Source organism: Cavia porcellus, unplaced genomic scaffold, assembly GCF_034190915.1.
Source record: "Cavia porcellus strain 051 isolate PalLab524CR breed Dunkin Hartley unplaced genomic scaffold, mCavPor4.1 scaffold_38, whole genome shotgun sequence".
Classification (NCBI taxonomy): domain Eukaryota; kingdom Metazoa; phylum Chordata; class Mammalia; order Rodentia; family Caviidae; genus Cavia; species Cavia porcellus.
Window position 1 is genome coordinate 3496928 of NW_026947521.1, and position 267659 is coordinate 3764586.

Consider the following 267659-nt stretch of genomic DNA (forward strand, 5'->3'; position numbering starts at 1 on the left):
ACTGTAAAGATTAGAGCAGAAATCAATGCAATGGAAATTTAAAAAACAGTACAAAGAATTAATGGAACAAAAAACTGGTTTTTTGAGAGACTAAACAAAATTGACAAGCTTCTAGCTAACCTTATTAAGAAAAAGAAAGAAAAAGCCTCAATTCAGGCAATAAAGACCAAAAAGGAGGAAATTACTACAGATCCCATGCAAATTCAAAACATCATGAATACCTACTTTGAAAATCTCTACTCACATAGCGTGGGAAATACAGAGGAAATGGACAGATTTCCAGAACCATATGAACTATCAAAGCTCAACCAAGAAGATACAGCAAATTTAAATAATCCAGTATCAACTATTGCAATTAAAATTATAATTAAAAACTTACCAACAAAGAAAAGCCCACATCCTGTGGATTCATGGCTAAATTCTACAAAAAATTTAGAGAACTTCTCCTTAAACTGCTTAAACACTTCAATGAAAATGAAAAGGAAACAATCCTCCCTAAATCATTCCTGGAGGCAAGTATAACTCTCATACCAAAACCAGAGAAAGACCCAACCAAAAAGGAGAACTATAGGCCAATCTCACTAATCAACATTCATGCAAAGATTCCCAATAAAATACTGACAAGAATAGAATGCAGCAAAGAATCAAGAGATTATACATCATGACCAAGTTGGATTCACTCCAGGAAGGCAGGAATACTTTAACATATTCAAATCAATAAATGTAATACAACCCATCAACAGAGCCAAAAACAAAAACCGCATGGTCGTCTTCACAGATGCACAAAAAGCTTTTGATAAAGCCCAACACATGTTCATGATAAAAACCTTTCAGATACTCAGAACACATGGTGTCTACCTCAATCTTATGAAGCCAATCTATGACAAATCAATAGCCAACATTATACTAAATGGACAAAAGCTGAAAGCTTTTACTTTAAAATCAGAAACAAGACAAGGATGTCCACTTTCACCATTTCTATTCAAATACGTTCTGGAAACACCAGCCAGGGTAATCAGACAAGAGAGAGAAATAAAATGAATAAATATAGGAAAGGAAGAAGTTAAATTATCACTATTTACAAGTGACATGATACTCTATGTAGAAGACCCAAAAATTTCCATTAGAAGACTGTTAGAAATAATAAAAAAATTGAGTAGTGTAACTGCATCCAAAGTCAAAACTCAAAAACAAATAGCATTCCTGTACTCAACCAAACAACTCACTGAGAGAGAATTTATGGAAATATCACCTTTCACAATAGCATCTAAAATAATGAAATACTTAGGAACCAACCTAACTAAGAATGTAAAAGACCTATTTGCTGAAAATTATGCTACACTACAGAGGGAGATTGAAGAGGATATTACAAAATGGAAGAGTATTCCTTGTTCTTGGCTAGGAAGACTCAATATTGTGAAAATGGCCATACTCCCAAAACTGTTCTACAGATTTCATGCAATTGCAATCAGAATACCATTAACGTGCCTCACAGAGCTAGAGAAGACACTCCTGAAATTCATTTGGAAACAGAAGAAACCTAGAATAGCAAAGGCAATTCTGAGAAACCAAGGTAAGGGAGGAGGCATCTCAATTCCTGACCTGAAACTCTATTACAAAGGCACAATGATAAAATGAGCAGGGTATTGGCAAAGAAATACACCTGGGGAACAATGGAACAGATTAGAAGATGCAAGCACAACTACAAAAACAATCAACCACCTGATATTTGACAATGGGGCTAACCATGTTCACTCTTTAATAAATGGGGCTGGAAAAACTGGCTCTCTGCATGTTGAAGACTGAAAATAGACCCATGCCTATCACCAAGCACAAAACTAAAGTCTAAATGAACCAAAGACCTAAACATTAATACAGAAACCTTAAATCTACTGGAAGACCAGGTAGGCAGAAGACTTGGAGACAGAGGTAGGTAGAGATTTCATGAAGAAAATGTAAACTGCATGGGAAACACTTCAAAGAATCAACACCTGGGATCTCATATTATTCAAAAGTTTCTGCACTTCAAGAGAAATCACTAACAGAGTGAAAAGAAAACCCACAGAATGGGAAACAATTTTAGCCAACAACTCCTCAGACAAAGGACTTATATCAAGAACATGTAAAGTATTGAAAAACATCAAGCCCAAATTCAGAGACCCTCTCCAAAAATGAACATCTGAGATGAACACACATTTCTCAGATGAAGATATACAAATGGCAAATAATTACAATGATGGTGGAAGAAATGTTCACCATCATTGGTCATTCGAGAAATGCAAATTTAAACATCATCGAGATTCTCACTCTGAAAAGAATAGCTGCAATCAAGAAATCAACTGATAACAAATGCTGGCAAGGCTGTCGGGGGAAAAAGGAACAGTGCTCCACGATTGCTGGCAGTATAGACTGACACAGGCACTATGGAAATCGGTATGGAAAATTTGCAGAAGACTAGGATTGGAAGTTCCATTCGGTCCAGTGAGTTCCCTCATTGGTATTTTCCTAGAAAAACGGAAAATGTCATATACCTGTGAGATATGTGCAGCCATGTTCATAGCAGCACAATTTGTAATAGCTAAAACTTGAAAAAAACCAAGATGCCCATGAACTGCAGAGTGGATGAAAAAGATGTGATATTTTTATACAATAGAATATTACTCAGCTATAAAAAGGTTGCTGTTGAGGCTTTCATAGGCAAATGGAGACAATTTGAGGCTCTTCTCACTAATGAAATAAATAAATAATCATATTTATAAATATCACAGTGTGTCTCTAGTGTGAAATGTAATAAGAAATGTAGGAGTAGTCAAACACAAAATGTGTAATTGCTGTTGTGAAAAAGAGAGGACAAAAAACTGATCTAAAGGCTACAACTGCACGTATGTGTGACAGTAGATTTGATAACCCTATTAGTAAATTTTTCTTGGAGAGCTGAAAAGAACAGTTTGCAGTATTGCTGTTTGACCAGCCACTTTGTATGCTTTACTTTTGTAACTTGAACTATATCTAAAAGAACAGTATGTGATTTATCAACTAGTGATTTCTTACTGTTAATTATTTTTGAAATTATGTGCTATTTCTACCATTTTCCTGTTGTTTCTTTTAAATAAAAAAAACACTATTGCTCTGTTTAAGTTTTAAAATAAAACCAAATTCTGAGGTTAATTTTGCTATCTTGTGCTGTTTTACACTACTGCAAAAAAGAAAGAAAGAAACCTTTTGAAACAAAAATTTTACATTTTAAAATTCAGTGTGTTCACAAATACTGTAAGTGCATAAAAGAAACTCACATCCTCTAGCATTTCATTAAAACTATCAACATTGAAAGTGAAAACATTAACTATTAAGTTATTTCAAACAGTGTATTCATGAAACACTTGAGTTTCTACATGTGGAAAACTGACCAACCAATATGTCACTGTGAACAGGAAAGTATTTCAGAAACTTTGGAAAGAAAATTCAGTGCTCTATACCTTGTTTTTTGCCTCAGCATCGGCACCATGTGAAAGCAGTTTTGCTGTTAGTGAAGACTTTGGATGAAAAACCGAAAGATGCAGAGCAGTGTCACCCTTGGCATTGGCAATATTTAGATTTGCACCATGCTCCAAGAGAATACTAGCACAGCCTTCCTCGTAGCATTTTACAGCCTGTGGGTATTGTAATAAAGGAGACACCATCAGCTCAAGAAACTCCAAACACACTTTCCACATGCCTGGCCAAGGAGTTATATTCAAATTACATCAACTGACTTTGATTTTCAGCATTTAAATACAATCCCTCCCATGCTGAAATTGTTGGCTGCTATTTACCTTAATCAGAGCGGTGTCATGGTCACTGTCCAAGGCATTAAGGTCAAACTTTTTCTGTATCAGGAGTCTCACCACTTCTGGATGGCCATAGGCACTGGCATAATGCAGAGCAGTCCTGGGACAGTCAGAAAGATTATTAGGAAATTACAGCGCTCCATTTCAAAATGCAAAATTATTTATGGAATTATTATGAAAATTAAATATCTTTAACAAGAAGTATTTAATTGTCTTTGAAAACATAGAATGCTTCACAGCTCTTACTGCTCACCTGTGAATGGAAGTGCAAGTGGGTGACGCTTTGTGTACATAGTGTGGGGGATGGAAGCTGCTGTCTTGCACATACTAAACAAGGTCCCTGCACTGCGCTACCTCCCAGCCTAGTGCAACCCACTGGAATTAGTAAGAACAGGCCTCAGATTTAGCTCAATTGGAATTTAATTTCTACCCTAAGTTCTTACTTTCTAGCCATCCTTTGGCCCTTCTGTGCCTCAGGATTCTCACCTACTAAATGAGAACTGAAGTTCTCAGTTCTCTCAGAAGACACCACTGAGATGGTTAAATAAGAATCCACACAAAATATTTAGAACAACTTGTAGAACAAATAACAGCTCAATAATTGTCAGATACCATAATGTCTACTATTACTACTTAACAAAGACAATATTTCAATTAAGTAAAATAAAATAATTAAAATGGACATTCTTTGTGGGGTTAGGATTATTTCAATAAGCCTCCAGACACTTTTTCTCATATTTTAACACCTCTGTCATTGGAAAGGCACACAAAGCTCAGAAGACAAAAGCTCTTGTGTAACTATACCTGGTAGTGTGGAAGGTCCCCTCCTGACCTTTGGAGTATGGGGGCTTTTTACTGCGTAGGATCAAACACTGTGTATGCTACTGATGTGACTGTAACAAAAACCAGCCTGTAAAATGTTAAGGTATACCGACCAGACTGGAAAATCCTTGCATGTGCCCATATAAGGGTGATGAAAACACAAAAATTGAATAAAAAGGGGCTAACATGCGATACTAGGCATGAATCTGCTGAGTTAGTCTGAGCAGTAATGAAGCTGCTTCCTGGGCAAAAGGCTTCAGTATCCTGCAGTGGCTTTAAAAAGTTTTCTTCATATGGCATCATCACATGATTCATAGTAAAATCTCTAAGTACAGATAATTTCTTTATATCTTTATTTTTGAAGAAGCAAAAAGTTGTCAGAAATACCAATACACACACAGAAAAAATGAAAACTATCTGTGCTTAACTAATGTTTGTGTTTTTCCCAAGAATTATTTTATTAATAGACAACTTTCACTAGAATTTTATATTTATTTATTGTAGAAATCAAGGATAAGAGAAAGGAAAGAAGGGCACACAGAAGCATTATTGTCATTACTAATCATGAGATAGTACAAAATGAAAGGCACAAAAATGTAAAAATACAGAATATTCAACATTGTTTCTGGTGCCAATGAAACTCTGTTAGAGTGAAAAAATTAATGAGAAACTCTTAAATATTATGAATAGAATGACTTTCTAGATAATAAAAAAGAACAGAAAATTTCACCTCTCGTTCAAATGCCTAAAAATAACAAATTTTGCCACAATTTGTATACATTTTCTGACTAACACAAGACTGCAGCCTATTTGTGTGTAGGCAAAAGTAAACTGACTCTCGTCTCAGTGGATATATCAAAGTGCATCTTTCCCTGTTAAAAATACATTCATGTGATGCCAATTTCAGTGATTATATATCACTCCATCCTGCAATGCACTGCAACTGATACAATCTTTCTGTGGATCCATCACTATGTTAAGCAACAATGAAGAAAAGCACATTTAATGTGTCTGTATGTTCTGAAGGTATTCTAGAAAGGAACTGATGAGTGGACATACGCTTTCCTAAACTGTGGTACAGTACTTGAATCAAATTTCCTATTTGAAAAAGTCATAAGCCATCTCCAATTTTAAGCAGCAGGATAAACTGCTCTTCATCCTCACAAACTCTGTAGCTGAAAAATATTTCACTCCATTGTAAAATTAAATTCTCCTTATCAGGAACACTAAACATTTCTTTTTATGTTTACAGGTCATTTGTCAAACCAACCACCTAATTTAGAGTTTGATATAGCTCAGTGGTACAGTAGGATTTGATGCTCACAGTGTGTGCTATCTAACTTTAAAGTAAATTAGTATTCAATTTTTTGATGATTTTCAAACAATCACCTTGTAAGATAAAGATACAGTTTTCATCTGATGTATCTATGATGTATATTTCATCTGATATATGGTTTATGATATATCTGTCTCTATTTTATTTTAGTTTAGTTTAGTTTTTGGTACTGGAAATCTGACTCAGGACCTCACACTTTTCAGACAGGCACAGTGCCACTGACCTATATCCCAGGCCATTGTTGTAAATGTCTTACAAATATGTTGTATTTCATTTGGTCAATGTTTTCCTAATATAAAGGAACATTTAATTTTTCTTTTGAGAGTTAATCTTCATAATGCAGGTCAGGAAGGGGATGGCTGAGTGGTAGTGTGTTTCACATGCACCAGGACCTAGCAGCAACCCCCAACACAAAAAAACGAATGCTCATTGTGACGGTCACTTCTAGGAATATGCAAATGTGTTTGCTTTTGCTAATTTTCTCATTTTGTATGATCTAAAATTTTTATTTCTATGCCACTGGAAACTTTTGTGACATAAAATCTACATTTTTTGAAATGGTTTACATTTCATTCATGTATCATTCCAGTTTTTCAACTAAAATATGTGAGGATCAACTTCTAAATTCTGACAGATATTTGAATGTTTCCAGATTTTCTATTAAGTTACATTCATTTGTCTATCTTTTGGGCTGTTAGAAAATAATTAATTTGTGAAAATAACTTACCTTGATATCTACGAAGGTGGGTCTTCACTATATTTTCTTAGTGACCCCAATGTCAAAACAACAAAGGGAAACTCAACTGTTGCACATTTTTTTCGTTGCATAAGCAGATACACAAAAAGCTCACATTTGGGGACTAATGGAACTTTCTAGCCAAGAACATAGAGCAGCCTTCCCAATTCAGTTTCCTTATAAAGGTCCTTAGTACAGAACATACATGCACAGATGGACACTGATAGTAAATGGACACTAGGTTTTTAGAAGCTTAAGTTTCGGCCCTAAATTTGTAGATTACAAGAAACATGCCACAGTTCCCTTTTTTATAATATGTACAATTCTCTTAATGTGATACTAAGAACAAAACACTACACACACATCATACCAATGTTAAATAGCTTTTCAGTAGTCAGTGAAGTGGCCTACAACAGGAAATACAAGTCCATTATAAACCAGTGGGAGGTTTGTTTTTATGTTGCAGCTTATGAGCACTGCCTGAGGATCGACCCTCTGGCCAGCTTTGCTTCCCTGGGTGTTGGGAATCCCCCTGCACCCTCCTCACCCACTCCTCCCTCCTGAGCCTGAGACCCTCACTCTCCTGCATCATCCCAGCCCCACTCACCGCCCCTGGTCATGCAGCCCCATTACCTGTGCTCCCTGTCTCTGTCATGGACATGGCCTGCTGTGATGAGAAACTGCACCCGGTCCTTGTTGCCCTTACGGGCAGCCTTGTGAATCTTGGGCATTGGCTCACCAAAGATGCTTTGCAATGCAACCTTGCAGTTTTTCAGAAGGCCCACAGGCCTCGATGGTCCCGGGTCCCCACTGGACAAGTTCTTCTGGACACAGTCTATAGAGAGTGCAAGCACCTCAGGGACCCTGGACCTCTCACTGCCTTTCAGTGAAAGCCAAGCAACCCCTCATTCAACCCCTAGGCTCTAATGGCCTCTGTACATGCACATCTCCACAGCTCTGGAGCAAGCAGCCTATCGTGCACAGGTGCTGAGCAAAAAGCCTAACTATCCCCATTAATGTGGACTCACCAGATTCTGGTAATGTTGCAAGTGGTTGTTTATCATCAGATTTCAAATTCTCTGATTTCTCAGCAGTCTTATAACATGAGGCCAAACACCAATCTGAATCAAAATAGAAAGTTTGATATTTTGGAATGTAATAGTACTACAGCCATAACTAATGTACAAACCCATTCCTCAGAAGCAGTCTCCTGTGTTTCTCTGCTCCACAGTACAATAATGCCTCAGGCTTACTGTGCTACACAGCTTCTGTGCTTGCCACTCACTCAGCAGAGTTTCATTATCACCACCATTTCTCATTCTTCTGTTTTCACTTACTTGAAGTATTATGATTTACCCAGCAATCTCTTTTACATACATTAATTTCTAGGACAGTTGATTTAATTCTTTAGGGAAACAAATTTCATTTCACTGCTATGAGATGTCAAATGTGTAAATAATGAGCAAATTGCATAAAACAGAGTGTGAATTAGGGAGAAACTGTTTCGAGGACAGTGGAACTAGGGAAGGGGCGGGCCAATGGAAAGAAAGAGAAAAAGGATCCATTTCTTAAAAGAAATGAATCAGACATACACATATCAATATCATATTGTTTTTTCAGAGGGAGAAACTCAAAATTGTAAATCAGCACTAAACTGTGCAAGGATACTGGAAAATATTCAAATAGGAAGGGGAACAGGGTGCTGCGTGAGAGGGAGAGGAAATAAAGAAGTAAAAGGAAAAGAACAGACAGTGCTGGGGATTTAGCTCAACAGCAAAAGTGCCTGCTCTGCAAATGCAAGACCCTGAGTTCAATCCCTGGTGCCCGCACTCCCCCAAAAAAACAGACAGGAGAAAATAGAGACAAGGCTTTTGTAAATAAGCAGGTTAAGGTGATCACTTGAAGGGAGAGGGAGGGACTGGGGATAAAGCAATCAAGAAATATCTTTTTTTAAAATTTTATTTAAGGAGAAAAGAAAAAAAAAGCAGAGAAAGGGTACAAGTTATACAGATTTGCAGAAAAAAAATGAACAGTAGGAAATCACTAGTTAATGGATTACATATTGTCATCTTAGAAATAATTGTTCAAGTCACAAAATTAAAGCTTGTAAAGTGGACATTCCATCAATGATACTGCAAACAGTTCTGTTCAATGATCCGATAAAACTCTGTGATATCATATTCTATCTTATACACTTAAATATACATGCAGTTATATAGTTTAGATCACTTTCTTTTCCTCTCTTTTGTACAATGACTATTACACATTTTGGGTTTCATTGCTCCCACGGTTCTTATTACTTTTTTGGAAGAGAGTAAAACCAAATGTGACATAACAGAACAGAATCAGTCAAGTCAAAAGGGTGGACATAATAGATAATGTGAAAACATAATACAAGGTGATCAACAATGGTTACCATAATGCCTCCCGCTATCTCTAATAGAATTGCCTGTACCATTAGTTATAATACAATTGAACAAAACAGTAAAGAACAAAACCGACAAAACCAAACCATTGGAGACATTGTAGGTCTTCAAAAGTAGATAAAAGTCAACGAGAATAAGCGTTATAATGAATCTCATTATCTTCACAGCTGATGCCTAAATTTTCGAACCTGATACTATCCAGCAAAACAGAATAGGGGAACATCAGTTAAAAACCAGATGGTGAGAGTAATACAGGGCTTTAAATCAAGGTAATGGAAAGTCAAAGTGGGTTACTATAATATATCCTGCTATTTTTTTCCTTTAATTAAAAGGATAAAAATAAAAAAGTATTAAAAAAGTAAATAATGGAGTGGAGATTGAGATAAAAGAGGGCATAACAACGAAACAGCACAGATCAAAACATAACCATTTAAGCAGAATAGTGTTTCACCACCAGATAATCCTGACCTAAAAGTAGTTACCATATTGTCTCTTTCCTTGAAATCCTTGAGTACAACTTCGTATACTGTAGCATTAAGTATATCAAAACAATGTAAAACCATTTAAGAGAATGACAGCATTACAGAGTATTTAGAATTGACTAACAGAAAATGAATAATGGTTTCTGTATAATCTCCTTGTCTTTAAAAGGTTTTTGCTTATACTATCGTACATAATAAAATCCAGTAAGATACAACCTATTTAGACCATTGGAGACAGAAGGACAAAAGCTACATGAGACTTCAAAACAAGATGATACTAAATCAGTATTACCTATTAAGATGTCATTTTCTCCAAAATAGCTGTTCCTATCATCCAATCTTCTCTGCCTCATTTCTGTTGAGCTCTTATTCTGTCAGTAGCTGTCAGTTTGTCTTCTTCACTTTGTTCTCTGCTCCATTAGTTGTGGCCTCCCCGCCACTATTTCTGGATTCTTTGTATTTTTCTTTTTTTAGAATATCCTGCAATACTCTCTGTAGAGTTGAATTGGTGGTTGCAAATTCCCCCAGTTCCTCTTTATCCTGGAAGCACCTTGTTTTTCCATCAATTTCCAGGGACAGTTGTGCAGGATATCTCAATCTTGACTGGAGATTATTATCTTTCAAAGCTTGAATTATTTCCCCTCACGCTCTTCGTGATTTGATGGTTTGTGCAGAGAAATCTGCTGTAATTCTGATGGGTGCTCCCTTGTAAGTGGTCTGTTTCTTGTCTCTGACAGCTTTTAATATTCTGTTCTTGTATTGAATTTCTGGAATTTTTATTATTATATGCCTCGGTGTTGCTCTGTTTGGGTTGTAGGTAGCTGGGGTCCTGTATGCCTCATACATCTGAGTATCTTTACCTTTTGCTAAATTAGGAAAATTCTCCTGGATTATTTCTGTGAGTAGCTTTTGTAGTTCACTTGTTTGTGTCCCTACTTCTTCTTTTATGTCCTTAATCCTTAAGTTATGGATCCTCTTATCATCTTCTAGTCTTTGTATTATTGCTGTTTGTTTCTTTGTTATTTTTAAGAAGTTTTTCATTTCATTCTCCCATATTACAATTCTGCCCTACAGTTCAGATAGTCTGTCCTTAGTTTCTTTCAAGCTGTTATGCCAGTCTTCGATAGACTTCTTAGTTTCTTGGTAGTCCCTTTGAACCTGCTTCACGTATTCTATGCTTTCCCTGTTTTCTCCATCTAACAATTCTCCCCTCTTTTTCTGTTCTTCCATTCCACCATCTGTTTTTTCTTGGGTGGGGCTTAGCATTTCTCTGACTATTTTGCATACTTCTAGCTTCAGGTCGTTGATAACTTCATTCCTGAATTGGTCTATGAGGCTCTCTATATGGTGCTTTATGTGTATTGGTGCGGTGTCCGCTATTGCCTGTTTCTCAGAATTGGGGGCCGAGGAGCCTTTCTTGTTGCTGCCTCTTCCCATATTCTCTGTTCCTTATATATGCAAGCTTATATGAGAGGCCCAGCTTCTGTCCCTGTCAGCCACAGCCTGATCGAATTGCGTCGGTTAGGTGTTCCCACTCACTGCTGCGCACCAGGCAGCCTACGCGGGGGCCCGCCCCTCCCGGCCTCCGTCAGGCTCTGGGATCTGGGTTAGGCCAGCCTACGGGGTCCGCCGGAAGCATCACGCAGGCCAGGCACTTTTCACCAATCCCACCCGAGAGGGGAATGTGTGGCTGGAGTCGCCACCGCGCCCTGCTCCCGCAGGACTGCTCGGGCCCAGAAAGTCTGCTGGAGTCAAACTGTGATGGGGTGTCAGTTTCTGTCACTCACCTCGCCACAAGTCAGAACATGCCTCCCTGCCCGTCCTGTTTTCGACTCTGTTCGCAGACTCCGGTTCTCAGAGTTTCCGTGCGTCTCTCTCCTTGCCGAGCCAATGTAGAGGCAGCCAGCCGCCGCACAGTGGGAAACCCAAATCGTGGCTTCCAATGGCGCAGGGTCCAGCCTCAGCAGCGAGACTTCTCTGTTCCTGTTTTAGCACCAGGACTGCATTCCAAGTTGGTTTCTCTCAGCCGAGTTCGTTCCTGAGTCAGCAGAGCATAACTCCACCTGCTTATGTCTCTTTAGTCCGCACCATACCTGGCTTCTGAGCCTAGTTTTCGAGAGAGCCTCCGGTAGTTGCTGTTATCTGTCCACCATGTTCTCCCGGAAGTCAAGAAATATCTTATACAGTAGAAGCTTACTCTAATGAATGTTATCCTTATGGATATCTAAAATGCACCAGTATAATCAAATGGAAAAACAAAAATGAAAATTGTCTATTGTACTATAAACACACACAATATTGTTTCCAAGACTCAAAGACATGGATGTTAATCAATATATTACTTTAAATTCTGAAAACTACAATGACATACATACTTCCATGTGCCATTGCTGTTAGATAGAATTCACTTTATAAATTTTGATAACATCACAAATTCATAAGAAAAGTGCCGGCTCTCCGGGACCTTATTGTGCCCATGTACGAACTAGTTTAGTCCAGGTCACTCGTAGTGAACCTTTGGCACATGCTCCACAGTGGGCTCTTTGCTATCACTGAAAGCCCTACAAGGCTCACTGTCTCCAACCAAGACACACATTAGTCCCAGCGAATGGCTGGAGACAAGAAAGGAAAGCACAATGACACAATGCCATTTTTCTTTATAAACAAAATTGTCAGACTTATAAAATTAAAGACAACTGAAAGAAAACAGGAGATAGAGAGTTTAAATGGCAGTTCGCTGTGAAGAAGCTCTTTGTCATTTGGCGTTCATGGACAATACTTGTTGAAATGGTGGTTTAACAGTGAATTAGAATCCCTGAAGCTCAAGGTTCTAAGAGGACAAATAATTCCAAAGGTTAAGTGCAATTCCACACTCATTCCCTATCTTGATGGGGCCTAGCAGACTGGAGTTTTCAGAAATGTAATGTCTCATCTGTCATAGTTCCAATGATTCACGAATCACAGCTCTAATGGATATTGGCATATGTGACTGCATGCTGGTATCTTACAGATTTTTGTTCTTGTTGTTTGTTTCTTTGTTTTAGTACTGGGGATCAAACTCATGAGCTGCATTAGCCAGGCCGACACTTCTGTTGCTGAGTTAAATCTCCCACCCCACTATTCTCCATCTTTCAGATTTAGTCTCTACTAGAGTGTCAATAGATTCAACATACTTTAATAAGAAACCTCTGTAGATTATGTAAGATCTTTTACGACTCTAAAAGGAATTCCAGCTAAAGTTTGAGAATCTTTGTTGTGAAGAATTGTATCGAACAGTCACTAAGAATGATTACGTCTGCACACTTAATAATCAAACGTATGAGACACCATATATACACACTCACACAGTCTGCTTTCGAGAAAATCTATCTGCTTGCAATCATGAATATACCAAGGCTGAGATGAAATAAAGTGGACACACAGTGGGCATATTACTAAGGAGAGCTTTACTCTAGACAAACACCAGAATCACTGTAAGCATATTTGCTAGCGGTAGTGAACTAAATCATGGGTATCAGTGAGCCACTTGCCACTATCTCCTGAGTAACCGGGATTCTGGGATGCCCAGAGGAGCCAGCTCTCTGGGAAGCACCCACACACTTTGAAAAGATCGTGGAATTTTATAGTAAGTTTTGTGGATCCCTGTGAAGTATAAGGATCCAAGCTGAAAACATTGGATATTAAAACATACGTAAACAATTCATTAAATATTATTTTCTCTTGAGCTTATTAGCACCTTATTTGCAAATATGCACACCAATAATTACACCGGCAGTATTTATGGCAAAGCCTTGCCAACATTTGGAGACAAAATGGAGATGACTGCAGGCATATCAAACAATTTAGGCTACTGTACTTCATTACAGAGGAATCTGTATTGTGACATGTACCTGGTTGAGGTGGCAGTGCATCCTTCACTCTTACTGCTTTCTTCCCATCAGAATCTTTTGTTTCCACAGCAGGCTGAATGGGATTTAAAGTAAAGTGATTACTACACACTGCATACCTCCTAAAATAGGCAGTTCTTTCAAAATACAAATATACAGTCCTTACCTTCAAGGGAAGATGTGTGTCAGGTGATTCTAAAGAGGAAAAAGGGAAAATAAACTTTAGACAGCAATATGAGAAAACCAAGCATACATTCATGAAGACTTAGGACACAGCCGAATCTTCATGCTATGCTTGGGAAATGATTACCTCAGGTTTCAGCTCCTTTCCGACTGGTGAGAACAATATGACAGAAAAATTAGAATACAGGTCAAACATGATTTCCAATGTGCCACCATACTGCCAAAGATCATAACTAAAATAGGAAGTGAGCATATTCCAATCTGTACATGTGAACTGCTGCAAAACAGTGATCTTGGGATGTCATGATCCTGAGGGGCTGACTATCAAAGCTGACAGGAGAAGGGAACAGCATATAAACTGAACAAAGCACATCATCCATCGGTACACCGTTGCATACATGTAGGTGCTCTCGAGATGTCCACCATGGCAGAGTGCACAAATGGTGTGTTCCTAATATTGTTATTTTAAAAGGTGAGATTGTGCTCTGCTATCCATGGTGCCCTTCAATTTCTGGACATGAACGATCCCTCTGCCTCAAGTTTTCAAATAGCTTGAACTCAAAGGATATGCACAACACCTGGCAACATTTTCATATATTTCTTTTAAATATCAGTACTCTGTACGCAACCATTTTGTGTGAAAGTTGGGGACATGTCTAAGGAGAAGCTGCCCAGTAAATTCTCAGTGATTTCCACTGATCCAGTGAGAATCAATCCATACAAACTGAAAGAAATTGTAAGAAATCATTAATATGTGGTTTTGGAAGCATCTTTGGTGATATGTCCTGCACATAGTGACAAACACATAATTCTTGTGAATTCAGAGCAATTAGCGCTAAAAGAAAGAAGTTGCATCTGAGTAGCAATCTGTAGATCTCTCCCTAGTCTTTCTTTCCACCCAGAAGCTCTAAGTCTATTGACACTCTCTCTCAAATGTATGCTAAACACTCGCCTAAATAAAATTAGTCTTCCTTCTGATCTTCTTCATAATTTTTACCATGCTTTGGTAAGACAAAGACCATGACTGCCTTGTGGATAGACACTGTTTGGTTGGCAGCTGCATTGGAGGTGTACAACACAGAGCAGATTCTACCACCAAAAGATTTCTGAAAAAGCATAATTACTATAGTAGAAAACCACGCACAGGTGCTACAAGTTGAATTAACTGTGCTACTTTATTACTTCCCTTATGCTGTTTTCTGGTTGGCATGAATCATGCAACAAGGTGAGTACGACTGCCCAACAGAAACACAGCTCCAATATTCATCAGTATTTACCCATTGTGGTTGACTCACTAGATTCCAGGAAGAGGGATAGAATCTGCATCACTGAGGGTGTTGCAAGGGGACATATATCAACAGACTTCAAATTCTATGATCTCTCAAAAGTCTTATTAGTCTGATGCAAAAAATCTAAATATAAAGTTTGATTTATTAGGATACAACGATACTACGCAGATATCGATTGTACAAATCCATTCCTCAGAAGCAGTCTCCTGTGTTTCTCTGCCCCACAGTACAATAATGCCTCAGCCTTACTGTGCTCCATAGCATCTGTGCTGGCCACTCACTCAGCTGACTTTCATTCACACCATCATCTCTCATTCTTCTGTTTTAACTTAATAGTATTATCCCGATTAACCTTTAATTTCCAGGACTATCGATTGTTAAGTCTTTAGGACTGTGAATTTTATTTCATTGTTATTAGATATCAAATGTGTAAATAAAGAGCAAATAGTGAAAAAGGTATTGTGAAGCAGGGCAAAATTGTTTAAAGGAGAGGGGAACTAAAGAAGGGGCAAAGCCAATGGAAAGAAAGGGGGGAAAGACTCCATTTCTTAAATAAAATGAATCTAACACACACATTTCAACATCGTACTGTTTTTCTAGTGAGAGAAACTGAAAAGTGTAAATGAGAACAAAACTGTACAAAGACACTGGAAAATATTCCAATAGGAATGGGAACAGGGTGGGAGGGTAAGAGGGAGAAGAAGTAAAGGAAAAGAAAAAAAGAACAGAGAGAACAAAATAGAAAAAAAGCTTTTGTAAATAAATAGGTTAAGGGGAGACCTTTAAGGGAGAAGAGATTGGAGAAAAAAGAATCAAGAAGTATCATATAGAGGCAGAATCTCCCTCTAATGAAGGGGATCCTTATGGGTATCTAAAATGTACCAATACAATGAATTTGATGCAATAAAGTTAAATTTTCTGTTTTACTATAAACACACACAACGTTCCCCATTGGTTAGAACAATATGACAGAAAAACTAGAATATACATCAACCATGATTTCCAATGTGACATTATACTTGCAAGGACCATAACTAAAACAGGAAGTGAGCTTTACATGCTGACTGCTGAGAAAAAGTAATCTTAGCAAGTCATGACCCTGAGAGGCTGAGTGTCAGAGCTGACAGGAGAGGGGAATAGCATATAAATCGAACATAGTACATCACCCATTTGTACACCATTGCACTCCAAGTATCTGTGGTTTTGCATTTCTCCTGCACTGCAACTGGTACATAAGTTTGGTCATCATCAAGAGGAATTTAAACGTTGTGTTCTCACAAAACAGTTAGCCATACATGTTCAGCATAATAATTAATAAACCCAGTCATGTTTTCTATGTCCTTGTGGGCCATGGCTATGCCTACATTTCTTGTATCCTCAAAACTAGTTTGGCCACATCTTGAAATTTGTTGAATCCCTCATGAATGGAACATAAACCATATCTGAGACATAATGCTACATCAGTTTTCAACATTGAAATAGTTATCAAAATGCAAAAAGCTGAATAGTCAGGGAATTGTTAGATACTAGGAAACTTTTACATTTAAAATCAGCACAATATTTACTAACAGGTAACAATTTTGGCCTTCAAGGAATGAACTGAACAATGTCTCTCGGTTCATTTTTAAAGGATTTGTGTGGAAAAGCTTTTTGATCAAAACTTACTTATCTTAAAAGGAGTCAGTGCTTCTATGTGCAAGCTAATCTCACGTGAACAATGATCAATTTCACAGAAATCTCTGATGCCTGATGACTAGGCGGGAAAGGAGGGAAGTACCTGCAGTGTAAGCCAAGGCTAGCACTCCTCCCTGCTCTGAATCATCCCTGAACAGCCACAGTCTACTCTGTCACTTGCAAACACATACACGAAAGCTGTGGGGAGGGAGTCCTCTCAGTTTGCATCATTCATTCCAAAGTTACTGTCTAGCTTTGTTCTTCCCTATCCTCCTCCCCTAATAAGTCCCTGTTCCCTTCCAAACTGACCTAGTTCTATGGTGTTGAGTGTTTCCATTTACGGCTTTTTGTGGATTATTCCTACCACTACTTTCTTTAGTTGGCAGAAACGGCAGTAATATCTTAGAATTACAACTTCTATTTCTTCTCTGTTCATTGCTTTACTCTCTCCCCTGTGACTAGAACTATTTTCAGAAATACAAACAGGAAAACAGGCACGAAATGGTTCTCTCTTGACCTTGTTATGTCTTGAACTAGTTCTTATCCAATGACTCTCGTCCAGATTTCTCTACAGGGAACTTGATACTGGCCCATCTTCAGTGGTCTGAGGATGAGTGACATGAGCATCCCTGGAGACCTTCTTAGAAACACACCACCTTAGTCCTGCTGACTCAGATGTGTGGTGTAACACGTTCCCCCACAGGGGCTTCATTTCATAACTAAAGCTCCAGGCCACAAACCTAATCGCTTCCAAATCCACTTCCCTTCCCTTCCTTCCATTTTTGGAATCTAGCACCAACTTCCTCCTTATCCTGTCAACTAAATTGAAAATGCATAACAGGTCATCCCCGTTCTAATGGACTTTTAACTGAGACTATGGCTTTCCTGAACTCAATGACTAATCATTCCTTTCTTTCTAGTTTTTGACTGTCGCATTCTGGATGTACTACTTGCTGAGATAGCAACGTTTTTAAGTGGTAAACTTTTAAATGGAACTCTGCAACCAGCATTGCGGGAAGAAGTAAGAGCATGAACCAAGGTACCAGTGAAACTACACGTACAGCGAACAACGCTCGTTTACTTTGATCTGTAGTAAATGAAGTAGAGCTCTGTGTAATTCACTACTTCAATCCTCAATACCTTTCCAATCGTGAGAAGACGGGAAAAGAGGAAAACTTCTGCTCAACCTCTCTGCAAGTTTTGCTACTCGGTGCTCAATTGATATAATTCCTACAATGCTTTCTAATTGCTCTTCCTTTTTCTAAATGATTACTTCATTTTCCCACACCCATACTTTCTCTTACCTTTGCCTACTCCCTGTATTGTGGCTCTCTCTTTTCCCTCACTCCCTCCTCTCCTCTTAATTTTCTAACATCCCTCAGGCATTAGAATGCCTTGAAATGGAGCTAAGAAGGTAGCTCCTTCAGTGACTCTCAAATTTGCCTGTGGCTGATACGTCAGGGTACATGAAACTTATTGCTGTGTTACTTCTCTTTTTTCTTACTTTGTCATTAATAAGTAGTTTTGGGGGATTCAGAACTCAGCCATGCTCCACTGTGAAATAAACATGCTGTCAAATGACTTTCTTAAAATATCACACATTTATACATATTTCTTACCTTTTGTTTTTCTATTTCCTGCCTGTTTTCCTCCATCATCTGCTTTCCCAGAAAAAGGATCGACAGGCTTCTGTGGAAAATTCACAGAGATACTCTGAGAAAATTCGTATAGCAGTAATGAGTTGCACAATCATTACCTACTCATTTCCCAAGAAGTTATCTGAGTTTTACCATCTTAAGGCAGGCAGGTTTAATAATGGGAATCACGTACTGAGGACCAAAATGTCTCCAATGAGAGCCTTATGAGAAGCCCAGCTTCGGTCTCCACATGGGTGCTGACTTTGTAAAGCAGGCATGGAAAGCCACAGGAGGGATTCAGAGACAAAATTCTAGCTGATAAACATATTTCATCCTAACATCGGAGGAGACAAAGTACTCTGCACTCTCCAACGAATGGAACATTGAAACACACAGATTTAAATGAAGAAGTTTTTATGAGAGTACGTTTGTGATATACAACAATTACATTTGTTTTGGGGAACTGCTACATTCGTTATCATTTCTTCATTGCCTTGGTTCCCTTTACACCCTAACATCACTTTCCCTTCCCTGAATAAACAAATTCTTATAAATATACTTGTTACCATTCACCACTAAGCATTTCTAATCACAAAAGCCACGTCACTGTTAAAATAATTGGCCAGCTAAGAAGCTTCAGAGAGCCACGCTGAGTACAAAGAACATCGCAGGCACTGCTCCACTTGTGTAAACAAGGGCTTAGAAGAAAAACAATTATGAGTAAAACTTTTACTGCTTGAAAAGATGTTTGAAACTTAAAATATACTAATAACTTCATGTAATATTCAAGTAAGAGCACACAAATATTGGACACTATATACAACTATTTCCCAATTAAGGGAGAACTTTTTAAAAGTATAAAAAGAGCTGCAGCATAAAACCTTTTTTAATTTATTAAGTGCCCAAAACTTGCTCATGCTGATTTGCACGTTTTCTTATCTGTCTGTTGCAAAACTGTAAATAACTGTGATGAAAGTTGATGCACTTCTTGCTTTCAGGTCACTGTAGGGTGCTACAATGATAGCCAGACATGGCTCATGGCTCCCTGCTCTCTGCCCACAGTGTCCTCGAGACTTTACTGGGCTGGCTGTTTCTCACTCTTAAATTAGCAGCACTTCACGCTCATTCCCATCCTTACCTCAAACTCCCTTGGAATTCTCTAACCTATGCAGGCCTGGCAGTGCACCCTGTAATTCCAAACTTCTGGAGGTTTGAGACATCAGAAGCACTAGTTCAAGCCCAGTCTGGAGAATGTGGTGACTTAGAAAGACCCTTATCTCAAGTATTAAAAGGCCTGGCGAGCTAGTGCCAGGTGAAGGCCACAGGATGGATTCAAAGTAATGAAACAAACAGTGCTCTTGTTTGTCTGAATACTCTATCATGATAGCACAAGTCCTCATCTGATGTATTCAGTGTCCCACTACCTAGTGCACAGTGGGTACAGAATAATAGAGATTTATTCAAGTTCACATTTCAAGCCTCCTCAGGGAAACCTCAAGCACCAAGCTACTCTCTTCCTATATGCTGACTCCATCAACAGTTTACCAAAAGTGTTACCATTTACAAAGTAGCAATCTATATGCCCCTCTCAACTTTCTTATTGTCTTCATCACACTATTGTTTTGTTGTTCTCAGGTTTAGGAAAACATCTTCAATATTTATTCAGGTACTGCAAGCCAACTAGAACTTTGTATAATTTTCAAAGTATTTTACAATTTTTGTCACATTTGTCCATATATATAGCTAAAAAGCAGATCATGTGTTATCTTCATGGTATAATAAGTCACAAAATCCAAATACATTAAATGATTTTTCCAAAACCAGCAGTCACTAACTGACAAAACCAGAATACTAACTGGTTTTGTGCTTCCACCACTACCCTGGTACCACAATGTAGGAGCTGCTTGGACCGAACACATTAGGCCTTTTCCTAAGTGCTCACTCTAAAACAATTTGTCAATATTTACATCTTTATCACTACAAGCATGACTGCCATAGAGACACTCAATGCATCCACATTCAACTTTGAGTTCTGTTTTTTGAAATAATGTAAAATGGATCTGTGATTATAAAGCCCTGTATTTATATCTTGAGTCCTTTCTTCTTTTGAATTATGACATGCAGATTGACACTAAGCAACCAAAATAGATTAACAATTGTGATTCTCACTCATTATTTTGTCAAGTTAAAACCTCTAAAAATTATATCCAAACATTTTGTCTGAATCTCAGCAGAATTTTCAGCCATTGGCCAGAGGATGAGCAGGGAAAATTCTTCAGTTTTTGTTCAACTTAATTCCAGAATCTAAGCCGATTGCTTATGAAATCTAGCTCCTAGTTTTTGACTGCACTGGCTTGCTTGAATGAATTTTACACAGGTAGCAAAGGTGTGCTTAGCACTCCATCCATTTATTCCTTCACCTGCAGTACAAGAGATTCAACATAAGGTATTTGTATTGAGCTAGGAACCCTGTGTTTTTAACTTTTTGAGACAGATTCTTATTAATCAGCTAAGCTGGTCACAAAATTAGGAACTGTGGTTGAAAACTAAGCAAATGACTTCTTACAGGTATATGAAGACATGAGAAAGTACAGACAAATTGTCCCATTTATATTAAAATCTCAACCAATACTTATTTCAAACATAATTACAAATGATAGGCAGTACCTCAGAATCCCAAGCTATCCGTACTCCTGGTGCAAACACCGTATCTATAAAATGTAGTCAGAGACACATTAGTGAGAATATTCACTGCTGTAAAATTTGCTTATAGATACAAATATATCTACATTCATGAAGATTTCAATGAGATATGAGTCAATGTGAAAAGAATTTCAGAAGTTTGAATCAGTTTCCAAAACCTGTTGCTAGAAGGAAATTAAGACAAGTAAAATTTTAAAAGAAATGAATATCATTTTTTAGATCTACACACATTTGAAAATAATAGCATATAATTAAAAACAACTTTCACAGTCACCAATTTACCAGTTTGATGAGTTTTCTTCTCCTCATCCACATTAGTCACATTGTTAACTGATATCTCATCCAGTGCTTTTACAACAAAAGGCTTACCCTTTTTCCGCGCTGTAACTTTTGACATTTCTGCTTGTTTCTATTGAAGAAAAGAAAAAAACAGTATTACAAAGCATGCAATTGCCCAGCCACCCACTCAGTGTAATGGAAACACAATGGAAACAATCACCAAAAAAATCTATCAAATCACACGGATTACTCTGCAAAAAGCTGAAAGCACATTCTGCTTGCATGGAAGCAGACGCAGATACATGAAAACAGTGAAATGCATTTCATTCATTCTACAAATGGGGTCCAAAGACAGGCTTCTAAAGCAAGTACAATCAGTTCTATCTGGAAAGCTCAGGAAAAGCCATTTCTTGTGAACAGGTGAGAAAGCACCAAGGAAGGGTGTCAAGGGCATTCAAGAAAGGACACCAGAAACAAAAGGATGGGGCATGAAACAATACAGCAAAAGAGGGCTGCCCGAGGGATGTGACACAGCTGGAATACAGTTCCTGGAAGGGCACAGACAGGTGAACAGGAGCATCACACTAATTTCAGGCTGGAATGGGAACTTCCCCTTGTGAAATGCAAATCTGTAGATTCTCTGATATTGTAAGATCGATGCCAGAGAATAATGGGAAGCACAGCATCAAAGAATATTGTTTTTAAATGATGAGTGAGAAAATGAGTCCAGAAATGAAAAATAGTTCTCAGAATGTAGGAAGTAAGAAAATTTGATAGTCACCAGAAGGGTAGCTGGGGCCAGGAATTCTCAGCTTAGAGATCTGGTGCCATCCAATATCGTCACAGAAAGACCACAGTCAAGGCCTGCAGGAAATACATCTAACTGGAGGCCTGGGATGGAGGAGACACATTTGGAGGAGGGGAGATGATGACCTCACTCAGGAAATGATATTGGCTCAAAAGGTAAGTAAGTATTTGTGGAATACAGAAAACTGAGGCAGTAATGCTAACCTATGCACAGTTCTGAAATTCATCAGATGAAATCATGAGGGGGGAATTACAGGAGATGCCACTTTTCAATTATATACATTAACATTTGTGTTGAAGCTATAAACAAACTTTAACTGATATATGCAAATACTAACTTCTGAGACAGTACGCAAATGTGAATTTTAAAATTTAATCATAAGATTTAATACTAAGATACCCATTGAAGATTTTGAAAAAGATTCCTGTTCAAAGAAAAATCTTCCAGGATTTAATGAAATCCAGGCCTGCTGATGTGCACCTGTGGTCTGTGCTTATAGGGCAGCTCAGGCGGGATGGTCCCTGAAGCCAGGAGTCAGAAATCCAACTGGTGAATATAACCAGGTCCATTCTCATAAAGGGAAACATATTGTAAATTGTAGAAGAGAAATGGTGATGATTTACAGAAAGAGGTATTTTTAAATGGTACTACAACGTGAGGGAGAAATGTAAGGCCTTATTTGAAAATTCCTCTTCCCCCAATAAATGGCATATGCCAATACTTCTAGTTTTCTATTTATTGCCATATGCAATGACAGTTACAAATGGAAGAAAGGTTGTGCGCTATTTACCACTACCTGAGAACTGAAGCATTTCCGGTAGAGAGAAAGGAAACAATAATTTCCACAATTTTGCATTCAGTGAAACTGCTAATCACGATTCTACAGAAAAATTACACTTTGAAAAGATGCACCTAATAAACATGGAGCTGACTAAAAGAAAAGCTTAAGAGATTTTAAGATGACATTCTAACCTATGTTCAGAGTTAAAGGATACTAGAATGTACTGTGTCTTTCATTCCTCTGATTTGTTTTCTTATTTGACATAACATTAAACATAAGTCACCTGAAAGTATATATCCTAAGCACAGTATACATTTTAGGGCAAACTGAATGCACTTATTTATTACATAAATTATGCATACATTACTTGAAAATTCTACTAGGTAGAAATCCATTTATTGGCATTCAACTGGTATTAAAATGCTTCTTAATACCAAACACCTCACTGCAGGTCTTCAGAATTCACACAAAAATCTTTCTAATCTCCAGAATCTCATTGTACTGCGGAGTTTTAAATGAATTTTTGGAAGTACAAAAACTTGTGAAACTTGAAATGTCAGAATCAGATACAGAGACTACCACTGTATATTTTTAAAGCTATAATGCTTACAATTACCACTTGCTTTGTAGACCATCTAGTTCTACCACTGCTTATTATTTTGAAAACAGGTAGTCTTCTATAAGATAAAATGTTTTAAAAGTGGTATCCTCTTTATGGAGGAATCACATAGAAAACACAGTGCAGGAAGGTGTAGTATACATTCAATCCAGCACTGGAGATGAGGCTAAACATCCCAAATTCCAGACCGGACTCAAAAACAAATTCAATTAACTAAAAAAAGAGGGCAAGGGATACAGCTTCCTGCGCAGGCCCTGTGATCACCTTCCAGAAACAAAAAAACAAAACAATAACAATGAAGATCCTGTAATTCCATAGTCATACATCCCTGATGAAACACATTTTAAATTTCTAAGTTGTCACAGTTTCCGGTATTATTCTAGTCTAAAAACAGAACCAATAACAGAAACAGAAGAGCTCTCATAAAAACTGATGATAGCAAAATAAAGATTACTTAAAGGAAAAATTGTTTTATACACGGTAAGTTGTTCAAATGAAGGCACCAAACTTCCCTGATTATTGTAGGACTAATAAGATCCATAAAAGATTTATATAGGTATGAGTGCTATGAAGGTCTTGGTAGTAAGATTTTCAAGCCATGGCAAGGTCCACTTATCCAAATGATCCTTGACCAAATTTTGTATTTCTGCCATCATGGCAAAGGTTTGACAGATACAATTTTCCTGTCACTGTGTGTTTTCTAACCCATTATTATTTTCAGTCTCAAATACTTCAAAATATGTACCAGTTATTTACCAAAGGGGTGGAAATTCTTTTTAACTAGGCATAGTTCTCCAAAGTGATCTTCCCTGATCAATGTTCCATATAAATTTATGGTAGCTACACCACTGTTAAATTTGAAGACTAAGGGCAATACAATGCAAAACTAAGAGGAAGAAAATTAACATTACGAAAGACACTTACCTTGTTATCCAGAAGAAAGTCAGTGTCATCTGATTTAGGCCACAAATTAACAGGACTGTGTTTGCTGGAAGAGCTGGGGAGCAAAAACACACAATAGCAGTGGGTGAGTTTCATTCTTTAAAAACTGGTGAAAGCTTGGCTATCTGTGTATCAAATGATGGTTCGTGGTTGATACAATTAAAAGTTGACTTCCAGTTTTGAAATATTTTAGATGCTTCTTTCTGTCTTCACTTCTTCCAATCTCGGAAACACTCAGCATAGTCTCACTTTCACTCCCAAAGCATGACAGCCAAGAGACCAGCACAGTCTAAAAATCATTTCTCTTTACAAATTGCCTGCTCTGAAGGCTGAAGTGAAAAATGCACTAATAGCAAACAAAAGTTGTTACCTGGACTCAAACAAGCCTGGTAACCTCAAGGTGGAAAAATACACCGTCCCCTTTCCCTGCTCTGTCTCTGGTTCAATGACTAAGCTGGATGTGATGGTTCTAATCTAGTGTCCCCTTTCATTATCCTGTGTGTGGAAGGTGTTTGGACCATGGGAACCCTATCTTCAGCATGCCCTCATCCATCTGCAAGTTCAGTAGCTCACTGTGCTCTTAGGTGGGAGGTCTGCTCTGAGGAAGGCCACTGGGTTCTGACCTGCAAGGGTAAATTCTCACCCCTGGTTCTTCAGCCCTCTCACTGCTCCCTGCCTGTGTGTTAAGGAGCTTTCCTCCACCTTGTCTCCCTGCCAAGTGGTTTCTGCCTTGGAGCCTCTTACCTGAGTCAGAATGAATCTTTCCTCCTTTAAATTGTTAGGGTTGAGCATTTTGTCCCATTAATGCCAAAGTTACTGAAAGTCAGTAAGATGCCGAGTAAGTCAGGAATGGCAGTCTTTGTTTTCTGTATGGAAGCCCCTTACACTGAGACAACTCTGTTAGTATCATTTAGCATAAATCAACACAGAGTCCTCTGCAACTGTAAAATATTTGAAGGTTAAAAGTACAAAAATCAAAGAAAAATGTGGGTGGGTGGGTGTGGGTGTGTGTGTGTGTTGGTCAATTTCTTCCCTGGGAAATTAAACTATTAAAATGATAAAACCCAATTGTTTTTCTTGTATGCCTTTGCTTTTTTCACCTACACATAAAGTGGTGAAACTTTCACAGACACTGTGACATTCAAGTAGGAGCTGGCTGGAAAATCAACCCTGGTAGCTGCTCCTCTGTTATTATAAATCTAGTCTAATGTCGTTTTGTAAGTGCTCTTCCTTCTGGGTTTCTCATGGTGGGGCTCCACATCAGTGTTCACTTAAATCTTCAGCCTAAGAAGGCACAGATTCCGAAAAAAAAGGATGTGCTCAAATAACCAAGAGCAGCTGCTCCTGAAAAGAAGTATTTGTGTCACAATCACCTGCCCTCAGCAGAAGCAAGGTACCACCTATCAAGAGGACACATCTGCCTTGCAGGCCTACCTTACATAAGAGGTGGAAATGAGGGACACCTGTCCTGGGTAACAGGCCCATGAAGTTCAGCTGCTTCTGGTCCCCAGTGGAGTCAGAGGCCTAAGCCACCCTCCATGAACTGAGTAGGAAGGAAGGCATGGGATATTCCTTCATGCTCTAGAGACTTCCAGGTGGCTCAGATTACCCTAACTAATCTAATACCAATTTTTAAGTTTCGCTGTTCCTCCGACTGAACAAAAACGCAAAAATCTCTTCAGAACTCCTTTGAATCCACACTTTTAATACATTTGTCAGGATAATTCTCAGTATTCTGGGGCTTCATTTTCTGTATTATCTTTATCAGACTTGTGACAAACCTCAATATTCTGATTTGTAAGACCTCAGTCTTGCCCCACCCAATGTTGTCCTTCCAACATGCCCTTCCCCTGTGATTTCCACTCTCATGATCTCCCACTGGACATGCTGGACTTCCTCCTCTCTTCTATTATGGAAACTCTCACAGAAGGAGACATGACAAAGAGTACCAGACACAGCAAATGTAAAACCTGAATACAACCTCATTTTGTCATGAACTATATTCAGATAAGTCACTTTAATATCATTGTACGTCAAATTCTCTATGATTCAACCATGTGGCTAGAATGTTAAACAGGTTGAGCACTAGAGGATATTTTTATTGGTCTCTTAGATTTCTTAGAACCTGAAAGTTTACTTGTTTTTCACTCTGTCTAAACAACAATAAGAAATACTAAGCAGCATAAGCACTTGCCTTGCAAGAATGCAGTCGTGAGATTTGATTTCTGGTACTAAAAAAAAAACACTAAGGCAGCAGAAATAAAAAAAAATACCAAGTAGAAGAAAAATTTTTTAAAAAGTCAAGAAAATATTTTACTTAAGAGGAAAAAAATCATAGAACTAGGCAGTAGTAATAGCCTGAAAGGAAAACCAAACTGGGAAATTGGTGAATAGACACATGCATTAAAAATGTCATTGCAATAAACCCTCAACATAAATAATATAAGATGATTTACATAAAGATAGTCTTAACTACCACATCTCCCCTAAGTTCTATAGTGGTAAAAACAAGAAACTGGCTATCAATTCAATCATTATCTTTAGAATAAACTCACCAACTTCTCAGGAAAACTAAGCAGACTTGACATGTCCCTTATGGTGACTTTCTACATTGATCTTAAATGACCTGCATTTGGATCCCAGCACTGCAGAGGGCAATGGAAGGCATCTGGGAGCCAGGCAGGCTAACAGTCAACACATGGGTCAGTTACTTCTTAATTATGAGACCATGGACCATTTAAATAACCCCCATTCATAACAGCAGCCAAATTAATAAAACTGGATTAAAACAGCACAAGTACTTTGTCTGGCCTGGAACAGAACACTAAAACAATTGGTTTCTTTTCTGCATTCACTAATTAGTCACTGTATGATATTTAAAAATCTATATATTCTTACCTGATTAGAGAGTCATCATCAGAAATATCACACACTATTCAAGAAAAAGGTAAAATACATTTTGAATTAACAAAAATATAAACTATTAAAAGTATAACTCTGATGTTTTGACACAAAATAGTCTTTTGGGCTATATCTGTAGCCCATTCTATAATCAGTATTAATAATGCTATTGATACGCAATGCATTAAGAAATATCACTTCCTATTTTTAAGAAATGCAGGGAAGAAGAGAATTTATCTACATTAGATAGCTAAATGAGCAATAGTGCTGTGCACAATGACATCCTACCTAAAGGTATTATATTGACAGAAATGGTACCATTAGCAGTATCGCTGGCATAAGCTGACATGGCAAACAAAGAGCATGACTTTCCTAGAGTAGTGGCACTAGGAACGATCATAAAAGATACACTTATTTTCTTAAGACACAAGGCAGCTGCTGTAGCATTCAGTTGGAACTGTAGAGTTTGAAGAGGAAATACTTTAGCTCAAGGAAGCTGTAAAGGGCATTCTAATTTGCAGCATGGCAAAATATGGGAAGCACACCTGAAACAAGCACCATTGCAATGATTTCCAGCTCTCAGTGGAGAAGAGCTCAGGAGAAGTCTGTGCACTTACTCTTGCTATTCCTCTCCTAAGGAAGATGCTAAGGAGCTCCCTTAGTTCTCCCTGGTTTCTCTGTCATATGTGTGATGCAAACAGGGCTCAAGTTCATCTGCTATCTTACTTCCCATGGAAAGAACCACTTCAGAGCTCAAGCCTTTACAAGCTGGTCCAGTCTGAAAAGCTTAAAAGCCAGCACCGGGGAGGTTGCAACCAGCTGCGAGGGAGCACTATCTTACATGGAATAATGAAAACATACAAATGAAACCACTAACTCACTGAGCCTCTCAGAATGTGACAAGTGAAAGACAAAATTTTACGTCATGTAAATTTGGGGAAAAAACAAAACAACACAAAGAACCAAAAGCCTCAGATTTCCCGTGACAGAGAACCAATTCATACAAAGTCAGGGCTGTGGTTGGACTCAGTGGTAAACATGTGTGCACAGCACGCACAAGACCACTGAGTCCCTAGTACTGAAGGAGTGAGGACCAATAATAATAATGATAAAATCAGTCATGTTTTACTAACTTAACATGACTTGCACTTAAAGGAAGAGGAGCATTTTGACTCACCTATAGCTTTCATTACTCCCTCATCTTACTTCCCATCTCCAGGTAAGAATGAAAGACCTGAGGCACTTTGAGAAGCACAGCACTCGCCAGTGTATGCTTCCATTCTCAAAGGTTCTGTCTGGACCCAACAGAACAAGGTGGTGCAGTTCGTGCTCTGAAGTTCAGCATGATGTCACTTTTGTCAACCCTCCTCATGATGAGGAATCCACATAGAAAGCAGGCCAGCTCAGCATGTGGAGCACATGCCATCAGCGCATATTCATACAAGCATCAAAAACACAAAAACTAAGGCTGGAGGTATAGCTCCATGGTAAATCATTTACCTGGAATGGCCAAAGCACTGGCTTCAGTCCCTAGCAACATCCCCAATAAGAGGAAAAAAGGCAGTTCAAGTAACAGCTTTATTGGCTACATTCAGTTAGCTTGAACAATTATTGCTTTTAATCTTCAAAAATTATCCACTGTATCATTTCAATGATGGAGCAGATCTGCTAAAATGATCACTGCCAGGAAAATGAAAAGTTCAGTTGCTTGCAGTATTGTTGGGGTGGTGCAGGGCCAGGGAGGCAATGAACAAATAGCACAAAGGAGCTGTCTGAGGCATGACACTGCTAAAGGAAACACACAACAAATTTCAATCCACCATCACACGAAGAATGCTAACAGTGAAACTTAGTGTTAAATGCAGACTTTGGATGGGAACCAAGGACCAGTGTAAGTCATCATCTATAACAAGTGTACTACTCTAGAGGACAGCACTGGCCATGGAGGGAGGCAACTCGTGTGAGAGGCACACAGTCTACTGGAAATCTCTGGATCTTCCTTTCAATTTTGCTGTGAATTTAAGCCTGATATTTAAAAATGTTCATAGTGCAAAGGGTACAGTTCAGTGGAGGGGCACTTGCCTTGCATGAATGGAGTCCCAGGTCTACCAATCACTGCAAAAAAGAACGCATAGAAAATAAAAGAGAAGAAACAAAGCTATTCATTAAAGATAGTTACTGAACCCAGTACTGCAGAAGATACGGAAAGTCAGTATAACCCTGGAGATAATTACAAGATCAAAGTAGCACAGACTAGATATCATCTCCTAAACTAAAGAATAGGAAAATACGGAGAACAACATAAGTTACAAACTTGGGTGGGAAAATAATGTATAAGTGACTTAAAATTCTTAGTCACAAAAATCACTTCTCAGTGATAAGGTCATGTAGTAATATGTTATTTACTAAGTCTAATGCATTTATTAACATATTAAAACTTTATTATATGTTATTACACAGACAGTAAACATAGTGATTTAAAACTCTTTTCATGTATAGGATTTCAGAAGTAAAAATTAATAAATGGAGTATTTTGAAATAAAAATTTTCCTACACTTAATTTCTTAAATACTTCTGAATTCTGCGGTATTAAGAAAAAAACAAGAACAAATATAAATGCAGCAGTAAACATACTACACATTTGAATAGACCCATCAGATGGAGAACGCCAACAGTTTGCCCTAATGTTAACTGCCAACGTTAGATGATAACGTAACGATGGACCACTGTAAGTCATCATCTGTAACAAGGGTACTCCTCTAGGGGCGGGCACTGGCCATGGAGGGAAGCAAAACACTTTGTGTGAGAGGGACATGATCAATCAAAGCTCTCTGGATCCTCCTTTCAACTTTGCTGCGAACCTAAGCCAGACATAAAAAACAAAGTTCTTAGTGAAAAGGGTACAGCTCTGTGGTAGAGCACTTGCCTGACTTGAGTGGAGTCTCGGGTTCAGTGGCAACCACTGCAAAAAGGAAGACAATGGAACAGAAAAAAAAGAGAATAAACAAAGAAACAAAGAAAAAGGTATTATTTAAAGAAAGTTAATGAACCTACTAATACCATGATACAGAAATTTAGTATACAATTGGAGATAATTCAAAGACACAGTAACAGTGTGTAGATATCACTTCCTAAACCAGAGTAGGACATTATACAGAACAATACAAATTACATACTTTAGTGGGAAGATAATAATTGTTAAGTGACTTAAAATTTTATTTTTAGTCACAAAAATCACTTTTCAGTAATACCACCATGTAGTAATATTCTTTTACTAAGTCTAACACATTTACTTAAAAAATTAAAAGTTTACTCTAATGTCAGTACACACAAAGTAACCATACTAATTTAAAACTATTTTTCATGTATAGGATTTCAGAAGTAGAAATTAAAGAAGTGTAACATTTGGATTAAAAATTTCCTATAATCATCTCCTAAATTCTTCTGAATATGGAGTATTAACAAACAATTAAGAACAAACATAAATGCAACAGTAAATACCCTACACATTTGAATAGACCCATTAGATGGAGAACACTAACAGTGAGCCCTAACATTAACTGCAGATTCAGATTTTAAGGATAAGGGTAGACTCGTGGTAAGTCATCGTCTATCACAAGTGTACTACTCTAGGGGAGAGCACTGGCCATGGAAGGAGGCAACTTATGTGTGAGAGGCACATGATCAACTGCAAATCTCTGGAGCTTCCTTTCAATTTTGCAGTGAACTTAAACCTGATATAAAAAAGCAAACTTCTTAGTGTAAAGGATACACCTCAGTGATAGCGCACTTGCCTGGCCTGAATGGAGCCACAAGAAAAGGTTGAGGCTCTGCAAAAGGGAAGACAAAAGAAAACAACACAGGAAAAAGCTGTTAATTAAATGTAGTTACCATGTTACAGAAACTCAGTATATACCTGGAGATAATTACAAGATCAAAGTAGCACAGAATAGGTATCATCTCCTAAACCAAAGAATAGGAAAATATATAGAACAATATAAGTCACATACTTAGGCAAGAAAATAATTGATAGGTGACTTAACATTTTATTTTTATTCACAACAATCTCTTCTTAGTGATACAATCATGTAGTAAAATGGTTTTACTAGGTCTAATGCATTTATTAAAATATTAAAACTTCACTATAATGTTAGTGCACAGATACTAGACCTACTGATTTAAAATACTTTATCATGTACAAGATTACAAAATTGAAAATTAAATAAAAGGAATATTTTAAATCATAATTTCCTATACTTCATGTCTTAAATACTTATGAATTCTGGACTTTAACACAAAATTAAGAACAAATATAAATGCAACAGCAAATACACTACACATTTGAATAGACCCATCAGATGGAGAACACTAACAGCTAAACTAATATTAACTGCAGATTTGGAATATAATAATGGACCGGTTTAAGTCACTCTCCATAACAAGTGTTCTAGTCTAAGGGAGGGCACTGGCCATAGAGGGAGGCAACTTAAGTGTGAGAGGTACATGATCAACTGCAAATCTCTGGATCTTCCTTTCAATTTTGCTGTGAACTTAAGCCTGAAATTTAAAAAAACAGTTTATAGTGCAAAGGGTACAACTCCATGGTACAGCACTTGCCTGGTACGAATGGAATCTCAGGTTTTTTGGCAACCACTGCAAAAAAGAAAAGAATGGAACCGAAAAGAAAACAGAAGAGAAGAAACAAGAAGAAAATCTATTAATTAAAGACAGGTACTGAAACTATTACCATGTTATAGAAACTCAATATACAATAGGAGATAATTCCAAGATCAAAGAAACACACTATTACTATCATCTCCTAAACCAAAGAGTGGAATATTATACAAAGCCATATAAATTAAACACTTAAGTGGGAAAATAATTCATAAGAGGGGCAACATTTTAAGTCAAACACATTTGTTTAAAATATTAAAAGTTTAATCTTAATTCACACAAAGTAGCCATAGTGATTTAAAACATTTTCATGTACAGGAATTCAAGGAAAATTAAATGAATGAAGTATTTTAGGTTATAAATTTCCTATAATTCATTTCCTAAATTCTTCTAAATATGGGGTATTAACAAAAAATTAAACACAAATATAAATTGAACTGTAAATACACTTCACATTACAATAGAACCATGAGATGGGGAACACAAACAGTGAATCCTAACACTGACTGCAGACTTCGCTTGGTAATGATGGGCCAGTGTAAGTCATTGTCTACACTAAGTGTACTACTTTAGAGGAGGGCACTGCCTGTGGAGGGAGGCAACTCATGTGTGAGAGGCACACAGTCTACTGGAAATCTCTGGATCTTCCTTTCAATTTTGCCGTGAACTTAATCCTGATGTTTATAAGTGTTCATAGTGCAAAGGGTACAGTTCAGTGGAGGGGCACTTGCCTTGCATGAGTGGAGTGCCAGGTCTACCAATCCCTGGAAAAAAGAACACATAAAAAATAAAAGAGAAGAAACAAAGCTCTTAATTAAAGATAGTTACTGAACCCACTACTGCAGAAGATACAGAAACTCAGTATACCCCTGGAGATAATTACAAGATCAAAGTAGCACAGACTAGATATCATCTCCTAAACTGAAGAATAGGAAAATATGGAGAACAACATAAGTTACAATCTTGGGTGGGAAAATAATGTATAAGTGACTTAACATTTTATTTTTAGTCACAAAAAACTCTTCTCAGTGATACAATCATACAGTAATATGGTTTTTACTAAGTCTAATGCATTTATTAACATATTAAACCTTCACTATATGTTATTACACAGACACTAGACATAGTGATTTAAAACTCTTTTCATGTATAGGATTTCAGAAGTAAAAATTAATAAATGGAGTGTTTTGGAATAAAATTTTCCTACACTTAATTTCTTAAATACTTCTGAATTCTGCAATATTAAGAAAAAAACAAGAACAAATATAAACGCAGCAGTAAACATACTACACATTTGAACAGACCCATCAGATGGAGAACGCCAACAGTTTGCCCTAATGTTAACTGCCAACGTTAGATGATAACGTAACGATGGACCACTGTAAGTCATCATCTGTAACAAGGGTACTCCTCTAGGGGCGGGCACTGGCCATGGAGGGAAGCAAAACACTTTGTGTGAGAGGGACATGATCAATCAAAGCCCTCTGGATCCTCCTTTCAACTTTGCTGCGAACCTAAGCCAGACATAAAAAACAAAGTTCTTAGTGAAAAGGGTACAGCTCTGTGGTAGAGCACTTGCCTGACTTGAGTGGAGTCTCGGGTTCAGTGGCAACCACTGCAAAAAGGAAGACAATGGAACAGAAAAAAAAGAGAATAAACAAAGAAACAAAGAAAAAGGTATTATTTAAAGAAAGTTAATGAACCTACTAATACCATGATACAGAAATTTAGTATACAATTGGAGATAATTCAAAAACACAGTAACAGTGTGTAGATATCACCTCCTAAACCAGAGTAGGACATTATACAGAACAATACAAATTACATACTTTAGTGGGAAGATAATAATTGTTAAGTGACTTAAAATTTTATTTTTAGTCACAAAAATCACTTTTCAGTAATACAACCATGTAGTAATATTCTTTTACTAAGTCTAACACATTTACTTAAAAAATTAAAAGTTTACTCTAATGTTAGTACACACAAAGTAACCATACTAATTTAAAACTATTTTTCATGTATAGGATTTCAGAAGTAGAAATTAAAGAAGTGTAACATTTGGATTAAAAATTTCCTATAATTATCTCCTAAATTCTTCTGAATATGGAGTATTAACAAACAATTAAGAACAAACATAAATGCAACAGTAAATACCCTACACATTTGAATAGACCCATTAGATGGAGAACACTAACAGTGAGCCCTAACATTAACTGCAGATTCAGATTTTAAGGATAAGGGTAGACTCGTGGTAAGTCATCGTCTATCACAAGTGTACTACTCTAGGGGAGAGCACTGGCCATGGAAGGAGGCAACTTATGTGTGAGAGACACATGATCAACTGCAAATCTCTGGAGCTTCCTTTCAATTTTGCAGTGAACTTAAACCTGATATAAAAAAGCAAACTTCTTAGTGTAAAGGATACACCTCAGTGATAGCGCACTTGCCTGGCCTGAATGGAGCCACAAGAAAAGGTTGAGGCTCTGCAAAAGGGAAGACAAAAGAAAATAACACAGGAAAAAGCTGTTAATTAAATGTAGTTACCGAAACTACTACTACCATGTTACAGAAACTCAGTATATACCTGGAGATAATTACAAGATCAAAGTAGCACAGAATAGGTATCATCTCCTAAACCAAAGAATAGGAAAATATATAGAACAATATAAGTCACATACTTAGGCAAGAAAATAATTGATAGGTGACTTAACATTTTATTTTTATTCACAACAATCACTTCTTAGTGATACAATCATGTAGTAAAATGGTTTTACTAGGTCTAATGCATTTATTAAAATATTAAAACTTCACTATAATGTTAGTGCACAGATACTAGACCTACTGATTTAAAATACTTTATCATGTACAAGATTACAAAATTGAAAATTAAATAAAAGGAATATGTTAAATCATAATTTCCTATACTTCATGTCTTAAATACTTATGAATTCTGGACTTTAGCACAAAATTAAGAACAAATATAAATGCAACAGCAAATACACTACACATTTGAATAGACCCATAAGATGGAGAACACTAACAGTGAAACTAATATTACCTGCAGATTTGGATTATAATAATGGACCGGTTTAAGTCACTCTCCATAACAAGTGTTCTAGTCTAAGGGAGGGCACTGGCCATAGAGGGAGGCAACTTAAGTGTGAGAGGTACATGATCAACTGCAAATCTCTGGATCTTCCTTTCAATTTTGCTGTGAACTTAAGCCTGAAATTTAAAAAAACAGTTTATAGTGCAAAGGGTACAACTCCATGGTACAGCACTTGCCTGATACGAATGGAATCTCAGGTTTTTTGGCAACCACTGCAAAAAAGAAAAGAATGGAACCGAAAAGAAAACAGAAGAGAAGAAACAATGAAGAAAAACTATTAATTAAAGACAGGTACTGAAACTTTTACCATGTTATAGAAACTCAATGTACAATAGGAGATAATTCCAAGATCAAAGTAGCACAGTATTTGTATCAGAAAATATCCAGTATCCAGAAAATATCCAGGAATATTATACAAAGCCATATAAATTAAATACTTAAGTGGGAAAATAATTCATAAGAGTGACAACATTTTAATTTTAGTCACAAAAATCACTTTTCAGTAATACAGTCTTGTAGAAATATTCTTTTACTAAGTCCAACACGTTTATTTAAAATATTAAAAGTTTAATCTTAATTCATACAAAGTAGCCATAGTGATTTAAAACTTTTCATGTATACAAATTCAAGGAAAATTAAATGAATGAAGTATTTTAGGTTATAAATTTCTTGTAATTCACTTTCTAAATTCTTCTAAATATGGAGTATTAACAAAAAATTAAACACAAATATAAATTGAACTGTAAATACACTTCACATTACAATAGAACCATGAGATGGGGAACTCTAACAGTGAATCCTAACACTGACTGCCGACTTTGCTTGGTAATAATGCGCCAGTGTAAAGTCATTGTCTACACCAACTGTACTACTTTAGAGGAGGCCACTGGCTGTGGATGGAGGCAACTCATGTGCAAGAGGCATGTGATCAACCAAAAATCTCTGGATCTTGCTCTCAATTTTGCTCCAAAATTAAACCTGATTTAAAAAAATCTTAGTGCAAAGGGTACAGCTCACTGATAGAGTACTTACCTGGCATGGATGGAGCCTCCATTTTAATTGCAACCACTGCAAAAAAGAAGACAAAAGAAAAGAAAAGCATACAGGAGAAAAGAAAGAAACAAAGGGTAAAAGCTATTAAATGAAAATAGTCACTAAATCTACTAGTATCATGTTACAGAAACTCAGTATACAAATTCACATAATTTCAAGATCAAAGCACCACAGTATAGGTATAATCTCTTAAGTGAAGAACAGGAAAATATCCAGAAAAATATAAACTGCACATCTAAGTGAAAATAATTGAGAAAATTGACTTAATGTAATAGTTCTAGTCAAAAACTCACTTTTTAGTGATATAACCATATTATAATATTCTTTCACTAAGTCTAACAAATTTACTTAAATTAAAACTTTAGTGTTAGTGTGTATAAATTAGCCATACTGATTTAGAACTCTTTTTCATGTATGGGATTTCTGAAGTAAAAATTAAATAAATGGAGTATTTTAGATTATAAATTTCCTATACTTAATTTCTTAAATACTTCTGAATTCTGCAGTGTTAAGAAAAAATAAAGAATAAACATAGATGCAACAGTAAATATGCTACACATTTTAAAACAGCCATCTGATAGAGAACACTAAAAGTGACACTTCGGATGGTAACGATGGACCCCTGTAAATCATAGTCTATAACAAGCATTCTAATGTAGTGGAGGCCTCTGGCCCCTGAGGAAAGCAACCCATGTGTGAGAGGCACATAATAAACCAGAAATTTTTGGATATCCTCTTAATTTTGCTGTGAACTAAAACCTGATATAAAAAACAAACTTCTTGGAGCAAAAGATACACCTGAGTGGAGGGGTACTTGCCTGGTGTTAAAGAAGTCTCAGATTCACTTGAAACCACTACAAATAAGAGAACAGAAGAGATAAAGAAAAGAAACAAAGAGAAAACACTATTAATTGAACATAGTTACTGAATCTACCATTACCATGTTACAGAAACTCGGTATACAATAGGAGATAATTCCAAGATCAAAGTAGCAGTGATAGATATTATCTCCTGAACTGAGGAGTAACAAATTATACAGATCCATATAAATGACATACTTAGGATGGAAAATAACTGATAAAAGTGACTTAGCATGCTATTTTTAGTCACAAAAATCACTTTTCAGTAATAAAATCATGGAGTAATATTCCGTTACTAAGTCTAATCCATTACTTAAAATATTAAAAGTTTACTCTAATGTTAGTGCACAGAAAGTAGCCACACTGGTTTAAAATTCTTTTTTGTGTTTAGAATTTTAGAAGTAAAAATTAAATAAATGGAATGTTTTAGATTAGGTCTTTCTTGTAATTCATTTCTTAAATAATTCTGAGTTCTGAATTATTAAAAAAATTAAGGAAATATAAATTTAATTGACACAGTGAATGTTTTAACTCCTCTGTGTTCAAAATTTTTTCTTACTCTTTTCCTTTTTTGTTGTTTTTGTCTTTTGTTTTTTGTTCTTTGAGACAGGGTCTCACTATGTAGTGCAGGATTGCCTTCAACACAAGAAGGTACTCCTGCCTCAGCCTCGCCAGTGCTGGGGTTACAGGTTTGTGCCTTCACACTTATCCTTTTGTCTTTGAAAATCAAGACAGGGCCACCAAGTGTAATTCACTATGAGAAGTCTTACCTGCAGGGCTATTGTCAGAATTTGAAGATTCCTTTTTTTCACATTGAGAATTTTTTCTATGCAAAAAAAGTGATTTAAAATTGATATAAAACATATTAAATTACTAAGCGTATTTCAGACAATGTTAGATCTAATATGAAAACTTTACTCCAATACTTTACTCCAAATCTGTCGTGTCTACAAAACTTTATTACACCTGTAATTAAGGAAGAAAAAACAGTAAGTAAAGTGAGGCAGGCATCAATCAAGAAAGGCAAGACAGCTCCAAGCATTAGCTGGATTAGCACAATTTAAGAGAAACTGTCTTGAAATCACAAGCTCCGGCTCGAAAACCAACAGCTGTTTCTTTTTGCATAAGTCATTTCCCTTAGACTCAAAGTCTTATAAACTGTAAGGACTTGGCTAATTTAGTTTACCAGAATCCCATGAAGGTTTGATGAGGTAACATAGAAACCTGCTCTCAGAAATAATAAAGTAAGGGGTGAGTAGTTCCTAAATGCTCACCTAATTTGGAATTCCAACTACAACCCAATGTGTGTATTTTCAGATTGTAGTATTCAAGTGCTGTAGTTACCAGAAAATAATGGGTCTTAATTTGGACTATGAACTCTTCTCTTCTCTGTGGCTTATAATTCATGGTATATCAACTTTTAAATAATTTATAACTAAGTCTATTTATAAATATCTCATTAAATTGGACAACATATTTGTCCTCTACTACTGAACTAGTTATGCCAATGGCAGAAAAGTAACAGATATCAGGACCTGAAATAAAACTTCAAGCAGAACACATAACTGTATCAGACAAACACGACCAGACAGGGAAAATCAAATAATAATTAATACAATTGTGATGGAGCTGTTTAATTCCCCATTGTCACAAAGACATAAACCAAGTAGACAAAAATCAGCAAACAAATATCAGAACTGAATAAAACCTGTGAACAAGTGGACTTGGTAAGTGTTTACAACATTCCACCGAACAACATTAGGATACATGTTCTTCTCAGCTGCAAATGGGACATTCTCTAGACCATATACTGACCCACAGAATATGCTTAAGTAAGTACTAAGGAACTGAACTTATCCCAGGCATATTTCCTGATGACATCCCAGTGAAACTGGATATTAACACCAAAAGAAACCACAAAAATTCCATAAACACATGGAAATAAATAACATACTCCTGAACAACCAATGGGTCACAGATGAAATTAAAAAAGAAATTAAACAATGTCTACAATTAAATGAAAATGCAGATACAACTTCCTGAAACCTTTGGAATGCAATGAAAGTAGTCCTATGGGAAATTTGTAATAGTGAAGTCTCACATCAGAAAAACAGAAGGAGCAACAACTTAATGTTGCATCTCAGGTTTCTAGGTAAAGAGGAGAAAGGGAAGACTAAAACCCATATAAAGGAGGAAGTTATAAAGATCAGTGTATAAGATAGACAGTGATATTACTGAGTTTTGTTGGATCATTGAACAGAACTGTTTGGTCTCACAGTTTGAATGTCCAATACATAAGCTTTAATTTTGTAATTTGAACAAATATTTCTAAGATGACAATATGTAATCCACTAACTAGTGATTTCCTACTGTTTATTTTTTTTCTGAAATTCTGTATAACTTGTACCCTTTTTCTGCTTTTTTCTTTTTCCCCTTAAATAAAATTGAAAAAAAAAAGATCAGTGCAGAAATTAATGCAACTGACACTAAGAAGATAATACAGAGAACTAATGAAGTTAAAAGTTAGTTCTTTTAATGACCTGGAATGGACTAATATTCTTCCTCTACACAACAAAACTCTGAGTGTGATTCTAATAAAGATCTGCTAGTTCAATTTCTGTCTGTCTCCAATTGAAATGAAAGGCAAAACACTCTTCTATGTGGGACATATTGTGTCATGCTGGGGCTTAGTTCTCTTTAAATGCAACTAATCTACTATGAATTCAGAGAGTGTCATTTAATGGCTTCTGTATGAGACAAAATCTGTAAATATTCTAGAGTCTTGGTTCCAAAACAAAAGTAAATTTTCAGTACTAAACAGTTTCAGAAGCCAATCAGAAGTTGTTGCCAATTCAAGGCTTATTTCAGGACCTTTCAGAACTTATTTAAAGGTGCTACTCTGTATAAAGAGACTTCTGGGTAAAGATCTGGTAACAAAGAAAAAAGGAACTTTGATCTCTTTCTTAAACATTACTTGAGCCCTCCAAGACTTTACAATGATCCCAACTCTTATTTTCTGGCAGAAGACTAATGAAGGTCTCAAAGCATGAGCCACGGTGAAGGTCTCCACCAACATGCAGGATCCATGTAGGATTCTGAAGGAGTAGGTATAGTCATTTTGCTTCCTATGCTTGGGGCAAATCTATGAGGTTCAGCCACCAATGTAAAGTGCTGCTAGTTCAGGGATAGAAACTGAATATAAAAGCACAAATACTAAATCAGTAAGTAAAATAGGCTGCAATTAAGTGTGTATTTCCATGAAGGCTCAGAGATCTGAATCAGTAATGACAACCTAGGACCAAATCTTAATCACCACTACACTGAGAGATATTTAATAGCAACACAAATCACGAAAGCACATTTGACTTGTGAAAGAGGACTGAATTCCTCAGTTTTAAGCAATCTCTTGGATTTTTGGAAAATTCATGGAGGAGGGTTTAGGAGCTCCCACAGGAAAGTAACAAGATTTTCTGCTAACTTAGACATGTCAGGACCCAAGTGGTTAATTAGAAAAATCTAAAATGTGACACTACTTGTACACCATGGAGAATTGTATTAGCAATTACATGGGATCGCTAAGGATAATGATCCTCAATTCCCAAGAGTCTGGGGTGTATCTCAGTGCTATGACACATGCCTCACATGTGTGAAGCTCTCAGTTAAATCCCTGCTTTTGTGCTTTATGAACCTATGTTAAACTTCTTTAGCTAGTGGAAGATCAAACGACCAGCAAAATGAGAGCACAAATAGCAAACCTCAGTCTGAGAGCCCCACTCCCAGACAAAGCCAATGCCCCTGTCCCAAAGCAGAGTTTGATGATAACCCAGGAATTCAGCATTGTATCCCCAGCTGACATAGATGCCTGCCTGGGACCCACACTGGGTAAGGAGATCCCAGACCTGAGCACACCATCCCCCAGTCCTGGGTTCCCCACAGCACAGGGTCACAAAGGTGAAAACCAACAGATCCACCTTCACTAGGAAGAGAGTAATGCCCAGAAAGTTTCAGTCCAACACTGAACTGACAGCCTACCTCAGAGAACAGGCAAGATCCTTTGGAGACAGGATAGATAGGGTGAGAGCTAAATACAGATCTCCTGGGGTCAACTGGGAGGTATGGGTTTTAAACAGGAAGATCATGGAGGCAGCATTCTCTTGTGGGAGACCAGGTTTGGTGGAAGTAACAGTTAGAGGGCCACTTCTAAAGAGGGCATACATAGTGCATGTATGCACTATGCCACTTATATCCATCAAAACTTAGTGGCATGAACTACTACAGTAAGTATAACTCACTTAAAAGATAGTCTTCCTTGTTTTGGTGAAGGGCTGATCATGAGTGGTTTCTAGGATTTGTGAGTATCCACTTGAAATTTGATTCCATTGTTGTTGTTGAATTTATTACAACAGCCAATGTAACACATCAGTGGCCGGGAATTAATTTTCTCTCTATGCCACCAGGTGCATAGCTGGGGTGGGGGATATACCATACTGTGATTTACTCCCCACCAAAACAGGACATTAGGCCGAAGAATTTGTAAACTTAATCACAAAAACAAACAGAAGAAAATGAAACATGGAAAGATAAGGCAATAAAATGCCCTCACAACCTCCTAACACCCTCCAGACCAATTTGGAGGTCCCTAGGGAGGAAATCATAAACCACAGAGCAGAAATCTCTGAAATGGTATCCATACAGATAAAACACTTTCACAAGGAAGTTTGCAAACTTTAAGAAGATATAACTAATCAGATAATGAGCCTTCTGAAACACATAGTCAACAAATTCAGAGAAGATACTAATAAATAGGTTTTAGAACTACAGAAAGAGATATGAATATGAATACCTATAATAGAAAACAATAGGAATTCAAAAATGTTTAATGTAAACAGCGCAAACCTAGGAAACAGGTTGAGATCAATGATCACTTATGTACCTTAAAAGCAACAAAGAGACAAGAAAAATGGATCTTATATCTCCTAGAAAATTCAAAGAAGACTAATACAAGAGGAATACAAATTAGTGGAAACTCAGAAGACAGCAGAATGGACATAGAAAACTTGTTAGGGAAAGAAATAGCAGAAATCATACAAGCAGGTGAAGTATGATCACAATAGACTTGATTAGAAAATACTACTCCATGCCACATACTTTAAAAAACAGACATATAACACAAGAAGTGTATCTTAAAGGCTATTGATGCAAAGTAATGAATTGCCTATTAAGGAAAAGCCAGCAGAATTATAATAGATTTCTCAGCACAAAACTTAAAGGCAAGGACAGCATGGAAGTCAGTGTTTCAAGCTCTAAAGGGAAATAACTTCTAACCTTGACTAAAATTATCTCTCAAAATTGATGAATAAGATACTTCCATAATAAAGAAATCCTAAAGATACTTATGACCACCCAACAAATATTCCAAAAACTTTGCAAGTATATCTTAGGACAAAATGAATCTAAAAACATCAAAGATGCAAATAAAAAAATACACCATGGTACAGGAGACCAGAAAATGGCGGCTTGGTAGGGGATTGGGTGGAGTCTCTCCAGAGAAATCATATTAAAAGCTAGAATATGACAACATGGAGAGGGCCAGACAAATGGTAACGATTCTTATTAACTAAGACAGTGCAGCTGGAGGATTTAATGTCGTGCTGAGACTGTGAAGGCTGAAAACGGGAGGCTGCAAATCCCACGCCTTTAAATCAACAATTTGACCCGTGGACCCAACAGGAAAAGCTGTGTTGGCTTTTGGTGACTGCTGGAAACTGAGACCTGAGATCCCGAGAAGCAGCCAGGACTGCAGGAGATCGTAAAAGGCTCTTGAGCTCCAAAGCCGAAAACTGAGCACATTTCTGACCGGTCCGTGCTGTGCCGGGAGTGCACACCGTGCATATCTCTGACCGTTCCGTGCCATGCCGGGAGTGCACGCTGCGCAGATCTCTGTCCATTCCACACGGTGCCGGGAGCGCACACAGCGCGGATTCCTGACCGTTCCGCGCCGTGCCGGGAGTGCACGCAGCGTGGATTCCTGACCGCTCCGCACTGTGCTGGGAGCGTGGGAAAGGTGGGCAGCGTGGACCCTGGTGAGTACTGGGGGCCCCGCGGCTGCTGGGGTTGACCAGAGAATGTCTTGGAACTGGGCAGTGCCCGCCACCACAAGGACATCAATATCACAGAGTCTGGTGGCAGCCATCTTACAGTTGGGCAGAACCTACAGCTTGGTGGCATCACTGAGTCCCCCTGTAGGGAGAGCTGGTGGAAGGCATCTTGAAATTGGGCAGAGCCTGAGTACGTGTTGGCTTCAGTGTCATACAGAGAACTAGTGGGAGACATCTTGAATTTGGGCAGTTCTGCTGTTCTGGTGCTCCTGTCACAGAGAGGTCTGGAAGAGAACAGCTGGGATTTGGGCAGGACCCTGTGCCATAGTGACATTAGTCAGCTGCTTCTGGTAAAAAGAGAACCAGCAGGAGCTACTGGGGCTAAACCAAGCCTCTGCTTGGGGCCCAACAAGCAGATACAAAGTAGTCACAACTCAGTGACATCCAGAAAGTACAGCCTAATTTATGGTGCAGAGGCTGGAGACTAGCCTGTACCACCCCTGCATCCCAGCCTACCCCAGATAACAGCAAATTGGGGAGGACAGCAAAAACTCAAGTCAGCACGCTTCTGAAAGTCCCTAAGCAATTTGGAGAGGGCCATAGAACCCCAGGACAGTCTGAAAGAAACCAGAAACATGACAAGAGATAAAAATTTTAAAAAATCTCCAGCTGCCCAACATGAGAAAATAAGCCCAGGAGAAGTAAACACCGAAGAGAACAAGCACAGTAACCATCCATTGCTCGACACAGCATCAGCCGAAATTAAAAAGTACCTTCATGATCTCATAGAAGAATTTAAAGTGTACTCCTGATTCAAGTGAGACAAGATATAAAGAGATTAATTAAAGAAATGACAAGCCCCGCCCAAGAGAACACAGATGGAAGAACTGAGGAAATCAGAAAAGAAAGAGAAACTTCTGAAGAAGAATTTAAACATAACTTAGAATGCATGAAACAGATTCAAAGAGAATAATACCAGGAAACTAAAAACTCCATTGAACACTGGCAAAATACCTTGACAGAAACTAAAGACAACCTTCTGAAACTTGAAGAGAGATTTATGGCATATGATTGTGAAAGAAAAAGCCTCTTAAAAATAACAAGGAACCAGAAAGAAGCAATTCAAAAACTAGAAGATGACAAAAAGATACATAACTTAAGAATAAAGAATGTGAGTGAGGAAGCAGGAGCAACCAATAATGAAATACAAAGAATATTCACAGATATATTAAAGCAAAATTTCCCATATTTAGCAAAAAGAAATGATATCCAGATAAAAGAGGCATACAGAACACCAGCTACCTACAACCAAAACAGATCTACGCCTAGACATATAATAATAAAGATTCCAGAAATCCACCAAAAGAACAGAATATTAAAAGCAGCCAAAGAAAAGATGCAGATTATCTACAATGGGAAAACTATCAAAATAACAGCAGACCTATCAACACAAACTCTTAAGTCAAGAAGGGAGTGGGGAGAAATATTCCAAGTCCTGAAAGAAAATGATATGCAACCGAAGCTCATATACCCGTCAAAACTCTCTCTCAAAATTAATGGAGAAATAAGATATTTTCAAGACAAGGAGGAACTGTGGGAGTTCATGGCCACCAATCCAACCCTACAGAGGGTGCTGAAGGACATTACAGAGAAAGAGAGGAAGAGATACCAGGATTCCAGCAACAGTGGCAGAGAGGCCTCAGTGAACAGGGCAGACAGTGGAATGAGGGAATAAGGTGGACAAATTATAGCAGAAAAGTGGAGTAGCAGACATGAGGCAGAGACGGTAAGCTATCGTCTTTAGTATAGACAGCTCTGAAACTCTATTTAAAAAAAGAAAAAGGCAGAGGTCATTGTTAATGGTGTATAAGGATTTAAAAGACATAGTAGTCTTATTGACATATTTAGTTTGAATTTAATATATACTGGTCTGTCCACTCATGTCAGATTTGAGGGCACAGACATCTTGACCCAAAAATAGCAGGTTATACCATGGTAACTATCCTTACTTTCCTATTAACTTAAACTGAAATCCTACAATACTTACATTGTCTTACTGTGACTGATCTTAATTGAATCTGAATCATAAGACTATGGGTTGGCCATGGCTGATTTTATTTGAAATTGGTATGCTTGTTAGTATCAACACTAAAAGTAGAGGCAACTACTCTGAGGATGACAAGATGTAAAGGATATCCATACTGGTATTAATTAGTAACAGCTCTCAAATCCTACAATGCTGTCAAAGTTAAGTTTTTATAAAAATAGGTGATACTATATTTAACTATAATAAGCCAGTGTGGTAGTCAAATCTATTGAAAATAACAAGAGAAAACATAGTAACTATGGAAGATCATCTATATTGTGGTCTTATATGTCTTATCCATTGCATGTTTTGCTGGGAAACTGTTTTTGCTGTCTTGCTATGACTTGGTATTCCCTATAACACAGAGAGGATAGATATATATGTAGAAATTCACACATGGGTTTTTTTTCTTCTTTTTAATTATTTATGGGAACAGATTATATAATGCAAGATGTAATGAACAGATACTCTGAGGAAGAGACACTAAGAAACCCGAGGCTAATTTTGTAGCATTATGATAGAAATACTAGCAATACTATTGTTCACTGATTAGAATGACATTGGACTGGTTTCTTGAGTTCAATTTCAGCATATGTAGAGATGGGGACAGCTATCACAAAGAGAATGAGAGATGAGATGGTGGTTACTATTGTCTTCCCTAATTTGGAACTTGAGGACCTAAAAAGCCTCCAATGATTTGATTATTTCTATAATATACAATAAGTATATAAGGTGGGTGAATATGGGAACAACTATTTGTAAGAAACTAGAGACAATTAGATAGACAATGAAGATCTGCAGTGGGCTGGCTGTGAAATCTGTATTTCTTTAACTTGTTTTTTTAACTGCTTTGTTCTGTTTTGAGATGTTTAATCTTACCCTCTTTGAGATGTAAAACAAATGTGTAGGACTGACAACCATATTACTGAGCTCTTGTTCGATCATAGAGCAGAAGGGTTTGTAGGGTCACTTTATGAATGTCATTCTAAATACTTTAATTCTATAACATGAACAGCTATTTCTAAAATGACAATGTGTAACTTATCAACCAGCAATTTCTTACCGTTTGTTTTTCTGTAAGTTTGTATTATTTCTACCCTTTTTTAATCTCCATGTATTCTTTTGTTTCCTTTTCATAAAAAAACAATATACAGGCAGAGGAGGGGCTGGGCGGATCTGGGGTGCCTGCATTGGCCTCTCCGTGTGTTTGGAGGACTGTGGATATCTCTGCGAGCAAGGAGGGATCGCAAGTTCCTGAGGCACCACGGCCTGTGGTGAGTGCTCAGCACACTCAGCCCAAATCTCAGACTGTTCCGGACCCTCCAGGCTTCTGGGTGCAGTGAAGTGGAGTAGTGGGTTTGAGGCCTCTACATCTGCCTCCCCATCCCGGCTGCACTTGGAGAACTGCTGAGCTTCCGATGGGTGGGCAGGCCCACACTATCCCCCGAGCCCAGCCTGCCATGCCTAGCCATCGGTGTGCAGAGGAGGGGCTGGGCAGATCTGGGGCACCTGCATCAGCCTCTCCGTGTGTCTGGAGGACTGTGGATATCTCTGCAAGCAGGGAGGGATTGAAGGTTCCTGAGGCACCGCGGCCTGTGGTGAGTACCCTAACCCTGCTGTGATTGGAGAGCTGTGGAGCTTCCAAGGGGCAGATGGGCGCACAGTGTCCCTGAGGCCCAGCTTGTCTGGAACTGCAGAGTTCTGAGCAGGCAGAGGAGGGCCATTGGTTCTGCAGGCCCAGTGGCTTGGGGTAGCGTGGTGCCAGAGTCTCAGTAGCTGCCAACATACAAGGGGATTTTCAACAGATCCTGAGGAAGCTTTCAAATAACACTTGAAACACAGAAATTTAGGAAAATGACAAAATGAAAGACCAAATTACAACCTCAAACCTCCAGCCCATCTCAAGAAACCCTAGGAGCAATATATATAGAAGAAAATATATGCCATGCGCCTCAAATATTGGACACAATAGCTACTGAAATTAACAAGCAACTCCAGGAAGCTTTAAAGAAATTCAAACTCGAAATAATCTCCCAGATAAAAGAAGAAAAGATGAAAGAGATTCTAAATATATCTAAAGAAAACACAGATAAAAAATTGGAGGAACTAAACAAAAAGATAGAATCCCTAGACGAGCAATATAAGAAACAAACAGAATACATAATGCAGATGCACAGAGATATACAGGAAATAAAAAACTCCACTGCAAGTTGTAAAAACTGCCTTAATGAAAGTGAAGATAGAATTTCAGACCTTGAAGACAGGATTGCAGCTAGTGAACAGGAAAGGAAAGATCTTTTAAAAATAAGGAATCAGGAAACAACAATTCAACAACTGCAAGACGATTCAAAGAAGAATAACATAAGAATGATAGGGATTAATGAAAAAGAAGGAGACAACATAAAGGATGTCAAAAGGATATTTAGAGAAGTAGTAGCTGAAAATTTCTCAAGCATGAGATCAGAAACTGACATCAGGATCAGTGAAGCATATAGAACTCCAAATAGTCATAACCAAAATAAAACTACACCCAGACATATAATAATCACCATCCCAGAAATCCAACACAAGAATAGATTATTAAAAGCTGTCAGAGAGAAAAGACAGATCACTTATAAAGGAAAACCTATCAGAATCATAGCAGACTTCTCATCACAAACAATAAAGTCAAGAAGAGCATGGAGTGAAGTATTCCAGATCCTAAAGCAAAATGATTTCCAACCTAGACTGATATATCCTGCAAAACTATCATTCAGAATAGATGGTGAAATATGATACTTCCATGACAAAGAACAGCTGAAGAACTTCATGAACACCAAACCAACCCTGCAAAAAATATTGAAAGACAGTTTAGATACACAAAGGAAAAAACCACTAAGCAAAGCAAATAATTAAACAGAACAGAAAGATAAAGATGCAACAGCAGAGAGATAACATTCCTACAATAAACCAGCATTTGACAGTAATAACCATTAATGTAAATGGTCTCAATGCACCAATCAAAAGAAACAGACTAGTAGAATGGATCAAGAAACAAAATCCAACCATATGCTGTTTACAGGAAAGCCATCTAACCCAGAAGGATACTCACAGACTGAAAGTCAAAGGATGGAAAACAATTCTTCATGCAGCAGGAATCCAAAAAAAGGCAGGAGTAGCCATTCTGTTTGCAGACAATGTGAACTTTAAACCAACAATGACCATAAAGGACAAAGAAGGTCACTACATACTCATAAGGGGAAAACTCCAAGAGGAAGAGATAACTATCTCAAATATATACGCACCAAACTCCAGAGCACCCAGTTATATAAAACAATTATTAACAGAAATGAAAACTCAAATTATCAGTAACACAATTGTAACAGGAGACCTTAATACGCCATTGACACCAAGGGACAGATCAACCAGACAGAAAATGAGCAAAGAAATAACAGAACTGAATCACACCTGTGAACAAATGGGTTTGATAGACATATACAGAATGTTCCACCCAACAACATCAGAATACACATTCTTCTCGGCAGTACATGGATCATTCTCTAAAATAGACCATATATTAGCTAACAGAACATATTTAAACAAATGCAAAAGAGTTGAAATCATCCCTTGCATGTTATCAGATCATAGCGCTCTAAAATTAGAAATTAATGATAAAAGATACTGCAAAAATCCCGCAAACACATGGAAACTGAATAACACACTCTTGAGTAATCAGGGGGTCACAGAAGAAATTAAAGAAGAAATTAAACAATACCTAAAAGAAAATGAAAATGCAGATACAACTTACCGGAATCTGTGGGATGCAATGAAAGCCGTCCTGAGAGGAAAATTTATTGCACTGAGTTCCCACATCAGGAAAACAGAATGAAGACAAATAAATAACTTGATGCTACACATCAAACAGCTAGAAAAAGAAGAGCAAGTCAAGCCCAAAGCCAAAAGAAGAGAGGAAATTATAAAAATCAGAGCAGAAATCAATGCAATAGAGACTAAGAAAACAATCCAAAGAATCAACGAATCAAAGAGTTGGTTCTTTGAAAGAATAAATAAAATCGATAAGCCCCTAGCCAACCTTATTTTAAAAAGGAAGAAAAAGCTCAAATTCATGCAATAAGAAATGAAAAAGGTGAAATCACTACAGACCCAATAGAAATACAGAAGATCAACATCTATTTCGAAACCTCTACTCTCAAAAGTTTGATAACACAGAATAGACAGATTCTTAGAAGCATATGAAGTACCAAAGCTAGATCAAGAGGAGGTAAAGCTGTTGAATAACCCAAACTCTGTTAATGAAATGGAAAATGTAATTAAGTCCTTACCCACCAAGAAGAGCCCAGGCCCAGATGGATTCACTGCAGAATTCTACAAGAAATACAAAGAAGACCTAATGCCGACACTCCTCAAGCTATTCAATGAAATTGAAAGGGAAGCAATCCTTCCTAAGTCATTCCTAGAAGCAAATATTACTCTAGTACCAAAACCTGAGAAAGACCCAACTAAAAAAGAGAACTATAGACCGATCTACCTAATGAACACAGATGCAAAAATCCTCAATAAAATATTGGCAAATAGGATCCAGCAAATCATCAAGAAGATTATACACCATGACCAAGTGGGATTCATCCCAGGAATGCAAGGATGGTTCAACATATGCAAATCAATAAATGTAATCCACCATATCAATAAAGCCAAAAATAAGAATCACATGATCATTTCTATAGATGCAGAAAAAGCCTTCAATAAGGTCCAACATTTATTCCTCATAAGAACTTTACAGAAAATTTGAATAGATGGTCTTTACCTCAATATAATAAAGGCCATTTGTTGTAGTCCGGGGTTATACACAGAGAACAATTCAGATCAGGACATGGAGTTTATAATATTTTTATAATGGTCACTGGAAGTTAACACAGGAGAATGCAGGAAATCCATCCGCAACATCAACGACATAGATTATTTAGTCAAGAGTCTACACCCCATGGCAATGTCCCACATGAGTCCAGATAAAAACCCAGAGCTCAGGACAATGCCTCCACGAGTCCAACTGGAAGTCCAGGGCCCACAAGGACTCACGCCAGTCTCTTTTACGGATTCATGCCGGGAAGACCCAAGGGTCAGCGGTGGAAGCCAGAAAGTCCATGCCAGCAGGATGAAGGAACTGGGCTAGTGGGATGAGGGTTCTACACTGGAGCTGAGAAGTCACACTCACAACAAAGAGCAGGGCTGTCCTGAAAGGAACCACAGCTGTCCTCAGCGACACGGAGGCCCCGAGCTCCTCCGATGACAAGCACAGTCGGGAACGTGCCAGGAAGCAGCGTGAGGAGTTCACCCTGGAGACCAGGCAGCACATGTCTTCCCCTCCAGAGCCAGGAAGCAATGCTCGATGTGAAGACCAAAGCTTCTCCAGGAGAACCAACAGCTCAGACAGCAACTTGTAGGAGAACTAACAATGCCTCCATAACGCCTCAATCCCTCTCTAAACCTCTCTTCTTCTCCACCTATTTATCCTGGCAACCCTCCTCAGGTGGAGCATCTTCTCTCAATGCATGCTGATGTAATCCAGCTGGCGTTAAGTTGACCACTAGTTATCGAACCATAACACCAATTATGACAAACTAACAGCCAGCATCATACTAAGTGGCCAAAAATTGAAAGCCTTTACTTTAAAATCAGGCACAAGACAAAGATGTTCTTTATCATCACTCCTATTTAATATAGTACTGGAAGAGCAATTAGGCAAGAAAGAGAAATAAAAGGGGTAAAGATAAGAAAAGAAGAAGTTAAATTATCATTGTTTAGATGACATGATACTCTACATAGAAGACCCCCTAAACTCCATTGAAAGACTCTTAGATACAATAAATAAATTCAGTAATGTGGCTGGATACAAAATCAATACTCAGAAATCAATAGCATTCCTATACACGAACAACAAAATCACAGAGAGGGAAATAAGAGAAACTGGACTACTCACATTAGCAAGCAAAAATGAAATATTTAGGAATTACTCTTACGAAAGAAGTGAAAGACTTATACAGTGAAAATTATAATACACTGAAAAAGGAAATTGAAGATGATCTCAGAAAATGGAAAGACATCCCTTGCTCTTGGATAGGAAGAACAAGCATTGTGAAGATGGCCATTCTCCCAAAACTGTTATACAGATTCAATGCAATCCCAAGAGAAATACCATCAACATACCTTATAGATCTAGAGAAATCACTCCTAAATTTCATCTGGAACCAGAAGAGACCTAGAATCACGAAGGCAATTCTAAGCAGCAAAGACAAAGCAGGAGGCATCACAATCCCTGACTTGAAGGTATACTACAAAGCAATAGTAGTAAAATCAACATGGTATTGGAATCAAAACAGAGCTGAAGATCAATGGAATAGATTAGAAGATACAACCACAACTACAAACACACTCAACCACCTTATTTTTGATAAAGGAGCCAAGCAGGTTCACTGGAAGAACGACAGTCTCTTTAATAAATGGTGCTGGAAAAACTGGCTCTCCATTTGCCGAAAACTAAAGCTAGACCCATGTCTATCACCATGTACTAAATTAAAATCTAAATGGACAAAGATCTGAATATTAAAACAGAAACACTAAATCTATTGGAAGACAAATTGGGTAGAAACCTTGGAGACATAGGAGTAGGTAGAGAATTCATGAACAGGACTCAAACCGCACAGGAAATACTTCCCAGAATCAATAACTGGGACCACTTCTTACTAAAAAGTTTCTGCATGTCAAAAGAAATCTCCAGAATAGTGAAAAGAAAACCCACAAACTGGGAAAAGATTTTAGTGAACTCTCTCTCAGACAAGGGACTCTTGTCTAAAACATATAAAGAATTAAAAAAACTCAGACCTCCAAAATTCAAAGATCCAATCCAAAAATGGGCATCTGAGATGAATACGCAATTCTCAGATGAAGAAATGCAAATGGCAAATAAATACATGAAAAAATATTCATCATCATTGGTCATTAGAGAAATGCAAATTAAAACCACACTGAGATACCATCTCACTCCTGAAAGAATGGCCAGGATTAAGAAAACCAACAACAACAAATGCTGGAGAGGCTGTGGGGAAAAAGGAACTCTCCTGCACTGTTGGTGGGAGTGTAGACTGGTACAGCCTTTGTGGAGGTCTGTCTGGAGATTTCTCAAAAAGTTGGGATTGGAAGTCCCATTTGTTCCAGCTATTCCACTTCTAGGCATATTCCCAGAAGAACTGAAAGCAACATACCACAGTGATATATGTGCACCTTTTTTTATAGCAGCACAATTTGTAATCGCCAGATCTTGGAAACAACCCAAGTGTCCATCAACTGAGGAATGGATAAAAAAGTTGTGGTATTTCTATACAATGGAGTATTATTCAGCTATAAAGAAGGATCACATTGAGATATTTATCAATAAATGGGCGCAGCTTGAGACCATACTCATAAGTGAAATAAATCAATCTCGCATGTGTGAATACTGAATAGTTTCCCTAATGTAAGTAATGATTCAAATATATGAAAATATGTGGTAATCATGATTCCCCATTATATGTCCTTGAGGCGTTATATAGTTTTCACTTATTAATTGGAATGGCTTTATTCTGGGCTTCTTGATATGGAAATATTTGAAGCTATAGTATATGAAGTTTTATACAAATATTTCAAGGAAAAAGACACTATGGTAACTACTATTAAGTCGGGTTATTTGGTGGTAAAGCACTAGGTTGCTGAAACAGTCATGCTTTGACCTCTATTGTTATATTGTTATGTCCTGTTTTATCTCAATCTCTCCCTTATTCTTTAAAAAAATTATTTAGTTATTTCTTATGTTTGTTTTAATTAAGGGGAAAATTTTTTAAAAATTAGCAGGATATATAATAGTAACTCTTTTTGATTTCCTATTAACTTGTTTTGAAGTCCTGTAATGATCTTGTTTTGACTGATTAGACTCTGTTCCATTCTGTATGATAGTATCAAGTTTGAGGGTATAGCCAACTACTTTGAAGGCAATAAGATTCACTAAGATGCCCATTCTGGTTTGACTATTGTCTCCTTTGGAAGTCCTGTAATGTTTACAATGCCTAAGTTTTATTGGTCTTGTTCTCTACTGTTTTGTCCAACTTTATAATATCTAATGAGATAGACAATTCTTTTTAAGGAAACAAGAGACATCGTTGATAACCACTGTTGATAACCTTGTACTCTGTTTTACATCATGTGCTATGTCTATCCTTGGTTTTGACTGACAGCTTTGTTTTGCCAAATTTGACTTTATTCTCTCCCCCCCAAAAAAGTAATAAGAACTAAGGAGTAATAAAATCCAAAATGTGTAAATTTTGTTGTAAAAAAGAGAGGGGAAATTAAAGAGCTCTAACGGATATAACAGCAAGTGTGTTTAGGGGTGTTAAATAGCTGACTATATTAACGTTTTTGGATCATTGAACACAGCTGTTTGCAGTCTCTCTGTTTGAATGTCCACTTTGTATTCTTTGATACTGTGATTTGAGCAACTATTTCTAAGATGATAACATGTAATCTATTAACAGGTGATTTCTTACTTTTTTTGTTTTTTGTAGTTCTGTATTACATGTACCCTTACACTGCTTTGTTTTGTTTTCTGTTTTTCTCTTTTTCCTTTTAAATAGAATTTTAAAAAAAATACACCATGTAGGGTAACAATTAAGTAGAATGAAAAGGAAGCAACATGAAATCACTACAAGGAAAAGAATAGATCAATACCTATCAGTCATAACTGTCATGTAACTAGACTAATCAATCAAAAGGCCTGGATTAGTAGTGTAGACTAAGAAATAAAATTCAAAAGTATGCTGTATGCAAGAAATACACGTGCCTGTAAAGCCACATTGAGACAGGAAGATCACTGTGAGTTCAAGACCTTCCTGAGCTACATAAACAAGTTTAAGGGCAGCCTGTGATACATAGTGAGACTCTGCAACAACAAATAAACAAACCAACAAACAAAGACATTCATACAATTCCATGGATTAAAACTCAAGGTGTGCAAAACCATATTCCATGCAAAACAAGCAGGACGGGTAATCCTATTTTCAAGGCAAAGCTACTCAAAGGAGACATGCACACACAAAAACAGAAAGAAAGAAGAAAAACAAAGAGTTACATTAGTTAATGTGTTTAGTCAATAGAAAGAGATAACACACCAAGCCACAGTGACTCAACTATATAAAAAAAAACTAATGACAAAATGTAAATAAACATCAATACAATTTTTAGTTGGGAATCTCCATAAACCATTATCACAAACTCTTCAACTAAACAAAATTATATTGACAAAGAAGTGTCAAAGTTGAGCCCAAAGTAATAACAGAATATTAAAAGCTGTTAGAAAAGACATTTAAAGGAAAACCAACCAAAATCACAGGAAACTTTTCAACACAAACAATGGAGTAAAGAAGAGCATGAGACGAAGTATTTCAGATCCTAAAGGAAATGGCTTCAAACCCAAACTGATGTACCTTGCCAAACTGTCCTTCAAAATGGATGGAGAAATAAGATCCTCCATGACAAAGAATAGCTGAAGAACATCATGATCACCAAATCAAGCCTGCAAAGAATACTGAAAGACATTATAGGAAAAAACCACTAAGCAAGGAAGACACTTAAACAGAATGGAAAGGTAAAGAGGCAACAACAGAAAGATAATGTCAACAATAAACCAATATATAACAGTTAATTTACATTAATTTATATTAATGTAAATGGTCTCAACATACCAATTAAAAGAAACAGACTGGCAGAATGGATAAGGAAACAAATCCAACTGTATGCTGTCTACAAGAAACCCATCTAACCCAAAAGGAAATTCGTAGACTGAAAATCAATGATTGGAGAACAATATTTTATGCAACAGGTCCAAAAAAAATAGTGGAGGTAGTTATTCTGTTTGCAGACAATGTGAACTGCAAATCAAGAATGATGCAAAGATAAAGAAGGTTACTACATATTAGTTAGGGTAAAACTTCAAGAGGAAGAGATAACAATCTTAAATATATATGCACCAAATTCCAGAGCACCCTGCTATATAAACAAGTATTAACAAAAGTGAAAAATCAAATTAGCAGTAATACAATTATAATGGGAGACTTTAACACACCATTGACACCAAGGGACAGATCAACCAGACAGAAAATCAGCAATGAGATAACAGAACTGAATCAAAACTGGGAACAAATGGACTTCATAACCATATACACTGTGTTCCATCCAACAACATCATAATATACATTATTCTAAGCAGTACACGGTACACACTCTAAAAAAGACCATATAGTAGCCCACAGAAAATATTTAAGTAAATGTAAAAGAATTGAAATTATCCCACACATGTTATCAGATCTTAGCGCCTTGAAACTAGAAACTAATGATAAAAGAAACTCCAAAAACTCTACAAACATATGGAAATTGAATAATACACTCTTGAGCAATCAGCGGGTCACAGAGGAAATTAAAGAAGAAATTAAACAATACCTACAAGTAAATGAAAATACAAATGCAACTTACCAGAATCTGTGGGATGCAATGAAAGCCATCCTCAGAAGAAAATTTATTGCACTGAGTTCCCACATCAGAAAAACAGAATGAATACAAATAAATAACCTGATGTTACACCTCAAACATCTAGAAAAAGAAAAGCAAGTCAAGCCCGAAGCCAAAAGAAGAGAGAAAATTATAAAATCAGAGCAGAAATCAATGCAATAGAGTAAGAAAACAATACAAAGAATAAATGAATGAAAGAGTTGGTCCTTTGAAAGAATAAATAAAACTGATAAGCCCTTAGCCAATCTCATTTTAAAAAGGAAACAAGCTGAAATTCATGCAATAAGGAGTGAAAAATGTGAAATCACTACAGACTCTGTAGAAATACAGAAGATCATCAACACCTATTTCAAAAACCTCTACTCTCATAGGTTCTACAACACAAAAGAAATGCACAGATTCCAAGAAACATATGAACTACCAAAGCTGGATCAAGAAGCTATAAATATGCTTAATAACCCAATTTCTATTAATGGAACTGAAAATATAATTAAGGCCTTACCTACAAAGAAGAGCCCAGGCCCAGATGGATTCACTTTGAAATTCTACAAGAAATACGGAGACGACTTAATGCCCATACTCCTCAAACTCTTCAATGAAATCAAAAGGGATGTAATTCTTCCTAAGTAGTCCTGGAAGCAAATATTACTCTAGTACCAAAACCTGAGAAAGACCCAACTAAAACAGAGAACTACAGGTCAATCTCCCTAATGAATGTACATGCAAAAATTCTCAATAAAATATTGGCAAACAGGATGCAGCAAATCGTCAAGAAGAATAAACACCACAACCAATTGATCCAAGGCACGCAGGGATTGTTCAATGTACACAAATCAATAATTGTAATCCACCATATCAATAGATCCAAACCTAAGAATCACATGATGATTTATATAGATGCAAAAAGTGCTTTTGATAAAGTCCAACCCTCATTCATGATAAGAACCTTACAGAAAATTGGAATAGATGGTTTTTACTTCAATATGATAAAGGACATCTATGAAAAACCAACAGTCAACATCATACTACATGGCCAAAAACTGAAAGCCTTTCTGAAAATCAGACACACAAGACAAGGATGACCCTTATAACTGCTCCTATTCAACTTAGTAATGGAAATAGTAGCCACAACAATTAGATAATAGAAAGAAATAAAAGGAGTAAGATAGGAAAAGAGGAAGTTAAATTATCATTAGTTGCAGACGATATGATACTCTATACAGAAGACCCCCAAAACTCCATTGAAAGACTCCTAGATATAATAAATTGAGCAATGTAGCTATATACAAAGTCAATACTCAAAAATCAATAGCATTCCTATACACTAACAACAAAATCACTTAGAGAGAAATAAGAGAAGCCACGTCCTTCACACTAGCATCCAAAAAATGAAATACTTTGGAATTAATATCACAAAAGAAGTAAAACATCTATACAGGGAAAATTATAATATGCTGAAAAAAGAAATCAAAGAGGATCTAAGAAAATGGAAAGACATCTCTTTTTCATAGATAGGAGAATAAATATTGTGAAAGTCACCATTCTCCCAAAACTGTTATACAGATTCAGTGTAATCCCAATGAAAATACCATGAAAAAACCTCGTAGATATTAACCATATGCTGTCTACCAGAAACACATCTAACCCAAAAGGAAACTCAAAGGGTGGAAAACAATACTTCATGCAACAAAACCAAAAAAAAAAAAGTGGGGGTAGCCATTCTGTTCACACACAGTGTGAACTGCAATGAAGAATGATACGAAGAGATAAAGAACTACATACTACATAAACTACATACTATTTAGGGGGAAACTTCAAGAGGAAGAGATAACAATCTTAAATACATATGCACCAAATTCCAGAGCACCCAGCTATACAAAGCAAGTATTAATAGAAATGAAAAATCAAATAAGCAACAACACAATTATAATTGGAGACCTTAACACACCATTGGCACTAAGGGACAGATCAACCAGACAGAAAATCAGCAAAGAAATAACAGGACTGAATTACACCTGCGAACACATGGACTTGATAGACATATACAGAGTGTTCCATCCAAAAACATCAGAATATACATTCTTCTCAGCAGCACATGGGACATTCTCTAAAATAGACCATATACTAGCCCAAAGAACATATTTAAGTAAATGCAAAACAAGGAAAATTATCCCATGCATGTTATCAGATCATAACACTATAAAATCAGAAACTAATGATAAAAGACACTGCAAAAACTCCACGAACACATGGAAGTTGAATAATACACTCTTGAGCAATCAGTGGGTCACAGAGGAAAATAAGAAGAAATTAAACAATGCCTACAAGCAAATGAAAATACAAATACAAATTACCAGGATCTGTGGGATGCAATGAAAGTGGCCCTCAGAGAAAAATTTATTACACTGAGTTCCCACATCAGGAAAACAGAATGAACACAAATAAACAACCTGATGCTATACCTCAAATATCTAGAAAAAGAAGAGTAAGTCAAGCCCAAAGCCATAAGAAGGGAGGAAATTGTAAAAATCAAAGCACGAATTAACGCAATAGAGACTAAGAAAACATTACAAAGAATCAATGAGTGAAAGAGTTGGTTCTTTGAAAGAATAAATGAACAAAGAAAGAAAGAAAACAAATAAAATTTAGAGCTCAAATTCATGCAATAAGGAATGAAAACGGTGAAATCATCGATACCTGTTTCAAAAACCTGTAGTCTCATAGGGTTCCTAACACCGAAGAAGGGGACCGATTCCTAGAAACATATGACCTACAAAAGCTGGGTCTTTTGTGAAACTGCTGAATAACCCAATTTCTATTAGTGAAATTGAAAATATAATTAAGTTCTTACCTACAAACAAGAACCCAGGCCCACACGGATTCACTGTGGAATTCTACAAGAAATAAAAAAACTTCCCAATTTCTGTTTTTTTTTCTTTTTCTCCTTAAATAAAATTTTAAAAAAGACTTAATGCTGACACTCCTCAAACTCTTCAATGAAATCAATAGGGAAGTATCTCTTCCCAAGTCATTTCTGGAAGGAAATATTACACTAATACCAAAACCTGAGAAAGACCCAACTAAAAAGACAACTATGGACCAATCTCCCTATTGAACACAGATGCAAAAATTCTCAACAAAATATTGGCAAACAGGATGCAGTAAATCATCATGAAGATTATACGCCACACCAAGGGGAATCATACCAGCCATGCAGGAATGGTTCAACATACGTGAATCCATCAGTGTAATCCACCATATCAATAGAGCCAAAAGTAAGAATCACATGATCATTTCTATAGATGCAGAAAAAGGCTTTTGGTAAGGTCCAACATTCATTCATGATAAGAAACTTACAGAAAATGGGAGTAGATGGTCTTTACCTCAGTACGATAAAGGACATCTATGACAAACCCACAGACAGGATCATATTGAATGGCCAGAAACTCAAGGCCTTTACCTTAAAATCAAGCACAAGACAAGGATGCCATTATCACCACTCCTATTCAACATAGTACTGGAAACACTAGCCAGAGCAATTAGACAACAGAGAGAAATGAAGGGCTAAAGTTAAGAAAAGAAGAAGTTAAAATAGTATATGCAGATGACATGATACTCTACATAGAAGACCCCCAAAACTCCATTGAAAGACTCCTAGATATAATAAATAAATTCAGCAATGTAGCTGGATACAAAATCAATACTCAAACTCAATTGCATTCCTATATACTAAAAACAAAATCACTGAGAGAGAAATAAGAGAAGCCACACTCTTCACAGTAGCATCCAAAAGAACTACTTAGGAATTGATCTCACAAAACAAGTAAATGATCTATACAGGGAAAATTATAATACCCTGAAAAATAAATTGAAGAGGATCTCAGAAAATGGAAAGACATCCTTTATTCGGGGATATGAAGAATAAATATTTTCCAAATGGTCCTTCTCCCAAAACTGTTATACAGATTCACTGCAACCTCATGAAAATACCATCAACCGACTTCCAGATCTAGAGAAATGACTCCTAAAATTCATCTGGAACCAGAAGAGACCTAGAATAACAAAGGCAATTCTAATCAGCAAAGGCAAGGCAGGAAGCGTAACAATCTCTGGTTTGAAGTTATACTACAAAGCTATTATAATAAAATCAACATGGTCCTGGAATAAAAACAGATCTGAAGATCAATGGAATAGATTAGAAGATATAACCACAACTACAAACACACTCAATTATCTTTGATAAAGGGGCCAAATATATTCACTGAAAGAACAACAGTCTCTTTAATAAATGGTGCTAGAAAAATAGCTCTCCACATGCCAAAAACTAAAACTAGACCCATGCCTATTACCATGTACTAAACTAAGATATAATGGATCAAGGATCTGAATATTAAAGCAGAAACACTAAATCTGCTGGAAGATAAATTAGATAAAAATCTTGAAAACGTGGTGGTATGTAGAGAATTTATGAACAGGAGTCAAAACGCACAGAAAATACTTCCCAGAATCAATAACTGGGATCACGACATATTAAAAAGTTTCTGCATGTCAAAAGAAAATCACCAACGTAGTGAGTAGAAAACCAACAAGCTAGGAAAAAAATCTTAGTGAACTGCCTCTCAGACAAAGGACTTCTCTCTAAAACATGCAAAGAATTTTTAAAATCACAGCCTTGAAATTCAAACATCCAATCCAAAAATGGGCATCCAAGATGATTACACAGTTCTCAGATGAAGAGACAAAAATGGCAAATACATACACGAAAAAATGTTCATCATCATTAGTCATTAAAGAAATGCAAATTAAATCAACACTGAGATTCCATCTCACTCCAGAAAGAATGGCCAAAATCAAGAAAACTACCAACAACAAATGCTAGAGAGGCTGTAGGAAAAAACAAACTCTTGTACACTGTTGGTAGGAGAATAGATTGGGGCAACCACTGTGAAGGTTAGTCTGGAGATTCCTCAAAACCTGGGATTGGAAGTCCCATTTGACCTAGCATATTTCCAGAAGAACTAAAAACGTCATACCACAATGATATATGTGGACCCATGTTTATAGCAGCACAAATTGCAATAGCCAGATCTTGGAAACAACCTAAGTGTCCATCAACTGAGGAATGGATAAAAGGGTTGTGATAGTGTTATACAATGGAGTACTACTCAGCTATAAAGAATGATCACAATGGGATATTTATAAATAAGTGGATGCAACTTGAGGCCATACTCATAAGTGAAACAAATCAAACTCACATGTATGAATACTGTATAGTCTCCCCGGTGTAAGAAACGGTAAGTGTACATAAAATTTTATGGTAATCATGATTGCCCATTACATTGCTTTGAAGTCTTATGATGTTTTCATTCATTAATTGGGATAGTTTTAATGATTTGCTTGATTTCATTATGTGTGATGATATGAACAGCTATTTTGAAGAAAAAAAGACATTTTGGCAGCCATTGCTGATTTAATTTGATCTTGCTTTGAAGTCCTACTATGCTTTTGTTCTTCTGTTTCCGTTGATTCTATCATGTTGTATCTTATTGGATTTTAATATGTGTGATAGTATACACAAATTTTTTATGGAAAAGGAGACAATATAGTAGCCATTATTTGTTTTCTGTTATTTGGTTCTGAGGGCCCTATAATACTTTCATTCTCTTGAATGGTGTTATACTATTTTGTTATGTTTGATACTATTGTACATTAATACACTCAACTATTTCAAAGAAAGAGACATTTAAGGTAGCTACTATTAATATTGGGTTGTCTTGTGGTGAAGTACTGTGTTGCTTACATTGTTCTGTTCTGATGTTCTTTGTTCTGTCCTTTTTGGTCTTTATCTCTTTAAAATAAAAAATAAAAAAAGAAATAATAGAACTGAAATATACCTGTGAGCAACTGGACTTGGTAGATGTTTGCAGTGTTCCACCCAAGCATGTCAGAATACAGATTCTCCTCAGCTGTGCATGGGACAGTCTCCGGAATAGACCATATAGTATCCCATAAAATATTCTTAAAGTAACTTCAAAGGTACTGAAATTATCCCATGCCTACTATCTAACTGTAGCACACTGAAATCACAAATTAATGGTAAAAAATTGCAAAACCTGCATAAATACATGGAAATTAAATAACAACTTTTTGAACAACCAGTGGGTTACAGATGAAATTACAGAAGAAATAAAGCAGTACCTACACATCAATGAAAATGCAGAAACAACATACTATAATCTGTGGGATCAAATGAAAGTGGTCTAAAGAGAGAAATATATAGCAATAAATTGTCATGTCAAGAAAACAGAACAAGCTCAAATAAACAATATTATCCTTCATCTCAAGCTTCTAGAAAAAAAGAGCAAGTTAAACCCAAAACTCATAGGAGAGAAAATTCTAAAGATTAGAGCAGAAATCAATGCAATTGAAACGAAAAAATGCAAAGAATGAATCAAAAAGCTGTGTTTTTGAGAGAATAAACAAAATGGACAAGCCTCTAGCTAACCTCATAAAGAAAAAGAAAGACAAACTCAAATTCATGCAATAAGGTCTGATAAGGGGGAAATAACTACAGATTCCATGGAAATTGAAAACATCATGAATACCTACTTTACAGGTCTCTAGTCATATAGAGTGGAAAACACAGAGGAAATGGACAGATTTCTAGAAACATATGAACGACCAAACTCAACCAAGAAGATGTAGCATTTTAAAATAACCCAGTATCAGCTATTGAAATTGAAACTATAATTTAAAATTTACCAAAAAGAAAAGGCCAAGTTCTGAGGGATTCGTGGCAGAATTCTATAACAAATTTAGAGAAGATTTCATGCAAATACTCCTTAAATTCTTCAAAAAAAATGAAAAGGAAGCAATCCTCCCTAAATCATTCCTGGAGGCAAGTATAACTCTCATACCAAAACCAGAGAAAGACCCAACCAAAAAGGAGAACTATAGCCCAATCTCTCTAATGAATATTGATGCAAAGATTCTCAATAAAATACCGGCAAAGAGAATGCAGCAAATCATCAATAAGATTATACATCATGACCTAGTGGGATTCATTCTAGGAATGCAGGAATGGTTAACATATGCAAATCAATAAATGTAATACATCCCATCAACAGATCAGAAACAAAAACCTCATGGTCATTTCAATAGATGCAGAACTTCTGATAAAGTCCAACACGTGTTCATGATTAAAAACCCTTCAAAAACTCAGACTACGCAGTGTCTGCATCAATCTTATAAAGGCCATCTATGACAAACCTATAGCCAACATTATACTAAATGGCAATACTATACTGAAAGCTTTCACTTTAAAATCAGGAATAAGACAAGGATGTCTACAATCACCACTTCTATTCAACATAGTTCTGGAAACACTAGCTAGGGTAATCAGACAAGAGAGAGAAATAAAATGAATAAAGATAGGAAAGGAAGAAGTTAAATTATCATTATTTGCAGATAACATGATACTCTATTTGGAAGACCCAAAAACACCATGAAAAGATTACTGGAAGTAATAAACAAATTCAACAGTGTAGCTGGATACAAAGTCAATGCTCAAAACTCAATAGCATTCCTGTATACAAACAAAAACTCACTGAGAGAGAAATTATGGAAAGATAGCCTTTCACAACTGCATCTAAAAAATGAAATATTTAGGAATCAACCTAAGAATGTAAAAGACCTATATGCTGAAAATTATGCTATGCTAAAAAAGGAGATTAAAGAGGATATTAGAAAATCAAAGGAAATTCCTTATTCTTCGTTAGGAAGAACCAACATTATGAAAACGGCCATACACCCAAAACTGTTCTACATATTTCATGCAATCCCAATCAGAATACCAATAACATGCCTCACGGATCTAGAGAAAACACTCCTGAAATTCATGTGGAAACAGAAGAAACCTACAATAGCAAAGGCAATTCTGAGCAAGCAAGGCAACCTAGGAGGCATCTCAATTCCTGACCTGAAACTATACTACGAAGGCACAGTGATAAAATCAGCATGGTACTGGCAAAGAAATAGACCTGAGGATCAGTGGAACAGATTACAAGATGCAAGCACAATGACAAAGACAATCAACCACCTGATATTTGAAAACGGGGCTAAACATGTTCACTCTTTAATAAATGGGGCTGGAAAAATTGGCTCTCCACATGCTGAAGACTGAAACTAGATCCATGCCTATCACTATGCACAAAATTAAAGTCTAAATGGACCAAAGACCTAAATATTAATACAGAAACCTTAAATCTACTGGAAGACCAGGTAGGCAGAAGACTTGGAGACATAGGGGTAGGCAGAGAATTCATGAACAAAATGCAAACTGCATGGGAAACACGTCAAAGAATCAACAACTGGGATCTCATGTTATTCAAAAGTTTCTGCACATCAAGAGAAATCACTAACAGAGTGAAAAGAAAACCCACAGAATGGGAAACAATTTTAGCCAACAACTCCTCAAAGGACTTATATCCAGAACATGTAAAGAACGGTAAAACATCAAGCCCACAAATTCAAAGACCCTCTCCAAAAATGCACATCTGAGATGAACACACATTTCTCAGATGAAGATACACAAACGGCAAATAATTACATAAAGAAATGTTCACCATAACTGGTCATTCGAGAAATGCAAATTTAAACAGCATCGAGATTTCATCTCACTCTGAAAAGGATAGCGGCCATCAAGAAATCAACTGATAACAAATGCTGGTGAGGCTGTTGGGAAAGAGGAACACTGCTCCACTGTTGGTGGGAGTGTAGAATGGTGCAACCACTATGGAAATCAGTATGGAGATTTCTCAGAAAACTAGGATTGGAAGTTCGATTCAATTCAGCTATTTCCTTCCTGAATATTTTCCCAGAAAACCTGAAAAGGTCATGCCAAAGTCATGTATGTGCACTCAAGTTCATAGCAACACAATTTGTAATAGCTAAATCTTAGAAACAACCAAGATGCACATCAACTGCAGAGTGGATGAAAAAGATGTGGTTTTTTATACAATGTAACATTACTCAGCTATAAAACAGGATGATCTTGAGGCCTTCATAGGTAAATGGAGACAACTTGAGACTGTCCTCACTAGTGAAATAAATAAGAATCATATTTATAAATATGACATTGTCTCTCTAGTGTAAAAAGTAATAAGAAATGTAGGAGTAACATAACCCTAAATGTGTAATTGCTATTGTGAAAAAGAGGAGAAAAGAAGATGCTCTAACGGATATAAATGCATGCATGGGTAAGTATGTAAGATTAATTACCATATTACTAAGTTTTGTTGGATCACTGAACACAATTGTTTGCAGTCTCACTGTTTGAATGTCCACTTTGTATGATTTACTTCTGTAATTGGAACAACTATTTCTAAGAGGACAATATGTGATTTATCAACTAGTGATTTCTTAATTTTTAATTTTAAATTATGTTTTAATCATTATTTCTTCCCTCCTTCAGTTTTGTTTTTTCTTGTTTTCTCTTTAAATAAAAAAATTTAAAAAGAAAATCCAGAACCTGATGGGCTCAAAATGAAATTCTTTAAGAACATCAGTGAACATCTCATAATAATACTCTGCAAACTCTGCAGTAAAAATAAAAGTAGGACTTCAAAAATCATTCTGAGAAGCTATCATTATCCTCACCACCAAAGAAGAGAAGAATACAACCATAAAAGACAATTAGAGGACAATTTGTTTAATGAACATAGATGCAAAAATCTTTAAGACACTAGTAAACCAAATACAACAAATTATCAAAAAGATCATGCACCCTACCAAACAGATTTCAGCCCCTGAATACAAAGATGGCTCAATAAACACAAACACAAAATTCCTCATCTTCATAGAATCAAGGCCCAAAGCCACATGATCATTTAAATAGGTTTAGAAAAAGCCTGTGATAAAATGCAACACTCATTCTTGATTAAAACCTTGAAGAAAGTAAGTTCAGAAGGTCTTCATCTCAACATGATAAAAGCCATTTATGACCAATCTACTGCTAATACACATGCCATGGGCAAACATTGAAAGCCTTCTCTCTAAAATCAGGAACAAGACAAAGAAGTTGTTTTTATCACCATTGCTGTTCAATGTGGTCATTCACGTAATAGCCTGAACAATTATTTAAGAGTAAGAAATAAAAGGGATACATGTAGGGAAGAACGGAGTCAGAAGACCTTTATGTGCAGATAACACGATCCTCTGCTTCCAAGACACAAAACCCTCCATCACACAATTCTAGAACTGTTAACCAACATTATCAGGATACCAGGATACAACACACACACACACACACACACACACACACACACACACACACAGATAAAATCAATAGCATTGTTATACAATATTGAAGAACCCAATAGAGGTATATATTACAGTAACATTTTTGTTTTCCTATTGACCTGATATGATGCCCAGTATTGCTCTCCCCATCTTGTTCTGTCAGATTTTACTATATTCTATTTTGTTGATAGTATCAAGTTTGAGGGTATAGGCAACCAATTTCAAGGCAATAAGATTCACTAAGATGCCCATTATGGTTTGATTATTATCTTCTTTTGAAATCCTCTGAGGTCTCCAGTGTAGGTTTTACTAGTCTTGTTCTGTACTGTTTTGATCAATTCTATTATATCTGATGATATAGGCAACTTTTTAAAAACATAGCAGAGGCACAATGGTAAGCATTTTACATCACCTGATATTTTATTTTTACATCATGTACTATGCCCAACCTTTTGTTCTAACCGACTCTGCTTTGTTTAGCCACATTAGGTTTTATTCTCTTCAAAAAATAATAAGAATTGTGGGAGTAAAAAAACCCCAAAAGTGTAATTGTTATTAAAAAGAGAGGAAAGGAAGGTGGTCTAAAGGATATAACTGCATGTATGTTTGAGTGTATAGGATGGAAATCCATATTACTGAACTTTTGTTCAATCATTGATCGGCACATTCTGCAAACTCATTCTATAAATGTTCACTGTACATGCTTTAATTTTATAATTTGGACAACTATTTCAAAGATGACAATATATAACCTATTAACTAGTGATATCTTACTGTATTTTATTCTTGAAATTCTGTATTATTTGTACCCTTTTACTGCTTTGTTTATTTTATTTCCTTTCTTTTTTCTCTTTAATTAAAAAAAATTGAAGAACCCACTGAAAAAGCAATTAGAAAAATAATATTGATGACAGCATTAAAAAAAACTTAAATAGGTAGATGTTAGCTTAAGAAAGCAAAGCATTGTATAGTGAAAATTACACCACTCAAAACTAGGCACCTGAAAATATCACAAAATGAAAAAATAGTCCTCATTTCTGGATAGACAGAATCGATACTGTCAAAATGGCCTGACTTTCAATATTGGTAAACATACTTGGTGCAACCCCAAGCTAAATACCAAAGTCAATTATCACAGAGCTAATGGAACAATCCTAAAATTGGGAGAAATTAGAAGAGACTCAGACTACCAAAAGCAATCCTGAGTAACAAAAGCAAAGCAGGTGGCATCATAATCCCAAGCTTAGAGCTACACTATAAAGTTACAGTGATGAAACCCACATGGTACTGACATAGAAACAGGCATGTGCATCAGTTGAAGAGAGCACAACAGAGACAACTCAAAGCACACAGAGCCAGAGCGCTGTGTGATCTTTGACAAAGGAGTCAAAAACATACCGGAGTAAAGATATTCTTTCAGGCATGGTGCTGGGAAAATTGGATACCTACGTGCAACAGATTGAGTCTAGATCCACATATCTCACCATGTACTAAACTATAACCAAAATGGGACAAAGAACTAAATGTTAAAACAGAAGCAATCTTCTGGAAGACAAAATAGGCAGTACTCAAAGACACAGGCATAGGCAAGGACTTTCTGAACAAAACCCTAATGGCACAAAATACAATATAGAGAATCAACAAATGGAGTCTCGTGAAATTAAAAAGCTTCTCCATTGCAAAGGAAACAACCAACAGAATGAGGAGACAATCTTCAGATTGGAAAAAAAAATACTTTCATTAGCCACTCCACAGGCAGAGGACAAGCATCAAAGTATAGACCTACCAAAGAAAACTCAAAAGAACAGACAAATGAAATGAAATGATACTTGTTAGAAGTACAAATGGCCAATAAAAACATGGAAAACTCATCATTGCTTCTGGAAATTACATAAATGCAAATTAAAAATACACAAAGATAGCATTTTATCTTAGAAAGATTTCCATGAAAAAAATCTAATGATAAATGGTGATGAGAGTGAAGGATTTTTCTACAACGGTGGTGCGAATATAAACCAGTATGAACACTACAGGAAAGAGTGTGGTGTTTCCACAAAAAACTGAAAATAGAAATCCACTTGAGACAGCTACGTCCCCTTGCAGAAATCTTCCAAAATAGTTAAAATCATACATACAGGGATATATATAGATATCTATGTTTACAGCAGCACAATTTCTAACAGCTACATCTCTAAAATAGTGTGTACATCCATTAAGAGAATAATGTACAAGGAAAATGGCAACTATACACAATGGAATACTGCACTATGAAGAAGAAAGATAACCTTGAGGAACTCATAGATAAATGAATGCAACCTGAGGATATAAAGTTATGTGAAATAAGTCTGACACTCAAGTTCAAAGAGTGCATGGTTTCTGTTATATGAGCATACTTCTCCAAATTGCATATTTTGCTTCTCCAAATATTTTATGTGCCAACTTGTTTATATTACTAGCTCATTTTCAATCACTGAAAAGAAACATTTACACTTTTTCCTTTTTATATGAAGCATTTAGGCTTATGTTTTGTACTCTGAGTAAGTTCCATGAACATAGCAATACACAGCGTTTTTCCTTATCGTTTTACTACAAAAATTATTCTTCTCATTAAAAAGCAGGCATCCGTCAAAAAATTACTCAATAATAGAGCATGACTTGTACTGTACAGTATTCCTTATGTTGCCCAATCCAAATAATTTTTCTATCTGATGGTTTGTGTTGATCTTTTTCATTATACACCAATCACTAAGGTAGTCTTTCAGCTACTGACTTATTTGACTTATTACCACTCCACAACACTGCTGAACTCTTGTTTAAAAAAAGAAGAACCATACCTTTCCGGCTCATTCACCACATTCTTTGTTCCTGTCTTTTTTAACAATGTTGCCGTTTCCATTCTGTTTGCCATTAGAGCAAGCCTAAGTGGTGTGAGGCCTTCCTGTGGAGAAGCAGAAACAATTTTTTTTGTTTGTTTGTTTGTTTGTTTTTATTTAAGAGGAAACAATTTAAAACCCACACAACTGCCTGCTTCTCAGCTGAACTGAACAGCTTGTGAAGGACCCTGACTGTTAACCTGATATAGATAACAACACACAGCAGTCTCTTCCTTCTCACTCCCAGTGCTTCCACACGTGCTGCCCTGCCATACCCTCTGCAGTGCATGCTCTCTGCCCACAGTGGCTACAGAAACCCCAGGGTCACAACTCGCTCCAGTCACTGGTCCCAAGGGTCTTTCCATCACAGCCTTTATCATGGTACTCAGAGTTATGTAACACCTCCCGCTTCGATCAAATGCACCTTCAGGGCAGGGGCTGTATCTTTTTTCTCAGTAGCTCCAACCATAATGCACAGTCAAAAATTATTGAAGGATTTGGATTAAATTAATGAGTTAAATCATCATCCCTAGGGCAGGAATTCTCAGCCTATCTTCCAAAGAATAATTTTCCATGACTTCTATGTCTCAACAGATTTGATAATCATGTTTGAGAAATTATAAAACTGCATTATTTCCTCAGTATTAAAATCTCTTTACCTTTGCTTTACTCCTATTTAACATTACTTTTCTTCTGACAAATATCAACATGAGGAATTAACAGTTTCAGGGATACAGAGCTGAGAGCTTTCTAGTACTATGGAAATTTTTTCTGAGTTAGGCAAGAAACTTGTTGGATTCTCCCCCTAGTGTAAGGATCCAAATACAATTCTTAACCATTCCAGCTTTCAAGGAGTCCCTGAGGACATGATCCAAGTGAACATGGATCCCTTATTACTACACAATCCATGGGGTTCTGTCCTATTACTAGATGAAAGTGGAAAAGATCAGTACAAAATTTCAATTGTCATTTATGCTGATAATGCTAAGATCCCCACGCAGCATAGCTATTGTTTTTAATAAGTTATATTCTGTTTCCATTTTAATTACTAATGTTATAGAAATCAGAGGTAAAATATAGTTCATCAATAAAGATTCTAATACTGCTTAATTTGCATTTTCCCATAATAAATAAATTCTAATACTGCTCAAGATGGATTTTCTCATAATGAACAAATTCTAACACTGCATAATATGAAAATTTTCTCAGAATTTTCTCAATATGAATTTTCTCAATATGAAAATTGTATCATAATGAAACTCACTAAGTCGCTTATATTTTTAAGGGATAAGGCTGAAAAAGAAGATACAAAATTCTTGGTAACATGCACAAACTATCCAGTTGTGATTATAATTAATAATACCTTCAGGCATTCTAATAGGAACATGGTTACTTATAGTATATGGGAAACCTTTTTTAAAGAATCTCTAAACTTCATTCCATTTTAAAATATTCATTCTAAAATCTAGATTACATTCTTATAAATGAATATAAGATATTCTGAAATTCCTGACTACATTAAATATACCATCATTTAAGAACTGGAAACTCTCACAGAAGCACAGTAGTGGGCAGGAAGAAGTACAGAATTGAGCCAATAGCAAACTGGATAAGCCATAGGAGCTTCCTGTACAGGGGGCACACCCTCACAGTCACAGGGGCTCTGAAGACAGCACAGCCTGTTCTTTGTGAGCATCTCCAACTTCAAATTATGGAGACGTTTTCTGAAATTTCATTGTGAATTCAGTTGATGGAAGCAAATTGCATAGAGCTAAGAGGCACATTTAGTCCATAGTGTTCTGCTTATATCTTTGCTGTGCATGTGCTTCCAAATGGTTGTGTACAATGTAAAATTCTTCCCTTAACATCATGTTTTACCAAAAAGAGAGGTCCTGCTATGAAATAAAAAAGATTATACCTATTTCAATAATTTTTCCAGCACGCATACTTTTCCTCCATGTGTATGCAGTTCTCCCTGACTGTTAAGCAGGTAAAAAGGAGTACCGAAAGGAAATTATCAAAACTATTCCCAGCGGGACAGGGGACAGGAACATCTGTAATCTTATCATTCTGTGAGGCTAAGAAGAGGGATCCAAGTTCAGATTTGATTTCTGTCTCTGCAACTTAGTGAGACACTGTCTCAAATTTTTGAAAGTGATGAGTGATGAGTGCTGGGGATGCAGCTCAATGGAAAAGTCCTAGGATCAATCATTAGTAACACACACACACACACACACACACACACACACACACACACAAAATAAAAATAAGCAATAAAAATGTATAAAACATTCCCACCTATGTTCTTACAATTTCATGGATTTTCATCAGGGGGGTCACTTAATACATTGAAATAGTCTATCACATGCCTTCAACTAAATACAGGCTCAAGATGGCTATTGTTCAAACTCCTGCAAATCACCATTTGTCAACACTGGGCCATTAATGATAATAAAGAGAGGCACTAATGATGATAAAGAGATGTGACATTCTTCAAGATTCAATCTCAACCATCAGAGAATTTCTACAGAGCTTCACAGTGGCAGTGACTGACTGCAGATGGGAGGGAAAGTGGTGGGATTCCGCAAAATAAGAGGTTTCACTGATGATCCTCCTTTTCACTTCCCATGGACAGAGGTAGAGAAAGACAAAAGGAACTTGGCCTGATTTTGTTGGAAAGGAGAGATTAGAAGGAAGTGGTATTTAATCCAACTCATCTAGAGATTTCTTCAGTTTCTGAGAATTAGGAATTCACCCATTAAACATGCCTGTCCATTAAATGCTTCTGAGCTATGTCAGAATCTTGAGGAAATATTTTGAAATATCCATGTCAGGGCTTAAGACATTTACTGAACCCAAATCTCCAGGGCAGAGCCTCAACTGTTTCAAACCTTTCTCCTGACCACAGAAATGCACAAGTCTAGATGAGGACTAGAGAACCTAGAAGATGACATCAGTCTCATCTCTCATCTACACAGCCACTACTTTTTACTAGTTGAGAATTTAGACAAAAGGAGGGAAGGTGAGAGACAGGTACTCCATGGAAGCTCCGTTTAATCCTCTTGGCTCAGGGCAGAACAGGGACTAGTACATTCAAAATACAACTGATCTCATCATACAAGCTCCTTAACTCCCAGCTCCCAGAAAGACATCATGTTTGAAAGTAGAATTTAGATTCTTATCCTAGTTGCTATTTCTGACTGAAAAGGAGAGGACTTCTCTTTATTATTCATTCATTTCCCTTGTTTCCCACTTAATCACCATGCCTCCAGTGAAAAACTGGATTGATCCAGTTCTCCTAAAATTTCAGGTTTATATCATTCTCTTTACTATTTAAAAAATTTTAAGAGGACAGGAATATAGCTCAGCAGCACCATGCTTGCCTGGTAAGTGCAAGGTCCAGAGTTTGATTCCTAGTATTGAAAAAAAGAAAAGAAAAAAATAAAGAATTTTTATTCCCAAACTGAGTACAACCAGATTATCTGCACTATGGAATGCTGAGGTAGGCAGATTGCAAGTTTAAATTCAAATTAGGCAACTAATTTGAAACTCTACCTCAAAGTAAAACATAACACAGAAGAGCAGGAGATGCAGCTCAGTATGAATATTCTGTGTTCAATTTCCGGTACTGAATAGAAAAAAAAGTATTTTTCCTAAAAATTGATCTTATCTATGCACATGAACCAGAAAAAATATTTTTTCAAAAACAGCCAACCAACAAAGCAAACTCTATGGGCCTGCATTATTTCTAATTATTTTTCCTTCTCATTTTTCCCATTTAAGTCAAATCAAAAATGGATCATTTTTATGAGCTGTCAACAGCAACAAAATTACCACTTATTGTAAAATACTGTTGTTCTGTTTAAGTTTTAAAATAATACCTATTTCTGAGGCTAATTTTGCTGTCCTGTGTTGTTTTACACTAGTGCAAAAAAAAAAAAAGAAAGAAAGAAAATATAACCATTTGGAAAAAATAACAGAAAAATGATTTACTTTTTAAATTTCAGTGTCTTCACAAATGCTTGCTGTAAGTGCATAATAGAAACTCACATCCTCTAGCATTTCATTAAAACTATCAACATTGAAAGTGAAAACATTAACTATTAAGTTATTTAAAACAGTGTATTTCCATCCATGAAACACTTGACCTTCTAAATATGGAGAACTGACCAACCAATATGTCACTGTGAACAGGAAAGTATTTCAGAAACTTTGGAAAGAAAATTCAGTGCTCTATACCTTGTTTTTTGCCTCAGCATCGGCACCATGCGAAAGCAGTTTTGCTGCTAGTGAAGACTTTGAACTGTAAACTGCATAATGCAGAGCAGTGTTGCCCTTGGCATTGGTAATATTTGGATTTGCACCATGCTCCAGGAGAATACTAACACAGTCTTCCTCGTAGCATTTTACAGCCTGTGGGTATTGTAACAGAGGAGACACCATCAACTCAAGAAACTCCAAACACACTTTCCACATGCCTGGCCAAGGAGTTATATTCAAATTACATCAACTGACTTTGATTTTCAGCATTTAAATACAATCCCTCCCATGCTGAAATTGTTGGCTGCTATTTACCTTAATCAGAGCGGTGTCATGGTCACTGTCCAAGGCATTAAGGTCAAACTTTTTCTGTATCAGGAGTCTCACCACTTCTGGATGGCCATAGGCACTGGCATAATGCAGAGCAGTCCTGGGACAGTCAGAAAGATTATTAGGAAATTACAGCACTCCATTTCAAAATTCATAATTATTCATGGAATTGTGAACATTAAATACCTTTCACAATAAGTAATTATCTTTGAAAACATAGAATGCTTAGCATCTCTTATTACTCACCTGTGAATGGAAGAGCAAGTGGGTGATGCTGCGTTTGTGTGTGGTGCGGGGGATGGAAGCTGCTGTCTTGCACATACTAAACAAGATCCCTGCGCTGCGCTACCTCCCAGCCTAGCGCAACCCACTGGAATAGAAAGAGCAGGCCTTGGATTTAGCTCAATTGGAATTTAATTCCTACTCTAAGTTCTTACTTTCTAGCCATCCTTTAGCCTTTCTGTGCCTCGGGATTGTCACCTACAAAATGAGGACTGAAAGCAGTTCTCTCACAAGACACCACTGTGATGGTTAAGTAAGAATCCACACAAAATTTTTTGAATAACTTCTCAAACAAGTAACAGCTCAGTAATTGTCTGATACTATAATGTCTCCTATTACTACTTAACAAAGGCAATATTTCAATTAAGTAAAATAAAATAATTCAAATGGACCTACCTTGTGGGGTTAGAATTATTTCAATAAGCCTCCAGACACTTTTTCTCATATTTTAACACCTCTGTCATTGGAAAGCCACACACAGCTCAGGAGACAACAGGTCTTGTGTAACTATAACCGGTGGTGTGGGAGGGCCCCTCCTGACCTTTGGAGTATGGGGGGCTTTTTTTAACATCAGCCTCTGTGTATGCTACTGATATAACACTATAACATAAACCAGCCTATAGAATGTTAAGGTATACCGACCAGACTGGAAAATCCTTGCATGTGCCCATATAAGGGAGATGAAAAGACAAAAATTGTATAAAAGGGGGCAACTATACCATGTTAATCATGAATCTGCTGAGTTAGTGTCAGCACCAATGAAGCTGCCTCCTCGGGCAGCTGGAGTGCCCTGCCTCTCCATGTGAAAATCCCACAGTAGTGGCTTTTAAAAAGGTTTCTTCGTAAGGCATCATCACATGATTTATAGTAAAATCTATACATACAGATAATTTCTTTATTTCGGAAGAAGTAAAAAGTTATCAGAAATACCAATACACACACATAAAAATGAAAATTATCTGTGCTTAACTAATATTTCTGTTTTTCTCAAGGATTATTTTATTAATAGTCAACTTTCACTAGAGTTTCATATCTATTATAGAAATCAAGGATAAGAGAAAGGAAAGAAGAGCACACAGTACCTTTGCCAATACTAATCATAACATGCAAAATGCAAAGCACAAAAATGTCAAAATATAGAATACTCAGCATTGTTTCTGGGCCAATGAAACTGTTAGAATGAAAAAATTTAATAAACTCCTAAATATTACAACTAGAATGAACTTCTCGATAATAAAAAAGAACAGAAAATGTCAAATGCCTGAAAATAACAAATTTTGCCACAATTTGTATACATTTTCTGTCTAAAACAAGACTGCAGCCTATCTGTGTGTATGCAAAATTAAACTGACTCTTTGCTCAGTGGATATATGAAAGTGCATCTTTCCCTGTTAAGAATATATTGATGTGATGCCAATTTCAGTGATTATATATCACTCCATCCTATGAATGCACTGCAACTGATACAATCTCTTCTGTGAATCCATCACTATTTTAAGCAATACTGAAGAAATGCACATTAAATGCATCTCTGTATGTCCTAAAGATATTCTAGAAGAGAGCTGATTGGTGGAGACATGCTTTCCTAAACTGTGGTATAGTACTTATATCAAATTTCCTATTTGAAAAAGTCATAAGCCATCTCCAGTTTTAAGCAGCAGAATAAACTTTTCTTCATTCTCACACTCTGTAACTGGAAAACATTTGATTCCTTTGTAAAATTAAATTCCCCTTATCAGGGACATTAAACATTTCTTTTTATGTTTACAGGTCATTTGTCAAACCAACCACATAATTTAGAGTTAAATATAGCTCAGCAGTACAGCCCAGGATATGAGGCTCACAGTGTGTGCTATCTAGCATGGAAGTAAATTAGTATTCAATATTTTTCTTTGATGATTTTTTAAAAATTACCCTGTAAGTTTAAGATACATTTTTTATCTGCTGTATGTATGTATGATTTTGTTTTATATGATGTATGATGTATTTTATGATGTATCTATTTATCTCTCCTTTATTTTATTTTATTTTATTTATTTATTTATTTATTTATTTATTTTTGGCACTGCAAATCTAACTCCTGACCTCACATTTTCATGCGGGCACTGTGCCACTGAGTTAATATCCCAGGCCCTTGTAATAAATGTCTCACAAGTATGTTTTTCATTTTGTTAATGATTTTCCAATATAAATGAGAATTTAATTTTTCTTTTGGTAGTCAACCTTCAGAATGCAGGTGGGGAAGGGGATGGCTGAGTGGTAGTGTGTTTCGCACGCACCATGTTCTAGGAGCAACCCCCAACACAAAAAAAATGAATGTTCATTGTTGGTGTCATTCTTAGGAAGGCTCAAATAGGCTATGTGTTTTCCTTTGCTACTGTTCTCATTTTGTATGATATAAAATTTTTAATCAATACACCACTAGAAACTTTTGTGACATAAAAATCCAGGTTTTTTGGAAACACTTTACAGGCATTTCATTCATGAGTCATTCCAATTTTTCAACTTCTAAAATCTGACAGATATTTGAATGTTTCCAGGTTTTCTACTAAGTTACATTCATTTATTTATCTTTTGAGCTGTTGGAAAACAATTAATTTGTGAAAATGACTTACTGTGATACCTACGAAGGTGGGCTTTCACTACATTTTCTTAGTGACCCCATAGCGAAAGAGGCTACGGACACTCAAGTCTTATGCGATTTTTTTATTTAGCTTCTATAAAGCTGATACACAGAAAGCTCACATTTTGAGACTAACAGAACTTTCTAGTCAAGAACATGCAGCCACCTTCCCATCTCAGTTTTCTTATAAGGTTCCTTAGTAAAGAACATACATGCACAGGTGTACACTGATAGTAAGTGGACACTAGATTTTCATCAGGTTAAGTTTCCACCCTAAGTTTGTAGATTACAGGAAACATGTCATAGTTCCCTTTTTAAATAATATGTACAACAGTACATCTCTTAACGTGATACTAAGAATAAAACTCTATACACGTGTTACCATGTTTAAATAGCTTTTCTGCAGTGAATAATGTAGTCTACACAGGAAGTATAAGTCCACTAAAAACCAGTGAATGTTTGGTTTTTATTTTGCAGCTTATGGACACCACCTGAGGATCGACTCTCTGGCCAGCTTTGCCTCCCAGGGTGGTGGGAATCTCCCTGCCCCCGCTTCACCCACTTCTTCCTCTCCCGCATCATCCTGGCCCCACTCACAGCCCCTGGGCCTGCAGCCCCATTACCTTTGCTTGCTGTCTCTGTAAACTGTGTCCGGTTTCTGGAGGAGACGCTCCACCTTGGCCTTGTCGCCCTTGCGGGCAGCCTTGTGGAGCTCGGGCACTGAGCTGTCAAAGATGCCTGGCATGGCATCCCCGTGACTCCTCCCATCGTCTCTGTTGCTCGTTTCGTTGCATCGTTTCTGGTCCTCACCGGGCAACCTGTAGACCCTCTTCATGGCAGAATCTCAGGCCCCTTTGACCTCTCACTGACTTTCAGTGAACGCCAAGCAACCTCTTTTATCCAATGTCTAGGCTCTAATGGCCCTGTACATGCGCATTTCCACAAGTCCTGAGCAAGAATCGCAACCACCTCACCCGCTCGGCTTCTGAGTAAGAAGCCTAACCGCTTCTGCACGTGCACGGCTCACGAGCGAGAAGCCTAACCGCTTCTGCACGTGCACGGCTCCCGAGCGAGAAGCCTAACCGCTTCTGCACGTGCACGGCTCACGAGCGAGAAGCCTAACCGCTTCTGCACGTGCACGGCTCACGAGCGAGAAGCCTAACCGCTTCTGCACGTGCACGGCTCCCGAGCGAGAAGCCTAACCGCTTCTGCACGTGCACGGCTCACGAGCGAGAAGCCTAACCGCTTTTGCACGTGCACGGCTCCCGAGCGAGAAGCCTAACCGCTTCTGCACGTGCACGGCTCCCGAGCAAGGAACCTAACATTCTCTGCAAGTGCATGTCTCTGTAGGTTCTGCGCATGCTCACCAGGTCTTCCTAGTATGCTGGCAAATGGGTTTGTGATAGCCTGGGGATGGCCAGGTAGTTAATCATCATACAGGTTTTGTTTTCAGATTTGGAGATGTTGGGGTGAAGATGTGGGCATTATGGAAAAGGTAGGGAGATGCTGGGTTTGAGCTGGGGTTATTTGTTGTGTGTTGTAATATTGGAGAATTTTTATTTGAACTTGAGATTTTAGGCTGGGATTTATGTGGGAGAAAGGAATAGTGAGGTTGAAAACTGTGCAGTAGACTGTCAGTAAGGCCGTGTGTCCTAGAAGGAGAATGAATAGGAGTAGTGGAAGAGGAAGTAAGACTGAAGGCTTTGTTTTAGGCAGTGTAAGGTGTTTGAATCTAAAATTTTAGTGAACAATAAAAGTGTTGGTGTTGTAGGGAGAGACTGAAGTATGACAGCAGCAGTATGAGGACCAGCAGTAAAAAATGCCAAGGGAGTAAAGAGAGTAACAGAACACTGGGCTATGAACGGGTGAGGTGGAGGTGTGTAGGTCTAATGATGAGGCACATGTGTAAAATCTTTATTTGGAGTGTGTTCACAAAGTTGATGGTTGGGAAAGAAGCAGATAAATGTCTCTGAGGAGAGGTTTTGGCACAAAACAGCTGTGAGTGACCTGATGAATATTTTTAGAGAGGAATGAGTAGTGAGTAGACTTAGTAGTTTATATAGGGCTTGACTGTCTAGATGAAAGCAGTTATGTATGTTAGTGATGAGGTCTAAAACATTGATCTGGGAGGAAGAACTTGTGGGTTTGTGAATTAACTGTCACTGTGTAGATGAATATTGAAGTGAAGTCAATGTGTTTGGGATAAGGGGGGAAAGATGAGAGACATATGGTTGTTGTGTAGTTAATTTAGCCTGTGTGTTCACACAGGTACTATCCTGACAGATAGACCTGATGATGTTTGGTGTCCCTTATAGTGAATGATTGTTACTTGTTTTGGAAGTTGTGTTGTCTCTAACAAATTAAGAATGAGAGGTGTATTAGTGATTAGGGGTCCCTTGTGATTACTTAGATCTCATATTTGTTACATAGTATGAGAGTAAAGTATGTTGAATGTATATTTGGAGTCAGTATAGATATTTATGATTTTGTCATTAGTGTGAGGTCCCATGTGAGGGCAATTAGTTTTCTTTTCTGGGAAGATGTTTTGAGTGGCAGTGAGCTTGCCTCTATGACTTGAAGCCTTTGATTATAGAATATTTTGTCCTCTTTTGAGGGTTTGTGTTGGCTGTATTGTCATCTATGAACTGTGTATCAGAAGCTGTAGGGAGATGAATACTGTTAATGTGAGGGAAGGGAGTAGGAGTCATCTGCAGGACCTCACTATAATTGTGTAAGGGGTCTCATCAGAGGTGGGAAGTAAGGTGGCTTGGTTCAGGGAGATATTAACAGAGATGGTGATTGTAGGATCCTGTATAAGAATTAAGTCAACTTGTAGGTGAGATGTCATTAAGGCAGGAAGTATCTTGTGTAAAATAAGGTCACTGGAGCAATGGGGTAGGTGGACAATAACTGACTGTTTTAAAGTGAACTGTTTGGCCCCTTGTCTTAGTGAGGCTGCTGAAGCAAGTGGACAAAGGCAGGGAGGTCAGCTTTGTATCATGTTGTCTGTTTTGAGAGATAGGCTACTGCTTGGAAAGAAGGGTGTGTGTGTGTGTGTGTGTGTGTGTGTGTGTGTGCGTGTGTACTAAAACTCCTACAGCATTATGATCTTCAGTGGTAGAAATCTTGGGTTGGCCTAAGGAGAATGAGAGCTGGGGCCTTTGAAACAGCCTCTTTTAATTTAGAAAATGAGAAATAGGAGTAGTGGATGTGAGGCTTCTGATAAAGAACCTGTGGATGCTTTATAAAGAGGTTGGGCTAGTGTAGCAAAGTAAGGAATCCAGAGATAAAAGAAGTTTTTAAATCTAGAAAAGATAAAACTTGTTTTGAAGTTAGCACCTGGAGATCATGGAGATGGGCTCTGTGGTCTGAGGTTATAGGTGGGGATGAGAGTGAGACCCAGGTATTTAATCTTTGGTGAAGCTATTTGGGCTTTAGTAGGGAACACCCTATGTTTGAGACTTGAGAGATAGTTGAGAAAGGTAGCTGGATGTTATGTAGTTAGAGGATAGAGGAGAAGCTCATCTGTATATTGGAGAAGAAAGTCAGGTTTAAGATTGAGAGCCACAAAAAAAAAGGTTGAGAGCCACAAGATCAGCAGCAGGGGCTCAGCTGAAGTGTGGAGTGTCCGTGAAGCCTTGAGGTAGGACTCTAAATAAGTTGTGTAGATTGCAGTGTCTGGATTTGTCCATGGAAAGGCAAAGAAATCTTGGCAATTGAGGTGTCAGGAAATAGTTAAAAATGTATCATTAAGGTATAATACAGAAAAGTGAAAGGTACACAAAGAAAAATGAGAGTATAGCATAAGCATTTGGCACCACCAGATGAACTGACACTATCAATTGCATTTTTAGTATCTCCAGGATCTTGGACTGGTGATAGAAGCCACTGGATGTGAGGATAGGGACAATAGTGGAGTTGAAGGGTGAGTGAGTGACTTTTGGAGACCCATTAGATAATAAGCAGCACATTATAGGTTTGAGCCCCTGTTGATGTTTAGGGGCTATTGGATATGGGGAAAGTGAGGGGTGTTTGAGGTGAATTACAAGTAATGTGTTGGCATGAATAGGATTGGAGATGTCTCAGACTGTAGGGTTGACAGTGGAGGAGGGAAGGGGAGAGGCTGAGTCAGCAGCACATGACAGTTGGCTTGGGAGTCTGACCCCCATGGGCAGAGAGTATAAGAGAAACTGAGTTTTTGGAGCAGATTATCAAAAAGAGGTATAGGATAGTTTGGGATACTGAGAAGTTGTGTGTAATGGAAAAGTTTTGGAATCTGCAGGAAGTAGGTCCTGTCTGGGGAGATCATGTAAGCTGGCTGTCAATTCCCATAAGAGAGCCTGCAGAGCAGAAACACTGCCCTGAAAACTCAGGAAGAATACCATAGGTGGCCTCTATGTCAACAAGGAAAGAGACAGTTTTACTTGAGACATCCAGTGAGACATGGGGCTCTTGGAGAGATAATTTGGTGGAGCCTGCCAAGTGCCAGTTCCTTCTGGTTTCCCTTTTCATTCTTCAGGTCATCAACGAGTCGGAGCGTTCCTTCATATGCTTACCCATCGAATGACTTGAACGTGCATGGTTTTGCTCAGGACGTTCTGCGCCCTTCTCTTAACTTTACATTTTCCTCTAACATTTTCCTCAAGGAGACTGTTAGAGATTCGCCCATGCTCGTGTTGGTCCATTTATTGTGAGCCAGTCTCCTCTCCCCTGTCTATTACATAATTCCTTCTATCCCTACGAATATCAGAGCTGCCTTTATTGTGTATCAAGTTCCCACATGTACAAGGGTTCGAATTTCAACTCTGGTCCTTCTCTCTAGGAGTCTTGTATCAAAAGTACGTCCTGTGTTCCGAAACTGCATTTGTGTAGCTAGTGTCTTACCTAACAAGGCTGATACTTAGAATACATGCATCAAGGGTCTCAAAAAAATCCATTTTGATTGGGATTGCAGCAACTGTCATTGATATGGAGACAACTGACAATTTAGCAACTTTTTGAGATCCTGTCTCAAAATAAAAAGAGCTGGGGCCAGGGCTCAGAGCGAAGAAGACCTTGGGTCCAACCTCCAGTGTGGCAAAACCAAAGCAAACCCTAGCTTCTGGGTTTGTTCATCTTCTCTACTTTCCCCCTGCACCTCATTGATTTCTGTCTCTATCTTTATTTTGTCTTTTATTCTTCAAGGGACTTGTGGTGCTCCTCCTGCCTCTGCCTCCCAAGTGCTGGGATTACAAGCATGAGCCAGCTACCATTTCTTTATATATGGATACGAGGAATTTGTAATCTTTTTTTTTTGTACCAGGGATTGAACTAGCAACCTCACACCTTCGCACCTGCCAGGCAGGCACTTAAGCCACTGAGCTAAATCCCTGGCCCATGTGAGGAATTTTTAGTTAAGTAGTAATAGAAAGGTAGCACAAATTTTGAGGCCTTTTTGAGACTGTCTGAGGTCTGGTCAACACAATGCAACCTACTTTATTTTGCACCAATGCAAACAGGTTCAAATTAAGAAATTTAGCCAAAGAGCATGGGATAGGGTCCTTCCCTTCCAAACAACAGAAACCAACTCTGCTCATCTGTGCAGCACCTCCGGCCCAGGCACAACTGCTTCCTTTGGCTCCTCCTTCTCTTTCCAGTCTGGGTCTCAGGTGTGCAAATCACCAAACCGGAGCCTGTGATAGGCCCAGCCTTGTCACGTGCTCGAGTAAGAGCCCTCGATTGGCTACCTCGATTGGCTAGCCCCAAGAGGTTGGGGTCGTAGAATGTCCTCTCTAAGAGTCTCATGGCCCATCACTGGCTCCATCCTCTTCACTCCCAGCTCAAAACCCCTTCTCACACGTGCCATGCTGGGTTTTCATAGGGATTTCAGTCACTGCCACCTGTAGGTTCCTGCCTGCGCCTGTGTTCAGCATGTTTTGGTGTGGAGACCTTGGCAAGCTGGCTTTGGGCCCAGAGGGGAGATCAGACTGGGCTGCAGTGTCCAGTGATGCTCTCTGCTTTGTTTCCAGGGTCTTCAGGACTCATCTGCTCAGGACTCGGCACCTAGGAAGCTAGTGAAGCAGCTAAGGACCAGGGCCATGGATGCAAGCGAGGAGGCCACGGGAACCCCAGCTGGCCCCACAGTACCCCAGGGGCTGCTGGAGGAAATGATTTGGTTTTTCCGTGTAGAAGATGGTGAGTGGTGAGGGACAGGTGGCAGAGGTGGGGTGGCATCCGGTGGGGGGGCACTCAGCACAAAGCAGGATTTGGCTGAAACCCAGGTGGGGTCTCCAGACCCCAGTCAAATGGCACATTTGCCACACCTCGGGCCTGAGCTGTACTGTACCCCCTACCTCACCCCACCCCCTGGTTTGGGCAGTGGCCACTCACCGGGTCACCCAGTCATCTGCACTGAGCAAGCTCCTACTGTGTGTTGTTCCAGCACTTGACGGTTACAACAGTGGGAAAAATACAGACATCATCTCCTTGAGGGGTGCTGTTCTGGTGGGACAGAAAATAAAGTAAATGATGAACATCCACAGAGCAGAGATGACATGCTGTAAGATCACACAGAGAAGAAACCAGTCAGAGTGCAGCAGGAGAAGTCATGGGAGGGCCCACTGAGAAGGGGACCTTCTAATAAAGACTCAGTCTTGCAGATGTGGGGAGAACATTCCCAGCAAAGGGAGGAGCCACTGCAAAGCCCAGAGGCTGCAGCCTGCCTCGTGGGGACCCTACAGTCCAATCAGCCTCTTTTTCTTAATTTAGCTGCTCACAGCTCCTGGATCCCGTCTGTCACCCCTGCTTCCCCGCCCTCCCTCCTTCCTCTTCCTTGCGCTGCACAGGATCAAACTGAAGACTGCAAAAGTCATCTCGGCCCCTCGCCCTCTCACCCTGTTATCCAGCTACAACGCTGCCTCCCCCAAAGCAGACCGCATCTCCCTTCTCAAAAGTCCCCAGAGCCAGAGCTCAGAGCTCCTCTGCACGGCAGGGTACAGCCCCTGCCGTGGGCTGGATCTGAACCCAGTCTTGGCTGATTCTTGGGGGGCTAGAGGGGTGCCAGTCCTGTCCTCAACAGCCTGCCCCGTGTGTCCCTCTTCAGCGGCTGCTTGGAATTACTCCATCCTTGCGCTGACAGCCGTGGTGGTCGCCTTCAGCTTGTTCCTCCTGGTCAGGAATGTCCAGGCCAACAGGTGAGGGGCTGTTCTGGGGGTCTCTGGAGGGGAGTGGCCCTACCTGCCTGGAGGGACATCTAGGGAGGGCAATGGCCTTTGGGACAGCAAATGGAGCCTTCCAGCTCCTTTGAGAACCCAAAGCTCTTTTAAAAACAGCAGCTGTCCCTGACGACCACCTCCCAGCTCTTGCAGGTACGATCCGGAGGAGTGCAGCCATTGAGAAGCTGCCTCTGGGCTGCGGATTTAGCTCAGTGGCACAAGTGCCTGCCTGGCAAGCGCAGGGTTGTGAGTTTGATTCCCAGTACAAAAAAAAAAAAAAAAAAAGCTGGCTCTGACTCTCAAGTGATGGCCTTTGCCTGTAATCCCAGCATTCTGAGAGACTGAGGCGAGAGGACCACAAATTTGAGCCCAGTCTGAGCAACTTAGAGAGACATGTCTCAAAAAATAAAAATGGTTGGGCATAGCTCAGTGGGAAGGGCCAGAGTTCCACCACCACTACGGGGAATGAAAAAAGAAAAGCAGAGGGCAGCTTTGCCTCACTCCTCAGGCAGCCCTGCACCTTCCAGGAAAGCCAGAGCATCATGAGTAAAAACAACCGAGAGGATGGATGGCTGGAGGGCGGGCACCCACACACGTGGCCAGTGAGGGGAGGCTGCAGCAGAGCTGTGAGTGCAGAGACAGAGTCGGTGTCCATCATAGGATGACCGCCCCTAGGCCAGGCCCAGTATGGTCGGGACAAGGAACACAGGCCTTCCAGCTGGACATGAGACAGAGAATACTAAGCATTTAACCTACAGTCTTTGCTGTGAGCTACATCAGTTTTATTTTAGTTCTTATTCTGAGATGAGGTCTTGCTAAGCTGCCCGGGGCTGGCCTTGAACTTGTAATCCTCCTGCCTCAACCTCCCAGTGTGCAGGATTGACAGGCCTACATCGTCAGGCCTGATGGCTGCTTTGGGCGTTTTACACCACATTTCCTCCTCCATCCTCCCAGAAACCAAAAGCTGCAGCCACAAGAAAAAGAAACACCTGCGCTCCTTCATCTAAAGGAGGCCAGAACCAGTGGCAACAACAACAGCCTGAACAACCTAGGAGAGATACTGCTCACAGAAAAGCCAGCCCTGGTCCCGCTGTGGACTGAATTAAAGGAGCAAGAAACCGAGAGCTAGAGCAGGCGCGGCCCACACCACACTGCCGGAGACGGGGCTCCCCACAGCCAGACGTCGGGGCTTCCTCCCCCAGCAGCCTGCTTTTATCAGCAGATACAATGAACTGCAGTCAAACAGTGCTCCTGATAGTTAAAAAAAATCTTTTATTAAAAATGCTTCTGGTAGTGGGCAGTGGGAAGTGCACAGACTGTTCAAGTGGCTGTGATACACACGCACATATACACAAACACACAAGTGGCTTGAAGAAAAGTGCAAAACCCCTAGCAGCCTAGGGCTCGGGAAGCCTGGCAGGGACCCTCCGCGGGTGGCCTGGAATGGTTCACAGCCTCCCTCTGGCCTCAGCTTCTCCCTCCATAGAATGGGTTGAAGGCTGGGTTAGGGGGATTTTGAGTCCAAGTTCCTGGAATGGGGCACTGACATGGAAGGAAGCAGGATTCTGGAGTCAGAATCCCCTTCCCAGCCCTTCAGGAAGCCAGAGGCTCCTCCTGTACCTGCTCATGGTAAACAGAGCTGGAAGACAACTGCCTCTGAAGCTTCCTCTGGCTAACAGTGGGAACCGCAGGGAGGAACCTGCGGCTCCATCTGAGCCATGATGTTGTGGCATAAGCTGTTAAGGGAGACACCATAGAATCTATGCAAAACTTTGCTCTATTAGCCCGACATACTTCAGGTTCTGTCTCACCAAAGTGGACTTTGGCTTGGGCGCAGTGGCACACACCTGTAATTTCAGTTCTCTGGGAGGATGAGGCAGGAGCATCCCAGGTTTTCAGCCCAGCCTAGACAACTTAGTTTCCCAAAATAAAATAAAATAGCTGAGGATATAGCTCAGTGTGAAGGCCCGGGGTTCAATCCCCAGTGCTAGAAGAAAAAAAAACTGGGCTTTGAAAGCTCAGATCTGTTGCTGAAGGTCACATGTCCGGCCAAACCCTGTTACAAGCTTTACACCGTTCCTGTCTGAGCCGGCATTGGTGGCTGCCAGGTGGCATGCGACCCTGCCTTCTGTGGGCTCTCCTGAAACCAGAGAGGACACTGTGTTCTGCAGCCTTGGTCATTAGACTTGAGGACCTGGTCCTGAGGGTGTGCACACAGTCCTTAGCAAAGTGGGGAAGAAGACCCTGAATCCTGATGAAAGCCCACTGGAGGTTCTCTTCTCCCCTCCCTGAAAGGGGAAGCGCTGGGAATACCCGACCCGGAGCCCCTGCCTGTGCAGCGGCCCCGCAGAATTATCTTAAGCAGATCTTCCTTGAATAAACTGGGGTCACTACCCGCGTATCCTGTGAGGTCAGAAGAGGATAGCAGGGTCAGGCTCCTACTTCTAAGCAGTTGCGCTGCCTCTGCCTCCCACCAGGTGGCGCCATGACCCCTAGGCCGCCCCTCCTGGGGCCTCTGGGAACTGTCCATCTACCATGGGACACAGCTAGCCTGGCTAGAGTTACGGCAGCAGAATGGACACAGTTTCTTCCTGCTATGGCAGGTCTCTGGGCTGTGGCAATGGCCGTTTCCCTCCAGGGTCCTAGGTGCAAAGGACACCATAGAGACCAAGCAGCAGCAGCCCACCCAGTGCCTTAGGCTCAATGTGGGGACTCTGCTTGGTGCCAGAGGCAGGTTCAGCTGTCCATCAGTGGGCGGGGCCAGCAGTCCATCGGTGAGAAAGGCCGGCATCACAAGCCAGCCGCTGTCCTGCTGCCGGGGCTGCCGAGGAGGGGCATGGGCCTCAGAAGATCTTGAAGCCCTTTAGGAGGGTGAGGGTGGGCGCCTTGCGCTTGCTCTGGGCACGCGATGACTTCACTGTGACCAGCTTGGCCTGAGCCACGGCGAGCATCTCCTTCAGGCTGACGGTGGACAGCGTGTTGAAAGTGCAGCTGGCCAGCCCATGCCGGGCCGTGAGCGGCACCTGGTGCACGGGGGCCCTGTCCTCAGCGATGAAGAGGGGCCGGGGCGGGGGGCTCCGCTCCAGCTCCCGCCGCGCTTCCCGCACCGCCTCATGGAACACGTGCTGCACATGCTCGAAGTCCAGGCAGGCGGAGACCTCGAAGAAGAGGCAGCCGAACCTGCTGGCCAGGGCTGTGACCAAATGGGAGGGAGGGGCAGGCAAGGTGGCCAGTCAGAGGGGCCGCAGCTCCTCACCTTTCTCCAGCTCATTTTCACACCAGCATCATGGGATTGTGACATCAGCCTCTCGGAGTTGTCAGAACTAAGAAACACGAGTGGCACTGAGTGCTTAGCGCAGTACCTGTTTCAGGTCAGGGCTCAATATGTTGTAGTTGACACACTGAGGAAGGAGGCGGAACCCCGGATAGACCTGCTTGTGACTGAGGTACCCCATCCCAGCCTCCTTGCTCCATCACAGCACTGGCCCCTCAGGCAGGAATGAGCCCCTGTGGTGGTCCTGGCCTGTGAAAGGCAGCTGAAGGGACCACACAGGTGACTCAGGAAGCCTGCAGCAGGCAGAGCTTTTGGGACTCAAAGGGACAGCTGTCTTCCTGCCCAGGGGACAGCCAGGGAGAGCAGGGGTGATGACATTTCACATGAGCTGGGGACACAAAGAGAAGGGGCAACATCTCTTCCTGCCTGGTCCTGGCCCACTTCTTATGATGATCGGAAGGAACATCTGAGGTTGGGAAGGTTCTGGAAGCTTCTGGCCCGAATGCCATGGAATGGAAGTAGGGGAAAGAGCACATGGGCTCTTGAGAGGGAAGAAGTCTGGAGGCCAAAGCCAAAGCTGCTGGGCTGCCCCACCCACCATTCCCAGGGACAATGGCCCAGCCCAGGAGATGACAGAAGACCCCAGGGTGGGCCTTGATGGGTGCAGGCCCTGCTCCCCAGTGACGGGAGCAACAGAGGGAGGAGGTGACCGGGATCCAAGAGGCAGGGGCAGAGCATCTAACCCCCTGCCGCAGAGACACACCCCAGGGCTGTGCCCGGGCAGTTTGCACCTGCCGCTGCTGCCCGAGGAAGCCACCGAGCGCGGGAACTCTGCCTTTGTCACGAGCTTCACCCTGAACTCTGTCCTTTATCCTGCTCTGCTGTGGCCTGGTGAGCTTCTCAGGGCGCGGGCATCGCTGCTCTAACACCATTCCCACCTTGTAGCTTGCAAGACACTCATGGGGCAGGTGTGGGGAAGGACGCTGACTTCAGGGCAGCTAAAACATCCAGTGCGAGTCCTGAGTCGGGAAGACTGGGACAAGACCCAAGAGAGAGGGGGAAGTGTCCTGACTCATCCCTGGGGACCCAATGACACTGCCTCACTCCAGCCTTATATTCTCGGTCAGTTGCTCCCAAACCATTCTGAGACCACCCCTTTGGCAGTGAACAGGGACCTGTTGGTTATGTCTCCCTGCTGAAAACAGGCCTATTTGAAGCCTGGTATTCCAACGCCCTCTCACAGGCCCTGGGATTCCTCAGACCCTGCAGTCGCTTTAATGCCACACACTCTTTCCTTGCTTCAAGATGTCATTCTCCTGGGCCCTGACTGTGGCCTGCTTTGGGAAACCACGACTCCCTTCTCCCACTGCCCACCCAGCCTGTCCTAGACCAAAGGTCCCCTCTTCTGCTAACACCAGTCACTGGAGCTTCAGAGCCTGGGAAAGCAGGGGCAAGGGGCCTGAAAGGGACGGCAGGGGGACAGGACATGGCTTCCAGGGAGAGTCCAGGAGGATTACTCATCCATCGAATGTGGCATCACAGTCTCAGCTGCCTCGGGGCCAGGAGAAGTTGGAGGGAAACCTCGGGGAACAGCGAGGCTGTGGTCAGCCAGGCTGTGGTCACAGGGAGGAGTGGGCCCTACCCCAAAACATTCCAGTTCCTGTCTTGTCGAACACCATGCCGGCCAAGCAACACACGGCTGCAGACTCTGTGGTCATCCACCTTGTGGCCTGGTCCTGACCTCTGGCTCAGGTCCAGCATCTAAGAGCTGCCCTCGGCACAGCCTGGGGGGCTGCACTGGGGTGGAGACAGAGCTGGCTGGACCAGAGTGACCCCCCTGACCCAACGGCCTCTGGAAGCCTAGCCTTGGAATGGAACGGGCATGGAATCAACTGTTCAGCTGCTGAGATGGGACGGAGGTCACAGTGGCTTGGGCAAGAAAGGGCGAGGCCAGGAGAAACCAGAAACCCACGAGGATGGAAGGAGTGGCTGCTGTTCTGATATTCAGGGTCCAGCCCTGCCCTGCTGGTCTCTGGCTGCTGGGAAGCCCAAGGCCCTTTCTGCTCTCAATGCCTTTACCTAGGTGCAACGTCCTCCAGGCAGCTCCCTAACCCATGGGCACCACTGCGCTCACCTGTACTGGGCCATGTCCAGTTTGTTGCCCAGCAGCAGGGCCGGGTAGCAGCGCTGCGTCTCCTTGGCGTGCAAGGCGAGCAGCTCCAGGTAGCTGCTGCTGCCCTCAAAGCTCTGGCGGCTGTCTACGCTGTACACCACCAGGAAGGCATGGGCCCAGTTCAGGTAGCGCTCGCAGTTCTGGGGATGTCCTGCAGTGAGGGGAGAAGCCCTCCAGGTCACAGGCCATGGGATAAAAACCTTCACCTGAGCAGTCACCCCCACTTGTCCAGGCCCGGTCTCTGTATTGTTCCCCACCCGAGCCCTTTCCAAAGGCACACTTGACCACGGACTTGGCTTGGTGTGAAAGGAGACATTGTCTCATGACCCACCCCCTGCCCTGCCCCAGCCAGCCAGCCAGCCAGCCAGAGACTTGGAGACCTTGGCTGCTTGGGCACAATGCCAAGGACATGGCACAGCCCCTCCAGGGACCTGTTGTCTCTGGGCACTGCTGGTTTGGGGTCAAGTTCACGCTGCCCTCTTGGCTTCTGAGAAGCCAAGAGGGAGGACGAGGGGCAGATGGCCAAGGGGCTCTCACAGAAGCATCTGTGTTAACAGGCATGCACCTGTCTGACTGCACAGGGCCCAAGACCTGCCACGGGTAACTCCCCAGCACCCTTACATCCTCCTCATTTGGCAGATGGAAGATTTGGGCTCAGGGAAGTCAGTGTCTCATTTCAGACCACACAGCAAGTTGCACTTTTAAAGGGACCCAAACTCCCTGCCCTCCAAGGGGCAGTGGGGAGGTTACCGGGTCTGCAGTGTCCATGACCCTCAGGTGGATGGGCTGGTGGTCCACCGTCTCCTCGGAGCTGTAGGTGTCCTCTGCAACACAGACAGACAGGTTGGGCAGGGCAGGCTACTAGACAGGAAGCTGCGACTGAGTCACAACTGGACCCCCGTGCCAACTGGAGGGCCCCTGGGTGCTGCTCTGGGGCCAGCGGAGGTGGATGCAGGAGGACTCTCACCGAGGAGGGGCTGCTGTGCTGCAGAGCTCAGAGCATCACAGGCCACAGCATAAATCCCTGTAGGGCAGGCCAGTGGCCAGTGCCTGGCTCACTGCAGACTCAGGAGTGGCACTGCCCACCACCCTTCCTCCCCAAACCCAAGTCCTCTGACACCAGGACCTGGTCCATGGGAGACCCTCCAAGGACACCGCCCATCCGGGGGGGGGGGCAGAGACAAGGGAAAAGAGAAGCACATGACATCTTGGACGGAGGGTGGTCGGACCCCAAAGAAAAACTCTAAGAGGGTTTTACAAATAATCCTCAACCGTGTGACGAGTTTTAAGCCCCAGATGTGGAACCAAAGCCAACGTTAGCCATTTCTGAGCTGTATGCTTGGAACAAGTCAGCCGCGTCCCCGAGCTCATCAGCAGGCGGCAGCACCTCTGCCCAGCGCGGGCTCCAGGGCGGCCCCGGGCCTGGAGGCGGCGGCCGCGGCCTCTCGCCGGCGTCGGTCCCCAGGAAGGGCCGGTACTGGGGTGGCGGCGGAGGCAGCGGCGGGGGCGGCACCGAGTAGAAACCGCCACCACTGCCACCGCCACCGCCGCGGCGGGAGCCTTCCGCGGGGACCCGGGGTTGCAGACCCAGCGAAGGCTGAAGGAAGGGGGCGGAGGTCCCCGGATAATGGCCGGGCCGCTGGGGAAGGGGCGGCAGGAAAGCCGGGGAGGGTAGTGGCGGTGGCGGGCAGCCGAAAGGAGCAGGAGGCGGCGGCTGAGGGGGCAGCGGGGCAGGGCGGGCCGGGGCGGGCCGGGGAGAAGAAGGGCGGCAGGGCCATGTTCCCGGTGGGCAAGCTCTGAGAAGTGACAGGAATCTCGAGCGGGTCTCCCGGAGCGTCTTCCGGGAGGAAGTGACGTCTTACTACGCGCGACCGCCTGCGACGTGCCTGGGGGAAGCAGGGCGCAGGAATGGATGTGGATTCAACCTGTGATCCTTCCGATTAAAATACTGCGAGGCTGGGCGTGGTGGCGCACGCCTGTAATGCCAGCAGTCGGGAGGCTGAGACAGGAAGATCGCTGCGAGTTCGAGGACAGCCTGAACGCACAGGGAAACCCTGTCCCAAAAACACGAAACGAAACAGAAACACTTAAACTGCGAGGCAGAAACTGTCCGTTCTGGGTGGCGCTCCCCTACTTAGTGTAGGGAAAACACACAGATCAGATACTCGCACAAATGTGGACGCGGCATGATGAATATTTGACTTAGGCGTTAGAGAAAGTGAGGTTTCACTCAGACCCGAAGGGTAACTAGGAGTTAAAAAAGGAGGGGAAGCACAGTTCGCATGGGAAGAGCATTGTGCTAGCAGATACAGATTGGGGTAGGGAACTGAAAAAATGCCAGTGTATACAGAGCACAGAAAACCTGAAACTGGCTCGATTGTATTCTTGAGAGTAAACAATTTTGTATGACTGCTGCTGGGGCCTCGTATGGCACACATCTGTAATCCTGGCACTCAAGAGGCCTCGAGGCAGAAAGATCACTAAGAGTTGGAGGCCAGCCTGGACTACATAGTAAGACCCTATCTCAAAAGAAAAAAATTAGTGTAAGAGATCATGTGTCATTGCCCAGGTTCTCTTAATGGCAACATCTTGTAAAACTATTTTTACAACATGTACTATGCCCATCCTTTTGTTCTAACCGACTCTGTTTTGTTTAGCCACGTTAGGTTTTATTCTCTCCAAAAAAATAATAAGAATTGTGGGAGAAAAAAAAACCCAAAAAGTATAATTGTTATTAAAAAGAGAGGACAGGAAGGTGGTCTAAGGGATATAACTGCATGTATGTTTGAGTGTGTAGAACGGAAATCCGTATTAGTGAACTTTTGTTGGATGATTGAACGGCACTGTCTGCAATCTCATTGTATGAATGTTCACTTTACATGCTTTAATTTTATAATTTGGACAACTATTTCAAAGATGACAATATGTAACCTATTAACTAGTGATATCTTACTGTATTTTTTTCCTTGAAATTCTGTATTATTTGTACCCTTTTCCTGCTGTTTTTTAAATTTTATTTCCTTTTTTTTCTCTTTAAATAAGAAAAGAGAGAGAGAGAGAATAATAATGGAGTATCTCTCATTTTAAAGGAACAGAAAATCTTCATCCATACCAGGCCTGAACAGAATGCTCAAGCATAAACAGTAGGGGAGAGGAAAGAGGAAGGAAACAAGTAAAGAGCAGAGTAGTCATCTGGGCAGAGGACAGCATATGCAGAAGTCTATGGGCAGCATGGGGTCGAGTGCACACAATTGAGGAAAGCCAAGTGAGTCTGAAGAAGAAAGAAAGGACCAGGACACAAAAGACCAGGCTCGAGCGCCAGGCTTCTCAAAGGCCTGGCTCATGCTTCATGGGCAAAAGGGTCAGCTAATACCAGCCTCTTTAGAAATGCTGTATCAATACTGGCCAGTTATACAAAATAAAGCTTGTCTTATCTGACATGACTTTAAGAACAGAAGGAATCCTACAGGCGCTAGAGAAAGAATTATTCTGCCTGGAGATCCTGATGTTGTTAGTTCCCAAGGGCCCCAATCGATTCTGCCTTCCTTAAAGTCTCCTTAGACTCAGTTCATATCAATTGCATTGGTTGAGTTTCAAATTTCCAAGTTTCCAGGTTAGAAAGCCATGTATTTTAACTCACTTTATCAACAAAAACACACCTTGTTTTTACTAAAAATGTTCTTCTTCTTGAAAGAGAATAAAATGATGTCCCTGAAGTCAGCTGGGTGCTTCACGTGAGTGTCTTCTGCGCGGTACTGGAGGACCCGAGAAGTCTTGTTGATTAACCAGTAGGGACTAAAGACAGAGAGCACCATGCGGTTGCCAACTCGCCTGACGTGCACCGACAGGTCAACTGTCACTGCTTCTTTGGAGTTAGACGTAAAACACACGAGAAAGAACTCGGGAAGCGTGTCACATATGCGGAAATGACCGGTCCAGTCTCTGCCCAGGTATCTGACCAGAACTAATTCCATGACTTCTCCACTGATTCGGGAATGCAGGACGTCTGCTGTACTGCCTTCTGCCAGCTCATGAGTATCTGCTGTTCCCTAAACACACGCACAAACCAAGTCTGTTTAGCAACATCTTTGAAATACAAAACCTGTATTCTACACAGCGGCTAGACTCTGCAAGAAGCAGGTTTCCTGCCAAGTCTTCCACAGAGTACCATGTTTATATACTGTGCATGCCACAATTACCAAGGACTAAAAAGAAAACACAGACCACATTTACAAAGGCAGGAACTGTCTTTGGCCATTAATAGGCCAGCAGCCAGGAATTTTGAGAAGGAAAAAAAATGCATCCACAACAAGAATCCAAGGCTGGATTCCTTTACTCAGGGACCCTGGCGGCTGGCCGCTAGCACGGCATTACTGAACACGCCACCTGACCGCCTGGTCTTCAGCTCCTCTGCTAGTCACACACCAGGCCTGACAGTCCCCTGCAGGGGGAATAAGGAAAGTGACAGCGGTCCGCTGCTCTAGCAAGCTATGTAAGCAAGGTGAATTATTTTTAAAATACATACTAACAATACCTAAATCAGGCTCCCTTACTAACACCTTATTATTTTATACTTTTTATTTATAAACTATTCTTCTCTTTATCCACTATTCAGTTGATTTAATTAACTGCATAATTCAGAAATAGTTCATGACTAGGTAACAGAAAATAACAACATAGGTAACCAGTTTTTTTTGTTTTTTGCACCATGCTCGGGCTTGAACTCAAGGTCTCTCACATGCTAAAGCGAACTCTTTACTACAGACCTATACTCCAAGACCTGATATTCCAGTTTCTGCATCTTAATATAACATAGTATGTACAAACTTTAAAATATTTACCATATACCACTGCTACAAAATGCTGCTTATTATTTCCCAAGACAGTAATTCTGTTATTTTTAGTAGAAACCTTGGACTAAATAATTGTAATATTAACTTTAGAATAAAAACTTTATGTAACCCAGTACTTTGGGAGGCTGAGGCAAGAAGATTACTGTGAGTCTCAGTCCACAGTGAATTCAAGGCCAGCCAGCACTACTAAGTGAGCTACTGACTCATAAATACATAAGTAAAACTTTAAGGTGAAATATTCTCATTAGATTTTCTCCTTTGCAAATAATGAAAATTTTACTTAAATTAATAAAGTAATAATAATGGCTCTTAAATTTATGGCAGATGCAACAGAGAAAGTGGTAAAGAACAAGGAGCCAAACCACACAGGCATAAATCCCAGCTCTTCCACTGACTAGCTGTGAGACTTGGCCGCCTATGTAACCCCTGCATGACTCAGTTTCCCCAGCAGTACAGAGGTTCATTAATATCCACCATAGAAGGATTAAACATGTGAAGTCACAGGACAGTGCCTAACACAAAGCAGATGCTAGTTCCAGTCTTGCTTTCATTAACACTTTTAAAACACTGTAAGTATGGTATATAAAACACTGACTTCAGCTAAAAATACCACGAAATAAACTAGAATTCACTTTGTACAATGCTGGAATCTAAACCAAATACAAGAGACACACCTCCAGTAAGTATCTTAGGGAATAGGGGAGCAGATTCTGCAGTGTGAGAGAAGGGTAGAGGTGAATGATGTACACCGGGTTCCAATCCTCCCCGTGTGCGCTGATGTGGCTCAACTCGTCAGGCTCGGCAACCGTGTTCACAACTAGCGGCAGGAAGCTGCGCTGCACCGCCGGACACTGCAGCCTGCCTGTTACGGAACTGCTCCTGTGCAGCTCCTCCTTTCAGGGGATGTAGGTGGTCGACTCCTTGTACTGATGCTCTAAGTCCCCAGCCGGCTGGATAAACAACTGAGATCTGCAGAAAAGCAAGCCCATGTGGGCAAAGAGGCTCCTGAGAACCCAGGAGCAACAGCCTCATTCAAACCTCAAGTCAACAGTGGTCACTCTATTTTACAGGTAAGGAAACATGGTTCAGGCAGGGTGGAGAATGTGCATAAAATCTCATGGCTAACTCACAGAGGAACGCTCTGCGGGAAAAAACAAAAACCTATGTGAACAAAGGTGACTGAAAAATATTTTCATTCCAAATATAAAGGCTATCCAGTAAATACAGATATCAGAAAAGTCTAAACCATTAAAAATGTTGCGTCCATTTGATAAATTCAATATTTATTTTTCTACAGAATAAACCATGTCTTTAAAATAGGTTTTACATGTTTTTAGATAATAATTATATGAAGTTATATTCTTCACTATCTCTAATTCATAAAGGTAAAAACCCCATTCAGTGAATTTTCAAAAATTTAATGTTTTGAAAGAAGTACCCACCTATACGAATCTAAAGGGACATGGAACTCCTCTTCGGGGCTGACTGTTCCAATGTGCTCCAGAAGTTTAACATTCTTAACCAGTTTATAGATAATAAATGGAACAGAGAAGTGGTTTTTAATCTGTTGGACAAAAATACATATAATTAGCTTTAAAAACATAAGTTAAAAGGAAAATCATTAGCTGCATACACTACATAACTAATGTTTTAAACACAATTTTGGAAGATACTTCCCTTAACAATTGAAACTTTAGGATATTTAAAGGCTACATACATATTAGGACTATTAACTATCAGCCTAAAATTCAGATATTCACATAATCTACATATTGTAATACTGTTAATCTATATCACTGTCATCCAAATAGTATTGTTGTTTAAAGATTCTAATTACATTTTCTCCATTATAATTTTTATCAATCAAATGATCAAATCACATGATTAAATAAAAAAGGACAGCAAAAGAATATAAGAAAACCAGTATTACTATCTTTTCTTGACCACAGTATGATATACATTGTATTGTTTCGTTTTTTATCTTACACTGTATTAGGGAGAAATATTCTGTTGCTGATCATATACTAAAACCTAAAATAATACACAGAAAAAGAAAAATGTTTGGTAAAGGCTTACCAGTAGAAAAGGAAAAAAAATTTTTTTATTTTTTGGTACCAGGGATCAAACTCTTAACCTTGTGCTTACCAGGCAAGCACTTGAGCTACTGAGCTAAATCTCTGGCCTGAAAAGGAAATATTTATACAGACTAAGATGCCAAAATTTTTTTTCAGGAGAATAGCTCATTTTAACAGTCCTTGTTACACGCTCAAAAAATATAACCCCAAGTGATATACAAAGAGAATGATGTTATCCTATGTGACAATCAACTGTAATTATAATTTTCATCAATTCTTAAAGAAATACGCAAAAATATTTCATTAATGGTAAACAGAGGAGATACAAAAATGGGCTTTAAATTTAAAAATTTTATTAACCATTTAAAATAAAGAACATTACAAAAGCAAATTAGGGAATAGAAATGACATCATTACTGATGTAATGCTGTGTTGCGATATTCCAAAATGAGTTAAACTGAGAACTGAACAGTATACACTTCACTTTAAAGTCACCTGCAGCGCAGAGCGGAGGGTGATGACTTTATTCCCTTCGGTGGCATCAATCTGTACCAAGACGGAGTCTGAGTAATTGGCATGGGGATTCCACACATTGTACAACCGCCATCCAGGTCGGGCAACAGGGACATTGGCAACCTCTGTGTATCCATGTGGTACTAAGGCAGAGGACAAGTGAAAAAAATTCTAAATATTTATTTACTAATATGTTTCCATCAGAATAGTTACCCTGCCAAAACAAAGACAAGAGTATTCTTCTCGTGATTGGAAATAATCACCATGAAATACTTTTCTAAAATACAGGGTTTTAAAAAAGAGAAAAACTATTACTGATACAACATTTTTGACCCTAGATAATTTGAGCAAGTCAGTTTAAATAAAAGAAAACAAACAAAATGTGACAGATTTCTTATTCTCTCAACTATCCAGCAACAACTTTCTTGTAACAGTACTTAATTATTCTCACTATTTTGGGACTGCTATCATCCCAAAACAAGAAACAAGTATCAACTATTTAATCCAAGTTTTTACAAGTGTTTTTTCCCAAATAAGTATGCAGCAAAATATTTTTCTATATTTTATCAAAACTAAGCCCACAGTGATTCTTAAGGTGCTCCTGAAGTAAAATGCAGCATACCGAAAGTCAGCGTGAAGAAGGAACTCTCCTGACGGCTCAGCACAGACAGCTTCCCTTGAGAGGAAGGTTCCGTGCTGGCATACTCCAGTTCCAGATGCTGACCGGCATCCACACCATAGACATCGCTCTTCCCTGGGGAGCCCATCACTCTCAGGTTACGACTGAGCTGCACCTTCATGGGAACACCTACAGCATTTCTGACCGTAAACGGAGCTCTGTCTTTTAAAGAGTAATCAAAAGTAGAAGCAGTGCCCTCCGAAAAACCCTGAAAAGGAATGTAATGCCATCATGAGATAGTTACAAAATGTACATTTCTTTCAAACACTTTCCCATGCATACACATTTCTGAAACTAATTTTGATCACAGAAGAATGTATACAGTACATTTCACTCTTAAATTCTACTTGAAATATTCCAAATAAGAGCCACACATACTTTTGCTAAATTGCTGAAAACATTGAGACACGTTTTGGATATTGTTATATTCATTGTGTCTGCTGAAGAAATATAAATTGCCATTTTGGGCTCAGGAATAAAATCATCTCCTGGTATCAAACTTTTATCCTGGATCGGGTTCTTCTTTACCTACAAAGATAAATAACATAAAAATTTAAACAGCCGGTTACTAACAAATCTAAGATAGTCAATAGTGTTGAATTTTCCTAAGCTGGCACTTTATAGTAAGGCTCCTCCAAAGCATCATTTTCAAAGCTATTCAGAGGTTTCCTCTGCTCAGGTGAGGTGAGCGCAGCACAGAGTCTACTCTGGGGAAATGCTTTGAACTCTGTCAGCCACAGAACCTGTTCCATGCATACCTCCCACCCAAGATCCCATCTAATCATCCGGTACTGCCCAGCTAGTAACTATGAGTTGATCAGTAATAAAAGGTGATCCTGAAGTCTGAATCTGTCCTTATTAGAATATCATCTAGAAATAATACTTTCTTGTCTTCTGCTTTTTATTGGTAACATCTATAAATAAGTAATATCAAGCTTTCAACCAGCCCCCAGATTCCAGCTATTGCAATATTCATGGTTTTGTTCTAACAGAGTTGCAAAAGCCACGATTTCTGGTTACTGTCCTTATGCCAGAGAGAGGGAGGCCAGAAATACTAGTTCTACTTCATTTGGAGCACACAGGACACAAGTTAGAATCTTCTTTGTCAGCGTCCACGTGTAACAGCCCCGTGAGGCCGCTCTAGAGAAGTGCTCTGGGACAATCTGCTAATGCCAGCTCACACACTGGGTACTCGAGAAAACCAGGCTCTGCAACCCAGGATTCTGACACACTTGGAAAAATACCAGGAAGAGATAATAAGGAAAGTTCATAAATTAGTGGTGATTCATAAGATTTTTAGTTATACCCTTAAAAAAATCATTATCTCAAAGAGCTTCATTTATGAAAGCTTCGTTTATCTACCAATACATATTCTATTAGAAATGAAAACTGAGAAAAACTTTAATATTTATCCAAAACTAAGTTAATACAAGACAACATTTTAGTGAAAAGTATTTTTAAAATACAAACAGTGAGATAAAGGACATTAATAAACTTCTTCAGTGCCTGCTTAAAAGACAGGTGGTCTCATCTCTGCTTTGCAGTCTCCTACAGAATCACACTCACGTACTTTCCCGAAAACTCCATCACACATTCATGAGGATGAAAATTAAAATGATATATAATGTCTGAATATACACATAAAAACATTTTCTATCTTACGCATACAATAAAAGGGCTCCACAGGTTCTGGACTACATCTTGACAAGAACCAAATTAAAGAACATCAATGAACACGTGCAGTGCCACTCCATACAGAGATGCTTTACTGTGTCCTTACATCAAGCTTTAAGTTCCATTGTTTCTTCCCCTCTATTCGCTCGATCAATGGCTCCCACACAGCATGAATCTCATTGTAATAGTGAACCTGGCACAGAATTATAAAAGGTCAGTTTTCAACCTTAATTATGCAATTCTGGAACAAGCAGGAAAACAAGTAATACGATACAGTAATAGCCGTTCAAAACCACTTGCCTAAAGACACAAAAAAGTACCTAAAAAGAATGTATTTCCCTTTATCCCTTTATTTCTTGTCATAAATCATTTAGCACAAGACTTCTTAAAAACAGTTACCACATATACAGTTACACAGCCACAAACTGAATGTCAGCATATGTATCTATTCATATATATCATCTAATTCAATCATGCACAAACAAACTATAAGAGAACAAAACAAACAGGCAACAACAGAACCTGAGTCTTAACCCCATAGTGTTTTAGGCAGCTGCCCTTGGGGTACTCCACCATGTCTCCATACCTGCAGTGTCACATCAGCAGTAGCAGCCAACAGGGAAGTCCAATTCTTAATATTTCCTGAAAACTTGGACTCTGCCAATAGTAAAGGCACAGTTCGGTGCCCAAGGCCACATTCTAGAGTGACTTGGACCGATTCCACAGCAACAGCACAGTTTTCCTCTATCAGTGGATGATCCATCGCTCTGAAACTTTCTGTTGCTTCGGTTGCCATGTCAACACCAAGAAACCAAGAATCATAATCATCAATAGACTTGATATCCCAGAGACTTTCCATTTCCTTAGATGTGTCTCTCGATTCATCCTCTTTCGTCTTTGGAGACATGGCAGCCATTATTGTCATCACAGTATTCAGAATGATGGGTGAAATCTTTCAGAAGCAAAGCAGAGAAAAAATCTTGAAAAAATTCTTTCCCAGATGAGAATTGAAACACACATGTTAAAGCCTTTAAAAAGTAACAAGTTAAAATTTACCTGGTTATTCAGCTCCTAGCTAATGAAAATATGGATTAAGGCATGTGTCTCTGTGTAACGCCATGTCCTGCTCACAGAACCTGAAGCAATTAATGCTGCGCAGCAAGAGTCAAAACTAGAGAGAGAAAATGGCGGCGTGCTAGGGGATCGAGCGAAGAATCTCTCCAGAGAATTCAAACTCAAAGCTAAAAAAAAAAAAAAAAAAAAAGACAGCATGGAGAGGACCAGACAAATCCATAGCGATTCTTATCAACCAAGACAGTACAGCTGGAGGATTTAAAGTCGTGCTGAGACCGGAGGCTGCAAATCCCGCGCCCTTAAATCAATGAACAGACTCGTGGACCCAACACGAAAAGCTGAGTTGCTTTTGGGGACTGCGGAAACTGAGACCCAGATCGAGACTCCAGGCGGCAGCCAGTTCTGCACCGCTGCACGAGAGCAGATGTACAGAGCTCTGGCGTTTCGAATCTAAACGGTGCACAGAAATCTGACCAGTCAGCGCTGAGCCGCGAGGTGGGGAAAAGTGGACGGCTTGGTGTGTGGCGGTCCCGGAGCGGGGACTTGCACCGGACTCTGGTGAGTATAGAAAACCCCGCGGCAGCTGGGTTTGGCCAGAGAACAGCTGGCCCGCCACCACGGGGAAATCAATAACACAGAATCTGGTGCAGACATATTAGCCTGGCGGCAGAAATCGCAGCTTGGTGACATCACCAGGACCCCCTGTAGGGAGGGCTGGTGGAAGACATCTTGAGTCCTGGCAGAGTCTGATTGCTTGCTGGCTTCAGCTCCGCACGGAGAACTTAGTGGGAGCCATCTTGGTTTTGGGCAGATCTGCTTTTCTAGAGCTCCTATCACAGAGAGGTTTGGAAGAGAACGGCTGGGACCTGGGCAGAATCCTGTGCCATTACCCAGCTGCTTCTGATTCAGGGAGAACTGGCAGGAGCTGTTGGGGCTAGATCAGGCCTCTGCTTGGGGCCCAATGGGCGGATGCAGAATGGTCACAACTCAGTGACAACCAGAAAGTACAGCCTAATTTATGAACTAACTGACACAGAGGCTAGAGACTAGACTGTACCGCCCCTGCATCCCAGCCTACCCCAGATAACAGCAAATTGGGGAGGACAGCAAAAACTCAAGCCGGCACGCTTCTGAAAGGCCCTAAGCAATTCGGAGAGGGCCAGAGAACTCCAGGACAGTCTGAAAGAAACCAGAAACATGACAAGAGATAAAAATTAAAAAAAATCTCCAGCTGTTCAACAGGAGAAATTAAACCCAAGAGAACTAAACACTGAAGAGAACAAGCACAGTAACCATCCATTGCTCGACTCAGCATCAGCCGAAATTAAAAAGTATTTACATGATCTCATAGAGGAATTTAAAGATGTACTCCTGATCCAAGTGAGGCAAGATATAAAGAGATTAATTAAAGAAATGACAAGCCCTGCCCAAGAGAACACAGATGGAAGAACTGAGGAAATCAGAAAAGAAAGAGAAGCATCTGAAGAATTTAAGCATAACTTAGAATACATGAAACAGATCCAAAGAGAAAATCAGGAAATTAAAAACTCCATTGAATATTGGCAAAATGCCTTGACAGAAACTAAAGACAACCTTCTGAAACTTGAAGAGAGATTTAGGGCTTATGAACGTGAAAGAAAAAGCCTCTTAAAAATAACAAGGAACCAGAAAGAAGCAATTCTAAAACTGGAAGATGATAAAAAGATGCATAACCTAAGAATAAAGAATGTGAGTGAGGAAGCAGGAACATCCAAAAATGAAATACAAAAAATATTCACAGAGATATTAAAGCAAAATTTCCCATGTATAGCAAAAAGAAATGATATCCAGATAAAAGAAGCATACAGAACGCCAGCTACCTACAACCAAAACAGATCTACGCCTAGGCATATAATAATCGAGATCCCAGAAATCCACCAAAAAAACAGAATATTAAAAGCAGCCAGAGAAAAGATGCAGGTTACCTATAACGGGAAATTTATCAAAATAATGGCAGACTTATCAACACAAACTCTTAAGTCAAGAAGGGAGTGGGGAGAAATATTCCAAGTCCTGAAGGAAAAAAATATGCAACCTAAGTTCATATATCCATCAAAACTCTCTCTAAAAATTAATGAAGAAATAAGATACTTTCAAGACAAGGAGGAACTGTGGGAGTTCGTGGCCACCAATCCAACCCTACAGAGAGCGCTGAAGGACATTACAGAGAAAGAGAGGAAGAAATATCAGGATTACAGCTACAGTGGCAGAGAGGCCTCAGTGTACGGGGCAGACCATGGAATGAGGGAATAAGGTGGACAAATTATAGCAGAAAAGTGGAGTAGCAGACATGAGGCAGAGACGGTAAGCTAGTCTTTGGTAGAGACAGCTCTGAAACTATATTTAAAAAAAAAAAAAGCAGAGGTCATTGCTAATGGTGTATAACGATTTAAAAGACACAGTAGTCCTAGTGCCATATTTAGATTGAATTAAATTTGTTCTGGTCTGTCCACTCATATCAGATTTGAGGACACAGACCTCTAGAACCAAAAATAGCAGGTTATACCATGGTAACCATCCTTACTTTCCTATTGACTTAAGCTGAAATCCTGTATTACTTACATTGTCTTACTATGACTGATCTTAATTGTATCTGAATCATAAGACTATTGGTTGGCCTTGACTGATCCTATTTGAAATCCGTATGCGTGTTAGAATCAACCCTAAAAGTAGAGGAAACTACTCTGAGCATGACAGGATGTAAAGGATATCCATACTGGTATGAATCAGTAACAGCTCTCAAATACTATAATGCAGTCAAAGATAAGTTTTTATAAAAATAGGTGATAGTATATTTAACTATAATAAGCCAGTGTTGTCGACAAATCTATTGAAAATAACAAGAGAAAACATAGTAGCTACAGAAGATCATTTATATTATAGTTTTGTAAGTCTTATCCATTGCATGTTTATCTAGGAAATTGTTTCGCTGTCTTGTTATGAATTGGTTTTCCCTATAATACAGAGAGGATAGGAACAAATACTCTGAGGAAGAGACCTGAAAAACCCGAGGCTTATTTTGTAGCATTATAATATAAATTCTAGCAATCTATTGCTTGCTGATTAAAATGACTCTGGACTGGTTTCTTCAGCTCAACTTCAGCATATGCAGAGATGGGGACAGCTATCACAAAGAGAATGAGAGATGCGATGGTAGTTGGAAATGTCTTCCCTAATTTGGAACTTGAGGACCTAAAAAGACTCCATCATCCTGTAATGATTTGATTAGTTATATAATATGCAATAAGTATAGAAAGTGGGTGAAGTTAGGGACAACTATCTGTAAGAAGCTAGAGACAGTTAGATAAGGTAGACCTCCAGTGGACTTGCTTTGAAATCTGTATTTCTTTAAATTGTTTTTAATTTTTTTTTAAATGTTCTGTTCTGTTTTGATATGGTTAACCTTATCCTCTTAGAGATGTAAAACAAATAGGTGGGACTGATAATCATATTATGGAGCTTTTGTTCGGCCATAGAGCAGAATGGTTTGTAGGGTCACTTTTTTGAATGTCATTCTAAATACTTTAATTCTATAACCTAAACAGCCATTTCGAAGAAGACAATTTGTAACTTATCAACTGGCAATTTCTTACCTTTTGTTTGTCTGTAATTTAGTATTATTTTTCTACCCTTTTATTCTTTAATCTCCATGTATTTTTTTTCTTTTTTCGTTTCCTTTTCTTTAAATTAAAAAAAAAAAAAAGAGTCAAAACTAACCACCAAGCTGAACTCACAGCATGGCATCAACCAAAAGCGCAGAACTCCAACCAGCTATGTTCACTACGTCAAGACACCTGAACTGAACAGAGAGGCATAGCAGTATCTCCCTCTGTCTTATAGAAAGGAGAAGGCTGAAATCACTCATGGATCCCACTTGGCTCAACCAAGATCCCTGAACTTTGCTTCTGATATCTCTGGGTAGAGCCTCTGCTCACTTTCTCATTCCTGCACTGCGCTTTAGTTCTGACACTGAGGACATCTTTGTCTTACTTGTTTTTCAATGTCTTAATTTAGTCTTGTGATGCTGGGGACCAAGCTCCAGGTCAAGCCACGTGCAAGGCAAGCACTCTACCTGAGCTACCGCTAGTGGCCAAGTGCTGAAGGTATTTTTTGTATCCAGTCAGCACTCTGTCCTCCTATCCTTCAAACTGTCACCAGCAGAGTTTCTTTAACCCTGACTCCATGCATATCACTCCTATGCTTAAAATCTTCACTGAGCTCCGTAACTTTCAGAATGAAATTCAAACCCTCTTTGGCTTGGTGCACAGCACTCTTTGTGAGCTAGTTCCTAGCCTATCTGCTAGCAAGGGTTCTATAAAGTTTGAGAAATACTCAGTTAAATAATTTAAAAGGATTCCTTTACTGTTAACTTCTCACAACCCTTTCTTCACTAACACACTAAACACATACAACTGCTTCATCACAAAGAGGATCTGATGTACACCACATTCCTGACCTACTTGCCTGCCAACCGACTGCTTTCTTTCTCCTTGTCTTATTAATGTTATCTGTAACTAACATCCCAGTCCTATAACTCAAACACACCGCTGAATGCAGCCATGGGGACGATCCTTCTAAGTTCTTCAAAAACATTCTCCAACCTTTGCCTCTGTGCAGACAGCAAATTCAGTCTGGAAAACCTTCCCCTTCCTCTCCATCTATCTAACTTACACCAACTTGCAGTCCTTAGTCCAAGATGTGTCCCTTTCAGACAACTTTTCTTGATATCCTAGTCTGAACCGCAGCCCCCTTGTTCATGCTGCCAGCAGCTTCTGTGCACGCCTCTAGCATTCGAAGTTACAATCACCGATCTACTGCTCTTCCCCTGGTCATTAAGTTTGTTGAAAGCAGAGACCATGTACTGCCAATGTCATACACAGGGTGTGTTTTTAAGTATAGAAGGAGATCAAAAATGATTTATACAAAGAAAAGAAGTCTCCATAACACTTACCCTAATGTCTTAGAGCAAACACAAGCAAATGCATTTTTATTATGCTACATCAATAAAAAAAAAAGTAAATTCATGAGAAAAACACAATCTAAGCCTTTCTAGTGTTTTTGATTGTTGCGTGCTTGCTTTTTTTTTTTTTTTTTTTGTCTTTCTCATTTTTATCGGTACCAGGGATTGAACTCACAACTGCCTGCTTGCAAGGCAGGCTCTTATGCCACGGAGCTAAATTCCCAGCCCCACGTGCTTGCTTTTTTCAAAACAGGATCTTGCTTAGTTCAAGCTGCATTTGAATTCACTATGTACTCCAAGCTGGTCTCAAACTCATGGCACTTTTCTTGCTTCAGGCTCTTGAGTGCTGGGATTGCAGGCATGTGCCACCACACCTGGTTTTACCCAGTACTGTTTTAAACTGAAAAAAACCTGCGTTGTTATTTAAAATGGTTCAAATGATATTAGTTTAAGTATTAATCCAATCATACTGGTCTCTGACCTACAAAAGTAAAGCTAGTATCATTTATGCATCACTAGAATTAACTGTCTCATCTTTGCATCTTTCAAAAGAGAGCAAACTAGATTTGAGAAAGTATCATGTGCTCCCTATTTACAATGGGGAATGAAGTCTTACTGAAAGAATTTTGAATGACACTGGAAAATAGATTGTTCTTTAATATTTTAAATGTAAAAGATCTTTTAAAAAGCAAACCCCAGTGATTTCCAGCATACATCTGTCACCACAAATATAAGCTAAGTATCTAATCACATACTTATCAGGCCAAATCAAACTATACATTAATAAAAGCCTAAAAATAATGTCTCCATCCTTTCTTCGTTTCTCTATCTCTTCTCTCCCCTCTGACACATACACCACACACAAATGCAAATAAAACAGAGAAAACTACTCCTGCCATGTATAGGTATTAAAAAAGTAGTCTCTTAAAGAAAACAGAATAAGCACTTAAAATGTATTTTAACCCAGAGGCAATCTGATTACCAAATATGTGACTTACAGCAATGCTGAGACCAAAGACACTATTTCAAGAATTTACACACAAAGAATCTGTCAGGCACCAACCTTAATTATAAATTCTTTAACCATAATATTGATATTCTGTTTTCCTGAGGCCCAGGTACATTTTTCCATAGATAAAGAGCATGGCTGCAAGACCTAGACAAGTAAATGAAAAGTCACATTTTCATTAATGTTTACATAACATGCACTTACACAAACCATGTCTCACTCCACTGAGATTCTGAACTATAAACTACTATTAAAAATTACATTAGCTAAGACACTCTTGTGAAGGTTCTTCTGAATTACGACAAGTCCATGTATATTGTTAAAGGACTTCAATCAGTTCTGATGAAGTTCTTCATTCCAAATGCTGATGTAAAGACACACATTTACTATCAGAAATTTAAAGTGTTTCTTTTTCCAAACATATTTTTTCAGTGACGCACTCTGTAAAATATAATTATGAGGTATCTACAAAATGAGCTGATGACTAGAGCAGGGGTTAGGGTAAATGACCAGTTTCCAGATGATTATCCAGTTAGTCCCCAGGAACACAGAAGTTCTTTGTCATGTGACTCCACCTGAGTTTTTTTTTAATCTGAGCTTAAATATTTATTTTTCTCTCATTCGATATACTTAGTGAACAAAAGAAATAGCTGAAAAACACTGATCTGAACTAAAATTCAACAGAAGATCATGAAAAGAGGACTAGTCTGGAGGCAGCCCCTAGTTGTTTCCCTAGCAGCCACAACTCGCCAGGTAACATTGGCAGAACTTGACCTCTCTGCCAGCAAACCAGAGGTTGTACTAAATAATCACTTAAATCCTGGACAGCACTCAGGCTCTGAGATTCTCGGACTCAGCTATTTCTGTCATTCTTCAGTTGAGGGCCCAAGGCAGTGCTTACTGTGGTGATGGTTTGCCCCCTCTTCTCTCTGAGGAAAGGACAAGCGAGCACTCTCAGGTCTTTGATGGATGCCTCCGTCACCTGCTCCAGCCCAGATGCGGACACACAGAGCTTACACTGGAAGGAGGCCGACAGCGCAGGAGCGTCCGCCCTGCTCAGGCTGGCCACAAACACCACTTCCGGGTCTGTGATCTTGGCCTTCAAGGTCATGTTTCATCTTGCAGAATCATCTGGAGAAACAAAAACGGGGACCAGAAAATTTTTAAAGTAAATCTTCCTATGGCTACAATATTATCAACAGGCTGTTAAACTGTTCTCAGTATTTTTCCTATAATGGGTATAGTGAAAGCACTAATTTTGAGTTGGTTAATTAATACTAATAATGAAATGATTATTTAGTAAGTGGTAATTATGCAAAAAAATGCAATCCAAAAACTGCCCAAAACAGATCATTCCCATTTCGATCTTTGATATTTTGGGGAACAAAGCTGTTTGGAAGTTCTTCTGGTCAGAGTCAAGGCAGGCACTTGTATACACACATGAGAATGTGTGATTCTATGACACAGGGGCCAAGAGGAGGAAAACAGAGAGAGAAATAACAGGAAGAAAAAGAGACATCCTGATAAAGATGTTAAACTATTCTTATTTTTTACTTTGGCTTTACCCCAAGGATCAGAGTCAAGAGTCATATTATCTATACTATAAATATGTTCAAAATATAAATGAATGCAGAGATATCAGTATGATTACTATTTAACAAACATTTAAAGTAAGTAAATGGAAAAATAACATTCTGATCTTGCCAGTGTTAGTTTCCAACTTACTGGCTTAGGCATTGCAGAGAAAACGCCTGACCTTAAGTAATAATAATTTAACAAGAAAATCACCGATTGGTATAAAGGTGATGGGATATAAAATACAGGGCAGGGCTCAATGTGGATTCAGCATATTCCCAGGAAAGAGTTAAAGGTGACATCTAAGGGAACCCTGCTAGCTCCTGCAACAGCCTCACCTTCTTCTATCTTTTCAACTGTTCCTAAACATGATACAGTTCTTCAAAGTATTTTCCTGGACTAAATGACCCACCTATAAAATAGCCCCCCAACCACTTACCCCAATTAACTTCCTTTCCAGATGAGTAAAGAATGTGAGTGACATGACAAGTCCCAGAGCAGAGTCCCTGCCCCTAATATGCTTCTACTATATACTTCTCACTTACAAACATTTACTAAGATGTTTCTGTAAAGTATGTTTAAACCTAAAAGCCTAATTTTATTTTCTCAAACCCAATATGTCTCTTTCTTGCTGTTTGTAATTTGTGTTAAAATATACAACAAGCTGTCATCTAAGACAGATACAGTCTGCTAACCTTTTTCTGTCTTGACTTTCCCCATGGTAATGTGTCTTGATGGCATTTGTATTTCCTTCGCCGTATTTTCTGGGCTCTGAGGCACAGCTTTGATGAAGAAATCTGCCACAGTCATCAAAAACTCCACGCTGGCACACACATACAGCTTGTCAAGAACAGCATCAATTAGACTTGTGTTTTTGTCTTGTTTGTAATGAATATCAATCATAGAACTGCTGCTATCTTGGTCATTCTTTCTGTCAATCATTCTGAAAAAAATACACACATATCACTCATTATTTTATCTCCCACTAAAAATAAAAATTATGAAAGTTTTCCTATGTATTTTAAGAATTCTTTCATCAATTAGTTTTTATCTGAACATAAAATAGGACAGTGTTAACTGGATATAATAAACCAACTAGTAACCAAAACATGTTTCCCCATTTCCCAAACAAGGTGCATGAGATTAAGCAATTATATTTTATAATCACAATTTAATACTAAAGAAATATTATTAGAAATGACTTGCGCAAATTTCAAAATGTATAAATGCAGTCCCAATATTTCACTAAATAAAAGAATTCATCTTCCTAAAAGAATTTATCTGCAAAAATCATCCTATACATTTGAATTCCAAAGGTATTTCATGCAACTCAAATCAGCACACGTTTATCAAGGGTCTGCAGACTTCCGGGAGAACATGGCGGACAGATAACAGCAACTACTGGAGGCTCTCTGAAAAACTAGGCTCAGAAGCCAGGAATGGTGCGGACTAAAGAGACATAAGCAGGTGGAGTTATGCTCTGCTGACTCAGGAACGAACTGGGCTGAGAGAAACCAACTTGGAATGCAGTCCTGGTGCTAAAACAGGAACAGAAAAGCCTCGGTGCGGAGGCTGGACCCCGCGCCATTGGAAGCCGCGATTTTGGTTTCCCGCCGCGCGGTGGCTGGCTGCCTCTACATCGGCTCGGCAAGGAGAGAGACGCGCGGAAGCTCTGAGAATGGGAGTCTGTGAACGGAGTTGAAAACAGAACGGGCAGGGAGGCATGTACTGACTTGTGGCGAGGTGAGTGAGAGAAACTGACACTCCACCACAGTTTGACTCCAGCGGAGGACTTTCTGGGCCCGAACAGTCCTGCGGGAGCAGGGCGCGGTGGCGACTCCAACCACACATTCCCCTCTCGGGTGGGATTGGTGAACAGTGCCTGGCCTGTGTGACGCTGCCGGCGGACCCAGTAGGCTGGCCCAACCCAGATCCCAGAGCCTGATGGTGGCCGGGAGGGGAGACGTGTAGGCTGCCTGGTCCGTAACACCCTGGTGCGCAGTGGTGAGCGGGAACACCTAGCCAGCGCAATTCGATCAGGCTGTGGCTGACAGGGAGGGAAGCTGGGCCTCCTATGTAAGCTTGCATATATATAAGGAACAGAGAATATGGGAAAAGGCAGCAACAAGAAAGGCTCCTCAGCCCCCAATTCTGAGAAACAGGCAATAGCGGACACCGCACCAATAGACATTAAGCGCCATATAGAGAGCCTCATAGACCAATTCAGGAATGAAGTTATCAACGACCTGAAGCTAGAAGTATGCAGAATAGTTAGAGAAATGCTAAGCACCACCCAGGAAAAAACAGATGGTGGAATGGAAGAACAGAAAAAGAGGGGAGAATTGTTTGATGAAGAAAACAGAAAGCATAGAGTACGTGAAGCAGGTTCAAAGGGACTACCAAGAAATTAAGAAGTCTATCGAAGACTGGCATAACAGCTTGAAAGAAACTAAGGACAGACTATCTGAACTGGAGGGCAGACTTGTAATATGGGAGAATGAAATGGAAAACGTCTTAAAAATAACAAAGAAACAAACAGCAATAATACAAAGACAAGAAGATGACAAGAGGATCCATAACTTAAGGATCAAGAACATAAAAGAAGTAGGAACACAAACAAGTGAACTACAAAAGCTACTCACAGAAATAATCCAGGAGAATTTTCCTAATTTAGCAAAAGGTAAAGATACTCAGATGTATGAGGCATACAGGACCCCAGCTACCTACAACCCAAACAGAGCAACACCCAGGCATATAATAATAAAAATTCCAGAAATTCAATACAAGAACAGAATATTAAAAGCTGTCAGAGACAAGAAACAGACCACTTACAAGGGAGCACCCATCAGAATTACAGCAGATTTCTCTGCACAAACCATCAAATCACGAAGAGCGTGGGGGGAAATAATTCAAGCTTTGAAAGATAATAATCTCCAGCCGAGATTGAGATATCCTGCACAACTGTCCCTGGAAATTGATGGAAAAACAAGGTGCTTCCAGGATAAAGAGGAACTGGGGGAATTTGCAACCACCAATTCAACTCTACAGAGAGTATTGCAGGATATTCTAAAAAAAAGAAAAATACAAAGAATCCAGAAATAGTGGCGGGGAGGCCACAACGAATGAAGCAGAGAACAAAATGAGGAAGACAAACTGACAGCTACTGACAGAATAACAGCTCAACAGAAATGAGGCAGAGAAGATTGGATGATAGGAACAGCTATTTTGGAGAAAATGACATCTTAATAGGTAATTCTGATTTAGTATCATCTTGTTTTGAGTCTCATCTAGCTTTTGTCCTTCTGTCTCCAATGGTCTAAATAGGTTGTATCTTATTGGATTTTATTATGTACGATAGTATAAGCAAAAACCTTTTAAAGACAAGGAGATTATACAGAAACCATTGTTCATTTTCTGTTAGTCGATTCTAAATACTCTGTAATGCTGTCATTCTCTTAAATGGTTTTACATTGTTTTGATATACTTAATGCTACAGTATACGAAGTTGTACTCAAGGATTTCAAGGAAAGAGACAATATGGTAACTACTTTTAGGTAAGGATTATCTGGTGGTGAAACACTATTCTGCTTAAATGGTTATGTTTTGATCAGCACTGTTTCGTTGTTATGCCCTCTTTTATCTCAATCTCCACTCCATTATTTACTTTTTTATTTTTATCCTTTTAATTTAAGGAAAAAAAGAGCAGGATATATTATAGTAACCCACTTTGACTTTCCATTACCTCGATTTAAAGCCCTGTATTACTCTCACCATCTGGTTTTTAACTGATGTTCCCCTATTCTGTTTTGCTGGATAGTATCAGGTTCGAAAGTTTAAGCATCAGCTGTGAAGATAATGAGATTCATTATAATGCCCATTCTCGTTGACTTTTATCTACTTTTGAAGACCTACAATGTCTCCAATGTTTTGGTTTTGTCGGTTTTTTTCTTTACTGTTTTGTTCAATTGTATTATAACTAACGATATAGGCAATTCTATTAGAGATAACGGGAGGCATTATGGTAACCATTGTTGATCACCTTGTATTATGTTTTTACATTATCTATTATGTCCACCCTTTTGACTTGACCGATTCTGTTCTGTCACATTTGGTTTTACTCTCTTCCAAAAAAGTAATAAGAACCGTGGGAGCAATGAAACCCAAAATGTGTAATAGTCATTGTACAAAAGAGAGAAAAAGAAAGTGCTCTAAACTATATAACTGCATGTATATTTAAGAGTATAAGATAGAAAATGATATCACAGAGTTTTATTGGATCATTGAACAGAACTGTTTGCAGTATCATTGATGGAATGTCCACTTTACAAGCTTTAATTTTGTGACTTGAACAATTATTTCTAAGATGACAATATGTAATCCATTAACTAGTGATTTCCTACTGTTCATTTTTTTTCTGTAAATCTGTATAACTTGTACCCTTTCTCTGCTTTTTTTTTCTTTTCTCCTTAAATAAAATTTTAAAAAAAAGGGTCTGCAATGACAGTTCCTATGCAGCTCCACATGTATTGTAAAGACCAGGCTACCTAACAGTTTTCGACATTTATCACCCCATCTAGAGAGCTGCGGACAGTTCCCTCGACGTAAAATTCCCGTAGGAGAAAAACTGCTGCATGGCCACGCTACTCATTTATTTCTCCAGGAAATACGGGGTTTAGCACTATCCAATACGTACTCAATAGAATACAAGAGTAAGTAGCAACACAACTTTTCTCCAAAGAAAACCAGTAAGTAAAAAATAGTACATGTCTCATTATTTCAAAAAGGAATAAAAAATTATTAGGCTACTGAAGTTACACGTTTTTAACTTCACAGTAGGCTGATTCTGTCAAAAATGTGTTGATAATGTGATTATGCTTGGGATTCTACTCCTATTAAAAGTGACAGAAATTTTGTAGAAGTGTTTTAAAAGACAGACAAAATAAGACAAAGGAAAAAGTCATAACTTTAAGGATTTTTAAAACCTGATTCTGGTGAATGGAGATAATTTGAAAAAAATATATCACCACATATTTAACTACTGAAACTCACATTGTGGTAGTTCCATTTTTAAGACAGTACTCCAATTTATTAATAAACTTTCATTTAATATAACCATCCCAGCAGCTGAATCTGATATTAGCATTACTTCTTGATGCAATTCAGATTAAAGGTCTGACCAAAAAGACACAAATATTTTTTGAAGAACCCAAGCACAGCAAAGCCTGCAGTGATGCCAGGTTCAGGGTTAGCCGTGAGTGGCATCCAGCACCCTGCGAACTGACAGACCTGGACGTGGCTCTCTCGATGCCTTATCTGAGGTCATCAAGGGTGCATGTCTTCAGCTTAAGGCTGACATTCACTGAGCCATCCTTGAACATCTTCCCTGCAGAGGCCATCAGGTACAGTCTGAGCTCACTGAGACGAAAACTATCATTACAAAATGCAAGTTTGGACTCCTGCCGTACATTTTTCAAACAAAAGAATCAATTACCTTTAAAAATCATGTAATATTATTAAACATATTTAACCCAGAGCTAAAATACAAATCAATCTCATAAATTTTCAAAGCACAGGTGGGAAAACACATAAATGGAACAGTTACGCATTGTCTATGAGTACATACGTACATACAAATAAATGCGTATGTGTCCTGATCCTCAACAATGGTTAATATATTAAAAGTAACCTGATATAGTTTGAAGCAAGTGTGACTAATTAGCAAATAGTTTTATCAGATAATATGCAATTCAGCTAATAAACATTAATGAGCTCTTCTGTAAACAACAGTGATAAGAACTAGGGACTTCATAAGAAAAAATAAGCCTTACTGTTGATCTCAGTGATTTTATACCTTAGTTGAAAGAATAAACTAGAAGTACATTAAAAATAACAGTCCAACGAGATGCTACAAGTTGTAAATAACTACATACCTTGCGATATATATTAATTTTTATTAATATTTATTAGCATCCGAACTTCCACAAAGCATATAAAGTAGTTAGATAAAAAAGTACAAACAGTAAAAACTCGGAGAGGTAAAATTAATTACTGTAGGCTGCAGGTTAAGAACATAACTGTGTGGTGGAGAATGAGGAAGACCAGATAAAGGGAAAGATGTCCACACGGGGAAAGCGTGAGCATGTGAGGTACTCTCAGGGCACAGGGCACCTGCCCTCCTTCCCTGGAAATGCGATCTAGCCAAAAAATAATCAGCCTTGGAAACCAGAGATGAAAAATGCCAGCCCCAACAGCCTATCTGTCCCTTACCTGCCATCACTACACTCTTGCTGCTCTTTAAGGGGGGTAAAGTGAGGATATGTGGATTAGGATGACAATTTTGGTCTCCAGTTTTCAAGGTGTATTATCTTCCAGTTGGGTCTTACATGGGGGGAAAGCTATAAGCTTGAACATTCTAGTTAAACAACATAGGCAATGAGGATAGAAGGAAACATGGATGCCTTAGGGCTCAAATGATGATCTGCACTTTCAGTTCTAGAAATGGGGGCCTCAGTCTTCATTCCACCATAACGTAAGTCCACATACTCCAGGTAAGCCCAGATTTTACAAAGAACAGACCTGACCCAACTGATCAACCAACAACCTTATCAGCCACAGTGGCTCACTAGACACCATGGCTTTGTGAATAGCACCAATGACCTGCAGTCAGACACAGTGGTTAGAAGGCCACAATTCCTTTCATTCCAGGTAGGAGACTGCATGTAAGTAGGTTAAAATGACATTACTGCCAGTAAGCTTTGAATGCCTTCACCTTATGAAGAGAGAACTATTTTGCAATTTTTGTTCTTTAACTATTGACAGAAATGACCCGAGTCACAACTAGTGATCACAAGACACTACCTTTCCTAATATGGCTCCTGATGTAGACAACTTGGAGACCTATTTTTTCCTAAGGGGACACTCACACACTGTAAGACAGAACCCCTGTAAGGAGAACGGGAAGTTATAAGTGGCCACTGGAGATATACTTATGACACTTGGACATTGCACCAATGTCTAAGACAAATCAAACAAAGCCACTGCAGTACAAGTGTGAGCTGAGGAAGAGTCTTGCACAACAAGCAGCAGTGAAAACAGACAGGAAAGGACAATGTACACTGACAAGAAAAGCTTGATGGTACTCAGTGTCTAAAAGAATACAAAAAGTAAACAAGGAAAGAAGTAAAAGAAGAGATGAAAATTTGAAGGCTGAGGAACCAACAGATAGTAGTCCTTAGATGAAATCAAGGTTCTTTTAACTGCTCCTTTCCTGTCAGGACATTCTCTGATGGTTTCACGCAGACTGGACAGCAGAAATTGAGACAGCTCACTGCATAAATCATGGACACTAAACCAAAGTTCAACAGTAACAACGTACAAATAGTATACTGCTTTAATCTTAGAAAACAGTATGAAATCAGTATATGAAAATGCACATTAGCAGATGTAATACCTAAAAACTCATAGATTTATGTGAATTACATATGCACAATAGGTATTAACATATGGCATAATTGATAGAATAAAAATATTATAGGACAGAATATAATTTAAAAAACAGCCTTCAAAAACACCACTGAAACATTAGCGTCTACCATTATAGAATTAGACTTTGGTTCTTAAATTTATTAATAGTATTATTAATACAAATTCACTATATATAACATTCATTTTATAGAAACACAATCACTGTTTACATTCATAGACAATCATGAATTTCAGAATAATTGTCCAAAGCTCTAAAGCCATTAAATTATTCTTAAATAGGTATCTACACATATGTATTTAGCTATGTCATAAAATGGAACATATAATTAATTGCACATATAAAAATCCTCTATTAGTGCAGATCAAAACACACTTTGGTGTCCATGTTAGCTAGAAAGAACTGGTATACCTTGGCCTACTGAGATTAAAAATAGAAATCCAGAGAAGACCGGCAGCAGAATCAGCACATGCACATGTGGCACAGGACAACCAACACTGGCAGATACCTTAACACTTCCTAATGAATACTTAAGTGACAAAACGCTACTGTTTTCTTTTAATTTTAAAGAGAGTAAAACAGAACAGTAAAATGAAACAAAACAAAACAAAACAGTGATAGGACAGTAGGAAATCCACTATTGTTACTATACTGCACATTGTTATCCCCTAACAGCTGCTCAGACTACCGGCCCCAGGCCGCTTCCCTACTTTAGCTATTGTTCTCTGAGCCCGTGTGGCATCCAGCTGCTTGAGGGGTTGGCAGAGAGGCCTGGGGATGGCTTCCTTGTTGCTTCTCCTCAGCAGGCAGGCAGGCAACTATTCTTAAAACAAATACCAAGAGCAACAATGCATCCCCACCAGACGCTTTACTACATACCTGACTGATGTCACTGTTATAAAGGATAATGGACAGAGATTCAAAATGAAAGTCAAATTGGAGTGTGACGGTCTGGTCCAAAGAAGGCTTTAGGTCTGTCAAATCTTCTTGTTCTGATGGTTTAAACATGAAAATTAAAATTATAAAGATTTTAAGTAAGCACATTATTTCATACATATTTTAAAAGCTGAGATAATAATTTGCTATACTAAATTTATGTTATTCCTTCCAGTACTCTTTAAATCATATTATGTGACAGTATATAAAAGCAGCAATGATTACCTTATATTTAGTACAGGGCAAAGTGGCAAAGGGGAGACTAAACAGTATTTCAAGGCAGTTTTAACAGTTCTTCAGTGTAAGATCACTTATCATTTTTCATATCAAGGCATTTTCACCTGCCTGTTTCCAACCATCCTCAAGAGGTTACGAGACAGAAGGCACAGAAAGCCGGAACATGTGGGCCCAGGTTAGGCAGTAAAAGCTTTGCTGCAGAGCACAAGTCTTACTACCTTTAAATACCCACACTGCTCACCTCTGCCTTCAGAAAGTATAGGATATAACTCAGCGGTAGCATCAGAGCTCAAATATGATGGAAGCTGGGGGGAAACTTAGGAATTTTGAGATGAGAGAGACTTCAAAAAAAATTTAGTCTTTTTTCTCATCTTTAGACAGGACAGACAAAGCCTGCCTTCAGTTGCAAAGAGACTCAATGATTCTCTCAGAGACTGTTTCTCTCTATTGGTTACAGTATAGGAGCTTCTTATCTTACAAATTCTACAAAAGGAAGCACTCCATAATTTTAACCAGGTAGGTTTCTCCAAACTGGAAAGTCTTTTTTTCTCCACTTTTCCTAAAAATAATTTACATTCCAATCTTCACCACCTTTGCAATCTTCACCTCTGTGGCTCGCATCTGAACTCAAATTTTCCCAAGTTCCACATGAACATCAGTGAGAATGGAAAACAAATCTGATCACAGGCGGATCTAACGAGATCATTAACCAAAAAGCATGCCTGTCATGTATGCTCTGTTCCTGTCTACACAGCTCCTGTCTGAGACACTCTGCTCCCCCAGCACTTTAGAAGGCAGTATAAAGCCAAATGAAGGAGAACGTGTTGGCCTCACCAAGCTATGCAATACAAATAACTATCTACTTAAACCAGAAACCTGTTCTGCAAAATGTTCCCATCATCTGTGGTATCCCTAATTCCAAAACATGTCAGTCCACCTATATAAGCAGTGTTAGTATGGTATTATTTCTTGGCAGTTTTACCAATTAAACTGGGATGATCTGAGAGCATTTGCAAGCACATACATAACTGCCCAGCACCATTTATTACAAAAGCAAAGGGTACTTCCTCTTTTCAGCATGGAAATAGTAACCTATTTGCATTCTAATAAAACATCTGGTGTTCATTCTAATGACTTCAAAAAACTGTATTTGATAGAATCTGTTTAAGCAAGTAAAAGAAACTTTTATTCTACAACAACTATCATTTAAAAATGGCTGAATTTAAAAGGTTCAGTGCTGTTTTTTTTGTCTTTTTCCTTTTTATTGGTACCGGGGATCGAACTCACGACTGCCTGCTTTCAAGGCAGGCGCTTATGCCGCTGAGCTAAACCCCCAGCCCGGTTCAGTGCTTTCTGAAAGTTCAGTTTAATAATATGAAACAGAGCTGAAGTTCATATGACTGTATCCTTCTCCACATCAGGTAAGTAAAGCTTCTTTCTCAGGGTTCAGTCACCCACGGGTGGTGACACCACACCAAGTCCCTTTTCTCTCCCAAGGACTTTGGGACCAGGCCACACGGCTTGCCTACTGACTTCCTCTCAGTGTGCACTGCCTGCAAATGATCCCAAGTTCAGTGCCTGGGGAATTCTGCAAATGCAGCTTTCACAAGTCAGGGCAAACACGGATCATGTGGCAAGAATGAGGCTCATCCTCTCGTCACAGATGACGGGCAGATCCCCTCCCCCTGGGAGTTTCCAGAGGCAGCTGCCACATGCCCTCCCCAGTACACTGCCCAACAAGGAATGCAAAATTAAAGGGCACTCAGTATAAAGAGGGTACCGACAACAATGTTTCAGTCATCAAGCAAGCAAGCATCTTCATCTATTTCTACCTCTCAGGTAGTCTGGTCCACTTGGAATATCTTTCCTCACTCTCACAGCCTCCTGAGCAGACAGTGCAGGGCTTGGCTGTGGAGAAGCTTCCCCAAGATTTTCCAGCAAAATTTTCATTAGAACTGTTAGGTCATCTTCACTGAGAGCAACCTGGAAACAGGCAATAACTGTCAATATAAAGTAATAAAAAATCCAGAATATCATACATACATACATAATTAAGTTTAACCAACTGTTTGCATCTTTTTAAAAATAAAGATGGGGTGAGATTGTAGCTCACTGACAGAGTGTTTGCCTAGCATGTGCAACCCGTGTTCAATCCCCAGCACTGCAAAAATAAAAAGAGAGAGAAACAGAGATGGTGATGGACAGACTGGGAGTTGGGAGGAGGAGTGGAGAGAAGATTGCCACCTGTCCAGTGTGAGACACCTCTCCTGGGAGGCACCCTCTGCTCTGCCCATAGCCAGGCCCTGCCTCACCACCATGCTGCCTGGCCTCCGCCTAGCTGTCCCTTTCACAGGCCTGAACTCACTTCCAAGATCCCACCTTCTCATGCCCACTCCATCTCTCTTCCAGGCCCCATCTGCTCCTCCTCCTACGGTATTCACTCTGCTCCAACAAGTTCAACACCAGATGGTACAGTTTGATTTCTAGTCTCCAACAGAAAATAAGATTTTCTCCTGTTCTGTAGCTCTGTTCACACAGTACATATGCACCTGGACATACATAGACTATCTTAACGTATCAAAAATAATACCTTTTACAATAACAACGAACATAACTACAAAATATTTTCTAAAACCAAAACACGCACTAGGAAGGTAGCATCTTTTCATCTTTTAACTTTACAAAAGAGTATTTTATATTTATAAAAATACAAAACAGCAAGGCTTCAGACTCAAGTAGATCTGAGTGCAGCACCCTAACACTTTCAAGCTGTGATGCTGGCCGGGTTTTCTTAGCTTTCTTACATCAAGTCTGTTAGTCTTAAAACAAGAATAGTAGTATCTTCCTTACACAGTGTTGCAGAACAACACACTTGCTACTGGCTGTCGATGTCGCTCCCGGCCGGCAGGAAGGACACACGACAAAGTCTGGCAGTGGACAACCTTTTCTTTTATTTTCTCTCTGTACAGCCTGCCCTGGGATCGCTCCCAGCCGAAGCCTCCTCTGGTCCGCTCTCCGCGGCTCCTTCCGGGCTTCGCTCCGAAGCCTCTACCGGTCCGCTCTCCGCGGCTCCTTCCGGGCTTCTACTTCCCCCCAGGGGTGGCACCAGTATATATACGGATACAGTGTCCAATCATGTTAAAGTAAGCAAGGCAAGCTGATTGGCTAACATATTATTGAGCGGGTTGTTTACGCGGTAAGCAGGAAACTAACGTGCTCGATGGGAGGGGTAATCTAACTCAGGCTTTACTCTTTACCACAGGCCTCACGTCCGCCAAGTAAGGCGACCGGGCTCGGGGCTGCGGCTCCCAACATCTCCCCCTTTTTTATTTTTTATGAATGTGCGCATCGTAGCCCTTCCTGGACTGGGTGCAGAGGCTTATGCCCTATGCGTAGGCCCACCGTAGGTCCTTGGCTTAGACCCTGGTCAGCCGTGCCATGGTCTGCCAAGGCCCTGAGGCCCTCGTCCTTTTTCTAGGGCCAGGCACAAACTGGACGGAACCTGGATGTACACAAGCTTGCACTCATTTCTTCTCCGTAAAGAAATCCCCTCGGAGAGAAATTTAGACCTGGGCAGCATCTAACAGTCCAGCGGCTTACGTGCAGGATGGGGTAGGGCCTGGCTTAGGTTGAGTCGCACCGGGGGAGTACGCTCTTACCCGTCATTGACTCTCCTACCCAGCTATGTCATAATTTTTTAGAGGAGGAGTGTGGGAAGCTCACCGCCCCTAGACTCGGTCGTAGGCTAGGCGAGCGAGCCATGCATATGCCTGAGGATCTTCTTGTCCATTTCGGGCTACCGCTATTTCTATTCATCTTGTTGGTTGGTCTGTGATGGATCTCCGGTAGGGCAGGTCTGATCTTCAGTCGAGGGCTTTGTCGCCCGTGTCAGTCTCTCCGGTACCCACAGTGGTTCTCGTCCCGATTCCTGCAGAAAAACACAAACCGCGCCTCGGTTCCAGCTGATTACCGGATCCGGGCCCATCCATTGTCCTGTTAGGACATCTTTCCATTTAACCCACCCTTTATGGTTGGAGGAAGGGTTGCAGTGCTCCATAGCTGGGGAGCAATTATCATTATTTAAATTTAAAAAATTGTGTGTGAATAGTGCCATGGATAATCGTGCCTTTGGGGCCAGGCCTTGGCCTACTCCCCCTTTTTGTTTTTGTAAAATTTCTTTGAGGCTTCTATGAGCCCTCTCAATGATTCCTTGACCTTGGGGATTGTATGGGATACCATGTTTTAATTGTCTGCCATTGATCTTAAGCAAAAGCATGGGCCTCTTGTCAAGAGTCATGTGGAGTACTGGAACCTCTTATGGAGGCTGGGGAGCAGCAGGAGCTGTGCTATCCTGTCCCCCTCATTAATTACCATAGTACCTACAAGAGTTTGAACCATAATCTGAATATTTCCTGTATAATCTGAGTCTATGACCCCAGGGATCACTGTGAGACCCCGAAGGGCCATGGAGGACCTTCCGATTACTAGGCCAACTGTATTTTCAGGCAGCCGTCCCTTGAAGGTGGTTTCGACCACCTGAACACCCATGTCGGGCGCTAATATCTCCCGGCCGGCAGGAAGGACACACAACAAAGTCTGGCAGTGGACAACCTTTTCTTTTATTTTCCTTCTCCGTACAGCCTGCCCTGGGATCGCTCCCAGCTGAAGCCTCCTCTGGTCCGCTCCCCGTGGCTCCTTCCGTGCTTCGCTCCGAAGCCTCTACTGGTCCGCTCTCCGCGGCTCCTTCCGGGCTTCGCTCCGAAGCCTCTACCGGTCCGCTCTCCGCGGCTCCTTCCAGGCTTCTACTTCCCCCCAGGGGTGGCACCAGTATATATACGGATACAGTGTCCAATCATGTTAAAGTAAGCAAGGCAAGCTGATTGGCTAACATATTATTGAGCGGGTTGTTTACGCGGTAAGCAGGAAACTAACGTGCTCGATGGGAGGGGTAATCTAACTCAGGCTTTACTCTTTACCACAGGCCTCACGTCCGCCAAGTAAGGCGACCGGGCTTGGGGCTGCGGCTCCCAACAACTGGCTATTAAAGTCTATTAAATCAGTACTTTCTTATTCTATCTTTTGTAAATTTCACTTCCAGACACCAGAATCGTAAAACTTTGTTTTCAGAACTTACACATGGTCTCACACCAACACATACACATGCACAGTTAACTTCCGGATGCGACGGTAACCTGTGTCCCCTAAATTAGATCCCTTCAGCCTGCAACACTGCCTAGTACCCCTCCTCAACGAAAATAAGGAGATACTTTTGCACAAGGCAATGATCAGGGACTTCTTGTTTGTTTCAGCCCCAGTCCTTGGATAACAGGAATAACACCAATTCCTTAGAACTTCCTCAGTGTCCATTCCTATCTGGATACCAACCAAGTTATCACAGTAGCCCAAAGGGCAGCTGACCTCACCACCCTGTGTGCTTTGAACAAAAGTGCTATAGATCGCCTACTACACCGACCTTCAGGAAGGCTACAGGATAATTCTGAAAGGTGGCCCCAGAGTTCTTCAAGAACTGTCAAACAATATACTGAAAAGAATTTATTGGTGTCACTTGCCTGATATCTTTCTCAGCAGCACCCTTGACCCAGGAAATTACACGAACCGTGCCCAAAGCCTAAGTGATTCAACAGGCCTGACTCACTGACAGATCGGGTTGTGGAAATGTTATCCAGTGTGGCTGCACTACTGAATTAACAAGAGCCCTTTGGGTAAAATAATGATCATACTTTGATGCTAACCTGCTGGATTTACTGCTTTTTTCCTTTTTCCTTTTGATATATTTCAAGCATAAAAGAAAAAGAAAATACTATAATCCTCCCATGTGCCTACCACCTGGCTTCATCAAATCTTAACAGTTACCACATTTCCTTCAGATCTTTTTCCCTTTACAGACATAGCTGAATCCTCCATGCAACTCTGTGAGAGCCCGTTCCCACATCCACGGAAAGACTCCATCCCGAGTACGACAATTATTTTCATGAATGCTTTCTAACATTTACCATTACTACATATCCTATAACTTATGCAACCCTTGCTTGTTAAAATATTTTCAAGTAACATAAAACTGTACTATCATTTTGCAATTAATTTTTTTCATTTTTATCTTTAAGATATGCTATAATTCTGGTTCATTTATTTTAGATACTTTATAATTCCCAAATGTGAGTAATTATAATTTTATCCACATTGTCCCATTGACAGACATTTACATTTTACTTTTGCTTTCAGGAAATCTGTAACTCTACAATCTTTGAAAGGAAGAATCAAATATTGTCCTGGAATCTAATATCTTAGCAATAAGGAGAAATTGAGGCACAGAAGATATAGTCTGGAATACAGACTACCCTACAACTTCAGAGAAAAAACTCTGCAATATATAGTGCTCTGTGAACTGAAAGAAAGAACCCATGCTCTGGAGTATCAATCATTCAACCACTCTTTCTCATTTAATACATCTACTTGTACTCACTGGGACATCTACTTAAAAACCTTCCATTTGCACAACAAGCTTCTACTTTAAATGCCTTCCTAAATGCTCCTCCAACCCCTTCTTATCACAGAACCAACCCTAGAATAACCACGGATACCAAAGCTACTGACATTATAGTTTGGTTGGCTTTTTACTCGTTCAATTTGCTTCCTCTCTCCCCACTATCTTGACACGTGCTGTAGAGCTTCCCACTTCACACACGGGTACTTGAGAACCACAGGGCTAGTACACTCCCATAGCTCCTGTCCCCGGTCTCTCCTGCTCCCGGGAGCTGGCACAACACCTGCAAAGACTGCCTCTGAGACGCTGCTTCACTGCTCTGCTACCAACACAAACCTCTGCCTACTCAAAGTGATACTCCAGGAGGCTTCCTACACCTGAAAATACTACTCCGTCGCTGTACAAATATTGTGTCAATCGAAAAACTTTAATTTAAAAAGAAAATCACAACTAAAAAATCTCTGTGGTACGTGAACATCACTTTTCATTCTCTTACAATTTAAACACACTAAAATTTTCATAGAATTTTCCAAAATTAAGAACAGTAGTTTCAGCAGACTCAACAGGTTTATCTTAGTCCCCACCCCCTCTCCTGTGTGTGCATGTGTGCACACACACACGCATGTTGCTAGGTCAAGTGCTCCCCCACAGGGCTACATCTGCAGGCCCTCAACTGCACCAACTGGCCTGAAACCTGAGCCATTGTACCAGCTCTTTCAACGTTCTTGCTAGTTTTACCACACAGCTAATTAAAATGTAATAAAAGAGCAAGCGACAAGGGTGCTCTCACTTGATACAAAGCATCTCTTTTAATACACTAGAACTGCACTGTGATCCACCATGAAGGTCCACCTACAACGGCCATCTATCTCATGTGATCCGCATACCTGCATAGGTTTTAACTTTCCTTTTATCTCGATCCCGGGAATTTCCATGTACCAAGTTGCTGATAAGTTTCGTTGTATAGACAAAAGCATGTTTACTGGTTTTAAGATTTCAATGTCATCCTGTGGCAAGTCAGCTTGCAAGATAGTTCTGAGAAGAGAAACAAGATCATGCTTCCATATACGCTTTAAATTGACATTTAAAATGACAATATCCCACACTGTTTAAGAGTTTCCACAAGGCACCTTCCTAAATACATAAAAGCTACTATCAGAACTCTTTTAGAACATATTTCTTTCCATAAATCAGAGCAAATCAGAATAAAGTTTATATATAGTTATCAAAAACAAAGACATAACTTCCAGAAATTATCACTGTATCATTTGCTATCTTTCACAAAAACTATATGATACAGCAGCTAGTATCTCATATTTGTACTCTGTGAAAACAAAATAAATGAAGCAATCATATACTCAGTCCTCAATATGTTACTTCTCCAAATCCAAAGAGAAAAACACATCAAATCTAAAGTGACTCACATGGCAATAAACATTTCTAACTTGCCTACAAACAGCCATTTGCACGAGGAAATAAGAACTCTGGCCACTAAACAGAGTCAACACCTTCCCATCTGGATTCAAAAATCCTTTAAGCACCACACTACAAATACTAAATCTTACTACAAATTTAGGAAGAACTAGCTATGAGCAAATGAAATGAAGATGTATTTCTGAGCAAGTACATACATTCTGTAGCATTCTCCATAAATTTTTTTTCTTTGTTCCTTGAGATAGGCTCTTGCTATAATACACAGCATAGTTTGGAACTTGTGAGCTCAAGTGAGCCTCCTGCTTCAAGTACTACAGGCATGAACCACTAATCCCAGCTAGTAAGCTGATATCTTTTAACATGTAAGTTTTCACAGAATGGAAAATAACATTCTAAACTTGGTACTACAAAATACAGATACTATAAAGCACACCGTTATATTGACAATTAGTCAAAAATGATTAAGGTTCATAATTAAACAATGAGAGAAAATATCACTATTTTAATCCTAGGAAAACTATGTAAAAATCTTCTTTCTAGCAAATTATGACAGTTACACACATAATTTTACCTGGACAGCTTCAATTGAGTGAGTTGGACCTTCATTTTATCAATGACTGGAGGGAAAGGGTAACGTTCTGCAGGAAGCAAACTAAAGCTGTTTTCCACGCTGATTAAGCCGAGATCTGCCACCACAGCGTTAGACGACACTGAAGACTGAGGGATAATAATAACCGGTGCTTTCAGGTCCACATCCATCGCAAGGCGGAAGCTCTTCTGGGCCAAGTCCCTCACACTAGAAGCAGCTCTCTCTGCAGCCTGCATGGTAGCCGTGCTCAAAGCTTCCTTGGCAGCTTGGAAGTTGTTGAGGAAATTCTGTTGGAAGAGAATGATAGTTAAAAGACTTCCCCCCAAAAGATGTTTGTTCTCCAAAGGAAAACACTTTCAAAAGTACGTGCTGCAAAATGAACAACTAAATAAGCATAATAAAAGAGATTATTTATGATTGTGTACGTGGAGAAGAGTAAAGTCTAGGAAGATATACCCTGCGCTATTAACAACAGCTACCTCCAGGGAGTAAAGATTCTTAACTTTCATTTATATTTTTTATTCTTTTTTTATTTCTATTTTTAACCATTAATTTTATGATGAAGTTCTGATATGATTCTTTTTAAAATGTTTCTTAGTAACTATGCCACATGCAAGGAAAGGAATGGAGGACAGCACTTTATCTCCCCAACAGTAAGTTCTATTCTGTACCTCTAGGTCACAGTAAATACAGTCTACTTTTAAAAATGAGGGTTCAGGAAGCTTATTACTGAGTTTCTAATGTACTGCATATGGATGGACACAAATGGTTAACTACCTACAATTCTGTAATCATGACTAAGAATCAAAACTTCTTTATTTAGGTAGGATGCATTTTCATCTCCACGCAACCAGAAAGATTCTTCCCAGCAAAGAAACAGTTGCTCTTACAACTCATGTTCTTAATATCCACCATTTGTCATAAACTTAATCTCTTCCTCTTCTCCCGAAATAACTCACTTTCTACACAAGTGAACATGACAGTTCAGAGAGAAATTCATGAAAGATAAGCTCTGGTTAGCAACCCTGCTAAAAGCAGTAAGCAGACTTAAAACTTTTCAGCATAGGCTACTTCCATGACGGATAAAAATAAAAGAATTCTATGGTCTTAGTGATCACAAATATAAGCAAAAGCTGTAAATTCTAATATTAGTTCTTAAGATATTGCCAAACTTCCTTTAAAAGTTCTTTTAGCTAAACATCTCTACAAGCATTCCCATAAACAAGTACTACTAAAAAGTCCTAAATTAAAAAGCACTTGTAAAATACACACCTAAAAAAATGCTGGAGAAACACAGCTTGTGTACTTACCAATGAGTTTTAAAATTCACTTAGTTAACCATCATCTAAAGATCTTTGACTGCAGTAATCTGGCTGGTGTTAGGGTGTTTAACACAGCCCACTGTGAAGACCTGGACTCCCTGGGTTCAGGAGTACAGGCAATTATTTAGGGCCCAATGAGAAATAAACACATACTGAAACATACACTTACCAACAAAGACACGAAGAATTTATGAACGTAAACGATCTGAATACAGCCCACTTTGAGACTAAGTCTGCCATCCACTTTAGACACGTCGGCATAGGCTTCTCCTTCTGTGGCGTCTGGATACAGAGTCATCTGGAACCGGAAGACTTCCTCTCCCAAGATGGAGACAGCCTGAAAGGGTGAGATCATTGGCTTAGCACCGGAGAGTTGCAGGCCCTTCTCTGTATCACAAAGTTCCTCATTAGAGAAAGTGACCTCCGATTCAGCCTTAAACATTATTAGTTAACCCAACTTATTTGACAGTAACTTTTTTCCTATCGTTATAAAAAACCCTTTACTAAAGGCAGTATCAGTCCATCATTGCACTTTCAGAAGTAACCAGAAGGCCTAGTGTGCACATGACAGGAAAGCAGGTGGTCACCATCTATATCCCCACCCTTAGAGAAGGCCTCATGTGACAGACTAGTAAATGCATTGGACAACAACAAAAAAGCATCTCAAATATAAAACACAGAAGACATTTCAGTTGAGAAATCAATTTTTACCTTTTTGTGAATGGACTTCAAATCAACATTTGTTACTATGATATTCTGAATGAAGTCTGGCAAACATATCAGTCTGTTTTGGCTTCACAGAAACAGAGGCGTCCATTCCTAGGGAAGGCAAGACTTTCACAAAGGATTCATTCAATCCAGATGAGTCAAGTTAGCAGTGCTGTGTTCAGTAACATACTACTAACATACAGAGTCAACACAAGCTATTATTAGACATACTGGTATTGTTATACCAGTATTCACGTATGAGGTATGTAAGACAGGTTACACCTTTAAGTACTTCATGCATCTTACATAAAAGTTGTGAGTTTAAAACCAAATAAACAAAACACCTAGCCAGACCTGGAGGTAGAGGCCTATAATCCCAGTACTCCGGAAAGCTGTCAGGAGGATCCCAAATTCAAGCCCAGCCAGGGCAACTGAGCAACTTCAGAAGAAATTAAGTTCTCCTGGCTCAAAATTACAAAAAGTTTAAAAACTAGAGTGAGAGTATAGCTCAGTGGAAAGCCTCTGGATTCAATCCCACAAAGGAAAGACAGGAAAGAAGGAAAAGAGGAGGAGAGGAGGAAGGGTAATGTGCTGCTTCATTCTCCTTTCAAACCGACAACATCAAAAGGTCACAAAGTGTCTTTCAGAAACTCCTTTGCCTATGCTACATACGGGGAAAAGGCAAAATAAATAAACTATTTTTTAAAAATTCTGTGATGTCTCAATTATCAGATTATTCTAAAAATACAAGTACAGAAACAAATTAAGGCCTCAGATATAATCTGAAATTTTTAAAATATACATGGAATGTCTCAAGTCAGAAAAGAATTATAACAAATTTACTACAAACATTTCCAAATATACCTTTAACCTTCAGTGTAAGGAAACAATGTTTGACTCATAAGAAATTCACCCCTACAAGCTCACTTTTGCTGGATGTTTATATAACAAAATAGAATTACTCACCATGTATTTTAACATCAGCTACAGAACAACATTAATAGCATCTAATTCAGCTGTAACCTTTAAATCGAACATATCCTCTTTAGAAATGGTGCCAGATACTAAAAAGTAATAGAAAATTTGTGATTGGCAAAGTGTAAAGATGATAGAACACACAAAATAATCTCAAATTCAATAAAATAAAATTGTACTAGGAGGAGCCAAAAAGCTCTCCATTAAGATAAAATGTGACTTTGAGTCAATTTTCAAAAACCAACCCAAAATAGCAGTTTCCCTTCACATTAAGAGTAAACATAACTACTGTTAACATCCTGATTGTGTTATTCATGACATGAAAATTTCACTGATTTTCCTTCCAGAATAAAATAAAACACTTTAAATTAGAATTCTATTCTATTCGTCTAAAAGTTTGATTTTAAAACCTGTCATATATTATATCAAAACAGTAACTAATACAGAACTAAAATATGTTGACTAGTTAACACAGTTCATTTTATTTACTATGGCACTTATTATACATGTTATTTAACTATGGAAGCAATCCAATTTTACTACAGTATATGCAATGGCTCTATAAAGAATTGTAAAATAAATTCAGAATGGATAAGATATAAATATAAAGGACTACAGTTCTTTTAAAGTTCTTTCCTATAAAACTGCAAAACCATCAGGATATGTATTAGTAATTAATCCCCATTACATGATGATAAGCTGGTTTTTTCCCTAATACCAAATGTGGCAACATCAAACCATGAAGACCAATCATACAGCAAAACCACAAGACTGTTTCTATGAATTAAAATTGCTTGTAGGTTATCGTAATTTCAAATATTTATTTTTCATGTATTCAACTATTTTTCTATGTATTCTATTTATGTTATAACAGAAGAATTCCAAGGCTATTACCTCTAGATACTGTACTGCTGTTGCAAGCAAATTAACAATAAAATGGGTAAAACGCTTTTACTATAGTTTAGAACAATTCGCTATCTTCCAAGGTTAAAAAAAATCAGATCCTTGTATCAGATGTAATGGTAATAACAGTTTTATTCTAAAGATCCCAGTAATACCAATCTATTCTAATTGAATTACTGTATGTTACAAGTTCATATCATACAATGTGAAAAACCAAAATGATGCTTGCTCTATAAACCAATACACATTCTCTATTGACTGTAGATACTTCAGAGCTAACATTTCACAGCTCAAGGTATCTGCCTAGCAAACATGTCCCCAGATCTATTTAGAAACAGAATGAGTCCATCTTCTCTGTGAGATTCCTTCAGTGCGCACAAGGCTTGAAGCCTGCTCAGCACTAGACAGGACTGGGCGCAATACAATTTTGTAACTATGTGTGACTGCATTCGAACTTTAACTTCTTCCTTTCTCATTTCTATTGCACTGAAGAATGCAAAGAGATGTCAATGCAAAAAAGATGCTTTCTAGCCAGTAAAATTAAAAAAAACACACCATTAAACAACATTTATTTAAAACATTTCAATAAACTGATGTATAATCCTATAAGGAAAAATTTTGAGTTCTTTCAAAACTAACTTAAACTGTCAAATCAGGTATAGTAACATCAAGATAGTAAGTATCTTCTTAGCTTAAAATACATTACAGTATTATATGAGAGAAAGCATTTGACCATTACTCAAAAATTAATACCAGCTTTGATGGCAATACTTCTGGACTCCCCTACAAGTGGTTTTAGCTCAGATTCCTTCCTAGAAGACGACTCAGAGGATGGAACAGCCGATGACAAAAAATCCATAAGGGAAAGTAAAGCTTCTAAATGAAGTAATATGTCTAAGGATGAAAATGAAACCTAAGAAAACAGAGAGGCAGAGTAAGACATAGTAACATTTGTGTTAAGTTTCAACACACACAACTAGCACAAGAGCAGTTCAATTAAAGAAAGGCCCTTAAAAAAATGAATTACTACCAGCATCAATTCTTAGAAACACTATTATGTTAATTGTAATCAGTCAGTAAACCAATACTCTTCCCACTCCTGTGTGCAAACATAATTCTATTGTCCACAGGGTTTGAGTTTTAAGAAAATGTATAGGAAGCGTCCCAACACTGACCCATTTGCACAAAGGGAATGTGAACAACGTCCTTAATCCTAACGCCAACACACAACGCTAACATTTAATGCTGAATCAGTATCAGGCCAAATAACTATGGACAGCATTTCCTTGAGAATACATTATTTGTTGTATAAGTAAAGAGCAATTTACATCTGGGAAACAAGCAATCTCTTTATAAATCAAATTAATTTTTATAAAAAGTGTATTTTAATTCTATATGCACTGGCTTTATCGACAAAAATTAATCTATTTTTATTTTCACAATATTCTAATGTTAGCACAACCTTACAACTCAAAATGGCTATGAAGCTACATTTAATCATTACCAGCTTACCTTTAGTCTCTGTTTGGTATTGTCATGAACAGTTTTAAATTCCGGTCCATCACTGTCTGCCTACAAACAGTGGGTAATTAAATCAATGGATTACAAACACTAAAATTGCATGTACTGAATAAACATCCATTTTTTACTTATTAAAGTATGCTATTAAAACACATTTCTTATAGGTAAAGAACATGATTTAAACCACATCTCCCATCCTACAGATGAAAAGAACTACTCTGGAGGAAATACTAATGGACAAATCTGAACTGCAGGGGAAATGCTTGTGTACTGGATGATAATACACTCTGCTTCAGAACACAGCACAGCTTTTCTGTTCCACTTGTCCAAACCACTTGTCTGGTTTCCCTAGAGAAACCAGAAAGTTAACGAGTGTGTGCAGATGCTTTCAAATTCATCGCAGTCAACCCAAGGATAAAGCACACTTTCAAAGGAGAAAAACTGGAGCACTAAACATGAAGGGAACAGACATAACTTAGCATATTCAGGAGTTAGACAGAAAGCTGGTACCTTGGTCAAGGCCAACTTCAGGAGCGGCTCCTTAGTCACACAAGAGGAGCGCACGATGTGCAGAGGGCCTCCTTCTGCATCTGGGGGCAAGAGACAGGCTGGTCAGCACTGCAAATGCCTCACACTTCTTACACAGCATGAACAGCCAGTTACATTAAGGTATGTTCATCAACACTAAGAATTTTACACTAAATATGAATTACACTGCTAAATTTTAGTGTAAATTTTACACTAAATATGAAATCATGCTTCAAGAAGCCTGGCTTTGAAAAGAGAGAGAAAAATCCCTAAAAACAACAAACCCAGTACCAGTCAATTATATAACCTGTGAGATGTGAAAAAATGTTCAGCATCACTGATCATTCAGAGATGCAAATGAAAACATCACTGAGATTTCACCACACCCCGGAAAGAATGGCCAGGATCAAGAAATCAACCAATAACAAATGCTGGAGGGGCTGTGGGAAAAAAGGAACCCTTCTTCACATTGGTGGGAATGTAAACTGGTGCAACCACTGGGCAATCAGTGTAGATTCCTCAAAAATCTAGGATTGGAGGGCTCACAGTCTAGCTATTCCCAACTGGGTGTCTTCCCAAAAAAATTAAGAACATCATACCACAGTGATACATGTGCACTCATGTTTATAGCAGCACAGTTTATAATAGCCAGATCTTGGAAAAACCTAAATACCCAGTGATTGAGGAATGGATAAAAACAAATGTAGTGTTTTTATGCAATGGAGCACTACTCAATCATAAAGGACAAACTGGAGACTTTTATAGGTAAAAGGATACAACTTGAGACCATACTCATTAGTAAAATAAATAAGACACACATGTGTAAACATCATATTGTCTCATTAGCATTAAAAGCTGAAAGAAACAACATATATATGTGTATATATATTTATATATAAAAACAGTCAAGATAATTTAAAAATTATGTAACATTTGATACTACTAATATTACTGATTTGAGCAAATCACATATTATATGCTATAATTATAAAACTATAAAATACATAAAAGCATGGATTATTCTCAATATGAGCTTGTTTTGTTTTGAGACAGGGCCTGGCTATGTAGTGCAGGCTGGCCTTGAACTCCCAGAGCTTCTCCTGCCTTGGCCGCTTAAGTGCTGGGGTCACAGGCATGCACTACCACGCACGGCACAAGCTTGTTTTCGTAAAGCTCTTCCACAGAGTTCTTATAAACCTTAAATGTCACCAGAAACTTTTAAAAGTTGTCTCATATCACATTGTTCCTTTTCTACGAGAAATCCAGCATAAAGATGAAGACAGCTTAGGAAGAGGAAAGGGACAAGTGTGGGGGACAGGTGAGGGAGGGAAGGGAAAGGGGATGAAGATGTGTGGTGTAAGGTGTCAACTCCACACAAGGGAAGGGAACTTTACACACTACGCACATGTACTAGCACACTAAAACTAAGAAAGAGAAAATGAATTTAGGAGATCCAAGAAACTCACAAAACAACAATTTAGTTTTTACTTGAGGGGAAAAGAGACTTCTGGATTATGTTAAATTTTTCCTTCCATAAACTTCTGTATTGCTGAAATTTCCTTTTTCATAAGCATATAGTGATATACATGAGAAGAAATTTTAAAATACATGTAATTTTGAAATGAATAGCAACAAATAAACTAACTCAACTTTCCCAAGTAAGTCCCTGTATGTACCCAGGTCCTCGTCTCCTGATGGATCAGCTCTCGTGGCACAGTTACAACGAAACAGTGCCTTTCCTAAGTACTGAAGTATCACACACAGTGACAAGTGGCTCCTTCTCCAGAAATACTCTACTCTACACTACCTGAGTATGTATGTGTAACTAGGTAAGATGGTAGGTTTTAAACCGTCACATGCCTTCGCATCAATACATTTAACCTGAATGATTATGGTGACACATGCGGGGTGGCGATCCAGAAGACCACCTGCCTACTGCATAACTCACTGACCAGTGAAATCCAGGCACCGCATGCTGACTTGCTGGAGATAAGCTTCAGCAGTCACGGCATAAGCTTGAACTCTAGCTTCCACTCCAAGCTGCAGGACACTGAGCTCGTGCACTGGCCTCCCACTCTTTTCCGCCTTTTTCATCAGCATCACCATAACCTGTAGGAATGCACCAGTATTACCACCCACGATTTCACTGCTGCACAAGAATTTAATAAGGACACTGATACAACACTGAGAGTCACACAATGTAAAAACGTCCACCTTCTTTGGTGACTGGAGGCGGCATCATTTACCCGAGGCGACACCTATGCTTGTTCAGACTGAAGCACTGCCACTTTTTTCTAGTGGTTTTCTCCACCCTGACCACTGTCCTCAGGGAAGGGAACTACCATAGTATCTACAGCAAATCATATTAGAAAGGACTGACAGGTTTTCCATCTACATATGTTAATTACACACTTGTCAAAAAATTGATTCCGATCAGTCTTTTAATTATTAAGCTTAAAAATCTTCAGTAACTAAGCTAGGCATGGTGGCACACGCTTGTAATCCCAGCACTCGGGAGGCTGAGACAGGAGAATCATATAGCAACTTTGAGACCAGCCTGGGCTACAAAGTAAGCTCAAGGCCAGACTGAACTGCAGAGGGAGACACTTTCTCAAAAACACAAACAAATAAAAATAAAAATAAAGCTTATGTAACTGATATTACACAGAAAACATACTGGAGGTTTAACAATCCAGAATCTAGTTGCGAAGTGAACACAGAGCCCATTCATTCATCTTTAGCTCAGAGGAAGAGCATGACATTTAGAGAACTACTCAACAACCAGGTATTTTGGGAAAGGTCCGTGGTTCCCTGTACGCTCTATGCTCTCTCACAACTTCATGCCCACTCCAGTCCATCCTGCCCCCCCCCCCTTTCTTAATCTCCTTTTCTCAGGTTATTTACTGCTGCTCTTTTAAAAGCTCAACTCAAAGTTACACTTCCTGCAGGAAAACTCAGTTTAATACACTTGTGGACCCTCTCGGTTTGCTCAGATGCACCTTCCCTACCACCAGTGCCACAAGCTTAACAGAACCCTAACTGAGCACATCTTTAAGGGGGAACAAACACTTCCGAGCTCAAGGTCTAGGCATCTAAATACCTAGCACGTGCAATGAATACGTGCTGAGTGTGTGCGTGAGGGAGAGGAAAAGCTACCTGACCTTTCCTCAACAATCTGTAAATGGAAGTACACTGACCGAGTACCATTCTGCATGAGTACCATAACGCTTGGTGTACACTTACTGGTTTTATTCTCTTTAGAATTTCTAACATTTGTAAAGGATTTTGCATCACTAGTTCCCTGTCTTGTTATGCTTAGATAATAAAAAACGCAAAGCAAGGCACATTCTGGCTGTCTCATAATCATTAAAAGGAAGTTATAGAAAATCCTACAGCTTTCTCTATGTAATCTTATATCCCCCAAACATAACTCATCCTTAAACTCTCAAATTTTAAACATCATTACATATAAATAGCCTACCTAAGATTTTTTCACCCATATTAATTACCAGAAGCTTATTTTAATACAGGTAATTCTACAAATCCATTAACTTACCTCTCTACAAAAACATGAAAATCACCTACCTCTTTAATTTCAAAATTCAGCAGTACATTAACAATGTTTACAGATCTAATTTCTTCTCTTTCAGCTCTTGAAGCATCTTTTGAAGCTTGTAATCTCTGTGATGTAGAAATTTCAGGGGCATCTTTGATTTCACCTACAGATGTTAAAAAGAAATTCATTCACTTCTATGCACACATTTCTTACACACTCAGGAGGACATGGAGAAGTGCTCTGGACCTAATGAAGGAACTAAAAATCCATAAATCAATAACCCTTCTGGCCCTCAGAAAACCCACAGTTTAGTACAAGAGACATATACATTTAAACTAAAAACAAAAGACTAGGCATGCTGGCACATACCTATAAAAAACAAAAGACTAGCACTCTGGGAAGCTGAGGCAGAAGAAAGGCAAGTTCAAGCCCAGCATGGGACTATTAACAACTCAGCAAAACTATGTCTCAAAAAAATAAATAAAATACTAAAAAGGCTGGGGATGCATCGCTTTGAGTTCAATCCTCAGGAAGGGTGGATAGACAGACACACAGACACGCATGCACACCCACACACCTACACCCACACCCACACACACACACAGTCTGCCCACTAGCCAGCCAGGCAGCCATACCTACTCACATGGAGTGGACAAAGGTTAACAGACTCTAAGGTGCACAGATGACACCAAACAAGGCACAGCCTGGTTCCAGCGTGGGGAAGAAAGGCCTGAGGGCGGAGGCATCCTCCAAGCAGAGCTGAAGACATGCTCCCGAAGAGTGGCTCCCTACAGCTTCACATAAAACCCGGGGAGATACGAGACCCTCCACGGTGGGACCGGTCGGAGCACAGTGACCTCTGGGCAGATGGGGGCACTATCTAGGCCTCGCGAGCCATGCTGCACCTCACTCACAGGGATGACACAGGAGCACACACTATAAAAACTCTGCCTCGCACACAAGATGTGTTCATGGATGTTACAGTACAGTGAGAAAAACCCTGAAATCCTATGTTTCACTTTAAAAAGGGGCAAAACGTTTTAAATCTGGTACCATCTGGTGTTATAAAGGCACGCAAAAGCTACCCAGTAGGAGTACAAACCTAATACAAGTTCTTTAGTGAGCAATCAGCAAGATCTGCCAAATGATTACATCAATTTGTTAGATTTTTATGTTACTAATAAATTTAAATTAATAAAGATTGCACAGGCCTTAACTGATATTTTCTTATGACACACAAGTGCAAATTCAGTGCAACGTGATACAAATGAAACTTTGGAAGCGTGAAATTTCTGTCAGGAGAGACTTGCTAAATAAATTATGGCACGTACTTCCACAGGCTCTAATACCAGGCCGCCATTAAACAGAATGAAAGCAGCAGGCATGCTGGCAAAGGCCTGTAATCTCAGCACTCTGGGAGGCGCTGTAAATCAAACTCAGCCTGGGCAGCTCAGCAACACAACAAGACCCTACCTCGAAATCTAGGAAAGGGCTGGGAATGTAGCGCTGTGTACAGCCCTAGTACTTGGGCCCTTCGGTGCCATGAAAAAAAGACAAAAATGAAGACAGCCTATAGGGAGCATATAAACAGATATAAAAAGTACACACAAAAGATACTGATAATTTAGGAAAAACATAGCAAGGTTCACAAACACAGGTGCTAATTTGAAAAACACTGAAGATTATATCAATATGTGTGTGCATAACACATTATTTATATACATAAGTGTGTGTGTGCGCGTGTATATACAGCAGCATGGAAAGTATGTAGTGGTTAAGTCCAAAAGGCCGTATCTGATCATTTAAATTTGCTTACATATTTATTGCAGCATGTTCTGGGATCTTTGGAAGGAGTGATAATTTATCAACTATTTTAATTCTTACAGACATCTGACTACTAAGCCTAATTTAAAAATCATATGGAATGTGCTACCACAGCTTAGTGGCAACTTAATTGCAAATTTAATAATTACTCCAGGACTTCATAATACCTGCTTGCTTAACTAATAAGAGTCAAGCATCTTTAACCACGATGTGTTATTTTCTGTTTTTGCTTTTATTTTTAAGACAGGGTCTGTGTAGTTCACACTAACCTTGAACTCGCCACGTAGCACAGGCTGGAACTCAGGACAACTCTCCTGCCTCAGGCTCCTAAATGCTGGGCCATCAGCAGGCAGCAGCGTGTCCAGTTAACACATTTCCACTGGGTGGCACTTTGTTTATTTGCTGGTAATACAAATCCAAATCATGAATGTGTACCTGCTTACCTCACGTGTCCTGTCTGTGCTGGGCTGCAGGTACAGCACAGGGGTAGTATGTGCACCTTAACTCCTAGACTCTGGATTCAAATCCCAACCCACCATACAGAGAAGAGAACGATGTCTTCTTATTGTCTATCAAACTGCAAAATAACTGTGAAATATTAGCCACCTACTGTGCATCTCTTACCTGTCTCTGGTACTCTTGGTTTCACTTTATCTAACTCTTCAGGAGTTTCACCAAGATTTTCCGACAGTATTCTAAACAAAACATTAAGATCTTCTTGATTTAGACAAACCTGTGAAATATTAGGTTCAAAAGGTAGATATATTTCATTTAAAATGCAGCAGTTTATTACAGAACATTCTCAGAAACAAAGCATGAAGCACAGAATAACCCTACCTTACCAAAAATATATACAATTACTACGCACGTGTTTCACTATTTCATGTTAACATTTTATTTTCAAAGATAGTAACATAAATCAACATTCACTCCACTGACTTAATTTATATTATTTTTTACTGAAAGGTATAATTAGAGAGTTGATTTTTTTAAAAGACATTCTGCAAATACATCCAATTTTGTCTGTTTGTTTAAATTGAGTGAAACAAAATGGCTGTTTTCAGTTACCAGGCACTTCTCCCAATGCTATAATTATCTTAGAGGTACTACATAGATGACCTTAAAAATTAAGTGATATATGATACACAGCAGACATGAAACCAGGAAAATTTGTGCACAGATTTCCTTCCATATGTACAGAAAATGTAAAAGTTAAATATTACTTATTTAGAGATTTTTATTGAAAGGGGTAATACCTTTTTGAACTGTATCTTACTGAAATTCTTACATCATTCAGTAAAATACTCTACTTTTCAGGGAGTTCTATATTAAGAAAGTCTTCAGAATGTAAGACTTCAATGACCAAGGGTTTTTTTCTTTTGTTTTGTTTTTTCACTTGTGCACTTACAGTCATTGTATCAAGATGTCCTTTAATTTCCACAACAGGTACCTTATGATACCAATTTGCAGGTAGATTTCGATTTACAAAAAACTCAAAGTTAATTGGGTGCAACAGCTGAATATCAGGCTGGGAGGTGCCTGGTTGGATCACTGTCCTAAAGAAAAACAGAAACATCAGATGTGGACATGTATGAGGGAAACACAACATGTCTTTAAAACAGCAAAGGCAAGCAGTCATTTGCCTTTTTAAAATACTGATTTGAAGCAGCATTACTTGAATTTTTCACTTCAAAACCGAGTTATAATTAATTGATAATCCACTATCAGGGATAAATTAAAATGTCATACACTGTACACTATTAAGAAAACATTTTTCTTTTAAAAAGAAATTTACACCGTTGAAGATGTACAAGAAATCATCAAATTGTTTCTTGAGGACTAGCCAAGTTAAAATCACCAAACAGAGGTATTCAAACATACTGCTACAGTGGACCAGGAATGTTTCCACAAGATCAGAATGGAGAGGACAAATGACTGCTGCCTAGAGATGTCACGACTGTCCTTGGTGGTAGTGCAAGGCACGATGTGTGGGCGTGGAGATGCTGCTGTGAGCAAGCCTACTGTACAGCCAATCACACAGAATCACAGCACATCAGACCACTCAGAGTACAAAGTCTTGATCATAAACTACTGTCACTGGCTTATGGATTTATTATACTTTTATTACGTTAAACTATATATTTTTTTTAATTTTATTTAAGGAGAAAAGAAAAAAAAAGCAGGGAAAGGGTACAAGTTATACAGATTTACAGAAAAAAAATGAACAGTAGGAAATCACTAGTTAATGGATTACATATTGTCATCTTAGAAATAATTGTTCAAGTCACAAAATTAAAGCTTGTAAAATGGACATTCCATCAATGATACTGCAGACAGTTCTGTTCATTGATCCAGTAAAACTCTGTGATATCATTTTCTATCTTATACACTTAAATATACATGCAGTTACATAGTTTGGAGCACTTTCTTTTCCTCTCTTTTGTACCATGACTATTACACATTTTGGGTTTCATTGCTCCCACGGTTCTTATTACTTTTTTGGAAGAGAGTAAAACCAAATGTGACATAACAGAACAGAATCGGTCAAGTCAAAAGGGTGGACATAATAGATAATGTAAAAACATAATACAAGGTGATCAACAATGGTTACTATAATGCCTCCCGCTATCTCTAATAGAATTGCCTATATCATTAGACGTTAAACTATATTTACCAAACAAATGTAACTACAACAGCTTGCCCCGTCACACTGACAACAGCCTCATCATCTCTTGCTGACTGTTGATCCAGATTACAAAAGACCACATCAAAATAACTGACCTACACCAGCAAGGCTCATCCAAGGAGCACTGTGACATTCACACAATGATGAAATCGCCCACAACTCGTTTCTCAGAAGGCAGCCTCACTGCTAAGTGATGTGTGACTGTGCGTTTGTTGGTATGGAGACCAAAAAAGACAACAGTAACAGAAACATTCTCAAATCACATGTCTCACAAATTTACTCTCCAACAGTATTTTCTGCAACTGTCTTATGAGTATTACTTTTTAAAATATGGATAGTTAAATCACCTTGGATGGAATAGGTCCTGAGTTTTAATTTTTTGTGTGTCTTCATGTCTCACACAGTGTGAGCACTGAGGGTATTACTTAGAGAGCATTCAGGCCAAAAATGCTTCGGCTTAATCAAAACCCATGAGGAATCACTCAAAAAAAGAGTTGTTTCATGGAACAGCCAGATTATACCTCTCAAAACCAGCATCATTGTAAGAGACAGAAAAAGGTGCAAGAACTATTCTAGAGAAAGCATTTATCAGGAAAGAAGTTCTTCTCAGTAAGAATGGAAACAGTTATGTGTGATTCTGGAAGGGGAAGGGAAATTACTACAAACAACATCACTGCAACAACTGATATGACCTTAATGCAGACTGCACGTTAGGTAATATTACGGTGATACTATATTTTCAGAATCTCACAAATACATTGTAGTTAACGTCAAGAGAATGAATTTTCTTGTTTATAGGACACACATGGTGAAATATTTAGGGGCAAAAGGTCCAGATGTCTATTATTAAATGATTCAGCAAAAATGTTTTACATTGTAAAGATGCTATAAGTAAATGACAGCAAATGTATAACAGACTGGTGAATGTAGATGAAACATTTATGTGTACAGTCTTTATTTTTCCAGTTTTAAAAAGGAAAAAAAACCACTGATTCTGTGAAACAGCAACCTGTTGAGTATGAACTTGAATGATCATGAAATATCATAGAAAAAGTGAACCTAATACTTAAGCCCGGAAACACTGGAGAACACACCTGGACAGCTTCAGGTCCGTGAGCTGCACATCCATTCTATCGATCACAGGAGGATTTACAGACCCTTCCCCAGACACAAGACTGAACTGGTTCTGAACTCTGATCAAACCAAGGTCCACCACAACAGCGTTGCTGGAAACAGAAGACTGTGGGATGACAATAACGGGTGCTTTCAAATTAATGCTGACAGAGAAGCGCAAACTCCGCTGGGCAAGGTCTTTCACACTGGTGGCGGCCTTTTCTGCAGCCTGCGCGGTGGCTGCGCTCAGGGCCTCTTTGGCTGTCTGGAAATTGTTCAGGAAGTTCTGTAGACACAAAGGAAGTACAGAGAAACTGAAACAGAAAGCAGGCTCTCAAGAGGGACACCACCTTTTGTCTCCATGATGCTGACATCTTTTAGGACAGGTAACTTTCTGTTAAGCCTGCTGTGACCATGTTAGATGGGAGCAACTACTAACTCATCCAAGGTCACGAGCTGCCTGGCTTACACAGGGGTTACACAGGGTTACACAGCTAAGGAAAAGGAAGGACGGAAATCCATTCTCATGATTTCTGCATGGAAGAATGCGGCTTCAATACTTACTCTAACAAAAGTAACTTCAATTCAACACAAAAATCATTAAATCACTCAGATTTTAACTGTTAAGACAATTTACTTGAACCTTCATACATAACTACCACATCTAATCAAACAATATCACCTACAATGCAAGATTTGGAACACTTGCAATCATAACTATCAGCATTGTTTCCTCAGCTGAAAAACTCATATGAAAATAGCGATTTTACCAAAAGGGACACAAGGAACTTATGAAGATAGACAATCTGAATGCAGCCAACATTCAGCAACACCACGCCATCCACTTTGGACATGTCAGTGTATGAATCCCCTTCAGTCGCATCTGGGTACAAATCCAAGTTAAAACGAAAAACTTCATTTCCCATTATTGACACAGCCTGAAAAACAGAAATGTGAACATATTCTTTCTACCAAAGTAATGACAAAGTAAATTACCACTTAGAATATGGTTTATATTTATAATCTTTATAAAAAAACAAACATTTTCATGAAGTATACTTAATTTCAAATATATTACTTTAAAACTGGACTTTATATGCAATCACCAAAAAAATAGTCATCATTTATTTAGTCCAACTTACTTTGTTATGAACTGTCTTAGGATCAACATCTGTAACAATAATATTTTCCAGTCTGGCAAAAAGTGACTGCTTCCTTGACTGAAGAGAAAGGGAAGAGTCGAGGCCTGAAAAAAAAATTAATATAACTTCTATAGATCTAGAACGAATAAGATATTTATTTCTATTGTATAGTGCAATTTTTAAAATTTAGCAACATCTAAATTCCCAACTGATCAACAAGCTATATTAGATATTTTATACTTTTATAAACACTCAACTTCTAAGTTAATAAACATTAATTACCTGAATTTTCAATTCTCTGACAAAAGTACATGAGAGATGATCTCGGGATTTAGTATATCCCTTATATCTTAAACCCAGGTATCTACATGGAGACTATGGAAGTGTCACAAATCCAGTTCATTCTAGTTGATGTACTACCAGATCAGAAAGGACAAAAAGAAATCCCTACCTTTCAGGTTCTTAAATTCTTAAAGGATTTCATGAAACAGACTGAGCATATCTTTACCTTCAGCAAATGACAATACATTCTTATAACTATTAAGACCAGAGACAGAGCGAGATGCATTTCAGCAGCTTTCTCTGTAGATACTGATGGCTCACAGGCTTTCTCTCATTGAAGGGCTGCTGTGCAGAAAGCACAAATGCACAGAGCAGTACTAACCTCCATTCCATCACTACATACAGACAGATAACTACACCCATGATGAATAAGGCTGGTGAAGAGCAGGATGTTCGCAGACTGCGTGTGCAAGCCGGACTGCCACTCCTGCCACCCGTCAGCATTTCTGCGCAGATATGCACTCTTCCACCCTACACAAGCCTGGGCCAGGCCCACAGCACCAGCGCACGCCATGAAGGAGCGGCGATGCCCTTGAACAACTGTGCCCCAAGAAAAAAGCACCCGATTCAACAGTATCCTGCTGGCTCTACCCCTGCCGAAGGCCTCGTTCGTGTATTCTTTAACATTGAAAGGGAATAAATGAAAAAAGAAAAAAAAGCTCATCTTTTAATGAATTTTAACGCTGTATTTTTTACCTTGTTTTTTGTTCTGTTTTGTTTGGTGATGCATGGAATTGAACCCAGTGCCACCAACAGGCTACATTCGCAGCCTTTTTCATTTCGTATTTTTTTTGAGATGAGGTCTTGGCTAAGTCACTAAGTTACCTAGGCTGGGCTTGAACTCTAGCTCCTCCTGCCTCAGTTTTCTCAAGTATGTTACCTTCTATCTTTTTGGGGTTTTTTGGATCCATGACCCAAACTCAGGACCTTATGCTTGCCAGGCAGGCATTAGGCCACTGGGCTATATCCCCAGAACCTGTTACCTTGTATCCTGATTTCAGCAATACTGCTCTTCTCATTGCAAATGGTGACACAGAAAGCATTTAACTTGGCAAACAATCTGAAGCCAGTAACATCACTGTCTTTAGAGGATACAATCACTAAAAAGAAAATAAGAGTTATTTCACAATACAATTCAGATAATATAAATTCTATTCAAGACTTTTCTATATTAACTGAACCACAATTCTGTTAAACAGAAATATACACATACACAAGTTAAATTACAAACTTAATTTCAAATACTTCTTTTGCCTTACAAAACTAGGCTTTTTAATAGACGTTCCTTTTGCAATTTAAAAAGAAGAGTCAGTCCCCGACTTATGAATAAATTCTATTCCAGATTTGTTCGTAAGCCAACAAAATGCATCTTATAGTTCAGTCTGAATGTCAGTGAGTTGGTGACGTTCTGTAAAACAAAGTAAATAAGGACAATAAAATTCTGAATAGCTAAACAATGCACCTACAGCCACATAGTTTAAGTAGGAAGGTCAGACTCTGAACTGAGCACTTTCCTATCCGAAATCTGGGCTCTTGGCTTGTAACACCTATCTGGAAGCTGGCCTGTCCCTGGGTCAGGATGGCCTCCAAGGCCATCTGAGGGAAGGATGGTTGTCAGGTAGTTAATAGAAGAGAGAAGAGCTTGGGTTTGCAGCAACAAGTTCAAAGAGGAAAAGGCCACCTAAAAAGTTTTAAAACAAAGTTACTTTTCACTGGCAAATGCCAAGCTGCTGTATGCACAAGGGGCCTGACAGGCAGCCAGGCTTGCATCACGGCTTCGCAGCTTCCATCACTGGGAAGACAGCAGCGAGGAAAGTCATGACCCTCAAGGCAGGGGTGCAGAGAGAGAAAATTAGATGTTCTCGCTCAGTGCTCAGCGCAGATTAGGGCACAGGTCCCTAATCACTCCATTTCCCAAGCAGCTGCCCAGGGAGCATATATTCTGCTGCACGTGGCCACCTGTATTCCCAACATGCATCTTTGTACATTTCCCATTCACTACTCATCATGATCATATAACAAGTTTAAGTCAGAACCTGAAACTCCACAAGCACTACATACTACTAAATCCACAGAGGATTCCAAATGTGGCATCTGTGAGATTAACAATTGGGAGAGTTCTGTTACTAAATCATTAAAACTACAAAAATGGTCCTGTCATAAACACAGAAGAAAGTAAATGTCATAAAAGTACTACACTTTTAGAAAAATGACTCCAGAAAGCTAAGACAACAACACAAATTGCCTCAAAGAAAGTGGTTTTCTAACAGCAAGTTAAAACAAAAGCTCCTTATGGAAAAGAATCTTTCGTTTTCTCATTTCTGCATGGAAAGAAATGTACACAAACAGTATGCTTATAATTCCAGCACTCAGAGAGACTGAGGAAGAAGGGATACAAGGCCAGACACTGTCTCAAAATAAAAAATGTAACAACAGAAAAACACATGCACACATCAAAGAGGAAAGTTCACTATTAAATCAGACCCTCTCAACCCTTTTTTTTTGGTGCAACCCACAAGCACCAGCTGCCACTTCTTTAGGAGCACTTACCTCCCTCCCTGTGTCCTACACACTTTCTCAGTCCTGTATTACTTGAAGCTTACAATCCTCTCAGCTGTTTATAGATTACTGTTCCCTTATCTAAAGCATTCCCTTCTTTAGAAACAACACTGCAAGGGCTGGGGATTTAGCTCGGCGGCATAAATGTCTGCCTTGCAAGTGTACAGTCGGGATCCTCCTGCCTCAGCCACCCAACTCCTGGGATCCCAAAAACTACATCAAAAGACTACTACACTTCATCAGATTCAGCAGTGTGCCTGGATACAAAGTCAACGCTCAAAAATCAATAGCATTCCTGTACAAAAACAAAAAACTCACTGACAGAGAAATTATGGAAATAATACCCTTCACCCAAAATATGAAATATTTAGGAATTAATCTAACAAAGGATATGAAGGATCTATATATTGAAAACTACAATACTCTGAAAAAGGAGACCTAACATGGTATCAGAAAATAGGAAGCCATCCCTTCTTCTTGGATAGAAGGAATCAACACTGTGAAAATGGCCATACTTCCAAACTATTATACGGATTTAATGCAATTCCTATCAAAATACCATTAGCATACTTCACAGATGTAGAGAAAACATCCCTAAAATTCATTTGGAAACAGAAGAGACCTAGAATAGCAAAGGCAATCCTGGGCAACAAAGGCAAGACAGAGTGCATCACAATTCCTGACTTAAATTATACTATAAAGCTACTGTGATAAAATCAGCATAGTAGTGGCAAAAAAACAGACCTTAAGATCAATGGAATGGATCAGAAGATGCAGACAGAAATACAATGACACTCAGCTACCTTATTTTTGACAAAGGGGGCAAACGTTCACTGGAACATGTTCACTGCCTCTTTACTAAGCAGTGCTAGAAAAACTGGCTTTCCACATGCCAGAGACTAAAATTAGATCCGTGTCTATTACCGTGCACTAAAGTAAAGTCAAAATGGATTAAAGATCCAAATACTAAAACAGAAACACTAAATCTACTGGAAGATAAGGTAAATAGAAATCTTGAAGACACAAGGTAGGCAAAGAATTCATGAACAAAAATGCAAACTGCATAGAAGTACTTCAAAGAATCAGCAACTGGGATTCTTATCTTATTAAGAAGTTTTTACACTTCAAAAGAAATCACAGTGTGAAAAGAAAACCCATAGAGAAAAAATTTTAGCCTCCTGTCCCTCAGACAAAGGACTTACTAGAACATATAAAGAGCTGAAAATATCAGGCCCCTCAAATTCAAAGACTTAATTCAAAAACAGGCATCTGTGATGAGCATGCCCTTCTCAGATGTTGAAATACAAATGGCAAATAAATACACAAAGAAATCTTCAACATCACTGGTCATTCGAGAGATGCAAATTAAAACAACATTGAGATTACACTTCACTCCACAAAGAATGGCTGTTACCAAGAAATCAACCAATAACAAATGTCGGTAGGGAAAAAGGAACCCTTCTCCATTGTTGGTGGGAATGTAGACCAATGCAGCCACAGTGAAGATCAGTGTAGAGATTATTCAAAAAACTAGGACTGGAGGGCTCATTCAATCTAGCTATTCCTTGACTGGGTAATTTTGCAGTTTCCAGAAGAACTGAAAACATCATGTCAAAGTGGTAAATGTGCACCAATGTTTACAGCAGCACAATTTATAATTGGATTGATCTGGGAAACAACCTAAGTGTCCATTAACTGAGGAATGGATAAAAAAGATGTGGTATTTTTATAAAATGGTGTACCACTCAGCTATAAAGAAGGACAAACTTGAGGTTTTTATAAGTAAATGGATGCAACTTGAGATCAAACTCATAAGTGAAATAAACCAGACTTACATGTGTTAAGTATTGTACTGTCTCTCTTAAGTAAAACATTGAAAGGGGGTCAGGGATTTAGCTCAGTGGTGTAAGTGCCTGCTTGGCAAGTGCAAGTTCATGAGTTCGATCCCTGATACCAAAAAACAAAAACAAAAAAAACCACTGAAAGAGTAAGAAAGATCCAAAATATACAATAGATACTGAGGAAAGTGATAGGAAAAGAATCTGCTCAAAAGGAAAGAACAACTGGAATAGGTGAAAGGAGAAAACAAAGAGGGGAAAGACTATATGTACATAGACTCTTTTTTTTTTTTTTTGTCTTTTTTGAAGCAGGATCTCACTATGCAGTTTAGGCTGGCATTGAGCTCACTTTGTAGCCCAGGCTGGTCTCGAACTCACAGCGATCCCCCTGCCTCAGCCTCCCAAGTGCTGGGATTACAGGCATGAGCCACCACGCCCAGCTACGTACATATACTCTTTATATACACTCAATAGATAACTATACTACTAAACTATTAGTTTGTCCAAAAAAAGTTTGCTCTTTCATTTTTATGCCTATATCTTGTAACATGAATATCACTTTGAAGGGAACAATACACAATACATAACCACTGTTAACCTATTACTTTGTTTTGAAATTTTATATCATCATTATTCTTTGGCTTTTAAAATTTAAAAAAAGTAACAGCTTTACTAAAAATCAGAGTATTTACAAGGTTAATTTATAACTTTTATTGGTTCTTGATTATATCATCAAGTTACACAGATCCTATCCCCCCCAAAATACTAAAGATTTCCATTAATAATTATTTTCAATAGGATATATGCTTTAATAGAATTTCTTACCTTAAATGTCTGTTCAGTTTTTTCAAAAGTGGTTTGAAAACTAGGTCCACTCTTATCAGCCTAAATAAAAAATGAACAAAGGAATTAAGACCAAAGTAATTAATCCACTGTAAAGCCATGCATTTTACTGACTGTAACATGCTGTGTGTTCTCCTCTGGGAGCCCGGGAGAACAATTACTCACTTCAGGGAACCTACAGCAGGGTGTGAGAATGATACACCTTGGGAGGTAGAAGGTGCAAAGGTCATCTAGGTCATCTAGTACATTGGACACCTAATGCTGAAATCCCTTGTCCACTTCTCTGGTAAGTCTGTTTACATCTCCAGTAAAAGAAACCTCATCTTCTTAGAAATCCAATCATCAGGGTGCTCTGATTTAATGAGGTCTTTGTACTGCTTCAAGCAATCTCCCAGCCTTATTATTCACTGTATTTCTGATCCCTGAAACAAACAGTGTAACTCTAAACACAAAAGATGACCTCCCGGGGGGCCGGGGATTTAGCTCAGTGGCTTAAGCGACTGCCTTGCAAAAAAGCAATCGTGAGTTCGATCCCCGGTACCGATAAAAAAAAAGAAAAAGACAAAAAAAAAAAAAAAAGACCTCCTGTGAGTTTTCTGCCATCGCTTGTCTGCTTGCCTCTCTGCTCCCACAATGCTTTTGTTTTGCTTTATTATATTCATATTACACTACTATATAATAATCATATTGTCAACCAATCAACACATTTTAATTATTTATTTTTGTACCTCTCCCTTCTAGTTTATAATTTGCCTGCAAAACATAATGTTTGTCATCTGTGTCTCTAAGCACCTGGTAGTGTAATCCATTTAGAAACACATATAGACATTCAATAAATAATAAGTGATTAAAACAAACCTATTAAATCTTAAATGAACCTAATTTTTTCAATTACTTCAGCACTTTCCTGGTGCATTTCTTGGTCTCTTTCCAGGCCTGGGAGTTCTCTGCAGCACCTGATCCAATGTGTTTTTTTCTTTGAATGTGGCTTAGCCAAACTGTCACCTACTATACAGACAAGTGTGGACATATAATTATGCCCCTAAAGAGAGAAACAGTGCCTCCTTCCGCCCAGGCTTCTGCATTTGAGAATAAGAGGTCAGCAGCCTTCTAATAGCTCTTCACTTAGTGAAAGAGAAACAAGGTGTTTACGTGCAAAAAGAAACAGTTAAAAACTAACCTACCACCCAGAATGATTAGTAACACACTGTCCTGTCCACTTCCCAGGGGCACAGTCCAGACTAGTGCTGGCAAATCAAAGACAAAAGATGCTAATGTAGAAGTTGTTCTTTCCTAAACAAAAATCTCAGTATTCAGGTTTAATTGCACTTAATTGGCATTCTGCCATAAAGAAGTGGGTTTTGGGGTGCAGTCTGAGCTCTCATCTCTCCACAGGTTCTCCAGCACTGCCATGGTCCTTACCTTAATATACTCTACTTTTAAAAGATCTGACCCAGGTTTGTCAGAAGAGCTAATCAAGTGAAGGGGCTTTTTTCTTGATCCTACAGAAAAAAAAAAAACCATTTTCAAACAAGTTGCTTCTAGAACTTGCTAGACACTTCTTTATAAAAGCTGCTAATTAAGCTTCAAAAGAATACCTGTGTATATTTTCATGGTTATTAAATACTAAAACCATCACTCATGGAGAAATAAGCCACTCCAAGTTCTTGCCTTAGGCATCTAATTTACTTTAAAACATGTATTTATTTTCAGTTGAATTCACATCTGTTCAAAACTAATCAAAGCTTCTTTAGATATTTTTAAGGCCACATGTTCATTAGTAAGGCAGCAGAACAGACTACAGGTGCCAGCATCAAGAAATATCAATTCCAGCTCACCTCTATCCTTCTGACTTAAACTACCAGACATATTTTTCAACAATGTAACGAACAAGTTGGATGGGATTCTGTTGTGTCTAAAATTCTATGAAAGAACTTTATATAGAGAGAACTTTGTGTAGACTGGGAGAAGAGAATTTCAAGAGAAGCAAACTGCAATGCTTCCTGTAAAGTTTAAACACAAGCAGCCTCCACCCCTGCACCTGGGCCAGGGAGCAGCTCGCACGCAGGCCCTGGGAAGGGAGCAGCCGCCCACCGCCCACCTGACCACTGGACTTCTACTCCTGCTTCCCCACCGCACAGGGCATCTTTCTCCCGAGTCCTAATCCTCCATGACGACAAAACAGCCTAGAAAATTTATCATCTACATTTCCCTCTTTCTTTCTGTAAATTCTTTCTTTCTGTACAAAAAAATAGTAACGTAAAATATTTCTTTTCTAAATTGAGGCTGATTTCAGTTACAAATACTCTCAAATTATAAAACCCAGGCCTCTATATTTGACTGAAGCACTAAAGAATTTTAATTATCGTACATTTTATTCCTTCATGCCTCAAATATCTGAGGTCACAAGATAAATACTGAGATGAATAAAGTTGTCGAGCTTCTAAGAGAGTGAACTTCGTATTCTCCCATTTTTATTTTTAACTGGAGCTTATGACATGTGACCACTACTGCACAGAAAGCCTGGGACCTGCCAGGCACAGCTGTTGTAATCCCAGCCCTCAGGAAGCAGTGTTGGAGGATCACCATGAGTTTGAGGTCAGCTGGGGCTAAATTAGCAAAATTCAAGACCAGTTGCCTTACATAGTAAGACCCTGTCTCAGAAAGAAAAAACAAAGGGGACCCTCAACATGGTAGGATCAGAGACAAACTCTCCAGTCTTCTAGCCATAAATACATGACATGAAGGAAGCTACTGAATTCTTCTCTGACCCTTTTTGTCTGTCCCTGTGTTTGCTAAGGAGAGTTACACAAAGGCAGAGGTAACAAATCAGAGTAGCTGAGAACAGCAACCCCAGACTGCTAGCCTGCCGGACTGCCAAGATTTCATTCACGGCTCTGCTACTCCTTGTTAGACCAAGGGTAAATTTTATAAGAAATCTATACCTTAGTTACATAAAACTACCAACAGTAACACTATGTTATTATAAGATTTAAATGAATTGTTATTTGTAAAGTGTTTTGAACAATGTTTACTCTTGTTTATAATAGATACTATCATAGAAATAAAAGTGTTTTAGATGCTTAAAAGTGCTACTTTTATCACTTCCATTTTTAGGAATATTACCTTGAATTTCATGGTAATCCAAGCTGATCTTCTTTAAATTAGACACCACAGTTAGGTCGAAAGTTCTCACTGTGGCCTCTGTTCCTAACTGAGTAACATTAAATACTAGAATTGTATCTTCTTCTTTCTGTTGTTTAGTAAATTCCAAAATTACCTAAAAGAATTAGCATAGCCAAGTGAAAAGTTGACAAAAGTTTAAGTCATACTTCAAATAAAAAACAAAGTCTTTCTCCATACACATCACCATGAATACAGTTAAAACTTTGCTCAGACCCCTTTCCCACCATAAAGTTATTTAATGTTATAAATTATCATTATCAAGAGTATAAATTCCTGTATAAAAGATTATGGTGAAATTTAACATCTTTTGTTGACTTTTTTAAGTTTAGAAAAATTTAGAATTTATGAAGTCTTCCTTAATATTTTCTCAAACTAAAATCACATTTGGTGATAACAGAAGCTATTCAAGTAAAAATTTATGACAAGAAAGTCAGGCGGCGGGCATATGCCTGTAATCCCAGCACTCAGGAGGCTGAGGCAAGAGGATTGCCAATAGCTCAAGGCCAGCCTGCACTACAAAGCAAGACCATGTCTACAAAACAAAAACAAGAGAAAAAGTTATGACGAGAGTGCTTGTTATCATATTACTTAAGTTAATTGTGGAATGGCAGCTGATACATTTAGATAATAAAAAGCAAAGCATGGTATCTTTTAAAAGATATAAACTCCCTCTTTTTATTTATTTATTTATTTATTTATTTTCCCCCAAAATTCTTTAATACACTCTCCAAAAGACAGAGGTCTGTGCTGCTTCCTCCTGAACCTGGACAGCTGTGAATGCCTCAATCAATAGAGCGCAGAGGACTCTGGTAACACAAAGGGCCTGGGAAAGCTGACAATCACCATGGGAACCTGGAGAGTCAAGCCCAGATAGCAGCCAGCCCTCAGCCTCCGCCAGCCTCCGCCAGCCTCCGCCAGCCTCCAAGGGAACCAAAGGACCTGCACCCCAAGGCTTCCAGTGACTGAAGCCCCAGGTAACACCTGATCAAAGACAACAGGCAAACCCAGAGTAGTCCAGCTGGGCTTTTTGGTACTCCTAACCCACAATGCATGAGCAAACAAAAATAGCTGTCTTAAGCAGCTAAGCGTGAGGGTAACTTGATAAACAGCAATGGTAGCCAGTAAAATAGAAAAACTATGGAAAAGGCACACTAATATTAGCAGGTGGTATGATTATGTACTTAAGAAAAATCAAGCCAAAAGCAACCAAAAACAGAAGATAACAACAAGATAATACAGTAAGTAAAGTTCAGCACACACTTTATATACAAAATAAGCTTCCTACGCATTATTTAAACAAAAGCAATGAAATCGTAAATACATAAAACATGGGGCCAGGAATATAGCTCAGTGGCACAGGGCCTGCCTTGACAAGCATAAGGTCCTGCGTTCGATTCCTGGGACCCACAAAAGTAAAAGGGGGAAAATATATACATTTAATATATACATACATATATATATATATGTATATATATATATAAACATAGGTTATATATATATATATATATACATATATATATATATACACATACATACATAGATTTTATATATATATAAACATGGGTAAGTATTTTGTGAGAATTTTCTAGGCATACACTAAAACTGGGTCATAAAGAAAAACACTGATAGATTTCACTATAGAAACCTTTTTAAAAAGTTCTACTGGGAAAAGTATTCCAAACAGCATTATTCTTTTTCCTTCAAAAGTTCTGTTTTCACCTCAGTTCATTCAATAGTCAATGAAGTATTTATTGCATATCATGTACCATGCATGTATCAGGCTGTCCCAGGAGCTAAAAAGACCAAGGTTAAGCAGGCAGACATAGTTCTTGCCCTCATGTGCCCCACATGCCAGAGAGAGAAGGAAAAGGAACACTGCTCTCTTGAGGTAGTCAGGTCTTCCCAGTAAGGAGACACATACAAGCGCTTGAAGCACACAAGAACCAAGCCATGCTAGGAAAGTGTCCCCAACCAAAAAATGGCAAGCAGAGAAAGTTCTGGTGCACATATGTGAGAAAAAACACATTTAGTAGACTTGGCGGTGCAAGGACTTCGCTCCCCACCCATTTCCAACATCAACACCGATGTCTGGTGGAGGACGGCACCGCACTCACTGGAGGAATGCAAGAAACGCAACTGCAACAGAGGAAGCAAGCAGAAAACAGTGGCCCAAACAGGCAGGCGGGTGATCCCTGCAAGGCCTTGCAGGCCACAGGAAAGCACAAGTCATCACTGAGCCAGGGGAGGGCACGAACAGAGCAGCGCCAGGACGCGGCCTCCGTGTTAAAAGGGTCGCTTTGGCTGCCGTATGGATAACAGAGCAGCGGTCAGGAAGCTGCTGCAAAGATACAGCCCGGAGATGAAGAGGACAGGACATAGAGCAGCAGTGGGGGAGAGCAAGTATGTGAGTGCAATAGAAAACAAAGCTGAGAGGTCTGCTGCTACTGGGGGTCAAAGAGGAAGAGGAAGACAGCAGGCTAAAAAGGCCAACGCATCTCACTTCAAAACAAATACCAGCAATGCTTGGTCCGCATGCACAAGTCAAATCAGTGACATTTCTCAGATCTGTAGCTGTAAACACCGCACCCCGAGATGAACAATCTGTACTTATCAAAGAAAACATGTATATGAAATTTTAAACAGATTGTGTCCTTGCTAGTGTACATTCCATTTTCATCAAGAAACTATATACCATGACCATATTTCCAGGTTTCCTTTTACTACATGACTTATTTTTTGGACCATTTTGAGACAGGGTCTCGCTAAGCAGTACAGTCTGGCCTTGAGCTCACTTTGTAGCCCAGGCTGCCCTTGGACTTGCGGGATTCTCTTGCCTCAGGCTCCTGCGTGCTGGGATTACATTTGTGTGCCACCACACTCAGCTTACTAGATGACTTTTAAAGGGCAGAAAAAGCATGCTGGAAATTTAGGATGTTTACATTTTTCCAAACTATAAATATGACAATGAGCAACTATTATTTAACTCACAAATGAAAGTTAAAAAAATAAGCTGAACTTTGTGACACATGCTGGTAATCCCAGCTACAAAGGGGAATCCAAGGTCAGAAACAGCCTGGGCAACTTATCAAGACCTTGTCTCAAAATACAAACAAAAAAGAGCCAGGGAAGTAGCTCTATGATTCCTGGATTAAATCTCCAGTACCACAAAAAAAAAGTCAGAAATTGTCTGAAAAAACACAAATCCTAATTAAAAGCTCTGAGCTCTTCCAAAATAGATCAAACCACAAGTCATCCCTATTTAAAAAAAAAGAAAAAAAAGACTTTCATTGTTTTGACATGGTGTGTGGGGGTACATTTTCCTAACCTGATGTGTGGTCTACCATGAAACAGTTTAATGATGACAAGAATACATTCATAGACAAAAAGTACACATACTTCTTTAACTTCAAACTTGAGCAGAAGATTAACGAGGGCCTCGTTCGGAACCTCCGCAGCCTTTCGGGGTTCGGAGCCTGGCGCACCTCTAGGCACCTGGAAGGCACCGTCTTCAGCGTCGAAATACTCATCGTCAGACTCTAGAGTAGAAAGACATCCACTAAACACTGCACAAAGCACTCAAGCCCAAGTCCTCTCAGGCAAAGTTTATGCATTAGATGTAACTCTACATTCACACTCAAAACTGCCCCAGAGCTTTTATCAAGTCCCACGAGGTGACTCAGTTAGGCACGTGATAATCAAATTTGAAATCAAACAGCACTACAATCTTTCCTTCAGTGACTTCATTTTTGGCTTAGTTCACTCACTGAGTACTCCATGAAATAGTTACTGACCCATCTACCATGTTCCAAGCTGTGTCAGCCACCAAGAACTTAAGAGTGACCAGAACAGACATACTTATTATCTCTGCCAAGCTTATGCTCTAGCTTGAAATCTCAAAAGATCAACTAAGCATGGCTACGGAAAAGGATCACACAGAGATCAGATCATCAAGTAGCTTACTTAGAACCTGAAGTAAAAATTGTTGACCACCAAAAGGGCTTTAGTAAAGAAACCTGACCTTCCAAACGTAAATAACTGAAGGCACACTGTTAGGTAACAGCACGAGAACCAGAACCAGCAGACTGCTGTAATGCACTCCTAACACCTCTGCTTTTCTGAAAATGTTATTGTGATAAAGATAATTTAGAAACACACTTTTACACTCCTTACCTGAATCCATTTCACTCAGCAATAATGAAGTACCAAGGAGAACTTTTGTCCCACTTGAAGCAACAGGAACTGACGATACCTAGCAAAGTACACAGAAACAAAAACAAAATATGAATTTCACAGGATTAAATACACACGAGACTGAAAACTAACAAAGTTCAGAGATGGAAAAACTCATACACGCCATATATAAATCTTCCAACAGAATACATGACATCCAGACACGGGGACACGTGCCTATAATCCTAGCACTCAGGAGGCTGAGGCAAGGAGATTGTTGTGAGTTCGAGGCCAGCCTGAACTATACAGCAGGATACTGTTTTTTAAAAAAATTTTAAATAAAAAAGGAAGGATAAATTCTGTAACTGAATAATAGTTGAAATTTACAAATTAAGATTGTCGTCATGTTTAAAAGATAAAATTATGTATAACTCTAGCAGATAAGGTGATTCATTAATGTTTATCATTTAGCTGCTGTGAACATCAGAGGTCCCTAGAAAATGAGTTCAGCATCAGATGATTCTCTCAAAATGTGTTTCTAAGTAAGCAAAAATCCAACATTTCTTCTGTGTGTTTGGGGTGGAGAGGAGGGTTTTCACTAGTAGTTCACGCTGGCCTTGATCTCATTATGTAGTCCAAGCTGGCTGTGAACTCAGTGATCCTCCTGCCTCTGCCTCACAAGTGCTGAAATTACAGGTATGTGCCACCATGCCTGGCCCAACATTTCTTTTATGCTATGAAAATTATTTCAATTAAAGTGACTCAGAACTTTAAAGTCCAACACAAAAGGAAATTTTATCCCCATTATTTTATTTGCAACATTTCTAAGATGATTTATATTTCTAATTTTATTTAAAGTATGTTTTCTATTTTATTTTCCTTTCCTGTATTTTTGGTTCTTTCAAGCATAAAGTTTGCCCTAAAACTGCCTTCCGACTGCTACTCTATTACAGCAGTTGTCTGAAAACAGAAGATTGAATATTTGTGTCATACCCATTACCTGTCTCTCTGGAGATTGAGTTGATGATTTCTGTGGCAAAGGTATACTGTTAATCAAACACAGCACATCTTTCATCTTCTGGTCTGAAATCCTCACATGCATCAAAGGAAGTCCTCCTGATGCTTTAAATCTAAAAACACAATTCAGCCGTAAGATTTCAGGATCAGCCAGCCTCTCCATCAGTACTGCAGAGGGGGAAGGAGCTGCAGAGTCGGGTTACTGTAGACAAGTTCTAATCCAATCCCCGGCTTGTGCTGACAATACTGTCAGCCAACTGGGATTCTAAGTCAGGTTTCCAGGTAATTTAATTAATTTAAGGATACCTGGTAATTTAATTTCCAGGTATCCTTTTTTAAGCAGCCAAACTTTTAAAGGTTTTTACAAAGCCTAAACATACTAAACAAATTCTCTTTTTAAAACCAAAACCGCCATGTATACTTTATTTCCAAATATCCAAGATTTCTCATCATTAGTGGAAAAGAGTATCTATCCTGTCACTATCTCCTTGTCTCTTATTTATTTTAACAGAGCACTTGGGAGCACTTCACAAGTCATATACGGATACACTAGCTCATCTCACATCCCTGGCTGCAGTGTAAGTTCCCTGAGGCCATCTGTCCATCTGTCCACACTGTGTCACAGGCCTGCTGTCCTCAGCAACTGGCCCCACAGCTGTTCCCTGCACCCACCCCAGTCTGCCTGTCTCCAACACACTGTGCAGCCACTGCCGCCATAAAACTCTTTTAAGTTATCCCTGGCTTCCTGGCTGGGCTGTGAATAGCCGGGCTTACAGATGCCTACCTGCAGGTGGGCTTTTAGGGTCAGGATAAAGGCAGCAGTGGTTAGAGGGAAACTCATAGCGCTACATGCCTACATGAGCAACAAGGCTCAAACGAATGACCTCAACTACTACCTCAAGAAAATGCGAATGAAAGGGCAACAAAACTCAAAATACGCAGGAAAAAAGAACAGCAGTAAACATCAGGGTAGAAATGAGGACCAAAAAAAGGCAAAAACAGAAATCAACTTGAGAAAATATTTGAAATTAAAAAGAAGGTTAAGAAAACTCATAAATCTCTAGCAAGACTTGTAGGAAAAAAAAAAAAAGAGGGAGAGAAAACTCAAATCACTAATACCAGAATTGAGAGAGATAACATGACTACAGATTATTAATGTATTAAACAAATAAGAAAATACTATAATTTTATGCTAATAAACCAAACAACAAAGATAAATTTCTTAAAATCATGTAAAATATTTGCAACACTCAAAGGATGATTCAAAACAATCTGAATACATGTGAATCTCTATAATAAACTAAATTTATAGTTTAAAACCTAGAAAAAAAAGAAAAACTCCAAGTGCTGACGGCCATTCTAACGTCTTTTTCTAACGTCCCCTTGGCCAACTCCACATGAATACCCATGGGCTGCAAGAAACACGCAGCCGATGGGTGGGAAAATAGACACTTCTTCCTCTTTAAAAAAAGATTTTAAAATTCTTCCAAACATAGAAAGAAAGAGAGAGAGAGAGAGAGAGAGAGAGAGAGAGAGAGAGAGAAGAAAGAAAACTGATTTCTATGTAACATTTCCCACATAGCCAATATTACCCTAATATCAAAACAAAAAAGAAAAGCATGGATCAATATCCCTCATGAACACAGATACAACACTTGTTAACAAAATTTTTGCAAATTATTCCCCATGATATTTTGAATATTACCAAGTAAGGTTTCTCTAGTAAGACAGTTGGTTTAACATCTATCTGGTAAAGAGTATGAAGGAATTGCTGATACATACACCAACGTGAATGAATCACTAATTATGTTCAAAGAGATCAAACAAAAAATTAAAAATCTATGTTTTCATTCATATAAAATTCTAGAAAGTTCTAACAAATCCCCAGTGTCAGAAAACAGACCAATGTTGTCCAAGGATTGGTTGAGGGGGAGAGGAATTAGACAGGGAAAGGAAGGGAAGGAGGAAATACCAGAGTTCAAGGAAACTTTTGGAGGTGATGGATGTGTTCATTACTTGCCTGTGAAATTTTCACGGAGATACACACATGTCAAAACTTACCAAATCATACACTTTCAACGACTCAGCCTACTGAATGCCAACCATATGTCAACAAAAATGTTTTTCTAAAGGGCAGTTTAACTGACCAAAATTCAGTTTTAATTTTTATCCTCTTAGATTTTTTAAAGATTTCAGGTAGTTTCATGGTGAAACATGTTTCTGGAGGCTTTACCTCATTAATAATGCACCTTGAAAGAGCTATAATGCACCTGAAAGCCATTTAAAGACACAGATCACCTAATTTTATACTGTCTAAAAGTCTAGATAAAACTTCTCAAAAGGTTACATATAATTCAAATTATCATTTCTTTAAAATGTATTTTAATTTTCTGTCTCCCACAGAAATCTATCCAGTAGCTGATATGGACAGCATTCACTTTGTTGGTTTCTGAAACAAAAGAAACCCACGCATTACCTGGCCATTCTCGTGTCCTTCTCTACCATCGCCTTGGCTAGCTCCACATGAATATCCATGGGCTGCAGTATATGCATAGTGGACGGGTGCTGAAAACGGTACTTCTTCCAGTTTTCCCCTTCAAAAAAGGAGTTTAAATTAATTTTAATGCATTATCGACTATTCTGCAGAAAACTTTTAGTAGAAAATAGTGAAGAGACAGAGTCAATGCTCACTTTTAATTCTTTCATTATACAGGATATTTTTGCTGTACTGGGGATCAAACTGAGGGCTTCACACATGCGAGGCAAGCACTGTACCACGGAACTAGGGTAACCTGTATTTTAAACATAGGCTCACAGAGACTGTGATATAAAGATAATTCTATATACTTTTTGAAAATGTTTATATGACAATGCTTGCATTTCAAAGCAAGCATAGGGGGCTCAGTGGCCTAAGTGCCTGCTTGGCAAACACAAGGTTGTGAGTTCTACTTCCGTTACACACACACACAAAAAAAAAAAAAAAAACCAAGAAGGGGGGAAAAAAACAGGAATTACCTCAATTCCAGAGTTAGCAATCAAGATAGGTAGCTATGGTAAAAAGTAGGGGAAAAAAGCACAAAAGGGTGGGGGTAAGGTTGATGGAATTCCTAAGAGCAATAATTACATTTGCTTCACATATGATGGCAGAGAAAAAGTTTTGTAATGCAAGATTTTATGATAAAAACATCGGATAATGGACTGGGGATTTAGTTCAGTGGCATAAGCGCCTTCCTGACATGCACCAAGTTGTGAGTTTGATCCCTAGTAGCAAAAAAAAGTGTGATAATCACTTTTTCAAGAAAAGAAAATCTTAAAGATAGATTTCCCAATGGCTGTCTTGTACATGTCTTCCTGATGGCAATGTGGAGCACGTTTTGTCACTTGTACTTCAACTGTTTGTAAATACATACTCAAAAAGGGAAGTTTAATGGTTTGTGTATTTGCCTTACAGGAACTAACAGGCCCTTAGTGTACAAAAAACTCACTCTTATAGATTGTACACTGTACTCCGTAATTTTGCCTGTACTTTTCTCCGATGATCTATCACAAAGTGATATACAAAGATATTTAATAAATACTTAGTGTCTGTAAAACTAGAGAAAGTATAAATACCCGAAGCCTTTACTCATGGGATAGAGAATACACCACATCTGTTTTGTTCAATTTTATTGTAACTGATGATATAGGCAATTCTTTTTAAGATAGCAAGAGGCATTAAGGGTAACCATTGTTGATCACCTTGTATTTTGTTTTTACATTATGTATTATGTCCATCCTTTTGATTTGACTGACTCTGTCCTATTATGTCACATTTGGTTTTACTTTTTTCAAAAAAAAGTAATAAGAACAGTGGGAGTAATAAAACCCAAAATGTGTAATTGTCATTGTACAAAAGAGAGGAAAAGAAAGTGCTCTACAGGACATAACTGCATGTATATTTAAGTGTGTAAGATAGGTAACCATATTACCGAGTTTTATTGGATCACTGAACAGAACTGTTTGCAGTCTCACTGTTTGAATGTCCACTTTATATGCTTTAATTTTGTAACTTGAACAATTATTTCTAAGATGACAATATGTAATCTATTAACTAGTGATTTCCTGTTTTTTTCTGAAATTCTGTATAACTTGTACCCTTTTTCTGTTTTTTTCTCCTTAAATAAAATTAAAAAAAAAGATAAGTAACATATATAATAATAAAGGCAACATGGGAAAATGACATCAAAACATTCCAAAAAGCATCAGGACAGAGGAACCTGAACCAATCACAGCTTCCATTTTGGATTCTGAACTGTTTTACATCATATTGCAAAAATACAATTTGTGAATTGACTAGGTTCAAACACCACCCTAAGATGAATTGGCAAATACTGTTTCAGTTTATAACTGACAGTGGTTTGCATAATATGCTTCTATATGGTTTTCTTAAGCACCAATAGTTATTTGTGCAAAATCGTTATAAAGGTTTATATATGCACATGAACACATACATGTATCTGACTTAAGCCATTCACACTAATTTCAGTATTCTGAAAGTTGATCAGTGCTATACCTGCTCTTGCAAAGAGTAGTTGCACACTCTTTATTTCAACATCAAACTTGTCATATGCTTTATCCATTATTTCTTCCAAAGATGAACTGGTAGTCTTCTGTAGACCTTGACTTTTACTGTTGAGCTAAAATGAAGAAAAAATTTTTGATTTTTTTTACACAACAGAATGTACACAAATCAACATATTTTAGTTGTGTGTTTTCCCAAAACTTAAATAAATGAGACTGTCCTTAAGGCTCTGCACCTCCCACCACCCTACACCAGGAACAGCAGGGCTTTACTCCTTCTCTCCACTGTTCGGTGATAGCAATTAGCCCATGAGAAATTAGTATCTAGTTCTACTTCCTTTTCCCCCTTCCTAGCCGAAGCAAAGACTTATTTCTGAAAGTTTTATCTTTCTTCCAGAGGTTGAGATTCCATGAGAGTCAAACACCAAAATCTATGGGTTCTTTTGTTCTACTTAGTTACTGGCAGTGATTAAACAAATATATACATACAGTCTCCTGTAAGCAAAATACATAAGCAACATGCAACACTGCATAATTAATCTCGAGAAACCATGAAAACTAACACTGTTCCTCCCCAATTAGGAAAACACAAAAGCAATCCCATCATCAATGTGAAATCACCTACTACTGATTAATAGTGCTATTTAACCGTTATATAATGCATATACTGTAATGTAGGCAAGCACCAGGGAACTACACTCACACTCATACTGAGTAATCTAGACTAACCTTGACAAATGCTAAGAAAGTCTTAGTTTAGTTTAAGTGAACTCTGAGAAGTTTCACTTTTTATGGTAGAAACCTAATTGTGGCATTATCAGAAAAGACTTCAGATTTGTCCTTAAGTCAAACACTTTTCAAGTCTCAATATTATGTTTGTTTAAGTCCTGAAGAAAAAAAATGGAAGATGAAATGGTTAGGCTGAAATATGTAATAAAGAAAATATGGAAAGAAGAGCAGGCTATCAGTTAGTGAGCTACCAAGCCTGTCAAAGCAGACAGAAGTGTGCATACACCTACCTGAAATGTACCAAAATCTAAAATGAGAAGATTTGACTTTTCATGGTGGAAGCCTGTCTGTGGAACTATTAGATAAGAAGGCTTCAGATTTATCCTTAAATCAAGAACTTTTCGAGTCTCAATTATATGTGTAAGTCCTGAAGGAAAAGAAAAGGAGACGGTGAAATGTATAATCACACTACTAACCAGACTAACAGATTCACTTGAAAGGCACTGAGGAGGGCAGCAAGCTCTCATAAGTCAGATTCTCAGCTGAGGTGCAACCTGCACACAGTCAGTGAAAGTAACTGTCTCACAGCGGAGCATAGTCAGCTCAGTACGAGTCCAGTGCTAGAGTTCTCTATGGAGAGAGAATGAGCAGGTAACACACTTGGCATGAGTAGAGGCCCCGTCACACAGAAGCGTCCATCCTGAAAACCAGCATCCTGCGCTGCGTGGACTGCAGCTTCCCAGAGCAGATGGAGGGTGCCTCCATCTCAAGCTCCTTCCGGGCAGGGTCCTGGACATAGAGCAGGTGGAGTCATCTGCACTCCCTACCGTTCTCCTTGTCCAGCCTAGAATGGATGTTTCAGCTTGAGTTGCCTTGGTACTTTTGTCTTTTCTTTTTTGCTTTTTAGGTTTTTAAAAAAAATTTTTTTTGGTATTGAGGACTGAACTCAAAGCTTCCCACTTGCTACACAAGCGTTGTACCATTTAGCTAAATTATCCCAGTCCCTGTATTTCCACTTGAGTAAGCCGTGTCTGTTGTACAATCCGCACAACTGAAGGAACCTACACTAGTTTAAATACATGGACAGAAGAACACACATTTTTCAAGTGTATGGAGACATGAATTCTTTACCAGTAGCTGTTCTCTCTTTAATTTCTTCCAGCTTCATCAAAGTGGCTGATGTTATTTGCTCAAGATCCAATCCCCTATTTGACTGAAAGAAATCAACCACTGCATTGATGGTTTTCTGTAAAGGAATTTAAAAATACAATCAAGTTAAACATATATACCTCTTTCAATATTGTAACTTTTTAAGACTTTGCCTCATTCTAAAATAGTAATGGCTTTGAAAGGAGAAATCGAAAGATATTCTGGACTATTTCACCTCCCACTAGAGGAAGAGCAGCCGAGTAAGCTTATAGGGAAGTTGCCAACATCTGCATGTCACCTCAGTGTCAGCTGCATTCCACAGGGGTACAGCGACACAGGCAAGGAACTACAGACATCACTGCTAGCTTTAGCCTCTCGTCGGTCAGTAAAATAGTACTTTTGAAAACTGTGATTGGATTGCATTGTACTCTGAAATTTAGAGAGGAAGTAAGAAGAAAACTATTCAGGCCTTATTTATATACAAAAGTTGATGTTAATTCTAAAAAGAGATTTTTGTAAAATGAAAAAGGTTCTGGAGATTGGCCATAGAACACTATGCCACTTAACACTACTTTAAAACACTTAACATGGTAAATTTTGTTATGTGTATTTTACAAAAAACATAAAATTTTTAGACGTTCAGAAGCACAGTGCATTCTGGAGTGTCTGCATCCATCCTTCGTGTATACTGGGAACCCATCTCTAACCTCCACAGTGAAGTACAGGAGGGTGGCGGTGGGTGAGGCAGTATGTGGAGTGAGAGGGAGCTTGGGCTAGCGGAGGGCGAGGCACAGACACAGAGCTGGAGGCAGCGCTGTCCGGAACACCTCAGCGTCAGTGCTTGCTCCCATATAGACAGCACTGGGAATTCTCCCCCCACTCCTCGAGCTTAGGTTCCAAACACGGAGAGCAAAAAAGAGCAGGCAAACAGTGTGCACCTAATCGGCAGTAGCTGGCACATGCACAGGCTGCTCTGTAGGTATATTAGGGTTTTTACATCTAACATAAGGAGACATAAATAGATCTTAAATACTTAAGGAAAAGAATGGCAATAGCATATGAGAAATTAAAATCGACTACTATAACACACACTGCTTTGAAACAAGAAAAAGCTTATGAAACTGAAGTTTGCTAATTAAACAGAACAGAAGAGAAATAAGCAAACACTAAATGCAAGGCAGCCGCAGCAAGGAGCCCAGCCTCCCTGCACCTACAGCATCGTAGATGACCTCCACGGGCTGGGACTGGACGGTCAGCGTCTGGTCAGCAAGGCTGTTCTCTGGATTGGTTTCAAACTCAATTTTAAGCAAGGATGATGCAGTGTCACCAATGGAAGCCACAAGGGATGGCACAGTATCCTGCTGTCTCAGACCTGTGATATACCAGTGTTCTAACTTTGCTTCTACCCTGCAGTCCAAGGAGAATGAGAAAGTCATAAGAGCCTTTGTAATTTAATAGGCTGAAATACAACTTTTTCTTAAAACAGTCTTCCAAGAATCAGGCCCAGTCTATTACCCAGAAGTGAAATTTAGCTTCCTTAGCCTGCCGTCCATTCACTTTCGTCATCTGTTTGCAATGCTGCTATCACTTTGTGACTGTTTTTATTACCTCATTGTCTGCTGGAAAAGCTCACTTTCACCAACCCCAGGGGACTGCAGCGGTTCTGACCACTTTTTGGTGAATAAAAATTCATGCAAAATGGGAGAAGTTATCTGCCTGCTCCTATGCCAGCCTCACCAGCCTTCATCTCTCCCCTGCTTCTTCTCGTGCTCTTTCCCATCAGCCAGACTAAGCCTTCGTGGGTTCAGTTAGGCTCTTGCCCAGATGAGCTTGTGCAGCAGTAACAGAAGGTACTAATGTACACCATCACCTCACTCTGACCACCTAACATGTTACACAGCTCCTGAATTACTAGCTTTATGTATGTCGTACCAGCTACAGCTTACACTTCCTGAAAACGAAGGCTCACAGTGCCTACACACAGCTTTCGGAGCCTGAAGCACATGGCATCAAATGTTTGTGAAGAAAAGGAAGGAGAGTACAATAATGATGAACTCTATGTAGTTCCATAATAACTGAAACACAAGATGACTATCTTGGCACACACAAAAAAATTTTAAAAAGAGGTGTTACTGGCCAGGGATTTAGCTCAGTGGCATAAGTGCCTGCCTGGCAAGCATGAGGTCATGAGTTTGATCCCTGGTACCACAAAAAATAAAAATCTTTAAAAAAAAGAGTGTTACTGATCTTTTCCATGCTGCATAGCATTTCATATATTCTGGTCTACAATCATTATTAGAGTTAAAAACTGAAATAAGTTTTTAAAAACTTACTTAAGGGCTTGCGCTCCTGGCATACTTGGGTGCCTGTCGATGTCCGCTCCCGGCCGGCAGGAAGGACACACGACAAAGTCTGGTAGTGGACAACCTTTTCTTTTTATTTTCCTTCTCCGTACAGCCTGCCCTGGGTTCTCCCAGCTGAAGCCTCCTCTGGTCCGCTCCCCGCGGCTCCTTTTGTGCTTCAGTCTGCCCCAAAGCCTCTACCGGTCCGCTCTCCGCGGCTCCTTTTGGGCTTTTACTTCTGGGCTTCTACCTGGCTTCTTCTTCCGCCCAGGGGTGGCACCGGTATATATACGGGTACAGTGTCCAATCATGTTAAAGTAAGCAAGGCAAGCTGATTGGCTAACATCATCAGTTGCCAGGCAGACTATATTGTTGAGCGGGTTGTTTACGCGGTAAGCAGGAAACTAACATATTCGATGGGAGGGGTAATCTACCTCAGGCTTTGCTCTTTACCACAGGCCGCACGTCCGCCGCGCAAGGCGAGCTATCACAGACGCGGCTCCCAACATCTCCCCCTATTTTATTTTTTATGAATGTGCGCATCGTAGCCCTTCCTGGACTGGGTGCAGAGGCTTATGCCCTATGTGTAGGCCCACCGTAGGTCCTTGGCTTAGACCCTGGTTGGCCATGCCATGGTCTGCCAAGGCCCTGAGGCCCTCGTCCTTTTTCTAGGGCCAGGCACAAACTGGACGGAACCTGGATGCACACAAGCTTGCACTCATTTCCTCTCCGTAAAGAAATCCCCTCGGAGAGAAATTTAGACCTGGGCAGCATCTAACAGTCCAGCGGCTTACGTGCAGGATGGGGTAGGGCCTGGCTTAGGTCGAGTCGTGCTGGGGAGGCACGCTCTTACCCGTCATTGACTCACCTACCCTGCTGTGTATTGTCACCTTATGGAGGAGAATGAGGGATGCCCGCCATATCTAGACTCGGTCGTGGGCCAATTGAGCAAGCCATGCATATGCCTGAGGATCTTCTTGTCCATTTCGGGCTACCGCTATTTCTATTCATCTTATTGGTTGGTCTGTGATGGATCTCCAGTAGGGCAGGTCTGATCTTCAGTCGAGGGCTTTGTTGCCCGTGTCAGTCTCTCCGGTATCCACAGTGGTTCTCGTCCCGGTTCCTGTGGGAAAACACAAACCGCGCCTCGGTTCCAGCTGACCACTGGATCCGGGCCCATCCATTGTCCTGTCAGGACATCTTTCCACTTCACCCACCCTTTATGGTTGGGGGAAGGGTTGCAGTGCTCCACAGCTGGGGAGCGATTATCATTATTTAAATTTAAAAAATTGTGTGTGAATAGTGCCATGGATAATCGTGCCTTTGGGGCCAGGCCTTGGCCTACTCCCCCTTTTGTTTTTTATTTTTTATTTTTTATTTTTATCTTTTTCGTTTTTTTTTTTTTTTTTTTTTTTTTTTTTTTTATCGGTACCAGGGATCGAACTGGCGATTGCCTGCTTACAAGGCAGGCGCTTATGCCGCTAAGCTAAATCCCCAGCCCCCGCTTCCTCGACCGGCGTTTTTCTCAGCCTGCTCGGCAGAGAACTCTGTGTACCAGGCTCGCCAATCCAGGTAACTGCCCGAGGGCAGACACGCCTTTGCCAGCTGAATCCAGTCCGCGGGGGTGAGGGGCCCAGAAGACAGATTCTCCAGCATGGCAATGGTGTAAGGCGCAGTCGGCCCAAAGGTTGTAACTGCATTTTTAAGTTCTCTAATCTGCTTTATCTCAAAAGGCTCCCATACATTGCGTCCCTGGCCCATAGCTACTTGTACAGGAAATATCCCGTAGGGGCCACTATCTATCCCAGGTGGATGTACCTCATGAGACAAGCGTCCCCCCTGCCAAAGCCGCCTGTAAAAATACCGACCCGCCGGCGGCGGAGCATAAGACAGCGGCCGTGATTGGGCAGAAAATGGGGGCCCGTGCATCACTTCCTGTTCTGGCGAAAGGGGAGGGAGCTCCCAGGCGGCCGCCTCGTGGCGAGGAATCGCCTCCGGAAACGGCCCCCAAGGTGGGGCGGAAGGCTTCGCCTCCCTCTCGCGCCGGGGAGCGCTCAGGAGCTCTCTACTCCTCCGCAGACCAGGTTGAGTAGAGCGCAATTCGCGGGGCAACGCTGGAAAAGAACCCTGCGACTCCTTATTGAGCGACTTAGGCTCCTGACAGCTGGTCTCTTTGGCCTCCTTGCCATTCAACTTTCCCTCGTCCTCGGAGTCAGACGACTCCGAGGCTAGAGCCCCGTCCTCCTCCTTAGCATCCTTGTTCCCCTTGACGGACCCCTCTCGGGAGCTCCCTGACTGGGCCTGCTCAGATACCCTGCGTACTTTTGTAAGCTCTTGAGAGCTTTCTCCACAACCACCCTCGCTCTTAGTGTTGCTACCTAACATGTTTCCCATCTTTTAATATGTTACTCACCGCGTGAGGCCCAAGGAATCCGCCACTTACGCGTGAGCCTGAGGGGAGTCTAAAAGCCCTGTAGGTGCGCGCCACCCAGAGCCCAGGCTTATCCCCAACTCACCTGTCTCGCAGCTCTGTACTGGAGCGTTGTCCACTTCCACGTCTCGGGGGTGATCAGTCCCCGGGCGGGCCTCCAAATGTCGATGTCCGCTCCCGGCCGGCAGGAAGGACACACGACAAAGTCTGGTAGTGGACAACCTTTTCTTTTTATTTTCCTTCTCCGTACAGCCTGCCCTGGGATCGCTCCCAGCCGAAGCCTCCTCTGGTCCGCTCCCCGCGGCTCCTTCCGGGCTTCGCTCCGAAGCCTCTACCGGTCCGCTCTCCGCGGCTCCTTCTGGGCTTCTACTTCCAGGCTTCTACCTGGCTTCTTCTTCCGCCCAGGGGTGGCACCGGTATATATACGGGTACAGTGTCCAATCATGTTAAAGTAAGCAAGGCAAGCTGATTGGCTAACATCATCAGTTGCCAGGCAGACTATATTGTTGAGCGGGTTGTTTACGCGGTAAGCAGGAAACTAACATATTCGATGGGAGGGGTAATCTACCTCAGGCTTTGCTCTTTACCACAGGCCGCACGTCCGCCGCGCAAGGCGAGCTATCACAGACGCGGCTCCCAACAGGTGCCCAGGCCAATGATCTGGATTTTTAGGATTTCAGGAATATTTTTGTTTTCTCTGATTACAATAGAAGTGCTTACCAACTTCAAGGTCATTATATAGGCAACATACTGAAGAAAAAAATTGAGTGAAAATTGTTACAGTTTACATAACCTTTAGCAGTTTCTTTTTAAATAAATATGATGAATTATAACGTAACCTAGCAACATGGAGGTTTTGGCAATCACATAATTACCACAAATGAAGAACAGCAGAATAAAATTTTGATAAAATTTTCTCTCTAATACAATTTATAAAGATCCAAAGTTCATTTCTCTTAAGTTTTAAAGTAGTATAACAATGACGTACAATAAGACTTCTTGTAGATGAGCAAAAAAAAAACAAACAAACAAACAAATGATAATAAGAAACACCCACCTGATGGCTGCAGGAAGTTAGCAACACACTAAAAGGAGACTCCTGACCCGATGCTTGTCAAGTCATGACTAGACCTAGACACAGGACAGCCAACCAACCGGAAGATAACTCTGGAATCTGAGACCATAACTCAGCCAGAGTGCTTGAAAACTGAATGAGGGAGCCAAGGGGCTGTGAAGCTGGCCAGCAAGATCCAAACTGGAAACGAGGTCCCTACAAAGGGCAATGGCACCGATGAGACTCCCCAACTTTGGCTAGGACCCTGATGGGCCACGGTGCAGGGCGAAAGGCAAGCATCTAAGTAGGCAGACTCCCAGGATCCACAGCACAGCATCAAATCACATCAAGCCCCCCAAAAGACCGAGGTGATCCCACGTAATGGTGCTACAGACACCAGGAAGAAACACAACGTCTCCCTGAAACAAGAATCTACCTTACTGGATACTATTTCCCTATGTCTCTAAAACATAAAAGTATATATCATTTGCAAAATCAATATCTAATATATTAGGCACATGTACAGATATGCTCATCGAATCCAGAATATGTCCAAACAAACCCAAAAAAACCACAAAGAATAGATACTCACAGGGACTCTAGACATCACATTTTACACTCACAGGAAGTGTAAGCTTAGAGGTACACTGTGGTGCTCACTATACTCAAGGAGCTAAATGACAAAACTGAGCATGTTAGTAAAGAATTTCAAAGCTATTCTTTAAAAAAAAAAAGTGTACAGAACCAAACAGAAACTCAAGAACTAAACGATACAAAAAATAAGGAATTTAATGAATAAACAATCAGCTCATGGGAGAATAAGAGGAAACAATTTAAATTAAGAACTTGGATATACAGAATAAAGAAGAGACAGACACATGAGATATAAAATCTAAAGATATTAGAAATTTTAAAAAGAGAAAGAGAATGAAGAAAGAAAAATAAAAGCTTTAGTGATTTCCCATAAGACCTCAAGATAGCTTAATGAATTCAAACAATCTATAATTCTATATGCAGAAAAAAGAATCCTTCAAGAAAAAAGGGAAAATAGATACATTTTTAGAAAACTAATTACCAACAGACCAGTATTAAAAGGAATAATGTATAGGACTAGAGATGTAGCTCAGCTGCACAGCACCTGTCTGGTAAGTGCAAGGTCCTGAGTTTGATTCCCAGTACAAAAAAAAAAAAAAAAAGAATATACAGAAATGGGCACTCTTTGGGCAGAAAGTAATAGTACATGCATGGCCAAACAGAAAGGAACTAAATAACCGAAACATCCAGTTTGGTGACATTACCACTCTCCCTAAAGTAACCCATACATTCAGTTCAATCTCTAACAAATCGTCAGCATGTACTTCTGGAAACACTGATGATTCGGAATAGCATGTGGAAGCATGAATGATCTAGAGTAGCCAAGATTCCCTTATCCAAAGATCAAGCCAGTCATGGTGGCACAAGCTTGCAATCTCAACACTCAGGAGGCTAGGAAGATGAAGATAACAAGCTCAAGGCCAATGTGGTCTACACAGGGAGCTCTTGTTTTAAAATAATCAGAGCTTAACACCACTAAAATTTAAAAGATTGATGCCAAGTGTTGGTGAAGATGCAGAATCCTCATATCTGCAAATGGAAATGTTTTCCATCTTGCAAAACTATTTCAGAGACTACACTATTACATACACTCGTATCCTATGACCCAGCAGTTTTATTCCTAAGTAGATAATACACAGGAAATCTTAAGATATACACATTACAAAGATACCTACAAGAAATCCATGGCAGCATTACTCATAATAACCGAACAAACGGAACAACCCAAATGTTCATCAACAGAAGCACAAATGAATAACTTTTGGTATTTTTTGTAAGTGTTGGAATCCTATGGAGCGACAAAAATGAGCAAAATATATGCAGTACAACAGGATGGGCCTCACAGCAAACACAAACATGTACTTTATAATTCCATTTAGAGAAAGACAAAAATGTACAAAATAAAATCAGTGTTTATAGTAAAACAAAAATCAAACGAATTGTTAACACAAAAAGCTGGTTATTAACTGCCTCTGAAAAGGAAGAACAGGAATATACACAGGGGTTCTATATCAGTGGCAAGACTAATCTGGACCCTAACAGTAATTATACACTTGTGTCCTTTCTGATCAACCAAGTGAGCAGGACATTTCAGTTTCTTTCACTCTTACATGAGTTATGTTTCACAGCAAAAAAACTTTTAAAGATTCAATTTAAACTATAAGAAGCACTTTTTAATCAGATTATCCTTACACTCACTAATATCTAACGTTGAAGGGAAAATTTTAATTGGTAAGGTCTGACTGGAAGCATTTAACAACTGAAGAGTAAAGTAGAAACTAACAATAACATATTTCCAGCAGTTAAAAGTTGGAACTTATGTAATCCAATTACAGACCACGCGGCAGGAAGGATGGAAACACCTCTCCAGTGCAGTGTAATTACCTTCTTGGGCAAAGTCAAGTTATGCATGCTCCCGCTGTAACCAATAGCAGTGAAGAGTTTGTCCTTCTCCTCAGGGGTCATAAGATCATCAATAGCTACAAGGAAAACAGTAATTCAAGAAATTAATTTCTTCAGCTTTACAAATAAAACCAACAAGTCAAAACAAATGTCCCAAAATCAACAGAGGCAAACGATAAAACCAATCAGCCAAGTAATTTCCTCTAATACTCCACTATGACGAAAATAAGCACCTGTCTGTGTTCACCATTTCAGTAAAGACAAAGAGATGGTACAAAAGAAATTCTGTTTGCAAACGGTTTTAAAAGAGGGTCTTAGAAAATTTTAAAACTGAAGTGAAACTTATTATTAAATATTCATGGAAAAGGTAAGTGCTAAGTGCTGAAACCCCTAAATCTGAACATTTTAAATTTCATATAATTCTTCTCAAGAAAAAGTTTTACTTGAGATAAATTTACTAGGATACTGAGCTGATTTTTTTTCAAAATAAAAGTTTTTTGAAATGAAGTTCAACTGGAAGACTAAGGTATAATTAACCTAATTTTTTCTCATGAATATACAATAAACTGGCAGACTCGGAACTTACTTTCAGGAATCAATGATTCTTCACCTTTTTTCTTAGACTCCTTCTTACCCCAAAACCCACTAAACCAGCCTCCCCGTTTCTCCCCTGTGTCAGTGGATTTCTTCCTTAGTTTCTGCCCAGATCGAATCACCTAAAAAATTAAAATTAAAAAATTAACTGAAAAATAAATGCTTTCTTCATTTTCATGCTCAACACAATGTCAGACTAAAACAGGCACAAAAGCCAGGTCCTTCTTAAATGATTCTCACAATACCATTTGGTAAACAGCACCCTTGTATCTATGGAAAGCATCTTGATGAGACTAAATCGGACCAGCAATACAACTGGTTTCAGGTAAGACTGGTCTGAGGGTTATAATCCAGAAATCTTTCAGTTCAGGGCACTAGAATTGCAGGTTAGTAAAGCAAAGGCTTCCACTAAAGAAAGATGTTCTCAATACCCAAAACGTATCAGTTCAAAGCAATTGTATTTCAGAATTCACATCCACTGCTGCTTTGCTAACTATGGTATGGCAGGAGAGGAGGGCTACAGATGGCACCCGAATCACACATCAGACTCTCTCCGCAACAAATTTCTCATCTGTTTCTATTACTCCCTCTCTTTGCCCACTTACCAGATAAACCAAAAAACAAAACACAGAGGCAAAGAAAATTTTCAGTTAGAACATAAAATATTCTAAGCTGATAGTGAACAATTCTATAGTAGAGAGAACAGGCTTGGTTAGTAAATTATAAAGATTAAAAGCATGAGAAAATGTTAGACATTTATCATATGCCAAGGAGGAGTGAAACACTAAAATCTTGTTTGAATTTGCAAGTCACAAGTGAATGACAGACAGTTACTGCAGATATCACAGCTCACTGGTACTCAATCCTTTCTGTGCATGTGCATCATCAAGAAGCTTAAGAAAAACATCAAGGCCCAAGCCCACCCCAATTAAATCATCTTAAGGGTGTGGGGCTCCAGGCATCCATATGTTACAAAAATTCCCCAGGTGACTCTAATGTACACCAGGTTCAAAACTACAACAATGGAGTTTCCTTCAACAACAGCAGAGATCAAAACACAGGACATTCAGAAGCTGGACATGGTGGTGCGTGCCTGTAATCCCAGCACTTGGGAGGCTGCGGCAGGTGGATCATCGCAAATTGGAGACCAGCCTGGGCTACAAAGTGAGCCAAGGCCAGCCTGAACTGCGTAGAGAGACTCTGCCTCAAAAAGACAAAAAAAAAAAAAAAAAAAAAAAACCAGCCCACAGGGAGTTCAGCTGCTTCAACTCTTTCACAGCAGATGAAACTAAGCTACTCTGCAAAGGATACCCAATCACATGCCTACCATCTGGAGTTTGAAAGGTCTGAATTACAGTACTGACAACCCTCCCAGGAAAATGCAGCCTGAGATGGCACCCTGGAACCCCTCCTGGATACCTGCACTTCACAAAGGGGAGGATTTATGAAGCATCCTTCATAAACCTAAATGCCAGAAAAACTGCAAGGCACCTGAGTATTAAAAATTTTTAAGTAAACTGATCACTTTAAAAGAGTAGACACAAATTATAACCATCATTTTAGTCTCCATAAAAAAATCTAATTTATGATAATAAAAACATGTATTTTAACGAGATACATTTTTATTTTGAAAAAACATGAATTCATTGAAAAAAATCATTAAAACATTAAAATAAATACTCTGTTAAGAGACATCAAGTAATGGAATAACACATGGCAACATTCAATTTTCTCTTTTTCAAATCTCTACTTAAGTATCTTTTAAAAAATTCTTTTAGGGTCAGGGATGCAGCTCAGCAGCGCAGCACCTGCCTGACAAGCACAAAGTCCTGAGTTTGATTCCTGCTACCAAAAAAAAAAAATTATTTTAAAGGAAGATAAAGTCACTATCAAAGTTGAAATCTCAGTTAGAGATGTGATCAACATGCTAAAATTTTCAAAGTGTTTCAAAATAAATTCAAAAATAGAAAAACAATTAGGCAAGGTGGTGCATACAATAATTCCAGCCAGCACTTGGGAGGTTGAGGCAAGATGTTCAAGTTTACTGACACACACACCCAAAAAGTTAGCAATACTTTTTCTCAAAAGAAAAAAATTATAAACATGGCTGGGGATGGAGCTGAGTGTGAAAGTCCCAGCTCTGATCCCCTGTTCTACTACAAGGGGAAAAATGTAGAAAGACTTAATAAAGAGAAAAGATACAAATTAATACAAAACATCTAATGAAAACACTAACCTCAATGACAAAGACTATGAAGAAAATAAAGAGTTCATTAAAAACTCTTTGATTTGTTTTGATGATTACCATTTTAAAATGATTACCATTTTAAAAATCTAAGAATCACCACTTAAAAACATGACAGCTATCAGAAACTCTACTCAAACAGTACCAATTTCAAATCCTGGTTCTGATACTGTGTTTTAATTTACATAAGATGTAACCCCTGGGGGAAACTGAGTCAAAGATATACAGGGACTCTGAAAAATATCTTTGCTGCTTATTTTCTGTAATGGCTCTATAATTATTTCAGAGTTTAAAATTTTTACACACACACACACAGAGACCTCTTTTACATGTGTCTGTTAAAAATCAAAGTGCTCATACAAGTGACCAACAGAAACACAGATCCAGCACAGCCCTCTCACCTGTTCCACGTATCCGTGACCCACATCCTTCCCTGACTCACAAAGGGATTACAGTAAGCAAAACTTCAGCCCTGATTTAAAACTCTCTGGCTCCACAATGAGAACTGCCAATCTTAAATAAACTGCACTGCCTCTGTTTGCCCTATACCCGCCCTTCCTTGTCCAGTAATCCATCCTCAAGTTCTGAGCAGCTGCAAGTGGCCCTAACAGCACACAATGGAACCCAAGTGACTTAAGGAGGCCTGAAAGTATCTGTTTCCTCCAGTGATTCATTTCTGTTTCATTAGAACAATTCACAAATGGCAAACAACTCTTTAAAATATTTGTACTCCCTGACCCAACAACTATCCACTAAGGAATCTGACCTTATAATTGCAAACTATTCTCAAGATAGACAAGACTACCCACTAGTGTCACAATGGAATACAGCTAATGCAAACAGTGACACATATTCTGATACCTGCACAGACTGGAAAGCTACCCAGTTGTTTAAATGATGCGCAACAAGTAACAGTAGCAGCACTAAACCCTAGTAACTTAAAAAATAAAATAAAAACCAAGAAAACAACAAGAAGCAAGATATAAAGCCTCTTGATTCCACATCTCCCACGCTGCCACTCATTTCCGTTCCCCTTGCACACACTGTCTGTACTTACTCAGAGTCTCCAGTTCCTAGTCTTCCATTCTCTCTCGTTCCTTTCAAGTTTCTGCCTGTACCTTCTATTAAAAATGCTCTTTATTACAAAAATGTATTACCGAATTGGTAATTTATTACCAAATCTGTTTTGACTCCATGGTGGTATTAGCCCTTCCTTTCTACTGATTAAAACTAAGAATTCCAAACATATTTTAAAAAACATTCATCAGAGCCTGAAAGTAGGCAAAGCAGACAGATGGTAGAAAGGGACCCAAACATGGAGAACCAACACACAAGAGTTTTGAGTTTCCGTGTCTTCTGTTTTTCTCAGTGATGTGCCCCAGCATCTCCCGCTCTTGGGTGAACTCTTGCCTGTGAATGCGGGTGTGCCTTCTGACTTGTTTCTAACCAACGGTGGTACAACGCATTCACTCTGTGCAGTGTGGGAGTTGCTGTTATAAGCCTAGTACCACAGCAGCCCTCCTGGGGGAGTCTCCCTCTCCCTTTGAAGAAGTAAGCTGCCAAGTTACGAGAAGCACATGACTCAGAAGGCAAGAAACAGAAAGTGACACTTAAGAGGTAGGAGAAGCCTGGAGTCAGCAGGCAACAGAAAAACAGTAATCCACCCCAAAGCCGAAAGACGGTAAATCCAAAGTACATTCAACTAGTGAGAATGGAGTATGTCAGCCATGCTTCAGCTGATACTACATCCCAGGTAACACCTTGCGGTATTCTGATCTCTTCCCAAGCAGAAGGCTCAGCCAAGCCATGCCGAGACTTCCTGCCCACAGAAACTGAAGTAGTCTAAGTGTGTTATTCTATCCTAAGCTCCTACAGACCCACAGAAAAGTACCACACCTGGCTCCAACCAAGGAAGGGAGCTGCAAGAAATACATGCAGCACAGCTGTGCAGGCAGCTACAACCCTGAGAAATCCTTATTTCTGACCAAACAACCAGAAAGTCCATGCTGGCCAGAGTATACAATGAGAAATCCTATGGGGGACAGAGCAGAGACTAGCCCTTACTTCTTTTTTTTTTTTTTTTTTTTGAACAAGTGGTGTTGTTTTTATTTCTAGCCCTTACTTCTGCACGTGAATCTGCCTACAATCCAATTCAATCCAAGATTCATTATGTATGAAACTGATTCAACCAAAGAGACAAAGGCTTAGAGACCTGAACTGAGACATAAACCATCCCTCTAGCAGAGCTCAAATTAACCCCCATACAATTCATGCGTATAACAGATTCATATCTACATGCTGAAGGGTTAGGAACTCAATTCAGACTTGAGCCACCATCCACAGAAGGCAATGCACACCTTAGGACCAGAACCTAACCAGGTTTTGTGATAATCACATTTTCCAGACAAGTATAACGGGATCCAAAGACTACATGCTACAGTAGCCCCAACATCAAAAATACAATCTGTAATCACTTGACATTAAAAAAAAAGAGAGAAAACAGGGAAAAGTGGCCAGTTCTCAACCTTAATGGTAACAGGTACCAACAGTCAAATAACTTAGTTTCTGAAATTAAAGAGCTCACAGGATAAGCTCAATAGCAAAATGGAGATGATAGAAGAGTGACTTTCAAAAGAGAACAATTGAAACTATTCAATTTTTAAAATACAGAGAAAAATAGATCGGGGAAGAAATATAATCAGTGCTCACAGAGCTACAGTACAACATCAAAAGGGCAAAATATATATACAGATAACAATGTAAGTATACAGCAGTATCATGTTCACCTAACAGGACATATAAAACAAAAATATGCTAATATAAGAACAAAAACAAGGAAGAAAAATAGAAATATGTGACCAATTCTCAACAGAAAAGATAACAGATGCGAACAGTCAAGTAACCACAATACATTTATGTGTGCATGAGAGTATGGTTTTGAGATATGTGTGTATATATGTATGATATCGCACCTTTATCTATAAATATATTTGTGTAACTTTAAAGGTTTTTAATGTAATACTTAACTCTCAGTGCCACCTCAAATGATGAGGCAGGTGACCCTGTCTTCCCTGAAATTCTCCTCTACTCCAGTATGAACACACTGCATTCAGACAGCTTCTCGACTACACCTCCAGCAGCCCCTTCATGGGCATCTTTGCTGGGCTTTGCCCATCTCACTGACCATAACAACAGGGTACTTCAGATCTTTCAGTACTGTCCGCTTCTCCTGCTACTCCAAGAAGTTCAATGATCTCATCCAATCGCATGACTGTCAATGCAACCTACAGGCTGACCCTTTCCAGATTCACACACCAGCGCGGATTTCTCTGCTAACTCCACAATTATGCACCCAGCTGCCTGCTGAACCCCTGAACTTCTCGCACCTTGCTCACACTTGCTAAATCCAGCCTTCCTCATCTCACAGAATAGGGACTATGTCCTTCCAACCATGCTCAGAAAAAATCCTTAAAGTCATCTCTTCGCTCTCGTACACACACATCTAATCGGGCAGGAAACACTGGCCCTGTACTCCATCGACCCTTTTTCTCCACTTCACTGCAAACTTCCCCAGGAAGTCACTACCACTGACCTCAATTATCTCAGCCACATCCAAAGAGTCTCCCTGCCCTCCTCCTGCCACTCTCTTACAGCCTGCTTTCAAGGCAGCCAGAGTTCTAAAACCACCACATTATACCGTCCTGTTCTCAAAAACCATACACAGCTTCCGAACTCAGAACACAAGCAAAAATCTACACTTCAGTTTGCAAGATTCTGCAGAATCTGACATCCTCCTCCTTCCCACAGCACCCCTTTCACTCCTTCCTCCTCTGACTCACTGGTCACCACCACCCCCCCCCCCCGCAGCAGATATGTTCCCACCACCCCAAGACCGTTGAGCTGGCTATGCTTCACTCTTTCTGCAGGAATAATCCTTCTCCTTAGAAACCTTTCTGAATGACTCCCTCAGCTTCCTCTGTCTTTGCTCAAACATCTTCCCAGGGAGATTTTCTCTAACCCTCCAGTCTACAACAGCAATGTCTATCAATACTGCCCAGCCTCAACCCTCTCTCCATCCATTCCTACTGACTTCATGTAAGTATATGCTTATTATCCTCTCCTAATGGAATGTAAAAAAGTTATGTCTGTTATGTGGATTTCTGTGTAATACGCAAACAGTGATGAAGGAAAAAACCACTTACTAATTACTACGTGCCATGCCCCCAGGAATCTAACTGCCTCACAGGGACTAGCCATACTCCTTACAATAACCCTATGACGCAGGTACTAATAATTAATGCCATTTTTCAAAAATAAGGCAAGAAGAAATTAAACATCCCAAAATCACACAATTAGAAGATAGCAAAGCTGGAACTATTATTATTCAGATGCTCTGATTCTCAACTCCATACTCTTAATCGTAAGGCTAGAAAAACCAAAACTCAATGAGCACTTGCTAAATAAATGGAAAATTGTGTATGCTTTAATCTCATTTTTAAAATGAGTATGGGTAGAGAGAATTTACAGCTACAAAAAGGACTAACAGAATACACAGAAAAGTGTTAACATTAGTGACTACGACTGAGAAGAGCCTGTGAGATGGTTCTCTCTCCATTGTTGATCTGTATTTCTAACTTTTCTACAGTGAGTTGTACTGCTTGGAGCTTATCACTGAAACATCCGACACAATTATACAAACTACACAGAACAAGGCACAATACATAAGCAATTATGAACAATTACAAACATAATTCAGTCCAACTTTGTAAAGAAGGAAAGTGAAAGAAGACAAGAGGAAAGAGATACGAGATAAGAAAGAGGAAACAGGAAAAAAGAAACAAACAAAAGAAGTTTTTTTAAATGAAAGATAAAAAACAAGTAGGTACATAAGTATGAAAGAGAAACTGGAGTCCTGCACATAGAAAGGTTAACAAAAGCATTCTAAGTTGCTAAGATGATAACTGATCTCGATTTGCTTTCTTTTCCATGTATTTCAAATAGGAATTATAAATGTTCAAAGCTCTTCACCTTAGTGTTCGTAGCTTTTTTCTAGAACTCCAATTTATTTTCTTCTGATACTAAATTAATCAATGGAAACTTAAATCTCTTCTCTACTTTAGGTAAATCTGAATAACTTCCCATAAAACTTAGATGTCCTGATCCTAGGTTTAAAAGAGCTGTATTAACATGTTGAAAACATCAAATGAACTAATAAAAATGATTACCTCGACTTGTGCTTGTTGCCTTGCTAAAATTATGTTAAAAACATCTAAAGTCTTCTCCAGGTCCTACGAAACAGAGACACTTGTAAATAAGGGAAATAATCATTAGATTAAAGTTTTCTTACAAGATTTCTAGGCTTATCTAGTTCATTACCAAAACTTGTGATATAATCAAACTGGAGCATATGCTAATCTTTGAAACCATTTAATTTTTACAGCAAGAAATTAAGTTTTCTAAGGAAGTATATCCCATTTAAACACCTTAAGAAAATAAGAACTTTTCGGTGAAACTTTAAAAATCACAGACAGCTTTACATGTACATGGCAACAAACATATTGAGAAAAAGGATTTCTTTTAGGTAGTAGCCTTACTTCTTACACTTCCTACTTTCCATATTATTTCACAATTATCATACTAAAGGCATCATTGCAAAACACACAAAATATTAAGAATATAAAATTCTGCAAGTCAGTAAGTAAGCTAAAGTAGAAACTGAATTTCAGAATTTACAATGAAGTATGTAGGAAGTATTTAACATTTCCCAGATGACTTGTATTTTAGGTCCTTTATGTATTATCTTATGCAATTCTCACAACTTGTAAGACAGGCTCTGTTTCTACTTCCTACCTCAGAATAACAGACTTAAGAAACTCGTGTCCAAGATCAGAACACTTCGTAAGCCCTGAGCCCAAATTCAGCTGACTCTGATACCTATGCCAATTCTAATATATTATGCTAGTGATTGTTACGTATTTTACAATACCACAAATTCAACTTGTACTTCGCATTATCAATCAGTGGCAGAAAGAGTTCTATAATCCAGATCATATGACAAATTATGTATTCAGTATATTTTCTATCTGTTATAAGAACAAATAAACCTCTGTCCTACCCCAGACTAAAAGCTGTTTTAAAAAATAATACCTTAAACTCTTTTTTAAAAAAGCCATGGTCACATAAATACGGAACTTTTAAGAGAAAAACATGTAAACAGAGCTAACTAGTAAATATATAAAAATGCTATTACAAAACCCTAAACATCTACCAAAAGGGTTTACAGTAACATTATTTCATCTGTTCTCAGGACTGGGAAAAGATTTTATTAAAGAAAAAAAAATGGGAAAAACATACTCTTAAATTTCCCATAAAATCCTCTCACAAGCTGTTCTAAAATTATATTTTAATTCAAATAAGTGAAGAATCAACATTAAAAGGTGATCAGACAATTAAGGGCTCTCACCACTGTGCACAAAGTATACCTGAATTTGTTTCTGGATTTCTTCCGAGAGTTTAGTCTGAGTTAGCTTATTCTTGTAAGCGATTTTATAACTCTTGAGTAACTCTCTATGCTTCTTTATGTTACACCATGACCACATCTGTGTACATCTTCTTATATGAACTTCAAGAACTGAATCAATGGCATACTTCCACCTGAAAATCAAAACTTTTTAATGCATATGCACATAAAACATTTAAGAGAAATCAAGGAAAATAGCTCTGACTTTTAGATATTGCACTGTTAAATATCTTGGAATAAAATTTCCACTCTAACAGTGTGTCTCAATTATAGTTCTCTGGCTTAAATACATTCAGAATGAACACCCTCCAGGAAGAAGGTATGCCAAAGCAAATCAACTCTTTGGCACCCAGCAGACCACATATGCCCTGGTGGTCCTGTAAGATTACAGACCCTCTTGCCCTCACAGCTATCCCAGTTCAGCAAGTTCAGGAAGTGAATACATACAGATACATGTTTCAGAAGTTACCGCCACTGCTAAGCAACACATGATAGTATTCCAGCATGGTTACAACCTTAGGTCCCAGTAAATGACTACAGAGAAAGCAGGGTTTTTTAAATGCTGAAAATCTTAAATACTAAGTTAAAAAATTTGGAACTATAGATGCAAGAATACAAAAGGATGTGCTTACCAAAAAAGTACCACAACCATATAAAAGATGTCCCTCCTTGGCTTTTGGAGAGGAGGGGAAGACCCTATTTTTTTCTGAGTGGGTATACTACATTGCTTACAGGTCTCTTAATTTTGACATATTGTATAATTATGCTTCTCATAAAATAAAAAAAGCAAGCTCATACTTACCATTGCCTACAATTGGTATGAAGTGGTAAATTAGGTTTATATTTCCTATAAGGTACATTTCTAACCATATAATCCAACGATTCCAAAAGGTCAATCATACTTACGTACTATTAAAACAAAACAAAAAACCAGGTTCATTATATTACACATTTTCAATAAATGTCAAATTTTATTATATTTTTTACTCTAAGACTTCTTCTCTGAACTTCTTAACAACCTAGTTCTACTTATTTCTGAACTAGTTTATTTTTAAAACTATTTCCATGTCTGCTGGATCATAACTTCACTGGTAGCTATCTATGAGTTAATTTTCAAACTGCTCCAGGAAACCGCTATGCAACTAAACAGGATAAAACTAACTAACCAACTAGCTTACCACCATCACAACAATGTGCGGATTTCAAACACTTCAACACTTCAAACGGCACGGCACGAGATATACACAGAGCGAACTCAAATGCAAGCAAGACCAAAGAAAAGGCAACTTCAGTTTGCTCCTTGCCAATTTTCTTAAAGCAATTCAACGGTTACGTACATTCATGTCTAGTGCGAACTTAAATGTATTTAAATTAAGAACATATCTGTATTTCAAAGACTGAGGGGGAGAGAAAAGATGTAAAATATTTCTTTGAAATTTTTTATGATGACAAGTTGCAATGATAAGATTTTGGAAATATTAAGCTAAATAAAATAGGTTATTAAAGTTAATCTCATTTTTTTGCTTTGCTAATGTAGCTAACCAGAACATCTAACATTACAAAAGTGCTGTATAATAACTAGACAGTACTGGGCTAAACTCTCTTGGCCAAATCTCATACCTAAATCTGCAACTCAAATCAGTCATACAACTATACTTGGGAAACAAAAAGAAAAAAGCTGCCAAGACACTTATTTTACAAAATAGATAACACTTAACATGAAGGTCTAGTGTTAAAAACTAAGAAAGGAAAAACCACATTAAAATTTAAATAAATGAAAATATTATTCATTATAGTTTGATAAGATTCTGCAACATCTAAAGTCAGATAAATGAAAAAAAATTCTTCAGCTTGAAATTTTTTTTTCAGAAAAAGATTACTTGAAAAGTCAAATCTCCACAAAACAAACAAAGAGAACCAACAGATTTCACAAAAGAATCATCACAAAAGACAAAAGCGACCTAGATTCAAAACTACTAACGTGCCCTTGCATCTCACCTGGGGCTTGGTCAGCTCAATGGCAATATTCTGCACTTCTATGCTCCAATCTAATTTGGGAGTTTTGAGTTCTACTTCTGCATGAGGATTCATGTAGAGTTTTGCAGGAAACTGGCTGGATATTGGCTGGAAAACTGACATCACATGAGAAGATATGAGTATGTTTATACACCCTTACATATGAACAACTTAAATAATCTGAGAGCACTATTATTTTAGAAGTAAAATGATCGAAAATAAAATAAAATCACTCCCAAAAACATGTAAAGTAGCTGTTCATCTTCACCCTGCCAATAAATGTTTGTATACACACTGAAGTCCTGTACTCCTAGGTAAGAAATGTACATAACACAGTCTACCTTTGGCTACTCAGTCTGTATAAAATTAAGTTTCTTTACCCTTGCACAAAGCATTTAATACACTTATTATTCACTAAATATACTAATAAAATGAAATAAAATACAATTAATTTTCCTTAATCATTGCTAAAATTTAGGAACAGAATCATGAATAAAATTAAATACCTAAAAGACACCACTACTTTATGATTTTTAAAATACTCATGACACATGTACTATTACAATGAAATAAATAATGTAATTTGGAGGCTGAAAAAAATGTGTATTAGCAAAGATGATAGCTCAAAGCAAGGTGATAAGCTTTGTGAATATAATTTTAACTGTTACAACACTTTATGATGCTCATAAAATTATGAAAAGTGTTAACTTAGCTGCAAGATATAGATGAGCCCAAAGAATGAAGCTGTAGTGTTTTTGTATTCGTTTATCCATCAATGAAACTAAATGCTACTGCAGACACAGCTGCAGCACAGTGGCTGCCCTGAGTTTGATTCCCAGTAACAAACCCACCTCCATCCCTGCAAAAAAACTAAAGGCTTTCACAAACAGCGCTTGAAAACTACCATCACTAAGGAGAGGAGTATGAGTAGGATAGAAAGTGACAACCATCATCCAACAGCAAGAGAACAGGAAGAAGACAACAGAAGTAAACCAGTCGAATACACAATATGGAAGAACACAGGTACAAAAGCTGAGGACAGTTAGGGCCATAACTCAGCGGCTAAGTACCTGCCTGGTAAGCGAAGGTCTTAAAAGTTCAATTTTAAAAAAGCTGAGGACAATTACAAAGGGACACAATAAGCAAAAGCAAACCAATACCTTCTTTAGAATGAAACTGAAATAGAGAAAATATGGGAAAGACACCTTTCAAATAAAGGTGACATTGTCAAAAAACAGAAAAGCTCACTTTAAAAATATGGGCAGATTTATTTTGCAAGAATAGTGGCAGCACAGAGGAGGAATGCTTAATACCCAGGGGTCAGAGACTTGGTTATCTTTTATAAAGAAAGAAAAAGAACTGCTAAGTCCTAAAATGAGTACAATTACAAGGCATAAAGAAAACATGGAAGCCAAAGAAGGTTGGCTACAAGGAGCTGACGGCTTTCGGGCCCTCCTGCCTCCTTCTCCAGCAGATGCCTTTCGAGCTATTCCCAAGCAGCACAGCTCTCTAGCCATGAAATGAAGGCATAAAATGAGTGTGCTCTTCTTGTCCACATAACTTAATAAGGAAGTGCGGTAAAATATTCCACTACAACTTACTAGTACTTACTGTATTGATGGTTTGGAGGTCTCTGTCTACTTGGTAAGAATTTCATTTTTAAGTTGATCCTAAAGAAAGCATTTAAATTTTTTGAGACTAGAAAAGAAGCTGCAAACAGATTCAGCCACATATACGAGAAACAACTTGGTTATTACATCAATATTTTTATTCCTCTCTTTGTAACTAATTAGTCTATAGGAAAAACATGCTGAGTATCATTTACAGATATATTTCTCTAGCATACTAAAAATATAGAAAGTGGTAATTTTTAAAACACTAAATGTCTACATTGTAATATTATTTCCCCCTTTTTTTCTTTTTTGAAGTCAGGGTCTCACTATGTAGCTCAGGCTGGTCTTGTGCTCACTCTGTACCCGTAAGGTGGCCTCAAACTCAATGGTCCTCCTGCTCAGCCTCCCGAGTGCTGGGATTACAGGCATGTGGCATCACACTGCCCCTCTCTCTGACTTTAAAAAAACCCATATATATGTATACTCCTACAAATTTCTAGTCAAAGGTTAAGTTATTTACTGCCATGAACACCAGCATAAGAACATGTTTAAGTCCTACTTTTGGTCTTTTTAGTTGTATACCCAGACCACACATTAAGTCATTTTCATCACTTCGCCACCTTTTAAGGTACAACACATGTTTTTAGCCAGGCATGGTGATGCACACCTCTAATCTCAGCACTTGGGAGGCTGAGGAAGATCTCTGTTGAGGTCAAGCCCAGTCTAGACTACATAAGTTTAGAGCCAGGCTGTAGTAATACACACTGAGATTTTGTCTCAAACACACTCACATACACACACACACACACACACACACACAAAGTACACACACAAAATACACACTACAATGCATTCTGACATGGAGTATATTCATGACATTATTGTTGCGGTAGAGATAATAAATATACTCATCATCCCAAGTTTCACTTCGTCCCTTTACAAGCCCCAGTTCCTCCCCACCACTGACTTCCAGGCAACCACGGATTTACTTTTTGCTCTACAGATCATTTGCAGTTCCTATGCTTTTTTTAAGAAGTACAGTATGGTTTCTTTTAGCCAGCGTAATTATTTTAACACTGGTCCTTATTATTGTATTAATAATTCTTGCCCTTTAACTGGATGTAGTATTAATCATCTAATAGACATTTGGGTTGTTTATAGTTCTTACTCTTAGAAGGTACCCTGAACATCTGTCCATGTTTCTGTGGATATAATTCTCTTCTCTTGTGGATAAATAGAGGACAAACACTCAGTGTAACATTAGCTACGAGAAACTGACAGACTGATTTACAAAATGATTTTACCAATTCGGCATTCTCACCAGCTTCGTATAAGAATTCCAGGAAATTATAACATTATCTCACTTTGGTTTTCACTTGTATTTCCCTACAGAATCAAGATGTTTATACATCTTTTCATGTGTTTGTGTGCCCTACAGAATTTCTTAGGTGATGAGTTGGTTGACATCTCTTTCCCTATTTTCTTGTCTTTGTTTACAATATTCATAATCATTGTCAAATAAAATATTACAATCTAAGAGTGCCATTAAAATGAGTATAAAAGCCCAAATGAAGTTTTTAAGTTTTATAGGTTCTTACATCACTATGTAGCGAACAATTTCACAAAACATTCAAATCAGAAACTATCTTGAAGGCATACAGATTTCAACACTGTTTTTCACACTTCCAACTCAGTGACATACAAGTTAAACAAAGGACTGTGGCCTGTCCTCATTGAGGGGCTCTGTCATACAACATAATTAGGGAGTGGAGGTGGCTCTTCCAAAATTACCAAGATCTGTTCTCGGGACCCCAAGTAGGACAGACGGCAGTTCACATTCCAGCAAGCACTGAGACTATCCAGTTGGATTAGCTAGGAAAGAAAAGAAAAACTGTCAAGCAATGAACAAACACAAAAGATAAAGCAAACTATGGTAGAAGACTACGCTCATGTTCACAACCCTGAGATTAACCAACTGCCACTTTGAACTTTTAAAGAAAATAATGCAAAGTTAAAGGAAAATATGTTCACAGTCTCTATTATTAAGCTTAGTATTTGCTAAACTGTGTGCCCAAGAACACAATTTCCAAGATATTCATTCATTCAACTATCAAACTGACCGGAGTTTAGCAGTTAGCAGATCCAGGAAACATTCTACTAGACACAGAAGAAATGACACCTCTGGCAGACACCAGCGACTGTCTCCAAGGGAGGGGAGGGTGGTGCCAGAGCATCTCTAACCAACACAGTGAGGACCGCTAACACTATGAACATTGCAGTAGGAGGTTCACTGCACTTATTAGCATATTAAAGTACCTTGAAGCCCTTAGCTTACAATAAAATGAAACACACCTGTCTAATTACAGCGTGCTTGCTACTTAAAATTAGTAGCCTCACTTAACCAGAGAATACTTTTCCTACAAAACCTAACAGCATCTCTGACTTACATGAGATACTGTCGTGCGCTCCAGGCCTCCAGTTAGACTCATGGAGGGCACTGCCATGAACTCTAGGTCTTCAGCTAGGCTTGCGCAGCCAACTGAAGGTGCACACAGATAGCAGAGTTGCGGGATCAAGACACAGGATGGCAGAGTTGTTGAGCCAGGACGGCTTCTGCCTAGATTTCAGAGCAAAGCAAGTGTGCTCCTAAGAGGGCAGTGTGTAAAAGGTTTGAGTGTAAAGCAAAAGCAGAGGGGGTCAAGAGAGAAGCCCTAGGTGCCACTACCATCAGAAGTGCCATGGGGCAGTCACCCAAGCCCTCTGGAGTTCACAACTTGCCACAGATTGCCTCCAAGGCTGGACATGGAACTACAGGAACTATAGGACTTAATGTTTGCCCTGCTGGATTCTGGACTTGCTTTGTCCCATTCCTTTATACCCTGCTTGTACATTTTGGAATGGAAATGCCTGTATTGTGCCATTGCATCCTGGAAGTTTAAGTCTCTTTTCATTCATACAGAGACTCACAGCTAACAGTTTGCCTTAGATCTTGAGAGACACTTGAGACTTGGACTTTTCAGCAATGCTGGAACTGTTAGGACTTCAGCAACTCTTAGCAATGGACCAAATGTCTTTTGCATAAAGAGATGTACATGAGTCTTTGGGGGGCGAGGGGCAGAACGCTATGGTTTGTGTCTAGATGTCCCCCAAAGCCTTATACAGTCAGAAAGACTGGCTTTCCAGTGGTGACTGAATCTAGAGTTGTGATTGATTCATCGTCTCCTGTTGGGATGGGGGGTGTGAGTCTACACCCAGCCTAGGGTAGGCAGCCCACACACAATGTAAAAGAACAGAAGAGGCTTGCTCCTCTTTTGCTCATTTCTTTGGCTGTCTTCCACCACCATGAACGGTTGCCCCTTTCCCATACCACCCCGAGACTTAGAACCAGCTGATTATGGACTGAAACCTCCACAAACTGAGCTAATAAACCTTTACTTCCTTTAAAAAAATCTAATAGTATCTCAATTACCTAATGCTTCATAAAATACCATATTCTTCACCTTACAGACGAACAACCTAAGATTGAGAGTCACACAGTAAGAAGCAGAGCCAGAACTAGACTTTGGACTTTCAATTCACCCCAAGAGCACATTCTGCTCCACCATTTCAAGGAAAGACATTAAGTACTTGCACCTAGAAAACTAACAAAAGAATTTTTACTCTAATAATAATAATACAATACCTTGTATATAATTTTTTCTGCTTCATTTAATATGCATGGAGTCCAATTCTCATTTGTAGTCTAAAAGAAAAAGAATAACTATGAAATGTGGTATATGACAGTGTTTTAGTATCCTCAAGTAGAAACAAAATAACACATAAAGAAAACATACTTAGCTACTGTTGGCTAGTGTTACCTAATTCTTTATGTATCTGCAAGGCAAAATCAAAGGAACTGTGAAACATAACTTGGGTTCACTCCTTTAGGAAATTACAGTTAATGTGTGAATGGAAGAAAGAATTGGGTATGAACAGAAACAAGAAAGCCTGCCTGTATTCTGTTGAAGAAGGCACACACTTTTAAAAGATACTACTTTCTGTAACATAGAAAGCAAACCAGAAAAGCATGGGAATGACAGCAGGGCCATGTGCCCTGCAAGGACAGCATAGCCAACAATGCTGTTTGGACCCGATTTAACAGCCAGCACATTACTGATGACCTTGCTGAGGACAAGAAAGGGGGAAGGCACAGGTAGTAAATTCCAGAAAAGTGTGGTTGTATAAGAGAGAGAAGGCAGTAGTTTCAGGGCCTGAGAGGGACTGGGGACATTAAGGAGGGGCTTTTAGCTGTGTGATAAAGAGGAGCCATGCACATGTTTAAGTGTGTGGGCAGGAGGAGATGAAGATTTAGGAGAGGGAGACTGACGTAAAGCAGAAAGATGGGATGCTAGGGCGGGACACAGGTTTCTGAGGGTACGAGGCCTGAATAGAGCGGGAGGAGGATGTTAGGTTGAAAGGTTAGACACACCCTAGTTTCCCTGTTCATTGATTAATTCCTGTCACTGGTTGTCCAGCTCTCTTTTTCACTGTTCTGCCTCACTCTTCCACTGCATGTACCTATATACCTGCACTTCCTGGTGTGTGCTTTTAGGACTGCTCCATCACCACATCTCTCGGTTTCTCTGCCAGTAACCCTCGTTCACGTTTCCTCCTCGCCTTCCCTGAGGTCCTCGCCGTCAGTGGCAAGTCTCCCGTATGACTTATCATCCACCGCCCTTGAGTTTAACTGTATATGCCGTTTATTTGTAGAAAAGCCTTATGCAGCTGTTTTTCCTCATTTCTATGCCCTTCCCCCGGCAAATGTTTCCTACAATTGCCCTAAATACAAGCAAGTCCAATCTATATATATACAACTGTATTCTCTAGCAAAGAAACAAACCTATTTATGAAATAACCAAACTGAATCACTTATGTGTCTCCCAATGTGACAGATCTACGTAAATACATACACATGCACAGCCACCTAGAAAATCCATTTACCTGTATCAAGTGGTAGCACTTAGCCCAACATACACTTTCCACCCCACTTTTCGCACATATTAAGATAGTTCTTATTCCTTTCAGACTGTTTGCTATTTAGATATATTTGTAAATTTAAATTTTAAAATTTAGTATTTTAAGTAACTTTTAAAATTGGTATTTAGATCTACTTGTGGTAAGAAAAATGAAAATGAAAGAATGTCATGTAATAAGAGCATCACCAAAAATGTTGAATTTCTACAAAACTGCAGCAACCTAATATAAAAAATGCATTAGCTAGTTGCAGACATAGTTGATTTTAGGCAATTCAGCTTATGACTTCACAGCGATATTTCAGAGGTTCCACCAAAATCAAAACCAAGGCAACATTACCAGTAGACTAAGGCTCCCCCAGGGTAACACCAAATGAGAGCGGCCGCTCCGGATCAGTGACCTGCCAAAGGAAAGGGACATCAGGATACATGGAAAGTGATGGTGACCTGTGGCCCATCCCTTCCAACAGTGGTGGGGAAAAATGATTATAGGTGAGTCATACAACCCAACTGACAGGAAGGAAAGAAAGGCCCGGAAAGAGCAGGTCAGCACCCATAGCACCAGGGACAACACACTTCAGGATCTAATATGCTTTCCCAGGTTCAGAGACTCAGTAACCATCGCTAACAGAGTCCTAGAGAGAGTTAAGGAGAGACCGTCTTCAAGACACTCAATAACACTGCCACTAACTCCTTTTTATAACACTTAAAATTGTCATAATTAGAAACACAAATTGCTTCTTTGGGCCTTTACTTTTCTTGACAGTGCTTTCTTACGAAGCATTTCTACAATGCTTTGTTAAGAAAAATTAGATTAATATTTAATTTCCTGTCTTTTCATTCAAAATCTACCCATGTTAAACTTTTGTTTTATTCCTGAACTTTTGGTGTAAGTTATATTTACAGAGTGTTCAGAGCTTTCCACAGGATGCACAGACATTATCTGAGACATCTTGAAGACAGTCAAGTTACCAAGAACCACTGCATTGGGCCAGGGATGTAGCTCAGCAGCGCCAACACCTGCCGCAAGCACAAGGCCCTAAGTTTGATTCGTGGCACCCAAAAGAGAGACAGAAAAAAAAAAAAAAAAGAATCACTTGATCATGATAGAAATGAGCAAAGCACAAAGAAATACTAGTATAATATTCTAAGTAACCCAAGACCCCAAAATTTTACCACACGCTCTTCTTAAACAGGAAAAATGCATATACGCCCTCATATAGTTGATACTGTGCACTCTTAGCCTTACTTGTAATTAACGCAGGTAATGATTTATAGCAAAACACTTCCCTATTTCCTTACATTCATCTTTTTGTACCTACAGATAAAATAATCTGTGGCTATTTCAGAAAGAACTTCAACAACACACAACTCCACAATCTCCACTACCCTATTCACAATTACTATTAGCCAGTGAGCACGTTTATGATAAAAAATACTTTCCCATTGATTTTTTGTTTTATGAGAGAAAGTCTCAATATATAGTTCACACTGGTCTTAAAACTAAGTAGCCCAGGGCCAGGGATTTAGCTCAGTGGCGTAAGCACCTGCCTGGTAAGCTCATGATTGTGAGTTCGATCCCTGCTACCAAAAAATAAAAAATAAAAATAAAATAAGAAACTATGTAGACCAAGCTGACCTCAAGCTCGTGTCAACCCTCCTGCCTCAGTTCCCCAAGTGCTGGAATTACACACATGTGCCACCACGCCAGGCTATTTTTCCCACCTCTTACATTCTGTGTTTCTCATAGCTTTTTAGCTGTAACAGGAACTCTTTATGCTTTGTAATGTTCTTCTTTAGATAGTTCTAAAACATTTTTGTCACCAATTAAAACATGACAGATGTTACTTACCCTATTCCTGTGCATCTCTTTTTTACTAAAAGGAAAGAAATAATGTACCTTTCTAATTATACTGGGTCAGTAAAAAGCTTAGTTTAGGTTCAAACTGAGGCCTTCATCCAATAATATGTCAGAGTGATTTTTTGCTATTTTCCAAATTGACAATGTATATATCCAATTCCAAGTCCACACATTTGTTTACTATAAAATGATGTGGCTTTTGGGCTGGGGATTTAGCGCAGTGGCATAAGCACCTGCCTTGCAAGCAGGCAGTCGTGAGTTTGATCCCCAGTACCGATAAAAATGAAAAAGACAAAAAAAAAAAAAAAAAAAAAAAAAAAGAAAGAATGAAAGAAAGAAAAATGTGGCTTTCAACAATCTTTTCTCTTAACAGTCCACTTCTTATCATTAGGGAGTTTTGTGTTCATTTACGTATTTCCAGTAAGTAACTTGCTTTGCCACCATCAGTATCTGAGGGTTCACATTTCTTCATAGTTTTAACAAAATCTTTCACTCTCCTGTGTTATTTTTGTGTGTTAGAACATGAGCTTTTATAATGTGTTTTGTAAGACATTTATGTTAATGAAATTCATCTGAATAAACTCCGTAAAGCCAGTGTATAAACCTACTCTAAAATAGAGATCCTTTCTGAAAAGCTACCAGTGTGCTTGAGTACTAAGCACAGAGAGCTAATCAGGAAATGAAAATATACCTACTGTCAGTACTGTTTAATTCAAACCCAAAACAAAAAAGAATGCAGATGCATTTTTAGAAAGATGGACTAAGATTTCCCCTTTCTTGAGTAAATAATAAAAGCTAAAATTTCTAAACCAAGAGCATTCTACCACTGAACTACACTCCCTGCCCTTTTCTAACATTATATGGACACAGGATCATGCCCAATTGCCCAGCTCACCTCAAACTTAAAATCCTCCTGCCTCAGCCTCCCAGGAAGCTGGGATTATTCCAGTGGACCCCACCCCTGGTTTATTTCAAGCTTTAAACTCAGGGAAACAGACACAATTCAAGATACATTATACTTTAGCTAAATTCTTATCAACTAATGGTAAGCTTTTGGTCATAAGTGAAATTTTTGGTTTCTAAGTATAATGTCGCATATTGTAAGTAGCTGTGGGTGGCTTAATCCACTGAGTAGAAGGGAAAGAGAACGGCACCACACTCAGACGACCATTGTTTTAGTCCCTTTCCTATGGATGACCACTACCACTGGTTATTTAATAAACTCCAGGAACTAACTGCTCAGATCCTTAAAGTTATCAGTCTTAACGCATAAAACAAAATTTTAAAAAACAGAGGACAACACGTGGTGGTTTCATGTCACCTTTACATATGTGCGTACTCAATGAAAAGAGCCCAGTGCAGAAAACACATGCAAGAACATTAATCTCAGATTCTGGGGAGATACGAGAGTCAGGCACAAAAGCAAATGCCTCTACTGACTGCACTGAGATGACTGAAGCACGAGGGGCACAAGTTCAAGTCCTGCATGGGCCCCTTCACAAGACACTCGAAAAATTTTTAAAAGGTCTAGGACTGTAGTTCAGTAGTAGAGTAACTGGGTTGGATCTGCAGTACTGCAAAAAATAAAAAATAAATCATGTTGGGTACAGATGAACCATACAAACCAAGACTATTATATAATATACATTTGTTAACTTAAACCAAATAATTGAAATTACTTACATCATCTTCATATTTAATGTGAATGTCTGTGATTTTCACTTGTACATTTTTTATTATTTGAGTTGCCAATTTTTCCAAAAATGTATCCTTTTTTGCTTCCTTAGGCTTATCTATTAAAAACAGAAAACACAAGCTCAAGCCGTGCCGTTCTCACAGCACCATGTAACGGACGCCCGAAGGAGAGGTAGGGACAGCTCAGAGGAAATTACACCTGCCCTAGCGTCATTACTTTTTCTCAGATTTAGTTTAGATTTTAATGTGATTTTCAACTTGAAATTCATACTTGAAATTAAATTAGAAGCTAACATTCATTTTACCTTCTGAGATAGATCAAGTGGCAATGTGTGTAAACAACACATGGCATAAAAACTACTTTTACCTACCTTTTGAGCGATCAAGACCTTTAAAACGTTTCTTAAAATGTTTTTTGTGCTTTTTACGCTTACGTCCTTCTCAGTGGAAGCATATTAGTGAGAAAAGGATAAAATTCAAGTTAGCAGACAAGAGGATAGAAAAGAAAATAAGAGAATTCTTCCCAAAAGCAAATTTTGGTATGATTCAACTTACTCTAATCAATACAAACACAAATTCATAGACCTCCTTTAATTTACAATAACATTTCTAGTAAAGAATAACCTTCCTTAATCTAGAAAATAACCTAAAGGTACAATTATACAAAAATGGGATAAAATATTCACTTGCAACATCCTTTATACATTACTTATTACTTGACAAAAGTTCCCCTTCGATTTTAGTACTACCAAAATATTGGAAATGTAATAATGACAGAACTTTCAGAGGAAGGTTTGGATAAATGTGTGGCAGGAACACAAGTGAAATGGGTGGGCAGGATGCCGACAGATGACTCCCCAGATGATCCGCCTCGCAAACAAAACCCATGAGTCAAGGATGCAAAGAACATGAGAGTGACAGGAAATGCTCACAGAACCATGCACTGAACTGCCTTAGTAATTCCCTTAAACCTCATCCTTGGTTACTTAGCAGTGACTCAGTGAACTCCAGAATTAACCGACACCCGCCTCTCCCAAGCCCAACTTCCAATCCTTCACCCCCAGCTGCCCGCTGGGCATCACCTCCAGTTCCAAATCTGAGGTGGCCTCCGCATGGCTGCCCTGCTTCCTGCCTACTGAAGGCCCTTCTTTCCACCCACCATGTAGATTTCTTCTGAATACTACCCACAGCCTGTTAAGCCCTTGTTCAAAATTAGTTAAAGGCTCTCTGACGCCTGCCAGATAAAATTAAATCATGTTTGCCTGACAAAAAAGAGCTCTTTTGTGATGTAACCTCAGACATCCCTGTCTGCTTCTATCTCCAGCCACTCATCTTCATAATGGAAACTTCAGGAATATTATTTGTAATTTCCAATACAAGCCGTACTTTACAAAGTCTACTGTGTAAAATATCATTCCCTAAAGCTGGATTGTCCTCCCAGAAATTACCTTCTAGCAAACTTCTAGGAGACCGGGAAACCTCAGGCTCAGCACCTCTGTCTGGGTGTAGCCTTACTTAACTCCTCTAAGTAATGTGGGGTCAAGTCTCACTTGGAATTCCAGCAAACACAGGGAATCCCAGCACTACACTGCATTCACGGTGTTTACACAAGTCCCTTGCCCTGAAGCAGGAGGTTTCCTCTGGCAGTCTGTTTGTTTTAGGGCAGGGTGTAAAATCTAGGCACTGTTAAAATGAATTCAAAAAAACCCACATGTAAACATTATAACAAAACATATAAAGTCTATGTAACAAATTGACTTGTTGATTAATTGTATTGCTATACATAGACTGCATGTTATACATACATTTGAGAGCATATACATGAAATTTAGCTTGAAATTTTACTTTGTTTTCTTGATATTTGTAAACTGTTACACTACTAAATTAAGAATCAACTTCAGTTTATAAGACTAAAATCCCAAGTTTCAAGGAGAAAATATCTACTAAAATATGTAACAGAATCTGGGTAGTACTAATAATAGTATTTCTAGTCACAGTGATAGTCTGGACTCTATTTCATTCATAAATTAAAAATACATGCCAGGCATGGTGTGATGCACCCCTATAATCTTAGCACTTGGGAGGCTAAAGCAGGAAAATGAAGGCCAAGTTCCAGGTTACCCTGGACAACATAACGAACTCAGGCCAGGTTAAACTACATAAGGAGATCCTGTCTCAAAAAACAAAATTAAATAAATAAATAAAAAGACTGAGTTCTCAAATACCATGTGAAAACAAACAAGTAAGACACTAGCTCTGAAAATCATTCTACCTGGCTAGAACAGCAGGGTCTCTTCTTGTCTGACCTGTCCTTGTTGTTCCAAGGTTGTTCCAGCCCCTTGTCACGTCTCTGAACTCCATGTTAGAGATGCCACATTACACTTCTCTGAACGGTTTCACAGCTGAGTACTACATAGTTCCTTAGAGAACATTTCTAACTAATCTGGTAAATAATAAATCTATTATTCTCAATCATGCTCTAAAGCAGTTTTCAAATATTTTGGTCTCAGGATCCTTTGACACACTTAAAACCTGAGGCTTTGAAAGAGTTTTTATCTTTTGTGGGTTGTAACTTACTGACATTAATTATGCTGGAAATCTAAAACAGAATTTTTGAAGTATTTTTGATTAATTCACTAAAAAAATAATAAACTATTACATATATAATTACACAGACAGCATATAGTTAAGAAGACAAGCATATACTCCTAAACAAAAACTTGGAGTGAGAAAGAGTCACACGGTTACAACCCTTTTAACAACTGGCTCTTTTTTTTGCTTGCTAATAAAGCAAAAAAATGAAATATTTAGGAATTACTCTTACGAAAGAAGTGAAAGACTTATACAGTGAAAACTATATTACACTGAAAAAGGAAATTGAAGATGATCTCAGAAAATGGAAAGACATCCCTTGCTCATGGATAGGAAGAACAAACATTGTGAAGATGGCCATTCTCCCAAAACTCTTATACAGATTCAATGCAATCCCAATAGAAATACCATCAACATACCTTATAGATCTAGAGAAATCACTCCTAAATTTCATCTGGAACCAGAAGAGACCTAGAATCGCAAAAGCAATTCTAAGCAGCAAAGACAAAGCAGGAGGCATCACAATCCCTGACTTGAAATTATACTACAAAGCAACAGTAGTAAAATCAACATGGTATTGGAATCAAAACAGAGCTGAAGATCAATGGAATAGATTAGAAGATACAACCACAACTACAAACACACTCAACCACCTTATCTTTGATAAAGGAGCCAAGCAGGTTCACTGGAAGAACGACAGTCTCTTTAATAAATGGTGCTGGAAAAACTGGCTCTCCATTTGCCGAAAACTAAAGCTAGACCCATGTCTATCACCATGTACTAAATTAAAATCTAAATGGGTCAAAGATCTGAATATTAAAACAGAAACGCTAAATCTATTGGAAGACAAATTGGATAGAAACCTTGGAGACATAGGAGTAGGTAGAGAATTCATGAATAGGACTCAAACTGCACGGGAAATACTTCCCAGAATCAATAACTGGGACCACTTCTTATTAAAAAGTTTTTGCATGTCAAAAGAAATCTCCAGCATAGTGAAAAGAAAACCCACAAACTGGGAAAAGATTTTAGTGAACTCTCTCTCAGACAAGGGACTCTTGTCTAAAACATATAAAGAATTTAAAAAACTCAGACCTCCAAAATTCAAAGATCCAATCCAAAAATGGGCATCTGAGATGAATACGCAATTCTCAGATGAAGAAATGCAAATGGCAAATAAATACATGAAAAAATGCTCAACAAATGCTGGAGAGGCTGTGGGGAAAAAGGAACTCTCCTGCACTGTTGGTGGGAGTGTAGACTGGTACAGCCTTTGTGGAGGTCTGTCTGGAGGTTTCTCAAAAAGTTGGGATTGGAAATCCCATTTATTCCAGCTATTCCACTTCTAGGCATATTCCCAGAAGAACTGAAAGCATCATACCACAGGGATATATGTGCACCTATGTTTATAGCAGCACAATTTGTAATCGCCAGATCTTGGAAACAACCCAAGTGTCCATCAACTGAGGAATGGATAAAAAAGTTGTGGTATTTCTATACAATGGAGTATTATTCAGCTATAAAGAAGGATCGCATTGAGATATTTATCAATAAATGGGCGCAGCTTGAGACCATACTCATAAGTGAAATAAATCAATCTCGCATGTATGAATACCGAATAGTTTCCCTAATGTAAGTAATGATTCAAATATATAAAAATATGTGATAATCATGATTCCCCATTATGTGGCCTTGAAGCCTTATAAAATTTTCACTTATTAATTAGAAAGGCTTTATTCTGGGCTTTTTGATATGGAAATATTTGAAGCTATAGTATATGAAGTTTTATCCAAATATTTTAAGGAAAAAGACAGACACTATGGTAACTACTATTCTTTAAAAAAATTATTTAGCTATTTCTTATGTTTATTTTAATTAAGGGAAAAATTTAAAAAATTAGGATATATAGTAGTAACTCTTTTTGATCTCCTATTAACTTGTTTTGAAGTCCTGTAATACTCCCAAGATCTTGTTTTGACTGATTAGACTCTGGTCCATTCTGTGCGATAGTAGCAAGTTTGAAGGTATAGGCAACTAATTTGAAGGCAATAAGATTCACAAAGATGCCCATTCTGGTTTGACTATTGTCTCCTTTGGAAGTCCTGTAATGTTCACAATGCCTAAGTTTTATTGGTCTTGTTCTCCACTGTTTTGTCCAACTTTATAATATCTAATGAGATAGACAATTCCTTTTAAGGAAACAAGAGACAATGTTGATAACCATTGTTAATAACCTTGTACTCTGTTCTACATCATGTGCTATGTCTATCCTTGGTTTTGACTGACAGCTTTGTTTTGCCATATTTGACTTTATTCTCTCCCCCCCACAAAAAAGTAATAAGAACTAAGGAGTAATAAAATCCAAAATGTGTAAATTTTGTTGTAAAAAAGAGAGGGAGGGAAAAAAAAAGAGCTCTAACGGATATAACAGCAAGTGTGTTTAGGGATGTTAAATTAGCTGACTATATTAATGTTTTTGGATCATTGAACACAGCTGTTTGCAGTCTCTCTGTTTGAATGTCTACTTTGTATTCTTTGATACTGTGATTTGAGCAACTATTTCCAAGATGATAATATGTAATCTATTAACAGGTGATTTCTTACTGTTATGTTTTTTTTTGTAGTTCTGTATTATGTGTAACCTTACACTGCTTTGTTTTGTTTTGTGTTTTTCTCTTTTTCCTCTTAAATTAAAAAAAAAAAACAGCTGGCTCACGACACAGCTGGATTCATGTGTCGCCTCTAATTCAATCTTTTGAGATACGTTGTTCTGACTGAAGGATATGGCAAAAACATCATTTCACTACAGATACACAATGGGAAAGACAAATATTTTCATGACCTTTCCAAGTAATTATGAATACAACATTCCAAGTGGTAGTCTCTTAAAGGCAGTTGTCTCATGAAATCTAAAACATTATCAATGAACTTTTCACTAGCATTAAAATCAATTGGTTTGCTCTGCACTTTAACCTTTTAAATGATTTATTTCTATTCATTACTAGTGCATTTGGAAATGTTGCTTATCTGAACTGTGCAAACCTGTCCAATGTTGGGTCATTTCCTTATTTAATATCCAAAGTCCTATCAGTTACTATCACCAACAGTCTCATCAGAAAAGTCTTCTAAGTATTAAGAAATGTCAAGCTCAAAGTAGCAAGTGTAAGGTTTTCAAAACTCTTAAAGTATTCCTCAGTTACTTTGTTCCATCGAACAACTCCCAAATCTGAATAATGATAATCCGTCAATTATTTTTTCAGGTAAACATGATTTTCCATTAAAAAAGGCAACCCAACTGCATGAACACTTTCTTCAGACCTACCCCTTAAGTACACTTGCTCTTTTGTTGCATATGACATTAAAGAGACATGTGATCAAAGTTGCAGTTTATTAAAATTGTAATTTTCCTACTTTAAGAAAAATGTTAATACTGAAAAGGCAAGGTGGTAAAGAACACAGCCACTACCAACGCAGCAGGGTGCCCTGCCTTGAACCATGAGCCAGCAATTTACTATCGCATTTGTGCCAACAGGGCAAATGTCCGACACTGTGCGAAATCAAGCAATATCTTAGCATGATTACGAAAATGCTTTTGACTCTGAAGAACCACTGTCTTAGAATCAGAAAAGAAAAAAAAAAAACTGACACCAAAAGGGGAAAGAACATATGTTTGGAAACTGAAAAGAAATAATCATGAAGTACACAGGAATTCCTGGGTAAGTGAATGAAAATATCATCAACAAAATTAACTGTTCCCATTTCAGAATCATCAATATTCTGGATCTCATTTTTTATCCAAAGTAATGCACATTACAAAGGAAGAAGAAAACCAAATCCATTAGGTGTTCCTTTATAATGACTTCTCCACTGCTTTTAACAATAGCACCCAGGGATTTTGTGAGATATCTCACTGGGCCACTAGTACTCATTTGTACATTGGGGATGGGTCATACCTAGAAAGATTAAAAAATACTGTGCAGCAGACTACAGAAAACCACAACCTATTAAACTGGACAGACAGCCATATTCATCTGCATGCTGCCTTTTACATAAAAGTAGCTAAAACAAAGTAACATAGTTAGCGAACTAAAAGGGTAGATTTGCTACAAGGAAATGTGCTTTCTGGGTAATTTCACTTAATGCTGTGAATCTGCCAAGCAAATTCTTTTTCCAACTGTCACAATGAACCTACATATTAAACAAGTTTCTAGGTGCAGAAGTAATTCTAGCACAATGCTTTTTGTCTAAAATTTGAGTTACAGAGCCCGCTTGCCATTTCATCAAACTAAATTTTAAGTGCGGGTAATATATCAAATTCTTTACACTTTTAAAGTACAAAATGCAATAAATCAAATTATGGTATTAAAATAATTGCATTTGATAGGGCAACCTTCAATCTGTCCTTATGAAGCTTTGAATATCAACGTGCTCTACATAACAGTAGGCTACAGACCCCCCAGAACTACCTCTAAAGCCAAACAGATCAGGGAGAATACCAGAAAAAATGCCATGATGACCTTCTATCAGAATTCTGAATATAGTTCTGTTCCCCCCACCCTGAAAAGTCCATTTTGTTTCTTTCATAAGCTTGAAAACCACTGCTAAAGAGAGAGGAGGGACTTAATTGAGAAACTGGACTACTGTGCTAGAAAACTAAAATCCCAAAGGCAGTATAAATTTCACAGTGACCGACAGATCAAACTTTGGAGTTTCACAAGGGCAGGGAACTGTGCCTGTTTACCTTGAACAACTGGCACCCAGCATCATGCTTGCCACAAAGAGATAATCAAATGTTTAGTGAATGAATCAATGGCTGGAGAAGGTAGGAAAAAGGAAACGATGGTAAAGGGAAAGGTATGAATTACATTTCCATATTTTTCAAAGGATGGCACACCATCAAATGGACTCCTCTAAGAGCACAAGCATGGATAAGAGTATAACTTTTACAGTTGAAAATAATTAACCATGCATACCCACCAGGCTTGACGTCCTTGTAAACCAAGTTTTCCAAGCCATATATGAACTGTCCTGAATGTGTACCTGTATCCACATGGCAGCAATAACCAAAACGCAAAGCATTAAAAGACAACTTTAATTTCCACGTGTAAAATACACCTAACCTTGATTGCAAAGAGAATTAGAAACCATTCACAGGACAACTGAAATTCAATGACACCAAACCATCTACTTCTGAAGAAATACTTACAGTGACATCATTTTTATTCTTTCCACATACAAACTGCATTTTCGTAGTATTAAAGTAAAAATTCTTAATCAAAACTGTGACAATCAAATTAAGCAAGACAGGCAAATACTACTGAAATATTTTACAAATTTTCAAATGGAACAAAATAATCTATTCCTTTGGTTCTCTTTGCCTGCTCTTTTGCCCATTTCAGAAAAGTGATATTTAACACTAATTTCAGAGTCAGCGGAAATGTCCTCATTTAAATTGGTAGGATCTGCTTTCAGACACAATGTCAGAATCCTTAGGGCTCACCACCCCCTCTTTGGATTTTTAAAGAAGGCAAAAGGAGAATTTAGCTCCCTGCTGGCCGCAGATTGAAGTTCACTATTAAGAATACAGAATCTAGCTAGGGATATAGCTCAGTAGCACAAGCATCTGCCTGGCAAGCACAAGGTCCTGAGTTTGATTCCTAGCATTAAAAAAAAAGAATACAGAATCTAGAGTCAGAGTATATTAAAATTCTAGAGCTACCATTTTCTCATTGTGTCATACGCAGCAAATGATTTAACATTCAGCTTCCTCAACTCTAAAACAGATGGCAACAGTACCTGAACTGCTGGTTGGGAACAATTCACTGAGCTAACTCATATGAAGTACTCCGAAGAATGCCTGCATCACTGAGGCTTTCCAACCTCTTAAAATTACCCTAAATTAGCTTCCCAGCCTTCCAGGGATCCACACCCTATGCAGCTCCCTAACCATCACAGGCAGTACACACCTTCCCACCCTCACTCTCCCCTCTTTGATCCGGCCTGCGGACCAATCTATGGGTCTCAACCTGGAGAGGGGATCGGGGATGGGGGCAGGACAAGAGAAAAGAGAGATGGAGACAGGATGAGATTCCAATCGAGTCTCCTTTATTTTTAAAATGGCTACAACTTATATAGGGTGGGGGGTGGGCCATAGGCAGGAAGAAGGCTTAATCTGATAGGTCATCGTCACATTCGGTTATATGATGTAAGCAGGAGAGGATTATGGGTAATGTAGGCAGGCTGAAACAGGAAGTTTGCTTGTCATGTGCATTGCAGGCAAGGGGAGGATCATGGGAAATGTAGGCTGACACACAAAATGCCCTCAGGCAGGAGGGGCAGGGCAGCAGCAGCTATTCAAAACCACTCCCTACATCTCCTCCCTTATTATTATATATATTTTTTGGAACATGGCAGGCCCTGGGAGGACAGCGCCTGTCTTGGGTCAAGGACTCCTCATATGAACCCAATCGAGCCTTACCTGTCATGGGCCTGCAGGACAGCTCTTGGTCCTGGACCTGTCTTAGGTGGCCGATTGGCATTACATATGTGTCCTAGTTGCCCGTCTCTGACTGCCTGTCCAGTGCCTCAGGGCGTCTGGGCCACAGCATCATGTGGGCCGTCAGTGGGTGAATTTTCCCGATAAGTTTGTTGTTCTGCTATTTCCAACCAATGGTAATATACCTGAATGGGCTTTGCCATAAATGTGTCAACCTTGTTATTAACGTTATTAATGAGTGTCACGATCCTCTGAAAAATACAAGGTCCTACAGTAAGCAGCAACAGCAAGGCAGCTAGGGGTCCCAAGAGGGGGGCAATGTAAGGGGAGAGATCCTCCCACATGGAGGAGAAGGTGGTTACTCCGATGCGCTCCTTTTCTCTCTCTCTTCGAGGTGCTCTCTCAGTTTACTCATGGACTCTTTGACTACTCCCGAGTGGTCAGCATAAAAACAACACTCTTCCTTGAGGGCTTCACATAAACCACCCTCCTTCATAAATAGGAGGTCTAGTCCTCTTTTATTTTGTAGGACTACGTCAGATAGAGACGTCAGGGACGCCTGTAGAGCTGTCACATATGCTTCTATTTCTTTTAAATCCTGATCTACTGCTGCCTGTAATTGAGCTAGATGCTTATTTCCCAACACTAGAGCTGTGGTCCCTGTCCCTATTCCCGTTGTTACTCCTAATCCTAGTAACACAGCTAAGGTGAATGTCACAGGTTCTCTCTTAGATATATAGCTGATCTGCGATGCCTGGAGGTAGTAGTCTCCTGGGTGGAAGGTTATGCATGGAAGAACCTGTACAAGAACACAAAAATCTGTAGACTTGTTAAAAACAGCAGTTGCTATACAGGGTGATAGGCCAAAATTGCAGGCCCAAGACGTTCCTGGGGGTGGAATGAGGTAATTATTTGGCTTGAATTTGGAATGAAGCTGGGCACAGAGTTGTGCTGCCAGTGCTGGTGGACAGCTGGAGTCCCCAAGACAAGTTCCTCTACCTGAGACGTCAGGGAGAGTCAGCTTGTGGTGATTGTCCCAATCACAGGCAGATGAGCTAGAAGAACTGATAAAGGTTAAATTGAGGGCCTTTCCTTCATAATATGGGGGAGGAGCAGCCAAGCATAACCAACATGATTGGGTGAGATCAGGTTGGGTATGATTTAAAGCCATGTATGCTCCTTTAATCAAACTGAACAGGTTAGAATGTGAATATTGAGGGGCAGGTTTATGATCTGCCTGGTGTAGTGGAGCTTGAGAAACTGTTATGGCTGAGGGACTTACTGTAGTTATTTGAACAGTAGTAACAGGATCTGTAGTGGACTGATTGTATTTTGGATTTGGATGTAAGGGAATAGAAAAAAAGCAATCTTTAAGATCAATGATAATTTTTAAAAATCCCAGAGGAATGGCACTGGGTGAAGGGAGTCCTGGCTGCAGATGTCCCATTAAGACCATGGTCTTATTTATTGCCCTAAGGTCTTGTAGCAGCCTCCATTTCCCTGACTTTTTTCGAATAACAAAGATGGGTGTGTTCCAAGGGGAATCACTGGGGACAATGTGGCCCACATCTAACTGGTCCTGCACCAGCTGCTGTGCAGCTGCGAGCTTTTTAGAGGTAAGGGGCCACTGATCAACCCAAACAGGTTTGTCTGATAACCAAGTAATCTCTTTTGCATGGGCCGCGGGAAGGTCAATGACCCCTATTGAAAATGGCCTAGGCCTGCTTTAGAGGGGTTTGGAGTTGGGGAAATAGGCACTTTAATGCCTGAGCCTCGTTTGCCTAAACCTTGATTAGGAAGGAAGCCCTGAGTGAGCATTTGTTTGGTGACTACAGCATTGGGACTGCCCATCATCATTCCCATTTGAGGTAGCAAATCTCTGCCCCACAAGTTAAGGGGCAGCCCTTCTACAATATAGGGCTGTATGTGTCCTTGATTGTTTTCTTTATATTTCCAGGTAAGTAGACTGGCACTACGTTGTGGATTTTTCGATTGTCCAATCCCTTGTAAATGCGTCATAGTGGTTTCTAAGGGCCATGTGGGAGGCCAGTCCTCCTTTCTAATGACTGTTACATCAGCACCTGTATCTATGAGCCCTGAGAAACTTTTCCCATTAAGCAATAAAGCCATAAGGGGTTTATCTTTGGAAATGAATTGAGCCCAGTATATATCTGAGGATCCAAGGGAGGAATTTCCCCTGTAGGAAGCCACAGCTGCATTAGAAGTTTGAACTAAAGGCAGCAGCACCAACTGAGCAATACATTGTCCTTGGCTAATGGAAACTAGGCCAGAGATAGAGGATGCCATGACAACAATTTCGCCAGTATAGTCGTTATCTATGACTCCTGGAACAACTTGTAACCCTTTTAATATTGTACTGCCACGTCCAAGAATTAACCCACAAGTGCCCTTGGGAAGAGGGCCATAAATCCCGGTGGGGAATGGTATTGGGCAGCCTCTTCTGCTAATTGTGACCAATCAACTTCCTGGCCACTGGAAAGGTCAGGGTAAATAGGGCGGTATGGAGGAGGGACCATGGCGGCGCCATTTTGAGGACCCTCGTGGTCTCCAGACAAAGGGAGTGTCGGCACATCGCCATCTTGAACAGGCTCCGGGATCTCAAGGACAACAGAGCTGGGAGGGCTGGGTGCCTTAGATAAGACCGGTGGTGGCGGAGTACAATTGTGGGAGGCAGCTAACGCAGCCTCACCCTGGGCAAGCGTCTCCGCGAGCTGGGGATCTGCGTGACGTTGTGCCAGCAGCTCAGAGATTAAAGTCCAATATGAAAAAGCAGTTATAGGAAACTTTTTTGGACCAAAAACTTTATAATAGTCCTTAAGAGCATCTCCTACTCTATTCCACCTGTTCAAATTAATCGTACCCTCTAGGGGGAACCATGGACACACTGAATGTATAAACTGAAAGTACTTTATTAGTTCCTTTGTCTTAACCTTAATCCCTCTAATCTTGAGAGCCTCCCTGAGGCCAGTCACGAACAATTCGTGCTCACTGAGTGCTTGTCCCATGTTAATGCCGTTCACCTACCGTGATTCAGGCGAGACGTAAGGTGGCCGTCTGCACAGATCACAGGAACGATGTCCTTGAATCAGTCACGCTGGCCAGCGCTTTACTCCTGTGAACGGTCCCACATCGTTATCCCTCGTGCCAGGTGAGGTCCCTTCGTGGTCGCCACTTGACCCGGCCTGCGGATCAATCTATGGGTCTCAACCTGGAGAGGGGATCGGGGATGGGGGCAGGACAAGAGAAAAGAGAGATGGAGACAGGATGAGATTCCAATCGAGTCTCGTTTATTTTTAAAATGGCTACAACTTATATAGGGTGGGGGCGGGCCATAGGCAGGAAGAAGGCTTAATCTGATAGGTCATCGTCACATTCAGTTATATGATGTAAGCAGGAGAGGATTATGGGTAATGTAGGCAGGCTGAAACAGGAAGTTTGCTTGTCATGTGCATTGCAGGCAAGGGGAGGATCATGTAGGCTGACACACAAAATGCCCTCAGGCAGGAGGGGCAGGGCAGCAGCAGCTATTCAAAACCGCTCCCTACACCTCTTACTCTTCTGCACTCTTCACAGCTAGCTGAAGTAAACAACACGACACCTTCTGCCCCAATCTCTTGTGCTGCACATGATAAGTCCAATTCTCAGCTGCCCTAACGCCTGCACCTTTTAATCAGGATGCAACACACTTTCTCCTGCTTATCTTTATACAACTGCCTCTCTGTCCAAATCAAATGTAAGATCCCTGACAAGAGGATATAATAATTTTCTAAGTTTTACGTTTCCAACAATGTGTAAGCAGACTGACATTTGACTTCTCAAAAGCATCCTTCAAATTCTTGATTTTCTACCTAGGGTTTAATCCCTAGGCAAAATACACAAGGCTAGAAGTAAAATAAAACAACATTTAGACTTAAAAATTTTACAAAATTACATTAAAAGCTACTAAATGTCTCTTAATGACAACACCCATAACAGGAGTATGGGAAAGCAAAGACAGAAAAACGGAAAGAGAACTAGATATAGTTAATTAAATGCGAAAGAGCAACAAAGAACAGTGTCGAGGAAGACAAGTATATAACAAGCCTTTAAAAAACAAAATAGAATGAAACAGGAAACAGTTCAAGGCCAGCAGTGGAGCTCAGCGGTACAGCATAATGCCTACTCAACCAAAGGCTTTGGAGTCAACACCTAGTGCTACAAAAAACACAACAGTTCAAAGGGAAAACTTCATGAAAAAGAGGTGGAGAGGACCAAGAGATGGGTAAAGACAACCTGAAAACAATTTTCACAGTCATATAACAGATCAATTTCACATAACATGAAAAATTTAAAGTATACATAGAAGACTAGGCAAATAAAAAGCATTTACAATGCAAGAAAAATGACTACAGAAGGAAGGACACATGACCACCATCCATTATTTAACCTATGCAGTGCACAATAATATTGTCATAGTAATGTAAGTACTAACCAGAAATTGCCAAAGTTATGATGCATCCATATTATGGGATAAGGAAGAAGGCAATGCAGGTTAGAAGAGGCAGTAACAGAGGTAAACTCCTTGACTCACCACAGCAGGAGTCCTTGCCAATGCCTGCCAGCCTTCCACTAATAAGCTGCACAACAGCAGAGTGTCTGCTGCTCAGGCTTGTGATTCCCTCTCAGGAGGGGGTTTGAAGAGCAGCAAATGTTGAAAGCCAAGCTGCCTTTTCTTATCATAAGTCTTTTTTGGCAAAGCTTTGGATTTTTCAGGGTATATTTATATAGTACTTTGACAGAATTAACATTTTAAATACAGAATCTAAAATTTAGGAGTTTTCTGTTATTATCAGGAATTTCATATTCTGGGGAATATAAACTGATATGGTAAAACAAAAGGACAAAAGTAATCATTTCTACAAGGAAGCCAATTCTCTAGAAATAAAATCAAAGTTTCTTTTTTTTTACATGACAGTGAGCAACACTCTATTTTGTCAAGTAAAACAAATTTTACAAACACTAAATATATCTATAGTATGCATTATATATCAGGCTTAAGTTATCTAAAACATAAACTTACTTACCCTAATCTGCTGCTTTTTGAAGGGCTTCTTCAATTCGGGAAAGCTCTTTCTGTTTAACATCCTGCAAGGATTTTTCTTCTTTCTCAGAATCATACTTAATACCTAAAAATGTGTAGTTAATCACACAAAAGAAATGGAATCAATAAATAAATGTGAAAAGTTCAAACTTACTACAAATGTGTAACATAATATATTTTTTAAGTTCAAAAACACTTTTGTATCCTTTAGTTTCTCAAAATACTTAAATATAAGCGATTTCTATTGATTTATAAACCATAACCAAGAAAGGAAAAGAGCGAAGAAGTGACAAAAAGAAACAAAGATAAAAAAGGGAAAGAGGGAAAAGGCTATACAGATACATAAAAAGAGAAACTGAAGACAGAAATACCTGAGAATACTGGCAATTACTGAAAAATTTTCAGTAACTACAAAAATGATTTCCCATCCAATACCACCTGATATCAATGTAAAAGGATAAAAAGGCTTTCAGAAATTAATTCAGGAATATGTGTCAACAATCATAAAATATATACCCTTTTTGTCTAGGAAATCTCATTTCTGATGATGTATCTTAAGGAAATAAAGTAAAAGCACACATTAAAAGATTTGTAAAAAAAAGATATCGACAAGGTTCGCTATAATGGTGATCAAACATTAGCACACCATGGAACACATTACGGCCTTTCAAAATTGTCACTACTACTAGACAAACTACAAACTACATAAAAATGTCGTATCTTACATAAAAGACAGGTCAATGCTGCTGCTACTTAAAGGTTTATAATGTATATAATAAAACTTTGTAAGCAAAATACAAAACTGAAATTTGTATCTGTACTATGATTAGAAAATTATTAAGTAATTTTATCCTAAAACATCCAAATTTTTCTTATCACACTCTTCAAGTGGAAAAAATTAACTAAAGATGTTAAACTATAATATTTCAAAGAAATTCACTAAAATTAAAATAATGCAATTTGCTTAAAAATTTACCTATGTTGACACAAATTTTTGAAAAAACATTTACTTAAAATCAGAAGCAGTGAAATAGAATAAAGAATAAATTTTCTTATCTTGAAATGGGCAAATTAACATATCAGTACACTTTTAACAATTTATTACATTTCGTTTCCTAATAAATTTGCCTAAAGCATCTTAACAGAAAGATTAGATGCAAAATAATTACTCAGAGAATAGAATTTAAAACACTGCATATATTCTTTATAATAATAAGACATTATACACACAAATGTGGCTATTTATGTATACATATTCGTACCTTACTAAATACATTAGATATTTAACCCAGACAACAATTTAATATCCCTATGATATCACTGAATTGTTATAACTTAAAACATACTTGCTCCAGGGACAACAAGCAGATACAATCCCTCTAGAGTCGCAACAACTGCTTCTCCATAAAGGTTTTTCCAAGGAATCTTCAAAGCTAATTTACCTACAGAAACATAATTCAATCTTAAGTCCTTGTTTCACTGCTCAATAAGAGAAAAATTTCTCACTTTTCATTAAAAGTATCATTAAAATTCTTCATGCATACATTATTACTCAGGAAAATTGCAACACTAGCATTTAAAAGCTTTTTTCCATATAATACTACTAGTAGAAGCAAACTTCTTTATATTTGTCAAATTTCTTGCTAGTTCTTATTTGACATTCTAAAATGATAAGAGAAATGAAGCAGCTACTCCTTCAGTTTTTTAACAGAGGAAACTCGGTCTGGGAGAGGTTAAATTGTCCCAAATCCTTGCAGCCCATGAGAGAGCACCCAGAACCCTGCGGGCAGACCCATGCGCGTCCACTCATATCAGCCACTGACTCTCCAGAGCCCAAGTGTAAAATGGTATCTGCGCAAGATGCCAGGAGCTAAAGCACAACACAGCAAGGAGCCCCAGGGGACTGAACCGCCACAATGAAAAGAGGGTAGCTCTAAAGGCAAGATAAATTACTTTATCAATAATGCTATGATGTTAGTAGTGTTACACGACTCAGACCATTTATACTCCTAACTTGTATTTACAAACCACTGGGAGGCAGAATACATTTGTTCTTTTGGACACAGGTCATTAATGTCAGGTCCTTCAAAGATGAGCCCATGAAATTCCCAGAGAAAGGTATGCAGGGCAAAAGGCAGAGAAGAAAGCTAAATTCTGAAATGGACAAAATCTGTTTTGGGTATTTTCTCCCATGTCCTCCTTCATCCTGTCTCCTTCTGTATCTACCTGTCCAGGTCTCCATGCAGCCATGGCCCAGTCTCCCCTTAGTAGTATTAGTAACAATCCTGCCCACATCTTTCCTATCCCTGCTTTTTATGTTCCAAAAATAAATACCTTCCTTCCTCATAACTTTTTAAAAATAATGATATAACATCTACAGTTCTCTCAGTACTGCTGACCAAGACTTTCAGCAGAAAAGAATCTTTCAACTCACACTAAGCCATAGTACAAGAATCAATGGCATTTGTAATTGAAGATGCCCAAAGTTCAAAGAACTGATAAAGAATGCAGTGACCTGAAGAGGGAATAAAGTAGTATCTGGAATGCAGACTGTCCTGCCGGGTTGCAGCACTCAGCCAGAAATACCCGCCATTTCTTTCTGGCTGGTAACGTGCTGAGTTTCTAAGGGGCTCTGAGGCAGGGGATCTGCTAAGACCACCGCGCTTCTAGTCACCTCTGACAATCTTGTGGTACCAAATGCATACATGATACTACCATACACATATTACTTGCAATCATCTCACAATCTCATAACAAAATGTATCTGACTGCCTTCCTAGCAGAAGACCGAGACTGGGAAGCGCTCCTCTAGGTGCTATATCCACAAAGGACTGCTTATGTCCTACACCTCTTCTTCCCTCTGTCCTAACTCATTGCCCTCATCCCTCCAGAAGGTCCTGGAACTCAGCTAGTTGTATTATCCCCTCCTTTCAGAGATAAGAACTTTGTTTTAATTTAAGTACAAGGACAACCTAGAGTCGCTCACAGATATGATTAGCTCTTAGAAAATCAAACCATGTTTCAGCTTACTTAGCTACACTGACTCTACAAGTTAGGTACAATATTTTAACCCTGAACAGAAATTTAATAACTTATATAAACACTCCATAAACCAGAAAAGGATAAAAATAAAATATACTTTATATCCTAATATGTAATGGCCTTCTCAATACTCAATGAATAATCCTGGAAAAGGTATAAGTCCTCATGGCACGTTAAAAGAAAACAGAACAAATTTTAAATCATGAGAAAACTTATTCCAACATACAAATCTCCTTGTAAGAATATTTGAGTAGCCAAGGATTTAGCTCAGTAGCATAAGCACTTTGGCAAGCATGAGGTCCTGAGTTCGACCCCTGGGGTACCAAAAAAAAAAATTTGAATAACATAAAATATGTTAGCTATATAACATATGTCAGTATAACTCATCCAATATACTAGAAATGCAATTTTAACTTATGTCCCAATCTTAGATCTCTGTAACTTCCTTGAAGGCAAACATACCACATTTACCCTAGCCTCTCCCACAACTATTGGCAGAGTTTTGGATTTAGCACATGTATGTAAAGTAAAAGGATGAATAAATGGCTGTAAGTTCTACACTCTGGATTTCATTAAGCATACGGCCTCAACAACAATACTTCTCAAGCAGTGCTAAAGAGCACAACAATAGTCAATGCTACTTAAAATACAAACAAAAAAGGTGACACATGTACTTGAGATATTTCCAAAATAAGGGACTCTTATTTCCAATGTGAAAAAACATGAAAACATTCCTTTACATTAACAGGACACATAAAAATGGACCCGAATAAGTAAGTAATTACTAAGACACTGGAGTAGTGAAAAACAAAGCCTTCTCAAACCTTGAGTACCAAATGAAGAGAAGCAGCAGTGTGATACACTCCTGGGATATAGACGGATATGGCAAAAGTGAAGATTCTACAGTATAAATAAGGAATCAAGTGTGGGTGTAGAGATGGATGGATAGATTGACAGACAGACATCTCCAATAGTGTGGATTAGTTGGGAGAACTTTGTAGATTAAACTTCCTATTGAAAATCATATACTTAGCTGTGTATGGTCTAAGTGTAAGAATTTAGCTGCAGGGCCAGGGATATAGCTCAGCGACACAGCACCCTACTGGCAAGTGCAAGGGCCCTGAGTTCGATTCCAGAAATCAAACAAAAAAAATTTAGCTGCAAAGAGAAAGACCCCATACTCACCAAAACATAGCATCCGTACCACACTGCTGTGTAATACAGCAAGCGAAAATGGTTGAACAAAACGTGAGGGAAATAAGCTGCATTTAAAGTTTATTAATAGTTTATGAATTATACTACTTTCACAAACAAAGAAAAGCTTACACAAGGTGGATATCTATAGTCAAGCCAATGCTGTATTTATGCAGCGGAGCCAAGCCTGAAGAGCACAGACGCAGTTTAAATGTCCCCTCACCTTGGAGGGTAACTTCTACCCTTCTGCCAAAACATTCAGGTAGGTATTATTTATATGTTATGTGTATTAAGTTCAGAACTCTATAAGCACTAATGGAAGACAAAAATTTCTCACACTTTTGGTCAAGCTTAACACCATTTCTTAGTTTAAGTAATGCAAAAAAATAAAAAACAAAGGAATAATAATAATTCATACAAAAAGTTAAGTACTTACCAATTTGCCGAGCCTTGACTTTAAAAGGAACGTCGAATTCACTCTTCAGGAAAAAAGAGAAATTTAAAGGACATCTCACATTATTAAGCCCCAAAAAGTTACTCTAGTATCACGTATATACAGAAATACAGTACCCTCTAAAGAAAAAAATAAATAATGCATTTTCCGTATTTCAGTAATTCAGAAAAGGGTTTATAGCTTTAAAAGAAAAAAATCTTTACTGAACTTTGACTCTGCATAAAAAATTCACATGGAAAACTATTAATAAGAAAAATTTAAACAGCTTGTAGTTTAAAAATGGAAGTGGATAAATTGGTTAATTTGCCCTAATAAATCAAATCAAATATAAGCTCCATTAACTTAAACACACAGACATAGTTTGAAATGCTAGAACAAGAAAAGGAAGTTATCTCACACAGTAACTAAAACAGTAACTTAAAAAAAAACTAACTAAATAATTGTCTCATATTTAATAAATAAATAAAAAAATTTTAAAGATACATTCTTCAACTTAGGCTAAGAATTCAATTTGTTTTCTATGCTCATAATTCTATTTATACTTATGTTTTTATAAAATATTGACATAAACTGAGAAAAGTAAGCTTTATTCCAATCTCTAACAATACAAAAATAACTCAAGTTTTTGGACAAAATTTAAAAGTTGTGATGTGCCATATAAACACAGGAAAAAAGATCCAAATATTCTGAGGACCCACAGTTTTCCAGTTCATTTTTCTTTTTTTTTTTTTAACTTTTTATCCGTACCAGGGATCGAACTCACGACCGCCTGCTTGCAAGGCAGGTGCTTATGCCGCTGAGCTAAATCCCCAGCCCTCCAGTTCATTTTTCATCTTATTCAAGCCACAAACACAGGTATTTTAATGCTATAAATTAATTGTGCTTTAGCTGGGCGTAGTGATACGTGCCTATAATCCCAGCACTCCTGAGGCTCAGGCAGGAAAATTGTTGTAAATTAGAGGCCAGTCTGGGCTACAATGTGAGCCCAGGGCCAGTCAGAAAGAGATGGCAAGATCCTGTCTCAAAAAGACAAATAAATAAATAATAAAGTGTGATTTAAAGATGATTAAACCAATGCAGAAAGATATTATTAACTAGAAATTAGGAACCTGAAAATGTGATGAAGTGACTTCATAAATGTAAATTTAACCCAACAAACTAAATAGAAAGCAAATGGGATAGGAGAAAAATTGTTTTGCTTGCTCCACAGTAAGGGACAAAAATTATTTTCTGCAGTTAGTATTTTTTTTTAAATTCTTATTTTTTAAAAAAATTCTTTTTTTCTTATTATTACTGTTTTATAATGCCAGACTACTATAATTCATTACATAGTTGTTAAAGTCAAGCCCTTATTTAGTTGAAAAACGTGTAAAGATAATTCAGAAGAAAAATGTAGACTATGATGTTATAGTCAAGTTAGGTTATGTAAAAGTTCCACTTTCCAAAAGATACTATCTTGATCATTAGGAGAAATTTTTTTCTGTATTTTTAATCTGAGATTTCCTAATGGAAAATCATTGTCATTAAATAAAATGACTCAATCACTTTATATGGTACCTGGTACCAGATGCCCAGTAACCAAATTAACTGAGTTATTAGCGTAGTTTTAAAAAAGACTTACCAGAGCATTTTCTTTTATCTGCAGATTATCTAAAGCCACATTGCCTTTTAAAGAGAGAAGGTGACCCGGCCTGCGGATCAATCTATGGGTCTCAACCTGGAGAGGGGATCGGGGATGGGGGCAGGACAAGAGAAAAGAGAGATGGAGACAGGATGAGATTCCAATCGAGTCTCCTTTATTTTTAAAATGGTTACAACTTATATAGGGTGGGGGCAGGCCATAGGCAGGAAGAAGGCTTAATCTGATAGGTCATCGTCACATTTAGTTATATGATGTAAGCAGGAGAGGATTATGGGTAATGTAGGCAGGCTGAAACAGGAAGTTTGCTTGTCATGTGCATTGCAGGCAAGGGGAGGATCATGGGAAATGTAGGCTGACACACAAAATGCCCTCAGGCAGGAGGGGCAGGGCAGCAGCAGCTATTTAAAACCGCTCCCTACAAGAAGGAAAAAAAATACATTAACACAACAACTAGTATAACCTATCATAATGCAGACCAACCCCTAGGAATACAATGTTAAAAGCTAAAACACATGGCAAAGGACCTGCCTAAAAATGGAAATATCAGCAATGAGGCATAAATCATAATGTGTCTACATTAGAACCAAAAAAAGTAAAGAAATACAGTAAAATATGCACAGAATATTTTAAAAGATTAAAATGCATAGATTGATCCAACTTCAAAAGCTATACCAAATACACTGGTGTATGCACAGCACTGATAAAAAGACACATAGCATAAAGCTCATGTCTCTATAGGACATCTTCTGGGTTTTTGTAGTTTTCAAATTTGCTAAAATAAATTGCTGAAAAGTATTATAAAACAAGAGGAGGAGGCAAGAATATAGGCAGTAGCCTAGCACCTACAACACAACAAAAAAACTTAAACTAAGGCAGTAACTTCAGAGTCAAAGACATGGAGTCACAGTAGAGTGATTTTGGAGTCAGGACTGACAGGCTGGCACCAGTGCAAATCTAGGACTAACACAGTAACTGCAAAAAAGTGGCATGTGCTTGGCAGTTGGCAAAAAAAAATCCTTAAGTATTATTTGCAGTAAAGTCATATAAGATGTACATATATTCCTGGGTTTTAGTCTATCAAACAATGAATCATACTAAACACAACTAGGAAGTCAAACCAACAAAACAGATATGCACAGCGCTAGTGCATTACTAAAGCCATTCAAACTACTCCAGCAATAGCTGAAGTGCACAGGAAGACTTGCATACCTGCCTGGGAGGATCTAAGCATCACCAGGAGCGCTCAGAAGTCATTGGCATTAGAGGTGAAGTTTTCAAAACAACTACCAAGACAGTAACACAACAGGTGTAAAAAAAAAAAAATCTTTTGAAATAAGGGATGTTTCCAATGCACAAATTTTGGCTCTGTGATGAAGTAACACATTGGGAAACACTGAACAGCACCAATACAGGTAATGAAGTTAAACAAGTGTATTTAAAAAGATGGGCAAAGAGCTCACAAGAGATTATAACTGGGTGGTGGATTAAAGATGGCTTTTTATTTTTTCAATATTTTCTACTTGTCATATATTTTATCCACTTACCAGATTATAAGGGAAATGGGAAAATAAAGGTAAATCCCAATGTCAACATGACCTCAATATATTTTATATCATTTCCTCCTGTATCTTCTATCTTATCTGCAGACAAAAAACTAACAGAACTACCTATTTCTGCTATCCAAAATCTAACAAATAAATGCGTACTTCCGCTCTGAAAAACAATGTGAATGCTATTTGACAACGTAACTATAACAATCCCATTCTGCACACTGTTTGCACTAGAGGAGGAGCCAGGAGCCCCAACACAAAGAGGAGGCAGCAGCTTGCAGATTAACAGGGCCAGGAAAAAGGGTGAAAAGCCCTGCCTAAGGGGAAGCAGCAGGTATGGTGGGCTCCTCAGGAGAGCTTGGGAGTCTCCTTAACACACTATAAACACTTTGTACAACAGCCATAAAGTCACACATCAGATCTTAAGGCCCACCGTGGAGATTTTAATCTCAAAGGGTAAATCTTTAACCCATATTTATCTATGAATCTTCATTCTCAAACCAGAAGACAGAAATGGAACTAAATCCATTAAAATTGGCAAATGACATCAAGCATTGGAGAAACCTTTAAAAAAAAAAAAGGTGCTACATTACAGAACAACTAAATCCATCTATTTGCGAATAAAACTCCAATGGCAGTGGGGTAATAAAGAACTATGCCTAGTAAGTATAAGAACAGCTTTTAAAATACATAATGACCTAGAAAATAAATATAAAAATTATAGAGCTGGTGTTAAAACCTCTAACCTGAAATTACCTCCCCCAACTTTCTCAGAAGTTTCAGCTGCACCTTCTTTGCGATATTTAACACTTTATATAAACCCAACCTAACTATAAACCCTTGACTCTCCTCATAGCAAGTACTCCACCAATGCTGAATTCATCGGTTCAGGATGCACACCGTACGGGGCAGAAGCAACTCCAGTACAGACATAAACTTTTATTTTTAGAGAGTACTTCCAGATCTATGACACCACTGGACCCTCACAGCCCCCTGGGCAGAAGGACAGACATACTAAGAAAGCATACAGATATACTGAGGTTTAATGTGCGGTTAAAGGATGGGCCTCAAAATATCACAGGGACCTGTAAGCAGCAGGGCCACCATTCCGTCCTCTGTGTCCAAGGCTGGGCTCACAGCACCACTCTGCAACAGCAGGGCAGCAGCGGAGCAGGACTTTAACTCAGAAGGTCAAACTACTTCCTTGAGAGGAAAAAATGCCAGAGGAGAGCAGACACCAGGCTGGGAAGCCTGTGTACTTGTGGGCTCTACTTTCACTCTCTGCATTTTCAGAGAGATGGAAAAAAATTCCAGAAACAAAAAGGGTAACTAAAATTAGTACAGCCAGGGCAGAAGCGCAGGCAGCACCAGCCAAGGGATATTGTTAGCAGCACACAGAAGGAAGGACAGGCCGCAGGCAAACCTGTGGGGGCGGGGTGAAAATCTACTTTCTCAACAAAAAGAAAAAGAAATCCCCAAGCTATGTTTTAGACCACATAAATCTAATCCTCCCTCATTATTTATACATGAATAAACCATAAGGACATCAAGAGATTTATCCAAGATTCTCCAATATTTTTGTGGCAGTAGTAAGCATAGAAACTATGTCTCCTGACTCCATGGCCAATGTTCTTCATATAAAAAGAGACAGTCATCAAAAACTGTGATTAAAATTCAAAAGCACCCAATATCCAAACATATCACACCCTAACCCAGGACACTGGGTAAAACAGGAACACTCGGTGCCACAGACTTACAGATTTCTGTATGCACCTGTGACAGAAGCATTCTCTACTCATTTGAAAGTGTAACAAAATGTACACACACTCATTTCCCAAAGAAGTCAGGGAAATTATTGAAAAGAAGGAATCAAGTTATTTTAATGACCAGTTTTAGGAAACATGAGGAGAATACTGTAGCAATTCATGAACAAATTTCACACCAGCCTAGCCATGGACGCCTCACTATCCAAGGGACACTGCTTCTGATCTGCATGGAGACTGCAGGGAGCAGCCGGGGAAGAGAAGAACAGCAACTCCTGAAAGGGGAAGTCCTGGCAAAGGAAGGTCCAAGCTGCAGTCACCCGGAGCCCTCCTGAACTTTCTCCCTCCCACGCAGGAGGGATCCCGTGAGGGTGAGTAGTGCTCTCACTTCCTAGCAGAATGGTTACAAAGCGCTGACTCTCATTTTCTAACCCATAATGCTGCTTCATCTGATAACATATATTTACACTCCAGAAGGATCTTTCTGTGGATTAGTGTATATACTACAGGACAAGTGGGTAAGAAACCAGGCCTTCGGTTACACCAGGTGTTGGCCTGCAACAAAGGACTTTTCAACTTTTCTCTACAGGCTTAAAAACATCTGGGCACCTGAGTCTTGTTTTATTTTTTTTTTTTTATTTTCAATGTGTTGAGGGAAGAAAACAAAAGATCTTCTTTTTCTTTCATTCCCACACTGCCCTACAGCTCCCTTTATGATAATACTGTAGCCTTGGACCGTCGATTACCAGTGTAATGCCCAGCAGTGAGCAAAGAACACACAGGACAGCATCTGGCTCACCGGACCTCTTCTCACCACGCAGCAGGGTCAGCAGCAGAGCGCTTACCTGCTCACCTCACAAGGGGCTCAGGCTGCTCTGGGTTTGCTCCCACGAGGAAAGACAAGACCTGGCCCATCCTTCTGATTTACAGATTAAGAAGCAAACATCACTGCTCAGTGTGACCTACCAAAGCCACACAACCTGGCAGCACCGGAGTCAGGGTTGGAACCCAGGCTCCCGAATTCCTGGTGCCACCTCAGAGCTAATCCTCCTTTCCAATGCTGCTCTGCTTCACCGCCACGGGCAGCATCCCTGATGAAACACCCAAAATCCAAACTGTTCGAGACCATTAAAAGCAGCTCTGAGCAGGACTTAAATTTTACTAGTTGGCTTTCTATGTTTATCTGTGAGTCTGTCCTAGGCCTAGGCACCTTGCCTGGCGACGGGAGCTGATTCATAGTAAGTGAACCTCTATGAATCACTGGTCCTGGCTAAGGCCTATAGTGGCCTGTGAGGTCAGGGATACCTCAAAGGGCAAAATAAGGCCACAGCTTCAGACACTTGGCTCCAACCCTAATTAACTAGGTAAAGACTGCAGCTGCAGAAATTACTCCTACAGTCACTCCTAGCATGTCTTCATGATAAGACAGAGCTACTGAACTGACTTGATTCATTTCTTGGAGACGTCCTTGAAGTGACTCCCAAGGTCCTGCTCATTGCCTGCACTTTCCTCAGTTTCCCCACCCCTTGTTGTTGGACCTCATAAATAAAATGGGCGGTCCAGAGAAATCTCTGTCTCAGCCCTCTGAGTCTCGGGCTTAATTAAAGGGTCTTGACCCTCTTGAAGCCCTAAAAAATCATACAATTTCTCTCTTTTAATTTAACCTCTGCCGTACACTCATTTGGGAGATGGGCGATCTAGATCAGGACCCGATACCAAACTGCTACAAAATCCCAAACCTTTGGAATGCTGCCTGCCACACTGCCACATGAAGCATCACAGTCAAAGTACACTGACACTAAAAACACTCAGGCTACATGCGTAAGACATGTAAGGAACATACGAAATATACATGAATACTGTGTTTAAACTTGGATCTCACACAGAGAAATCTCATTTTACATATGTACAGATATTCCAAGATCTGGGGACAAAAACCCAAAATGCAAAAACAGTTCTGGCCCCAAGAATTTCAAATAAGGGATCAGGCTACGGCAGTGATGGCAAACCTACAGCACGTGTGCAGCAGTAGGCTGTTCATGTCACTGAAAGCTCTGAAAGGTTCGCCACCCCTACTCCATGGGTACTGGCAAGCAACGGGGAGTCGAGAGAAAGATGGGACAGTAAACCCCACAGAGCAGTCTGGCTTGCAGGGCTTCTGAGCACTCCCTACCTTGTTCCTCTTTACGGCCACCTCAGCCGCTCCCTCCGACCAACATCTCCTGGCCACCTGTGTACTCCACTCCTCTAACCCAAGTTGAGAACCAAAGGTCTCACCAGAGATGTCCCTGCTCCTCCACACTAAATCACTATGAAAATCAAATTGGCAAAGAGCCTACCCCGGTACCTACATTGCAAAAGACCTAGATTTCAACACACTTTCCAAATACTCGCTGCGCATAAAACAATTACATCCTGGATGCACCCCAGATAGCTGAGGGCTGTGCAATTTCTCTTCTGGTGCCAGGATGTGGAGAACAAAAACCTAAGTAAATCCTCCTATCTGCACCAGCAACACGTGTCCACCAGGCATTCCTCTCAATCTTCACAAACCCAAATTCCACACCAGCTGGCAGGAGGGTAAATGCAAACCCAATCAGACTTTTTAAGAAATTCCCTGGGAAAATAAGAAGTGTTTAGATACATAATGCTAGTTCTACCTTCTATAGACTGTAAGGCACCAGAGTTTGAATTTAAAAGAAATATACTTAGGAAATAAGTAAACTTTTTTCCATCACTCAGGTGGGATTACTATCATCATTCCTGTTAGTACTAACAATCACGAGACATTTTCACATCATTATAGATCCTACTCACTTTACAGGTTAGGAAACTAAGACTTAAGAGAATTAAAATGTTTTGCCCACGGTCCTATAACTAGTAAATACTTAGGGTCTAATTTTTTTAAAACAGCAATTTTTGAAAGGGCATTCTGCCTAAACCCATTTAAAAATACTGAGAACTGCCTGGTATTAATAAACACTTTAAGAGGAAAACCCAAAAGAAAAACAATAGCTTCAGTTATTTGTTGGGTTTTGTTTGAGGGGAGCAGCTTCTCTAATTCAAAAGCAATACCCACGGCCCAATTCTGATACTTAATCCCCTGTCCCTTTTATTATTATTAAAAACATTTATTATTTTTATTATTGATTTTGCTGAGTGCCTATATATGTACAAGTTTATATACAACCCAATCCTCTTTAAATCATGTAAACACAGTATTCTAAATCTTAAAACCACTTCCTGAGACCATCCAAAAATTATGCAACATAACTTCCAGTCACTTTTAACACATTGTTTCCTCTCCCCACTGTATGTCCTCTTTCAACGGCCCTACTAAAATGCGCTGCGTGCAGTGCTCTGTACATCTCCTATACATGCAGAAGGCAATCTTAGCATTCATTCTCTTTACACCAGTGTCTCAACTAACACTGAAGGCTGTGTAATTCTTCATGGCAGAATACTGCCAAATATCCTCCCACCCCCTGGGGACCAAAGTCACTTGCTCACCAAAAAAACTACTTAAACTAGTCAAATACTACCATTACCAAGTATCAACACAGTTATTTCCAAACACTTATAAGATCAACTATGTGAATTCTTCACCTCTTGAAAACGTGTAAATTCAACAAGAAAAAAACTGAAAAACCCAACTGTGAAGATGCAAATCTAATCTGATAATGCAAATAATTTTCAATTAGAACCATATAAAATTTTCAATCTTTGCATACCATCAATATTACAATTTCATAAAGCTTTATCAAGTTTATACTCCCATTTGTTCATTCCAAAATGTTTCAAGCTACTTTTTTTAGTAATATTTACTAAGAACAGAAATAATCAATTCAGATATTCTATTTTAAGGGAAATTGGTGTTATGAAGATATGCTGAACAGTAACTGTAAATAAAAGTACCTAACTTCTCTCTTCCTTTGTAGTAACCACAAATTATGAAGCAAAATTATAAAATCGGAGAGGTGGATCGATAAAGCTGAGAGAATGAATATCCAAGTAGATATGCATTCGACACAATCCGTGAAAAAAATAAATTTGTTTGAGCCTATTATACAGTTCCCGTAGGGCCTGTCTGAACACTATATTCTAAAATACAGAAAACAGTATCAGGGTGTGGGTGTACAGTGTACCATATGACATGAATGCACAAGGCCTTGGGGCTTGAACCCCAGCAACAACGAATAAACACAAAAAAAGGATGAAGCTGGGAGTGATGGTGCATGTCTATAATCCAAGGCTGAGGCAGGAGGATCTTTGCGAATTCGAGACTAGCCTGGGCTGCAAAGTGAGTCCAAGGCCAGTCTGAACTGCATTGCCAGACTCTGTCTCAAAAAAGCCAAAACGGAAAAAGAGACAAAAAAGGTAAAAAGAAACAGAGAAATAAAATTTAGTAACATTTAATTTAGCCCAATATAGTCAAATATCATCATTCAATAGATGAGGATTTTAAAAATTACTGAAATTGCACATTTTTATCCTGTCGTATTACGAAAAACGTTCATACTCAAAAGCCAGTGTTTATATTACATTTGGACCACGTCTTAGTTCACACTCATCACATTTCAAGGGCTCCACAGCTACCTTAATAGGTAGCTTCCCTTTTAGAGCAGGTTCCTAAACATTCCTTAACTGATTCAGTAACTACCACATTTGCGTACTTTTCTGCATTTCCCACTAAAGCTGACAAAATCTTCCACAGAAGAAGAAAGTATTCGCAATATCCACAAAGCTGAAGGCAAAGTTTTTGCAAATAACTAAGTGTCCGCACTGGAAACCAGGGCCTCGGGCACGCCGGGCTCCAGCCCTCCCCCAAGCCACACCCCTAGCCCTAAGGAAGCTCCGGGAAGAACGCTTAAGTACACTACTCAGAATCCGCTCTGCGCGGCTAATCGCTGAGGACCAGAAGGCTGCGAGCGTTTTCCGGCGCCCAGGCACCTAATCGATGATGATGATGATGATGCAGGTCTGGGCTAGGACTGCTCTGTATCGCTGCAGCACATAACTGCGGGCGGTGTTGGCTCAGCGTGCCGGGGGACATCCCTCAGCCCAACCCCCGCTAGCCGCCCGTCCGCCCGGAAGCAGCTGCAAGCGCAGGACCTTGACCCCTTACGGGCGCGGCTCACCCGGCCGACCGCACTGACCCACGATTCCGCCGAGGTCCTGGCCCAAGCCCGCCCATCCGTCCCCAGGCCCGCGCCGCCGCCCGCGCGTACCGCCCCAGATGCCCAGCTTCAGCTGCGACTTGTCAAGGTTCTCCACGTAGTCCCCCAGGAAGCGGTTCAGCAGGTCTGCGACCACCGACTCCAGCACCATGGCGCGGAGCCGGAACGAAGTAGGCGGCGACCCGGGCGGGCACCCTGCCCCTGCGGCGGCGCACCGCTCAACCCGCACGGAGCGTGTTCCGTCCGCGCAGGCGCGCCGCCATCGGAGCGAGCGTGGGACCTGCGTGCCCGCGTGCGTGCCTGCTTGTGCGCGTGCGCGGGTCCGGTCGCGAGGGGCAGAACCAGGGCACGCGGGTACCCGGACCGAGGCGATGGGTGCGGGGAGAACTCTATTGAGTAATTTAAAAGCTCCCGGAGACAAACGCGCGTGGAGACGGCGGAAGGAGCCCTCCCTCCGCGGGGCTTCACCACCCGGAGGGCACCACAGCACCCAGGGCTTCCTGTTCTTCAGTCTCCTGACTATGGTTGCCAGTTCATCGTTCCCTGTGTCTCTCGCTGGCTTTGAACTGGCTCTGCTGTGCTGTGACCTCAAATGGGAATACAGTATATGCGGGAATGACCTTCAGCCTAGTGAAATGGAACTGCCCGCTGGGATACCGAATCTCTGCAGAGAATAAACTGCCGACGAAACAGTTCTCTGAAAAGCTGTTGAAATCCCATAGACAGAAACCTAAGACACGCTAGGATTTACTGTAGTCGCAAGCGTTTGTTGAATGCTTTACTGCGAGGCAGTTAATCCCAAAGACTATGTATTTATTGCTCTTGACATAAGTTTTTAAGGATACAAAGTACATATTTCTTAAATGCGAAGTCCTTTAGAAATAGAGAAGAAAAAGTCACTTTAGTGAGTGGAACAAAGGGTACGACCTACTCAGAGAAACGAGTGTTAGTGATGCCTTGCATACTCATTCCTTGTATTTCTATGTAAACTCTTGAAAGAGTAATGTATAAATGTGCTCTTACATGTTCGTTCCATTTTGTTACGTGTAAGCTATACTTTATTATGCCTAGGTAGGCATTTCCATATAATCCTCACAGAAGATTTCTACATCCATCAGTTCTCCTGTAACCGGACACAACCCTCAACACCCAAACCTAAAGAAGGACAGGTTAAATTTGACTCATTTTAAGGGGATCCAGTCCATGGTCATCTGGTTCCAAAGAAGGTGTATCATGCAAAAGCAGTATCATCGAGCAAAGCTGCTTAGTTCTTGGCAGCTGGTGAGCGGAGAAGGGGAAAGGGACCAGCTATAGACCCCAAGGGTCACACCTCAGACACACCAGGAAGTGTACTCCACCAATCCAGACTGCAAAGCCGGGTTAACCCTCCCACAATAACTGACACAGCTGGTGAGACAGTAAGTCAGGTAGTAGTACTGTCTGCACAATGTAGAAAACTGAAGTAATGTTGTGATTTACTTAAAATGACACAGCACAGAACGTATTACCTCCCTTTACTTCACTGAGCCCCAGCCCCATTTCTCTGCCAACAGTTACACAGTTTAATCACCACGGGGCTACTAGTAATCCTCAGAGATCTTCCTTGAGAAAGATAACGCCAAAATAAAAACTTGGAAGGTGGAAACTTCAGCTCAAACTTTTTACTACAAATAGTAGTATCATATAATTTAAAAATCTTACTATCTTCCATTTTCAACTTGTTCTGAAAACTTGTTATGGGCCTCCAACCCATTAAAATGCCCCAAATCTTCAGTATTTTTAAGGAGTCAGATATGTACAGTGTCAGTTTAAAACTAGCATAGCTAATGTCAGGAAGAAACACCACTGGCATCCCTCAAGCACAGTCCTTTACCAGAAACTCCATACAGAGATGAACTGAAAAAAAAATCCCATAATTATAATTCTGACCTTTATTCGGGCTTTTTGGCAATGAGGACAATAAAGGCAATTACAAAACAAAAACTACAGTGAGGGACCGAGTCATAAAAACAAGCAAAATATTTCTGTTAAATTGCAAGTCAAAGTTAGGCAATATTTCTTAAGCATCAACAACTGTTTAAATTTTTTTTAATTCTAACTTTACATCACCTGACATCCACACCTCTGCCCTGACCCATCCACCCAAGAGTTTTTGGAGGAAAATCAAGGATTTGGGGACAAAAAAAGATGCTGAAAAGGCCACAGCATAAGCAACTATGTCATAAACAGTAAAATTTAGGAAGGTAAGCTAGGAGGAAGCACAGTGTTAGGGCCAGAAGTAAACTTTAAGTTTGTCTGATTAATCCAATCCCTTACCAGACAGATGGAGACACAGAAACCCCCAGAGAACTAAGGGACTTGTCCAGTGCCCCACAAGTCAGTGACCAGGTAAGGTAAAATGCACATGGCCTGCCCACTTGGCCTGTGTTCCTTCTAACTCTCCATGTTCTACCAGATCAAATAGGATGCACACATCAGAAACTAGTATTTTATTCGCTTTAAGCTCTCTTCTTGCTTTGCCTGCTATCTAATCCCCTATGTATTAGTTTTGTGAGTCTGCATCTTCCTTCTAATCAACACATCCTAACTGCATATTTTGTAGTGTAATGTTTTGATTCATGTATAGTGATCTAACCAGGATAGTTAGCATACTGATCACCTTAAACTTTTTATCGTATCCTTACAGTGAGCACAGACTCTCTCCTAGGGACGTTGTGATCTACAGTGCATCATTGCTAACTACATTCACCCAACTGTGCCATAGGCCAGCAGAATTTATGCCTCATCTAACATTGTACCCTTTCACTATTCTCTCCCTCACCTCCCTCCCAACTCTGCTTTGAGATGTTCAGTTTCCTTTTAATCTGCAAGCACCTCCAGGCTTGGTGACATGCAATCTGTTTACGCTCACATCACGAATTGTTTTCCAGCTCCATTACCAAATGTTCCTATGGCTACAGCAATGAGCTCAGGATGACCACAGTATTCCTCTGAATAAGTCTGTGACCCTGTCACATCATCCTCCTGAGTCCTGGCTGGCTCACACTTCTGAGTTGAGTAAAAATAAGGCTTAGTGTATAGTCAAGGGCCCCAGGCACTCAAGGGCACATCTCTGCTGATTTCAAAAAGCATTGTACACGAAATGCTTCTTAGGTATTACTGAAGAAAGTGAATCATTAATTTTAAAAAACACTAAACCTTTGTTTGGCTATGCAGAGAAATGTTTTTAAAGGAACCTATGTGAATCAGCTAACTCCCTGCCAAGGAAACAAGCATAACAACAACAACAATAATGACAGCTGTTAGTGGGCATTTGGTGGCTGCTAACCATTTTCATAGGTGATTTTTTAATCTTTAGAGCAGTCTTACATCTTATGTGATAGACCCTACCCCATTTTACAGTTTGGGCTTGGAACAGATTAATAAGCTGATTAACAACATCTCAGCCAACTTCTCAGCCTGAACTCTGACCTGTGCTCCTCTTCATTTTCACCAGAGGCTCTCTCTGCTTGCACAAAGCTAACAACGCCTTGTTTAGAAAGAAAAGTTGAATAAGAAGTGTACCCTTTGGTAATTATCATCCCACAGTTTTAGCTTCAGCACAAGAATTTGGACCAACGGCCAAGGATTTAGCTCAGTGGCATAAACACCTGCCTGGCAAGCATGAGGTCATGAGTTTGATCCCTGGTACCAAAAAAAAAAAAAAGGACCAGGAATAAAGGTGGTATCAAGATAGAAAAGAACTGTCTCTAGAATAAACTCCAGGGCTCTCCAATCTTACCTTTCAAACTAAATGTCTAACTGGTGTTCAGAAGTCTCTTCTTAGCCCAGAGTGATGGCACATGACTGTAATCCCAACACTTCGGAGACTAAGGCAGGGGGATCATTGTGAGTTCAAGACCAGCCTGAGCTACAAAGTGAGCACAAAGCTAGTCCGACCTGCACAGTGAGATCCTGTCTCAAAAAGACAAAAAAAGCCTCTTCTCCCTCAGAAGACAGAATTCAAATATATCATTATTTAATACTAATTCCTCCTCCCCCCCCCTTCTCCTCCTCCTTTTTCTTCTGATGCATGAACATAACTGATATCACCTGGAACAGCCTGGACCCACCTGCCAAGCACAGTGGCAGGGACCCAGAAAGCAGTCAATTAATACTGCTTTGAGTGAATGAATGAACTAATTAGCATTTGTTTTCCTCTGTAATAATAAACACAGTATCTGACATGAGTATGCAAAGCTCCGTGCTAAGCAGTTCACATGCATTCTCTTAATTTATACCGTGACAACAATGCAGGTAAACACCATTAGTAATTCTAATTTGAGATGGAAGCTCAGAAAGGCTAAGTAACTTGCTCATGGTGAGCTCCCACTCTGGTATCAAAATCAGCTATGAGTTCCGACCCAGTTTCCTCAACCATTATGCAATATTCCTGCTATCCTCACCAATAATAACCACTGCTCCTATGTGTTTACCATGTGCCATAATTTATATTATCACAGGTTTCTGAATTTAACCCCAAAAAACATTCACTGCCCATTAGTGGGTATTATCTCCCCCGCCTCCTCTCATCGGTGTGTGACCATGGGTAAGTTATTTGACCTCTGAAAAGTTTTTCATCTATAAAACAAGGATGGCCAGAACTCACAGGGTTTCTGAGACAATCCTAGAGACTATATCTAAGTCACCTACACAGCAACTGTGTGCTCTGGGAACAAAATACATACACCCTCTTCTGAGGACACCTTCGCATGGAGGCAGTTTAATTCATTCAACATTATTGGAAAAGCAATTTGAAGGCAACATGTTAGAGACATCGTACACCACGCCCTGAACAAAATGCTCAACTCTCTATCTGCCAGAGCTAGGTGGAAACAACTCCCCTACAAAATAAACCCGAGTCAGTTTTCAAACTGAAGGAAAAGGGTTCCTGGTTGGCCAGATACGGTCACAGTGCCTCCAAAGATGATTCCAATAGCCCAGACATACTCAGGAATATATTTCTTTAAAAAAGGAATATATTTTCCTAAACAAAAATCATACATGGCTCAAGAAATAGGTTATGTTTTTTAATTGAAGTATAATGTACATACAATAAAGGGCCCTAATCTTCAGTGTACAGTAGGTGATTATTTTATATGTTACACCCATTTCACCCACCCAGGCCGATATGGAAATTTTCCAGCACTTTATGAAATTCCTTCCAACCCACAGTGATTTAAATTCAACTCAGCCCATCTAAAGTAAAAACAGAAAACCAGAAAGCAATAAACAACTTAAAAAGCTGTGCAACGGAAACACAGGATTCCTAGAAGGGTAGTAAGAGTGAAACAAGCCCTACTTTTGTTTTCTTCTGAAGGGTGAAAGCAGAATGTTCCCGCATTCACCTTCCTTTGGGGTTTTGATCCTCAAAAATGACCCGGTTCCATAGTCAATTTAATCCTCTTTGGCACGGCAGGAAACAAACTTTGACACACCAGGAAACAAACACGGTTCAGGGTTTGGGAGAATACCTTCACCCAAAGCAGGAAAACCCACAGGCTGCGAGTCTGCCCGGCAAATCCCGACACGTGGCAGAGGGATAGGGCAGGGCCTGGCGTCAGGTTACCAGGCAGCGCAGCCAACGCCAGCTGGTATAAAAGCTGAGGCCAGCTGTCCCTGACGTCGGTGCTGAACCTGCAGCGCGAGCTTTGAATTCCTGCGAAGCTGCGTGCCTCTTCCGGTGGGCGACACGAAGTCATCTAACACTGTTTGGAGAAGCAATTTACAAGGTAACATCGGGTACAAGCGGGACCCGAGCGGCGTGCTCAGTTCCCAGGGAAGGAGAGCTCTGCGGGGGCTGAATCTAAAAAGGGAGAACAAGCCAACTTCCCGGAGGAGACAAATAATAATAATAATTCTCGCTGGGAGCTAGAGTACAAGAGTCCCTTACGGATTCAGGGCACCAAAGCACAAAGCCGAGCGCCTTTTGGCACCAGGGCGACCAAAGTCAGAAGCCAGCACTGAGAATCTGTGCTTTAGGTCAGTGAAGGGAAGCACAAAGCTGCGCGACCCCAACTGCACGCGATAAGGCATCTGACAGGACAGGAGAAAAGCGATGTTCCATCACTAAACAACAAACAGTTCACAACCGTGAGCTACAGTCAGCCCTGTCCCAGCAAGGCAGCGAAACCGCAGAGTGCGCCGTGCGGGTGGTCTGTGTGCTGCAGGGAGTCAGTCCTGGGCAGAGAGTAACCGCGCCCGCGCCGGCCTCACATGTGGTGCCTGGAGCGGCTGCTGCGGGGCAGGGACCGGATCCTCAGGAGTCGCGCCCGCCGCTCCAAGGCGCGCTCCCCCGCCGCCTGCGCCAACGTGCTTACCCCGGACCGCATCCCCGAGTTCTGCATCCCACCGCGACTCGCGCCTCGCTTAGCCCTGGCCGCCCTCCAGAGCCCCCGGGCGGAGGAGGTCGCAACAGACGACGGCGCCAGCTGCACCGACTGGGACCCGCGCTCGCAGGCTGCGCTCTCGCTGTCGCACGTGCCCCGTGCGCGCACCGCCTACCGCTTCTGCGCGCTGCTCGAGAGCCCGCACACGCGCCGCACGGAGTCGCTCTTGCTCGGGGACCCCGCGCCGCGCCCCCGGGCCCGCACCTACGGCGGCGGAGGGACGGGAGCCGCGCCCCTCGCGCCCACGCGGGCACCAAGCAGCGCTGCCCCCTGCCCGCCCCGGGACACGCCCGCCCCGGAGCCCCACAGCCGCCGCCGCCGCCGCCGCCTCCTGCGCGCCTCCGACCGCCTACTGAGCCGCGCGCTTCGGGCCCGGGGGAGTCGTGGCCCAGCCCGCGCCCGCTGGGTCTCCAGCGAGGAGGACGACGACCACGACAGCGACGGCAACGGTGACAGTGACGAGCGCCACAAGGACGCGCAGCCCCCGATCGAGCGCCTGCGGGCAGAGGGCGCCGCGGCTCTGGATCCCGATCCCGGCGCGCGCGGCGGGCGCCTCCGCCTGCGGCTGCTGCGCCCCGAGAGCCCAGCCACGGACGCCCCCGAGTCCCGCGTCTCTTGCCGCAGCCGCCACCTGGCCCTGCGGCCGACGAGCCCCACACGCGAGCAGCGCCGCCTGATGCTCGGCTGGAGCCGGGGGTCTGCTGCAGACCCGGAGCCAGACTGCACTGGGGCGTCAGGGGAGCCGGTGCGCCGTCTGACTATGCGCGTCCGGGTAGGGCACACGGGGCGCCCACGGGCACGGGGCTCCCTAGTGCTGGGCTCGCTGCTGCTGCTGCCCTGAAGATGCACCGTGGACTCTCGCACACTGACAGCCGCTCTGTACAAAATAAATGTGTTTTATCCTTTTATCCAGTGTTGGCAGAGATGATAGTGGATTGACAATCACAGTAAAGGATAGAGGCGTGTGTGTGTGTGTGTGTGTGTGTGTGTGTGTGTGTGTATGTGTTCACACCTTGAAGATTTTTATCACAGTGATGCTCTGCAGTGTTTCCTAGTGGAGAGAGCCAACTTCATTTCATATGTACCACACTCTAGAAATACATCTTCATGCAGTGTTAGAAAGAATGTCTTCATTTTGAACTTACTTCATTCCACAACAACTACTGAGACCATTTTAGAGCCCTCGTTACTTTTGAAGCAGTAAGACCCTGCAAAAGAAAGGGAAGCCAATGGACTGGAGGTTTAGCTCAGTGGCTCAAGGTTGCCTGGTAAGCGCAGACCTCGAGTCCCTCCCTGGAACAAAAAAAAAAAAAAAAAAAAAAAAAAGCCAAGCATGGTGGAAGGACTTGTCTAAGGCCAACCGTGAATTATTAGCGAGAATTCTAACCTGATTTTCATATCTACATCTTGCACGAAAACCACTGGAGAAAATAAAATCATCTTAGTAGTTTCACAAGTGCGTACCTGTGTAATTCTCAGATCAACCCTAAATAGTATACAATGCTGTCTCCACTTTATGGAAGCCACAGAATAAAGAACGGAGCCAGGATTTGAACCTAGGCCACCAATACTTAACACACTCCTCTTGGGTAAGTCATCCCACAGTGAACTAAAGCGCTCACCTCGTGAATATGGTGAGCGGCTTCAGCTGCTCTGAGATTAGTGTGTATGCAGTTGAAATGAGGAATTTATACCAGTAACATCAGATACTGCGTTGTGCTGGAGGGTCCGAGACTTTGAGACCTCAGGACCACAGAAACGGGGTGACCTCCCCTGATTGGCACCAAGTGAACCAACCCACCAGGGCAACGGTATGAAGAGTGCATGTGACATTGTTCCACTCTGGCATCTGGTAGTGATAGATGACTATTTTTAAAGGACACTTTTCTGCAGGGTGTGGTGGCTCATGCCTGTAATCCCAGCACTTGGGAGGCTGAGACAGGAGGATCATTGTGAGTTCGAGACCAGCCTGACCTGCATAGTGAGACCCTGTCTTTAGGAGGCTTTTCCTTCATCCCTCATAGTCACTGCCAACCAAGTGTCTTCTTCCCTTTTAATGCATATGAGAGGAAAATGTGTTCTAAGTGAGAGTTCAAAATGTTTAAACGGGTGGCACTGTGTTAACCATGGCAACGTGAACCCTCTCAATTCAGAATTGCTTTCTGCTTTCATTCAACATCTGGACAGCTGTAGGTGCTCCATGAAGAGTACTATTTAGAAAAATGTTTCAGTTTCCGTCACAGCTCAGGCATAAACTCAAAGTGGGCCACTCTGTGTAGTGTTTACAGTGGTGACCACTGACTGACATCGAAATCAACCACATCCAGAAGCCTGCAGTGGTGACCATGTGAGTGACGACGTGGTCCTCATCTCACCTGTCCTTTTACCTCCTCAAGGCCACCACTGCTCTATCCCACAAGCCAATAGTCACTTTTAAAATGTGTCACCTTCTTGGTGACTGCAGAATTTCAGTAAAGTAACTAATACTGAGGTTATGTACATCATACTTTAAAAGAAAAATGCATGGAGAATGAGAAAAAATAGCTATGTAGAACATTGTGAGCTTCTCTTTTTCTATTTTTAAAAATAAAAAGATTATATTGATGCTTTAAACAGCAAGCCTCTATTCCAGAAGATAGCGCCACCACTACTGTACCTCAATTATACTGTCATTTAATCAAGTGCATTTATCACATAGATTTCCCCAAGACAAGTCAACTTATTGCAGTAACCTAAGTTTTCCATGAGATAATGATGGTTATTTCCAAACAAAATTTCCATTACTCTAATGCCAAGTTATGGTTAATCAAATAATCTAACAGCCTAACAAAAGACTTTAAAAGGATTAAAATACAATCATAAAACCATGGAATTTGAGTTGAAAAGAATTTTTAAGAATCATATTATTGCATGTTTATATACAAAATGTATCAGAGTGCCAAATTTTAGATTGTTTCAAATCTAAAAAAAGTGATGGGAAACAATTCTACCCTCACTGTTTTCAACCTAATGAAGCACTTATGCATGTGTTATTTTATGAATGAATTAAATTAAGTGATCACATTTAGGAAACTTGTAATAGGAATTACTTGTGATACCAGCTTTTCTGTGGGCAGATTTCAATCTGATTTACACTTGCTGTCCCCTAGTGGAAATGCCAAGTATCTTTTTAGTGGCTTTTTTTTTTTTTTGCCTTTTTATTAGATTATCTCAATTAAATACAACCCATGGTTATACCAGAACCCAACTCTTGGAAGATGTTGGCTATTATTATACTGAAAATCTCATATAAAAATAACTAAATGCAGCTTAGATGACAAAATACAAGAAATGGATCTAAAAAAACAGATAAACTTTTCCTCCTTTACCATAAACCCTCAGTATCCTCAGAAAATTAGTCTGAACACCAAACCCTGAGCATGCTCAAACCCTTCATATAAATGTGGCATAATATTTGCATATGAGCTATAAACCTCCTGATTCACATTAAATCATCTATATATTACTTATAACACTTAATGGAAATGCCTAAGTGCATACATAAGTAGTCACTAAACTGTGTTTAGGGAATGGTGACCAAAAATGTCTGTACATAATCAATAAAATACATATGCAACTTTAAAAAATATTTTTGACCCTCAATTGGAAGAATGTATCATGGAGTACACATTGCCATGAATAAAACGGACTGCATATTTATGTGCCCCCAAAATTTGTGTATTGAAATTCATTCCCCAAGCTGATGGTAAGCCTTTGCAGAGCTCTCAGGAAAAGGATTAATGCCCTGATACACTAGAGGGATCTTTCATCACTTCTGACACGTGAGGATACATGGAGATAGTGACTAATTATAAGGAAATGGGCTTGCCCAAGAATCTAGGATGTTAGTGCCTTGATCTTGTACTTCCCAGTCTGCAAATGCAATAAATAAGTGTATTAAGAGCTACCTACTCTATGATACTTTATCATAGGAACCTAACTATGATGGTATCCCTAACTAGGCAGGGAACAAATAGTAACATGGTCTTTGTTTTCATTTGACCATTTTCACAGATAATGTCTAACTTTTACATACACTTAAAGCTTCTCAACCAACCTTTGGGATAGTTACTCCTGTTGTATCGGGGAAAGGTGCTGTAGATTGGCTTTTTCAACACCCAATCCAACTCCCCCATACAGTCGGTTCTGTACTACAGAAGCTAGAAAACAAAGCCCTATCTGCACAAACCATTCACAGCTTGGGAAAACCATGTGACTCAGCAATGGCCAATGAAATCCAGAGAGAGTTAGTAGATGGTGCCTCTTCCTTTGTGTCCCCCTAGAATACACAGCGACCCTCACTCAGCAAGCAAGACCTAGATGTGGGCACAGATATTCCATGCCATCTCTGGCAACCTCCACCCTAAACTTATATCTATGGACAAATACATCCTTCACTCACAATCAGATCTATATGAACACACTCCTAACTACACAGAATACCCACTCCACAGAGAACACCTAGATTAAAAAGAGCCGAATGAGCTGCATAAGATCACAGTGCATATACACCATGAATTTATGGGCAGACTTCTCAGATATCCATGCTCACTTCTTTTGTACATCTCACTGTTTCTCTTTGGGTAAGCCCACTTTTTTAAAAAACTTGAATATAACTGACCTACTATAAGTTGCACTTTTGTAAAGGAAACACTTTTGTGAGTTTGAGACATCACTCTACAAAATCGCTTCTTCCATCAAGGTAATGAACATATCCATCATTTCTAAGAGTTTCTTCATGCTTTTAGTAACCTTTCTCTCCTTCCTTCCTCACTTGTCCTCTCCCATGTCTACAGGATGACTAGTATGCTTTCTGTTGCTATAAAGTAGGTTATAATTCAGTGAGCAGGGCATGATGGTGCATGCCTGCAATACCAGCACTCAAGAGCCTGAGGCAGGAAGATGGTCTTGAGTTAGATGTCAGCCCGGACTACACAGTGAGACACTGTCTCAAAACACAAAACAGAACAAAATTAGCTTGCAATCTATAGAATTTTATGTAAAAGGGAAAATAAGTATATATATTCTTGGGAGGCCTGGCTTCTTTCACTCAGCATTACTATTTTGAAATGTATCCATGTTGCTAGAGTCTGTTCCTTTATATTGCCGATTCTGACAACTTTCAAAATTGGTAGTGCTGGTATATTATAATAAAGTATTTTGCTCTTTGAACTCCTCCTTCCCATTCTTTAGACTACTGCTGTCAATCATTTCACTTGTACAATCGTTGATACCTTCATGTCTGTCACTGACTTTGGGAAACTTCTGTTTACCTTTACTTTAAACAATTTATTTGCTCCTTTTTCTCTGTTCCCCTGAGTATTCTAATTACTCATGTTACACCTCCTGAAATAGTCATAGCGTGGATGTTGTGCTCATCACTTTCTTTTCCTCCATCACGTTTCCCTTTGCCTTTCAGCTTGGGGAATCTGTCTGGCACAGCCTCAAAGCCTCTGACTGTCTCTTGGTCATGCTCCATTTATTAAGGAAGCTATCAGAGGCTTCCTTTATTTCTGTTTCAGTGCTCAAAATTTCTATCACTTCCTTTTGACACTTTTAAATCTATTCAGAGTATATATCTGTTCCTGTGTGTTGTCTACTTTTCTCATTATAACTCTTAATACATAAATGAGAGTTAAATTCCCCATTTAATCCTTCCAGAATGTGTGTCATGCACAAGTCTAGTTCTGATGCCTGCTTTGTCTATTCATACTGTGTTATTTTTCTTCTCTTTTAGTGTGCCTTGTATGCTGCCCTTTGCTGGATGTGATGCTTTCATAGAGTATCTGCCTCATACTCCGTATGTGATGTGTCAGGAAGGGAAAGTTGTGTATAATCCTACAGTGACATTTCACTCTTCTGGTGGAATATTGTTCTTGGACTATTACCTGAGCTTTTTAGATTTTTAGTCCCCAACCCACCCTGCACCTCTGCCCTTTCTCAGATGACATGGGAGAGCTAGAAGGGCTGGATATGGGTAAATGGTCTTTAACAAAGTCATGAGGATATGGTAAAGTCCTTCTTTCCTACTGGATACACTTGTTACAGGAAATGTTCTGGCAGTATTTCAAAGTGGTTATTTTTAATGGTTATCTTAATGTTTTTCTTTAGCTTTTCATCACAGGAACCTGATAGTTTCTGGAAATAAAACTCATAAATACATGCCACCTACAAACCCTTGTCCCCAACTCAAGACTGCGGGAACCGAGAATATCTCGAGTTCACTTTAGTCCTTATTTACCTCCAATAACTGGCCAACATAGACATTAAAGTATTTGTATCAGTTCACAGCTCCCGAAACTCCTGTTTCAGATAAGCCGATGTTGACTTGATTGTATCATTCAGGCTCTCTTCAGATTTCAGGGTAGTGGTTTGTCCTGCTTCTTTAAATCTCTCACATGCCCAAGAAAAGCTGATTTTCAGCTTGTTCAGATTTATTTGTTCTTATTGTAAAACTGGGAGTGGCGACTTATGAGCTGTTTACACATGAGCGCTCATTGTAAGTTTGAAGCAGGACAGCTGACCCCATTCCAGAACCAGACTTCTGAGTCAGCCTCCATTCACTAGTGTGGGTTATTATAGATAAAGCTGCTGTGAATATTCATGGACACGACATAACATGGACACACGGCTCCACTTCCTCGGAAAGCACCTAGAGTGGAAGTCATGAGTTCAATCTTCAGTACCAAAAAAAAAAAAAAAAAAAAAAAAGAAAGAAAGAAAAAGAAAACCCTATATTTTCATCCCTAAGAATTGATTTTAATTAAATTAATGCCATATTCTTTGTTAAATTAATACCATATTCTTAGTCTCAGATTATTTAATGTAAATGTGAATTTATATTAAATGTATTCCAGCTTTTTTACTTCTATCAGACTTTTCACTCGTGCCTAAAGATATAAATTATTTACACTTCCCACTCTATTCAAATAAATTATTTCCCTTTAAGTTTAGAAAATTATGCCAGTCACACACAGCTTTCTAAGTATGAAAAATATAGAGTTAAGCACAAAATCCCTGTGTGTCTGGAGGAAAAAAATAAACCAAAAACAGTTGCTGACAGCGTTTGTTTTCCTAAAGGGATTTTCTTCCATATTGCTGTAGTTTGTGATTTTAAGATAACAGAAAACCTCACTAACACCATTAAATTCATTCTAGAACATCTAATTTGCATTTTACCTTCATGGTGGGTTAAAACAACAGTAAAAAGTTGCCAACGATATGGGCAGCTCTTCAGCTTTGTAACTGTAGCCTGGGACCCTGATGGTCAACCCAGTGGTCAGCAGAGAACTGACAGAGCCCTTGTCCTCATGAGGGACCATGCTCAGTGTTCAGCACCTCCTGACACAGTCCCTGTAGCAATCTATATTGCCTTGGGCTCCTCCAGCGTCCACTCCACAAAGCCCTGAGAGCCTCTGAGCATTCCTGGAGTGGTGACGACCCAGGAAGGTTTCATCTGGAGAGGAAAGAACCTGGGATGGACCAGTGTACAGTTCGGTTCTGCTAAGACCAGTCCTGTGCAGCACCTCTCAGTAATAACCACAGCCCACCCGTCACTGCCTTAAAGCTCCTTCCTTCAAGGCAATGCTCCCCCAGGGACACTTTGGCTTTAAGACCTGCCTCTCTTACATTGGTTTCTGTCTTATTGCTGGGACAAAACACCTAACATCCACCACTTAAAGGAGGAAAGGCTTATTTTAACTCAGTCTGCTGAGGGTTCAGTTCATAATCTCCAAGGCAGGGGTGGCATGGGGAGGGGCATTGCAGAGCAGAAACAGACCATGGCAAAGCAGGCAGGTGACAGCAAGCAGGGAGCAGCAGCAGGGAGCTTGCTTTCCTCCTGTCCCTTTATATTCCATCCTGACCTCAAGCCTATTGATCAGCACCACCCACATGCAGGCCGGGGCTTCTATTTCCAGGTAATCCATTCAGCCATTCCAAAACTATTCAGTCAGTAGACTAACCCTGTTATCACACACTCATAACACATACTCACACACCCTAGATCCAGAAACCTCTGAAAAGCTACAGCTAAGGAGCACATGAAGCTTTGGGGGGACATCTAGATACAAGCCATAGCAGTTCTCCAGAAGCAGCTGCTGAGAGGGAAATGCAGGAAGGGCGGGCTCCTAGAGCTGGAGGTGTGGCTCAGTGGTACTGTACTTCCCAGCATGTGCAAGGCACTGGGTTCAATCCCAGTATCCCAGGGGGAAGGGAAAGTGCTTCTGGGGGAACCTAGGGAAGAGTCTGGAACTCAGTACTCCTCAGGACAGATCGGATCACAGGCAGAGTCCTAGAGAAGGCAGCTTCCATCTGTGCCCTGAGAGTAAGAATGCCTTAGCATTTGTCCAGGCCAAAGGCAAGGGGACCAGGTTTCCTACCCTGTCACCACTCACCTAGTGACTAAGGGCTGAAGGAACAGAGATTCCAAAGCCCTTTCTTGCCCTCCAAATGAGTGTGACCAACAGCTCCACAATGAGGTGGGAGGCAAATGTCAGGGAGCGTCTGTCACAGTGATAAAACCTCCAAGAACATCACAAAGCACAAGTTTATTTTGGTTCAGGTTTCAGGGCCATCAGTCCACGTTTTCCCAGTGAACTTTGCTTTGGGCCTGTGATAGCACAGTATAACATGGCAGGAATGCTAGGGGCAGAAGGATGCTTACCTCATGGTAGCCAGGAAGGAGAGAGAGAGAGAGGGAAAGAGAGAGAGAGAGAGAAAGAGAGATAGGGGGACACAGATACAGAGGTAAAGACAGAGAGAGGCAGAGACACAGAGAGACAGCATAGGGCCAGGGTCCCTATGCCCCCTTCAGTGCCCTCCCCAGTAACCTAACTTCCTTCTGTACCTCTCCCATCCCCAAGGTTCTGTCATCTCTCAATGAGTCCACGGGATGGTGGTCAAGCCTTTATCAAATGACCCTTCGGGGCACTTTTCAGCTCCAGACCATAACAGGGCCCATGAAGCAGTGCCACAGACGTCCATCTGCTCATGGAGCTTGTCTGAAAGCATCAGTGCTGTGAGAACTCCAGGTGATGGAGCAGCTACAGCGGCTGAGGGCTACGTCTAACCAAGTAGGACCCAAGATGCTTGCTGGCTCAGCCTGCCACACCCAGGCTCAGGGTGAAGCTCTGGCCTCCTGATCCGTACTTACTGATCCTGGACTCCTTTGTGTTGTCCTCAAGGCTTTGCACATGGATGCCCAAAGCACAGCTCCCCATCTACCTTAGCTTCTGAGTGAGCATCTTAATTCACTGGAGTACGATGAGGCCCCCTTCCCTGGCTCCTCTGCCTCCCGCTCCACTGCTGTCATTTTTGCTTCCCCTTCCTTGGCCTTCTCCCTATCAGGTGTTGGGGTAGCATCACTCACTGAACACAGGCCTCGCTACCCCATCTCCAGCAGCTGCTAGCTGGGCGTTTCAAAGGCCAGTACGAGAGACAGGCAAGAGGAGGGGTGAAGCAGGTTCTGCTAGACCAGGCCTACTGTTGGCCACCAGCCACTGGCAGGCTGCCCTGGAAAACCAGCCTGAGAATCTTCAGCCACATTTAAATCAGGGTTCCTAGTAAGAATTTAAATCTGAACTGCGTTGGCATGGCTGGATCTGGCAGGTTTGCACCTGCAGGAATACAGAGGGTTAGAAAAAGAGCTTCCTTTTAATAGCTTACTGAAGAAAGGTTAACAATTTTTAAAAGTAGGAGGTGAGCCACAACATTTACCATGACCGTGCGGTGGTCCTATACCCTCTGCTGGAGATGCCCCAGGTGTCTGCGGTCAGAACGGAAGCTGCTAGATTCGGTCAGATTCTCAGGAGGCAGTGTGACATGAAGAATACTGTGCCACTCCTATTGCTACCATGCAGCTCCAGGACATCATCATAGACAGCTAAATTAAGTAGAATTACAGGCAGTCAGACAGGGCGAGGCCCTCATGTATCAGCCCAGGAGATGAGAATACATTGCAACTGGTGAGGTATCACGTTGGTTAAAGGCTAGACCTCCAGAAGAGTTAGAATGACTACATCCATTACTTCCCCTAGGACTGAACGGCAGTGATTATGACCTGAGAGAGAACTTCCTGCTACTACAAAACAATAGCCTGCCCTCTGCAGACAAGAAGTAAGGGCCATGAAAAAATTTAGGACCAGACCTAAAGTTTTCCTGACACCATCCCTATCTACACAGCTGTGCTGACTGTCTTTGCAATTTTGAGTTTAAATACTCCATCCAGAGTCATTGAAACTGTGACCCCAACCCTGAACCCTATTTGTACTTAGCCCCTCCTCCAAATAGCTGCTGATGTCACTCAGATGTCACCTGCCTAAAGTAGGTGGAACAAGCTCTAATCTTTCCCACAGTCTCAGTCCCTGTGTGTTTCCTCGTACTGCTGTTATCTAACACCACTCTCCTTGGGTGGAGGATCAGGAAGACTCCCTGACCCACCACTTTTTGCTCTGTTCATTCCATGTACCCTTGATATGTGACTGGCTTCCCCATTTAATCAATATTACCTAAGGGATTGTACTCGTAATCTTACTGTTGACCATAGTTTTGTCCTACCTCACATCCCACTTGTAATTTCCCATAGAATCCATGTTATCTAAGCAACTATACTTGCAATCGTATTAGTTGATTATACTTTTTCTTTCCTTAGACCCACCTCACCTCATGCTTTTGCCCTACAAGAATTCCTTGAGAAGTAGGGTCCTAGACAACCCATTGGGACCCCTTCTAGCTCCCTCAGAAGCTTTCTTTCCCCCAATAAACATAGCTTTCTTTACTTCGATAAATATGTCCTACTCGTAACCTCCTGTTGTTCCTAGAATTCATTCTTTGATACTAGAGAACATGAACTCAGCATATTGGATATCTATCAGGTGGGTAGTTATGATATCTGCCTTGTATTACTTGGATAATTTGGAGGTACAGTATCATCCCTAAATCAACATTAGGTTGCACTTTTATTTCCTAGCAGAGTTTGGTTATTTTTTACTTACCACAGAAGATAAGGATTACATTTAAATACATTGTAGGAGTCACTGGGGAATTCTTTATTCATAGGTCTTTCATGATTTAATCTCAGTGGTAAAGGTGAATGAAACTCCTAGCCCAACAGATGTCCTAACACTGAGTTCATGTTGTCCAAAATCGAGGAATGAATCCTAGGAACAACTGAGGTTAAGAGTTAGAACTTATTGAGAGAAAGAAAGCCTCCGTCCTAAAAGGGACAGATAAGGGTCTAGAAAGTGGGTTGCTCACCAACCCCTACTTCTCAAGGGTGTTTCATTGAGCAAAGTGATAAGATGAGGTGGGCTTAAGGTGACACAAAACTATAACCAATCAGTAAGATTTCAAGGATAGTCGCTTAGGTAATATTGATCCATGGCAACTCAGACAGTGGGTGTGAGGCAGGCCAAAACTATGGTAAAGTATACAACAAGTGTAGTGGCTTGGGTAACACTGATTAAATGGGGATCAAATGGAGAAAGAAGCCAGGTGGCAGGAGCACATGGGACAGGGACGCTGCTGGAAGGGGTGGGTTAAGGAGGTTTGGTCCTCCTCCCCGAGGTGATCGATGCCTACTCCTGATATTCATCACTGCTCTTCATCCCTAGGGAAGTATATGGTGAGTACTTATTTTTCTTGACGTCTGGCCTGAAGTGAGCGGGCCCAGCCCTGTTTGACTGATATGGGGGATGAAGCTCCCAACCTACTAGATGTCTGGTGTGAGTTCGTGTTCTCTAAAATCAAAGAAAGAATTTAAGGAACAGCAGAGGTTAAGAGCAGAATATATTCATTGAGAGAAAGAAAGCTTCTGTCTGAGAGAGACAGAAGAGGTCCTGAGTAGGTTGCTAAGGACTTTGTCTTTTCTAGGGAATTTTATAGAGGAAAACCACATGGACATGAGGTGGACAGAACTATGGTCAGCCAATAAGATCAGTTGTTCAGGTAAACTTGACTGAGTCAGGGACCAATGGGGAAGTGAGTCATGTACCAAGCAGGCATGCTTAAAGAACAGTGACTCTTCCTATAGGGATTGGGATGGTGACTCCTGGCCCCCTCAAGGAAATCCATAACTATTTAGAATATCGATCTGTGATATTTATACATAGGGTGTGGTTGCCTTTTGTTTTGAGATCTGGCCCACAGTGGGAGGTGTCTGTCTCCTCCAAGGTTGCAAGATATCTGATCTTCTGCACAGGTTCTTCAAGGGCCAGCCCTGCCTGACTGCCTGTTGTTGGGGTCTGTGCCTAAATCCCCAACACCCCAAATGGGTGCACGATGAAGGCCCAAAGGAATGAGACAAGCGGCACGATCTTTAGGGCTCCAGGAGGACCAAAATCCTCTGCAGAGCTCATAACCCTGCTAGCCGGCCAGCCGACTAATCCGGGGCAGCCTGTATTTAATTGGAACAAGCAAGGAGTTGAGTAGAAAACACCAGAAACCTAAGCAGGGTCTTGGAGGGGTTCAAGGACCCCTTAGAGCAACAGACGATGCTAATCAAGGAAAACCATCCAGATAGTCTCCAGGTGGCCTCAGCTGGGGCCTGTCTTGCCCCCTGAGGTCTCCTCATTCTCAGTTCAGTCATGCCCAGGCCACGCCACACCCCTGCACGTGTACTCAGCTTCAACAGCTCCACCAGCCTGTGATAATTCTGACTAACTCAGCTGCCTGTGGTAGACGGCCTACCATATTTTTACCTAAATTAGCAATCTATAATACCAAGGCACCTTTTTGAAGAAAAACAGTTTTGGGTATATGTTGTCAGTCATTTTGTTGCGAGCACTGGCTAAGGGAAACTTACTCCTTAGGCGATGTGTAGCATACAAGAAAATGTTTATAATTAAAGAACCAAGAAATCAAATATGGCACAGAGGGAAATGTACAAGGAGCTAAGTATAATTTGTGATGAAATATTCATCTTTTACATTTTTAAATATTTATCTGTCATAGCTATTAAGGGGTAGTGATAGAATTGTGTGTCTGTGAGTATTAAAGATAATAAGTGTTCCAAAATGCCTCCTGGTTCATAAAAAGTTCAAAAATGTGGCAGCTTGTTATTGATAAACAGGAAAAAAATTCCAGGTTCAAATAAATTTTGGAAATGTTTATTGAAACAGAATTAAGTAGACTACATTGCTGTAAGTGCTCAGAATCATTTACAAGCTAATACAGTTTGGGAATTATTACAGTAGACTAGTGTGTTCTAAATTCCAGACCCATGAATACAGAATTCCCCTTTTTCTTTCCTAAGTAAACACAAGTGTTCTGGGAAATGCATTTTGGGAAGCTTTTATTCACCCTTCAGAAATACAACTGTAGGAAAAGACATTAAGTAACATTTTAAAAGCCAGCATCTATTACTGTCCATTTTATGAAATACAGATTTTTGTGCCCATAGGGACAGGGGCCCCACAGAGAGGAACAAAACAGGATGAAGGCCTCATTGAGCTTTATTAAAAATTAATAGAGAATGCTAGTAAATATACTTTCTGTCTCTGGAGCTAGACTTAAGCAATGAGAAAGACAAAGGCAGTGAATGAGGGAAAGCTAGGCCTGGAAGGCCTCTTCGCGTGATTACCTCGAGAATCACACACTTGCCCTTTATTTAATACTTAAACCTAAACTACCTTTTCATAAAGCTCCACCCCTACTCCTACCCACCACCAAAGGACAGAGAACTGTCATGGCTGGAATAAATGCAAGGATTATAGTCTGCAGTTTATCCTTTTTCATGGCTGAGTATAAAAAAATCACATCTTTTTTATCCATTCCTTGGTTAATGGGCATTTGTGTTGTTTCCAAGATCTAGCTACTACAAATTATGTTGCTATAAACATAGGTGCATATATATCACTGGGAACTATGTTTTTAATTCTTCTGGGAAGATACCCAGAAGGGGAATAGCTGGGTCAAATGGGACCTCCAATCTGAGTGTGCTGAGGAATCTCCACACTGATTTCCATAGTGATTGCACCAGTCTGCATTCCCAGCAACAGTGAAGAAGGATTCCTTCTCTCGCATACCCCCTCAGTAGTTGTTATTGGTGGATTTCTTGATAATAGCCATTCTTTCTGGGGTAAGGTAGAATCTCAGTGTTCTTTTAATTTGCGTCTCTCAAATAATCAATGATGCTGAACATTTTTTCCATATATTTATTTGTAGTTTGTATTTCTTCATCTGAGAAATACGTGTTCATCTCAGATGCCCACTTTTGGATTGGATCTTTAAATTAGGGGGTCTGATTTTTCTGAATTCTTGAAATGTTTTCAACAGTAATCTTTTGTCTGAAGAACAGCTGGAAAACATTTTTTTCCCCACATTGTGGGTTTCTTTTCACCCGTTTGGTGGTTTTTCTTGCTGTGCGAAAGCTTTTTAATAATGAGATGCTAGTGGTTGATTCTTAGTAATAGTTCTGATGCAATCAGGGTTTTATTTATAAAGTCTTTGCTTATACCAATGGTTTCAAGAGTTTTACCTATTCTATCTTTCAGCAGATTGAATATTTCTGTTTTAATACTGAGATATTTGATCCATTTCAAATTAAGTTTAGTGCTTGGTGAAAGATATAGGTCCAATTTTAACCTTTGGCATGTGCAGAGCCAGCTTTTCTAAAACTATTTATTAAACAGATCATCTTCCAGTGAATGTGTTTGACACCTTTGTCAAAGATAAGGTAGCTTAGTATGTCTGGAGTTGTTTCTGCATCTTCTAATCTGTTCCGTTGATCTTCAGGTCTCTTAATCAATCCTGGCTTGAAATTCACTTTGTCTACAATAGAATAGCTATCCCTGTTTTTTTTTTTTTTTTCTTTTTCTGTGTTCCTGTTGCATGGAGTAATGCTTTCTATTCTTCGACTTCCACTCTATGTTTTTTTTTAAATTAAGTATGTTTCTTGTATGCAGTATATGTTGGATCTTGATTCTTGATCCATTCTGTCTTTCGATTGGTGAACTGAGATCATTAACATTGACAGTTATAACTGATATGCATTGATGTATCCTTGTAGTGTTATTTCCTGGTTTTTGGTGCCCCCAACCTCTGTTTAATTGTTTGCCTTGCCTGGTGGGTTCTTTCTGTTGCGGTTCATGGAGTTGTAATCCTGGTTATCTCTTTGTAGAATGTCCTTCAAAATATTTTCGGTTAGGTGCTCATAAATTTCCTCAGATGTTTTTGTCATGGAAGTATGTTATTTCTCCATCAGTTTTGAAAGATAATTTTGCAGGTTACATAAATCTTGGTGGAAGGATGTTTTCTTTCAGAACTTGCAATACTTCACTCTAAGCTCTCCTTGCCTTCAATATTTATGCTGAGAAGTAGACTGTGATTTTGATGGACTTTCCTTTATAGGTGATTTGTTTCTTTTCTCTAACAGCTTTTAATATTCTATCTCTGTGTTGAATTTCTGGAATCTTGACTATGATATGCTTGGCTCTAGTTTTTTTGGATTGTAGCTAACTGGAGTTCTATGTGTCTCACTTGTGTGTATGTCAAATTGTTTTTCTCTAGTAGCAAAGTTTTCTGCCATGATATCTGCAAAGAGTTTTATTTTTTTATATCACCTTTGTGCTATCTCCTTCTTTTTCATTGACTCCAATCAATCTTAAACTATTCTTTGCCTCATCTAGTAGCTTCCGGATTAATTTCTCATGATCCCTTGCCACTTATAAGAAATTTTCCTTTTCATTATTGCTAACTACAAGTCTGTCTTCTATATCTGAGATCCTGTCCTCACATTGACTTAAACTGCTGAAAACACTTTCAATTTTCATTCTCCTGGATATCTTCTTTAATCTCCCTTATTGGATTCCATTTCTTTCCTATTCTGAGTATTCATGGCTTCCATAATTTTCTATTCTTGTCTATTTTTTGTTTGTTCATTTGTTTCCATTTGTTCTACTGTCACTAAGCATGGTCTTCATTGTGGACACCATCTCTGCAGTTATTTGAGAAATTATCTCTGATTTCATTTTTTGCAGAGCTTCATTTGACTGCTTTGTGGTTACTACTTAAGAGAGGCCAGAGGGGTGGCTTTCAGTTTGCCCCACCTCACTGTACCCTGGATTTACCTTTGGTGAACTAGATGTCAGGGGTTGCATTGTGTTTCACTGTCTTTTCATTTTCTCTTCTTTTGTTAATTTCTGGAGTGATACTTATACACTACCTGTAATGAGTTGTATTGTTAGTATTTAGAACCCTTAGGTAATGACTACTTCTTTGAGATATCTTCCAAGTGTAGTTGGCTTTTGGGTTTCGAGTCTGATGTAAGATCCTATCCCTTCAATTTGTTGGGGATGAGCAGTGGCTGCTTGTCTGGCCCAATCCCTGGTTCTTTGGCACTGTGCCACAGCATTTTCTGTTTCCCTTAGTCAATCTCAGTCATAGAATACCAGGAAAAATAGCTGTTTAGAACAATTATGTCAGTTTTGGCTACAGTGGTACCATTAGCATCAAACACAATCTAGAAAATGACAAACTGAGCTAACCCTTAATTTACCACATTTAACTGTGTGAACTAGATTTGTGGTTATATTACAAAATGTAACACAAATCAGAATATACAAGTCCTAAAAAAAAAAAAAGAATATACAAGTTCTTCATAGGTCAATTTTTGCCCTCACAGGTTAAAATTTAAGGAGAAAATAGAGAAGTAAAAGAAGAGGAAGAGATTAAAAGTAAGGCTGGAGGACAAACAGGGATCAAGCTAACTTTGGGAAACTGGTACAGAAGATGGGAGGGAAAGAGAAAAGAGATGATAAGAACAGAATAAAGAGGCTAAAATTCACATTCATGCTCATAAAAACAAGATCTAACAATGAAGAAGAAAAAACAATAAGCAAAAAATGAAAGAACTATCACCACTCAATAGCAAAAAACAAACAAAAGAAAGAGAGGAAAAAAGAAGAGAGAAAGAAAGAGTTCCACGTCCAGGTTTGTGTCTGCTGTTGCTGGTAGCCCATATGTGGAGCTGGAGTCCAGATCTGTGTTGATGCATCCCAGCAAGCCCTCAGTAGCTTTTTGGTGGGGTAGTGGACAAGCTCAGTGCACCTGGACTTTCTGGCCGAGACCAGACTCATTTGGCCCACAGCCATCATCATACAGCCCGAGCTCAGCTGGAAGCTGCTAGCTGGAGCTGGAAGCCACTCTGAGCTCTGATCTCAGCAGGCCTGTCTCCAAGATGGCTCCTGGCCAACTGCTCTCTTGCATGGGAGGACTGAGCCCTAGGCACTCACCACCAGCTGATGCAGCCTTTCATGTTCACTGCCCTGCTCACTGCCATGTCTCTCCACAGAGGCCTCTGGGGTCATCAGCCATCACAGTGTGTCCACAAATTTGACCCGCTCCTCTAGCACAGTGAGTCAGTCTTGCCTCGGGAGAAGGCGCTGCTGGGTACCTCCTTCTTCTTCATTGAAGTCTCTCTCCTCCCTCTCTGTGGGCTTCAGTTTATGCCTCAGATCTTTCTGGGTCCAGGGCAAACTTCCCTCCTTCTTGTCTTCCTCACATTGCTATATTCCAGTGTCTGGAGGGTGACTCTCAGAGAGGCTCTTTTTCTGCTGCTTACTGCTCCTCTATTTTGGTAGGGCCCCCCATCTCCTTTTATTTTCAACTCTGCTTCTTCAGTTCTTTACTGATGCTGGCTTTACAAACCCTGGGAGCTGTGTGTTGTTGCCGAGCAGAGGCATGGCATGGACCTTACACCTACATTCACCTGCTACCATCCTGCTATCTCCATTTTTATTTTATTTCATCACTTCATGACCAATTACATCTTTGTACAAACTTTGGCAAAAGGAGTCCTTGTTTATGGATTTAAAAATAAATTTTCAAGAGCAGTCTTATTGAATTAATACATGTATAGATCAGGCACACAGTGCATAATGATGCTTTGATTGACGAGGTACCACACAGATGTGGGTCCTTTTAGATTAGCACAGGTAGCCCAGTGAGAGATGGGTGGTTTCCACTCCTTTCCACTCCCTTGAGTTTAGGCCACTCTCCAGGGCCAATCCTCCTTCCATTACTTTAAGAGAGGTAGAAATAACAAATAAAATAACAAAGATCTAGGAAATCTCTAAAGGTCCAGGACACGTGCATGTTAGATCTAGGGGCTTGACTGTCTGTAAACTTTCCTCTACTTGAGCCTTGCTTAAGGTTCATAAATATGGACTGCATCTCATCTACGTAATTTAATTGGAAAGACTTTTAGAGTGTGTTTCTTTGTTACAAGTCCCTGAAATGACTCAGCACCTTGTCAATCATTCTTGTCAGTCTTAGCACCAGGGCTGGGATGCACTTTGTTTAAAATCTGAAAGCTTGATTTATCTGTGTGCTTTTTACTTTCCTGTCATCTCAACTTTTCTGTTTGTGCAACATGTTTGTTAGCAGGGACATCTCCCCATGATCTGCAATAAATGTGACTGCTTTTCTCTTACCATTGGATGTACTTTTGTGATTCTTTGCTCAGGGTACACAAAAGCCTGGAATCTACCTGCTAGATTTATTCCACAGTATTGGGGTGATACGGCCTATTGATTTCCTAGGCATAGCCATATTAGACTCCATAAACAAACTCCAAGATGATCATCAAATCATAGGAATCAGCAGACAATACAGTTTTTAGGATTTACTGTTACTGGTAAGCCACACATGACTATATATATATATATATATATATATATATATATAGTCTCTCTCTCTCTCTCTCTCTCTCTCTATATATATATATATATATATATATCCATATTTACATAGGGGTTAATGCCAGTTTTTCCTCCAGATGGTGTTCAAACAGAGGATTTAATACAGGCTACTAGTCATTGAATCAAGTGTGGAAAGAACTAGAAGAACAAAAGAAGAAGACAAAAGTTCAGGCACAGATGTTCACTGACTTAGGTAGGGCTCCATCCTGAAGATCTCACAATAAACAGGTAAAATATGGGGTCAGTGCCCTGATCTATAAACCCAGCCACACAGTATACCAGAGAAGAAGTTTCCATTTATGATCTAGCTGGGAGTTGTCAGCACCAGGAGAGAGTGTCATATGGTGTGTTGCTATCATGGGCAAAGATCAAAATTCAAAATACAGTTTCTACTGAGTGGGTATAGCTTTCTCAGCACCATAAAGAAAAAGAAACTCATGCTATCTTAACTGAGCACTGCCTGTATTAGGAATCTGATGAACTGCTGTGAACCTTCTAAAGGACTGGGAACAAGGGTGGGTGCACTCTCTTCCCGGGTGCACCTCTCTGCTCTGCCACTAGAAATAAGTACCCTGCGGGCCACCAGGGAGAGACTACTGAACTACAGCTGAACCTGCCAAGTCAGCCCTGGGCAAGTGAAGTGTCAAATAAATAGCTGAGCTAGGAAGAAATATTACAGGCAGTCAAACAGGCTGGGCCCTCAAGAGGGTCAGGGCAAAGTTGAAAAGTCATCCCAGCTGTGATCGGAGGTGCATCCGCTGGAGGTCAGACCTCAAGATAATGACAACTGACCAGGCCTGAGGTAAGTTGTAACACCTGTGTCTGATGAAGTCTAGATAGACATCTGTCACCTAGTGGGTGACCAAGACCCTCAGACTCATTGGCAAAGAAGAGAATCTTGAAAAACTGAAATTGAAAACCAAACCAGCCAGGTTGCACAAAGCAACTGTGACATTCGTTCCTCCTGTTATCTTGCTTGCGCAACCCGCCCCCAAATCCCTGTGCCTAACCACACCCCATGCTGCCTCTATAACTCAGCCTACAGTCCTACCTAAAATCCGTCTATAAACAGACAAGAGGCATGTGGGGCTCAGACTTTGGGGCATGCCACGCCTCTGAGTCTGCCAGCATAATAAACCATTCCCTCCACCTCTCTGAGTGGTGCTAAGTTCTTCCCCCATGGCGACGGGCTCATGACAACATCCTCTCTTCTAGAAAAGTTCTTCATTTGTTCAGTGTGTATTTGCTTTGTGACTTGGTTCCCCATTGGACCAGTGTTACCTCAACAGCTATACATCATCTGATTGGTTTGTCATAGCTGTAACCACATAGTTGTACTCTATAAAACAATCTCCTGAGAAGTGGGGTCCTCAGCACCCCACTCGGCTCCCTCCTGTCTCTCAGGAGCTGCATCTCTTCCCCTTCAGAAAGGTTTTCCTTGTCTTAGCCTCTGTTGTTTCTTAGAATTAGTTCTTCAGTTTTGGGAAACGCGAACAAGCATACTGGACACAGAGCTGGCTGGGTGCTATGAGAGTTCTCTTACATCATTTTTGGAGGTCCTAATATCATTCCCTATACCTCTGCCTGGCTGGTGTAGGACTACTTTTCTCCGTCTCTTCTCAGCCCCTGCTACCTACCGTTCTACCCTCAACTTCTATGAGCTGAGTACTTTTCGTTATGCAATTTTTTCTTTTTTCAGTAGTGGGAATTGAACTCAGAACCTTGTACTTATCAGGCAGCCCTGAGATGACCCTTTCAGATTCCACATATAACTGAGCCCGGGTGGCACTTACCTTCCTGTGCTTGTCACACCTTCCGGACCGATCCAGTTTGATTCGTGCCATCAACAGTGACTAGACTCCATTCCTGTTTAAGGCCTTGTTACTGTTTGTCTTTTGTAAACAGCTGCTCTTACTGGAGGGAGGTGATATCTCCCTGTGGTTCTGATGTGTATCTTCCTGGTGGTTCGTGATGCTGAGAATTCTGTACACCTGTATGTGGGGTACTGGGAATTGAACTCAGGACCTGCTGGCAGGTGTTGCACCACTGAGCTATATCTTCAGCCCCCATCAATCAGTGTTTTGTTTTGTTTTGTTGCTTTGTTTTGGTTTTTGTTACTGAATTTTTAGAGTTTCTTATCTAGTAAGCCCTTGTTTGCAAATAGTTTCTCCTATTCTGACAGTTTTTCCTTCAGCCTTACGTCTTCTGCACTGCAGAATTAAAGCCATTTCTCTTTCCTTTCATGATCAAAGGAGAAATTTTTTTAACTTTGCAAATCTGAATTAGTAATGAAGATTAAATTAGTGCTGAACTAAGGTAATTTGAGGAAATAGTACTTTTTTTAAAAAAAGAAACTTCTTTCAACTCAGATCTGAAAGTGATAAAATGAAATAAAATTTCCATAACATATATTACAATCTTAACTTTCTTTAAAACATAAATATTTGACTTGGCTAAGCATGACATTTAAATTAGCATTAAGGACATTACCCTGTAGCTCTGCTTTTTAAATATGTTTTTTGCAAAGTTCACTCCTCAGTCAAGTTTTAGGGCTAATAATATTTATGTGGTTCTGTGTTTCCTCTGCTTTTAAAAAAAGAATACTGGTACTTTAATTCCACATGAGCTATTATTCAAAGATAGGAAACCCCTAAAGTGCCTCCTTTTGGTGAGACAGGTAAGGTCATGTCAGAAATCTGAATGCTTTCTCAGACCTAATATCACAAAGAGTCTTGGCCCAAGGAGCCCCCACTCTGTCTCCCACTGTAGGGGTAATTTTAAAAGAAGAGGAAATTTTTAAACTTACACTTCTAATACAGTTACATTACTGATCTCTATCCAAGAATGGAACTGGAAGTACAGTATGTTCCTAGAATTAGAAAGCTACAAAACTTAAGGAGCAATGACATTCCATTTCCAGCTGCAGGGTAAGTGTAGCTCAGCCAAGCAGTGATGTTTTTCTTGCTTTCAAGTTCCCAGACACATACTGTCACAAGGATATCTCAGTTCAAGTCTTTTTCCTTGTTATAGGATAGTAAACCCAATTAAGCTTAGGTAGTGTAAATTCTGCCTAGCAACATATGACAAGACATGCGTAACCAATTACAAAATGACATGTTATCTGCCTTTGCGCCTCCTTCTAGAAACCTGTGTAACTGTTTTTCAAAAATGGGACTGGTGAGTTAGGCCTCATTGTCCCCCAGCCCGCCAGGTTAATAAAGCTGTCTACCTTCCAAAGTGCCTCTGGTGCCATGCCTTCCCTCTGGTCATCATCACTAGCTTTCTGCCCAATGGCTTATTAAACATCTATTAAGGATCCTGGGTGATGCAGACAAATGGATAAATGAAAGAGATTTCCCTGAGATTTTCATCCACTAAGAACTTCTAATCAAGTTCACCGATCCTAAGACTTTCAGATTCCGAAGTTACTAATTCATAATTTAGGAAAGGGATAATGTTGCTGACTTAGTGTGTGCTATTGTTAAGAATATACTTGAACTTTTATTGTTTCTAAAAGAAAAACCTACTTCAACATCAAAGAGTTGGGTGTTAGCTGGCTTTTATGACACAAGTCTATTTGGGAGGCTGACATGGGAGGATCCCAAGTTTGATATCTGCCTAGGAGATTTCACAAAACCCTATCTCAAAATGCAACACAAAAAAGGGATAGGGATGTAGCTCAGTGACAAAGCATTTGCCCAAAATGTTTGAGGCCCTAGGTTCAAACCCCAGTACTGAAAAATACAAAAAGAAGGAAGGAAGGGAAGGATGAGGGAGAAATGGAAGGAGGAAGGAAAGATATTACTGAAGGTAATCATTTTGTATGCATAAATTAACCTCTGAAAATTTATTGCCTTGGTTTTTTTCTTCCCCTCAAAATAAAAAGATGAAAGCCTCTTCATGGAGAAGTGGTTATTTGCTAACCACTGTTTTTCAAAATTCAAGAAGGTCATGTTTCTGCTCAGAAGTTGCTAGAACTTGCCAGAAAAATCCTGAGGTCCACTGACCATAAAGCCCTACTTCCACTCTCTGACCAATCACAAAAGTTTAGCTGAGGATCACATAACAGAATGTGACAATGTGAAGGATTAGACCCTCAGGATCCCAGGCAACTCTAACCTAAATCTTGTTATACAGCATTTGCATAAAACAAAGCCTTCTCTAGTGCCTGGCCGCAGGTGGGCTTTGGGAGGAAACCAAAGGGGTTAGCAGATGGAAGTGGAAATACACTTGGGTAACACAACTGTGTTATTTAATCCTTTTAGCCATTGTGTATGTTTTTAGAAGAACTGAAAGGAACTGAATCCAAAAGGAGGCAGATGTTAACACTAGCTGGATGAGATTACAGGTTATTTTTTTGTGGGAATTTTCAGTACTTTCCACATTTCCCCCAAGATGATACATTATTTATACACTGAGAAAAGAGTTTATCTTGAAAAAAATAACTACATAAGAATTTTGGACTATGGGCATGAGCTTCCCTAGAATTAGGCAACATACAGCCTGCAGAACCATATACAAGGTGCGTGCACAGACACACTCAGTGCTACTGTATTACTCCCTTTCATACCTTTTGAATTTTGCATTTTATGTGTGTATTATCTATTCAAAATATAATGACATGCCCACCGAAGTGGTGCACACTTGTAATCCCAGCACTCAGGAGGCTGAGGCAGGAGGATCACTGCAAGTTTGGGGCCAGTCTGGACTACATAAGTGAGTTTAAGGACAGCTTGAACTACACTGTCTCAAAATCAAAAACAAAATATAATGAGGTATTTTTGAAAATGTTCACAAAACTAGAAGGGTAATTTCTACACCATGAAGTTCATCACATCTTCTGCCTCCTTCTGTGGAACTCTTTTCTTATCCCATCTTGGAGGCTTTGTATGTTGAATAATTAGTACCCAGTTCTATGCTGGAAGTATGATTATTTTCATCTAACAGCACAGCTTTGACTGGCTTGGTTTTGTCATTTTGAGCACCAGAAATCGAACTCAGGACCTCAGGCTTGCCAGGCACTGACTCGATTGCTACAATTAGAATGGCAAACAAGGATCAAGGAAGAGACTGCTTTAAAAATATGGTGCAGGGACCAGGGATTTATCTAAGCAGCATAAGTGCCTGCTGCAAGCACGAGGTCATGAGTTCGATCCCAGTACCAAAACAAAACAACAACAACCAAAACAAGTGATTACCAAAACAAGGTGCTGCATGAGAAAGGTACTTAAATATAAATAAAGCAGAGCTCTGTGAATCAGGCCACGAGTCATGCGGTGGACGGGATTCTGGGGTCCCTCGGAACCCAGCTCCAGTCTCTGACCTTACCTGAACTTTCTTACTCATCCGTAAATATTTGAGATGAAATCTTTTTTTTGTTCTCATCTCCTAATTATCATTTTTCCAAAGCATCTGCTTCTGGGAGAAGATTAATTAGCTAGAGATTCCTAAAGGACGGATTTGAGGCCATCAAAGGCTTACAAAATAGAGAGCATGGTGGAAACTTCTCTTTAGAAGAGCTGGGAATGGTTTTGGGGACTCAGAATGAGCAAAGTTTGCTTCGGTTTTTCTTTCTTTAAGAAAATAAAGGTTCCTGAAAGCACACAAATATTTAACTTGTACTGCATTTTATTAGCCTTCTCTTTGAAGGACTCCCATTTAAAAATTCTCTCTACTGCAGTGCATAAACACACAGAAGACGTGTTTTATCTGAGACCACACGCAGAGGCCTTTCGGTATTTAGCAGGGAAAAAACGTCCTTGGAGGCTCAAGCCTGGTCTCCCTCTGCACCTCCCCGCTGGACTCCCCGGATATGTAAAGGGTCATCCTGCAAACAGGGCTGGGTACCACGTGCAGTTCCAGTATATGCAGAGGGCAGTGCCGGCTTGGGGACTCAGCTCACCTGTGCACTGCTTGACCTGCAACTGCGAGGAACTCTGCTTCCTTTGCCTTTAAAAAAAATCATCATAACTTTTATATTTTGATCTGATACCTACATATATTTGGTAGCAATTTTAGAAAATACGCAAATTTTAAATTTCTGTCAATTGAACGGAGATAACTGTTATTAGCATGTTGTTGTTTAATCTGTCCTTCCAACCTTATTCGAATCAGAAAAATACTTTTCGACATAAATTACATCTCACCGTTCATGCTATTTTTTAAATGTTGCTCCCCTCTTTTGCCCTTCCGCGATCCTCACCTAGAAGGCAGAGAAGAAAATAACTCTGCTCTGAGTGAGGCAGGCCTTGGAAGGGTTCTGATAACAAACGCCTGTCACATTTCACCAGTGGGAGCCACATATCGGAATTAGGAGAGCTGGGTAAACCTCTCCCGGCCCTCACCAGATACCCAAGATCCTGGGTCCCGAGATCCAGGAAGGAGGATTTCTTAGTTATGTTTTTTTTCTTTTCAGTGCTTTTAATAAAGCATTTCATGCTTTTTCACAATTGTTCCTTGTTCTTAGCCCCCCCCCCAAATTGATCAATAACCTATTGCCCTTTATTTCATTAAACAGGTTCATTTTTTAAAATGGAGCTGATGTGTTCATTCAGACAACACGAGTCCAGATGAAGTCTGTCCAGACCAGTGTTGTCTGTCTAGACCTGGTCCACAAACCTGGCTGAGCCTCAGTCTCCCCATTGTAGAGACACTTGGGCACCTGTTTCCCAGTGTTCTCGGGCAGTTCCTGGGGAGCCTGGTGAGATGCACTGGGTGACACCCAGCCTTAAGAATGAGGCTGAGGAGACATCCTGTGCAGACACCAGTGTGGCGAGGCGGCTGCGCTCACAGATGACCCTGCCACACCTCTCACCACCAGGCTGTGGAGGGGTGGGCTGGGGAGCTCGTGAACCGAAGGACCTGTCGGCCTCTCAAACCCAGGAGACCTGCATGCGCCTCAGCTAGCTGCCAGTGACCAAAATTTGAAGCAAAAAACAGGAATCACTTTAGCTGGGCATGGTGGTGCATGCCTGTAATCCCAGCCCTGGGAAAGCTGTGGCAGGAGGATCACTGGGAGTTCAAGGCCAGCCTGTGTTACACGGTGAGTGGAAGACAGCCTGAAGTACACAGAGACCCTGTTTTCAAACAAAAAACAAAAGCCACTGAATCACTCTTCCCAGAACCTCTCCAGAATTGGGGAATTTTTCCTCCTTTTCCTTTCTCCTCACCCCCTTCTCTCTGTTGTTTCCACCTTCCTTCAACATCCCTCCCCCTACAGCCCACGCCCCTGTATGGTAAACAAACTGCATGTAACATTAATGCCTCGTTGTTATTCTTTGGTGCAGATTTCATTAGTGTTTGCCTTCCCCTTCATGCACTGTATGAACAGTAAGCCAATCAAAAATGGAGCACTGCTAATTGCCAGACCCTGAGCTCAGCACTTTAAATTCATTGCCTCATTTATTCCAGATGATAACCATTACAGCTCAGAATGCTTCACCACTGTGATGACTTACTGCTCCTGTCAATCCCTTCTTCCCTGGTGTCTCAGGGTTCTGGCCTCCTGCCCTTTGCTCCTCTAAGTCTATAGATTCTGAAAACACCACTGGTCTGCCCTCTGTCACCTCCACCCTTGGGGTAGTGGCTGCATAGTGCAGTTTTATCTTCTGTGTTCATTCAGTGGGACCCCGTTGCTTTTGCAGTTCTCTGGTACCAATTCTTTTCCCTTTTAATGTAGTACAAGGCTTGAACCCAGAACCTTTGCACTGAGCTACATCCCACCGCACTTCCTTTTTAATTTTTGTTTTGAGCCAGCTCTCATTAAATCACTGAGTTGTCCAGACTGGGTGCAAACTCCCTGTCCTTTGCCTCAGCCTCTGTCATGCCAAGTCCTCAGGTCCTGATTTACTTCTTTCCATGACTGTCAGTGAAGGTGTGGAAAGGATAAAATTCATGAGCTGTGGTACCACTGTTAATCCATTCACAGAGACAAACTCAAGACCTCCTTCCCTGCCTCTCTACAGCAGGCAACACTCCTGTTTCAGGGCTTAGATTTCCAACATGAGGACTTTGGAGGAGACTCACTCAAACCACTGCGGCAACGGAACAGTGCTGAGTGAAAGGACCGCCCTCAAAGGCGTGGGAAGACACAGGATGGCAGGTAAGGGTGTGCAGTGACACGGGCTTTGCTTTGCTTCTCTTTTTCTCTCTCCCTGACAGTGGCTCTCATTCTCTCTCACTCTGCTCCTACGCAGCCTCTGGAACAGGGACTTGAACGTACTGAGTTAAACATGCACTTGCTGGACCTGGGTCTCACCCCATAGCTACCCTCCTTCTGGATCCCTGGCTTCTAGGAAAATGGTGAATCTGAAGCAGGCCAGATCTACTCCCCTGGCTGTCCTGGGGAAGCCAGCGGAAGCTCGGAGCTGCCTCTCTTAGCTGTCTGCACCAGCAGCCCTTACGGCTTCAGAGCACTGGGCTCAGTGGCTCTCAGCCTGCCAGGCACTGTTCCAGCTGACACTTGGGCACCACATGAGGGTCGGCTCAGATGAAAGCCGAAAGCTGCCTCTGCAGATTTGAACCTGGTGATACTCACAGATCTCTCCAGTTCCCTGTGTGTTTGTTTGCGTTTTTCATCACACCACAGAGCAGCTGCTCAGAGGGCTGCCACCTTCCTCCTGCTCACATCCACGCAGATGCGTGGAGCAGCTACCAACCTCGGCCTGGGTCTTGGTGATACCTGATGCCTTGGCCGGCTCTTAGCTCTTTGACTGGATTGACTTGTAAAGTTTAAGTCCAAGTGCAAGTGCAACCTGTTACTGTCCTCTGCGGAGAGGAGGAACTGCTGAGCCGCCTGTAGAGGCTTCTTTCTCACATTGTCTGAGGCACAACCCTGTTTCCACCATGTAAACTATGCCATGATCTGAGCTTGCCATTCAGTACTGCATTCGGATTGGGGCCTCTTGGCAGAAATGCTGCGCAGAAGCTGAAAGAGTTTTGCTCTAGAATAAATTACAGGACATTATGGCGGTGGTTCAACATGGAAGGTCAAATCGAGGATGCTTACCCTGATGGCCACTTCCTCCGTTTTCTCTGATTACAACTTCCTCCTTCCTTTCCCTATGCGTGTAAAGAAATTTCCAATCAACTCCTCACACATCATCAATGCCCACGCCAAGCACCACATCCGGTCAAAGGTCACGTACATCCCACACCCCCACATTTGGTCAGAGGCAAAAGCTAAACCCTTGCTGGTTGTTGGCTCTTCTCCACACCCTTTAAATAAAAAGGCCACTATCATTTTTTTCTTTTTTTTTGTATTCTGCTCTTTTATTGCCCCAGAAAATTCTAACAGAAGCCATGTAGCTGCTCATGCTCTGCTCCAGCAGGAGAAACTTTGGAAAAATTAATTTTTAAAATTTCTGTTTGTAGTTCTCCTTCCCTTCCCCACTTGAGTAGGTAGAAGGCTTTGGCTTCCTTATCTTGGGGAGTTTTGTGGCGATTCGTCAGTTAATTAATCTAGAACTATGTGGTCGGTGTTCCAGGTACATGGTTACTAGAACGATATGCATTTTAGCTTTTTTTTTTTTTTTTTTTTTTTTTTTTTTTTTTTTTTTTTTTAGCACAACAGAACCCTTAGGAAGTGTGGCCTAAAGGGAGGAACTAGATTGCTGGCAGGTGCACCCTTGAAAGTTACACTGGGACCAACATTTTCAATTTAGAGTACATGATCCAGTCCATCCTGACTCCAGTACATGAGACCTGTTTTTCTCACTTCTGTCCGTCTACAAGGCCAGCCCTAGTCCGAACTGGGAAATGAAATGGTGAGGCTTTGGAGATCTCAGTGGGCCCCTCTGTGCACCCTTGTGGACCTCACAACCCTTATGTCCTGCCCCTCCTTCAGAGCCCTCTCCTCAGACACATCACACATGAGTCCCCCACCTTCCAGCTGTCCCAGGCCAGGCCATGCCCTCTCACAGGCCTGAGCAAAGCAGAGGACACTTCCTGTGGGTGGCTGTTTCCTAGCCTGGGTTATTTACTCCTCATTTCCCCATCCTTCTGCTCAGCTAAGGTTCTATCATGAGCCCTTTGGCATTTAGTGCTGGGGGATCTAACCCGCTCTAACCTTGGCAGTGGCATCACTGAGGTCCTCTGTGTGACTCCTGTGGAGTGAGGACAACTGGGGAGCACAGAGAGAGGAGGTACCCAGGCAGCAGAATGCTGGCTCGCTACTGCTACAGACAGGGCAAGGAGCCACACATAAGTTGTGGTCATGGAAACTTGAGGTTCAGACCTGCTCTCATGGAGAAAAGCCACATAATGATTTTTAAAAGGTGAAAGTAAGTTTGTTATAAAAACACAGCAGATATGAACATAGTCAAATAATGTATTACCACATTAAGACAGGGGCCATGGTCAAAAACAGGGTTAAAATAATAAGAGCTATGAACTGCATGTGTTCCCTAGGTGAACTCTGGTGTGTGCCATTTCTTTCTCTTTTTTGAAAGGAGGTACCAGGAATTGAACTCAGGACCTCAGGCTTGCCAGCCAGGCACTGTGCCACTAAGCTAAATCCCAAGACCCATGTGTGCCATCCTTCTAGGGAGAGAAATGCTATTAGCGCTGAGTACACTCTCAGTGTGTGCATCCTTGCTTCTAGCCAAGGTGGGAACAATCCCTTCCAGCCACGAAGACCTACTGCACCAAATCACTTTTGTCTGGACACAGTGGTTAAGAAACTGACACACTGGATGTGGTGCAGCATCTACTCTTCTGCCTCCTGAAGGCTGCACTGCATGCAAGGTCCTTCATCTTTGGTGCTGTCCCCTGCCTCATTATGGCTTACATTTTTGGTTTTGACTTGCTCTGTATTTCCTGGGAGATATGGCATAAATATCTGATTCTAACATTATACAAAAAGTAAATTACATTTCACAGGGTTTCAAGTTTGTGCTTAATGCACCTCAAGTCAGACATCTACCTTTGAACAAATGACAAATTCAGGAGTGATTCAGAAATAATATTGAAAACCTACTACTGGCCTGTTCCTGAGAAAAGAAGTTAAAAAGAAAAGGAAAGAAAATATGTCACAATCTTCCCCCTTAAGTAGCTTGCAGTTTGTTAAGGAATGGAGCAATATTGGATAACAAATAGATGTGGGAGCTTACATGGCATTAATGTAATGTTTGTGGTGGGGTCTAAGGATTGCAGTTTGGAAAAGCAATGTCAACTCCCAGGGTGCTGGGATGACAGCCTTGAGCTCCACCTTGCCCAGCCTTTCTAATTGACACTGCTGCTCAGAACTCCGACATGCTCCACCCTAGAGGGTTCTCCTCATGCCAAATATAGGCTCTTAGCCCCAGGCCACTGGTCAGGACCTGTGCAAGCGCCCATGGTCTCAAAGGCACGCAGCCCTTGGCAGAACACCCGAAGGCAGCATCTCAGTCTCTCAGCCATGATGGAACCAGCCTGTCTCCAGCACAGTAAAATTCCTCCACACAAACACATCCTTGCTTGGGGAGGAGACATATGCCATGATTTATTCCCACTTTTCCACATGCAGCTTTCATGAACTATAAGACAAACGGGTAAGATATCAGTGCATGCTGAGAACTAATGAACCAGAGAGAGAGAAATTCATTTAATTGCAAGCGTGTTTTGTCTCATGTAAAACATTGATCAATTCATATTTCCAGGGATGATTTGTCCTCAGCCTGGTCACATGGCATAGATTATAAGATTTCAGCCCTGTGTAAAACAACAGAACTGGCTTATTCCACCCCAGCCCTCCCAACCTGCCCCCATATTTTTAGAATGGTAAAAATCTGTCAATATCTACCCCTGATTATTGCTCCAGAAAAGCCTGAATATAGTGGTACATACTTGTAATCCCTTCACTTGGAAGGCTGAGGCAGGAACATTGAGAGTTTGAGAATAGCCTGGGCTGCACCATGAGTTTAGGGATAGCCTGATCTACACCCAGACCCTGTCTCAGACAACAAAACAAAAGATATTATTTCAAATTACTCAAAAAATTTATTTCATGTTCTTATTACAGTTCTTGAGCCACTCATAAAGGTCTAGATGCTGGACACCTAGACAGAAATTCAGGTGCATCGTTTAATAGGGGCAAAAGAGGAAGAAGAAGAAGGAGGGGAAGAAGAAGAAGAGGAAGAAGAAGAAGAAGAAGAGGAGGAGGAGGAGGAGGAGGAGGAGGAGGAGGAGGAGAAGAAGAAGAAGAAGAAGAAGAAGAAGAAGAAGAAGAAGAAGAAGAAGAAGAAGAAGAAAAGAATCCAACAAGAGGAAAAGAATTTCATTGCTATGGTTCCAGGCAGCTATGTGTCACTAAAGAGGCAAATCTATCAAATGTACCAAGCAGGATGTAAATTTAATGGGGTTTGGCTAGTAACTTTCAACTCTATGAAACTGAAGATAGCAATCTGGTGGAATTCATCACTATTATTATTTTATAAAACTGGAGTTTGTAACTGAGCAGGTCAACTTAGTGTCCCTTAGTTTTGTTAGTTTCTTTACCTCTTATAATTAAAAAACAATGTGTAGTCCTTAGCACAGAGAGATAGGGCATAATCCCAGCATTCAGGAGGCTAAAGTAGAAGGATTGCTGTAAGTTCAAGACCAGTCTAGGCTACAAAATGAGTTAAGGGCCAGCCTGAACTGCATAGGGAGACCCTGTCTCAAAAAGACAAAAAAAAAAAAAAAAAAAAAAAAGAAAGAGAAAGAGAGAGAGAGAGAAATAGGACAGTAAACATTTGAGAGAAGGTTTGAATAAAGATTTAAAGGATCAGCTTGTTCATATACCCACAAGAGCCAAAACCTAGAAGGAAGAAATTTATGGGAACTAAATTTACATTAGTATAAATTATAATTTACGGCAAGAATTTTCACATTATTAATCACTTTCAGACTATGAGAAGAATAAAATGAAATTGTAAACTTCATTTCTTTTTTCTAATTCACGTTTAGGGCTGACATTAGAAGGAAGATGGATGAGGTAGGGAAATACCAAGGAACATTAATTTGGCATAGAGCATTTAGGAGCTAAAGCCAAAAATGTTATACTTTCCCACACAGCAATTTTATTTCTAGGGCAGAGAGCAATACTATTTTATAATGTATAAATTTCTATGAATTTTAAAAAAAAGAATATCACTTTTTAAAGAGCATTTTGCTACAAAAGGAACATGATAGTTGGCTTAGGTTAAATATTGTCTCTTTTATGAAGCAAATTTAGCTTCCTTTCTGTAGAAAACAAGGAATCGTGGAAAAGCTTCAAAGTAACTTGATGCTAATAAAAGACTTAAACTGGATGACTAGCCCGTGTCTTTGTTACTTTTCCTGTTGTTGAGGCAAAAATACCTGATATCCCAAGTTAAAAGAAGAAAGGTTTTTTGGCTCACAGTCTGTGGAGGTTTCAGCCCAAAGCAGGATGGCATGGCACAGGGGCATTCCAGAGGAGAAACAGTCCATAGCAGGCAGAAGAAAGCTAAAACAGCAAGCATCAAGTGACAAGTTTTCTGTTCCTTATATTATGTCCAGGCTACCAGCCCATAGGGGGTGGCACCCACACTCTGTGTGGGGCACCCTTAATCCTAGCATCACAGTATGAATCACTCCTTACATCACATCCTTAATCCTAGCATTATACAATCTAGATCCCAGCCGCCTGCAGAAAGCTTCACCGTGACTGTGTGAGGCTTTGGGGGAGCTTCTAGACACAAGTCATAGCACATTGGAATGCAGTATAAGTAATAAGAATGCCCCACATTTATTTGAAATTTTACAGTTTGTGATATACTTTCACTTATATTACTTTATCTGGTCTTCCTACGTCTTACGGTTCTCAGAAAAGCTTTAAATTTCATGGAAGGCCAAGGTCTATAGTCACAGGCTTTGTGCAAATTTGCCTGCTATTAGAAGCCATGATATACCAACAAACTCTCCAATTTTAAGCCCCGTAAGAGTTGCTAAGACCTCAGACTGATCGAGGGTCTCCCATCTCCCACCTGCCCCTCATCGCAGGCATGACAAGCTGTGGCTGGTGGATCTGCCCAACTTGCTCTGTTTTCACTCTCACTCCTTTTTTCCCCGAGTGTTTAGTTGCATTAGTCATCATCCAAACCAGAAAGCAGAGGATTCCAGGAAAACGCAGGGGCTTTCATGCACACCCTTCATTGCACAGGTGATAGGACTTCTCAGAGGAAGGAGGCTGAGAAGCCAAATGAAAGACAAGGAAGCAAGCTGGTGGGTCTCCATTTCTGGAAGCCTCTGCCATTCTTGTCTGGAAGCAAAGGGAAAAGATGCTGCAAGCAGATTTGAGGACTGAAATTGCTGAAGAAATTGTCTAAGAAGAGGAGGAGAAACACTGGGACTTCTCCCTTCTTCCTGACCCTCACTGCGTCCCTCCCCACCTCTCGGCACCTCCCATTGGTGGAAGGCAAAAGCCCGTGGAAAAGAGCGTCTGTAGGAACAGACAGTAGGATGTCAGCAACCTGACCCAAGGTGCTGGCAGCAGAAGGGAGAGGGACAGAGTTGAGGCCACTCAGAAGCAGGTGTTGCCATAGCTAAGAGCCTCCTTCTACAGGTCATAGCCCTGCATTTCTGTACTACACATGCACATCATGTGTTTTCATCATATGTATTACCACTTCTGATTTATAGCCAGGAAAACTAAAGACGCAGGTGAAATAATATGCCCAAGATCATGCAAGTAAAAAAAAGCCCAGAGCCAGGTCGCCTGATTCTTAGTTCTAGTGCTTTGGCCACCAGCTTGGGTGCCTTCCCTAAGAATATGTTGGGAAAGGACTAGGACAGCTGAAGTTTTGAAACCACTGTCACAGATTCTAAGATCTGTACTAAATCAGGGAGATCTAGATTAAGCACTCTAGAGCGCTGAGCACAGACTAGCAAAGGGACAGAGCCGACAGGGTCCTATACAGCCCCCTGAACCCCAAAACCTGTGACAGCAAATCTCTTCTGTTAGACAGCAGGGTTTCAGGTCCACTGCTATTTTAGGGACTGGTTCTGCTAAAAAGATAGCATAAAATTATTCTTGTCTTTCTCTCACATGAAGAAAGGCTCAAAAATGGTCTAGTTAACAGGAGACTTAAACCCAGACTCTCACCTAGCTGTGCCACTTGTCCCTTATGCCTCTTGCCAGCAAGCTGCACAGCTTGTTTACTAGGAGAGAACTCAGTAAGGCCAGAGAAAGAGAGAAGTGACAGGGAGAGGCAGGAGAAAGACAGACGCCAAGTGGATAGATGACAAACATAAAAGGAGAAAACAATCCACATTGCCTTGAGCGCTGCTGATGGCTCTGATTTCATAGTATTTTTGTACCTGGACAGTAACAACTGAGACCTGACCCCTTCCTGAAGGATCAAACAAAATCAAGGATAATCAGCAAAATGTGGAACCAGTTTGAACATCCACTCACCAGTGAGTACCTAACACAGAGATACCCAAGCCACAGCACAGGATTTGCCAACAGGAGGCGCTGCTGTGCCCTGTAATACCACAACCTGTGCTGCCCATTGAGAGGCCAGCCGGACCAGAGTAGCATGAAATGCTGAAAAAAGGCAAATCTTTACTAATGATCTCTGTTAATTCATCAGAAAGCGTGGTTGGTGCTTTCACTGTTTGATCATTTTTCCAGGGCTACATATTGTAATCTGAGCAACTACTTTGAAGATAACAATATGCAGTATATTAAACATCGTTAACCTCAGGAAAAACAAAAGAGGCAAATCTATACTGACAGAAAATAGATTTGAGGCTGCCAGGGGCTGGACAGGGAGGCAGGGACTGACTCCAAATACACCTGAGGTTTCCTCAAGGATGAGGGAGAATGTTGTAAAAATATTGGGGTGATGGGGCACAAATCTGTAAATTTGCTAAAAATGGTCAAATTGGACTCTACAGAGTTAACATTATGGCGTATAAAATATACCTGGAATTTTTAGGACAATGGAGGCATCTTGAGTCCATAATGCTAAATGATATAAGTCAGACCCAGAAGATTAAAGATCACACAGTTTCTCTTGCATGAGAGTCCAAAGTATAAATAATTTAAAGAGCAAAATAAAAGATAGATAAGGGGCTGGCAGTTTAGCTCAGCAGCACAAGTACCTACTTGACATACACTGAGTCCTGAGTTCAGTCCTTGGAACCAAAAACAAACAAACAAACAAACAAACAAACAAAAAACCCAAAAAAACATAGATCTTAAGAAACAGGGAGATAGACTTGGTGGGATGGGACAGGATCTGAGGATGGGGTGGACAGGAAAGTGATAGGGACAGGGAAGTCAAAGGGACCCAGATGCAGCATGTATGTGCTCCAGGTCCTCACAGTGAATGTTTTAATATGTACTGCAAACATGCACTACTAAAAAATCAGAAAAAAGTATATCTCAGTAAAAAGGAATTGGGAGAAAAATAGAGGGGCCTGGGAAAACATTTGCCTAGCATGTATGAGGTCTTAGTGTAAATCCCCAGCAACACAAAAAACAGAACTAACAAAACCCTAGGGACCTGGGGGTCACTAGCCCCCCAAAACTCATAAGGGAAAAAATCTCGGGCCGGGGATTTGGCTCAGTGGCACAGAGCCTGCCTGGGTTCAGGCAAGTACCCTCCCTAAAGTACTTTGCAGTGGCAGTTGGGTGGGTGAGATGTGGCCCTGCAATGTTCCTGAGCGAGTCACTCTCCATGCTGGCTCTGTCCAGTGACACAGTCCTGCCCTGAGGCTGCCAGCACATCCCAGCCGTCCCTTAGTGAAAGCGACAGAAATGCAGATTTGGAGTGAATGAAACGTGAGCCTGAGCCTTCTCCTCACACAGAGCCCTGGGCTCTCTGCATTACAGATATCTGCCCGCTGGTCTGTTTCCCCGTTTCTCAGTGGTAGACTCCGTGGGGGCAAGGACTGGAAACAGTTGGGTGAACAGCCCGCTGTAACTGTTCGTTGAAAGAACTTTATTTATTTATTTGTAGTGTTGTTGGTTTTTGTTTGGTTTGGTTTGGTTTTGAGACAGGATCTCACTATGTTGTTCAGGCTGGCTTTGAGCTCACTTTGTGGCCCATACTGATCTCAAATTCTCAACAATCCTCCTGCCTCGGCCTCCCAAGTGCTGGGATTACAGGCATGAACCATGACACCCAGTTTTGTTGAAAGAACTTTAAAAATAATTTGGAACTTTAAAAAAAAGAGATGATGATTCAGTAAATCGTGGCATAATCCAAAAACCATATGTGGGGAACCTGGCAGTCACGCTCCCAGATGCCCTTTTATTAAATCCTCATAACATCTCTGTTGGGTAGGTGCTACAATTTCATTTTTCAGTTAAGGAACTGAGGCACAGGAAGGTAAAATGTGAAAGAGTCTTGCCCTAGAATAAATTACAGGACATTACGGCTGCAGTTCAACATGGTGGAAGGCCAAATCAGGGATGCTTACCCTGATGGTCACTTCCTCCTTCTTCCCCAATTATAACTTCTTCCTTCCTTTCCCATGCATGGGAAGAAAATTCTAATCAGCTTCTCTCCGTGTTATCACTGCGCACAGTCAAAGGTCACATATACCCCACACCCCGGTATCTGGTTGGAGGAGAAAGCCAAACCCTTGCTGGTTGTGGGCTCCTCTCCACCTCCTTTAAATAAAAAGCCCACTTTCACTTTCCTTATATTCTACTTCTCTATTGCGCCAGAAAACTCTAACAAAATGATCCTTTTGTTATAGGCAGCTGTGAAGTAAAAATATTATAGGCAGTCAGACAGGGTTAGACCCTCTTAGGAGCCAGTGTAAAAGACCAGATATCTTGTGACCTCCAAGGAGACACCTCCCACTGTAGGCCAGAGATCAAGATAAAAGAGCAAACAAATACACCCACATCCTAAGGACTGATATTCTAAATAGGTCTCTATCTCCCTGAGGAAGCCAGGAGTCGCCACCCAACCCCCTTCAGGAAGAGTCCACTGCTCCTTAAGCAAACCTTCTTGCTATGTGACTTGCGTCCCTAATGGTCCCTGATTTAATCAGTTTTACCTGAGCAATTACACTTGTACTCTTGTTGATTGACAGTAGTTCTGTCCCACCTCATGCCTGCCTGCCTTGCCTTCCCATGTTTTCCCATCTTAGATCTGCCTCACCTCGTGGTTTTGCTCTATAAAAATCCTTAGAAAAGGCAGCGTCCCCTCTGTCTCTCTCTCAGACAGAAGCTTTCCTTTCTTTCTAAATATATTCTGTTTTTAACTCCATTGCTTCTAAAATTCATGCTTCGATTTTAGAGAACACAAATTCGTACCAGACATCTAGTGGTTTGGGAGTTTTGTTCCCCTATATTACTTACAGGAGATGGAGAAGATTTTCAAATCATTTTCCTGATACTAGGTCCTGGAGTAGTTTCATTATACGGGAATTTCACGTAAGCAGAGTTGGGATTTTGTTTATCTGTTCTATTTTGCTTTATATTCCTTTGGCAGTTCTTTCCAAACCTATATGGAAGCATTATAATTGAAAAGTTGGATACTGTTTTTCAAGAAATGCCCATAACTTCTTTGTGAATAAAAACAACAGCAACAACAAAAAAGGGTGAAACATCACTAATATCTCAGATGAACAAACAACAGTTTTCAGCATGAGAAATCTGTCCCAGGGGCTGGAGGTGAGGAACTCATGACAAAGAGCTTGCTTAATGTGCACAGCCCTGGGTGGGTCCCCGGCACCACACACACACACACACACACACACACACTCGTGCTCGCGTGCGCACACACACACACACACACACACACACATGCACACCTGTTCTAGTGGTAAAATGAACTAGACCTCACTAAGTGTGAAAGCCCCAGCTTTGCTTAATATCCTTAAAATTGTATTAAGTTCTCCAATGGAAAGAAAATTACACTCATGCTTTCCTAACCAATTTTTAACAAAAGTACATGAAAAACTTTGCATTGACCACAGGAATAGGTGAAAAATTGCAGGCTTGCAAAGATGGGTGCAGTCCTTCCGCCTGTATTCCCTGGGTGTCCCCTCTCTGTGAGTGGCGCTGGCCTGTATTCCCTGGGTGTCCCCTCTCTGTGAGTGGCCCTGGCCTGTATTCCCTGGGTGTCCCCTCTCTGTGAGTGGCCCTGGCCTGTATTCCCTGGCTGTCCCCTCTCTGTGAGTGGCCCTGGCCTGTATTCCCTGGCTGTCCCCTCTCTGTGAGTGGCCCTCTGGGGGGGCAGGGAAGAAAGCTTCCGGCCGCAGCTCTTCACCAGCTGCCGCCTCCTATAGTTAGGTCCTGTTCACAACCAGCGGCTGGAAGTTGCCAAGATCCTGATTTCCTCTCCGCCTCCCCCTTGCGGTGTGCTGGTTGAACACAGCTTTTTTTGATCTTTGGGTTCTCTATTCAACCTTGAGACATTTTAATATTATTACTCTTGACATAGAAGAAGAAAAGCTTAAGCAACATAAAGAAGACACCCTAACACTAGATTCTACAACAGAATAAAGCTGATTGTGTCCTTATAAGGCAGTTAGTGGATTTTTTAAAAAAAAGTCCAAATAGCTGAGTGTCGTGATACACATCCCAGCACTCAGGAAGCTGAGGCAGGAGGGTTACTGTGAGTTCAAGGCCAGCTTGGGCTATGTAGTGAGTTCAAGGCCAGCCCTAACTACATAGAGAGACCCTGTCTCAAAAAAAATAGTCCGAATAGTTACAGTAATTAGTGATGAGAATATCCACGGGGTTTGCCTGCATAAAGCTAGATACACACACGTGTGTGTGTTCATGTGTAAAACACACAGAACATTAGGAGTCCGTTTCCAGGAGGAAGAGAGGGAGGATTAATTGTGGGAACTATTTCAAAGACTAGCCCTGGGAATTAGGATGGGAAACTGGAAAGAGAGATGACCAATGAGAAGACAAAACCTGTGAGGAAGGCCTTCCAATTTTAAAGCACATAAAAATCATTTAGAAGGGGGAAATTTGTCCCACATTTGGATCACCAGATCTCAGCCCCTTCTGGGGGGCAGGTATGGAATGGAGCACAGGACTTAGTGCTTTTCATGAGCCTGGTGTCTTTGCTGTCAAAGTTCTAGTTATACTTTTAGAAACAAATACTTTTAGAAATTCTCAAGATTTTGTAATCAAATATTGCATTGTTTAAAATTATGAACGGTTACAAGAAAGCCCCGAAATACTAGGTTAGATGGCAAAGAAGCAAATTAAATTGAACACTGACAAACTCTAGCCAGATGGACGCTGCTCCTTGATATTTCAATTGCACAGCATCTCCCATGTACTGTGGGTCTGAGAAAATGGAACTATGCTTGATGTTCACAACTGAAAGTCTAATCATCGCCCAGTCAGAATCAGAAAAGTTGTTTTAATCTGTGGTGAGGAAAGAGAATAATAATGTCTCACATTGGTTCTCATGGACCAATGTTCTTTGAAATAGCATTTGCTGGTTCTTAAAAGAAAGGAGAAATGTTAAAATCCAATTTCAGAAGAAAATGAACTTCAGCAGTCAACAGTGCTAACAGGAAGAGGATAGGGGCTCTGCACCTCTCCGCTGTCACGCGTGACTGGCGGGATCGATGGGCCACACTTAGCACATCCCCGGAAGAGAAAGGCCAGTGACATACAGGAGTCTCCTAAAGGCTGTTCTCGCCGTGGACAGTCCCGTATTCCCAGTCAGTGTCACAGCTGACAGATCGCCTTCGATTTGTGGATCAGTGACCCAATTCAGTCATTCAGAAAGTTAAAAAGCACAAACACGTCGTGACACTGGCAGAACAGGAAAATGGCTGCCTATGAAATGCAACCAGGAGCTCTAGCCCTGCGGCAGTCAGCGGCCCCCAAGTCCAGCACCTTAGCTTCGTAGGTGGGAAGTGGAGACAAGCAGAGAGGTACTTGCCCCAGCCACGCATGGTCTTGGCTGGAACTGGGCCCACCCAGCTCCCCACCTTGTGACCCCAGGACAGCCTGACCTGTAATGACAGCGCCAGTACCAGCCTGCCCCATGGACAATGCCCTGGGTCCCCTGACCACCTCTGAGAGTGCACCTTGCTGTTCTCAGACAGATGCCTGGAAGAATTATTTTTTAAAAAATCATATTTGTTATTTTGTGCTGAACTTAGAGGAAAATTTGTTCTACTAAATAATTTGTGATTTTTAAAGGTTAAAAAAAAAAAAAAACTAGCCAGGTGTGGAGGTATACTCCTATAATCCCAGCTCTCAGGAGGCTGAGGCAGGAGGATCATTTGTAAGTTCCAGACCAGCCTGGGCTACAAAGTGAGCCCAAGGCCAGCCTGAACTGCATAGTGAGAACCTGTCTCAAAAAGCAAAAAAAAAAAAAAAAAAAAAAAAATCTGTTGTAAATCTACAAATTATAATTGCTTGTATTTATGGAGTATAGATGATACTATGATGCATGCATACAATGTTAGGTGGCTAAATCAAGCTAATTAGCATAATCATTGATGCAAATACAATTTTCATGATGAAAATATTTTTTAATTCACTAATTTACCCATTTTGAACAACACAGTATGCTGTTATCTCTAGTTACTGTACTGTGTCTAATAAATCCTCCTTTTAAAATAATTTTCTATGATTATAAAAATAAAACACTGGACATATGATAATGTGAGGGTTTTAGAAGTATTGGTTATGAGAATTCCCAGAGCACCCAGGGTTCAGCGGCTCACTGTGTCCCAGGACTTCATCCTGACCCACCCTCGTATACTCCAAAAACCTCAATAACCATGCACTGTATGAATTAATTAGCAGAATATCTCATAGTTCAACTTGTTCCTCATGGAAGAACATTGAGATTGAGTCTAGCTTTTTTCACAGTTATAAATAATGTGACAGTGAACACTTGGTGAATCTTTGTACCTACTCCTTGTTATAAATTGCTTATGATAAATTCCTAAGGTGGAATTACCAGGTCAAAGCCTGTGAATATATATTTCCAAATTGTCCTTCAGAAAAATGGTTCAGGCTCCTACTCATATTTCTGCCAATATTTCTTTTGTTTCCTTTCTTTGCTTGAGTTCTTTTTTTCCTCTTTTTTTTTTGTAACAATGAAAATATTTTTCTCTTGAGAACTGTCGTGCTAGGAAAACATCTTAAAAGCACTCTGCCTATTTTTACTGAGTAAAATCAGCTTTTGAAAGCTTTATGTCTGTAATAGATTGAATGGTTCCAGTAATTTATCTAGAAATGGGTGCTTACGGAAACCGC

At 39.9% G+C, this 267659-nt stretch overlaps 6 protein-coding genes across 8 annotated transcripts; 2 read left to right on the top strand and 4 right to left on the bottom strand.

The window, feature by feature from the left end:
• Nucleotides 1-3081: 3081 nt before the first annotated feature.
• Nucleotides 3082-25411, bottom strand: LOC134474783 (NF-kappa-B inhibitor epsilon-like). The gene is made up of 10 exons (XM_063243448.1): nucleotides 24414-25411; nucleotides 21372-21411; nucleotides 20967-21010; nucleotides 18282-18351; nucleotides 13683-13711; nucleotides 13520-13592; nucleotides 7750-7842; nucleotides 7355-7556; nucleotides 3813-3927; nucleotides 3082-3650 (listed from the first exon to the last, which is right to left on the bottom strand). Exons 1-10 carry the CDS (start codon nucleotides 24525-24527, stop codon nucleotides 3471-3473), a joined length of 960 nt encoding a protein of 319 aa, XP_063099518.1. The 5' UTR covers nucleotides 24528-25411; the 3' UTR covers nucleotides 3082-3470.
• Nucleotides 25412-36590: 11179 nt separating this feature from the next.
• Nucleotides 36591-77471, bottom strand: LOC100722490 (putative ankyrin repeat domain-containing protein 19). Its single transcript, XM_063243358.1, has 6 exons — nucleotides 77093-77471; nucleotides 73550-73664; nucleotides 73214-73387; nucleotides 68936-69039; nucleotides 37799-37854; nucleotides 36591-37022 (listed from the first exon to the last, which is right to left on the bottom strand). Exons 1-6 carry the CDS (start codon nucleotides 77302-77304, stop codon nucleotides 36805-36807), a joined length of 879 nt encoding a protein of 292 aa, XP_063099428.1. The 5' UTR covers nucleotides 77305-77471; the 3' UTR covers nucleotides 36591-36804.
• Nucleotides 77472-77651: 180 nt separating this feature from the next.
• On the top strand, nucleotides 77652-84974 carry Slc51b (SLC51 subunit beta). 3 transcript variants are annotated; one of them, XM_063243361.1, is made up of 4 exons: nucleotides 77652-77815; nucleotides 82478-82643; nucleotides 83551-83641; nucleotides 84617-84974. In XM_063243361.1, exons 2-4 carry the CDS (start codon nucleotides 82547-82549, stop codon nucleotides 84789-84791), a joined length of 363 nt encoding a protein of 120 aa, XP_063099431.1. In that variant the 5' UTR covers nucleotides 77652-77815; nucleotides 82478-82546; the 3' UTR covers nucleotides 84792-84974. The 3 variants fall into 3 exon arrangements, with proteins under 3 accessions (XP_063099431.1, XP_063099430.1, XP_063099429.1); XM_063243360.1 differs by having other exon boundaries at nucleotides 77754-77890; XM_063243359.1 differs by lacking the exon at nucleotides 77652-77815 and adding an exon at nucleotides 77837-77964.
• LOC134474763 (uncharacterized) lies at nucleotides 84915-90103 on the bottom strand (the record flags this gene model as incomplete). The annotated part of the gene is made up of 3 exons (XM_063243362.1): nucleotides 84915-86985; nucleotides 89071-89260; nucleotides 89860-90103. Coding segments are annotated over 3 exons (801 nt in total), but the record flags the coding sequence as incomplete, so codon positions are not given.
• Nucleotides 90104-90361: 258 nt separating this feature from the next.
• LOC106027237 (intermembrane lipid transfer protein VPS13C-like) lies at nucleotides 90362-220823 on the bottom strand. The gene is given in 67 exon segments (XM_063243363.1): nucleotides 90362-90995; nucleotides 92769-93158; nucleotides 94637-94931; nucleotides 95405-95526; nucleotides 96533-96693; nucleotides 97173-97437; nucleotides 97608-97757; nucleotides 99010-99096; nucleotides 99490-99855; nucleotides 106040-106132; nucleotides 106887-107116; nucleotides 108256-108503; nucleotides 112847-113016; nucleotides 115923-116035; nucleotides 118049-118199; nucleotides 123609-123756; nucleotides 124727-125031; nucleotides 126236-126403; nucleotides 126778-126825; nucleotides 126827-126885; nucleotides 127741-127770; nucleotides 127773-127838; nucleotides 129406-129565; nucleotides 130165-130224; nucleotides 130684-130763; nucleotides 132654-132810; nucleotides 134287-134420; nucleotides 136706-136814; nucleotides 137490-137637; nucleotides 139862-140166; nucleotides 140651-140818; nucleotides 141023-141126; nucleotides 142348-142539; nucleotides 142949-143045; nucleotides 146587-146646; nucleotides 148027-148106; nucleotides 149731-149884; nucleotides 153187-153326; nucleotides 153961-154039; nucleotides 154961-155090; nucleotides 157454-157571; nucleotides 159530-159653; nucleotides 160557-160693; nucleotides 161398-161512; nucleotides 162630-162822; nucleotides 163749-163772; nucleotides 166820-166938; nucleotides 169721-169815; nucleotides 170325-170454; nucleotides 177803-177865; nucleotides 179060-179231; nucleotides 179900-180006; nucleotides 181096-181229; nucleotides 182725-182755; nucleotides 182757-182783; nucleotides 184518-184598; nucleotides 186409-186468; nucleotides 187553-187565; nucleotides 188093-188139; nucleotides 191283-191392; nucleotides 191666-191731; nucleotides 198864-198926; nucleotides 205467-205568; nucleotides 206830-206925; nucleotides 210156-210198; nucleotides 211795-211838; nucleotides 220357-220823. Coding segments are annotated over 67 exon segments (8952 nt in total). The 5' UTR covers nucleotides 220457-220823; the 3' UTR covers nucleotides 90362-90479.
• Nucleotides 220824-226431: 5608 nt separating this feature from the next.
• On the top strand, nucleotides 226432-227641 carry LOC134474762 (C2 calcium-dependent domain-containing protein 4A-like). Its single transcript, XM_063243356.1, has one exon. It carries the CDS (start codon nucleotides 226561-226563, stop codon nucleotides 227572-227574), a length of 1014 nt encoding a protein of 337 aa, XP_063099426.1. The 5' UTR covers nucleotides 226432-226560; the 3' UTR covers nucleotides 227575-227641.
• Nucleotides 227642-267659: the final 40018 nt, after the last annotated feature.

Coding starts and splice junctions, on each gene's coding strand:
- LOC134474783 (XM_063243448.1), bottom strand. CDS start 24,527: ATGAAACTCACCCACTGCTATTGTGTGTTTTTGCTCCCCAGCTCTTCC. Junction 21,412..24,413: donor ACTTTCTTCTGGATAACAAG/GTAAGTGTCTTT, acceptor TTTCTTCAATAG/AAACAAGCAGAAATGTCAAA. Junction 7,843..13,519: donor TGCACTGCCACCTCAACCAG/GTACATGTCACA, acceptor ATTTTGATTCAG/ATTGGTGTTTGGCCTCATGT.
- LOC100722490 (XM_063243358.1), bottom strand. CDS start 77,304: ATGAAGAGGGTCTACAGGTTGCCCGGTGAGGACCAGAAACGATGCAAC. Junction 69,040..73,213: donor ATGCTGAGGCAAAAAACAAG/GTATAGAGCACT, acceptor GCTTCTCCACAG/GAAGGCCTCACACCACTTAG. Junction 37,855..68,935: donor GTGGTGAATGAGCCGGAAAG/GTATGGTTCTTC, acceptor TTTTTTGCATAG/AAAAAATTCTCAATGTGAAA.
- Slc51b (XM_063243359.1), top strand. Junction 82,644..83,550: donor GTTTTTCCGTGTAGAAGATG/GTGAGTGGTGAG, acceptor GTCCCTCTTCAG/CGGCTGCTTGGAATTACTCC. Junction 83,642..84,616: donor AGGAATGTCCAGGCCAACAG/GTGAGGGGCTGT, acceptor CCATCCTCCCAG/AAACCAAAAGCTGCAGCCAC.
- LOC134474762 (XM_063243356.1), top strand. CDS start 226,561: ATGTGGTGCCTGGAGCGGCTGCTGCGGGGCAGGGACCGGATCCTCAGG.